Source organism: Bactrocera tryoni, chromosome 3 (assembly GCF_016617805.1).
Source record: "Bactrocera tryoni isolate S06 chromosome 3, CSIRO_BtryS06_freeze2, whole genome shotgun sequence".
Taxonomy (NCBI): Eukaryota; Metazoa; Arthropoda; class Insecta; order Diptera; family Tephritidae; genus Bactrocera; species Bactrocera tryoni.
In genome coordinates, this window is record NC_052501.1 from 20,759,729 (window position 1) to 21,002,154 (window position 242,426).

Sequence of the window (242,426 nt, forward strand, 5' to 3'; positions counted from 1 at the left end):
ATTCAACTTCAGCTTTTAGCTATCTGATTCACTCCACAACTAACCTTTTCGTCGCCTTTGCTTTCATTTGATTTGAGTGCACATTTTTGTGGTGAAAAACCTTCTAAATTCACTGTTGCTTATTTGGATTTGGGTAGTCCGCTCCCCATCACCGCCTTGATCATTTATCGTCTCTTGTGCTGGTATCGCGGTGTCGGATCCGCCTGCATTGTTAGTTGCTGCCGTTGTGTTTGCCGCAGTCTTTGGCACTTGGCTTGAAAAAGCCTCGACACTTTTGCGTTTTCGTAATTAAATTAGTGTCGACATTAGTTGCCGTTTGCTCTGGTTGCCACCTTCAATTGCATACTTCAACAGTTTGCCATTCTTTGCACTTTGCTTTTTGTCTATTGTTTGCCTGAGCATATCCTTGCATTTGTCTGTCTTGCGTCCACCGCTCGGCTGGCTACCCAGGTATATATGTAAGTATGATTTTGTGTGTGGTGGTAAAACGTATCGTTCTATCACTTTATGCCGTTCTTCTCCATTCGCCGCAGTTCCTCTTTTTTCTACATTCTATCTATTTTGTGGTCATTTTTGCGGTCATTTGCACTTTTAATGGCTGTTGGCTTTGGAGATGCTCGTGCTTTTGTGATTTTCGACGTTTAATTGGGATTTATATACACATGTACCGTTATACCTACATTTGAATATCGCACATAAGTGCGGAATTTGTTCAACTGATTATTCGTACTTTTCTGAATTGTACTTTAGGGGTTTTGGTTGGGGCTATAAATATTAAAGATTTGTTCGGATTAACATTCACATAGCTGCTGGATTTTATTGTGAGATATTTGATATGTTTTATTATACCAACAACTCGATCGTATTTTATTTGATGTTGTAAATTGTTTTTGGAAGGTATACTTAACGCTTAATATCTAGCCTTTCGAGTAACTTAGGTACATGAGAACTGGTTTATTGTTTTAGTCCTTCAAAGCTTCTTCAATCAATCACACAGGTTAAGTTTTACCGCTACTTCCAAAAGACTTTTATTATTATACTAAAAAAACGTTTTTGTGAATCCCGAATCAGTGTTTTAGATGGTGATAATATTCCTAAGCGATTTTGTGTGTGAGACTGATCTATTGAGAAATCTCAACCTTAGGCGTAGTTCCGTTACATTCCTCTATGTACTCCTTAGAATGTCTTTGGCTCTTAGACGTGGACTGCTATATGTATATAGTCCTTTGTGAAGCCATTCAAAAGAAAAACTCCTATATTCGAACTTAAAAATTAGCAAAACGCTTAGTAGTCAATGCGAATTTGCACAGGCGTTTAATTTCCATTCCCGCCAGCTCGGTGGGATGTAAGAAGGTATGCGCACCAAGTGTTGTAAGTTGTGACCTCCCAAACGTGGGACAGTCAAGAAGAACTGTTGAGTTGTTTCCAACTCATCAGCTTCAACAGATGTCGCCTGGTAGAATTCGCAGCCTTACTTAGGCCAAAGGGATCACTAGATTTCTTGCCAACGATCTTGAGCCAAAAGACTTTTGCGACAGCTCCCTTGCTAGCTCATCAGCTTTACAGTTTCCTGCCATTCCGCTGTGGTCTGGCACCTTTTCAGTCTTACCAATGCTATGGATGCGAGGTTAGGCACTTTCCAGCCCTGAACGCACTGTTCGTGGCTTTGCTATCTGAGTGGATGATTACTCCTCTGGAGGAGGCTACACTCCAGAGCGGTAAATCTATTGCTACCTTAATGGCCGCAACCTCGGCCTGGAAGACACTGCAATAGTCAGGAGGTCTGAAACTGGAGTTGTCGGCAGACCCCTCCACCAATCTTCCCCCAAGCTTTGACCCATCCGTGAAGAAGCTCACTGTCCCTCTCCTTCAACGCTTCTTCCCACCAGCTACTTCCTCGTCGGTATGTGGGTAGAGAAAGAGCCGCCTGAGTTCAATTTGGCGAATCCATGATCCAAGTGATCCGGTATGAAGACAAAGTGAGTAAGGATATTCGAGTGTTCACACAGTTAAGAAAGCACTGTCTAAATTACGGTCGTACATTGTCGAAACTTGAACTTATTCTATGATTGGGCGTTGTCTTCAACGCTAGACACCTTGCGTGTATAAAAACCAAATACTAACTCGCAATTTCAAACCTTCTCAGTTAAAAGCCCAGCTTCAGTCCTTATTTCTTCAATCAGTCAATACAATTTTTTGATTTGGTAAGATTTTTGAACGGTTTGTTGAAAATGTTGTCATCGGGTTTCAATTCTTGTTTACTGTTCTGAAGTTTTAGGTATTTTTACACCACGAAACACACGCTTTTAGTATAGATGCATTGGTGGACTCTAAAACAGAATGACCAAACAATATAACTCCGAAGCCATGACAAAAATATGAATAAAAACTACACAAAAATTGAAACTATGAACGACAAAAAGTAACCCCGAAGATAGAAGAATAGTCATCGCCTAGTATCTGTGGAAATTTGACCTTAAATACTTATATGCGAAGAACAGATGATCACCTCAGTTAGGTAGATAGGTAGGTAAGACATTGTAAACACCGGAACTGAAATTTTCTTACTGTGTTATATGCTCTCCGCGCCATCTCTCTCTTCCTGATATGGTATGTGCTCCTGAAGTTCATCAAAACAACGTTTTATATGTACAACTTCTGAGCCATCGTTAAGAAACTCTCATCCGATAATTGGACTCTTTTCTCAGAGGAATTCTTGCATTCGCATAGAAGATATTTATAATTTCTTCTTCTTCTACCTCTTAGTAGCTTCTACAATAGAAGTTGTATGGTAACCGCAGTCTACAGTCTCTGATAAATGAGTGACAAGTTAGAACTCCTAGCACTTATGTCATTCCTTTCGTCGTTCTATCAGTTGTCTGTTTAAAAATGCATCTTCCAAATTTAGGAAGGTCTTTTATAAACATACATATGTATAATCAGACCATTATTATCTGATAATGTCTGAAATGGATATTCCAGTGAGAAAACTTTGCATTTTTTCGAAAAATCTAATCACAGAACACAATCAGGTTGGGATCTTTTTTTTAACAAAATTATCCCTGAACATCTGCTAGTTAGTTCAATTTTATTGTGGCATGTGATAGAATAGGATTTAACTGAAAAATTTGAAAAAGTAAATCAAATGTTTGCTTAATTTTTCTCATTATATTTAATCTCTGTAACGGTGTTATTTCTATATATTTACTTCTAAACTTCGGTCGGTGACTTTGGCACAACGTGAATTTCGTCGCAGATTTCCTGGCCGTCCGACGCCTACTGGTGAAAGACTGCGACGTTTAGCCGCTCGCCTCGAAGAGACTGGCACAACACGAGATGCTGCCAGGTGTGGCAGATCAGGGAGTAGTCGTTCTGCAGAGAATATTGCTGCTGTTGCCGAGGATGTCATGGAAGCGCCGTCGACATTGACCAGACGACGTGCCACGCAAATGGTTATCAGTCGACGATGTTTACAGCGAATTTTATTACAAGATTTGAAAATATTTCCGTACAAAGTCCAGACGGTGCATCAGCTGTTAGCTGCTGACCGCCAATCGCGTGTAACATGCGCTCAAGCCATCCTTAATCACCACCTAGAGGAAGATGATTTTTCATCAAAAATAATCATGAATAATGAGGCCCATTTCCATCTTAGCGGGTACGTAAATGAGCAAAATTTACGCTTCTGAGGCACTGAAAATCCGCATGTAACCCACGAACAGCCATTACACCCGCTCAAAGTCACCGTATGGTGTGCTGTTTTCGCTGGAGGAGTCATCGTACGTTTTTTCTTCGAAGACGTCGCAGGCCAAACGGTTACTGCGAGAGGTGAGACAAGCAATGATCAACGAGTTCTTTTTACCGCAACTTGATGAATTGGGATTGGAAAACATGTGGTTCCAACAGAACGGTGCAACGGCACACACTGCACGTGCCACAATCGATATGCTGAAGGATGCATTTCCCGGGGCTTTGACCGCTCCAGACTTCTTTTTGTGGGACTTTTTGAAGTCACGGGCTTATGTCAACAAGCCTCAGACTCTTGCAGCTCTTAAAGACAATATCCGTCAAAAATGTGAGGACCTATCGCCGGAAGTTCTGGCCAAAGTGGTAGAAAATGCCATAAAAAGGGCTCAAATGACAATCAACTATGGCAGCGGCCATTTACATGATATCATATTCTCGACTTGATGTAAAAAAATTTAAAAGATTAAATAAAAATAATCCACAAGCAGAATCAAAGTTTATCATTTTTTAAAAAAATTTCATCGGAAGGTTATATTTGCGCCATAATTGCCCTCATTTATGCGTTGAAATGTATGTTCGTATGTTCATGTTTGGATTTTCGCTTTTTGCTGCCTTTCTAATATCCGCAAATTCCTTTATGGTTTCGTCTTCTTGGTATATGCCGGTGTCTGAAATGCTATAGGCTAACCAACACCCATTACAAGCTGACACGCATACATATGCATACAAATTTCTTGCCCAGTTGTGGTCAGGGAAGCGGCATTGCAGGTCAAGGTGTTGGCAAGGTTTGCTCCTTGATATGTCAGTATTTTGGAAAATAGGGAAAACAGCGAGCATATGGGCAACAGCCTAAAAGTCAAAAGTTCCCGACCATTTACACCAACGTCTACGCTTACCATTGTTACATGCGAGTGATACCTTTTAATTTTCTCAGTAATTAAATCTATAATATAACATGTTTTGACGATGAATTTTAATTAATGGTTTAATTTAGGATCTTTCAGGAAAAAGTTAATTATGCTCAGTCTCGACTGATATCCTAAAATTAAATAGAGTTTTTTTTCAAATAATCTTCATTCATTCTCATTATTCGAAGTCATTTGTAGAAAAATACAGACACGTTATAGAATCTTCAATGGCAAATTTGTAATAATAAATATTCCAATTCAAACTGACCGAGGGCGTTATTCCATCTTTCATCAAATAGAAGCCCATTGACCTATACTATACATCAATATATCTATACTCCGATACTCTCTTTTACATTTAAAAACTTCTAAGTATGTATAAAAACTGTAAATGGCAAGTTTGGAGTTTTGTTACTACAATACATGCAGCGGACTTTTTCTACTATTAAAGTCCGACACAGGATATTGCATATTTGCACGCTCAACCAAAAGCTGTGTTGGTGTACTGAAACACACATAAAAGTGAATATGAAATGTTCTGACTAGTGGGTTGAATGAGCTTTGTGATGGATTGTAGGCCTTTAGTGGTTTGGTTGTTCTATTGTAGTTGAGCAAAAAGAACTAGAGAAATGACGGTGTTGCTCCAACTAGAGTTTACATGCAGAAACAATAAAAAATAATTTGGAATACATTCACGTAACATAAAAGAAAAATATATACTGTATGTTCGTATACCATATACGGGACGTTCAAACATTTTTTCAAGTTTTCTTTAGTGGACGATAAGACATGAAGGATGCCGTCTCATTTAGGAGTTGTCCTTTATGAGAGCAGCTATATTTTTGGAGGATCGAATAGCTTACAAATTCACTAGTAGAAAAGAGAAATTTCAATTATGGTTAGGGAATGTTCAAGCCTGCGCTTCAAAAAATCTTTGTAATAAACTTCAGTTTAAGAACATCAATTGTTTAAAGAGGAAGTTTCTAATCAATAGATTTTATATTATATGAGATCCTATATGAGGCTAATGTTTCGCCAAACAATCGATTCATTATTGTTCGAATAAAACTGTACAATTGAAGTTCTCTGTCGTTTAAAATAACGGTTAAAGGTTTATAAATTTAACAAAGGCTGCCCACCTAATTAAGAGTTCCATCACATCTGTCCAAGTTTTGGATTAAAAACTAGACATTTACTATTGTGTTAAATATTATCTTTATATAAGACTCTTTCTGAAAATTGTCAATTTGGCATTAAAAAAAACGAACATTTTTACCTAAACAAACAATTTTTTTTTTCAAAATTACACCATTTTATTAATTTTTGATATTTTTTCAAAATCGTAGGTCATTGTATACGAAATACCTTTAACTAAAAAAAGCTTTTTGAATTTTTTTGTTTTAGCTACTCATTCGGCCGGAACCATGTCAGCAAAAGCACCTTTTTTTTATATCTCTGAAGACAGCACATAACTCCGTTCTTTTTCAACATTTTTGTAAAAAAAATCTTAAAATATAGCTGAAAATATACTTTATTGTATCCAAAGAACTTCGAAACATATGATCGAGTACTTCCTTTTAAAAAAATTCAATCGCCTAATTTTTCATGGCTTGCACTGGTATAGCCCATTAAGAGGTTTTTATAGTCAAGAAAGAAAAAAAATCGTTTTTTATGCCTTTAAAGTTTAAATTTTTAAAAATCTGTCTACAATATGATATTTTAAAAGTCAAAGCTTTGTTTTCGTTATCTTCAGCGTGCATTGCATTTATTCTGCCTCGGATTCGTCTTGCGAGGCTGTTAGCTTGGCCAAATTGTCCACTTTTTCGTTGCCGAAAATAGCCGAGTACCCAGATTATTGATAAGTTGAATTGTTAAGAATAAAAGTGAGCTTAAGCCTTTCTACAATTGTTGTTGGTGGTGTCGACAAAGCCAGCATCTCCACCTTGCTATCCGTGGATATAGTTTTTTGCATCCTCGCGTAGTTATTCCATAGAACATCATATGCCTTCTATTTACATACCGCTTACATCCAAACGTGCAGCTAATTCCCATATCACCCAGATATCTAATCTCTGAGTATATGGGGCATTTTGCAATTACATGCACCCAGTCCTCTACCCGCACCCCACTAAAATTCCCTGACATATCAGATAGGTGCCTCTGATGAAGAAATGCATTCACTGGCCCATGCCCTGTAAGCAGCAAACCCAAACTCAGATAGAATTTGAAGTTTGGGTTACTCTCAACCAACCCGACGTCCTGAATGTACTCATAAGTCACTCGGCTGTTAGGACTATTGTCCAAAGGGTCTTGCCACCTACACCTGACTTTATCATCCAGAAGCCACCTGCTCTCTAGATATCCCTCCCTCTCCTAGTAATTCCGCAGCAATTACTCACTCAAGCCCTTTCTTAACCTGAATGCTAGTACTGTATGACAATCAGCTCAAGAGGGGAACACCTAACAAAACCTGCATAGCAACCGTTGAGACCGTGCTGCATACAGGCAAATATTCATCGTACAACTCTGTATGGAGCAGAGTTTTTGGCACCCCAAGACTGTTGTAGCTGCTTCTTATCATACATTGTCTGTATAGACGAGAACTAGTACCTGAGTTTTTGAGTAATCATTCTAAAATTTTTAACACGTTCATTTCTGCCCAGTAAACTGTCTCGGAACCGCCAATATCGGAGCACCAAAGCAAATAGCTGTCATACGAAGAGACCGATCGAACTCAAGTTTCTGTATGAAAAATACTTTTATTTGGCAAGATACCATTAAGATTTTCGACATGGATTATTGTCCATGGCAATATACGAGACGGTCAAAATCAAGGTTAGGTGAGATTAGATGGCTGATCCCTTAACGTGGCTATAAAGGTCTTTCTGAACGACATTTTTTGCTTAGTAAGGGACTCCATTCGCTTTTTTGAGTTGGCTGTATATCTTAATAAGAAGTTTTGTTTACTTTCAAAAGTCTAGGGAAGTATGAAACATCAGCATTTATTTATATTGCATATCTACAGACGAAATTTCAGTAAAATTTTATTTAGATTTTTTTAAGAATTTGATGCTGACTTTATATTAAATCTTTTATTATTCAGGTTTCTGAAAATCGTGATTTTGCAAACTAAGGTTTATCTGCAGTCCAGATGCTGTTATAGTTGCATGTCCGCATACTTATAGTCACAAGTGTTGTGTGGCAATTTCTACCTAAAATAGACAAGCAATGTAATGAGTGACTCCATGAAAATGATGCCAAATAATTTTACCATTTTATTGCTTTTGTAGTTGGTTAGCAGTAATATGTGCCAACAACAGTAATTGGTATGTGTTTCAGTAAACATATTGTCATAAATACATACATACATATATGTATATAAGTATATGTATGTATATTGGCATACGTGTCTATTTGTATGAACATAGGGGTATGTGGTCGTTTATAATACACTTGAGAAAGCATGTTGCATGTTAGAGGGCGTAAATGAAAATGCCAACTGTGTTTCGCAAGGAAATAAACATACATATATACCAATATATATATATACATACATGTATTTGCTGCTGGTAGATAGTTCTGTTCAGTTTATTTATGTGTGCCTGCACATTTGGTTGCGTGAATTGGGCTGCACCGGAAATGTGATACACTGGTACAGCGTGCAACTGTATGCCATGTTGCACGAGCAAGTGCACGAGCAGTCACAGTTGCTGGCAAACCAACAAAGTCACATACACACAGCAATAACGCATATCTACGCAATTTTCCATCAATGTCCACTCCCACACAATCACAACCACACATACACACAAACACACACACACACGCGCGCGCGTAGCACTGCGGCTCTGTTTGGCCATTGCAACTGTTTTTCATGTTGCAAGCGGAAACGGAAGTGAATCTACTCTGAGCGACCCAACGGATGTTGTTTCTGACGCACTGCCATTCTCTCGGCCTATCGCTCACAATAAAAGCCCTTTGGCCATGCTTTGCTTAATGAAAAATTCGTCTGCCAAAAAATCCTCAAATCGATTGGCACCCACAGCTCACCATGTAGCGCCGCATATAACGCAAAATGGACTGCACCAACACCAAGTACAATAGTTGCAACAGCAACAACAACAATAATTGCATACTTGGTAAGGGTATATGTGCGTTTGTATGGGCATCGAGTTGAAATAATTCGTGCTTGCGATAATTGCGGGCGCAGGCAATCAGTGACAGTCGGAGCTTATGTGTCGGTCGTCAGGTCAGTAGGCAGCAGTCAGTGCCTGCTAGCAGCAGTGTCAATGGTCATTTATTTGGTTCATTCGGTTATCGGCAGTTCGGCTTGATTTATATGTACATAGAGCTGACTTTTTTCCCCTGAGCATGTTTAATGGCGTAAAGTGAGTGAGTAAGACGAGAGTAAGGTGTTGTAATGGATTGGATTGTGAGGGCGGGAGGATTAAGTGTAGGGTTATGCAGTTGCGTTGTAACTGGTGTTCCATTTGGGATTGAAGCATATTCATAACTAAGCCTAAGCAGAAATTTAATTTTAAAAAATTTACCTGGAGTTCAAATATGTATACATATGTACATATATTCAAACTTATACAGAGTCGTTGTACACATATTACTTGGTACCCAAGGGAGGTTTGTGTTGCAAATGGGCGAAATCGGGGCATTGCCATGGTACATATAATGACGTTAATCGGAAACTTGAATCCGCTAAACCTAAACTACTACCAAATCATATCTTATCTTTATCACGAAACCTGCGGATTAGGTATTACTTCATGGGAGAGAAAAAGCCATTAAAGTCTCTTCTATTATTCACTGCGTCCTAAGCTATTGTAAGTTTCTTAGTTTTGTTTTAATTAGAGCTGACGCTACGCTGACAGATTTCCATTTATCCAGGGACTGACATATATGTGTTGTCAAATTTTCCACCTTTACACTACCGCGCAGTGAAGATTTAGAAGATTCCCTTATGTTTAAGAGAACGGGGGCACTGAAATAATAAGTTTTCAGAGTCTTCTATGCACTCTGTACACGTCGGACAATAAAGATTAACGTCATGAATAATTTGGAAAAGATACTTTCTTTCATCCGCATATGCAGTTGTTTTCACATTTTTTGGTTGATGTATTCTTAGCACCCCGTCTTACATAAAGTTCCATAATAAAAGGCCTAAGGCCGAGCTTTGCGGTACTCCACTCGAAATCGTGTAGCTTTGACTGCCCACGTCAGTGTTAACTAACAATCTCCTATTTTCAAAATAGCTCATTATAATAATTACTAGATACTAGGGAGCGCGTAATTCATATAGATATTTGATTATATTTGCCAACATTGCAGAGTTGAACGCATTCTTCACATTCAAGGTAATAGGAGCGCAATATTTTTTTGTCACCTTTCCACCTTTTGTCACCTTTCCACCTTTTGTCACTTCGTCTCTTAGTCCATCAACAGTGGCTTTCCTTTTTATAAAACCGTACGGTCTAATAATCCTCGGAATTTTTGGACTCCTAATTCCTAGCGGATCTTTAGTTTGCTTTCGTAAACCTTTCTAATCGTGTCCAGTATACACAAAGGTCTTTAAGATAAAAGTGTCAGAAACTACCTGACCAATTTCAATGAAATTCGTAACATTATATTTCTATCCATACGTCACAGTGTGAAAATTGGCAAAAATCGAACTACAATCACGCCCACTTCCATATACATATTATAATTTGTTGAATTTCACTTTTTAAATTCCCAGATACCGAAAATGTGGACTTCAATAAATATGGCTAAATTTTACGGAAATTATCAGTAAAGCTGTGTGGGTCATATTTTTACTAAATGAGAATAAAGTTATAATATTTTTGAAATAAAATTAGCGTTTTTAACACCTAAATCTTTTGGGCGGGCAGAGCACGGGCTGAGCACATTCTATGGTTTAAAAAACTAACAAATATTCGAGCCAGGCTTAGAGTAAGAATACGACTTCTTTTCATTCAAGACTATTTCTTTTCAGACAATGAAATGACATCTTTTGCTGACTTAATATCCTATACTTCCTGAAGTTATACAACTTTTTCTATAAGGTCAGAAACAGGTTACTACTTTTGCAGTCTGACTTTTGCAATCTGTACAAATATATTCATTTCATTATGCCTTGCTTCCGATCAAATAACCGCCTTCTCTTCTAATGTTAGCAATCACATTATAATTTTAATTTTACCATACAATGATACTTGTCATGCAGCTTCAAGCAATGCCATAGCAATCATCCTTCCTAATGGTGGAAGGCAGAGTGTTTTATACGCTTGCAACATGTTGCTATAGGGTGTGATAGTTTTGTTGAACTAACGGTTGTTTTTATTACCTAAAACTAAACGAGCTTGATAATGGGGTATATATCGTAAAAGTAAATGATCAGGATAAAGAGGCAAATCCAAACTGAGTAACTGTCTGTCCATCCGAATCTTATTTGGTATAGAGGATCACAGTAATAAGGAGCATCTATGGACTAAAAATTTTAGAAAAGTGGGCGTGGCCCAGCCCTCACATTGGTTTAATGTAAATAGTATCTACTAAACGACTTAACCTAAAAAAAACATATTCGCTCTGGACAAATCCCTCTATCATCGGTGTAAAAATTATTGAAATGAAAAGATAATCCCATCAAATCAATAACTAAATATGGCAGAAAAATAAAATTTTACACCCAATAAATAGAAGCCTGACACGATGGACGCACCTTCTACTTTTGGGTGAAATCACATATCTCAGAACTCGCAACACCGGGTGCGAAATGGACGAATTCGGACTGCAACCACGCGTACTTCCTTTATAAGACAATATTATTTCATCTGTATCTTTCCTTTCTAATAATAATGCTTTTAAAGTATGCCATAAGTATGGTCATAAGGTACCAAAAATTGGTCAAATTCAACAAAAACTGGTCAAGCTCACAGGTACTGAATAATTTAACCCATGTACCTGTAGTTGACCTTTTACCGCAGATATCGATCAATGTGCAATGAGCTACCGCAATGAAAATGAGAGAGCTTGTTGATAATAGTGTATCTTTGAAGGCACTTTTCAGGCGAATATCGAAAAAACATTGAGCAATCCCCAAAATCCATCGAATGAACTGGTGAGAAATGTCGAGCTCACTTACCATCTCTCTAATACTTGTATGACGATTTTCTATGGTGCTTAAAACCTCCTTAACTTTTGTAATATTTTCATTAATTGAAGACGTCGAAGATCGTCTAGAAGAAGGCATGTCGTTTTCCCCTTAAAGGCTTTGTACCACTCGCATGCTTGTGTTTTTGATAAAACTAAGTCACCGTAAGCCTTTTCCAACATTCGCAACGATTCCGAAAACGAAATTTGGTTAAAAATGCAAAATTTTGCAAAAAATAATAGTTACACACTTTTAGAGATGATTAGCCCCCATGATGATTGTCTTACTGCTCGACATTCTCGTCTTAAGTCCGTAGACTTGACCTAAGTGGACCTAAAATACGTGTTAATTCATTTTTAATCATATATAATTAGCTATTTGGCTATTATTGTTGGATAATTACCCATTAACCAGACTTCTCACTAAAATTTGTGCATAGTTCAAAGGGAAGACCAAATGTTCACGCAGCGTTGCACACCGCAAAAAAGCAATTTAGCCATTAAGCACGAACACAAATTAGATATAGAAAGAAAGCAGTCAGAAGAGGAAAACTAACTAAGGAAACTAAGACACCGTGAATAGCGGTCACTTGTTGCTATGCAATATAAATAGTAATAATGTAATTAACATTTGGTAAACTCAATAATTATTTCTATTCACTGCCATTGTTATAATATTATCAGTCTTACTTATGTGCATATGTGTTTAGTTATTGTTTACTGATGATTATTATTTTATGGCGGTTTTCATCTGATGAATGCTTGTGAATTACTCATCTTTTATTGATTCAGATAGTTAAAATGCTTTTCTGATTTATTCGAAATCGATTATTTTCATGGTTTTAATACTGGGAAAAAAACTTTTTTTCTAACATAAACTAGAACAAAAATAACATATTTTTCTAGATAAGTTATTATAAAATTAAAAAAAATTATTTTGCATATGAAATTCGCTCAAAATTTGCTCTTACATTCTCTTTAAGCATTCCTCCCTAACTCCGACTTCATTGATGCCCGCTCATCAATGCTGCTTCAACTTTTCGTCGTGCTTGTCATTTAACTTTTCTTAAATTTTGTGCGACCTCCAACCCATACTCAACCGCATTAGGTCTTCTGACTACCACATAACACCCCACCTTATGCCACAAATGCACGTATGACAAATTTACAGCTTTACCTAAAACATTAACTACTTATGTACAAGGGATGCTCGATACTTCTGCAATATATAAATATTTGCAAATGTTAAATTTTATCAACATATATCGGATTATTATTCTTCGCATTGAATTTTATAGCATTTTTATTAGCTTCCACATTTTATAACTATTTCGAACAATTTCTCAAGCTTCAAAAAAATTTCTAAAAAAATGAAAAAAATAACATTTGACTCAGTGAACCCTATTCTTTTTGCTCTAGTGATTTTTCAGGGCGAAGCATATCAGTGAGTAACTAGTAGCTGAATATTATCTGCGAAAAGCAAGCAAAAATACGGTAGATAATTTTAATATTTATATTTAAAATGTTCCTAAATATTGATATTACAAATATCTATATTAAAATGTTCCTTATTTGGATAACCGAAAATTCATTAGATGGTAGTCTATTGGCGATGTGTTTTATAAAAAAAATAATTAAAAAACTCACTCGCTCACTGAATTCTCAAATCGTCCTCGTTTATATACACGATTGTCTCTTTTAGCTCCAGCACATATTCGTTCATATGTATGCGCGTATTCCACTTCAATTTGTATGAATTTCTGTCGATTCACTTAGCCACTCATCTATTTGCCAAGGTTCTTGCGGTCCTAAGTGTACTAACTGTTAACTGCACTGTGGAAAATTCTACTTCTTTTTTATTTTTCGAGTAAATTTAACGATAAGTTTCCTCTTTTTAATTTATAAAAATAAATATTTGATTTTAGTTCCCTTTGATTTGGCAAATTTTGGGGAGTAGTAAATCGATCAAACAACTGGTATAATTCTCATAGATTGGTATAAGAAGTCCAAGATAAAATAACTAGGGATCTTAGTTCTGTAAATATGTATTATCTTGCTCGACACTTACTCTAGAAAATCTACTAGGTGAAATAGTTGGAAGCCAGGGTTTCCGGAAGTTGCTGGCCAAGAAAATAAAATTGTTTTTTTTTTAGAGTGTTAAAATTTCAGCGTGTATGGTATACTACAAATTCTGATCTCTAAATGCTTTAGCGAAGAACTATATTTTTATAAGACAATACAGGTTAAAATGTATGATATCTGAAGTGTTTTAAGCAAAGGAAGTTATGCTTGACCCGAAATGCTAAGAAAACACTACACGACATTGTATGTAAAAATAAAAAACAGCTGGAAGTAATCTGAATGATCTTCCTAAAAAAACCCTAGAATATAAGTGTTGGTTAAGACTAAAAATTGTCGGAGCTGTTTCCTTTAGGCTTCAGTTCATTATCAGTGATATTTATACCCTGAGCAGAGTATATTAAGTTGGCGGAAACGTTTAAGATTCTTAAAATATATTTATAAATGATCGAAATGACGATTTAGCCATTTTCGTCTCCGTATACGTGAACTAGTCCCTCAGTTTTTGGGATGTGAATCTGAAATTTTGCAAACGTACTTTTCTCTACAAAAAGCTGATCATTTGACGAAACCGTCCATATCTAGCATATAGTTGCCATACAAACGAATCGATCAAAGTTATTGTAAGGAATCTTTTGTATTCATGAAGAGTAATATAGCTTCGGTGAAACCTTAGTTAACGTATTTATTTATTTTTTGTTCTCAGATATTGCTGCTATAGCTTTTAATAACGGTATTGGAAGATATGTGCTTTTGTGCTCAGCAATCAAAGCTTAAATTTCGAGAGTGTTTCTGGTTGAAAGGCTTACGACTTGCCAATATTTACTCCACAGTCTCTACATATATTTTTCTCAGAGTACCTACTTCTACACGCATCTCACATATGAACTCAAAATGAGTATATTTACGGCTCTTGTCTTAGAACACAGACACAACCACAGGCATAATGGTAAAATGACATTCAGCAGTGTGGTCCATGTTCGGCTACTAAATAAGCCAGTTCAGCAGTAAAACTTGGGGGCAGTGAAATTTTGTATATACATACATATATGTATATTCAATGTACAAGTATATATATGTATATATGTACATATAAATGTTTGTACACATGCGCACCCTCACATATGCGGTCAGGTGAAACCGCAAAACGCTTACAAACTTCAGGTGCACATGAGAGCAGCAAAGATACTCGTTTGCGTGGATGTAAAGTTGTAAGCGTGCGTGTATACGTGTATTAACATATGCGTGCATGCATCTGTGTGTGAATGTGCATTTATAAATATTTAAGTGAAAAGAAGTACGCACATCCTTTAAATGTTTGCTACAATCGAGTACATAAATATGTAAATATGTGTGTGTTCGGGTGTATATGTGTGCCTGTATGTATGTGTAGTTGTGGTATGCGCAACTGGACCATTAAATTAATATTTTATTTCAATAAAACGTGAGCTGTTTTTATGAAATTCATCTCATTTGCTAAAGGATGCATATGGAAATCGCTACACACACATACATAGATGGATACTCATGTATAAGCGCAGATATTAAGTCCCATTTATGCTCTAAAATGCATAAATATATATGCGATTTCTCATTTCGCATATGTTCTCTGTGGCTTGTAGACACTTTAATGTCCTCAGCAGGCACCTTGCGGGTTAGCATAGACTTGTAGCGCTGCCTTGACTTCCAATATATGGCTGCACTAGGAGTATGTTGAAGGTCCGTTTACAGAAGTCATTATGTTAATGGCGCTATAAGTTAAATTTTGTTATTTCACCCACTTGTGTTCGATTGGTCTCCAGCCAACAGCTGTCGGCTGTCTATGTGTATCCTTTCGGCACTCTTCGCTTGTGTTGCCTTTCCAATCCTTTGGCGCCTTTAACCATTTCATGCCGATTGCGTATGGCAATCAGTTGGCAATAACATAAACCATTTCATGGCAAACGGTCCAATGTCTTGTCTTCGTCCTTATGTATATTAAGTATTTTCGCAATGCTGCCTGCATTTGGCCCCTTTCTTCTGTACTCTTTTTTTGCCTAAGTGCTTAATATTAAAGCGACAATGTATTAGGGAAATGACATTTATGACGATTTATATGCGTCAAATGAGCGATTATGGCGATTAGCTAATTGCTGGTGTCACGGTTGTGGGAGTTTGGGTTTTTATCGCAGAAAATTTCAATATTATATTCACTCTCTTTCCGAAATAAATCATGTGAGTAAATACTCATTTCAATATTTATTATTTATTTTTTTATTTTGTGTGCATTTTAATACACTATTTTTTAGAGATACTCGTATTAGAGTTGAGATAGGCGTGAGTAGTTTTCTCCCATGTTTTGTTCGCCAAATGTTGAAAGTGAAAAAAAAAAATGATTATGTGTAGTATATTGTCTAATTGTTTATTTTTCCACGTTGAACAATCAAAGTAAACAAAAGCAAAACTATGCACATTATGGTTGTGTAGGTATAATTTACTAACCTATACATTCGAAAAGGGTAAGAAAAGGGAAATTCGTTTATATGTTTAAGCTTACGGGATCATTATTAAGAGGGTGGGTATTAAAGTCTTGAATTAAAATAAAAAATTAACTGTACATTTTTTATACTGAGAAAATTGAAATATTCAATAATATCTCTCTACGATTTTAAACACATTTTCATAGTTAAAGCCGTTTTAGTGTCCTGGTAATCGGCCGTTAGACCTAACATAAAACTCTAAATTCGTTTTCATAGAAACTACACGTTACGGACATCACGACATCTCAAGCTCTAGCCATTTGACTGAAATTTGGCATGAATTATTCCTTAAATATTTCACAACCGTACGAATTAAAAAATACTGAAAATTTCCCATTGTTGAATTATTAAATTAAAGTAGAAAATTAAAAAAAAATTGTGAAGAGATCAACCTTTGGTTTTGTGTAAGTTTTAGTTTTGTTGCCATTTGTACTAAATAATAATCCGTCATTATTTTGTTATTGAAATGACAACAAGGCAGAAATCGCGACGGGAACTGAAGTGTAGTCAATGTTCAAGGAGGCATAACATTATGAAAATTTATGTTTTTTTTATTTATTTTGTATACACTTGAAATATGAATATATGTACTAATAACAGGGCAGTTTTTTTTTATCAATTACCAAAAAAAAAGAATCTGGAAATAAGGGACTCTAGTGTAGAATACCCACTTAACACAAATAATTTTTCCCTTAAATTTTCAGTAAATGACCTAGTTATATTTTATAACTGTCTAGTTCAATTTATATTCTCATGACAAATTTTTAACTGTGTCTTATTAATATTCTTCGCTTAGGATATTCTAATTTTAAGATTGTATGGAGCATGAGCGTCATGTCTCACCCCAGAACAACTTGAAGAATATGTGCATTGGCTGCAAAACGAAGAATTTCAGTTCTATCTCGATTGCTTGATTTACATTCTTTCTGAAAAGTGAAAGAATCAGATGGATTTTAAAAGCGATTTATATGAGAAATAGGCGTGTTTGTAGTCAGCTTTCGTTTCTGTTCGCACTGAAACATAGCAACGTTAAGGTAACATTACAAACCAAATTTGATCGATTTCGGTTTATCGTGTTTTTAGTAGTTTTTAACGGAACCGTTATATGGGCAGTGGTTATGACCCGATTTCATCCTTTTTTACATAGTCAGTTGGATTGCTTAAGTGATTTTTTTAGAGCGAATTTGGATTTAATTCTGTTATTATTTTTTTTGCCCCTGCGATCCCCTTGTGCCAAATTACAGTTTTGTATCTTAACTTAGAACATGGTTATAAATTTTCGTTTAATGGTGCTTTGTGAGCATGGCAAGTTTAATTACGTCCATCTACGAACCCGCTCTCACTTTTTTGTCCAGGAACACATGTGCCAAGTTTCATTAACAGATCATTTTTACTCCAGTTATCGTTTGCGCAGACGGATGGGCAGGCAAACAATCACTTGGGTTTTAACTCGTCTCTTCATGCTGATCATTAACCAGGTCTACCGGCATAAAATCAAATACTAATTTTCAATGGAAAAGAAAAACAAAATTACTTAAAGTATTGACCTTTTATATTTACACATTTTTATCACCTTTCTGACCATTTATGGATGCCATGCCAATAGAAAAGTTCGTTTGTTCAAGCAAACCAACCAGTCACACAATTTTCGACTTCTGCATAGGAAGCGAAATGCTGCTCAGCCAATACGTGTCCCATGGATAAAAACAAATGGTTATTGGAAGGGGTCAAGTCTAATGAATACGGCGGGTGGGGTAGGAGTGCCCAGCCAAGTACTTTTATTGTATTCTGAACCGATTTAGCTTTCTGTGTAGGTGTATTGTCGTGTAACAAAATTACTTTGCTCATCATTTGTTCTCTATAGCGATTAGTATTAACAGTTTGATCAGGTTTTAAAAATTCATGATATACCACACCCTTCTGATCCCACCAAACACTGAGCATTGTCTACTTACTGAATCGATCTGTTTTTGCAGTCGTTGTTGATGGTTGTTCCAGATTAACCAATGACTTTCTCGGTTAAGAATTCTTAAAATAAATCCATTTTTCATCGACAGTGACAATCCGATGCAAAACTGATTTTCTTTCGTGCTTTTGAAGCAAATTTCGAATGTGTTTTATTGGATTTCCCTTTGTCTTTCATTCAATGCATGTGGCACTTTTGGATCTTTCCCATAGCTTTCAAACGATCAAACGATCTGAAATTGATTGTTGTGCAACATTTAACATTGCTGCCATTTGCTTTTGACTCAAAGTATCATCTTCATACAATATTGCGTTCAATTCGACGTCTTCAAACTTTTTTAGGTGATCTTTCTTCATTTCTCACATCAAAATCATTATCTCTTAACCGTTGAAACCATTTTTTGCATTTTGCTTCTGATAGAGCATCATCTCTATATCCTCGCAAGCATTCGATACGACTCTGCACCATTTTTCTTCAAAGGGAAACAAAATTTGTTTCTTGTTACAAACACACACTATTAACAAAGAAATTTTTAAATTTTTGAAAAAAAGATATTTCAAACTCGGCCTCGAACAAATAATGCGCCCGCGTTCGCAGAATAACTGCTTACAGGATCATCTAAAGTGAAAAAATACGTGTTTTAGTTAAAACCTTAATTTAGAACTTGGACGAAGGGAAAAAAAACTGAAAATTGCATTTTTGGCAGGCATTTTTACAAAGAAATTAAAATTTCAGTGAAAATTTCACGACATTTTTTTTCAAATAGTTGTAATCGAAAAAAAAAATCCCTCGGCCAAATCTTTAAGAATTGTATCTCAAAGATTTGTGTAAAATTTCATGAAGATTGGTTGAGTAGTTCTCGAGAAATCTTGCCAACCGACTTCAAAACCACAGTTCCTCAGCACGTAGCCAAGCTAGCCTCGACTTGACAAGTTCTCAACGCTGTATTTCCGAAATTATAACTCTATAACTAGAGATTTTATAAAATTTAATAAGACAATAAAAAATTCGATTATTTTAAACCCGTAAACCCATGTAAAGGGGTTACAAGCTGAAATAACAAATAATTTCTAAAATTATATTAAAAAGGAAATTAAGCGTTTAGGGGTTTTATCATAGAGAATTACCTTTGACAATACCAAACTCTCTTAACAGTATATACAGCCTTAGTGCCGGTATATTATTTAGAAGCTTTTGAGGCCATTCGTATTTTCCATTACCTTTAATTGTCGTATAAATTATACAAAATACGGAAATACTATATAAATGGTCTCTTTAAAATTCTACCAAAGAAGAATTTAAATTCGAAATACCAAAACATTTAGTGACGCCATTAATTTTCGTTTTCCTTAATCGACGCAATTATATCTGTTAACATTTCCAAATCCTATTATGCTTACACTATGCTTTAAAGAAACAGGAAAATCAGCATTGGCTATTCTCTTTTATTTATCCTGCTTTTCAGCACACACAGCCTTACAAACAAACATATTTCGCCCCTTATTTTTTGCGTGTCCACCAACAAAAAAATGACTTTCTGCTGTCCCTCCACCATTATTTTCCATTTTGACAGATTTTGACAGCGATTAAAATTTTCAATTTTCAAAAGCCATCCTCGGCAAATCGTCGCTGGCGGTCATACACAAGCAGTCGAACACAGGCGACACGCGTCGCCGGATAAAAGAGCGATGTGCTATTTACTTGTAAGTGGAGATTATTTATTTGACCCATATTTAAGTTGGCCAAAACATTTGTACTCGTTCCGGTATATATGTATTTTACTATTTATGTATATTTGTATGTATTTATGTATGCTTTCATTTTGGTGTACGCATTGGAAAATATCTTTTAAGTGAAATTTCCATTCAGTTTTATTATTCTTTTTAACAAATTGACTTTTTTTCTTTTCAGTAAAAGCGAATTGTCCTGGTCAAATGACAAACGGAGATTAATGTCGTTGCATAACGGTACCAGCAATAAAAGTAAAATTAATAGCGGGTAAGCCCCTTATAAATAGAAATAGTTATATACCGACCTACATCTCCTTATATAGAATAATATATAGTATGTATGCCGTTGCTAAGTTGTTGGTGGTCTCAGGTTACTCTGTAGCTATTCATTTTGGAAACTCTTACTTATATTTAAGCTAATAAAATATTTACTTTTAATGCGGATTGTATAATTAGTCAAAAACTAAGCGTTCGGGAATTTAAATCTAAATTTTAATTTGCTGTGCTTTAAACTCCATTTCATTTGTTTGCTAAGATTTCACATGAAATGTCGTCTTTGAGCTGTTTAGCAGATTTTTTGCTTTGTCTTAGCTAAGAAGATTATAAGTCTTCTTCTTTACTGGCGTGGACACCGGTTTCTTTATTCGATATGCTTCTTGCGAAGTTGTCTCGAACAGAATTCACAAAAATGCTTCAACAATATATGTATTATACGACTGATAAAGGATATCATAAAACGGTTTTCTAAGAGATCAAATATAAAAACAAGTATCTTATTGTTCTTATTACGAGGCCTCAAGTCGCCAAGTATAAATTTTTATTATATTTCTAAAAGGAAAATAAATTGTATTCCCTTAGTCGGTTACAACTTTTGCAAATTCGTATTCAGCTGGCAATTTGATTAACTACCAATCGCAAGGAATGCCCATCTAGCAGTAATTCATTCATTGCACTGCTCTTTGAACGACAGTTAATATTTCGTTTATGACGTCACAGCCAAAAACAGCAAAACCTTCCAAATTCCACAAAAAAACATTTTTCTTAGCAAAGTCACGCTCCACTCAGGTCACCACAAACAGCAATAATTATTTAGTACGAAATGTTTTTAATCTGTAGCATACTTTTGCGCGTTACTTAGCACACATTCCTTGCGTAATGCAATTTGCAATTTGCTTGCTGCTTAAGCTTCCAAATTCCAAGGAATTACAATTTTCCTGCGCAAGTCAGTGCAGCTAATCAGTTGCCTTTCAGGTGTCGGTCGCGAATGTTGCGTTTGCTAATCGTGTGTGAAAAGGTGAATTATTGTGCGGTTGTAATGCGTTATTAATTAGTGAAAAAGTGAGAAAAATCTTAAAAAAGTGTTGTAGTGTAATTATTTGTGCTTCAAAGTGTGGTGAGAAATGTTGAAAAGTGGTAAAATGTGTGAAGTGTTGTGCTATATAAGCAAATTGTTTGCTAGTGAAAAAGTGAAGTGCGATGTTATAAAATGGCGGCGCAAGCGAAAAGCTAAAGAGAGCTGTGCCGATTTAAGAGTGCTTAATTGAGTAAAAGAGCGTGGAATTTCATGTTATACATACATATGTATAAGGTAAGTAAACAAATATATTTTTATTTTTATTGAATTTCATTAATATTTTTATTACAAAATGGAGAGTAAATTATGATTGCGAATATAAATAAATGATTGAAACATTTGGTATGAAATATTTATGATTTTCTAGATCGGACTTAATTTTTTTAATCAAACATGTTTCTTGAAGGAAAAGCAAATTAGATTTATCGGTTTAAATTAAGCTATTGCACTAGTTTTAAATTTGTTTGTCCTTAACCTGCAGATTTTTAAATCAAACTGAGTTAGAATGTTTTTTTAAGAAACTCATATTCGTTGATATTTTTCAAATTATTGCCGATCTGAAGCTTTTACATTTTCCCATCATTCTGGCAATTGATGGACTGTATTCCAAAATAATCGCGCCGTCTTAGCGGCTCAGGATGGATCGGGTCATTTTTTGATATCCGGTTGTGTCGTATTCCAGTGATAGCGTTCTGTATTATTCGCAAAAAATGGAACTCAGAAGGGACTAAGTCTGGGAAATAGTTATTAACCGGTCGTACAACATGAGGCCGGGCGTTGTCATCACGAAAATTTTGTTACTCATGTCTAATCGCAAATTTCTTGCATTTTTCGGCAATCGCTCGCTTCAATTTCATGAGCTGTTCTCGGTAATGTTAACCAATAATGGTTCTAACTTATTTTAGAAGCTCATAATACTATACATCACGTTCTTCCGTTCCAACCAAATAAATAACATGTATATTATGTATATTTCGCTTTGTCGTTGATTTGTCTCGTTGCCCAGGTTTCAATTATGATTTTTTGCATTTAGGGTTGCTATTGAGAACAACAAATACTTTGTTTACGCCTTTAGAAAGTTTAATTTTCTGTCACCATGATTGGAGAAAATATGATGCTTTTTTGGCCCTTCGGACACTTTTTTTTTTTGAATCCAAAGCAATTTTTTCGAAGCCGAAATTTGTTTACTTTAAAATGCTTCTTGATCGGCCTACACCTGATTTTTGCTATATTGACCAAATACCACACCATAAGTTGCTTGATTCCATTTGGCTCCCAACAACTTCATTTAACAAAGACTCTATTTTTTTAAGAACCACGTTTAACATGATACCAATGAGCAAGTTAATTTAAGATGGTTCGCCCAAAACTAACAGTCTAATCTTCATTCATTCACTGCTGGCTGATATTGGCTTGCTTTCACTTAACTGTAGCATTGGTTTGTTTTTAGTTCAGTAGAAATTGGCGATTCCAAGTGCCAAGTCCTTCTCCACTTGGTCTTTTCAACCGAGTGTAGGTTTTCCTCTTTTTCTGCTTCCCCGCCGGATGACCTACTCAGCGTAACCGTCTCTTAATACGCTGAACTATGTCAATAGCGTCGTATATTTCGTACAATTCACCGTTCTATCGATTGCAGTAGTCGCCGTTGCCAATGCGCAACTGGTCCGAGTCCGAGGTAGCACCTTTTGGCAAGAGTTATTCTGCGTTGGATTTCGAGGCGAATATTATTGTTGATGTTAATACTGGTTCCAAGATAGATGAAATTATCTACGACTACGAAGCTATGACTGTCAACAGTGACGTAGAAGCCAGGTCGCGACAGGAGATATTTCGTCTTGTCCTCGTCCACAACCAAATTCATACGCTTCGTTTCCTTTACCTATCTGAAGATAGCTAACTAACGGCGGAACGGGAGTTTGCTAATACTCTAATTTAAATTGGAGCTTGAGATTTTTGTCGGGCAATCAAAACCCTAGAAAATTGATATCAAGTTGACCAACATTTACATACATACATATATAATCAGCAATAACAATTCGAATTTTTGCTAAAAATATTTGTAACCAACTCAACTAGCTTACCATAGCTGAACAACGAAGGTAACCAATGCTCCAAAATCCTACCCAAAAGTAGATTTCATTCACCACATGCTTTGTGAGTTTGCAACCATGCATTTATAGCTGTATATGTGAATGTAAAATGCCTGTGTGTGTGTGCGCGCGGAAACTGTAACCCACAAGTGATGATAATTTATGATGCGACTCCGCTATGTTGCATGCCACAACACAGGCAGATTGCTTTTGTTTATTATGGCCAGCCATGGGCAAGCATTTTTTAAAAAAACATGACATAAATTTAGAGCCGTGCTGTAACAGCTTTAAACATGGCAAGCTTTCAACGGTAAATTATACACATTTGATATAAGAAAACAGAAAGATAAACGATTTTAAAACGAGAATGAGACTTTAAGCGCCTATTTTAACCGTTTGCAATTTATCTTCGCTATAACTTACGCAAATTGATAAAAATATGCAACACTTTTTTCAATTTTTTTCAGAGTTATTGTATTAACTTTCTACTCAAAGATTAAAATTATTGCCGGCAAAAAAGTTCACATTCAACTTTCGCGCGTTTGCCACTTGATTTATAATCTACCCAAATTGGGAAGCGGAGGAAAGTAATTGTTGATTTTAGTGGTTCACTCACCACATTAAATTGATTGGCTTTATTATTTTGTAATTGAATTTCGTTGCGGTTTTGTATGCCCATGAAAATTTCCAAACCATATCAATTAATGAAAGGAACACACATTTTATATGTATGCCCACACATACAAGTATGTATGACTATATGCATATAGGTAAGTGGCTACAAACGCCAATGCTTCCGAGTACAATGCTCGTATCCATATTCTATATCCACATAGGTTCCATACTTACATTACACATAGTATGTTCATACAGATATGATAATATAAAAATATGTGGGTAAAGAGTTGATACACAGTAGGAAAATTCACTCTAAGCCGAAAAACAAAGCAAGAAAATATAAAATTAAAATTACGTTAATTTAAACCTTTCAGAATGCTTTCTCTAGCAGCTACTTTCTACAATACATTATTTTGTCCCCAACGGGCTATACATAACATGGTTGCGTAAGAGAGTAATAGCCTTGACAGATTTGGCAAAGCGCATTAATCCCGGCTTAACTGCGCACTTAATCAGACGGATCCAAATTTGTAGGTGACAGACGGTAGCTATGCGAGTTTGAGAAACTCTCACCAAACAGCTCATTGTCCTTTTTATAATATTTCTCTCAATGAAAATTGATAGAAGATAAACATTACGGTTGTTAGGCGACCAATTTTTACCAAACCATTTTTTATTACAAAAGCATATCAACACATTATTTTTAAAACTGCATCAAAACATAGAAGTTTTATTGATATTATATTGAGAATTTGATAGCTGTCAGGGTTGCTTGTATTTCATTCACAATAGATGAAAATTGGCCAGTTTTAACAATGTTGCCAACGAAAATCTCACAAACTCCCTAAAATTTTGAGAGTTATTTTTGGATTCAGCAACGGAGTTAGCTGTGGTAACTCCTGAATTAATCCCGAAAAATGCAATTAATCTGGTTTAACGCTGCCGTCTGTCAATGCTATAAGGGTCCAGTTTTACTTAGAAGAGTAAGGAGTAAATGTCCTGCAATTATATTAGCTGCAAATCGAGCGGCTAACGAATATTTTTATAATAGTTACAACTTCGCGGTGGAATTCTGTCAAAGCGATCGAAAATATAAAACTCCCTGAAGATTTAACTAAGGCTTTAAAAAGTATTTTTTCTGATTCGTTAACAATTTTCATCGAATATAGTCTGATCGAATAAGACAGAACACGCAAGTGAAATTAAGGTACCTCACGTACCATCACCAATCATATTAATTGAAAAGTCACCCGGATGTTATTTGGGGGTTAGCTCCACTTTTCGCTCAATTTTATTTTATCCAGGAACGCTGTTTTTAGTAAAACGCGCTCTCTAATTTTATTAAGATAACTCACATAGTGGCTGATGTATGCGGTATAAAGCCGGTATATGGGGGCTAAGCGAAGTATTAACCCGATTCAGCCCATTTGTAGCACACAGACATACTACTATCAGGAAAGGATTCTCTCTGAATTTAAATTATTAACCAACGTTTTCGGTAAAAAATAAACTTTAGGTGCTGCGGTCCAAATATTCGATGCCTAGGGTCTTGAACAGTTTTTTTTGGATTTGGACAATTTTTGGCCATAAGGTGGCATACTCTAAGGCATTAATCGTGCAAAGTTCCATCTCGTTATAGCAATTTTTTCCTGATTTGTATATCGGAAATTGAAAGAGTCAAAAGGAATTTAAAATTGTGTTTAATGGGAAGTAGCCTTGGCGGTAGTCCGATTTCGCGGATTTTCACACTGTAAAAAAATAATGTCAGAGGAATGTTACAGAAATATTTTTGTTGGAATCGGTAGAGCGGATCTCGAGATATGTGATTTCACTTAAAAATTGGCGGCGCCAAGTTCACCGTCCAATTTCGAACCCAAATTACATTAAAGGCCTCTCATACCATCTTGAGGCTAAAAATTAGTGCCTCTGGCGTATATAGTTTTTATTTATTGGGCTTTTGGTAATTTTTAACAGTACTGTTATATTGGGAGGTTATCATCCGATTTCGTATATTTTTACACTGTCGGTAGGAGTTCCAATAATATTTGCACTGAGTGAATTTGGTTGTTGTAGCTCTAGTGATTTAGGCGATATGCAGATTAAACTTATTAGAGGGCGGGGCCACGGCCACTTTTTTTTTTAATTTTTGCACACAAATTCTCCTTGCTACTGGGATCCCCTGTACCGAATTCAAGTTTTATATTTTAGTTTAGTGCTTAGTTATGGTGCTTTATGCCCAGCAAAAATAGTCTGAATAACAAAACCTTTAACAAAGCGGTAAGTCCTTACCATATGTTATCAAATTTGCTTCAACTAGCAGGAAATAAAAGCTAAAATAACAAATTTTCTGGAATTTTTTACTTTAAAATTTCAATGACGGGACTTTCGTGTATAAAGCCTTTTTTGTAATTTTTATATGTAAGATGAAGAATAAGCAAGAACTCACCAAAGGAAACATGTTATTGATTTTCATAAGTGTTCACACTTTCCTACAGGGTTTATATCCATATAGTCGCAGCGCTTCGTCTGCATACCTGTAATTGCATGGTTATGGTATTTGTGGGTGTCTGACTGAAAATACATGTACCTATATTATGTCATGTGACACAAATTACGGTTATATACGTGTTTGTAACTACAATATTCGAAATTCATAATTTGATGAATACGTATGTATAGTATGTGATTTTCTCGCATTTACATAATTCATGTAGCCGAAACTTACATATAAAGAAGCAAGAGAAAGAAACAATACCCTAAATTTAAGCAGTAAAAAACGCCGTTTTAGCTTAGGGTCACATACATTGTGAAATTTAAAAAAATATCCAATAAGCTGTACTTAATTACTTAAGTAACAGACCAAAATTTTAAATCCATATTTCGTAACACCGCTATCATAATTTTTTACCATTTCTCTCCACTTATCGACACGAGCAATTCTAGAGCCATTAACAAATTCTGTGGGATACAATGCGAAGAAATTTTTTCAGTCAAATGTTCATGCTTTTTCCATTAATGCTTATAGTAGTCTCTATATCTCGATGGGTTACATGACGGTTTGGCAATGTTAGTTTAAAACTGATTTTGGACGACCTTCACCTTGAATTCACCATACCATCGATAATCACTGGTCTAGTTCTTGATAAATCTTCATCGCCAAACATTTAATTCAGTTTATCAATGCATAGTTGCTGAGCTAATCTACGTCGAAAGTAGAAAAAAATAATCGCGCGAAAATGTTTGCGATGTAATACCATTTTATGGCCAAAACAAGATAAATAGCGCTCGTATGTCAAAACGTTCGAAGTGTGTACTAATGTGGGCAACAAGTAATAAGACTTTTTAATTTAAATTTCGTGCAAAAACCCATTCACCGAAATATCTTTTTTTGGGTTGGTATGACTGTCAGTGACATCTGTGCCAAATGTCACATCAAAATGATTATTAGTGCTTAGTATACACTTGTCTCTCTGAAGCACATAAAGTGCATTCGGCGATTTTCACGATGAGTCAAATTATTCAACAAAAAAGTTACATTAAGTTTTGGGTGTGAAATCAAATTTCTGAGGCTGAAACGTCCAGAATGTTGCAAAAGGTTTTCGGTGATATTAGTTTGTCGCGAGCAAGTGTTTTTGATTGAAACAAATTATTCAAATAGGGTCGAGAACACGTTGACGACAAACTAGGTCCAGGACAACCATAAACATCAACTATCAACAATAGAGAAACTGCTGCTTGAGAATTAACGATATTTTACAGACATCGTTAGAACATCGGAAGGATCAGTAGACACCAAGCTGAAAGATAATTTGGGCCTAAACTAAATCTATCTATCTATCACTAAACTATTTCGAAAAGCAGTGTCACGTTAACCGTTTGCGAAATAATACTTTCCGACTAGCAGTATGTCATAAAATGTATTGTTGTTGGCGAGCAGGTCAAAAATCAAGGATATGTTGACAATTTTCTTCGATTATCGAGGTCTGGTGCACTCCTATTTGAGTGTTATGCGTCGTTTGCGCGAATGCATTCGTAAAAAGTCGCTTACTGCATTGATTCTTCGTGAGGTTTTCGCCAAAATTTCATCCAGTATGGTGCTACAACCACCATATCTACCTAACTTAGCACCATTTGATATCCAACTATTTAGAAAACTCAAACGACTAATCCATTTTTGCGTGAATTGAAGACGTTAAACGTAAATCGCTACGCGCATTAAAGTCTATGCCGGAAATTGACCTTAACAACTGTTTCGAGGAATAGAAAACATGTTGGCACAAGTATATTGTGGCGAAGGAAGACTAATTTGAGGGGGATGACATGTGTATGTAGATTTTGAAAAATAAATCAAGAAATTTAAAATTATGAACAGAGTCTTACTAAATTTTTGCTCATAGTAATATAACAAAAATATTAAGCTTTACTATAAACGCGCGGGCTACCAGCTTTTAACACTAAGATTGTGAAATCGAGAAATATAAAATTCGTACTCAAAGCTACATTTCTCAAATAGGGTTGAGTGATTACTTGAATAGCAATGATATGCCTATTATACTATTATTTTAGGTTATTGTATGACCTGCTAGTTTTTTTGTGTGACGGTCCAAAAACTACCAAGCTTCCACTTTTTCTTTGAAATAGCTCCAGATATACAGTATAAGTACTACTGTGATCAGATTGAAAGGTGATTTTTGTCCATATCATCTCCTTCAAAGTAATCCCCTCTCGCTGCAATACACTTATGCCAACGAATTTTCTACTCATCATAGCCCTTGGAAAAATTCTCCGTTGTGATGGCACAGCCTTCTTCGATTAAGATTTTATATCCTCAATTGAGTCAAAACAGTGTCCTTGAAGTGGTCATGTGAATTTGCTGAATAACCAGAAGTTACACGAAGACAAATCAGGTGAATGCGGCAAAATATTAATTGAAAATGTGGCGAAATGAACACGAATAAGTAATGCAGTATGAGGTAGGGCATTATCGCACTTCTTTGTTCAATAAATTCAGACATATAGTACATATGTAGTAAAATAGAAGAATTCACTTTAGAGCATCAGAAAACGACTCGTATCTCAAATACTAATAAATAATTTGACGTGAAATTTTGCATAGATGTCACTAACAGGACTACCAAGTTACAAAACACAAAATTTACTGATACGAAAAACACGCGAAGTATAAATTATAAATTCACCTTTCAGTTAGTTTCAGGATACAGTAGTTTTTTTTTGTTTTCGGCCCAATATTTAAGTTAATGAAGCAAACAGCATTGAAAGGTTGGAAGCCATTGGCATTGAATCTCCAAGTTTCCTTGTAAACCAAATTTAGATATATGTATGTGGAATTATTGTGAGCTTTTTTTGTAAATGAATAAAAGTAAAGCAATATTAATGTAAAAGTAAAAAAAAACTACACAGAATTTATTAAATAATGCCAAACTATTTACTTAACTTTGGTAAGAGAACTATAAAATATTTAAAGTATAAATACGTTTAAAGGAGTCATGAAAATTTGTTTCTCATCTCGAAACTTGTCTTGCTACCGCTTTAATTAATGTGTCGAAGTGTAGTGCAACGACATTGCCACAAAGTGTGAATGTTACGAATTGCGTTTGTGTTTGCTGCAACGCCAAACCCGCACAGCTTGAGTCGCGCCGCAAATGAGCGCGAAGCCTAAATGTGTCAAAGTGGCGAAGCAAGCGATTGTCTGCATAAATCTATGTTTACAAACACACCAAAAGTTGCGGTCTCCACACTATAGACGTGGTGTGTGCTATTGTTGTTGTTGTTGCTGGAGTAGGAGCAATCGTATTTGCCCCACTTCAAAATGCAATTTAAATTGTCCACACAGTAAGTCAATGAGCGCGCCATGCAGGCGCAGACAAAACGGCAAATTCTTTGCCTCATCAATGTGGCACAAAATGCAATTGCAACAGTCGCTATGGCAGTAGCAGCCATTGCAATCAGCAGCTTTAATGCTGAGAATAATGCAACGAGCGCGATGAGTGGATAAACGACTCATTTCGGTGTAAAAGCGCCGATGTGTATGTATGTATGTGTGTGTTTCGGTAAATTTGCCATCAGCTCGCCAGGCATAACATTTCATTTGCGTACTTTCATAGTCACTTGTTGTTGTAGTTGGCAGTTGTAGGTCGTCACCACACCAATTCGCACTTTTGTCCCGCGCCTGCGTGTATGCAACATTGTTTGACAGAAGTAATTTTCACTGCTCCTCCCTTAAGTCAACAATCGCAATATACCGTCACCAGCACCGTTACCACCGCAACAACGAAATCATTTTCTTTGCTGCTATCTTCAAGGTTTTGCTGACACAACAAAGCGCCGTGTTCCACTTCAGCGAAAGAAATTTCTGTATTAATGAACTTTACACACCGCATTATGGTTATAGCATACATTCAGAGTTGGAAAGACTGACCGCTTAAATTCTGAGCTCAAGTTAAATCAGAGTAAGGTTCGACTTTTTGTGGGGACCATAAAGTTGGTCAAAGGAATCATTCCTAGAAGTTTACAGTTTTTCAAACTTTTACTATTCTAAGGAGCGCAAAAATATATAGTCTAGTATCCATAACAGGGGATTTCTAGGCTTCTTTCTGGGTATTAACGATTTAATATAAAGAAAGAGGATTCTAAAACTGGTCGAGTTTACCACAGTCATGAAGGGAGGAGAAGAAGTAACTTTCCATTCAAACAACGTAACCAGCCACTGAATTTACATTTGTAGCACCAACGGGTTAAGGTTAGGTCAGGTTAGTTTGTAGGGTTGATCCTCATGTCAAAGATACTGCTGGATCTCACTTGGACGGCTGCAAACATTAGTCTTTTGTGATATCTAAAAACTTCTAAAATATATCATCTGATCCTCATAGATCGACAAAGCGTCTTGAGCGGTTAATAACAATCCCAATTACTTCATATTACTTCCATAACTCCCCCATCCGAGAGCCTGCCTCCTTATTTAGGACTGCAATCGCTGCTCGACATATCTAAGGAGCTTATGAAACTCATGGTGCCATCCGATACTCGCACACCTTGGGTGTTGCCCAGGGTTTCTTCTGATCACCTTTAGAAAGACTAAGGAAGAGCCTTTCATGGGTCTAGCAGAGGTTCCTCTGCTAGTGCTGTCGATTCCCCCGCATATGAAGGCTCTAACACCAGGGTCAGAACTGGGTATCGGTTTCGACCATGCTTCACGAAGCGAACTTCGTCACCTTTCCGTCTACGTTGGTTTTCTTATTATTGTCCACGCAAATAGGGTCCCTACTAAGAGAGCTGGGTGGTAACGTACTCTGAACCCTTCTAGGGTTTTAACGGGACGGGGCGTTTGCGACATTAGCCCGTTAGCCATTTCTTATGAGTGACACCCCATCAAACTCAGATGTTAGAATGCTGCAACTACTAGTTCAGGGTTCTACCAAAATCCTATAGAGCTTATCCTACACATAATCCATTTTCACAGCTAAAGTCGTCAGGAGTTGAAAGACCGCAAAGGCCGCAGATCATTTGCGTTATCCAGGATGCACCAACTTGGAGACGACCTGCAGTATATCTATTAAGTTTGCACCGAATTTTATTGCAGAACAGAAGTATATACATATTTATACATATATTTGGTATATATAAATTATCAACATGCCGAGCTGAGTGGATTTAGCCAAGTTCATAAGATATCTCTACAGTCTCCCGGGATACTGTTCAGATCATATCAAAACATCGTATAGCTGCCATACAAACTGAACGATCCAATTCAAAATAAAGATATTTTATACTATTTCATGCTTTAAAAAAAAGCACCTGTGAAATGTTTTATAGCCGAAGTTAACGTTGCTTCTTATTCATCATAACTTTCTTTTGTTTTTTAAATTAAAATTTATTAAATTTCAAACGAAAAATTACTATATTTCCATATTAATTTAAACCAACTTTTCGCTGCAACACCTAAGTCGCCTGCCACTGTACTTGTTTTATAGCAGCGTTTATTTACAATGCGGCTGTGTGCGTGTAAGAACACAAAACACCACAATCCCTCGGGCATAACTTGCGAACTGATCATTAAAATGAGTCTTAAGAGTCGCGCGTTCACAGAGCTATATACTAATATGTCATCAGTGTGCTAACGTTCGTCTGTCTGCCGCTTTTTAAACGGTCTCGCTGCACCTCTTGCCTTTCTGACAAACATTTCGCAAACTGCAATCCTTTCGCACTCCTGCACAAGCCCCCCCAGACACACACATGCGCACAGTCATTGAGTGCTGGCATCTCATCGCCGGCTCTGCCTTTGTATTTGGCGTTAAAATTCATTTTTTCCAACGTTGCACATTTAACAGTTTTGCACCCATCCGCGGCAGCTGGTGTTAGTCATTTTCAGCACATTCACACATCATATCCCCCCACTGCCGACGCGTATGCCATGCAGTCGCATTGTCTATATCTTGCTCGCTTTCTCTCTCTCTCTCTCTTTCTTACATCCACTCCTTTCATTTGTCTTTAGCTTCCTGTGCCTGCCGGGCGACCAACAATTTGCAAACATTTCAAAATGAAAACTTTTTCTTCAAAAACTTAGTCAATTGTTTGAATGTTCGTAAGCGTGCGTGTTTCTAGGTGTGTGTTTGGGTATACGCGTGATATTTGGAGTGTGGACCCCATATTTGGCACACTTTCATTCATTCTCTTTAGTATGCCTCATTTCGTTAATATGGGTGAATTTTGTTTTATTTTGCTGTTTGATATCATTCACTCATTTTTAATGCTATAAATTGCATTCACGAACTTTTAAAGCTTCATTACGAACTTAAACCGTTAATCGGGATTTTTGATGCTAAAATTTTAAGCTTTAAGCTTTCATTCGTAGCTGACTTAAAGCATTAGAAAGGTGACACTTTTGAATCAGATGATCTCACAATAATTTCTTTTATACATATTTATCACGATTGCAATCTGACCATAACAATGTTCAAAGACGGTGATAACAGTATCAATCCCACGTGATCGCTTTATTTACTCTCTAAAAGCATTGATGTAATAAATTGTGGGGGCCAGTTATGTTTGAAGTAATTATTTCGATTAATTGTAAAAAAACTCTACAGATCGTTTGCATAATGTGCATTCTCTCTTGTAACTAATATGAGTACTCATAAACTCTCTCTCGAAATCTTCATAAATTGAAATTAGAAAGCTGAATTATGTTTTTGTCATAATACTCATTAAAAAAATGAGCAAGAATTCACACCACTCTTGGCTACAGAGCAGAAATACTATACTGTATATGAATCACAATTAAGAGTTTACTTTATAAAGCCTTTTTGAGGAAAATACAAAAATATAAGATGAAAAATATATTTAGTGTGGGGCCTAATTTTAAAAGACCAAGTCCAGAGATCATTGCTTATGTTTATTGAGGTTCTTACAGACGGCAATGACTTCCTTATTTATGTTTATTCACGACTACCGATGTTCTTAGTGACGGCAATGACCTCCTTATTTATCTTTGTTCACGGCTAGCGATGGCAACAACCCATTTTCAGTCAATCATCGCAAGTCATTTAACTTTAATAAGATCAATGACCTATTTATTTATCAGCTAGTTCACCTATCTTTCTTGAGGTCAATGACCACTGTTTTTACATTTAGCAAAATCAACCGTTGGTGAAGAAAATGAGCAATAAGTCTGTTGTCCTCGCTAAGGGTCTTAGATGATTGCGGTAATATTGGTATAGAAATTTCCGGGAGCAGTCAAATGTGAGATTAGTCTTAAAAATGTCTCCAATTGACTCAATACTGTTTGTGTCTCGCCAAACTTCTACCATATCAGATATTGGAATAAAACTTTCAACAAATAGTATATTATCTTCAAACTAAATATGCTATCTCTTATCCAAATAGCAAAATTTTTTTCGAAGTTATTGTGATCTTCTGTCTAAAATGGGTAAAATCGGGCACATGCTTACCTTAACCATATACATTTTTGATACAAAGATTTTCTAACTTCTGTTTGACTTTCTGTCATATATATCGGCCAATATGGAAGTTCTCTTAATAAAACTCTGAGAGCGCCTTTTTCTAATAACTGAATGCCGTTGTGCCTAAAATGGTTAAAATCGAGTCCATATTACTCTTAGTTCTCATATACCTAATATTATATAAGGATATTTAAATTTTCGGTGGTCTATTTCATGATTCGGTCAATATGAGAGGTAACTTAATGAAACTCGGAGAGCATCTTTCTCTGCTAACAAAGTGCACAATTGTCAAGAAATGTGTAAAACTGAGTCTAAACTTTCGCCTGCTAGCATATGCCTAATGAAAAAATTTTTAAACGGTAAGTTTGCCTTAATTAACATTATAAAGAATTTTTTTCCAGAAATATTGTGTTCTAATTGCAAAAATGGATAATATCACCACAAGTTCCTTATATGTATATACCTAAATTAGGAATTTCCTTTTATATTAGTCAATATTTAAGCTATCTGATTGGCTGATTATAAATATTCGGTTGCCTTTTCCTTACTTACCAAAAATTGGAAAGAATTATAAATATTCCGAGAATCCTAGAATCATCATCAATCGCCGAGAATTACTAATAAAATGATTTCCGAATATTTTTCAAGCAGCCGTCATTTTGTACCAAATTATGATTAAAAAAAAATTTAAATATTGCGATTATATAACATACGAGTATGTATATATTTTTCAGTTACACTCATTTTTACTACAGCTCACTCAACTTCAGTTTCATTTCCGGTTTCCATAAGTTTGTCTCTCCTTTCACTTACACTGTCATTAGTACATGCTTATGTGTAACTGGCAAGTTTATGTTGCATGTTTTACACAAATGTTTATGTTTATAGTGCGAGCTACAACAATAAAACCACTTTGAATGACTTTACTTCACTGCCTTTGGCATTTTTTAATGCAGCCGTTACCGCCATTCTTTGGTTGTCGTTAACTTTGCGCTTTTACCGTTATATGGCTTACACATGCAACACTTGCTCGAAATCCAAGCACACATACAATCATATCAGTGTAGACACTTCCATATTACTGTGCCTAAGTGCAAGGTTAGTTAAAAAACAAGTTAAAAATTTCGCTCATCAAAAATTCATGCTGAAATTAACAAATCTGTTTACAAATTTATTAAAATCTCTTTTCGCCCGCGCGCTCCTATCAACACATTCTCACTTACAATCTTTCTTGTTGCACTTGATATCATCAAGTTTTCGTGATATTTCTACAAAGTTTCCACCCTCTTCGCATTCGCTTCAGTCATTCTCGTGCGTTGACTTTTCACAAACATTGTTGTTGTTGTTGTCTCAAAACATATTTTTTGAATTTGGCTGTGTTGCATTGTTCATATTTTTTTTAATTTCCCCACATTTTTTAGTTGTGTTTTATTGTTTTTCTTCTCGGTGTCCGACCTGATGCCATTTCAACTAAATTTTCCGTTTCGGCGCATTTGATACGATTATTGCTCCTTTTCGCACCCTTATTGCTTGTCCAGCAATTTCCGCGTATAATTTCGTATGTTTTTTTTTTTTTGTTTTGGAAATTCTTCACTTTGCTTCGTTTCCTGTTGCTCACAACGTTTTGCGCTCGATTGCTCAATTGTTGGCTCCGTGTTACAGTTTTTTTAGTTTTACTTAACATCATCTTCATTCGCTTATGCTGCTGCTTTCAAGTGTGTTGCAAATTGAAAGTAGAAGTATTGAAGCCTTCAATCGACCACGATTTTATGACATATTTTACTGTTTTATTAATAATTTTGGTAAATATAGACGAGTAGTCATTCCTTGACAGGTTTATAATCCAGTTTTTTTCTAGTTACACACTTAACTTTTTTCTCCTATATTATAGTTTAAGAAAATAAAATTTAATGGAACGTTTAAAGTATGCTTTCAAAGACTCCTCTAGAAAATTATAATTATATTATATATAGATACGTTCGGCCTTAATACATATAAATGTATCTCGACTTTACTCCATCCAGTCATTAAAACTAGCAATTCAGATATTAAAATTCGAAGCATGAGCTCTAGAGCAAGGTCACATAAAAGTCTTCTAGATTGGATCTCGAAAGCTAACTGAATAAGATAATGTTCTGATAACATGTTCGAATTGAAGTGTACTATATTTAATATTCTTCAAAAGGTTGAGGAAAGTCATTGACCAACAACATCGGATAGTACAGTATTGAACACTAATGGGAACTTTTGAGTTCGTTGTGATACAGATTCTGAGATATTGTAAGGTAGCCTCATTATACGCTACATCTGAAGTCTTATTGTTTATATACAGGTTGTATATATATATAGAAGGTTACTGTAGCTTAATTCTGAGTTCTTCATTGTGACTACGCATTGAATTTGGTCAAGTAACTTCTTTTATTACTCGGCTAAAATATTTATTTTCCTTTATGGTATGTATGATCTTGTCAAAGACTGTGACAGTCGATTTCCATAAGCTTTTCACCAGCACAAGCTTTGGCTATAGACAGTAACAGTAACAAGTCACCTCGTGACACTTCCGGATTATAAGGTGGATGCATATGAACCCATCGAGTTTATTTTCGCTGGCTTCCTTCAGACGGTCCAGTTGTTGTTGTCCGGTCGATTGACCACCAAGATCGTTGTGCTATCGCACCGTTAGACTTTTTCCTGAGGGAATATGTGAAGTTCAAAGTCTATGCGAGCAATACAGCTTAGAATCAGGCCTTGGAGCAAGAAATTACCAGATACCAGCCGAAATGCTCGAACGAGGCATCGATTTGGACTCAAGGTAAGGACCATCTGAGACTAAGCCGCGACCAACATTTGAAAGAGATAATGTTTCAAAAAATAAATGCCAAAGAATGTTGTTTCGAACGATAATAAGCATTCTCCATTAAATTTGAAGTTTCAGTGTTTTTTCTTCCAACAAGTAGGGAATGGATCACCCTTTATTATCGATATTTTGCACCTTTGACATTAAAATTACTGGAACGGTTGAGCCTACCTATTGCATTATAAGGACCAAAAATATTATTTTATAGCCGCCTGGCGTGCATTTTTGCTTTGGTCGATGAAAAAGTGTAAAATCGATCGTATTTTATCTAGGTCCATCTTTGACGCGTCCTAAAAATATACTGAGTTAGGTAATTCCACACCTGCCTGAGAAGTACAGATTACTGAAGATATCTATCAGAATAATTTTTTACTAAACCTCTTTATTGTTGTCTGGGGTTTTAAAACTTTTGAATTGATGGTTGAGAAACCATCGTGCATTCCGCTGCACATAAATTCAGAAATAAGTACTGCCACCCGCGTCATATCAGGAACGAAAGTCTATGTGTGTGTGGCAAATTGTTTGCTGCCATTATTGTAAATTGTTGTGTTAATTAAAAGCAAAAGAAAAACAGAAACAAAGATATGAATGAATAGCCAAATAAAATAAAATATGAAAAAAGTGAAAAACTCACCTCCGAAATATTTTGTTCTTGTAGAAGCGCAAGGCGAAAGAACCGTAGAGAACCACTGAATATGCGCACGTGCTGCCTTTACATTTTTACACATGCATATTTACATATTTATGTACTCTGAGCCTGTGTGCTTATGCACTGATATGTAATGTTCTGCTTGTGTAGGCAATTCACACATTCGTGATAAAATGTTGGCGGTTGCCAAACGCGCCGGTAGGTCTACGGTGAGCGCGTCGCAACACAAATTGATCGCGTTAAAATGCCCAACCAACAAACGCGCACAACAATGCATATGTATTTACATAGCTGCAATTGTCTGCTGCTCACTCACATCTCAATTTCCATTCTCTTATGTGTGTGTATGCACTATGGTTGTTGTGGATTGGTTTGTGTGCAACGTTGAGCTTGTGTTGTTGTGATAAAAATGCCAACAATGCAATTAACTGATTAAAAGCGCATTTATGCTGTTATGTTTGCCGCTATTCACGTATCTACTTGCAACATTTTATGTATCTACTCTTGTTTATACATACTACTGTGAGCAAAAAATAGTAAGACTTTCATAATAAAAAATTCTTAATTTATTCTTCAAAATCTATGTCGTGCCCTCAAAGTAATCACTCTTTTTCAATCCTCCAAACAGTTGCTAAATTAAATTTCCGGAGTTGTCTTCAATGGGCGAAGCTATTCAAGTTTAATGTCTTCAATTGACTCAAAACGGTTTCTCCGAAGCGGTTGAGCTGCTAGAAGTCACACGGAGGTACGTTATTGGTTGGACCAAAAGCTCACTAAGAAACGACGGTGCCTTATCGTGGTGCAAAAACCAATAATTGTCGGCCCATTATTTCGGCCTCTTTAAACGAATAACTTGGCTCAATCGTCGTACAAATTTCAAATAGTATTCCTTGTTGACAGTTTGGCTGGCCGGTCGGAAGGAGTTCGGAGTGCACCACACCTCTATAATCGTAGAAAACTGTCAACCTAACCTTAATTTTGGACCTGCTTTGACGTGCTCCCACTGACCTTAGGCCCAAATGATCTTCGAAAAATGGTTTTCACTAATCCCTCCAATATTCCAAAGATGGCAGTAAAATCTCTGACTATTAATCGTCTATTCACAACCATCAATTCCTTTACTTTATTGACGTGTTGATCATCAGTTGATGCCGATGACCGTCTTGGACGTAGTGTGTCGTAAAGAGGTTCTCGACCATCTTTGGATAATTCGTACCAATCAAAAACACTTGCCAGCGAAAAATAATTATCACCGAAGGCCTTTAATAACATTCCGAAAATTTGGACACCAGAAATTTGATTCCGCACACAAAATTGAATGGAACTTCTTTGTTGAATAATTTCACTCATCGTAAAAATAGCCGAATGCACTTTATGTACTTCAGAAAGACAACCGTATAGTAAACATTAGTGATTATTTTGGTGTGGTATTTGGCACAGACAACACTCGACAATATTTAAAAATCGAAGAAATATAATTTGATAACTCGAATCCACTGCCCCAAAAATGTAAATTCAAAACTTATGAATTAGTAGCCTTAATAAAGTAGTCAAATTTAAAAAAGTTCAATATCTCTAAAAAAATTCCCCTACTTCTATTTAGACAGATCTGTAACTATCGTATTCTCATGTTAATGGTTGTTGATAAGAACAGGTTCCTTTCATTTTCGTTCAGAAAGCTACTTGAACATTTTTCAAAAAAGGAAAACAGAAGAAAAGGACGTCTGCAAAATTTCGGATTGATAACTCAAAAACTGAGAGACAAGTTCAGGTATATACATACAGACAGGTATGGCTGCATCGACCGGATATTTTAACCCTGTTCCGTGTATAAAATTATGTGTATATAAAGTTCTGAACAAACAAACTACTTGTGAAGTCAGTAAAAAAGTGATTCTATTGAATTCGGAACAAGAGGTGATATTTTTAATATTTATTGATTTCTTTACTCTAGTCTTTTTCATTTATATCAGTTCCTGGACATTTTGTGAATCAGCAAAGCCTCACCCGAATTTTAGTATTTAGTATACATTTTGGAGGAGTGAGGTCGGTAGACTTATCTTTGGCCGATTCTTATGTTGTTAAAATAAAAAATATTATTTGATATTAGCATAACCAGTTGAAACAGAGATCTTACTTAGAATTATGGATTTTTTGATTCGTGTGTCAACAACTAAAATAAGTAAAAATATCTTCAAAAAGATTCCTAGTCCTATCTGTAAGTTACATTGGAAGAAAATCGTGAAATTAATATAAATTTTAAAATATGTATCTTTCATGAGTCGCAGCATTTGAGTACCAAAAAATAGTCTAAGTTTCGACATTTCCTTACCAAGCTTCGGAAACTTTTTACAAATGTAATTAACATTTTTCCATCTCCAACGCTTTATCTTGATCACGGTCCCTGAGTTTCCATTGAAAAAATAACTTTGGCGCAGATATTTCACCCTCCCTTTCACTTCCATTGATAAAATTTAATAATTCTTGGAAATTTGGCGGTATCATTGTTTCTGATGGCATGGAAACTACTTTTGAAACGCAAGCGTAGATTTTCATTGAGTAAAACTGGACATTTTCGCATATTTTCCGTAAAAGCCAAAAAGTGGATGTGATGTATGTGGGGTGCAGAGCCCTAATCACGACAGGAAAAATAAATTTTAAGACTAAAAGATTACTAGTTTCGTAATTTGGACACTTGAAAATATCAACATTCGCTAATACTTCCAAGGCAACAAGAAAATATGTATTTTTTGTAGAGCTGTGTAATTTACTGTAACTGTAAGTATATTTCATTAAGCAGTAATCAACATGATCCCAAATAAATTGTTATTTGTGTGTGTGCGAAAAAATATATGGAGATAGCGCCGGAGTGAAATGTCAGTGATATTTGTAATCTCTCTGAGTCAATATTTTAATAGGAGTGGTTAAGCCATGTCTTTGATAAAAAAGAAAGGTTTGAACTCAGTAAAGTATGTGTACAACAAAAGTCGTTAAGAAAAAGGCTTAATGAATCTGACAGTAGCAATAACATGGTGGCGAAGAACAGATCACTCAGTATATATATACACGGTCTGTCGCAAAAGAAACAGAACTTTTTAAATATAACTTTTTCAAAAATATGTGCAAATGTGCTAACTCATCATCGCTCCAAATAGGTGTGACTAAAGCATGTGCAAACAAATTTTCTAAATTAAACAGACATTGCCAGACTGACTTTCTTGAAGTGTAAACAACAAAAAATTCCGTCACAATAATATAATTCCAACTATTTATGCAAAGACACTTGCTCGCAGGTCACATAATGACGAGTCCACAAGAATATGGTGGCGTCAAAAATAGTGCTGAGCGCATTTGCATATAAATAGTGGTTACGGTTCATTGAAAAGGCAAGTGCTATTTGACAGCACACAGCCACCACAATGGACAACTATGCAGGTAAACCCAATGTGTACATACATACATATATAATATATTTGTTTAGTTGCCACGAAAGTCACAGCCACAACTCAAAGTATTCAATATGATTTTATCCCTAAGTTTCTTTCTTCCACAAAGCTAGAACTATACATTTCGGTAAACAAATAAGCAAACATAAAAATCCATTAGGAGGCAGTAACAACAACACTAAGTACCACATCAATTGGTCAGTTGCGCTCAGTTCATTATGGAAATGTGTCAAATTAGCGCTCATCGAAATGGCATAAATTGACACCTATCTAAAATCGCCGACAACAACAATGAAGGCTAGAAAAAGCATTGCTTCTTTGAGTATGAATGAGTGAAATGAATCAGTAAAAGTGGCATCTAATTAACTCGTAAGCAATTCCATGCCATGCAAATGTGCCTTGCCACCAAGCCGTGGGTGTTGAGCAAACAAATTGTGTGTGTGCGTGTGTGGGAGTAAGTTGTGTGACCACATTGTTGCAATCAGGCATGCCACAACAACGCCAAACACATTCACAAATCGAAGTCGGCGAGCGCGTCTGTTTGACGTTTGTTTCCATGTATTGGTATGGCTCACACACATGCTGCTGTTTGCCACTTCGCGGTTATTTGCCGTTTATTAACGGTAAAGTTTTGTTTCGGATTTATTCTTCTATTTTTATCTACATGTTAGGCACTTACACTAGTCATTTGCGTCTAATTTCGTTCGTAAAGTCATTGGAGCCTAATATTTGTCTTCGCCGAATTGATTACTCAAATATTATGATATTTTATCCATAATAATGTGAAATAATTTAATTAGGTCACCTATTCTTGGAGAAATGTCGCCTTAAAAAATTAGTAAAGCTGTTAATAATACCGTTATATCATTATACTGTGTAACTGTTGTCTTATATCATACCCTGTAGGAAATCGGAAATAGGTTAAAACAAAAAACGAAAGGCTAAGTTCGAGTGTAACCGAATCTTTAATGCTCTTGCAGCTTGCCAGGATCAAATCCATTAAAGTACCTTCAGGTGCATAAGGTTTGAGTTATATGGGGTCTAGGGCAAGATTTCACCCGATTTTATAATTTTATGCTTTAATATTTTTGGTCTGATTTGGAAAATTTTTGGTGGACTACTTTAAGGCACACTTTCGGGCCAAATTTTATCGCAATACATACATTGGAGCTCAATTTGCATACTGGAAAGTGAAAAATAGAAAATAAAATTGTGCTGCACGTAAATAGGCGTGGCTGTAGATCAAGTTCTCTCATTTCCGCTGTAGAACATAGGAAGATCACCAAAATGGTACCAAATTTGGTCAATATTGGTCAAGTAGGTCCTGAATATGAGTTTTCACCGAAATGTGGGCGATCCCACGCTCACCGTCCAATTTTGAACAAAGCTCCCATAAAGTCTTCTCATCATCATCCTAGGTGTAAAATTACATGTTTCTGGCGAATTTATTTACTGATTTATCGTGTTTTTAGTGAGTTCTATGTGGGATATGAACGGAGTCAACACCCTATTTCATGCATTCTCAGAATGTCAGTTGGGATGCTTAAAAGATTTGTCGGGAGCGAATTTGGATATCATATCTTAAGATATACATATAAACACTAAACCTCTTAGCGTTGATCCACGGTAATTTGGTCAAAAATTTTGACAACAGGTGGTACAGACCATTCGAATGATTTTGTGGAATATTTTGGGTATGAAATGCGTTCTTGCTCGACTCGTCTCGATAAAGCTGAATTTTCTTCAAAAAGGTTACCGTAAATAAGTATCTTTGGAGATGTCTGATCGTGAGAATTTTAATCCCACATTCATGGAGAGGTTTATTACTGCTGATGAGACAAGAGTTTATGAATTTCACATGCAAACATGCGAACAATCAACGGAATGGAGGGAAAAAAACGAGCCGAAACCAAAAAAGCCACGCCAAAGCCGCTCAAAAATTAAGATGTTCATTGTTCTGAACTCATTGTTCTTTTCGATATTCGTGATTTGGGGCATCGTGAATTTGTTCCGTAGGGATCACCCACCGTAGTCACCAGATACGGCCCGGTGTGTTTTTTTCTTGTACCCCAAACTGAAATTACCGTTCTGTGGTACCCGTTTTCGGTCGATGAAACAAAATTCGCTGAGTTAGCTGAGGGCCATCCCTAAAAGTGCTTATGGAAAGGGTTTCGAGGATTGAAAAATCGTCAGCATAAGTTTATAACATCTGGTGGGAATTACTTTGACGAATAATTAAATATTTTACGTTTTATTTACAATTTCCGGGTACTTTTTTATCACAATGTTTACTGAATATGTTTGTGTATTTTGAGTTACAGACTTTCAAAGTGAGCCGCTCGGTTCAATCAGCACCATCAGCTTATCTTTAAAAGTATTTTACTCAAAACAGCATTTTTCGAATTTGCTGCAGTGATTACTCGGAAACAAATGTTCCGATCACTATTGAATTTCTGTCTGTGTATAGTTTCCCATGCAATTACCTACCAGATTCTTGAATTGATTCGCCAAATATGCTTGTTCCCATCTTAGTTGTTTTTTTAAGGGTGTCGTTTCCAGCGAGCTTAGCGGCTTCACAGTTTCCCACGATTCCGGTATGACCCGGGACTCAGCCAAGTACAATATAGAAGATGCTTGATGCCACATACATATAGCGAGGTCATACACTGCTTGACTAGCTTTGAGCTCACTGTCAGCGAGTTGAAGACCTGTAAAGCAGCACTGCTATCGAAATGGATGCATACTTTCTAAAAAGCTAAGGCAAATAAATTCTTGTTTTTCGTTTATTTATTTATATATAATAAATACATATTTTGGAAGCATGGCGTGTTAGATTTTGTTTCTAGAACTCAGTACAGCTCAATTCAATTCTTATGAAAAAAACTTTTCATTTAAAGAAAAAGACTTTGTAAACTAGTGTACTCAACTTCAGCTAATACTTTGTTCTAGCATTGACTCATTTTTCAAGCTCAACTAATTGACCTAATTTTCCGAATTTACACACGTTGTCAAACAACCATCAACAACTTCTAGAACTAAGATTCCTCATCGAAAACAAATAACTACTTAAAAGCGTTAACAAATGCATGAAATAATAAATTCACTTGACATTCACATTGATGTGTGGAAATACAAAAAGCACCACATGACAAACATTAAGTAGCCGATAATGTTGGTTTCTATTATTTATCTGCCATTTTTGCCTAAACTATTGCAGTAAGTAGAAGCATTTAATGGGCAACTGTTAGTTGTCTGTTAAGTGCCGCTGTTAAACGTCAAACACTACTGAAACCACACAGTCGCAGAACAGTTTTTTTTTTTTTTTTCAAGCATATTCACATATGTCTAGTTGTTTGCATAAACATTGTTGTATATACATACATTGTATATACACTGGCGGTCAATAAAAACGCACCACCACTTTTGTGGACTATATATGATTTTTTTTTTATGAAATTATGTTGAACACTGTTCAGTTATAATCGCATTTTAGTTGTGGATTTGAAAATTTGTGAAAAATCCCAAATAATCACAATAAATTAACGCGTGGCCAAAAAATTCCAATATTGGCATTAGATGTAGAAAAGTGATCTTCCCCGCAAATAGCAGATAGTATTCAACTATTGTTTTTTTTTTTTTTTGAGTCTAAGACGAGGTCAGGTCATCCTCGAAAGTCAACTGAGAACTTACTGTGGCCGATAAATTTAAGCGACCGCTTTCAAAGTACACTTTCTATAAGAGAGGAGAAGCAAAATTTCCACCAAAGGGATTTAAGTGTCGAAATTATACTTCGACGGTTTAGAGATGTGAGTGTATGGAGGACGCCCTGCCAAAAAGCCACTATTAACATAAAAAAATTAAAGGCTGCACGACTTTCTTGGACTAAAAATAACCAAAATTGGGAACAAAATGATTGGCAAAAAATTTTGTGGTCTGTCGAAAGTAAATTTAAGGGGGTATTCTCATGTAATCACTTCGAAAAATCGATTTTTTTTTATTTTGACAGTAAAACCTATTGAACACATGCTGTGAAAAATTGAGACCGAAATTCATAGTATTTGATAAGTTACAGTTCATAGTCGCCGACGTGTCGTAAGCTACGTTTCTAAACGTATTTTTCTCGAATCATCATTTTCTGAAACTGTCATGGTCCTAAAAAAGTATTCAACCGATTGCTTTAAAATTTACGTATGTTCTTCTACTCATTTACAGTTATCGTCCCTAGCAGAATTGTTTATTTTCGAAAATATTTTTTTTAAACGACTTTTAACGAAAAAAAAACAAAATTTTCGTGACTTTTTTTTGAAGTTCGACATTTTTTTTTGTAATTGAATTCATTATATTTGGTAGGGACGATAGCCGCAGAACTACGGAATAATAATCCATTCGATTTTTTTATTTCAGACAATATGAACAGCCGCTATCACCATGACCAGTGAGCTACTTTTTTTTTGTTGGGGACTACATACTTTGATTTAGAAAAAAAAATATATTAAAAATGTAAAAAACGAAAAAAAAATTTTTTTGTACATTTCAAAATACAAGTAAAAATATATTAAAAAATTAAAATGATTGAATTTTGTTGTCACATAAAAAAATTTTCCTAAAAAGTGATAAAATGTATGCGTTCACATGAGAGTACCTCCTTAATTTGCTAAGCTCACAAATTTAGCTTTGCGTGCGCCGTTCAGATAGTGATCGGTTCCAGGATAAATAATAAAAGAAAATTAAGTTCCTTAAGGAAAAATGATTAGGGTCTGCTCTCCATACCATGTTTTTGGACCTCCACACAAATATGCTCGGCCTGGAAACTCGCGCTATTTAAACGCTATTGAGCACTTACATATGTCACATAATGAACTGTGAAATTACTAAACACAAGCCAGAAAATAAAAGTCAATTGAAAAAGATTTTGGGAGAGGTTTGGTACGGTCTCATTTTAAGGAATCATCATCAATTGAGGTCCCAGTGAATTCCACGCCATCAAGAATTAGGGCAGTATTGAGGCTAATGGAGAAATGACTCGTATATAGTAGTTTTGAAGCCTATTTTCAGACTCACTCACTTAAAATTAATTTAACTTTTTTTTTTTTTTAATTAGTCATGAATATCATCGAATGTACATTTTAATTAATGTTTTGTAATTAATTGGCTATTTGGTATAAAAACCAGTTTCGAGTAAAATTTTTGTGTATAACTAATTGATACTACGTGTTCAAAAAAATAAAAATTTTCGTAATATTCTACATTTATAAATTTTTCAATTATATTTGGTGGTGCGTTTTTATTGACCGCAAGTGTACATATTATTTAATGTAAATGTGTACTCTATTAGGGTGTGTCTTAAAAAGTTGTGATCAAACTATTTTTGTTGTCCGCTCTTCATACGAATACTGATTTTATAGATTTAATTTTTAAGTTTTAGACGCTGAAAAACATTTGATAGTTTTGTTTAACCGTTTCATACCCAAAACATTAACCAAAATATATTAAGTTGATCCATAAGAGACTATTTTCCACAAAGTTGTATGAACGACTCACATGAGGAAAGTTTTTGACGACTTCACCTTCACCTTCACTGAAAGCTTTCGTGTCACTCAAATACCTGTGTTCAATGGAAAATTGGAATCAGCGCTGGTATGCTTGTAATGCTTCAAAAATAGTCTATTTTGTAGTCGGTAATAAAGATTTGTGTTAAAATAAGTGAAAATATGAACAGTCCGGCTCAAATTTGATGATATGGTAATTGCCGTTTCAATTATTAAAATAACTACCTGGAGCGCCAAACAACTTCTCTTTTGCTTGCTAAAAAATAATTATTGTATGCCTATATATTTCTTAGAATTTTTTTCAGTGTGCCTTAAGAAGTCTAAAATTTTACCCTCCTAATACCCATATAAATTTGTTTCTAACGCAACCTGCTTGTTGTTATGAGGCGATGACTAAAATCGTTTTGAAGATATATTGTATCGATTACCAGGATTTACTCTTTATTTGGAGACCACCCTAACACAGAAACAAAATATGTTCCGTAGTTGCTTTAAAAAAGTTCCGCCCAATCACGCTAAGTGTTTTAATTAACACGTCTGCCGCCATATTTGCCTAGCACAATATTGTTCTTATGGCAATCATTCATTCGTTGGCTTTCTTTCAAAGACAGCGCTTTCTTTGTATAATTAACAGTTTATTGTAATTAGATACAATAAATACAATTTAAAAAAATAATTGAATATTTTCAAACCTAACTACAATATTATACATATTCCATAGAATTTTTATCCAGCGAATGCGAAAATTAAAATTTTTTCCTTCAATACAAAATTCGTCTAACATTCTTGATATCTACTCTTAAATATTCTCAAACAATTTTCCTACACTTCAAAAATTATATATTATTCACACATAAATATTTTTTCTTAATAAAATATCATTCGAATTGCATTTATTGTTTTAGTTTCGCTTACTCCAAGTAATTTTTATTTTAGGCTTTCATCTGAATTGAAGCATCTTTTTCATCAGTCGACTTGCACAAATTAACAGCGCCCCCTCCGAACTGCTGTCATCTCGCAGTTGGCCAACACTTGATGTGGTTAGTTAGTTAATTACTACTAAAAGGATAATCATGTCGCAGCCTAGAAGTGCGTTAATGCGTTTTTCTCATTTAGTATTTGCACTAACTCTCCCAGCCCCTTACATATTTTTTCTTCGCTAAGTTATATACTTTTTTGTTTATTGTACTATTTTTTTTTTCTTTCATGTTGGAGCTAAGAGCATAAGAGTACAGACATTTAAGTATGTGGATTTTGCAATTAAATATTTGTCGAAAATTTACTGTAATTTCTTATTAAAGAGGTGAACATTTCATCACCCCTCGACACAGGAAATTGAAAAAATACACATTTCAACCCCTCGAAGATGACCATTTACGAGACATAGGTCCTTGCCAGGCTTCAAGAACGTAACCCTTAGCTTGGGTCTCAAAAGCATCGTAGACTTCGGTAGGGCTCCAACTATCGAAGCTGCAACGACTTGCTCGGGATGATATTTGCAGAGGCAGTATATTAGAATTCATCAATATGCTGGGGATAGGTATGTAGGTCGTTATGATTTAGGAGAGGGCACAATAGACCTAAGGTCGCGTTGTATGTCTCATCTATTTATCTTATCTTATCTTATATGTCTATTAAATATCTTCAACTAGCCAGAGGCGTATAAACACCCTCTTTTCTGGAGTCTGATTGTAGGGTGGTGTTCGCTTCGGTTAGTTCATCTGCTTCGCAGTTCCGACGGATACTACTACGTCCTGCAGGTTCGTCGTGATATATGGAAGAGATCAAGACAATTCACTATTTTCAAGAACAAAAAAGTAATATATTACATGTAATGTACAGTAGCAGAAGACCGAACTCGAAGACCGAACTCCTTTGACTTGGCTAACTTTATATATGTAAATAACGCGTGTTTTTTTTACGTGTGGTTTTCAATGAGGTCACACTTTTTTCGGTTTTTTGTCAACAGTTACTTGAATTGTACTCAGTTTGGTTTGACTTTCCGGTTATTTTCTGAACACATCTCGTATAATAATTTGAGGAAACTTTAAGCTCAATCGCAATGACCTGATTTTCTAATTTTTCCCTTTATTCAATTGCAATTTTTTTTATAAAAATTCTTAATTTAACCAATAAATATGCATATTAATTCTGAAAAATGTTGACTCTTAGCAATGTTATTAACTTATGGCCGATTTCACTCGATATGATATGCTGAACCCGGTTTCCACACTACTCCACTGGTCATCGCTATTGAAGTACATTTGATACGGAGCGGTTGCTAAAAAACGAATCAAAGCAGTTAACAGTAAATTGTGTTTACTAAAGAGCACCATATAACATACCAACTAGTTCCTGACCGGCGCTCAGAGCCTGTCCACAAAAGTAAGTCGGCTGCATGGTTGCATCGTCCTTGAACATCGCATTCCATATCATGAGATAATCATTTTGACGACCATCGGTTAATATCAGCGGGTGGCAATTTTCATCGTAGAAATTGTCAGTTAGCTCCGCTGATAAAGAAAACCTATTCACTGTGTATCTGAAATATAAAATAACCACTTTATTACCAACATATTTATTACATGTCTTCCGCCACACTCACTCGATCACCGAAGGGCCCGGTAACGGCTGTATGCAGATTGTGTAATGCAGATTTTCCATATAGTATATATCTCCGAAACTTTTAATTGTACCGGTCGTTTGACGGAAATACTGACTACAGCCGGGCGGCGCTAGTAATTCCCAATCGCTATGTTTCGCCGAGAATATCTTACGTAGATCTGGTAAATTTGTTTGACCCATGAATGGCATCACCATACTACTGGCACCGAAACGTTTCTTCGGCTGTGGACACTCCAGTTGTGTAACAATCAAATTCCATGAGGATTGCGCCCATTTCGTGGGAAATGAGAATTCCAATGTAACTTGCGTAGCGCCGGCCGCAACATCGTAGGGCAAATATATGTGTTGACCGCTATTTTCGCCGCAGAGCGTAAAGTCGCCCACTACGAATTTATCACCGCAAGTTGAGGTGCCAAGAGTGGCATCATTGGTCGGTTGATTCAATTCGAACTGTTCAAATTCGATGAGTAACTGACAAACATTGCTGCTGTAGGGCGTAATCACATATTGACACACGGTCGGCAACTGAACGGGATTTTTGATTATTATGCGCTTCGAGCTGGAAACTTGGCCACATTGTAGATTTGCTGGAGATGCAAAGCGGCGTGAAATTAAAAAAAAAAAAACAACATTTTAAATAATCTGGTTTACTACAAGAGAGGTTTTCAAGTATTTATGATTTTTTTGTTTAATAAATTATTTTAGATGTGTTTCTTTGGTATACCTTTTCCTTAATTTAAATAGTACACACAGACCGCCCCTAGAATTTGTTTGAGTTTTAGCGACTAGCCTTTTTACCATAAAGTCACTGCTCCGCAAGAAAAAAGGATTAGGAAAAGAGGGATATACGCAACAACTCCAAGGCATACGCAATGCCTAGTTGCTAATGGAAGTTGTAACCTCAGCAGGTTTAAATATGTAATTAACCGCCCTAGGGACAAATTCAGACTACTTGTCGCATTCTGCAATGCCCACTGCAAGCTGAAAAAGCACTTATACAACAAGGGCCTAGCTTCTTATGTAAATTACCGGCCGTCAGGGAGTCTAAAACACCAGATCACCTGCTAATAGACTGCATGTTTCGAAATAAGGATCACATCGCTTCGCTAGCACCCATCAGTATATTGGACTTTATCATTACGCTGGGGCGGAGAGATCTTAGTCATAATCTTCTAACATAACGTGATGATAATTTCAATTTTTTAAACCACATACTACTTTTTTTGGGGAAGCCGCCGGTCTTTGAAAAATCAGGATTTTAACGGGTCCTTTGATTATATTCATCTATAGTACATAAATTGCTTTTTTTTCTGGATTTGAGATCATTTTCAGCAAAAAAAAATTTAATCAAACAGACACCTTTCTCTGGAGGTTACTGGAGATCGGCTGCGGCAAAAAAATGTAAACAAAAAAATTATTTTTTTCTGATTTTGAAGTAGTTATAATCGCTTAATAAAAATAATTATTCGATAGTTTTAAATATCCTAAGCGGGTCTGACTCTTAAGGACGAGATATCGGTTTTTAAGTGGGGAATAATAACAATAATTTGAATAGAACTTACGTATAAAAATTTCGAAAAAAATTATTTTAAATATATGATTTCACCAATATTCCTCATCAAGTACTTTATATCACTAAATGCCGCTTAAATTTGTTGGCTAAGTTAAAAACAAGCAAACATTTCCAGTTCCAAAACTTTTTTCCTTAACTTCTTCTTAACTCGAATGTCTGTTGGAAAATTCTCAGGGATATATATGAAACAGTTATAGATCCCAGAGTATTCAGTGGGTCGAATTTTTTTGGAATTTTCTTTGGTTCAAATAAACATTAATAATGTTATTTATACCCTCCTGTGTATTAGGCAAGTTACAATATAAATTGTTTCAGAACCCTTGCGCTTTCTCAAATTATAAATACTTATTCGATCCAAAGGTTTTTTGACCTAAATACAAGAATCTATAATCTAACTATAAATCTATACAAACTAAGGGTTCTCTGAGAACTTGTTACTGGGTTATTGAGTATTGATAGATCATCATGACTTCTTAACATGGACCTGGTAACATAACTCCATTTGGTAAAGGACCAAAACTGGTCTATGCGTGGCTTATTGGTCTACCAGACTAACCTAATCTGTGAGTATCATTTTGATTGCGTTGGTCAATAATTTCAACTTTTGAAAGCCTTAAGGGGTTACATGGGCTTACGGGTTTCAAAAAATCAAACTTTTTTATCGTCTTATTAAATTCTATAACACCTTTTGAATATTGTCCTAAATTTTCAAGTTGATCTGAGTAATAGTTTCGGAGATACAGGCTTGAGAACTTGTGTGCTCGAGGCTAGCTAGGCTAAGTGCTCCGTCTTTAAACGCGTTTTTTTTAGACTTGTTTTTGTAGTCGGTTAGCAAGACTTCTCGAGAACTACTTAACCGATCTTCATGAAATTTTGCACAGGATTTTTTTTCGATACCAACAATTTGAAAAAAATAAGTGTCGCGAAATTATCATTTTTTTTGTAAAAATGTCTGCAAAAAATTTAAATTTCATTTTTATCCAAGTTCTAAGTGAAGGTTTTAACTAAAACACGTATTTTTTCACTTTAGATGATCCTGTAAGGTATTATCCTGCCAATGCGGGCGCATCTTTTTTCCGAGGGGTCATCGGAAATGGCATCGCAATGGCCGAGTTTAAAATATTATTTCCCAAAAATTTTAGAATCCTTTTGTTAATAGTGTATGTTTGTAACAATAAAAAATTCTAATGAAATATTTCATTTTTTATATGAGAAAAAATTGTTGAAAAAAAGACTGTTCTCAACCGAAGGGAACCCATTTAACCCTTTAAAAACGGTATCTTCGGTATTTATTAGACGTATTCACGCTCTCCAGCAATTATTTAGTCACTCACTTTCACAACACACGCCATAGGTGCTGCAATAACCTTTGGGTATGCCACCCTGACGCATACAATTGAAGCGCGACAGACAAGTGCCCGAAGTGCCTTCGTTTGTGGTGCAAGCATTGCTAGCCGCACTGCGACGCGCCTGCCGAAACATGCTCGAATCGTCTATATCCTGCGTCGGTTTATACGAATATGCATAACTTGCATTTACATTGTTGTAAAGCACATTATCCTTCCACAAGGCACAACGTACCGCATGACCACATATTAAAACTAAGGCTATAATTTTCCACAGCGATGGCACCATATTTGTAAAGTTATTGATTTCTCAGTATGTTTAATTCAAATAAAAATATTCCAAATTCACTAACACTTTACACCTTTCTTAAAGTCTTTTCGTTTATTCCTTCCTGCTTTTAGCACTTTTGTCACTTTTTAAATAGCTAAATTATTGCCAATCACCAATTCACTAACGCTCTCGCCCACACTCGTATAACGCACGCGCACGCACCGCAAACTGTGCCGTTACTTACACGAAGCTTTCATTTTATAGATCTGTCATAGCACACCTGACCGACCTGACATGACGTACAATGCGTTGCCGCCATCTCGGCGATTATTGGGTTGAGTGCTCATTCTTCGTTGCACCAATCGAACGCTCGTTGGCTCGATCTTAGCTTGCCGAGCAGCCGAGTAATGGTATGCGTCTTGTAGACCAGCCAACACAAGTCATAGCTGATCAAATTTATTCTTTCGCTCACACGCTTTACACAAACACTTATACGCTGATAGATACCGTTCTACGCTGGTTTGCAAAAACAACAGCGCTGAACTCGAGTCTACGGCTACCTTAGTTATGTGCAAATATTTACAAGCGTTTTAAGTGCTCGAAAGTGATATGCAAACTCGCAAAATAGCGAAATGGTATTAACCAAAATTTGCTGTTTGTTTTAAATTCCCCAAAATTTTATTTGTTGTTGTGTTGGAAGTTTTTTTTTATATATTTGTCATTATAACGCTAGCCTTCCCGAGAAGTTGTGTGGTCTCTATTGGAGCAATAAATGTGCACCACAGCGTTTCCAACCAACCAAAGCCGCTTCGTTCTATTTACTGTTATTCGTTGGTCATTTCCGCGTATGTATGTTTTTCACACCCATTGGCTTGCATGATTTGAGCTACTAATTTGTTTCGCTTTGTTTTTGGTCACAAATTTTGTTAGTTGGAATTTCTAAATTGGGCAATGTTTGCTCGTTCATATCTTAAACAAATATTGATTTTTCTCTGTGATCACACATATACACTTATTGATGTAAGCACTTCAGTTTAACGGTATACTAAGAACCTTTGTGGGATTTGGTGAACGAATTCAGCATCGTTTTTCCTTTGCTTTTAAATATCTCATTTGCAAATGTGTTTACCCATAAATCGATATCAATTCGAAAAAAGTGCATTTCGGAATTCAAATTCATGAATCATGATCCTCTCTGTAATAGAATTTGTTAAAGGTGCGGTCCAATGAATATCGAACAAATATTTCTATATAATTGGTAGTTAAAATCTTTCGCTATACTTTCTTTAAATTGGGTCATTCGTGAGACAATTTAATATGCTTCAAAAGGCTTTGTTAGAGAACTTAGGCCAGAAAGTGTTTATGCCAGTTGATGAGTTGAGAAAAACTATGGATAATGTACGCCTCCCATTGAGCCGTATAGTTCTGATGATTCTAGTCAAATCCTTCCTGGTATTTTTCACCTTTATATATACGATTGAATTTAATTTTGACTAAATAAAATATCGTTTTGCAGTTGTAGATATATATGTGTGAAGATTCACATACCATAAATTAAGTCCATATTAAATAATTCCATCCTTTTCTCTTGTTACGTTATTTGAAATATAAATACATATATACTATATATAAATATCAGAAAGATATTAGTTCAACTGCTCTTTGCTAATTGCTAGCATAGTCCAAAGTGATTTTGTTTTTTGTGGTTTGGTGAGAAAAGGGCAGTTGAAATTTTTCGGATCGAAATCTCCAAAATTGAGGGACTAGTTCGCAAACAGACGGACTGGGCTAAATAGAGTCAGCTCGTCATCTTTATCTTTGATATAGGGAGATCTAAGTAGAAGTACCTTTTACAAAAGCCTTATTTTGAAAGATCTCTCGTAAGTCGTGTCAAGCTGTCATGCTATTTTTATTTATTATTGCTTGGCATTTCATCATGGAGAGACTTATACCTGAAGAACGTTTATGAATTGTTCAATACAGCTTGTGCAAGAAGAACTAAAGCCACTCGAATTTCCCAAGCGGCATTGCTCTATGGGCTCTTGAAAAGTTCCAAGAACATCCGAAGTTTTCAAGCCAAATTTTGTTCAGCAATGAAGCCCATTTCTGGCTCAATGGGTATTTAAACAAGCAAAATTGCTATTATAATATTTGGAACTAAGAGCAACCTGAAGAGTTTCAGGAGCTGCCATTTCATGCAGAAAAAACAACGGCTTGGTGTGGTTTATTCAGTTTGTATGGCACCTTTATATATATTCTATTGGTCCGATATAATCCGTTCTGACAAATGATCAACCTCTTGGTGAGAAGAGGGCGGTTGAAAATTTCTAGATCTAAATCTAAAAAATTTAAGAACTAGTTCTCGTATATGCGTGCAGACAGACGGATAGGGCTAAATCGACTCAGCTCGTCATGCTTATCATTACCTGTATAAACAGCGACTACCAAAATGGGTTTTACTTTTTTGTTATTCAGTTAATTTATGGCCTTTAACATTTGAAAAACTGTCGACCAAACGGCAACTACGACTCCGTTTGTATGTATTCACTCCGTTTATGATGATCCAAAGCAACATTTCGGCTGGAATTGCAGCGTTTCGGAATTTTAGTGCGTTGAATGTTGTCGTTTAGATCCTCGAGCGTTGCTAGTTGATTGGCGTAAACTTTTAATTTAACACACCCCCAGAGAAAATATTGTAAAGGCGTTAAAATACCGTGATCTTGAACACATTTGACTGAGCCACATCGAAACAACGAGCCACCAAATTTTGCACGCAATATGTCCATGTATAGACATGAAACATGAGGGAGCACACCGTCGATGTCATAAAAATTCGGGAAAAAAGGCAGTCAACATCATGTTATAACCCTCGCTAATGATGATAACGGCATTTTCTGCTTCATTTCGAAAGCATGCATGTATCGAAAATGAAATGAAACCGAAAAAATTGAAACTCGCTGAAAGCCACCCCAGTTAAGGCTTACATGAAGTATATGCAAAATTGGATTGAACGTTGGAATGCTAGCAGTCGGATCATATTTCGAAGCCCATATAGAGATTTGTATTAAAATAAGTGAAAGTGAAAATTTCATTTTTTTTTCGTCCGGTAAAAATTTGGATTTATGGGATCTGAAGAAGGTTAATGTTAGAAGTATTATTCTTCCTCAAATAACACCGTCTGGATATAGATCGAATTCATCATAAAGCAACATTTGTTTCTTTTTATCGAAAGATCATGCTACTTGAACACTTTTTCTTTCATATCAAAGTGCTTTTTCTTTTATCTAGTAGTGTGATTTTTGAAATTGAAAGATACAGTTTCGTGGCACCTACGAAGTCGACTGCAGTAACGGAAATACAGGCTTTTTGCTGCCGAAATTTTGTACATATATATTTTAAGAACTAATGCTCTCTTTGAAACACACATATTTAAAAATTCATATTGAGCCACAGCTCTTAAATTTAAGCGGCCGCCTTAGTGCGGTATTCAATGCTGAAGCCTGTTTCCTCCGAATGCCATTGCTCATCGCTGGAGAAATGCATTATAAATGGTCTGGAACCTGGAATATTAAAACAAAAAATAAATAAAATGCTGCCTCACACCAAATCAAGGAAATCTCACCGATGACAACTTGACCCGCTGTAAGGCCTTGACCACAAAAGTACGTCGGCTGAACAGCAGCATTGTCGGCGAAGTGCGAATTGGGTATCATAAGATAATCGCTCTGGCGCCCCTCGGTGAATATGAAAGGATGGCAAGCCTCGTTGTAAAATTCGGACGGCAACTCGGAAGACAATGAAAACTTGTTGACGGTGTATCTAAAAAAATAAATATTAGAAAAAAACGCATAATGAAAGCTTCGCGACCAAATCACAAATTCGCCACTCACTCGATCGCATTTGCCGTCATCGTTTGTTTAATACAAATCGTATACTTCATATTAGTCATATAGTATGTATTGATGCCATCACGATAATTGAAACTTTTTATTATGCCCGATGGTTCAGTATAATATTGATCACAACCAGCTGGCGCCAGTAAATCCATATCACTGATGAACCTCGAGAAAACATTACGCAAGTCTAGTAGATCTTTGATCATGCCACCAATGAGCGGTGGTAAGCCGTCAGCTACATAACTCGGTGCCGGTGGACACTCGAGTTGTTCGACAATCAAATGCCAATTCGCTTGCGCCGAACGCGAGGGTAAATTGAAGTTTAGAACCGCCGAGTCTCCCTCAAATGGTATATAAATGTGTTGTCCGCTATTATCACCACACAGTGTAAACCGTCCGGCTGTGAAGGAGTCGATGCAAGTTAAAGTATTCGTAACGGAGTTGGTGGTCGGCTGTTGCAACTCGAATTGCTGAAAACGTACGAGTAATTGGCAAACATGAGTGCTCTGACGTCGGATCGTGTATTGGCATGTGGATGAGGAAAATGGTTGTGTAGGGCTGTGTATAACAATCCGCTTAAGACGTGTCGTTTGGCGACATTGGAAATTTGCTGTGAGAGAAAGAGATGAAAATATTGTGCAATATAAAGGGATTTGTTAGTTTTTCAAATTGAAATGTAATCAGCAAGACTAAGTGAGAATATGTTATATAAAGATGTACACTGGCCACTGATATAAAAAATAAGTTATAAGAACTGAACCAAATCGGTTATTAACAACACTGCATAATGGTATAATGATTTCATTAGTCCAAATTACTCCAATTTCTAAGAAAAACAGCATCTCTCTTAACCTTGGGTTCAGGTGTACGTCGAAAAATATCGAATAAATCTATGAAATGATCCAAGGAAGAACCGACGACCTTGAATTTATCAAGGAACTTAACCTAGGGGTAAATGATTCTACCTATTATTATGTATTTGTTAACCTCTGGAACTGGAATCATTGAAAATATTGCAAAAGTCTTTTGGGGAGTCTACTTTAACACGAACACAAGTATTTATGCACAACGTATTCAGTGAACGAATACTTGCCTCATCCGAGTCGTCCATCCACCTCTGTTATTGACGAGTGCTTGAAAATCGTCCTGTTGACAGCAGAGAGTTTGCAGAGAATTTGAGTCGACTCAACACATTTTAGTTTATGTTGTAGATATAAAGCGTGTCAATGCTAGACTCGTACCGAAGCACCTGCATCTTTCGCAACAAAACCGTTAAGTATAGGCCACAAAAGATATGCTTGACATCATAGCTGAGCACCTTACATTCAACAAATGCATCATTGTTGGTGATGGGAAGTGTGTTTATGAAAATTACATCTAAACTGTTCAACAATCTATCGTATAGCGCTCCAAAAATGTGTCCGAAACCGGAAGAAAATACCCTAATCGGAATACCGCAGTATCCGCCATATGGAAGTCTTTCTAGTCAATAATCTCATATCGTAGAGAAGTCTCTAGAATCATGAAGGCAGTAGATGTAGTGGCTTCCGGAACTTGGCTGCATGTATACCGGGTGCGAGATGGAATGCTTACAGATATGCAGGATCGCCCAAATCATGTTGAAGATCATGATCTCGACTGCAGGGTGATCGTTGGCCAAATAACAGGTCACAATATACTGACTTCACCTTCAAGCCGGATGGGCATAAGTAATGACCATACAATCAGAAAGTTCAAGAAAGTAGGCATAAGAGAGACGCTAGATCGCCTCCTATGCTTCTGTACAGCCTTATATAAAACTTTTCTTTGACATCTAGGAACTTCGCAGTTCAAAATTAACTCGCTCTTAAAACTTGCAAAAATTATTGATATCTTCTATGACGGATATTAGAGCTCAAATTAAACTGAACCTCCATCTGGCATTACAACTGCTTCGGGTTGGTTCGTATCACTTTGTTACTATCTGGTATTGCCAATGAATATGGTATTTTAATAATTAAGAATTTTATTTCATATATTATAATTTCTTGCGAGTCCTTCACCGTTCTCCAAAGTTGGTATTATCTTTCGACCTATACGAACTTAACCTAATATTTTGGCGTTATGTGCCCAAAGAACATATTCTCTTGACCTTTAACTTCGTTAAGGAATCTTTGAAGACTTTAAGGAATATTAGAGAACTTCAATAAGGAATGTTAAAAGACTTCAATAAGGAATGTTAGAAAATACCAAAAAAGGATATTCCACCACAATTCTACTTTCACCTGTACTATACTCACATATTTGTGCCGAGGACCAACCGAAGCACGCAATAAGCGAAGCGAGGTACACCAAATGCTTAATGCGAAACAACATTACACCAGAAACGAATCGAATTAACTAAGAAAAAATATTTTCTTATTTGCCATTAAATATTTCATAAGAGCAGTGTGAGTTTGCAAGAGACTTAGCAGACGCACAACAACAACAGATTGCAAAACAGCCTAGATACACGCCCAAAAACATTAGAAAACAAAAAGAATCAATTATAATTAGATAATGAGTTGTTCGATATTTGGGCAATACTGCCGAAAACGTCGCTAGAGGCCAGTTCTCGATCAGTTATGACACATCTTCGACGCTGCTTGTTCACAACAAATAAAAATAAACAGTTGGATACGCGATAACAGTTTGAGATAACGGCAATATCAATTACTGATTTTACTGATTGCAGCAGCCATGTCAAGGGCGATAAAAAGGTTGCACCGATGGCGCTGAAAAAATAATTGATTATTAGTCGACTAAGTTTCAGCAAGCGAACTCAAATGGCAGCTGAATAGTTTAAATTTTGAAAGCCAATAATTAATTTTGAAATTTAAGTCAATATTCGTGTAACCGTCCCATTGTAATTTGAGTTATCAAATCGGAAAATATGCGCACCAACGCTCAACTCTTCTTCACAGCAGCGACGCTTATTGTTTGTGGCACACCTGTCGTCTATGCCTTCAGCAACGCCGCCAAGCTCAACTGCGGCGCCAGCACTGCCGCAAAGCACATTCATCTGACGCAGCCGGAGACTCCCCCACAAGAATGCAACTATCGCATTAACGCCTACAACAACAATATTTGTCAGCTACGCATCGATTTCTCGCTGACACTCGCACAGCCCAGCATACCCGACGCGCAGAACGGTTTATGGTACGTGCAATGCATGAAAGACTACTTCGCCGTGAACGGGTTAAAGCTTTGCGGAACTGAGGTCGGACAACATATTTATGTGCCTTTCAATCGCACTGCCGGCGTCGAAAGCATCGATTTAAGTATAGTTACTGCGCCGCGTTCGGGCGACGGAAAACTGGCAGCGCCACGCTGGAATATGCACATAAGGCAATTGGAGTATCCATCAAAGTCAGCATTACGTGGTACTATCGATTCTCTTGAGGTGGAGGAGAATGATAATGAGCACCTTGAAAGCGATATAGGCCCACGAGCTAGCGTCGCTGACAATTACCTACTTGCACCACCTGGTTGCTTGCAATACTTTCCAGAAGCCGTTGGCACTATCACTTCGTTCAATTATAATGGCGGTTCGGGTGTTTATCCGGCGAATCTAAATTATGCTATCTGCTTCCGCCGTCAACAGTCGTCGAAATCGCTCGAGTAAACTTTCATTAACAATGCTACAAATTGGCATGCTAATAACGGTAAATCTGTTTATGTTCACAGAATTAAGATGCGCTACTTCAGGTTGGGCGCCGAATACAGCCGCCAGAAATTTCACGAATTGGACAATTATTGCCGACCACAATTGCGTAGCGAGGGCTTAAGTGAAGATTATTTACTGATACCCCAAGCGACTGTTGTGGAAAGCAATATACGCGCAACATATTTCTGTGGCAGCAGCATTCAGGGTGACACAGTAGCAAGTACATTATTTTTATGGCAATAAAGTTGATTTTCGTGCATATAATTTGAAGCGCGCCAATTTCAGGCACCAACCCAGGACCACTAGTGCTGATTTTCAACAGTGATGGCAATTACAAAGCTGGACAGGAAGTTGGGTACGCTTTAAGCTACAAAGTTGTGTAATAGCTAAATACTGTAAATAAAAGCTCAAGAAAGCTCTGGAAGCTGCAATATGAAGTTTTAATAAAACTTATTTAGTTAAAAGCTTTGTGGTGATTTGAGTGGTGGCAAAGCTAAAAGTAAGTGGGGTTGAAAAGCTTATGTTGACCTGCGCAGTGCAGTTATATTTTAGTGCTTTTTTATACAGTACCTTAAAGCTTTTAAGACATACATATGTGAAATTGCAAGAAGTTTTATGTAACATCGAGCTTGTTCGTAAAGTTTTTATTGACCGAATATTGAAAACCGCCTGCGTGCTTTTTTAGCCGGTTTTGTCGAGCTTTTTATATTTAAGTTGTACTTAAGAGTTTAAACGTTGCCACACAGAATTTATTTCTTTCCAAAAAGTAAAATTTTTTTAAAACAAAGTTTTATATTAGTTAAGATTGTTTTTTTTTTTTTGCGTAACATACATACATATGTTTGTAGAGTATCAAATGTGACAAAAGGAGCTGATATGTTCGAGATTGGAAAATATACATATGTTTATTATATATTGTATATCTATTTTATTTCACATGAGAACCGGAATCTATTGCTCGGAGCTGGTTCTCAGGAAACCTTTTAAGCTTCATGAAGAAGACCAATATATATGGAACTATATGTCGATAGCCACGCGGCAGTTAAGACAATAATCTCAGATCGCATTACGTAGGAGAATGTCATTAAATGCAAGGGGTCAGTAGAAGTAACGGCTGCATATATACTGGGTTCCAGGCCACAAAGCAATTTCGAGAAACTAAATAGCTGGTGAGATTGATAAAAGTGCCATCCGTCCAGTATTCAAAATACGGAAGTTACTATAAACAATATACAATGAAATTTCCGAAAAGTCTTACGGATCCCCAAAATTACGTGCAAGAGCCCCTAAGAAAACCATGCATGCTTTTTACTCATGCGATCTCGAAAGAACTGAAGAATGGTTGTTGGCCTAATAACTGTTTTTGTTGTTATAACGGCATAATTTTGCCGGGTTGGCAGTTATTGCCCGGATAAAAAATCCTGGGCCGTTCCGGTACGTAGTCGGGTCTACGTAGCGGAGCGTTAAAGCTAATGATGGGTCACATTTGATGCTGGATTAACTCCTATGCTTCTGTCCAGCTTTATCTGAAACTTGTCTTAGATATCGATGAGCTTCGTAGCTTTAAGTAACTAAAATCCGCAAAAGGCGTTGACGTCTTGTTAATGTAATACTTTATCTCAAATTGAACTGAACCTCGTTCTGGCATTACTAGGGATCAGTATAACCTGACCTAACCTATCTACATACATACTTATATAAAACTCAATATCTTCACTCCTAATTAGCAATCTTAGTGTAAAAATTAAATGTATTTAAATAACATTTTTCTAAAGCCACTTTCGCTTGATACCAATATGGCAATGTTCAATTTATTTTCTCAATACTGTGTGAACCTCAATTTTTATATAAGTAGCTGAAAACTCTTTTCAAAAATACATTCCGCAAAATTGTTTTAAGTTTTAAGCCTACATATATGGTAAGTTATTAAATATATTAAATAAAAATGTAATAAAAATTTAAACATGTGGCAACCCGTTTTAAAATAATTTTCATTCTAAGCGAAAATAAAAATATATTTTCGGTACCCATATTGCAATTATTCGGTTATATTATATTTTATGAAAACAAAATGAAACATGTGGCAACCTTGCTTCAAAACGTATACGTCTTTCAAACGCGTGTCGGCTTTCCAAACTATTTTAATTTAACCAACCCAAATATAAAACTGTTGCAGTTGGTTTTTCTTCGTTGAAATTGTTAAAAATACATACATACTTACATCTCAATAATATGAGTTTGAACGGACCGTAACTAATAATAATAATTAAATTAAATTTTAATTTATTTCATTTTATTTTATATTATTTTAATTTAATTTATAATATTTTTTATTTCCAGAAATTCCCTATACATATGTGGCCATATCTGTTCCCCTTTTGTTTCCCTGGCAACACTTTATCTGTCCAGCCTACCCATCCACCACCCATCGAACATGTTGCGACATGTTATTGCGCGTTGTAGTTGGATACCGGTGAGCCGAACGAACAAAACACAACCAAATTGCCGGCTGCCGACAAACACGAGCATATACAAAAGCGACGCCAGCATTTAGCAAACTTACACAGAAAACGACGCTAATCGCACACATGAATATCATGCTGTTGTCCAGGCAACGAAGCTGCGAACTTTGCTGCAACCCAATCGGAAAATTATTGGTTAACAACCAAATGTTGCACAACATGTTGCTGGCAAGTGTATTTAAAAGGAAGAGGAGGAAATTTACGCAGACAAGCCGTAAATTTAAGGTAGGAAATGTACTTAAATACAAATATATTCAAAAAATTATATTAATTTCGATAAATTTAAATATTCCTATGTAACCAAATGATTAGAATAATTTTTCGATTTGGTTAGGCATTAAATATTCATAACTTAATATGATTAATTAATTGACTTATAAGTGCAGCGTGAGCTATTATGAGCTTAATTTCCCTTCCTATATTTGTCACGCACACTTTTTACCCGTTAAATAATATTTTAATTTATTAAATAATTAATACTAAAGCTCATAATGTTGCCTTGAAATGTTGCTAACAAATACTGCGGGCACATGTTGCGTCTCAGTTGCCTCACATAAATGTTGTAAAGAAATGTTGCTAGTTGTGGTTGTGTGGGTGTTTAAGTGCATGTAGCTTTGCATGTGCTCCAAAAGTGTTGTTAGTGAAGCCGGTAGCGAACGCCAAACACCACCCATCTAACGAACAAGTCGCCACTCGTTGTTCGCTGCCCGCTGCCGTTGTCGTTGTCGTTGGTGTCTTGTGCTTTGCATGTTGGCGCAATTCAGTCTTTGCCGAACAGCCGCGAAATATTAGCGCAAATAACGGATAAGTGAAAATAGCAAGTTTCGGTGATTAGTTCAATTAATTATGAATTTAGTGAAATTTATCTTAGTAAATTGGTGTTGAAAAAGTGAAAATAACTAAATACTTATTATTTGATGAATAATAATGATGTGCAAAAGTGAAAAGTTTCAATGCAGAAAAGGCAGGAATAAGTGTTCTTATTCGACAGAGTGAAAAATAACGGTAGTATCGAGTGAATTCAGTGTTACCTACAGACTTTAAATTCATGAAATGGTGAAAAAATTACTTTCATTGAGTTTGAAAGCCAATTACAGTAAGTTCCAAGGAAACCAAAATATTTTAAGTATTTGTTATGAAAACAAAAAAATTAATAATTAAAAATAATTAAAATAAATTTAAAAGAAATTAAAAAATAAAAACATTTGATGAGTGTGCAAAATCTTTTAATTTCTAGTTGAAAAAATAATAAAATATAACGGTAATGTGTTTTTTAATCTAAAATATACCACGCATTTGAAACCTAAAAAATACAATACTATTTGTCCTAATTTCTGCTTTCAAACTTCTGCCGCAAATAAAATTTTAGATTTTATTGCAAAAAAATATAAAAAATAAGATCCAACTAGATTTTAAATCGCTTAAAAACCAAGTGAAAGTAAAATTGAATCAATTAAGCAAATAAGATAATCTTAAGTGCTTGCCTACTCACCGAAGAGAAATGTTTATTGTGTTTGTTAAAAAACCAGATGTGCAAATCAAATGAAAATATACTTAAATTAGGCATAGCTAAATAAAATAAAATGAAGTCATAATTGATACAACGATAACAACACATAATAATATTCTGAAAATTACAAAAATTAAAATAAAAATTATTTTCCAGTTTATAATAAACAAAAAATTTAATGATGCAATGTTAAAGAATTTAATTGAATTTTTCTGCTTGCCATTTGGATTTTTGGATAGTTACAATTAATTACAGGTGAGTAACATATATTTACAAAATTTCTTTATTATAATAGGGTTCAGTTCAATTTTGAATACATAAAAACACTCAAAACGGAACACCACGGTGGGCAAAAAATAGTAAGATTTTTTATTTTAAATTTCGCGTGAAAACCCATTCATCTAAATATATTTTTTCTATTTTGGTATGACTGTCAGTAACATCTGTGCCAAATGTCAAATCAAAATAATCATTAGTGTTTAGTATAAGCTTGTCCTTTTGAATTACATAAAGTGCATTCGGCGATTTTTACGATGAGTGACTTTATTAAATATAGAAATTCCATTCAATTTTGTGTGCGGAATCAAATTTCTGATGCCGAAACATTCAGAACGTTGAAAAGGTCTTCTGTGATAATTGTTTGTCGTGGGCGTTGTGTTTTTAATTGGTACAAATTATTCAGAGTCGAGAACGCTTTGACGATTAACCACATTCAGGACGACCAATCGACATCAACTGATGATCAACACATCAAGAAAATAAAGGAATTTGTTTTTTTAAGAACAAATCCGTTCAGTCGGTATATTTTAGAGATAAGTGACTCAATTAATTTGAAAAATGCTTCTTGGAAATGCGTTCATTCAAATTAATGTATAGTTAAATAGTAGATATGTGCTATAGTAGTTCGATCTGAAAAATTTGTTTGAAGATTAGAGCTCTCTTAGACAATAGTGATATCTTGTCAAATAAAAAAGTTTTTGGTTCTTATGGATCACTTCGTATGGCAGCTATGTATATTGTATGGTGGTCCGATATCGGTGGATCTAACAAATGAGCAGTTTCTTGGGGGAACAAGACTTATACGTAAATTCAGCCCGATATCTCAAAATGTGAGAGGCTAGTTCGTGTATATATCGTACTAACAGACGGATATACCTAAATACACGCAGCTAGTCATAGGATTATTTAGATATGTATTTTATTGGGCCTCTGAACTTTTAGGATATAAAAATAGCTTCTATTTAGACCTCCAACAGAACATTTATCAGAACTGAAACTATTGGTTCTATTTTTGCACACTGTAGCCACAACAAGGTAAATGTGAAGAAGGAACCCTGCGGAGCAACTGTTTATTTAATTAAATCAATACCACTTAATTGCTACAAATAAAATTAAATATCCAGGAATAGCCAGTAGCTAAATAGCCGTCAACTTGTTACTCACCAGTGGCTATATCTATGTAAACAACTACTCATTTGGCAGATGGGCGGCCATTAAACGGTCGGCCCATTTAGAAAATAAGCGTCTACGTAGTAATTGAGCAATGACTTACAATAACAACAAGAACACTATTGTTTTTATTTAATGTAGCCAACAATTGATTTTCCATTTTCGCCTTTTTGGATTTTGTTGTTGGATTTATAATGAATAAACAAACAACGAATTAAAAAGCCTTTTGATTACTCGCTGATTCCTCAAAGTTTTAGAGTATCTTTCGTCGGCTGTAATTGCGTGAATTTCAAATGTGCGGAAACTCGGAATTTACTACCAATGCTTCTGCACCACGAGTCACATATTTTTTGCTCTGCATTACGTAAACAAGCAGCAGTTTAGCACTTGACATAGACAGTTTGGACGTGGAGTTCACGCCATGCGCGGATAAACACACAAAGCCAAAGCATTCTCGACGAACCAGCCGAGCGTCTCGAGCGCGCCGTTAGATGACTGAACACCTTCACATGCAAATATATATACATTTGTATTATAATTGTAGTGGTGATTAAAATACGGTGGCTCGCCAAGTCAAAGTCAAGGCTAGTCCTTTCAATAAACGGCTGAAATTCATTTAACAACACTTCTCACTGTTTTCGCTTTTTTGTTTCACAATTGTGTTGTTGTTGTTGCGCGTTGTTGCTTTGTATACGCTGATGCGCTTCGAGTGGAAAAATATTTCAGTAAATTTACGTTCAATTCAATTACCAAGTGGCATTGAGGTGCTGCCAGCAAACGCCCCACCCACGAATTCAAACGAATTCACTGTAACGGTAAGGTCGAGGCGGTGCTCGGAGGCACAAAGCTTACGCTATGAGTGTTGGTAGCTGGAATAGCAACAGTTTGAAATGGTATTGACAGATTCAACAAGCGGCTGACCCATCCTGCAACACACACACACATATATACATACACACACACACACATACAAATAAAAAACAACAACAGCAGCCACGACAGGTGGAATGAGCTATCGTTGGCGTGCTGAAAGTAACTGTAAAAGCATCTTAACAGTATTCCTTTCAGCTGGTTGCTCGATAAAAGGTTCTAAAAGCTGCCAACTGAAGGGGGTGAAACACACACTTATACCTACTATATGTATGTAGGTGTAAAAATAGCAGCAAAACAAAGCAAAACACACGTTTGGTCGACTACCTGTTTTCACTTTGGAAAACAAAAAGCAAAATAAGCATATTAGTAGCGAAACATACTTTGAGACTTTGGGAATAGCATTTGCTGTAAATTATCTTTTGCCCAAGAGCAGCAACGGTGCATGAAAAAAGTGAGCAGTAAAAATCCAAATAGTAGATGCTAAAGTAAACAAGCGCATAGGAGATGTGGAAAACCGACGAAAACAAAAAAAAATTGAAAGTAAACAGAAAACCACTCGGACTGAATATGGTTGAGAGGCTATAATACGAAAAAGTGGCAGGATGGACCTGGCAGTGTGGCAGGTTGAGAGCGAAATCCGACAGGCGAACAGTGAGATTCAAACTTGCCCTGCCGGAAAGTGCGTTAGTTCTGAACTTTTGTGGCTCCAAACAAGCCCCACTTCTGTTTTTCTTATAAAGTGTTTCTGTTAGGCAAGGTTAGGTTCACTTTGATCGAAATTGAGCTCTTTTCTGTAAATGTGTGTAAATATCAGATGATTCTATAGTCGTTAAGATTTCCTTAGTCGTCCAAGTGCCTTTCATTGAACTGGTCCAACATCTAACGATTTGTCCAGAACGAAACTGCACTAAGTTACGCAGGGTAACAAAACTGTTATGATGCTGCCTAAATGATAGATAATTTTGACAGTTACTAACTGATTGAGTTGGTTAGTTATGTTTTGTATAGAACAGCCCGAAATAGTTCTTCAGTTAGCTTGTGGTTAGAGAAATTGTTGCCGCGAATTCCCAAGAGTCATGCCGTAACTCTTTTTCGTGTAACCAGCTCACTAGAAAAATCAGAGATCCCAGATACTGTTATCAATTCATCTCTGTTACGAAAAAATTTATGTATTAACATTATATTATATTATGATCATCGAGTAGTCCAAAATTCGAATCTTGTAATAGAAACTACCCCATCCGACTCTTGAATCAATGATTCTTCCTACCCACATAAGACTAGGTTGATAAACAGACTTGTAAAGCTCCTGACATAAACATAGATAAAGTCATAGATAAAAGCCTGAAAATAAACACGACTGCTACGAAACTATTTATACGACTCTCGAAGATATTTAATGATACTACATTCCTTCCGAGATAACGTAGGATCGGTGAACTTTCATAAACATTCGAGAGCGATAAGTCTTAGCGATAAACTGAAAATAAATCAAATGTTTCAAAACCTTTATTAAACTACTTAGTTTGATCGCGCTCTTACTCCTTCAACAATAGCTGGCGATGTTTTTTTTTTAATTCGGTTTAAGGTTTACGGGTAAAGCAAGAGGGATCAGTGTTACCTGAACTTGAAATAAAGCAGAGTACCTTTGAACTATCAAGAAGTGGCATGCATTTTTCGGAACTATTACAATTTGGCAAAAGAAATCAATAATACTAGTTTTATATTTCCTACAGGGCATTCATGGGTGTGTATATTCGTCTATGCGAACAATTTCAGGCGCTCGAATTCCCATAAAGCAAATTGTATAAGAAAGTAAAATTATGTTTATTTTTGATATACAAGTAATAACATCATTATTAAAAGTTTTGAATTGTGTTGTCAGCGGCAGAACACAACTGTCAGCATGGCACAATAAGCGAAAGACACTTGTAGCGTCGAGCAGAAAATAAGACACAAGCATATGCAAACAAAAATTAAAAACAATACAAAGTTTACAATAAACCCAAAAAAAAAAAAACTAGAAAAAACTTTAGCAAAGGTCCGCTTGGGCACTAAGCAAAGCATAGCGTTGGGCAAACAAAGATACTCTCCGTCTGTGGTTAGATTTAGTTATTTGCAGGATAATACACACACGCGTACAAACGAGCATGTAGACACACTCAAATTCACTCTTGAGCCCACTTGTTTGCAGTTGATGATGTATGGTTTATGTCATTGTGGGTGGCGAGGTGTGTGGACATAAGCGCCACTTGTTCGCTTGAAGGTGTCGAAGCACACGTGCTGGAGATTTCTTTCCTAAATATAGTAAAGTGTATAAGAAAGTACTAAAAGTTTTCGGTCAAATAAATGTGAAGTGTTTGTATGAGATGCTGGATGATCATTATTCTGGTCATTTATGGCCGAAAATGTGTGTAAGAGGAGATGACGAGTGTTTGCGAAAAGTAGAGAAATGTTGTGAATCAAATAAATTTTATTATGTTTGCTGGTAATAGAACATTTCGAAGCAACAGCGTAATTTTAATTTTTCGTTACACTGTCAGAAAATATAATTTTAATGTCATTAGATTATTATTTTTTTCTAATATTATTTTGTAATTTGTATTTCAAAGGCCTTAATGGTTTTTTCTAACCCAACTAGGACATCACCGTTGAACTAAAATTATATAAGGGACTGTATATATGTTTTAAAACTCCAAGAAAAGTTTTAGTAATTAAAGGGTGATCCATTTCGAGGTTCCCTACCATTTTAAAGACAAAACACAAAAATATTTATTATATATTTATTATTCAAAAGAACATTTTTTGTCATTTATTTTTTGAATCTCTTTCAAATGTTGACCGCGACTATGTCTCAGATAGCCCATCCGAGTATTTCAACCGGTAACTGGCGAATGACACGCGTGATGTTTTACTTCAAGATTTGAATCGAAGCGAGATTGTTCGCATAGACTTTAGACTTTACTTCACATCACAGGAAAAAGTCTAAAGGTGTGATAACACACGATCTTGGTGGCCAATCGATCGGCTCAAAACGTGAAATTATCTGCTCACCGAAATGTTCTCTCAATAAATCCATTGATTGGTGCTATTTGTGGAAAATGGCGCCACCTTGTAGAAATCAAATGTCGCCAAGATCACGAACTTCAATCTCAGGCATCAAATAGTCGGTTATCACGGCGCGATAACTGTTGTCATTGACGATTACGTTCTCATTAATTTTTGAAAAAATTTGGACCGATGATTCCACCAGCCCATAAACCACACCAAACCGTTTTTTTTTTCTAGATAAAATGACTGCTCTGGAATCTTTTCAGGTTGCTGTTCGTCTCAAATGCGGCAATTTTGCTTGTTTACATACCCATTGAACCAGAAATGAGTCTCATCGATGAAAAAAATTTGGTTCGAAAACGTCGGATCTTCTTGAAACTTTTCAAGCGCCCATCGGACGAAGCGATGACGCTTGGGAAGGTCGAGCGGGTGCAGTTCTTGTACAAGCTGTATTTTATACGCTTTCAATTTAACATCTTGACGTAAAATGCCCCAAGTGGTTCCATACGTCAGTTCGGGCTCTTAACAGAACGTGGATTTTCTTAATAAAATTGAACGATTTAGAAACGTTGTTCAGTTGTAAGTCTATCCATGATATTCTAAGCAATACTGAATAAACATAACATGATATATAACATAATATATATGTATATACATATATATACGTACGTGCAGTTATCCAGTGGAATTTCTACAACTTTGAGAAATATCCATAATGTAAAGCTGATATGCTACGAGGAGCCAAGCAATCTAGTAGTATATATGAAATCATCTGCTGACCGGTATATCGGAAGGCGGTAACACGTCATTTTCGAAAGTTCGTGGTATACTTATGATTCTCAACTGCTTTCTAGAAATTTATTTATTTACGATATTGAAATATGTAAGTAGGTATCAAGTTTTGTGTTGATGATACTATTTCACTGTACATTAATTTGGCATTACTAGTGATCCCTGTTTATTAAATTTCAAAGCCATAACTTCAGAAGAGGCGCCATCTACTTATACTCTTTTATAATTTCACTGCTGTAAATCCAAAAATGAGTTTAAAAAGATAAAAGGCTCATGTAAAAACTGTCATAAATACTTAAACAAATAATTATCTTTGCATCCCCAAGTAGAACTGGTCAAATTGTATTCATTGAATTGTTTTCAAATGCTTATCTATGCGTAAACTTTATTTGTATTTGAATTTGGCTCATTGCGGATGTCATTAATTTAAACTAAATAATTAATTAATCACTGCGGTTATCACAGGAACTAATAAATTTGTAGTTTTCCACTTCACGGTTGTTATAATTAGCCTTTTCTCACGTTTATTTTCGCCTTGTTTAATTAATTAGAATATTCAAGTTCAAAAATGTAGCTCAAGATAAAAAGTGCGAATACTTTTCCAGCGATAACAGTTGGTATAGATTGTACAGGGTTTTCCAATAAGAGAAACATGATTTCTTAAAAAACAAAACACACTAACTTTTAAAAAAATCAAATGTTTTTTATTTAGTGTGTAGTGCAATCGATACAATTAAGTTCAGAATAAGTATGACATCTTTCAAATGGCCTGCACGACTTCTTTTTACAGGAACGATGTCGTATTATTAGAATTTCTTCGCGCCAGAATCGACAGTTTTGTTTATTTACCGTACCACTCAGATGAAAATGAGTATCAGCAGAGAAGATGATTTTCTTAAAAAAATCGTTATCACTTTGAAGTTTCTTTAAGGCAAAAACAGCAAATTCTCTACTTTTACGGTCGTTCAATGGCTTAAATTTTTGAGTTAGAACAATTTTATTCTTATGTAAGCCCAAATCCTTTCTCCAAATCCACCAGGTTGTGGCTCGAGACGGTCCCAATTCTTGAGAATGTTTGGAATTGACAAATTGTGGTCTTCAGCAACACTTTCCTAAACAGCAGCAATATTTTCTACGCTCGAAATGCTCAACAATTCGACGAATAGCGAGCACAGGTGGACGATTAGTACACCACAAAATGGCAAAAGCGCACGAAGTTGCAATTGGAGCGAATTTTAACGTAGGGAGTTGGTAAATATTTGGTCATTAGTCAATTTCATAGGTCAAAAGACTCAATTATTGAATGAAATCGGTTTGGTATCGTTGGACTGTCATCTTGAACAGATAAACATTCCTACAAACAGATGGATTAATTCATTCGACCAAATTATTGGTAATAATTCACGTATACACTCTCCTAATTTCTGCCATATTTGAAAATCATGTTTTAAGCAATATTTGATATAATTGTTATAAACCTCGACTGGTATGGCCTTCAGGGCCTTTGGCTTGAATTATTTGATAATTTCGACGTCATATTATGAATTCACATCTTGTCATCTGCATTTGAAAAATATGGGGTCTTCAACTACGTTGTCAAGTATTTCTTTTAAGATCTCTATTCGACGTAGTTTTTGCAAAAGATTCTGGAATTTGGTAGGAGTTCAGGATTGATACGCTTCATACCCAAAGCATTAAGTAAAATGGTTGAATTGCTCCATAAATGATGTTGCCCCCTCTCATTGTTGCACTCAAATGAATATGTTTGTAATAAATTAAACTCCTTAAAACACTACTGCAACATTTTCTTTAGACGGGATTCCCTTGGAAATACTAAATTGCAAGCAAACTCCGTATTAATTTTTTCCCATAGTATAAAGATCGTCAGACGAAGTTTTCGCGTCATAAAGAAACAACTGCCAAACACACACTAATTGGGATATAGAGATGAAACTTCAAATTTAAAAAATTGTGTATCATTCTAAAACAAAATTCTATAGATACGTGTAATAGTTTGCGCCGTTTAAATGCATCAGTCCGCATCAAATTTGATCTTGAGTATATTTTTTTCTTATATACATTTTGAGTGTCTCATAATGTAAATTTTCCTTATATTAAGTACAACAAATATGACTTGAATGTAGATATCCACCAGCAAATCGCTCCATTTTTCTTAAGTATGTGTTGCCATATGAATGCAAAATTAAATGATGAACTTTGCAAAATTTTAAATTTTTTGGCATTTAAACAGTTAAATCTTTATTTTTATGTAAAATTCTAGGAATTAAATAACATAATATTCTCAAAAAGAATTCAACTCAGTATTGTAAATATATTTGTTGAACATACTTGATTTCCACAGCAAAAATTTTAATATCCGTTTCCTAATAATGCTTCAGCGCGAGTATTAATATTTGGAAATGGAATTTTTTGTTTGTCGTCGCAGCTAAATTTTTACTTTCAAATATATTAAACTGGAAAAATGTGGATTTCCGATGCCAACAATGTTGCGCGGGCTTTAGTATATACATATATGTATGTATGGTACTTCCACGAAGTCACAGAATAAACACCCCAATAGCTAATTCGAACAAAAGAATTGTGCATTTTTCGTATGCAAATAAATTGATAAATTCATTTAAACCTTTTCTTTTATTTCAATTTTTTTTGTTTTTCGCTCCGAAAGGGTTTAACGCGCAACAGCTGTTTATTAAATAACAGTTCAAAGCACGAGAATCAGTGGAACAACAGAAAGGAAAAGAGAGTTTTGCCGCCGGAAAAGCAGCTTTAATTTATTTAATACCATTGCCGGCGATGGAAAAATGGCAAAAGTCAAAGGATTTAAAAAAGGTTTGACTTGGGAGTAAACGTTGGGGATTTTCATGGCAAAATGTATTGAAGTGGTTGCATGAGGGATCAGCAAGAAAGCAATATGACTGCCATTCAAGTAAATTGACTTCATTTATTCTATTGTCATTTTCATGATTTTCGTTATCATCATCAAGTGTAAGTGAAAAAAACCCGATGCAACTGTTTGTATGTATGTATATTTGTATGTTTTTATGTGTGTGTCTTGGGGTTTCATTTACTTTGTTTACTCTTTTGATGTTGCCAAACTTTTCGTTACAGATTTGCTACTGTCGCATACTTTGATTAGCGCTGCTTGAAGCCTCTGTGCTCTTTCTGTATCCTTTTACATATACATACATATACAATACATATACTTACATACTTATATGTATACATAATATTTTGGGGTATTCTAACTTTTGCTGACTTTTTGACCATTTTGCCTTTTATTATTTAACCTTTTTGGTTTTGTTATTATTATTATTACTTCTTCGGTTTTCCTATGCTAACTCCAGCTTGACAGCAAAAAATATATATAATATAATATTTCTGACTTTTATCTCTTGGGATGATTAGCAAATAAGAGCTTTGATAAGCACAAACAATATTTTAGGTTCTGTGGCTTATGGGAGTATGCTTTTCTTACGTGATTAGCACTTGAAAGGGATCAATAACGTTGGTAACCACTTGTGAGTTGCTTAAAATCACACATCATACTTACCCGCATATAAACTACCGATTTTCCTGCAGCAGTACTTCAGGCGTAGTAAACGGCCTTTTATTATTAAGGGGTATTTTAGTCTAGAGGTAAGAATTTCAGATAATTTTTGTAGTGTCTTAAAAAAAGGCAGTTTTTATTTGAGTATACATTTTTTATTGGTTATTTATTAACATTCGAAGAATGTTGGAAAAAATTTAAAAATAAAAAGCTTAAATTTTCAAAAACTAGCAGGTGATGAAGTGCAAGGTCTCCAAAAATTGACACTTGACCATAACAACGATTTCAACCCTTCCAGCAAACAAAAAAAATTATTAATCTGGAAAAATTTTTTCATATATAAAACAACAAAAAAGTAGGAAAAAAATTGTATAAAGAAATAGCGACTCTTGAATAAAAACCGTTTTCACTTTTTTGACTGTTTCGAAATTTTTAAAAATAGTAAAAATTGAAATTCGGGGATATGGCTAGTTCCGGATATAGACAAGTTTATGAAGAAGACTCTCTTAAATTGTTAAAAAAATCAACCCGGTAAAACCGAGAAATCAAAGGTTTGGAGAAAGATAGTTTCTAGAAAAACGCGTTCAACGCATAACTAACTCTGAAAAGGATGTCGACTAGAATACTCATTCAACGCATAACTAACTCTGAAAACGTAACCAGATAAGGATGTCGGGCATTGGAAAATGTTTTTCTAGTTCTTTCTGACAAACAACTTTTAACTTAGAAAGGAAATTTTTCAACTTAGTAAGGAAAACGATCTCTTCTATCATGAGCGCTTTTATGAAGACATTTCCTTTCCTTTACTTTGATAGGTCAGTTTGAAAGGCACCTATCTACTGTATTGGTCCGATCTGAACAATTTGTTATCATTCGAAAGAACATGCTTTGGTATTTCTTTTTTGAAGATTATCTATTTCAAATGTTGATCGCAGCTACGGCTCAGATGGTCCATCCGTTGAGTCCAATTTTCGATGACTCGTTTGAACAATTCAACTGCCATCAAATTGTCGCTTAACACGACGCCATTGTAGGTTACGTTTTCACCGGCATCGTTTTTGAAGAAATATTTGCCAATGAATCCACCGATCACACCAAAACCTTGTTTTTTTCTGGATGAAATGGCAGCTCTTGAATCTCTTCAGGTTCATCTTCATCCCAAATGCGATAATTTTGCTTGTTTAAATAGCCATTGAGCCAGAAAGGGGCCTCGTAGTCGAAACTTCTTGGAGCTTTTTAAGAACCCATAGAGCGAAGCGATGTCGCTTGAGAAGGTCGAGCCTCTTCAGTTCTTGCACAAGCTGTATTTTGTAATCTTTCAATTTAAGATATCGACATAAAATGAGGCAAATTATTTCGTACGTCAGTCCGAGTTGCCGAATCGACTCTGTACTCTCTCAGCTACTCCTGCTATATTTTCTTCACTGCGTGCTGGATGTGGTCTATCCGGTTGAATATTATCCAGTAATGATGGATCTTAAGATGGGTGATGGTGCTGCGAATAATACGCTCAGTGGACCAATTATGTTGACCAAAAGTTGAGCGAAACACATTCTTTACAGAATGTGAATTTTCGTAATAAAGTTGAACGATTTGTAGAAGTTGCTCTCCGTCGCCATTGGGCTGGGTTTAATTTGAAGCACAAAATTCCTCTTAAAGTTAGAGATTGAGAATTATGGTCGGACTAACCGTTGATTTTATACTCGTTTAAATATATTGTGTCGACATAAAGTTTATACAACTTTGAATTTCATTTTGTTTGCCATTTCAGAACGCTCTAAAGTCACTTGATCAGTTTTTTTTTTAATATTTTTTTCTTTTGCGATTTCTGTTAGTTTTGTTTACCGATAATTTATTACTTAATGGCTTATTCTGACAAATTCCGTCTCCTTTTCGTGCTCTATACCTGAGCACTGCAGGCTCAAGAAATACTTGTCCTATATGGACATAGTCTCATGTGCAAACTGCAGGTTTGGCGGGATGGAAGAAGAAACTTCTTGAAAACACTTGATTCTAGATTGCGAGCAATTTATAGAAGCAGGTTCAAGGCCCTAGGATCATTCTGTATGGACAAGGATGCTATTGCTGATAAACCCCATTTGACATAATTGTCAATTTCGCTTCGTGGTATAACCATGTAAGATGGTTCCCAGGCAGTTGAAATTGTTCAAAATTTCGAGGCTGTGTCTATCAACATTGACGTCTAGGTCTGTTTTTATTTCCTCGCCAGATCCATTCGAAATCATTTTTTCTAGAAACAATAATGTTTTTCACGACGAAGAATTATCAGAGGCATATCTATGTGTGTAACTTAATACCACTGAATTTTCGCACTAGGAATAACAGGATCTTCTTCAAGATCATAAAACAGATTAATCGCAAATTACGGCATTTATAGTATATTACTGGGATTTGAGTTATCTTACAATTTGGGCAATATGCTTAGCTAAATGTTCACTGACACGTGAAGCGCATTAACTTTTTAATTCGCAGCCACTTCGGCTTTATTTCACATATTCCCGAACATAAATTCTCTAACTTTGTTTACTCATGCTCCGAAGCGCCTCTGAAACCTGCTCATATTTGAAGTTCCCGTTTACAGTGAAATCAATGAAATGATTATTGACCCCCTTTACAGCACTAACTTTGCTTTATGGATCTAGGTGTACCATAAATGGTGGCGACTCAAAGACATTGCATTTACACGCATACTTTTCCTTATTGCATATGAAACGAAATTTTCACAAAGTCATTTCAAATGCCAAGTGGCTTCATACCACCAACGAACGAATTTACAATGATTTTGCAAAATGACAATCACCTCTGCTACGATTTGCGCAAACATTTCCAGCGAAATGACATTTAAATGCTGATACTTGCTTTGCTCAGCGCTAACTGTAAGCGTTGGTAAGCACCGAAATGACTGACAAATCAACTCGTATTTGAACTTTACTTATGTAGGTGTGTATATATGTGTTCATATATGCATATATCCATGTGTGATTATGTATGTAACTCAGTCTACTTGGCCAGACAGCAAACAATTAGTTGGCACACTCGTATTGTCTCCTGTCATGGCGACGGCTGTGCGAGTGTCATAAATGTCAACGGCACTGATTTGACTTAGTCCGATTCAAAGCTGACATATTAACATGCAAATACACATATTATATTTGTATGTGTGCGTATGAGAATTTGTAACTACAAGTGCTTAAAAATACCTACAGTGTGCAATAAAATTGTGCTACACTTTTGCTTATGCATTATTGCGAGTCCACATATACATATATATACATATGTGCATACGTACGTACATATATGTATATGGGAGTATAAAAGTGAGCGGCGAGTGTAATTTGGTAGCATCAATTTATGAGACGAATGTAAGTGCATACGACAGATTTGCACTAAAGCCCACTTGATTGCGAGATGCGTCAACTCTACTTAGCCATAATATATGGCACATAACCACATAGAAACGCACACACCTAAATTCACGCAATTATATACATTCTCATACGCATTTGTATACATGTACCGCTCCTTTGGATTAATGCAAACCAAGTAGTTTTATTGTCATCGCCGATGAACGACGAAATTTATACTCCCATTTTTATGACTCAATGCAGTTTCTGGTGTTATCTCGGCATGTGCAATATAAAACTGTATTTACTGGTTTTTCGTGTGTGCGATAAGAAATGGCAGCATGCTGCAGCGCTGCTGCTGCTGACGTGGAAAAATGAATATTAAACTTGGTGAAAAACTAACTGTGTGTATTTATGATGACATTTCCTTGATAGTTTCTGCAATTTTTTTACTATCATAATGGGTTGAAAGATAAAACTAAGTGGGTAAAATTTTTATGAAAATTAAAAAAATATTTTTTTTTACTCTTTTATAGTACGTAGTTGTTTGTAAATTCTTTAATTATTTGAATACAATATACTTATATATTTTTGTCTGCCCACCTGTCCGTCCATTTGTCCATTCGTTTATTTCTTTGTCATATAGCATGTCAATAGAAAAGTCCCCGACCTACCATAGTAAAAGACAGTTTTTTCGGGCAAATTCGTTTTTTTTTATTCAAGATGATTCATATCAAGGGTGATACACTGATTACAGTGATCTTCCAACTTTTCGATAGAATTTTTGTAGTACGATTTGCCCTTAGTTTCAAAATAAGCACTTGTTTCGTTGATCACCTCTTCATTCGACCAAATATTTTTTTCCATCGTGCATTCTTTTAAGATCTGAGAACGGAAAATAGTCGCTGTGGGCCTGATTTGGAGAATTCGCTGGATGCAGAAGCAATTCGAAGTCCAATTCATGCATTTTTGCCATCTTTTTCAGTCAGTTGTGATACGGCGCATTGTCTTGGTAAAACTCACTTCTTCTTTAAATGCGGCCATTTTTCAACGATTTTGTCTTTAGAATGCTCCAATAACGATATGTAATGGTCGCTGTTGAGGATCTTTTCTTATTCCATGCGCATGCCACAGAAGTCTTAACCTTGCTACCAACAGTTTCGTTTTCCACGCTTTGCAGCGGGTTCATCGTGTGCACTCCACTTGCATGACTGTCGATTGGACTTCGGAGGAAATGAAAGATGATTTTCATTGATTGTCACATATCGTTGACTAAACTCGGGTATATTACTCTTGAATCTTCAAATACTGCTATGAGTCATCAATTCGTTGTTGGTTTTGGTCAAAGGTGAACTCGCGGGGCACTTATTTTACAGAGAGCATTCTCATAGTCAAATATTCATGAATGATATCCTGTACATGTTCAATTGATATCTTTAGAGTGCCGGCTATCTCCAACAACCGAAATTATTCTGTGGACTTTTTTTTAAATATTTTCAACGGTCACAATCTCTTTTGTGCGTCCACTGTTGACTGTCTTTGTCTTTGGTCCTCATTTCGAAACGTCTGAACTATCGCATACCGATTCTTGATGGTTGATTTTCCTGGGACAGTGGTCGGAATCTCACCATCAAGTTAAGTTTTTACTTTAACTGTATTTTTTTACTTCAAAAGTAATATTTTACCAACAGGCGAAGTTCATTTTACCAAGTTTTTAACGATAACAAAATACACAAACTAATGATCCATTAGGATTTCAATCTAATAAAGTAGTCTATGTGTCAATTGGTCTGCTAAGATGTCTGGATAAAACATCCACTAATGGCTGCTATCTTCGAAACTGTTCAAATGTCCTCGAAAAATTGCCTTCGTCAAATAATTGACATTTTAAATGTCAAATTTGGAATGTTAAGAGATCAGGGTCAGTTAAACATTAAACAACATGCGTAAGACTAAAAACGTTTATCCCATAAATAAAGCTAAATTGGTCATTTCCCATATAACGATGTTTTGAACAACAGCAGTCTATTTTAATTCAAAATCTATATTTTTAGTGTCTCAATCGATATTGAAAAAGGCTCTAATAGATGCCAACTTTTTTCTGAAATGGGTTCATACCTTTTCTAGTTTCCCCGAAACTAGGTATAGAAACACCGAGATTACGATTGTCTTTATATTGGCCGTTCAGTATATGAAGTGTCCAATCAAACTCATATTAAAAATAGATAAAGTCAGCATAGATCTTTTCATAGCCCCCACAAACCAAATATAATCATTTAACTAATTATTTTCGACGAATTCGTCGGATAAAAGCCGACTGAATTGTCATTGTGGAGAAAGACTTTCCTAAATGCCTTATTTTTATAATAATTAATACCATGTCTCACAGCGATTTTATACCGTCTCAGTTCATGTGAAAGATATCTCATTAAAATGCAACATGGGTCTGTAAAATCGGCATATAAATTTCTCAGCATTAATGTAGTGAATCAAAGATTTCTGTTATGATAGATATTTCTCATATAAAGTTCGTCCGAATCAATTATATTAAGACAATTTTAAGGTTAGTTTCAAAACTATAGTCATTTAATGTAAAAACTCCAAATAGTCGGTTTTATTGGACATAGTTGACTTAATAATTTTTTGTTAACCTGTTTCGACCCATGGTTAGATTACTTTCCCAATCTTTAGTTAATCACGTTGAACACTCTTTTGAGTTTCCGAAAATTCTTAAATTCTGGTTCAACCATCAAAACACCGTTACGAAAATATGGTTTCATATTTCCACTGCAAAGAATACTTTTGTCTAGCAAAATGAGTACTTCACACCACTGTGCGATTTGTATTAACTTTTTTCCAGTACCTTTTTATATTCAGTCTGTTAGTATTATCGCAAAACTTTGAAATAAATTTTTTATTAATAATATTTTCATAGCAAACACACATATGTATATGCACCCAAAAAACCTCTCACACTCGTGCACATCAACCATGCTTTCACAAATTCAATATTTCAATTTTTTATTAAATATGAAAGCGCTTTTTCACCTTAAGTGCGAAAGTAAACAATTTCAGCCGCTCTGCATACAATCCATTAGTTTGTATTTACTTTTTTTCAAACGATTTTTTTTTTCGTCTACTTGCCACATTTAATAATAGTACATAGTTTGTTGCTTTTGTTATTTTTGGATTCACTGTTTGGAATGTTGGGTGCGAGTTTAGGTGTGGTCTCACAGAATAAATACTTTTCATATTTACATTTGTGATGCTATCTTTGTTGTGTTGTGCGTAGGCAGTGTTTAGGCTAATAATGAATTCTAATTAAATGCTTCATAAACATTTTATCGAGATCATAATTACTTCAAAGTGATATTAAGGTAGTGAGAACAATAAAAAATGGACAGAAGTCTCTTCAGTAATTTTAGTTTATTGTATTGGCTATGGCCTTGGGTGTGGAACTATACTTTTTCATTTTAATTCCTTTAAGATTACTTTTCGATACACATTTTTAATCATTTTCAGAATCAAATTATAAATATAAAAATTCTAGGAAAAATTGTTGTAATTAAAAACAAATTATAACATAATGCAAATTTATTTATGCACATTCTCATTTACAAAGTTGTTTGTATATACTATATATGAGTCTATTAGTTATTTTACATTATCAGGTAAACAATTAGAACTAAGCAAGCTGCTCGCAATCTCACTGCTCGTTGATGGCGTCTACTTCACTAGATTATGAAAGCAAAGCAAATATTATATGTGCATCTGGTGATAAGTATGTGTAACGTTTTAAATAATTCATAAACCTCCACAAATAATTATAGCGAGGCTTAAATATTATTTCTAATAACTCTTTAATCTAATCTGGACAACATTTTTAATCTGAGTCTGTCGAGCCTAAAATTTCTAAAATTAAGACCACTGACTTGCTACTTAAAGAAGTAAATTACAGTGTCATCCAAGTAGAGGTAATTTTTTCAATAGCCTTTTTTGACAGATCAGCGTGAGTCGTGTCAAGCTATCAAGTTGTTTTTTGGCATTTTATCATGGAAAGACTGACACCTGCACAACATTTACAAATCGTTCAAATTTATTACGAAAATTCACGTTCTATAAAGAATGTGTTTCAAGCGTTTCGCTCAATCTACTGAGCGTACTATTTGCAACACCATCCCCTATCTTGAGACCCACTACTCATGTCTAAAAGTGTGAAATCTGTGCTGTATTTGCCTTAATCTTGCCAAAGCGGAACATTCGAGAAAGAAGTGTTGATATGATTCTATCTCATATTCTTCCAAACAGTTTAATCATACCGCATGAATCTCGATAGTACAGTGTTCAGTTAGAACTCCTAAGAGTATTAAAAAATAAACTTTTGCTTAGACCTATTACGATTTATTCTGGGTCAGAAAGACCTTGCGACTGCACACCTGCTGGTAATTGGCCAACACTTGCTGAGCTGGTTTAAGGCCCAACAATGCAGTAGTGTAGGACGAGAAGCAAACGGAGCGGAGACTGAAGTACTTGTCTTATGCAACTTTTTAGCCTTGCATTTTCCTGCAATACCGCTTTCGCCGGGCACTCAAATCGATCTAATCATGTACTAACTCGATGTCTGGAGATCAGAAGTCTAGATATTACTTCACTAGTTTGAGTGCACAGTCAGTGAGCTGTAGGCTAATACCGCTGACATACTATCGGAGTGGGAAGTCATTACTGCTACCTTTATGATGGTTTTAAGATGCTGCATTGGTCATGAACTGGAGCTGACGGATAGTTCCCGATAGTGTACTCATCCATCAACCCTCCTCACAGGCCTCGACTCATTCCTAAGCTCGCTATGTAGAATACAGACAAGTTTTCTAACAGAGCTGATTTCAGTTTGCTCGACCACTGATCGATTATAATGGCTTAAGGAATTTTTAATCGACTAGCTTACTCTTACAATTTCCCAGTTATACTATTCAAGAGCTAATATTTTTATTAACTAAATTCTTCAGATAAGTTTTGCTCCTTTTTCTTCTTATATCATTTCTTGTATACTTACTGATTAATTTATGTATATCTACATCAAATATATCGCTGTGTTTCTTCTACGTTTCACTCATCACATCATCCAATTACAAGCTCGTTTATTTAATTTCACTCCAACGGCATAACTTATGTTCTCAAGGCCATAATAAAATTCAGTGTTAAGTACATTACAATGCCTTTGTAATTGTGAACGAATTTATAAATTACATTAAAAAGCTTTCTAACAGTGATTATGATATTCTACGCCTCATTTAATCGAGCTCAATGGATTCGACTCGTCGATAAAGTTTTTAGCCTTTGCGCCAATGATGCCTAAGTCTATACATAATTAGTTTTAGCTGAATTACCAGAATGGAAAAGTCACTGCGACAAAGCAAAAAAGAGAAAGAAAAAGTAAGAAAAAATGTAATACTAATAATGAAATAAAGAGCATCTGGAATTTTGCTATCTGCGCTTTGTGATCAGCGAAATACACAAAAGCTGCACGAACAGTAGCAATGGGAATTTTAATGAGCTCGTCGCTGATAGGAATTATGAAAAACTGCGAAGCACTGCCAAATGAAGCAAAGATGTACAAATTTATTTATCTGCAGAAAGACAGGCACTTACGGCTATGACTAAAACAGGCGACGGCAAAGACTAGCAATGCAGTGAGCAGTGTAGGTTCCATGGCAAGTTGTTAAATAAACAAATGAAATACTAGGGTTGATACATGCAATTTGTCGGTGGAAAAATTTGTAGTATGTTATTTGTAAAAATTCATTTAAGGTCCGGAAACTGTTTTCTTTATATCTAACCTTCTGAAGCTACTTCCTCTTTCACAAAAGTGAAATTAAGTAGGCTTCGTAATTCGATTTTTTTTTAAGAATATGTCGGAATATCATCTCGAAGATTACCAGTTCCTCATTAGAAGAGAGCTCTTTTGATAGGTAGGTCGATAGAAATGCAGACCTTTCAGGGTCAAATTGGCGCAAATTAGCTTTAATGCACTATCGTGAGACCTTTAAATCTTGATACTACGTTTCATCGTTGTGTTCAAAACATTTGGTGCCCCCATTATTTATGTTATGCTTTTTGTAGATAGGTATGCCCTGTTTGGTACCTGGTGGATTTCGAAAGTTCGATATCGGGTCGCAAGCAGGAAGTGAAAAACCGTTTCATACTCTTCAAACGGCCAATCCTTTTATGCCTGCTGTAAATCTGTGTATATTTTTAGTGAACCTTAGAAATAAATCTTGCCACATTTTAGCCTTATCTTCTTCGCTATCTTGCATTTGGATGCAGATTTGTATCTGTTCTCAACTGTTTGTTTAAACTGAGCATTGAGCTCTCTTGATCGTTTCCACATCGAGTTCAGCTAGTAAAGCTTGTCACTTGGCCAACTGTCTGCTTTTTCGTTGGCAAATATGTTTAAGTGACCATCAATCCAAATGATGGTCAAGTGAAGTTGACCTGCCAGTGAGCTTAAAGTCTTCCTACATTTTTTGGCTATACAGGAATTATGTAATCTTTGCCTAACAATGCCACCTGGCTATCTATGTAACATATATGGTAGCTTTTGGTATGCTCCCTTAGTTATTCAGAAAAACTGCACAGGCCTTCTCTATGCATAGCACTTCCGCTTGGAGGACGATATTTGAGTTTAATAGATGGATAGAGAGAGATAGTGATATCAACATCTTTGAAGTATACCGCCGTACCCACTCCGAAGTCCATTTTGGATCCGTCGGTAAAGATTGAGATAGGAGCCTTCTCCATTTCTGAACATTTCCTCTATTCATGTCTTAACCTGGAAGTAACTATTGAAACCCAATTTCCCTTTTTCAACACAAGTCCTCTTCCTCTTCGTATGTGCAGCTATTTTTGTCATTTTAGTAAATGGTGATGGTTTGACCCCCTACATCTCCTGACTACAACTCTAAAAACACTACACATTAGGAAATTTTTACTATCAATTTCGGGATTAGCAATCCACAATTTGCAAGAAAAGTCATCTAGCATCACAGTCGCAAAATGACTGTAGACTAGTGTAATCTATTATATGCTAGGAATAATGTTTGGTAAAAGTGATTGAAAATAAAATAATCTGGTTAATACTACATATTATTTTTATTAAGTCTTTGATTTCATTGCTCTCTCTCTGTGTGCTCTCTGTCACAATGTTCCCATAGCTAAAAAAAAAACTTCCTTTCTCCTAGAACATCGACTCGATGTTGGCCATCCTAGTGACCCATATGATAAAACAATACTACCAGCTATTCTTTGCTTTGAACCTTTAGTCTTGTCGGATTGCCTTTTGTTTAAGTGGTTAATTTTGTCCGGATTTAGAACAATCTCACGTAATATTTCCCATTCTTATGTTTTTTCCTAAAGCATAGGACCTCTATAAGGTCGAGCCATCTCTCATAGATTAAAGGGTCTGGTTTTAGTGAAAGTGGGATGATTGGCCGACTAAATCAGTATTTATATATTTCAAAATTGCTTTCAAATCCCTTATAATCAATTTATATTGAACCAACCTACCTGAGCATCCGAAAGTTAACACTTTTAAGCCCCTTTGACTTGTTGTATAGACTGATGGCACGATTTCTAGGCCTATATTATGTTCGCTGGCATTATGTTTCAGAAACACCATCGTAAAAACAATCTGGTTTTATGATATTCTAAATGAAGGTCTCTTTTTCCAACTCAAACGCACCTTTTTGAGCCAAATTCCAAAGATATTGTGATGCAATGAATTAGTGATGCTTCAATATACTCTCCTATCTATAATATTAATCGACAAATAGTAAAAAATATAAATAATGGTTATAGAAGCTAATTACAATCCTTTAACTATCAGCAGCTATATATTCCGAAACTCGTCCTACAGCTGTTTTGAAATATTCATCTTATCACTGCTCATGTAGTTTAAAGTGTATTTTTAAACAAAGAGTTCTACAAAATATAGTAGCATTCGAGTTTCGAATAAGATGATGGTGTTTTACATATGATCTCTGATATATAATATTATTTGATGTTGGAGACTGTCACAAGAGTTGCGACCTACTCCGACCAGACCTATTCCGTACACTAACCAATAAAATCAGACAGAAAAATCAAGTGCATAGGACGGACTGAATGATCAGATCATCAGAGAAACAAATTATTATTATACAATCATGACTATTGGTAGGAGACTATGAGAAACCAAGATGAGTGGACGGACTGAACGAATGAAGCGGTTACCCCAAAATTAATTTTTATTTTATAATGATTGCCATTGTCTAAAAATTCTCAGATAACGTTTGACGCATTCACGTTGAAATTTGACTTAGGCACTTCACACCTGTTCAGAGTCAGTCGGGAACATTCCAAGCTACGCAGAAATTTATATAATAAGAAGTTGAAATTAGATGTACTGTTTTCATAACTCCACCGAAAATCCAATTTTAAAAGATTCCAGGTACTGACAATTCAGCAGATGGTTGGAAGTTCCGTTTATATCTATCTATCTAGTATTCCCTCTAACAAATTAATTAAGAAAATCATATATGATGCGATTGACTTTTTTATAATATTTTTAATTTTAATCTTAAAAATCGTAAAAATATTTTTTATACGGTATAGCTGTAACAGAATCTGTAGAGTAAAAACCTGGATTTTATAATTTTTACCACTTCCTCCAAGTTCAATTTCAAATAAGTTTTATTAGCTAATCACACATATTCGTAAATTAACTAATTAGTTAGGGCAACCCTCGTAAGCGCCAAGATTCGTCTTCACATTCGTCTTCCTGCTGCAGTATATCTTACTTTATTTATACACCCATCTTTCAGCATACCAAATGCTGCGGAATGCCTCGCACTAATATAATTTTTATGTACTGATTCAATAAACTCGCTGCTTGTTAGAACTGTCTAAATGAAGTGCAAAAGGAAAAACAGCGACGCAGTGCGTAGTCAGCAAAAGTAAATAGTAGAAAATCCCGCTTAAGAATATTTCTTATCGCAGACAGAATTGCAGGAATCCAGCGTAGCAAACAACGCTGCCACCCAACAATACATCAAACAAATCCAAGCGTCTATCCAGTTATGTTGCATTAGCTCAGCTGAAGCGAATGCCGCGGCAGCATGTGCATGGACAATTAAGGCAACTCGTCGTGACCTTAAAAGGTCAATGACGACGGTTGGCAACACCAACGCCAATGCCGCTATGAAATGAAGCATTAACTGCCACACAATTATTGCTATCTATCATGCGCGCATGAAGCATGTTGCCGACAAACATACCGTTGGGATATGCCACAAACATCAAATGGTTGCGAATAATAAATGCAAACAGAGGGAAAAAATTAACGAATTCGCATTTTTAAAGCGTTTTTAGCACTGCTAACGACTTGCGACTTGTTGTTGTGGCAAATCTAGTACCACTCTAGTGTCTTGTTATCTATACTATATATTGTAGAGTGTGCAGTGCGACGCGTTGTTGTTGGCAACGATGGTGGCGTTGGTTAGCACCATAGCTGGCGTTTGAGCCACTTGTTAATTGAATCTGAACAAGCGCTCTAAAATTGGCTAATAAGTTGCAATTTCCAATTCAATCTGGGCGTACGCTACCACCGGCGGACAGCTATTGACGCTGTGCTATCTGTCTCACATTGGAAATATTGTGGCGGAAAAAATTCTGCCTACTCACTTACCAACTTACCACTTGCCACATCGATCCACCACGCTCTGCGCTTGCGTTATCTGCCTGCCTCATGGGTGTCGTATTGCAAGCGACGAGGCGCCCAAAGCCGCAAGTCATCCTCACACTCGCGCCGGCAGTCTGCACGTTTCGGCGCGTAAGTTGGTGGCAGCATTGCTATCAACAACATATTAAATGACAAATGTGGCCCAAAGGCGGTCACGGAGGCAGACAAATTGTATATGCTCCATATATTGTGTGGGTAATAAATTATTGCTATATTATGTATGTACATATGTATATTAGGGTCTCAGAGTATAATTGCGTATAAGTAGATTAAAAATTAAAATCGAAATTCATAAATTGGAAAAATGCGAAAATTTCTAAAACCACAATAAGCTTTAAATAAGAATTGCACTTTAGCATCAAAACGTGGGACAACTTTCATTAATTCCTTGCAAAAAACAACAGAAAAAACGAAGCTATTGTTTAGACTATCCATCTAAATATTTATAAATATTTTTTTTGGGGTTTAAAACAAAACTGCAAAAAAGGCACCAGGGAAACAATGGAGCATATCTTATGCGCTGTAAACATCTGGGGTCCCCAAGATATAATACACTGGAGGAGTGATCGATAGAGGCCACAGAGCCTGTTAAAATTCGTGTCAAGTGCCGGTATTCTAAAGGATGACTACTCCTCATGGTTCTAGTAACTAAACCTCATCTTGACTAAAACTGGTCTATGCGTGGCTCATTGTTCTACCAGATTAACCTAACCTAAAACAAAACAGCGAATGTTCATGTTGTGGTAGGCCTGAGTGGATAATATTCTTATATGTTTTAACTCTAGAGAGGCATAAGAGGCTGAAATCGCTCAAATTTTTATTTTCAGCTTGAATTATTTTTTTTTTAGAAAATTCTTTAGAAAATCGAGCCACGAAGGGCGCCTCAACCGCACTGAAACTCCAGTTCTGTTGTCCTACTGTTCTTCTTTACGTTTTTCTCCACTATATGATGTATGGAACTAGCATTAGCCAGGAGCAGACGAATGTTTTAGAGCGATTTTTATTTTTATTGCCTGTGTTGTTTAACTAACATTTAGTAACTATATTGCGAAAATTTTGATAAGATGCCTTCCAGATCCAGTAGTTAGGGCAAACTTTCTTAATTTCTCTTACCCATTAACAGTTCGAAAAGTTTGTAAATCATTATTTTCGATTGAATAATATGACAACACAACAAGGCTCGCCCAAAATACAATTTAAGTTTATCCAATAAAAAAACCCTTTCAATTTCGAATCTGAAACAAATGCTGGATATACTAACTGATCATTCAGTGTACATAGGTCATACAGTAGTCGAAAACTTTACTCATGCATGTATCGAATCGTCCTTCGAACTCTGTTAATGGCGATAACTCGAAAAAGTTAAAGAAATAGTGCTGGAAAATATGCCTGCAGCGCATCTCAACATCTCTTATGATCAAGTGCTAATAAGAAACACTACATGGCTGTTTTAAGGCATCTACGATGAGCAATTAGTCTCAAACGACCGGATTTGTAAGCGCGAATTCATGGGCTTTTACTATCGTAATGTGCCGTTTTGGTCGAACCCGAAACGAGAGTCAACTCTCGGCCATCGTAATGGCCAAATTTTCTTCCCTGTGACTTTTTTCTATTTTTGAAACTGAAAAATTATTATTTTTTTATATTTTTTTATTAGTATTTTTTTCTTCTGCAAACCGGGTTTTTTCACGAATTTTTTCCTTCAACTGGTCCAAAGATTACAATAATATTCGGAACTAATTGTTTTACCAGTTTGCAATTAATTAAATTTAATGATAAAAAGAACTATTTATGGAATCATTTATCTCTTCTTTACGTTATCAAACCCTGAAGACTTTTCTTATTGAGTTCCCTAGACCCAACAGAAAAACAGGTAATAAAAAATGCTTTTGTTGTCTTCCATAGTCTTAACTCATACCCAAAACCAAACTTCTTGATTGATTAACTTTCAGACAATAAATTTTAAATGAGAACTTTAACAGCGACAAAAGAGTCATCTTGCTCAATCAGTCTGCGCTTAATCAATTCTGAATACACATATGTATATGCTTTACACATCCTCCCATACATATGTATATATGTATAGATACCTCCATATAACCGCGCCCAGCAAATCCAAATTCACTTTTCCCTCTATCTTAATTGGCAACATAGCAAAGACCAAGTGCATTTCGCTAGCTGTTGCACGTTTGCTGCAGCGTGGCATATTGCGCGCTTTGTGCGGCAACCGCTATATACCCGCTATCACTGTTTGTTGCAACTAGTTCTTCAATCGCTGGCATTATTCTTGTAGCCTCAAGTCGTGTTTTTTGTTTCATTTTCATTTGTCTTTGCAACAGATTTAGATATTCTCTTTCCACTTTGGATTTGCTTGACATACCTTTGGCGTTGCTTCCTTCGGGTTGTAAACATACAAGCTGGTATACGAGGAATGAAGCACTGTGTATTCCCGTGAACGTTTGTTATGCTGTTGTGCGAGAGAGTTGCATGTTGCTGATAAAGTTTCTGGTTGCACAATGGACAAAGCACTGACAGTGTTTATGTAGCCAGTGAAATGTTGTCAAAATTGTTATACCTGAAATGTAGAAATTAATTTTGAAATATTGAGAGCGACTACGGACTCCATAAGCTCATCAAAGATTTGTAATGTAGTGCAGGCAGTCACTGAAACTTTTTTCAATACCCTATCACAACTTTGAAACCTTGTCTTGGTACCTTTACCGTCGCTTCTATAAAACTCTTTCGAAAATATTTGTCCACTGTAATTTCCCGCATATTTGACAGCCTTTGAGGTTCTCAGCTTTCACTCTATGCTCACCCAACAGCAATATATTTCGAGAGCAATAAACAACTGCTTCGCGATAGTGATAGCATTTGCTGCCAACTGCAGCGTTGCATTAGTTATGACTTAGCCGCTAACCCTACTGCTAGCAGACGATAGAAATTCCGCGGTGATTCAACATTGAATAGTGCAATATCTCTAGCTTATCTGTACACTTCCAGCTGGCATAGCCGTGGCGAGTGTCCGTGTGGGTAAGCTCGGGCGAACAGTGAGCAAAAAGCAGTAAGACGCACATAAGCCAAGGAAAATGTCACTGACACAGCTTCGCCGGCTGCCACCGACGTCATGCCGCAACAAATAGCAGGAATTGTACAGGCGGTGGTTGTCACAACATAGTGCGGTGGAGTTGGCTTTGACAAATTTAAACCCTACGGAATTTTAAATGTTTAGGTTTGTGGTTCGGTGCACTTGAGACAAATTAAAGCTACTACATTGTTTACTAGTTGTGGAGAGTCAAAGAGGAGAAAAGCATGCAGTGTATTTTTTTTACTTTCATATAATTTGCCGTGGGTCTCCGTGGAACCGAATGGTTGGGTGGATTATTTAGTTTTTTTGAGGATGTTTTATTGGCATGACATATGACCCGTTTTGGTCCTAATTGGAGCATGGAAATATAGTACATGTTACGATCATTCGCTATTATTGCAAAAGCTGTCTAGGAAAGCTTTCAAAACCTAATTTTAACTCCAAAAATCTTTTTACTGAATAATAAGCAGTTTTGAAAGCTCATAATTCAAGTCGGATAAATCCTCGAACAAATAATGTTAAGCGCAATCCGGGTGCCTAAGTATATGAGTGCTATTTTGTAGCAGCATTAAAACTGTATTACTATAAAAGCCTTCTTACTTGTTTCATAAAAAATTTTAACAAAGCTCCTTAGAGCTCAATCATAAAAAGAAAAAGTTTCTCTGTTTTGAAGAAGCTTTAAGCTTACCCTCATTTTATGAAGTATATCAATTAGCTATCCAATGACTCACATAAAAGCTGTGTTATTATAAAAGCCTTCTTTCTTCTCTTATAGAGCTTTTTAATAAAGCTCATTTTAAGAAGTACTGACAAAAAACAATAAAAGCTGTTTTATTATAAAAGCCTTCTTACTTCTCTAATAAAGCTTTTTAATAAAGCTTTTTAGAGTCCAGCCCCAAAAACAAAAAGTTACTTACTGAATATCAAGCAGTTTCGAAGAAGCTTTCAGTTTGCCCCCATTTTATTAAATATATCATGCAGCTTTCCCCTCACTCGTCAAAGTCATACTGAATATTAAAGCATTTTCAAGATGCTTGAAGCTTACAGTTTTCTAAAATTCATAAAAAAAACTCATGTTGCTAACCAGAAGTCAATGGTTAAGCTCGAAGAAGCAACTCTACAACTTAACCAGGCGATCTACACAAGTAACTACCACACGTTGGCTTTGTTGTTTTTGTTGTGGAAGCATAAACGGAGTGTTCTTATAGTGAAAGCTTTCTAATAAAGCTCTGCAAAGCTATCTTCTGACATAAAAAATTTTATCCATAAACATCAAAGCTTTTAGTTATCTAGAAAAAGTGGATAAGATCTTTTGTGAATTTCACTTTGAAGCAAAAGCTCAAAAAGTGACTAGTATTATTAAATTTAAGCTTATTGCAATTGTAACCGATATTTTATGAATCATGCTTGTTTTATCAGAACTCTATACTATAAAATAAAAATTCCCAAAAACAACAACGCCCTTACTTTTTCCTATCACAACCAGTATACTCATTTGTTATATATTTTCTTATCGAAGTGTCGCTCATTCTTCGGATATGACAGCGTCACTTGTTGGAGATAATAGTGTCACTTTTATCATAATGTATTTAAGCAGATACACACATACATATATGCAAACAGCAGTCGTAGCAATATACATATCTTTCCACGCCCTGTCATTCGCATTATTTAGTCATGCCAACACACTTCGGCACTGTTTTTGTTTTTGGAAGCGCGCTAACAATCTCTTTAAGTCACCTGTGAGAAATTTATTGCCTTTCAACGATTTCTTACAATTTTTTTTTGGAAACCTGTTGGGTGAGTGTGCTATGATTTAAGCGACGCTGTCAGCCACACAAACAAATTTATTATTGAATACCGTTAGTTCTGTCGAAAGATGATGAGTGCATATGATAGTTATGCCAGAATATATATCATACTTTGCAGTCACAACTGTACGTTAAATAAATCTTTCAAGAGTAAGCCAATGTTATGGTTATAGTAAGTATGAGGTTTCTTCGTAACCAAACCACTTTTAAAACTTGTATTGTATGATTTTTGTTTATTTAAAAATTAATTTTTTTTACTTATACTTTTTGTAGCCGTCATGTTAGGTTTAACGCAGCCAGGCGGTCAATTCTCACAGCACACTTGACACGCACTTTTTGATACGATGGTGAAGTATATAGAATTATATGTTGTCTCTGACATTAAAAGACATACTACGCACCTCTTTAATAGGTGTTTCAGTATAAGTTCATTCACATTCTAATATAGGCATATATCATTAAAATATTATGTTTGTATAACTACAAACACGCAATTGATGATAAGTGCTAAAAAGTCCAGATTAGGTCATCCTTTGTCTTTCAAAAGTAAAATTATATTATATGGGTGGTATCATTTAAAAAAAAATTAGCTAAATCTTAAAAGTAGACTTTCAAGGCTCATACGGTATATTAGTTTTATGTTCTAGCATGGATCGTATGTTTCGCTCTCAGAGCTACATAAAAACCCCTTTAAATCCAATCCTCACCATCTTGAAGGTACCTTTCCAAATATTAAGTCATCATCAGTTTGTTGCTAGTAAGATCGACCAATCGAATCTGACTTCCACTGAGCTTTAAAAGAAGTTGAAGTCGTTTCTGGAACTCTCATTCTCCAAATTTAAGTGTTTAAAAAATCACGATAATTTAAGTTCTTCTTCTTTATTGGTGTAGACATGGCTTACGCGGTTAAAGCCAAGTTTAAAACAACGCGTCAGTCGTTTTTCCTCTTCGCTCCGTGTCGCCAATTAGGGATTCCAAGTGTTGCCAGGTCCTTCTCCACCTGGCCATTCCAACGGAGTGAAAGTTTTCCTCTTCCTCTGCTTCCCCTGGCGGGAACTGCCTCGAATACTTTCAGAGCTGGAGTGTTTTCATCCATACGGACGACATGACGCTGAACTCTGCCAATGTCGTCGTCTATCTCATACAGCTCATTATTCCATCGATTGCCGTACTCGTATTCACCATTTCCAATGCGCGATATATTTGGTCTTTTTTTGTCAAATGAGGACTTTACTTCCCAATCGTCAACCCAGTCCGAAGTAGCACCTATTGGCAAGACATATTCTGCGTTGGATTTCGAGGCTGACGTTATTGTTGGTGTTAATGCTGGTTTCAAAAGAGACGAAATTATCTACCACTTCGACGTTATGACAGTAATGTGGGAGCCAAGTCACGAGTAGAGATGCATTAAAATAGTATTTAATGTATTAAAGAGACATTTTTTAACCTATTTCTGATTCAATTATCTATTCTAAAATATTCTAGTCATACATTATGACACTAATTATCAATCCTAATCAAATCGGTGGTCGGACACAAGTAGTCAAAGTTATATTGAAAAGGAAGAGGTGGAAACAACCGGGCATTTTCTCAGCCGTTGCAAGACATGAAATATTTCGGAAGTATGTATTGTCTTTGGCGAACCAGAAGACAATTCCGGAACTGGCATCAGTTGTCTCAACAAATTTGTGATAAGCTCAAAGCGTTTTGTCGATTTGTAATGGTTTTATGATATATTATAAAGGGGTTTGAGGTATGACAAGAAACCGTCGTTCTAAGGTGTCCAAGTGAGATCCCTGAGCCGTGGTATCGCAAGGCAAAATATCATAGTCTGTCCGTCAGGTAATGATCGAACGACTAGGCGAAATTCCTTTGATCATTATCTTATCAAAACATACCATCGTTTATCAAAACTAAGAGCACCATTAGCTTTCAAAAAGTTAGTTTATAATAAAAGTAGTAAAAATTTATAATAAAAGTAGTAGTTAGGATCCATAGTAACTGTTAATTTAACCAAATTAAATGCCTGCTCTACACCTTAGACATTAAGGAAGTCTATAGATCAAGCTTAGAAGCAAACAAGTGGCTTTGTTTCCACTTCGATAAGTACGATCTCAGTGATTATTATTTGATAAAAGTGAGCTGGGATGATTTTGAGAGCTTGCGGAGACAAAAGCATAAAGTTGTAAGCTCTAAAATGACTGACTAAACGAATAAAGCCTACAGCGGTCTTGAACCGAGCAATGATTTTTACTGTGAGATTTTAATCAGTAAAAGGGCTATTTAAATTTACCATATAAAAAGTTTAGAATCAACAATTCGTCAACGGTAGAGCACTGCGACCAAGACGTTTATACCTAAGAGAAGAGTACATTGTTGCTAGAATTCCTTAAATACAATATATCCCTTACAACTTACTCAGCACGTTGACTCTACAGTGTCTAAAATTAACTCAGTTTTGACAATTTTAAAATATATCAGAATTTCTGAAAATAATGTCACGCTCTTAAACTACATTCTCCACCAAAAGCAACATTACTCATAGGTATGTCAGTTGACACGAAATATTTAATCCCACTGCTGCTATTTGACAACAAATTTAATGGAGAATCAATAAGAAACTGTCAACGATAATAAATTGTTTAGCGAACTTTGTGAGATTCAGATTTGTCAGCATGAGATAACTCTGCAGAAAGCAATGACGATGCGTTAGATTTTTTTGATTTAAACATACACACACACACACATATGTATGTAGGAATGTATGCGTGCGTGTGTGCTTACGTCTATTTGTAATTGATAGCTGAACATGTGGGTGGTTATTGCAAGTTAAATCAATATTACAACGATGATAAATTATGCTTCTTAATGTAAACTTAATTCACGTGAGCCAGTGAATGTGTGCGATTGTATTTGTGTGCCTCTGTGCTTTTTAGTATGCGTATGCGTGCATTTGTGCGTATGCATGTCTGGCCGCTTTTGCGACAAATTCGTTTTTATCAGGTCAATGTGCCAGCGGCCGCCGACACTTATTCATTAAAAAGAAAATTATACACACACACACATTCAAACAACCATATGTGTGTGTTTACGCGTGTGCATAAATAAATAAATGATATACGCTTTTGGTGGGAATTATTTGCGCAAATGCAAGAGGCGATTGACAGTGTGGCGGTTTGGTGAATGCATAAGTGAATGCTTGAGTAATATAATTAATGGGGGCGTACATAACTTGACAGCATACATTCATATGTATATGTGCGTATGAATGTATCAACACACGTTGACATACCAACAAATCCTTGCTGTTTGTCCCCAGCGCATAATACACGAAAAAGCCCAATTCCCCTACAGAGTATACATATAATATTAGTATTAATAACATGCTTATTATTACAGTGACCTCTTGGCAGGCTTTTGCTTCAGTAATACGAGTATATGGTAGGTTCAGCATTACTTACAAAAAGTCTTATAATGGGCATTAGTCATTGAACGAATTTTCCTAGAGTGGCGCAAAAATAAATTCATATCTGTTGTGGTATTGTTGCGCACTTCGGCTTAGTAAAATATAAATCAGTTTACTTTTCTTGTATTAAATTGTCATTAGGCTCGTTCATTGGAAAACAAAAAAAATATTATGAAAAAACTTGGTCGAATTTTAATCGTCAATTATAAGTCCGTGGCATTACTCATTGACAATAGGAGGCGGACAAACTTATTGAGAAATGTCAATTGAACAAATTTAAGAATTGTAAAAGATTATGTTGTTATGATTTCAGTGCAAGTAAAAACGTTAATGTACAATCGCTATAATACCCTTTACAGGTGCATTTTTAATTAAAGGGTGATAAATTTTGAGGTTCCCTAACTTTCTAAAAACATAAACAAATCTATTGGGGAATGTCTAATATCATTCGAAAGAAGATTCTTTGGGATTCATTTTGTTGAAATTTTGATGATTTCTTCGAGCATTTGACGGGTAACTAGCGAATGATATGCGATGTTTGCTCTAAGACCTGATTCGAAGCGGGATTATCCTCATAGACTTTAGACTTTACATATCCCCATAGGAAAAAGTCTGACGGTGTTATATCAAACGATCTTAGTGGTCAATCGACCGGCCAAAATGTGAGTTTATCTGCTCACCGAAGTGTTTTCTCAATAAATCCATTGATTAATACGAGGTGTGGTAAGTGGCGCCATCTTGTTGAAACCACATAACGCCGTGATCGCGAGCTTCGATTTCAGGCATCAAATAACCGGTTATCATGACTGGATAACAGTTGTCTTTGACGATTGCGTTCTCACCGGCATCAGTTTTGAAGAAATATGAGCAGATGATTCCATCGGCCCACAAACCTTACCCCACCGTTGTTTGGCAACTCTTGAATCTCTTTAGGTTGCTCTTTATTTAAGCTGGAAGTTGCTCTGTCATTAAGCCAGAATGGGCGTCACCGCTGAAGCAAATTTGTCTCGAAAACGTCGGATCTTCTAGGAACTTTCAAGAGCCTTTAGAAGGTCAAGCGGCATCAGTTCTTGCACAAGCTATATTTTGTACGCTTTGAAGATCTTTACGTAAAATGCGCCAAGTCGTCCCATCCGTTAGTCTAAGTTTCAACGAACGGCACCGAATCGATTAGGATGATTGGCCTAGAGAAACTGTTTTTCATTCAAGCTACGCACGTCTTTTTCAACTGCTCAGATAATGAAACTGCCTGGTCTAAAGCCACGTTGTCGCTCTGATAGACCTCCAGCATTGTTTGTAGTAGCTTTTCAGTGGTCTGTATGCTGAAAGTATTTCTGGGTCTCATTTGGCTTTGCTTAAAGGGGTCAGACGCTGTTTCTTCAATACTTTTTTGTCCGTTTGTAATGGTCGGTTTTGTTCTCGTTTGTTGTTATTCATGTTGTAAGGGGGCACTTCAAGTAGCTACCTCCGCATGATCGTATAGTTTAATCCTCAGTTTTTACAATTATATTGGCATGACAGGAAGCCCAAACGTTGTTTAATTTATGGGAATTCGTGCTTGGAACCTAAACCATTGCACTAGTAAGTATTTAAAACATTAACGCTTGTAACGCTGACCTAATGGCGAAGTAAGATCGAACCTATATATAGTTCTGCCATGGTCATTACCATGAAAGCTATTTCTGGCAGATTTCGCTCTTGCATACTAAGTTAAAAGAGTAGCAGAGCCATCATCTCAAATTCAACGTTTCCAAATGAAAAGTCCTATTTCGTAGATTTCTTAGTTTTCCGTCGATGCTATGCTCCTGGCTGGGGTCTGCTGATTTGTTATTCACATTCAATCTACTTCTCTCAGATCATTTACTGTCTACCAACTGTTCGGTTTGTTCGCAATTTGGGATTTTTTGCCTAACGGCTTTCATTTGTAGAAATCCATGCTGCTGTGTAGTCTCCCTCTCATATGTAGCGTTACTCTCATTATATCTCTAGGTAGCCTCTTAAGGATTTTGGATGCATGTTTCTAGGCGGCATCTATTCACTTCGTCACCAGAGATTTATAACATGTTTCAGATCTTTTAAGCCGAACCCTGTTTTTCTGTCGCTCTTGGTTAGAGGCTGCTTATTGGATATTAACAGCTAATATAAGTATTTAGACCGTCAACAGTTCACCAAGGCTTTAACCATTGGACATCTAAGCTCAGCCATAATACCATCATTGAAATCAATATTCAGTGAATAGTTCAAAATTTGCCAAAATCTTTTTCTGAAAGTAATTTCATTTGACACTGCATCTCTCTAATCTCCCGAAATGCCTACAAAACTTGCCAATGGAAATAATTTCTACAAATACTCTGATTTATCTATGTACATATTATAACATTACATATGTATATACTGCTAGTACTTTCAAATGCTGCATAGCATATCCAGAAACTCTTCCACTTCGCTCGCACAGCAGGTTGCCACACTTGCAACATTACATTTCAGCAAGCATAAAAAATGTGCGACCGCATGCTGTGCCCTAACATGCAACCTGCTATATTATTGGATATTTACATGATCACTTACAAGCTCACAGACTACATATATATACATATTTACATGGAAGTGGTATGCACAGTGTGGTTGAAGCAACAGTTCGCTTTTCACTCCGTGACTATGGAAACTGAATTAGGGATTATTCTAAAGCTGTAAATTTCGTTATAATAAAGTTAAAATTATATAAAACTGGAAAATGTATTGAATGAATATAGAGATCTTATGATAATCGATCCATCTACAGTTAATAAGCGACATGAGAATTGAATTGAAGCCTGTCAGACTGGATCACTGTGTACTTGAAAAGGATTCGCATGCTTCAGCGCTGTTCATTAAGCCTTTAAAGAATATTTAGATAGGTTAAACTACATAGGTATACCATCTATATATATAAATAAAAGTTCAGTTCTGCTCTGATTCACACCTTCAAATCAATGTCACATTGAGATCCTGATCTTAAAAAAGATAATACCATAATTTGAAGTATTATTAAATGGTCTGGCTATGGTAAAGCCTGCTCAAATTTGTTTCTGCATTACAAGAAAGAACTTGCAAAGTTACACCAACTAAAGTGCCGCGTTGAGAGCTATCAGCCTTTCGGTTCAGTGTATTTTTCTCCAATAAAGAAATTATTTTTACTTGTACAAGCTTGCATCGCGCATTGCAAAATTCTTTGCTCAGCTGACTATACTTGTATAAATATGTACGCCACGCATCTGGACACTTTCAGTTGATCACCTCTGCACATTTGTGCTTTTACCACATCCAGCCAGGCGGCCGGTAAACAAGCAACAGCATTTTTTCGCCAGTCTTGTTGCAGTTTATTTTGCTGCTGCAGCTGCAACGTGACAATTGTTGCAGGTACTACGTGAGTGGTGCGTTCCCAGCGCTGCCCACTTTTTTACTGTGCATTTCGCACTCTTTACGCATTTTGCTCTTATTTGTGCATGTCCAGCTTTTATCCAGCGCTTTATGGCCTTTGGGGGTTTTTACACTCGGCAATATTTCATACCTTTGTTTACTTAAAAGAATTGTGTACACACATAATATTTAAGCCTTTTGTTGTTGTAGTTGCTTGTCTGTGGCACACGATTAATGGTGTGCATTCTTACACATCACTTTATCTCTGTCGGAATGCTTAAAACACCGTAAACTAACGGAGATGTAAACAAATAAAAATTAAAATTAAACCGGGTTTTCACGATAGTGTGATAGCTCGATATGAGCAATATATTACAGGTAGGAGGAACTGAAAATTTTTTAAGAAAATTTCTGCAGAATACTGGTACACCGCTAGCAAGCTGATATATGCAAAGAAGCTGATGCATGCACCTTGTCAGCTCGCCATCTCCAGATGTTACACTTTCATTGCCGGTGAACATGCTGGAAAAAATACCCTCCATAACTTCAGTATGCTCTGAGCATCAGTTACTAGATTACCAATTTGAGTCCTGCAAGAGTATTCACCTTTCTTGAAACCTTCCGCTTCCCTGTTCAACTTTCGGTATCTATTCCACCCAGTTTGTATTATGGTTGTCCGCTTTCTCTGTACGCAACACGACAGTCCTCATCCAGCTGTTCTTTCGACTTTTACGAAACCAATGGTTTCGGTTGTTGCTGCCTTATACCGAGTTGCTGATGAGTGCTCTCAGAGAGCAGAAGTGCAAGTCGAGCAGAAAATCGTTCGACTGTCTCTTGTGATGGTAGCTTCTCAAACCTTCTCTGTGTTTGTTGACGGTCATGTTTTGCCATACAGAGGCTGGCATGTATCTTCGCTGCAAAAAGATAGTGGTCCGAGTCGATGTTAGAACCTCGGAGCATATGCACGTATAAAACACTGTCTTCCGTCTTCCGTCTATCACAACATGATCGATCTGGTTGGTAGCTTTTTGATCCGGAGACAGCCAGGTAGCTTGATAAATTGTCTTGTGCTGGAATCTAGTATTACAGACAACCATATTTCGGACCCCTGCGAAGTCGACTAGCCTGAGCCCATTTGAAGAGGTTTCGGCATGGAGGATGACTTTTCCAACGGTTGTACCAAAGATGACTTCTTCGCCCACCCTGGAAATAGCCTAGCATAATTTTTACATCGTGGCGGTGGCGGTTATCTTAAGCCGCTCATAAAAGGCATCTTTGGTAATATCGTCCTTTTCTTACGTCGGGACGTAGGCGCAAATCAATGTTAGGTTGAAAGATTATGCTCTGATGCTGACTGCGGCTGTGGATGAACGAGGTGAATGCCAGGATTCGGCGACGGAATCTCTCTCTCACCAAGAATCCCACACCGAATTTGCGCTCCCGTATAAGGCTGCTATAGTAATTGCGCAAAGACCTTTTCGCCTCTGTCCATGTTCAGTACACCGCGTTTCTTGGACGGACCCAGCGCACAATCTCGCTTAACGAGTAGTTACAAGTCTTTTGCACATTAATATAGCGAGCCGCTTATTTCAAAACCGACGTCCGCTCGCAGCCTCACCTCTGGTGAACAGACGCTGCAATTCGACTTCAGCGAACTCTTAAACTTATATTTTCATTAATTTTCTTACTTTAAGTACGCAAGCACCCCAATCTGGGTACCCAGCCAAGCTTGGTTATCAAAATACAAGTTCCACCAGAATTTTTCGTTTTTTTTTTAAGAAAAATATACCCGTTAATCATTCACAGTTATTTAAAATCATTTCTATAAAGCTGCCAACAAATCTCTATTACTCTGCAGCATATAATATACAAGTATGTATGTATATTTATCGTTCAAGTAAATCAATTGTAACTGAAAATTGAATTTATGCCCATAATTTTCAGTTTTGGAATCATAAAGCATTGGCAGGCTTCTAGCACGCCGCTTGTGGTGTATAATAAATCATAACGGGCCACATGCCGTGTGCATAAGATATTGGAGCTGCAATAAAGGAAAAAGAGCCTTAGTCGATATCACTAAATATGGAATAATATTAGGATTATGACAAAAACTGTACAACAAATTGGCTGTAGTTCACTAAATAATATTTTTGTGTACAGCTAATGTGGTTAAGCAGAAAATTTAAATATATTTAGTTACATATTAGCGTTCAACAGACCCTTTAAATCTCTTTTTAAAAGCCGACTTATCGAACTTTTAATTTTTATTTATATTCGGGAGCTGTAAAAACGAAACAGCAGGTTAAAGGTTTAAATTCATACTCCCGTGTGCTATATATAAATATATTTCACGTTATTTGTAAGTAAGTTTATTACTGTTACTAGCGTTAGGATTATAACCGAGATTTATTGGGTTTTAAGCTAACTGGTATGCTGCATGCTGACTTCTGTGGATAAAATATGTTAGCTTATGAGCTTAGCTGACGGAAAAAAATTTATAAGAAATTGGGCATTTGAAAATATATTATACATATTTGTATGTATTTTGGTCCTCAATTCCATTTCGATACCAAAAAAAATGAGTGAAAGTATTTATCATAATTTTTAGTGTATTACAAAAAAATAAAATAGAGTAATGCTTCAAAATAATAATTCTTGAAACTATAATTCTATTTTGAAAAATTCAATTAACCGTTTGCCTATTATTTAACGACAATAAGAAGCTCATTCTGGTAGTATGGGGAACTATAGGTATATTTTTGCTAACTCAATAAAAAATACCATTGATTTCCTCTTCAACTAAATTTTTTTTATTTCATTACTTAACACCTTCTAAAAAAAAATTCATTCCGAATAATTACCCAAAGTGTGCTATAAGCCAGTCTGATTCTCTTGCAACATCATTTGTATATGTTACCAATTTACTTTAGTAGTTGGTAGTATTCGAAGCGAACTCGCCGTGAGTAACTCTTCATGAATTGCTGCGTAGTTTTGCTTGCCAACCCACAAAACTCTACGTTTCTGATTGTATTGTAAAGTTTTTATTTTCATTTCCTCATTTTTTTTTTTTTGAAATTCTAATCAAAATTCCGTTTCAGTTCAGAGTAATTGTAAGTGGTTGGCTGGCTCTGCGCCACAAGCCACATTTGCAGCAAATTTTTGTGTATATTAATTTATTCGGTGCTGCACGCCATCATAGAGAGCAGAATTTTGAGTTGGTTTTAGAAGGAAAAAAGACGACGCAAAAATTTAATGTCTTTTTATAACAAAAATTGTTAGAAAAACTTATAAAAATTGTTAGTAAAACTATTGACAAAAATGTTCCCAAAATTTTGTATGCAAACTTCGACTTCTTTTATTATTATATATGAGTAATTTTCTTTACGTGACGAGTGAGTGAATTTTTCAAATGAATTATTCGTACAATGTACAAAAAGTTCTTTAAATAAAAATCTGTTTAAAAAAATGTCTCGCGCGGAGCCTGAAGGAAAGCTACTCACTTAAATGGCTTATGACCATAGGACGAGTTCGAATTTAATGCCATAATTTTGGTTCCTTCTTATCAATAATGCACTTTATTTCTACTCTTGTACTCTAAATGTACCTAAAATCTTATATTCGGATTTTTTACATAATTTTTTTTTGCTACAAAAGTGGAAAAATTTACAAAAATTCATTATTTTTTATATTGGCCCGTAAAAAAATTAAATTTTATACTTGTTGAGGGTATTTAGTCTCATAAAGTAGAGTGAAATATAATACAGGTATCTTCGTTTGCATATTGACATCAGATGGAAAATGCGAATCCCAGAATCTTCCCATAATGCTGAGTCTGCTTGTGACCTGCAATATGAGGTTGCTAATACCTAAAATCTTATAGCATCTACTTAAATAGCTGTTTATAATAAAACTTCCAAAGTTCTAATAAATTATATTAATTTTTCAACTGCGAAATTTCATGAAGATCTTTGGGAAATTGCAGTTCTACCCCATTTCCCATCATATACGATTTCTTCAATACAATTCTATGCGCTATTTAATGTCTGGTGATTGCGGGACCTATGGAGTTATTTTTAATTCCATAACAACCCTGCCCTGTCCAACCTGTACATGTACTATATACTATAATTTACGGATTTGGCCAGAGGCATTATGTAAATCCCATTAGTAAGATCTACTCCCTGTAAAGTTTTTGAAAATTTCGAAAATTATTTTATAAATACCTTATAAATAAAATTATTTAATAGAAAATACCCAAGAAAATCGCGAAAAATAAAAATGAATTTTCGACATGAGAAGCAAGCTCGACTAAGTATTAAAAATTTACGGATTCACGTTTTGATAACTTAAGCTTAACTCTGTGAGTCAAAAACCTATTTGCTTTTTGTTTTTTGGTTTTTTTGGTACTCTGAAAGATATGTTCTTAAAACCCTTTTAAAAGGTCTCACCAAGCATCAACCCTTAATTGTATCGGTCCTTACGGTTTTCTACTTTTTTCTTGTTGCCAACTACAAAAATATAGAAAACCATAAGCCGCAGGATCTTTCTGCTACAATTAAGAGCTCATAAGAACTTTGAGAAATTTTTTTTAGAGATATCTAAGAATCTATTTTTCAGAGTACCAAACGAAAAGAAAATATTATGTTATTTACGCACCCCAATGCATATGTGTACACATTTATGCGTCTCATATTTATTAATTTTACAGAGATAAGGGCTATTTTACTATATTATAGTACCATACAACAAAAAATCGTGTGTTTGTCATAAACACGCTTATAAAAATAATCGAATTCAATCTTTTACACAAACTTTGCACTCAATTAAAAAAAATATTAAAAATGAAATAAATTAAAATAGATTAATTAAATTATGCTCCATGTTACTCTTGCATACATGTTGTTGATCATATTGTATGAAACGTGTACTATATATGTATGTGTGTATGTATTTTAAAACATGTTTGTATGTGTGAATATACCGCTTATTGAATTTTTATTGTATTATCAGCAATTTCTGTGCGATGAGCCGAGCCAATTGCTTGAGTGCGCGCCTATTGACTCGTCAACCGAAGCAAATTTAATTATTCACATATGATTTCAACTGGAGATACTGGTACATTTTTAAATAAGAGTACAAGAGATGAGCAAGCCGAAAGATGAGCCCATTGTAAAGACGTAAAAATATCATGAGATTTACAAACATACATTTGTATGAGCTATAATGAAGCCAATTTAATTTGAACTAATTTCATGTGCTTCTGTCAAGGTTATCAATCAACTGTCACTCAATTTAAGTCAATTCAACTCAACTCAGCCTCCGAAAATGTTAATGAATGTGCTAAGAAGCTATGACTAGATTTGCTTATCTACAAACACATGCCATTGATTTTAATTAATTTGCTGGGCTAAATCTGAATCTATGAGTTGACGTTTATTTGAGCACGTGTGGAATATATTATACATAAAATAGCGCATATGGACCCTGAACCATGGGCGCCATACTATCGAAAAAGTTGCTACCCAAACATGAACTTTCGTCCAAAATAATAAGAAATTTATAAGTTGCGAGCGAAATTGTTATATTTAGTTGCTATAAATAAATGACAAAGCAAATAGTAAATAAGAAGCGAAAGCGTTCGGATTCGATAATTTAGTGCACAGTTGCCTCTGTGTCAAGATGTATGTATGTATTACGAGCACTTTGGTAAAGCAAAAGAATTCCCATTGTCATGCCACGCACTTGCTTACATATACATATACATATGTGTGTATGTACATAAATCAAGTGCTAAAACTTTTTAATGGAAAATAAAGTGAGTGGAAAAATGGCGGGATGGCTTTGTTGCACTTTCACATATATGTATGTATATGTACATAGTTTTATATATGTACGCGTTTGTAGGTCCATATGAAAAATTGCAAAAGTTTAATGGAAAGAAAATGGTGACTGCCACGCTTGCTACAAGATTTTTGTGCATAAAATAACATAGCTCCTGAATTCAAATTTGCAAAGATAATATTAATGTTCCAAGGACACTAACTCTTGAAGAAAATAATTAATTTTTAATATGATTGGACGTTATATTGGCCAAAAAGAAGTCGTATTTATCCACTATTTATCTTAAAAATTAAATATTTACAACATTATATCACTATTTCATCACCATAACATGAGCGACAGATCCAAATTAGGTTAGGTCGTAGCGCAGATCCTCGCACCAAAATTAATGCAGGATCTCACTTGGACAGCTATGAACTTGTAATTCCCAAAACTCTTAGATATACAGGTATATAATTAGCCCCTGAAAAATTTGCTAAGGTGGCAAATAAATATTACTCCTAACCCCTTCGCTAGGTTCGCCGAGCTGCATCTTCTGAACTTTTTCCACATTGTTTGGCAAGAGTTAGGCATTTAAGAAAAGATTTTAGTTTTAGTTTAGAATTTCAGTATACTGGGTCCTTAACTATATTCGTTCAGTTTACCAAGAAATGCCGTAACTTGATTATTATTCCTTTGCTCCAACATTCTTAACATGCGTTGGAATGCTAGTTACCTTGTGTGTTCTTTTCAGTGTAAGGCATAAGTTTGAAGTGTAAAACACAATATTTTTTTCACAAAAAATATGTCGAGCTTTGCCCCTGAATAAGTGTTTTGGCATGAAGCTCTTCTGCATTACTTTAATACGAAGAAAATCTCAGCTGAAAGCCGGCATATTTTGGTGGAAGTTTATGACGAACATGCTCTAGCTGAGCGAATGTACCAAAAGGTTTGGATGATTTAAAAGTTGTTAATTTGGCTTGGAAGACAGGACATTATGCGCGGTCAAAAAAGTTTGAAGATGAAAAATTGGAAGCATTTATCTGTCAAGTTTATTGCCAAATACGAGAAGTGTTCGCAGAAGCTTTGTGAGTCACTCAAGTAGCCATTTCAAAACGATTCAAGGCAATCGAATACATTCTACAAGTTAAGCATGGGATTTGGCTGTAATAAGAATTGAAGCTATAAAATGTCGAAAGTTGACTTTGTATGTCAGAACTGCTGCTTGAACGCTGCCCAAAGAAATGATTTTTACATGGGAACAGTCACACTGTTAAAAAATGGTTATATTACGACAATCCTAAATGCAAAAAATTATTTGTGAAACCTTTCCTACTGATGCAACCTCAAAGTTGAATATTCATGACGCCAAGGTAACACTTTGTACTATTTGGTGGGGTCACATGGGCGTGCTCTGTTATAAGCTTCTGAAACTGAGTGAAATCATTAACGGGAAACTCTACCCAAAACAACTCATCAAATTGAAGCTATCCATTGCCGAAAACAACCGGGATTTACGACCAGACACGAGTCAATTATTCTCAATCCTGGCAGCATTGTTGTCATGTTGCAACACCGGTTAAAAAACATTTGAATGGAGCTTAGGAATAGAAAGCCAATTCCAATAAGGTTTAGATTAGACTTGCCAAAACCTTGAGAGTTTCTATTGTTGCTTTAAAAATGGACGATGCAATGAGAATGATCCATTTAAACCGATCCGACTTTCAATTTTTTAATGGAAATATGCAAGTATAATAATTGAGTTTGCCCTCCTATATAAATGTCCTAAACATGTGAAATGAACTGGTTGCTCATTTGTCTTTCACCCTCAGATGCCAAAGCTGGCAAGGTCTGCAGTCTCTTAGTTATTACAGTTACTTATTCTTCATTTAATATTAATAAACGCACACACACACATCTTGACAAAAGACAATAAATTTTAAATTCTAATTCAATTGAGCTGACATGACAATTATGCTGCTCAACCAACAACAATGAATGCAATCGAACGCATTCATACATAGTCAACCCATTAGATGACAACTCAATCGATTTGTCAACTTTGAAGATTTAATCGACGGAGAAGGAATTTAAATGAGATGTGCGCAAATTAATATCGTCTTTTTCATTTTGCTTGTCTACTTTTAATTGCAGAGCTGAAGTAGCAGAGCGCAGGGACGTCCGTACTTCTTGTATGTTGTCCGATTAGTTATGGATGAGTACTAGAGGAAAGTGAAATGTCTGGACTGAAGAGAGTAGTACAGACAGTGTTTTTGTTTTGATGTAATGTTTCCTACAATTTTTATCTTTAAGATAAATTTTTGCGGTTTCCAGTTAATTATAATGATTTTAGTTTTTGCAGTAATATTCCAAATGTAATTTTATCAATAAAACTCAAATTCTCTGTTTTTAATTACAAGAAAAAATATGAATTGCCAAGTTAGTTTCAAGTAAAAGCCAAATAAAAACGCTTCAGCACTTAAATTTTTATACTGCACTTTTCAAATCGGGAGTTGATAGTACTCGTCCAGAGCTGTTAATTCGCACGATCTTAGAGGCCAGGCCATAGGGGCACTACGCCAAATAATGCGCTCACCAGAAGTTCCCTTAATAAACTGATTATATCGTTGACTGTAAAGCATGTACTGGACATCCCGTTGGAACCAAAGGTTGTCTACAACAACATCCTCCAATTCAAGTCATGGACCTGTAGCGTTCCCCATAGACTGTAATAATATGTCCGATTTAATTTTTGACGAAATATGAACCAATGATTCCCTCTAACCATAGAGCACAACAAACAATGATCTTTGGAGGATGTAAAGTCGTCTCAGCCATGTCTGTTAAATTATCATCACTCCAAATTCGACAATGTAGCCATTCTACCAAAAGTGAGCTTCATATCTGAACAAAATTTCCTGGTAAAAATCTAAATTGTTGAACATCTAGTTTTGCACATACTCACGGAACGTGCGACATGCTGTATGGTCGTTCGGCTTCAATTCTTGCACGAGCTTTATTTTCTAAGCCCGTAATCCAAGTTCCTTCCGCAAATTCTTCCATAAAGTTGACCGGCACAGCCCCCATTGTTACGGTTGCGAGGGCAGATGGATTCACTCAGGTTTTCCTCGATAATCTGCTCTACAGGAACTTCGGTGCGCACTGTAAAAAATCAGCTCCGCTATTTGGCGCCAAATGAAGATTCCAAGCGAAGCCAGGTCCTTCTCCACCTGCTCCTTCCAACGGAGTGGAGGTCTTCTTATTCCTCTGCTTCCCCCTAGGGGCAGTACCCGAATAGTCGAATAGTTTTAGAGCTAGAGTGTTTTAGTCCATTTAGACGACATGACCTAGCTATCGTAGCCACTGTCCCTTAATTCGCTGAATTATGTCAATGCCGTCGTATATCCCACACAGTTCATCGTTCCTTCGACGGCGGTATTCGCCGTTGCCAATGCATAAAGGACCATATATTTTCCGCAGAACCTTTTTTTCAAAAACTCCTAACACCGACTCGTCAGATGTTGTCATTTTCCAAGCCTCTGCATCCTATAGCAGGACGGAAATAATGAGTGACTTATGGAGTTTGGTCTTTATTTGTCGAGAGAGGACTTTACTTCTCAATTGCCTACTCAGTCCGAAGTAGCAGCCGTTGCTAAGAGTTATTCTGCATTGGGTTTGAAGGCTGACATTGTTGTTGCTGGTAATAGTGGTTCCAAGATAGACGAAATTATCTGTAACTTCGTCAATAGTGACGTGGGAGCCAAGACGCGAGTGCGACGACTGTTTGTTTGATGACAGGAGATATTTCGTCTTGCCCACGATCACTATCAGACCCATTTTCATCGCTTCTTTGTCGAACTTGGAGAAAGCAGAACTAATGGCGTGGATTTAAAGTCAGTAACTTAGCAATCGCACTGGTATATTTAATCCCATAATTTTGAGTTGTTGCAATGGTTCAGTCATTTATCGGTAATTTTTTCGTTAAAATTGTTCAATTTTTCAATGTCTAATGTATAAAATTGGCGCCGAACAGTGAAAAGGAAGGGCGACTGACATAACCGCGTAAGCGGTGTCCACGCCAGCGAAGAAGAAGAATTTCTCAAATTGTCAAATTTGGAAAAAACTAACGCGTTACAAAAAGTGTATTGTGATATATTTGACAGCAATTAATTTCACCGCCTTGTGGGCACTCTGTTCGCGGAGTCAGTGTTGCCTTGCCAATTTAAAACGCATTTATACTGCAGCGTGGCAATTTGTTTTCTCCTTCGCATTTGCAACTCAACAATAACAATTTACACGCTTGAAGCGCTGCCAAGAAACGTACGAAAGTGGCAAAATGACAAGTAGGCGACTGCAATAAAGGGAAAAGCGTAATTAATTTCGGTGAATTTATCTTTATGCTTTCAACCACAATTTCAATCAACTCGAATGCATTTTCATTTTTGCATATTAACGGTTTCACTTATGCGTGCTTTAATTGGATTTTTCGCACAATTAAATGAGGCGGAAGCGAAAACGCATGAGTGTGGCAGCCTACGCGCAGAGGTTGCATCTTCATTTGCTTGCAGCTGGGCAACTTTTTTTACTGCATTTAATGGGCACATGCAACTGTTGCATGCAACATATATGCAATTAAATGCGTTTTTCATGTATGGTACAATGGTGATGCGCCGCATAAGGCGCACGTGTTGCAAGTATGCATGTACTTGGACCACCACAACAACAACATAAATCCGCAATCTATTTCGTGCTGCGATTTGCGTTTATTCTTCGGCTGTCAGTGGCGTATGAGGCAACTTGTGTGCCATGCTAAATCGCTGAAATGGCAAACATAGGTGAACAAATTGTTGGACACTTGCCACATGTGCTGCTGCCAACAGCGTACAAAATGCAACTACTTAGCTGCGTACAAATGTATATATGTGTATATATGTGTGCGTGTGTATGTTGCTGCGGCATAAAAAATCAAGAAAGGCTGCTTCTAAATGCAAATAGTCAAAGCTGCAACACGCACGCCAAGACAGTCTGGCGCTGTTGCATGGCAAGCGGACACATATTTCGCGTGCAACGCTAATGCGGTTATGGTGTGTCACGGATGGCTCTTATGTGCATAGTTTGTGGCACGTCGCGGTAACTCGGCGGCTTTAACACGCTAATTCAATGTGTCATAACAACTAGTAGATACATAAAATAATATTTTTTTCATACATACATATATACACTATATATACATACATACCTACACTTACTTGCAAGCATACTCTTCTACTTGCTGTTATATTTAAATATGCGCCGCATGCCACACTGTCATTTATGCTTATAAACTATGCATTTCATTTGTTAAGCTTCATTGTTGTTTTTATTGTTATTATTTTTTCATAATTTAAATGCCTCATTGTTGGCGGTCAGCGCGAAATGGCAAGTAAAATCACACAAATTAAAATACAAGTGAAAATATTTACTTTTACCCACCTCCACCTTTCAACGCACACTCACACCACCACACACACAAACACCGCCATTGTTGTTATTATGCAAATCAGCAGACAGTGAAAACATTAAATAATTGTGTAAAGCATACCGTTTACCGCGATTGTTGTCATTCTTATTTACATTTGAATGGCTCATCCTGACATTCGTGGTCGATGATATGCTGAGTGTGTATGCCTCTGTGTCATACAGCGTTGTGGCACGCAGCCCGAAACACCGCAAAAGGTGTCACCTTCTATATGTAGATATGTATTTTTGCGTCAGAAGCGAGGTGATTAATATTATTTTCAATTTTACGAGTATGTTTTCTTCATGTCAACACTTCGTGCATTTTAAATGATAATCGTTCGGAAAACTAACCTACTTTTGTGGTTATGCAGCCATGGAGGAGCAATATAGAAAATTAATATTGCATATCAAGTACATAATTACTGTCCTAGATTTCTTTAGTTTAACAGCTTTAAATTGCTTACTTGCTTACAAACATTAAATGAATTTAATATTGCTTAAGCTATTTTTTCTTTCCACAAGGGTTTCCTCGGATAAAATGAGGTATTTTTTTAATAATTTCTTTCTCATATAAAAAATTAAATATTTTATTAGAGTTTCTTATTGTTACAAACATACGCTGAAATCTGGAATTTTTGGAACAAAATATTTTAAACTCGGCCTTTGCGACACCATTTCCGGTGACCCCTCGCGTTGGCGGAATAATTCCTTACAGGATCATCTAAAGTGAAAAAATACAAGTTTTGGTTAAAACCTTATCTTTGAACTTGGACGAAGGAAAAAAATGAAAATTTCGCCAATAATTGTAATCGAAAACAAATCCTTCTAATCTAAGTCTTTAAGAATTGTATCTCAAAGACTTGTGTTTTGTATCTCATCTGTATTCAGATGGCAAGCCATCAACTTTCAATCCTTGCTCAGCTTTCTTTTGTGAAAAATGCTTGTACTTCAATATAAGCAGACTAAGTTCAGAGGTGTATTAAGAAGCTCTCAGCTAGCCTATGCATAAGTGCAATCTTTCACGACATAAGATTTTTGAAAAATAAGGTTTTAACAACAAAAACTTCTCTGCCAGTTTTGTGATTGCATGACTCAGTATTGCTTGAGCACGCGTCAAAGATAGACTCCAGCTTGAAATATACATATGTACAAAAAATAGTAAGAGTTTGTTCATAATTTTAATATTCTCAATTCATTTTTCAAAATCCCACTTGGCCAAAATACACTTGTACTAAGGGTTTTTCCAATCCTCGAAGTAGTTGTTAAAGTCAGTTTCCGAGACAGCCTGCAATGCGCCTAACGATTCACGTTCAATGTCACCAAATGACTTAAAACGGTTTCTCCGGAGACGGTTGCGGTGGTTGTGGCACGATATTGGTTGAAAATTTGGCGGAAAACTCACGAAGAATCAATGCAGAATGCGAAGATGCATTATCATGGTAAAAAAATCGAAGAATCCTGCCTCTTCGCGCAAATGACGCATAATTCTCAAATAGTATGCCTTGTTGAGTGTTTGGCCAGTCGGAAGGAATTAGGAGTGAGCCACACTACGATTGCCATACCATACTTTGCCACGATATTCGGCCGACTGATCGTCTGTTTCCGGGTCGCCAGTAAAAATACCTTTCATGTCATGCTGATAGTCGAAAAGCATTGTTTCACAGATGTTAATGCGTCGTTGTTTTTCTAAATAAATAAGTGATCTTGGTATCACCTTAGCAACACTGACAGCTTTTTTTCAAATTTTCAATAATAAAAGAATCATAACATCATTTTTATGTTATGATATTAAGTTATGATGCAGTTTTTAAGATAGCGAATTGATTTGTTTTTGTAATAAAAATTGTTTTGTAAAAATTGGTCGGTTAACAACCGCAACGTTTATCTTCTATCCATTTTCATTGAAAATATTATAAAGTTACAATTTTGGATCTGATTAAGTTCGCAGTTAATCCGGATTAACGCTGTCGTCTGTCAAGGCTATTAAATTAAAACGTCTTACTATTTTTTGCCCACAATGTTTATGATCCTGAAACTGTTCTAGCTAACCATTTGCAATTTCAGTTTCCACGGTTCCGTTCTTGTAGATTTTGCTTGTTGTCGAAAGTATCATTACTTTGTCTAAATTTTCCAAATTATAGAGTCTTACCTTACTGGTTACTTAGGAACTAAAAATTTCACAAAAAACCGTTTGGAACCATTTAAATAAACTTGGATACAAAATGTAGTCCGATGTATGGTTGGCTCACGAGTTAACTCTAAAATTCTCTTTGACCAAAAAGCTGTGAATCATTGCTGAATCGGAACAAAAACGAAGATTGATTGTTGTTAATGTTAATGGTCAATCGAAAACAGTTGTTGTGACTAATGGCCGCTTCGAATCGCGTCTGCCGACATAAACGGTGGCGAGACCAGTATTGACGGCCAGAAAGGTTATGCTGCTCATGAGCTGCTATCCTGTGAACAAATTCTTAACTCGGATATGTACCATCGATATTTGTAGTTTTTACTGGATCTTATATTTCTAATACTATAAGGATATTGCGGGAAGTTCAACCAACGCTGGATTTCGTTTTAGTCACTTGTGTACTTTGAAATTAAACTAAATTGAAATAACATGGGTTACGTTGACTATACTCAGCCCATTGCGGAATATTCGCATACGCTCAGAACTCCTCAAAATAAGGTTTGCCGGGATCAAAGCGCGAATTTCAGGTGTCATATCATATCCATGTAGTGAAATATTTGCGAAATATGGGAAATTGCATCTGTTGTCATTATATACATTATTGCGATCATTAGCCTTGTTCTTTATGGTAAAAACGTTGCACGTTAAATGTCACTTCATGTTTATATTATCATATTATCCTCAAGTATCGACAATAAAAAACTGATTTTACCAAAATTACTACCACTATATCTTTATTCCATGTATCTCATTTTTATTTTTATCTTCCCACTTACATATTGCTCTACTTTGCAAAACAAATGTAAAAAATAATCATAATGAAATTTATTTTTTTTTCAGGTACGTCTTCTTGATTCTTAAAGTTCTTATCTGGAAATGGTTTCATATACAATAATAATATCAGGTCAGATTGTATGCAAAACATTCAATTTAGTACATTATATTTATATTAACAAGAATGAAATCGATAAAAGGTGACCAAAAACCCGTTTTCGAAAAAGGTCTGATATAAATTACCATGCAAATGTGAATTGTTCAATGATGCAACTCACATACATATGTGTATACTAGTCATCTTCTTCGTCTAACTTACGGCATATCCATATCATATTTTCGAGATATTTTGAATCATATAAGAGTACTTTTGGAAACATGAAAACCTAACTTTATTTGTTTCCAATTTTTTAACCAATTGTGCCTAACAAAATGTCGGATATAGAAACTTACAACTGTGTTTTAGGAAGGTCTTGAAACAATTATTTTTAGCGCAATATTTCTTCCAATTATTATACCATTTAACATAAAACTAAAGTATATAAGTATATATACTATTCACATATTTTTTGAACAGAAATAGAAAAAAAAGAGTTGAATAGTAAACGAAAATGTTTACGACAGAATCAAATAAAGTTGTGACTACTGTGCAATGGCTTAAGTGTAGTATGAAAGTATCCTACAACACACTAAAAAGTTTCCTTGTTTTCTGGTGATTTATCACTTCTTCGAATTGCTAGCATTTCGTACTCTCTATTAGCTAAAAGATACATCCAAATCCAATGCACCTCTCTCCTTTAATAAATTTAATGTTTTTCTCTGGTCTGCAATAATTGTCACTGCTAAAAATAAAAGCCAATGATATATGCGAGTTGGGAAGTTATAAATGTTGTCAGACGGAGACAAGCGAACGGGCGTAGGATTAGCACCGTTTATTTCCAACTATTCACATGTGGCTAATGGAACGCTATTGTATGTACATATGTGACAATGAATAGTGCTATTTTGATATGAGCGTCACTTAGAGTCGCATTTACTTGGAGTGTGAAAACGGATGCGCAAATAACACCTTAATTTCCCGTTTTGCTGTCAGTACGAAGTTTTTGCAATGTGTGTTGAAGGTTTTAGTTCAAGAGGGTTTACATTTCAATATAGTTGGATAAGCCGCATAAGTTGGAATTGTATACATATATCGGTTAGTTACGAATGAAAATTCATTCCTCATTCCTTGATTCTTTATTAGGGTCTCAAGAAAAAGAAATTTCATTTAAAAGCATGAAAATTATTTGACAGTTTGACAGATGTTCTGTCAAGGTAAAGCGGAGGGTTATAGAAAAAGTATCAATAAATTATATTCCAACGGATATGAACTCAGTTTCGCATGCAAAAGAAAGCGTTTAAGTTAGTAATAAAGGCTGGCCGAAAAGATGAAGCATTAGTCTTTATTAGGAAGTCGTAAAGGTTGTTGAAAGATGGAGACCTCACGGTTATGATTATATTACAATAGACGTTTCAGGTTTGTAAAGCAAATGTCCTACCGTTATTACATGTATGGTACTTCAAAAATGTTGCACATTTTCAATACATTCTGCGAACTTAGGATACGCTCGGAACAATGTCAAAAGTTCTTCACTGATTAGTAAAGTTCCTTCATGAAGTTCTCAACACGTCAAATTCAATGGCATCCAGTTTCAAACCAATCAAATCATTGACAATTTGTTTTCGTAGAAAAAACTAGAATATGACCTAATTAGTCAGCAGTTTCAATTACTTTTCTTTATGAAGTGGAAACACAACCAACAAATTTATTCGATTGTGAGTTTATTGTCATTAAATTTGACAAAATTGTTGAAGAGTATGTACTAGCAAAACAGCGTGTTCTCTTTTATCGAAAACTTTAGAGACCCTATAAAGTATATATTTAAAGAATCAGCGTGACGAGCTGAGTCAATTTAGCCATGTCCTTCTGTCTATCTGTCCGTCCTTCCATAAAAGTGTATTTCTGCCATTTTTTAGAGTTCCAAGCAAAAAAAAAGCTTTTAAATTTTTTTTGACCCACCCTAATATATACATATATGTATATATACTTAAATAATTTTTAATAAATATCTCAAGTATCTATTGTTTCTTCGTTGTAGATATTTTTTTCTAGTATTTCATGAATTTTCTTCCATTATTATAACCTTTATGATCTATACGACCTCCCCAGCTACAGCAGTAAAACAAAATTGCTGCACATAATAACATGCACGCATACTGTAATCAATATGCATTCATCGTTATGTGGAGTTTGGTAATGAAAAAGTTATCAAATGCCATAAAATGGCTATAAAATACGTATTCCATTTATGAGGAACCACCAAAGCAATGAAGCAGTATATCGGCAAATACCAACAACATAAAATAATCAGAAATTTCGCTTGCAACTCAAATTAAAGTTGACACCATATTCCAGGCTAAAAGCTCAGGCGTGCTTATGTGGGTTGGCGATTCTTTTAGCACCAAAGTGTCACGCCAAACAAGGGTCAAATGGGCAGCTTTCAATCTGTTTCTCCAGCTCCTTTATTACGCACACAACAAAGCACATAAAATAAACTCACACATAAAAAGCAAATAAAGTGAAAATAATAATTGCGCGCACATAAAAGCACGGACCACACAAAACAAATAAAAATGACACTCTGGGGGTGAGCAGCGCAGGGGCGTTGGGTCAACTGAAAAACGCTTAAAAGAAAGCTGGCAAAAACAATAGCAAAATGTCAAGCTCGTTTATGGGCGCGTCATGGCAATGGACAATATTTACACATTACAATGTGCTGGGGTCAACGTGAATCCGGCACTGTCCAGAAAGAGAGCGTTAAAAAAATACTAGAAAAACATAAACACGTCATAGAATTTGCTGAATAAATATGTCAAACAAAAAAATGTGTAAATGCTTTTGTGCTATAAGAATGCGCCGAATTTCTATACCGTTATCCTACGCAATTTGACGCATTCATTTATGTTAACAACACCGGAATGTGGCAAATTATCGAAAAACAATAAACACTGCCATAATAAGGCAAACAATGGACAATCGAGGGCGGGAAAAGCCAAAATAATGCCCAATGGCGGGAGTTGGACGCACCTATTCAGCCACTGTGTTGGTATTTGTGTTAGTGAATGGCCGGCGGTGCAGGCCCACGCAGCCATTTTACTTAGAATTAAGTGCTCATACACCCTTATGAATATATATACAAGTATGTATGTATATACTCTAATATGTATCTGTTGCAAGCGTGTTCTGGGTGTGTCCTCTAGTGCAATCCATTATTGACTACTTAGCAATTTTCGCTTTCTAATTTGGTAGCACTTATCTAGAACTGGTCGGTATTTATTTATACACCACTTTGTTGTTCTCCATCTCCGTGCAATACTTTTCTATTTCACATACACGCCTTAACTTAAGTTATGGTATGTACCCGTAACGCCTCTCGAATGTTTATTTGTAATTATTTTTTGCTTTCTCCATGGAAAACATTCGCAAGAAATTCATTGAACTTACAAATATTTATTGACTGTTTACGAAATTGAAACAAATAAATGGTTTCGAATTGGTGAAACCGCACCATTCAGTGTGCAAACTCATAAATTAAAACTTAAATAAATAAAAATTTGTGGTTAGAAGGAATCACTGCTAAACTCAATTTTGTAAAATTTCAAGAATTTTCTTTACTTAAAACGGGCTCTTAGAATCCTTACATACAAATTTTGCCTTTAAACACTAACATTTCGAAACATTAAACTCTGATCTGTCTGAAAAATATTTTTGGATAATAAAATATTAACAATTCTTGTGAGTCTGAGCTCGATGATAACGTTTTGCATAGTGGTCGCAACACTTTCATATACCAGGTGTGCAGACCCTTGTGATCCAAAAACAAGTTCCGGAAAATCGTTACACCATATTTCCTACACCCAATACCTTATAATCCTTTTGCATTTTCAGATCCTACACATTCTTTTGTTTATACAAAAGTCATCGTTATTATTGATTGGATTGCGGCTTCAATATTAGAATAAATTATTGTTTCTTTGAGAAGGAAGGCTGTCATAAATAGACATAATGTAAGCGCGGTTCGTACTATATTGGTGTTATCTATTTTTCAAGTTCTCTGGCAAAATAGTATAGCAGGAAATGGCACTCTATAGACTCCTTACACGCTCTAACGTTCACTCTAAATTAGTATAATAGCAAGTAAAGAAACTATTAAGATCATTCAATCTAAAAACGACGTTGACTCACATTGGAATGATTTTAAATCCAATCATATTGAAAATCTTTTCTTGATAAATACGTGGACTGATAAATAATGGATAAAATACATTTCATATATTTTAATACAACTCTTTACTATCGCCTTGAAACTAGGCTCATAAGCCCAGTCACCTCTTAATCCAATTGAAAATTCCATACACTTGTTTTAAGCCTTGGCTGTAAGTGCTTTCAGTGTCTTCAGCGAATTTCTTTTTTTTTTCTCTTTCGACTAATTTTTAGAGCGCCATATGCTAAGTTGTTCGACAGTTTAAACGTCATATTCATAAATCCAAGTATTGTTACCTGTAATGATGCGTTTGATGAATCTGGGGTTTACAGCTACTTTGTCAACCATCTCTTTTGCGACCTCAACTCGACGTCATTTTCGAAAAAGACTAAGGTCTTTTGGTATCTTCATAACCAAAACTGTTTCATTAACTTTTTCGTTATTGTTTTCTATCCTAAGTAAATTTGGAATCTAGACCTTAAGTGTTGATAGTACACGTGTATTCGAAGAATTTAGAAGAAACTGCAATTACACTGATTCAATTTCTTGTTGACTAAATAGTTTTCATTACAATAACTATTTGCTTGGAGTTTTAAGCTGATCTTATCGGTTCACTGAAGTAATATCCAAAATACAGTGAAGTGAATTTGTTTTTCGAAGCTACGTAACGTTGAGCTTCATGTGCAGACAAAGAGATAAGCTTCCAGAGCCACAGACACAAAAAACTGCACCGTTATTAGAAAAAACACGCTCTCTCAATTTTATTAAGTTATCTCACATATAGACCGATATATTTATGCGGTACAAAGTACCCGGAAGCTCAAAAAATCTAAGGGAAGTATTGACCCGATTCAACCCAATTGTACCACACAGACATACTACTATCTGGAAAGGCTTCTCTCTAAATTTCAATAGTATATTTCACACCTTGACCGATATTTTCGGTAAAAAGTTAACAATAGGCTCTGGGGTCAACATATTCGGTGCTCAGAGTCTTTTACAATTTTGGTTTCATTCATATAATTTTTGGTGATAAGGTGGCATACTTCAAAGCGATTATTCTTGCAAAGTCTTATCTCGTTACATTAATTGCTTCTGGATTTGTACATCGGAAAGTGAAAGCATCAAGTGGAATTTAAAATTGTGTTAAATGGGAAGTAGGCGTGGATGTAGTCGGATTTCAGTTATCATGTGCCGAATTTGGATGCAATCACTCAGGCAGGTCTCGAGATATGTGCTTTTACCTAAAAGTCGGTGGTGTCATGCCCATCATCAAATGTTGAACCCGGCTCCATTAAAACCCTGTCATACTAACTTGAGGTTAAAATTTAATTTTTAGGGCGAATTTAGATATTGATTTATCATGCTTTTAGTAGTTTTTAACAGTACCTTTATATGGGGGAGTGGCGGGTTAACATCCGATTTCATCCATTTTCGCAATGTCGGTAGATGTTCTTATAATATTTGCGCAAGGCGAATTTGGTTATTGTAGCTTAAGTGGTTTAAGATATACATATATACATTAAACTTATTAGAGGGCGAGGCTGATATTAGACCCCTATAGCATATAACTGCATATACTAGCATGTAGTTGTCATCAAGCATGTAGAAATCAAGTTCCTGTAAGGAATATTTTGCATTTATGAAAGGTATTATTGCTTAGGTGCAACTGAAGTTAACATTTTTTCTTGTTAGAAGATAAATTCAGATAATTTGTTTCGAAGGAAGTTAAGGGGGTTTAGTTGTGATGTGGTGTGATCTTGATGAAAAATTCTCAAATTCGGGAGTCGAATGGGCATATAACAATAGTTCAAGTTGGTTATAATGCGATTAATGGTTTTTAAATGTTGGCAGAACTTTTAGCTCTAATTTATCTTTAAGGTACCTCTTTTAATTAACGGAAGTACTTAACAATTATGCCACTTCAGTGTAATCGCTTCTCATGTAATTGAAAATATACACCACTCCATTTAAATACAATATTTACAAAAACTAATTAACAGCAAATAAATTTAGTACGAGACAAGAGAGCATAACAAAGAAAGCCTAACTCACTTTTGCCACACTGTTCCAGCTCCACTCCACTCCGCTCAGTGCTCATGCGGAGCGAATCGGCGACTATAATGCAAATATTTGACATTTCGTGCGATGATTGCATGATGTCGCACGAATGCAGCGCCAACTGCAGGAATGGCAATAACCATGAAGATAGTAAGTAGGTCTACACGCAAACATCTATGACTGTAGTCAATCATGACGCCGAACGTAAGAATCTAATGTAGAAATTTAATTAAAAGCGAACTAGCAATGCCATTGTCGTGAACCGACTAACAACAATAAAAGCAACAGCTATTACTCTATTATATGTATGTATGTATCTAATCATGTGAGGGTAAACGTAACAGTGCTAAATTGAAAAGCGAAAGCTATGTGCGTGTATCATAGAGTGCAATGTGTCATATAGGCCACTGTTCAGACACGTCTTCATATTACATTAATAACGGTAATGCAGCCGCATTTATAGTGCCGACGGCTGTCGAGGTCGCAGTTTTAGAATTATAAAATTAAAAATAAGAGAAAACTTTAAATTCCGCTGGACCGAAGATGTAAACCCTTCACATGAGCATAGTATTAAGTATAAAAAAGCTGGCTGATCTGCCAGTTTATATAGTAGTAGCTATATGCTACAATACTGCGATCTGAAAAATATTTTTAGAGGTTATAGCGCTAACGGCCACAATAACCCTTGCCGAAAAACATCTATCCGGCAAGGGGATATAGTTTAAACTAGATTAATACATTAGACTAGTACCACCTAAGGGGTCAAAAGCACAACTAGTTAACATGAAAAAGATAAAAAGCTCAAAATATCTTCAAACTTATTTCCAAAGAAATCCTTAGACCGTACGCTTTTCGAAACATATACATAAATAAGTTTCGATATTCCTATTTGATTTCCAACACAGCAACTACACTTCTTGCCTTCGAAACAAACACACATTTAACCAGCGTGCTCGCTCTTTAAACATTCACTTTCCAAAACAGCACGAATAAGCTGCATTCAACTAGAAATTACTTAAGTGAATAGGAGCGAAATTAATAAAACGTTCTAACGACAGAAGACGACGCCAAATGCCGAACATTAACACCTAACCACCTCTGCACATATGGCAGGTCGCCATACAACACCAGCACGTTTGTTGGATTCTTTGTTTACATATTCGTTTCAGCGACAGCCATCATCAGACACCGCAATCACCTCACCGTGTTCATACATCAGACGACGGCTCGCTCAATGGTTCCCATTACCAACCACAGTATGTGGTAAAAGTATATGACAGAACACAGTGCATTCACTTTGCTTGCAAAATTACAAAGCAACGCGTACTATTCAGCGCCTCTGTAAATGCAATGTACAGACGTTTGTTACAGAGGTACATATGTACATACATGTGTATGTATGTAAAGAAGGGTCCATAGACGCTGTATGTGGCAGCCAAGCGGCCCGCACCTTTTAATGAGATCAACATTTGTAGCGCGAAATTGAAAAGGCTCACTGCAGCGTAGGATGGTCCCTACTAACATATAAACTGGTATTTACATATATCCATATAGCCAAACTAATATGCGTACACGTATGTGTGTTCCCCTTTCATCCACAATGTGTGACCTTTAACTGAAAATGAACCCGCTTGTTTAATTGAAGTCTGCTTACAAGCATACTTGCATGCATTTGTAAATGGCACTTTATTGACACCGTCTATGCACCGGTATTCCCTGAGCGTCCCTAGCTGCTTTATTATCTACGCTCTGCTGCTCTCAATTTTCACTCGCTTTGTTAATTGCGATTAAATTCTGCTCGTTTGTCAGTACTGAATATTTTGCTTAATTAAATTTGTGTGCATTTAAATAGAGTTAGTGGCGTTAAATCACTTCTTATCGAAGTATTTATTCAATATATCGGTCGCCTTTCATATACAAACATTTGATTTTGATTGATATGATTTTAGAACACTCGCAGACTAAAAACCTATTAAATCTGATTCCCTACCTCCATTATTAAGTTCAATCTGGGTAATATTTAGCCTGCCGAAGAGATCATTTGAAAGGCGTATAGATAAATATTGCCCTTATAGTAAAGATTTCAGATAGTTCAGAGCCATATTTAGCGGTAGTTCTTATCAAAAAAATGTATTGGTCATGAGAATACCGCTAAACTCTTAGTCATGCTTTAAGCAATTTTGTCCTTTCACTCTTTTTCGGTCTCTGTTGAATTTGAATAGTTGAAGAGTGAGTAAAAGTGTTATATGCGATAACATGACCGTTTAGTTTTTTTTTGAGGTTAGGGTCTCTCCACCCCCTATTATTTATGAATCCATCGCTCTATTTCAATAATCGTGTGCCGCATTTACTAGAGACACAGAGAGCATCGCAATATCTTCAATGTTTCGACTGTTAATCTCCTTCCTGAATATACAGGAAGTCACAGAGTTTTGTGTAATGAAATCATATCTACTAGTTAATCGAGTCAATAAGTTTAAATTTGATTCAGACTGACCCCTTTAAACTGCGCTCCGAAACCGAAACGATACATATTTCTTTCCTAAATGAGTACAACGTTTTTCAAGTTCGTGTGAAGCTTCAAATTCATATGCCAATTAGTGCCGTGAACAATGCTGTTGGTTTACGACCCGAAAAGTTGGACTGGTAATTCTCACTATAAAAAAATTAGCAGTACGTTTACTTAAAATATTATATTTCCAATCGAATCACTGCTAGAGAATCATTGAAAATGTCGCAAAAATATTTTGTGGAGTCTACTTAGTCACGAACATGTGTATTTGAGTGGCATAAATAATTAAATGAAGGCTCTGAAATCATCGTAAACTTACCTCATGCGAGACGTCATTCGACCGCTGTCAATGACGATAATCATGAAAAAGTTAAATAGTACTTTTCGTCAAGTTGCCATCAAAGAGATAGCAAAGGATCTCATCATCTTTAATGGATAGACTGAAGACATTTTGGTTATCATTTTGGGTATTAAGCGTATTAGGCTCGTCCCAGAAGACCAGCACATTCGCAAAAACGAAGTGGAGTACATAGAGTTCAACAAACAGATGCTTAACAACATAACTGAGGACCCTACATTCATCAAACGCAACATAATTGGTGACGAAGCGTGGGTTTATGAATATGGTGACGACATTATCCAAAAATCAGCCAAATGGCGCCAAAACCGAAATAAATTAAATTCGCTAAAGGAACTGAAGGCAAGGAGGCTCTTCAAGCCGTGGCTTATGGAAAATTAGACTAAGTCTTAGCATACCCATATTGACGTAAAAAGGAGCCTATAATAAAGATTTGTATTAAAATAGGTGTAGAGGTCAGTCTGGTACAAATCTGATCAAATGTGTGTAGTCCTGATGAGGCGGAGAGGGCGCTAAATATGAAACCGGTATCTCAAAGCAAAAGCACCTAAAATATTTCGACATGCTAAATTTGCATCTATTTATGTTAGATCTTCCCCCAAGATTCCAACTCATATTAAAATCACAAAATTTAGTAGTATTAACTGACAGGGAATGAAGGTCGACGCCATTATTATGCAGTGCATGTTGATAAAAAATAATGCGGCCTTATGGACCAACTGTTACTGATCATACTGATGAAACTTTCTGTTTTAGAAATTTGATGGTCAGTCAGTAAAGAAAGTTGACTAGTAGACAATCGATATTCCTCTTAAAAATCTAACTAGGGAATATGTTATTATCACTTAGTTACGTTACTTACACTAAGTCATTGTTAGGACAGAGATATGTTTGAGAGAATATTATGACAAAACGGTCTCTAAAAGCTCGCTTCTTTGAAGTAAAGTTCGCCTGCTCTCCAAACGGTCCCCATAAGCTTTCTACTTTGCTTTCGATGAAAAATTAGATCAAGAGTCATAAGGTTGAAAAGCAAACCGATAAATTAACGATAGCTTTCAATGCTCGCATGTCAGAGGGGACTCTATGGATAAGTTAGTTACGTTGGTTACAGTAAGTCACTGTTAGGAGAGAAAGATATGTATGTTTAACTGAATAGTATAACAAAGCAGCTCACTGTCGAAGCTTTTTACTTGGCAGACGAGCAGGAAGTAAAGTTAGCATGCTCTCCAAATGGTCCTTTTAAGGTTCCTACTTTCCTATCGACAAGAAAGAAAGTAAAATTTAAACTCATAAGGTTGAATAGTGAATAATTTAACGATACCTTCCAACGTCGGAAGGAACCCACGAAGTCCAATTACAGCAACGATCAAATAAATAGTCTGTCATTCAAGGCATCCGTGGAATCTTAAAAATTTCCCGTTACTATTGTCAAACAACGCATTTAGTGAAACGCAGACCTCCAGCCTTGAACAAGATAAGCCATTCGCGCATGAAAGCCATCGCATACACGCACGACTTGAACTCGTGTGCAACCTTTTCCAGCGATGCCAATCTATTCATTCATTACCATGCAACGAATAGTTTTGTTTATGTTTTTTTCTCCGGCAATCTATTGACTGCTGCCAAGAAAAATGCTTCTTTTTTCGCCTACTATTTGCATTTCAAATGACGCAGCCTGGCAGTGCGCACTCCATTAGCCGGCTCGCTGACTGCTGTGCGCTGTCCACGGCGTTGATCGATGTGCGCGCGCCAGTCACACCGGCGGGCCGCCGCATGTCCACACATACATACATATTCATTGCAAGCGCGACAAAGGTGGAAAATCAGCCGGCGATCAGCACAGCTGTCGTGCTTGGACTCAGTATGCATATACATACATACTATATGTAAATGTATGTATGCACATGTGGCTGTGCGGCTGTCATTTCAATGCGCTTCAGCGGCCACTGTTGCCGCAACAATAACAAATTCAAATCAATTCCGCCGCAAAGCGAAACGCAACTGTGGCGGGTCTTGCCTTTTATCTGATTCTTTTCACCATATTTGCGGCGGACGAAAAGCAATCTTCGAGTTGTTGCAGCAATTGTTTTTATTGTTATTGCTGTAGTAACTGCAGCTGCCTGTGCAGTCGTTTGTTTGTTTGTATGTAACTTGTATTTTTGCTTGTTAGTTTGCAGTGATTGAACACAGTTTTAATGCCAATTAAATTTAAAGATAACCGCTTTGATGACTTGAACTTGTGATCGCACACATACACACAGACACACTTGCAATCATATCTCGTTGGTCTGTCTGGCAAATATAAATGCCAACTCTGAGTAATAGGTGTATGTCCACACAGACGTCTTTGGTAATTTTCTAAATGCTGCATCTGCAAATATTTTATTAATGTATCCATGAACATATACTACATATGTATATTGGGGTGTGTCAGTTTTAAGCTTTTGTTTTCAACTAAACAAGAGGACAATAATTTTCAAATAAATAATTTCAAAAGGGAAGATTTAATAATTACTTTGGAAAATAATCCTTGCTAAATTTCGTGAAGATATCTCGTCAAATACGAAAGTTTTCTGTTCGTGGGTTTCCTTTTACATTTGAGGATTACAGCTCAGCAAATTTTTCTCCAAAAGAATAAATATCTCTATTTTGGATACGTTTGAACCAATTCGTTTTGCGTACATAAGTCACATTGTCGGTGTTTGTCGAAGTTGCAGGTCTCCCAGCACGGTCTTCATCAGCGACCTCTTCTCGGCCCTCCAAAAAGACATGATGCCGCCGAAACACACCAGTTCTTGCTAAAGCAACATCTGGCTAAGCCTGCTTGATTATATCAAACGTTTTCGGCTTGTTCCACTCACAGAAACACGTCGCGCGAAAATGTTTATCCTGACTCTCCAGGTGCTCGTAGACAACTGACCAGCCGCTCGTTTCTTAGCTAGGAATGCGCTATACCGAATCCAGTCGGTGCGCGCATGCTCCGAAGTACAGTCGCGGCAGAAGAGAATCAATCCTCTTACTTTCCGGACAACTCCTGTATATGCAAAACAAGTGTTCAAAAGACATCAACCGCCTCCACAGGCGTCGAAAAACGTTGATCTCCTAGTTTATGTCTTTTCGTGCGGTATTAAAAAGAAGTCATTCGTTCTAAAGTATTGTGATTAATAAGTTATTCACCATACGATGGTTAAAGTGCTCACAAGTGAATTTGTTTCAATCGATGTGCGAGAGCTCGCATTGTCCTGGCGAAGAGTGAACCGTCTTCGGCTATTGACTTTCCTGATTACTTGAACGACAACTGGCAAAAAGGTTGGGTACCACTAAGCATTGTCTGTTCTGTGTTCTGCGTGGTCCTAGAACTATGGTTGCCTAGTTTTCCAAAAAAAAAGACAACCTTTTGCTTTGGAAGTATTTCGGGCGTGAACAACTTTATACACCTGTAGTTGTTTCAATTTCACAATAGATTACATGACAATCGTACAATATCAGTTTGAACGTAAAATCTGTAGTTTCCAGAACAACAACTTTAGACGACCTTCACGAAATTTTTCTGGGATCGGCCCACCACCTTGATAGAATTCATAATAATATCGATAAACGCTGGTCCTTGATGGAACTTTATCACTCAAAATTAAATTAAGTTCTCCGATGCACTGCTGCTGAAGTAATTCTCACGTGGCAATGCACAACGAAAGTTGTAAGAAGAACGGAGTGAAAATGTTTTCAAGATAATTCCATTTTTGGGCTGAGATGAATATTTCAAAAGACTGTAAACTACAGAAATAGCGCTCGTATATCGAAACGTTCTGAGTATGTACACCTTCAAACATGTGAAACTTTACCATAAAGTTGGACGTTGTCATAGTGCAATACCAGTGTAGCCATTTTCCGAAATATAAAAGACAACCTACGTAAAAGAACTTGATTTTGATCGGCCAGTTTATACGGCAGTTATATTCCATAGAGGTATGCTTGTGGAGAAAAGGGCGTATGCGAATATTCAGTTTGATCTTGCTAAGCCTGACGATTAGTTCGGGTATACCAGGTATACAGACATAGTTCAACCGATGCTTCCCCTCACTCCCATCAATTATGTTTATAAAAAGTATATACATATGTACTTTATAGGATTCCGATGTTTCCTACTGGGTGCTACAAAATTTTACTCTGCAAAGCAGCTCCTTCATTTTTTCAGAAAAATAAGAAAAAAAAGTTTCCCATATCTAGTAAATAAAACTTGAAACCTACTTAGGAACAGACACATTCTAATACATAGTAATATTAGAATATACAATTTTTAAAGGCTTCCTTTTTTACCTGCTTTAAAGTTTTTAGCCTATTAAAAACGTTGCCTAAAAATGACACACCCTAGCCTATTTATTTATATATTTGTATATGTATATACAAGTATATATATCTATGGATACGTATTTATTTCTATAAGCACATGCACGCACCTCCTGTCGTTTGAAAACTATTTTCTGCATTTGGCAGCTCAATCGACGGAAGCGCCGTATGTCTATGAAACTTAATTGGCGAAAATTGCTAGGCGGCCACGAGCTGCAATCTGCAATCTGCCAAACGTCCGATGATCAAAAGCAATTTATGCAATTTATGTAATTACTTTTGATATTGGAAAAATAATATTCAAAAAGATAAACGAAGCATAAAAATAAATAAAGGTATGTTTAAACATAGATGCTGCATTCAAGTTATATGAAAATGAAATGGTTATAATGCAAGTGGAGGCGATAAATTCAATAGTTATTGTAGAGAAACCGCTCAACTTGGTCATGGCAGTTATTAGTTAGGCGGGATAGAATTTGTCTAAAAGAAATTTCTTCAAATTAGTATTTGTTAAATTTATATTCGGATGCTCATTATCATAATTCATAAGTCAGATAAATAATTATCTATCGATTTATACAAGTTTTCTGTAGCTTTTTTACCTAACTACGCTTGAGAGTCGTACCGAAATGCTTTGAATATTTTCGATGGTTAAACTACTCTCAGGATGGCTATCTTTATGTCAGATCATGTTTTTGCTCTGCAGTTAAATTCATACTCTCTTTAAGGTAGATATGTATGTCCGTAGATGAAGTAGAATGTGCATCGATAGCCAGGTGCTTTCAATTATGTTTACTATTTTATTTAGTTAGTATTATTTATAATGGGTTGTCAAAAAAGTCTTGCGGTATTTTTATTGAATTTTTTTTTTTTAATGAAAGTGAAATGAATTTTTGATGGCTCATGCCCAGCTCTTGACCGATGCTACGGCTGCTACTATGCCGGTCTCTTTCGACCAATTCAGCGATTTTATCGCAATTTTCGACGACAGACCTTCCGGAGCGTGGCGCATCTTCGACCACCTCTACACCAGAACGAGAAAGTTAAAACCATCGGTGTGCGGTGGAAATGGAAACTGTATCGGGTCCATAAACTGCACAAATTTTATTGGCGGCTTGAGATGCATTTTTGCGTTTATCGTAGAAGTACTGTAAAATATGCCGAGAATCAATCAAACATGTGTTAGCGCGTGAAATGAGCTTTCCAAAAAGGTATAGCATGACCCGATGCGACGAACAAAACTAGAACTACGCGCTTTCAGCGCCAAGTAGCGAAAATACCGCAAGACTTTTTTGACAACCTCTTATATTTTAGAAGCATTTAATGGATTCAGCTCTCTAGCTTAACATTTTAATTAATCGACAATTTCCAGGCAACTAGCTATTGTGACTTAGAGCTAAAGAAAAAGTTAATTACTTTGGAAAAGTAGTAAAATAACTGAGCATACATATCAAAAAAAATCTGAAGTCATCTGATTTACCCCGAAATGGAAAAAATATACCTTCAATACAAGCTTAATCTAGTTTTCCATGTACTTGTTATAAGCCTCGGCTGGGATACCTTCCAGTGACTCATTTTTGAAGCGCCATAAGCTAAGTTGTTGGCGAGTTTTGACGTCATATTCATAAACACACCTCTCCACAGAAATAATGATGCATTTTATGGATGTACAGTTCACAGTTAAGTTGTCAAGCATCTCGTTTACGACCTCTACTCGACGTCGATTTTCAAAAATTCGGGCTTTTCTTTAGGAGTTTAGCATTGACACGTTTCATAGCCAAAATATTAACTAAAATGTGTAAAAACGATCTTCTCTCTGATCGCAATACCACGATTTTCAAGTTTTCTTTAACTTTTTCGATATTATCATCATTAAGAACGGTGGTAGCACAAGTCGCATGAGACGAGTTTTCGATGACATCATGACCATCACTGAATGGTTTTCAAATATTTGATTTTAGTATACTGAAGACTACCCAAAACCCTGCTGGAACATTTTCAACGATTTCGTAGACCTGATTCTAACGGAAACAAAAAATTACATGAAAAATCGTTGTTCAATTTTTGTTTTTCAAAGTAATTGTCAAACTCTTCGCGTTGTAAATAAACAGCTGTCGAACACACATTGATCGACATGTGGTGGTCAGGCTGTACACGAACATAAAACGGAAACCAATCTAGGAAAAAGATATGTATGGCTTGGGTGCAGTTTGTACATTTAAATGGACCAGTCAGTCAATTTTAATCCAATGCCTACATTTTAAGTTCAAACAACCGTGGATGTCTTAAGCAACAAAAAAGTGGTTGAAAATGAGAGGAAATGAATTTTACCTTAGATTTTTCGCACATCCAACTACTTACTTCAGTGACGAATCCAGAAGGCTGCTGATTTGTTGGAACCGCCAATATCAGACCACTTTATTATTGTATATAACTGTCATACAAACTGAACCGTCAAAATGGGAATATTTTATAGATTATAATACTCGGCTAAATATCTTCACACTATTTAACATGTATTATTGTCAAAGACAACTTTACAATCTTCGAAAAAATTGTTCAGATCGGACCATTATAAAATTTAGCTGCCAAGGTCTTTTATGGAAACTGTTTTTTGGTAAAGAATCGGTGTAAACTAGGTTAAAGCGTTTTTCTTGTTTATACAGTATACGACGAGCAATAATTATCAGACAAGAGCTTTTTGAAAACAGATTACTTTTGGAATAAATTTAGTCTGTTAGATTAATTTTCGAATGAGATGTTTAAAGAATGAATTAGTCTTTAGTAATCTTTGTTGGAATTTTACAAATCGTCAATATATTAAACCCACTGATGCCTGTTCTGTCGTTGCTGGTAATAAGGCCTAGATTCGTGCTCTGTCCGAGAAGTAGATGACATAAATTGTAGTATTTTGTAGTATTTTAAGTATGTTAATTCTAAAGTTGTTTCGTTTACTCTATAAAAACAAAAAATCTATTTCAAAATAAAGTTCGCCTATATACGATGTGACTTTATGCTATTCGCTGTGATCTTTATTGGGATTACGTTAGCAGCATTTGTCTTCCCACGAACACACTTCCTCCGGGGCAGCAAACAGCCTCTCTTGAATTTATGGCTTCTCGGTAACTATTTGTTTTTTCTAATTCCGACTAACCCGCTTCCACAGCCATTTACTTATGCGATTATGAGAATATTTACAAGCTGTGGCGCTGGCGTTAGCTGTGACTCGCAGCTTGTTTGCCTTAGATTACTTATCGCCACAAAATTAATCTGTTGAAAAATACTACCATGTATACCGTTATCTGCCGTTAGATAGTGTTGTTAGTGGGCTGCTGATAAGATGCTGGCGGAGCAAAAAGCCAACAGCGGAAAATAATATACAAATAGTGCGAGTATAACATGCTTATGTACATATATGTATGTATGTAGTATGGTTCGTTATGTACAAAGAGGATGTGAAAATAAGAAAAAGGAGGAAAAACGCAGCAATCAAATGCAATTATAGTCATAGTGAACATGCAAAAAGTAAAGCATTTAACTGCAACTGCAGCAAGCTGGCTAAGTTAAGAAGGTAACTGAGATGTAGACAGCCAGTGGGTACCGGAGCAATACGTCAGGGGTGTGAGTGCTGCAGTGGAAGGTGGGGTAAAGATAAGGAAAGATAACTTTTGTCGACTTCACGCGTGAGTTTCATGGTTTCTTTGCATGGGAATGCACTTAACGACCCACACACATACATACATATGTACATATATATGTGCATATGTATGTACGTATGCGAGGACATATGTAAGCGTTTATTGCTTATAATTAATGAGTACATCATTAGCGTTGAATGCATTAGGCGGTGCCGCACCAAGAGCGAAAACAAGCGGCAGCGGCGGCGGCGGCAAGCAAAAACACACTGAAAGATGGCAACTAATTGAATTTGTGGCGGCTGGCAAAGGCAGCGCCGCAGCAAAAGCAAGTGCCAATGGCAAAAAGCGCCAGCGAGTTCAACTTGGCGAATTCGTGAGCTTGTCTACGGCTTTCGCAGTACTACACGCTTGTCTGTTTACTTAACTGAAATTGTTTACTTATTTTGTCGTGTATTAGTTTAACGCGTTGTTGCTGTTGTTGAGCTTGTTGAAACGCCTTATATGCGGTCATGTAAAACAGCAGTTTAGTTGCAGACATTTGTTCGGTCATGCAATCTGCCTGTTGCCGACATTAGTTGACTGTTTGTTGTTGGTGGGGCGTATATTTGTGTGAATAAAGCTATCATTGGGTCCGTGAGTGTATATGCGTATATGCATATGTACATACATATCTTTGTTCCGATTTATGTAGTTTATTTGCTCTGTGATTTGTTGGCTCGTTGGGCACTGCTTGTAACGTTAAATTTGTACTGAAAGCGACTAATTTTGCATGTAATGTCGTCACAGGTTATTTATACGTTCGTGTGTAATTTTCATAGAGAGAGATCCCATATCGGCGATTACCACAAATATGTAGGGAGAAAAGAACGTATACAAACTTTCTAAACGATATCCAAAAAAAATGAGGTGGCTGAAGTCAGTTTCTGGATATGTCGTCTGGTTCGCCGAAAGTATAACTGCCAAGGTGTTTCAATTTAAGACTTACAAAGGCTGGACAATAGTGGTGAAAGTGCGTCAATTTTCCAACTCATCCTTTCCTTACAACTTTAACAATTTGCGTCTGACGGGATTTTTAGCCTTACAGCGTGAATTCATATTAGTTTTAGAACTCTCACAATTGCGGGGGATGAATTTGGCTAAGGGCCAGTAGTACAGTAGAGCTCCTACGTTCTACCTTAGACCAGAAAGATCTTGTAATCGCGCAGAGACTAGGCATTGACCAACTCCCGCTAAGAACACTGGAGGTCCATAGGTCCCTAGTGCTAGAAGGCAATATAACATCGCAGATCCAACTTGTTCTCATTGGATGATCAATTTTATGAAAATTTTATTATAGTAATAATGTAATTATTTCTTTCGAATTTAAGAAGGTTACTGGCTAAACTCCTACGAATTCCGAAGTTCAATAACTTCAAGATTTTAAAATAGATTTTTATTTTCTTTCTGGGAGAACTTCTCGGATTTTTTCTATTTCAGAAAATGACATTATGATTTCAACTATGATTTAAAGGTTGTTTGACTGAATGATATAATTTACATATAAGTAAATGGCAAAAAGCAACTGTTTTAAACACTTTCGTTTACACTTTAGAAAAACCTCGTCCAAGCAGTGTGATCTCTTTTATTTTATTTGTGGGGTATCTATCAAAATATATTTTGTACCTTATTAGTATTCGAAGTCACGAACTTTGCAGTCGCAGCATTACGTTTTGTATTTTGAAAAAACAAAATCTTCAGAATAAAAATTAAAAATTCCACACCAAACCCCCAAAAGTATCACAATTAAAAGCAGCAGTAAAGAATCACAGAGTTGGCTTTATGGTATTTAAGTACTTATCATGCATACTTGTGCATGTATGTACTCGTATATGTTAAGCAGCTAATAGAAGGGTATATGGTAACCCCTGATAACATGGCGAGCATAATTCATCAGACAGCTTTTCCGTTGATGAAGATTGAGCGCTAAAGTTCGAGCAAAAAGAAAAAGACAAAGAAATTAGGCACAGATTGAAAGAAGCTCATTTAACTTTTGGATAATTTAACTAATCACAAGAGTAACCCAATTTTTCATGAATTTTAATTTTCTTGGTAATTGAGATGGGTTTATTGTGGGTATTTATCATAATATATGGTTTATACATATAAACTAAACACGCTCGTCAGCTACTAAGCCTGTAAAAACAAATGGTTATGATGTCGAATAATCTGTGCATTTTCTCAAAGTGATTGATGATTGGTTGCTGCTACTGCTTCATCGTTTGTGATTAACACGCTAACTTGCATAACTATAGCATTTGTTTTGTAGTTTTCGCAAGCTAGTGAAAAATCGATTAATAAGCACTAAATAAATACTGGGTGTGATGAATTGGACTGGCAAGTGTTACATATAAGAGTGAAGGGATGTGTAAATAAGTATAAAAAAAATAAATATTCACTTAAATGAGTTTACAGTGTCTGTCAAAATGGAATCTGTTCGCTCATCTGCTTTCCGCTTTTATACAAATAGCGTTAACTAAATATTTAGTGATAGCTGTCCGTAATAAGTGATGGAACAGTTTGCAGTTCAATTTAAACAAATATCGTAAATTTTTTCTGGCAAATTTGTGCTTTAATTTGTTTGAGTTCTAGCTATATTTAAAAGAGTAAATAAATATGTAGAATGGAAATAAATTTGTATTTATAAATTTATGTACATATGTATTTGAAGACACGTATAAAAATACCCGTTTATTTATATTTGCTTGGGATATTGGTAAATGCTTAATATCAATGTTTGGTGTAAATATGGAAGCAATTTAATATAGTATAATGGGCGTCACTTATGATGTATGTTGATTGTCGATTGTGAACCAGAACAGTTGGAAGGCAGTATCACAAAATGAATTTGCTTTCAGTGTTCCTAAAAATAGATGGTCTAAGAAATGAATCAAGGAAGGAGTATCGATTTTTGGTCTTCTACTACTTGCTCTTGAGTTGTATTGTTTCTCAATAAAATTCAATTTCACAAAAAAGGTAGAGAATGCATGAAATAACAGAGATGATATTCAGTGATATTTTATTATTGAGATGTATTAAATTTCGAATAAAAACGATCAGATTTTCACGAATATACAACGATTCTGTTGGTCAAGCGGCTTCACTGCTTGCATCAATTTGATCTTGTAAGGATGAAATGCAAGATCTTTTCGTAAAATTTGCCACAACAGTGCGACAGAGATGCCCAACGCTTGAGAACGACATGTGAGAGACTGATTTGGGTCTTCCTCAATTGATGTGCTAGCGGCAGCAATAATCTCGACACTGCGGGCACCTCTTTGTCTTCCTGGCACGGAAACATTTTGTACTATGCCTGTGGATTCAAATTTTTCCACTAAACGCTCAATTCTTGATCCGACAGGACGATTGTGTCCACCATAAATTGAACGTAGCGATCTTAAAGTTCAGGCCACTGTCTTCGAATTTCGCTACTCAATTCCTTGTTGGATCGTATATCTTTCCTTGTTGAAATGGCAAACCTTACTGAAGAGAAATGTCAAAATGCTGTCCCTATCGATCTACTTTGGCAGAGTTCCTATTGAAAAAGCCGTTAAAACATATTTCATACAAGAACTTGATTTTCATCGGTAAGTTTGTATGCCTGAGCAATTTTATTGGTGATGGTTTTGAAAAAAATCATTACAAAATTTGGTGAAGATATCTCGTCAAATAAAAAATCAATTCAGCAGCATTTTAGGAAAAAAGGGACATAGGAAAATTTTCAGACAGATATCTCAAAACTGAGGGTCTAGTAAGCCTATATACAAATAAGTCGGCGACGCTGGGTGTTACAAACTTCGTGACTCACTTAATATGGACTGTTTTTATACCTAGAACTCTTGAAAGGATAAACAGAGACTACTTTTACTTCACTTTGCTGCTCTTACATTTTGTAGGTGGGTTAAAAAAGTACGTTTTCCAGAGGGCTGCAAACTAGATCTCTGTGACGGCGATAATCTCCTCACATGACTAAAATTCCTCACTTCACTAAATTTTCTACCCAACGAGTTGATTTCATAAGTTTTTTAAACAAAAAGAAGTTAACAGTATCAAATCTGGAGAATAAGTTGGATAAGGCAGTAGATCGTAGTCTAATTCGATAAATTTGCTCCTTTCAACTTTAAATACTTAAACTTTAGAAAGATATCGGCTAAATTTCACTGTCTATTTAAAAATTTCGCCTAGATTTTTTCCAATAGATGGATGTTTTTAAAAGTCTAGGCCAATTTTGAAATTATGAAATGAATTGTATGCTAGAAAACATGGACAGCGGTTTGACATTGCACTCCAATGAAATTACGCATACGCCCTGTTGGCACGACAATAATATTTCCTTGGCGATAAGAAGCTATGATCACAAAGCACTTTTTTTGATAGAATTGAAGATGAATTTGTCTTTTAAAACCATTTGTATTATCTTTGCAAAAAAAATTAAAGTTCAATTATTTCTGCTGTACGAATAATTAAGATTAAAAAATGCGGAGAAAACTCGATTTGTATCACAAAGCAAAGAGCTGCTTTGAACAAATTACTTTGGGAATTAGTTCAGCAAATAACGCTGAAAACTTTCCAAGTATTTAATAAGAATAACTTTTATTGCTTTTTAAAAATATGCTGTTATCAAAGAACGCAATAAAAGTAAGGGAATAATAAGTAAGCGACTTTAAGTTGACAGTATGCAGGCTAGTCATGTAAAACGGAGATGATAATATTCAATGTCAGCGACTGTGTGGCAGTGGCAGCGTAAATACCAAAAAACAAAAAGATCCATCCGCCGTCAAAGTAAATGAGGAAACCCAGAGCCAAAGCACATAATGAAATGTGAAAAATTTTATGCGCGTACAAGCAATGAATTTTCTCAAAGAGCGCATGATAAACAGTCGAACGACCGAAAGGCTAAAGCCATAGCAGTTTTATTACAGAAACAGAAAGAAAAGGGAAAAGTATTGCAAAAATTTCATTGACCAAGTATTTGTGGGAAAGGAGTGGCGCTACATGGAAATCAATGAATATTGAGTAGCTTTCAGGGATCGCAAGAGATTATGCTGCTCCGAGATTGGTTGAAATTTGTCATGAAAATGAATGTTGCTTACATTACTACTAGATACATACATACACATATACGTACATACATACATTTACATGTCTACGTATACCAACGTATGCCATATAGTCAGATAGACGGATGTGTGTCTGGCAGGATGCTGAGTTATTAATAAGGCTTTGCCGTTGTAAGTATTTAATCTGCTTTAGCTTCAGCAATAGTTGTTTGTATGGTTGTAAGTGTATATTACATATGTACATTAATGCTGGGGGGACACTGCCATTGATATTTGACGAAGCGCCTGCTGTGAAGCTCCAGTAAGAGTAAAGAGGCGAATGCTGGAATCGTAAACTTTGCAGCAATGTGTTCATGCAAGATCAGGGCCATTAAAATCGATAAAAAGCTGTTTAAAAATGAATGCATATTTAAGCGCGGCCATATCCTTGTGCTACAAGAAATAAAACAATGTAAATTATCTGGCTTAAAGCTATATCGAATTTAATTTTTTTTACGCTTCGAAAGAGCGCAATATTGGTGCGACTCGAATCGCGAATTTGAGCCCAGAATTTGTTTCTCTTAAAGAGTTTAGTATTTTCTAAAGAATAAATAAATAGGTTCGAATAATAAGTGCTTAATTTTTGCATAAAAAAATAATTTCATTACCTTGTTGTTCAGAAATTCTTACCTTCTTTCTTTTTGTTTCTATATACCAAATTCTGGCCGTTTCAATGATGGATCTGAGAATTTCTCAGCCTTAGCCAATAAGTGGAACTTTTTGATTCTCAACAGTATTGTGGCCATTCGGGCTATATAAATATTTTTTGTTTTTCCTGAGGATACAGGACAAAGTAAAAGCTTACCTCAAGGTCTTAAAACACGAAATTTAATATTACTAGAAATAAAATCTATATAATCTTGGAGAAGTGACCCATAATTATTCACTTACCTAATTTACTGAATGTTTGAGCAAACCATTCAAAAACAATGGCTTTAGTGGTTGTAAGGAGAGCCGCAGTAGCGCCGGATCGCAGGCAGGTCCTTATTAGGCCGATTTCCTCTTCCAATTTTTTGAAGGTAGGTTCTTATATTATATTATACAATATTCCAAACATACCTTTTGCTAGTGTTCGAAGGCCTGAGGTGTTCCTAAAGGGTTCACTGCTTCAAACAACTCTTGAGGGAGTTGAGTGGTCTGGGGCAGCTTATGGAAATTATGTCTTCAGTAGCCCCCCAGCGGGTTAACTCATCTCCCTATTTATTTCCTACACTTCGGATATGATTCAGTGTACAGATGATGAAAGAGTTATCAACTGAAACCCAGGTAAAAAAACTAAAGTAAGTTCAGGTTCATCATTAAATTTTTTTCAAATGAGTAATCTTTTGAACCTAGGATATATTAAATACGAAAAGTATTTTAAAATGTTATATTTAACTGCAATAACTAATACAGAATCGACAATATCTGAAAAGTTTTAATATCTAGGAAAGTTTTGTTTAATAAAGACAGGTATCTGATTAATATTTATAAAAACATATATGTCATATATAGTCGGAAGATGTACCTGTTTTATAAAATGAAAGTCACAGCTGTGTCTTTGAAGGAAATAATTAAAATATTTTTCTTCGGAAAAATAAAAGGCAATTTGACAACATACATAGAATTAAAAATTTGAAATTACGTTCTTTTCCGAATAGTTCAGATATTCAAAAGTTCAAAGAACAAGAAAAAAGGTTACCCTTTTACCCACCCTGCACAGGTGCATTTCTTTTAGTAACTATGTGCTCAGTTTCTATGGAAGCCATATATAGTAATCCAATCTGAACAATTTTTTCGGAGATTATATTATTACCTTAAACAGTAACCCATTAAATTTTGTGAAGATTCCACATCAAATGCAAAAGTTTTTCATACAAGCCTTTGATTCCGATCGTTCGGTTTGTATGGCAGCTATATACTTTAGGGAGCCGATCTGAACAATTTTTTCCCATATTAGATTATTTCTGTGAACAACATCTCATACCAAATTTCGTGAAGATATATATTCAAATGAGGAAGTTACCCATGCAAGCATTGGATTCCGATCATTCAGTTTGTATGGCAGCTATATGCTATAGTTAACCGATCTGACCAATTTCTTTGAAGACTCCACTGTTGCCTAAGAAAATAATCTGAACCAAATTCCGTGAAGATACTTTGTCAAATGTGATAGTTTTCCATACAACAACTTGATTCCGATCGTTCGGTTTGTATGGCAGCTATATAATGGTTTATCAAAAAAGTCTTGCGGTATTTTTATTGAATTTTTTTTTATTGAAATTGAAATGAATTTTTGATGACTCATGCCCAGCTCTTGACCGATGCTACGGCTGCTATTATGCCGGTCTCTGTATCGGGTCCATAAACTGCACAAATTGTATTGGCGGCTTGAGATGCATTTTTGCCTTTATCGTAGTAGTACTGTAAAATATGCCGCATTTTCTCTTTATTTTGCTCCATGTTTGCGACGCTATTACTCACGAACGACTTAAAAGAAACGACAATCAATCAAACACGTGTTAGCGCGTGAAATGAGCTTTCCAAAAAGGTATAGCATGACCCGATGCGACGAATAAAACTAGAACTATGCGCTTTCAGCGCCAACTAGTGAAAATACCGCAAGACTTTTTTGACAACCTAATATTATAGTGGTCCGATAGCGGCAGTTCCGACAAATGAGCAGCTTCTTGAAGAGAAAATGACGTTTGCAAAATTTCAAAACGATATCGTATATATAAAGACGGGCAGACAGACAGACGGACATGGCTAAATCGACTCAGCTCAACATATTGATCATTTATATATGTATATACTTTATAGGGTCTCCGACGCTTCCTTCTAGGTGTTGCAAACTTCGTGGCAAACTTAATATACCCTATTCAGGGTATAAAAATATATAAACATCATATATGTACATCATAGAGTTCAAGATTGACTGGTAAGGCCGTGCTTGATATACTAATCAGAGATTAATAACTCATCCTCGGTCTTTGAATTGTTTTCTTATAATATTACGAATATGAAATGTTCACTTTGTCAATATTTTCTACATAGGTATAGTAAGCTACAGAAACAATTATTTCTTAACTACTTAACATTTCGTTTAACATGATATAATAACAGGTAATATTAGGTAATTCATATAGAAGCTTACTATTATAGGAACATAATTTCTCGAAATAATTAGCTGTTATATACATATATGCAAATATGTTTCCATGCATATTATCCTCCGATAAGGGTATTTCAAAATCACCTCTTTGAAAACATCTAAGGCTTCCATAATTTTTGTATGTTGATACTCCCTCTAAGTGCAAAATTGATTGGTGCCCGTCAATTTGTTGAAAGTGCAAAAGTAAATCATAACAAGACCACAACAATACAATTCCATTATTAATATTTTTCACTTCACTCTTCTCCCACATTCGTTTTCCAATGCGTAACAATTGCAGCAGGATATAAAATGAAGATGTAATAGTAGAAAACACATGCATCAAAATATATGGATTCAATGCAAGAAAATGACAATCAAACGGCGCCATTATCGTCAACAATCAACAAATCGCATGAAATATGCGAAAACAAGGCGAAATTGAAGAAAATAATCATGGCGATTGCACATGTGCGTTCGCTGCCAGTTACCTGTACGGTGTGAAATTGCTCAAAGTGAGTCAAAGTCAACGAGCGTGAATTAATAAAAAGTACATACCTACATACATATGTTCCTTTCCTTGCTCCTTTGCGCATTGACGACGACGGGAAAACAAGTAAAGCTGGAGCCACGAAGTTGTTGCAACGGCAATCAACTTGTTGTCTGTCATCAGTGTGCAGCAGTGTAGAAAAGATGAGGGAGTGCCAACACGTTGCAATCAGGATAGTTCATCAACTGTGAATGTTAAATGTGCGCACAGTTGGTTTCTGATATATTATATGGAATAAAGAAGTGTGTTTAAAATATACATATGTATATTGAAACACTACATAAAGTGATTGGAAACACTGCTGTATTGAGAGAGAAACTATTATTTTCGAAAAGATTTTTGAACCAAATTTTGTGTAAAATTTTTTTATCAATAATAATAACTAAACTGCCCTTAAGGCTGCTTTTATGAAATTTACACCTGAGTTGAAGTAGTTGCAGACTAGTTGCTTTTGTTTTTATAATATAACAGAAATTTAAAAATTTAGATAAAATCAGGTGGTATCCGTAGTTGCTAGAGTTTGTCTTCATATTTATTGTAATTTCAATTATAATAAATAATAACTAATAATAATAAAAATAAAAATAGGTGGCAGCATCATATAATTTTAATGTAATTTCTTAAATATTTGCAAGTAATTCACGACTTTCTGTGAATTTCACTTAATATTATACGTAGAAATTTCGAAAATATGGCAACCCCATTCCACTTAATTAATTTTTTTAAATTAATAGAGTTAAAGTTGTTATTAAACTTTTTTCATTCAAAATTTTAATTAAACTTTATTTTGAAACAGATGGCAACCCCATAAAATAAATTTGTTTTGTCAAAAAACTATTTCAACACACAAATTTTAGAAATTTTAATCGTTTTAATTGGTGTTATTAAGCAATTTTATATATTGATTTTAAATAATTGTGCTCGACTACAGGTGGCAACTCCATAAAAAAATTGTCAGAAATTTGCCTCAGATATTAACTTTAAGTGATAAGACTCCATAAAAAAAAACACACACACAATTGGGATTTGTGTCAGGTGGCAACTGCTTAATTTTTGTTTCCAGAAAATTAATCTATATGTATGTGAATTTATGTGTTTTAGACTAAATGAATAGCCAATTGTATATAAATTTCAAATAATTTAATTTTGTGTTAGGTGGCAACTTCATTTTTTTTGTTAAAAAGACTTCATTTAAATGGCAAGTGGCAACTCAACAAAAAAAACTTCAGAAATTTACTTCGTATGTTAACTTTAAGTGTTAAGACTCTTTTAGTTTTCAATTGCATATAAAATAAAAATAATCGCAATTTGTGACAGGTGGCAACTACATAGTTTTTTTTTTTTTTAGAAAATTAATCTGCATGTAAATTGTATGGGTTTAAGACTAATTAAGTATCCAATTGTATGTGAATTTCAAATAATTTCAATTTGTGTAAGGTGGCAACACTATTTTTTTATATTAATCTCCAATTTTTCAATATTGCAAACATGTAGTAAAATATATATAGATTTTTAATTTCCATAGCCTTAAAGTCACAAACACTCATAAACGTCAAATAAGTGAAATCCCCTACTGGGTGCTGACAGCGCGACATAGTGCCTGTGTGTAAAGAAAAGAAAGAGTTAAGAAAGGCAGCGCGCCGAGTTTGCTGAAGACATGGTAAGTTTGCTTTGATACGGCATGACAGGTAAACTGACACTGTCACATGCGCGCCCACGCATGCATACATACATATGTATACACAAACATATACATATATACATACATATGCGCATTCATATATTCATAGCCATTACGGCATGTGGCTCGAGCTGTCGCTGCGTAGTAGTGGGCTGCCACATATTGTGTTACATTATTGTGCAACATATTGTCTTTTAATGCCACACATACATATGTATGTATATACTAAGATAATGGCGCTTGTAAGTATGCTGTTTCTTGTAGACATTTCCGCAATGGCATATGTGCATGCGTGTGATTTTGCCACAAAGTTGCCATGAATACTTTGTGGCCTCCGAAAGCTTAGCCCCTGCGTGCAATTCGTTTTCTTTTTTACTACATAAATCTTCCCTTGTAAAACATCTTTTTATTGCCATAATAAATGTAGCACACATTCACGTCATGCACACATACAAACATGTGTGTATAAACCACCTATTGCCACATAATGGGTGACTCATTTGGAAATGTGGTATTTTTTGTTTACTTTTAGAGCTGCGAATTGACAGTAAAAAGCGGTCATATTTGAGTTTTACTGACTAAATTTGTAGTGAATATGGTCTAAAAGCTAGATAGAAAAAAACTTACAAATGTTAGCTTAGCTTTGTTCCAAATAAACAGTGGTCTAAAAAAAACACTCGTATAAAAATGAATAAAACCAACTTTAGCTGTAGCACTGCTTCGCCAGGATTGGCTCTTGGCATGCTTACCACTGCCATGACTACTTACATATGTACATATATGTATGAGTGATAGTACATTTGCCTGCCCACAGAATGGTTTACATTAATTTTCTTCAACGACCTTTCCATTACATAGTAGTTGGAATCGACTTTTAGTGGAATGCAATTAAATGGTCATTAAAACTTTAATTACACAATACAAAGTACGAAGCGATTAATTTCATATATGTATGTATTAAACATAGAAGATAGCACTAGTGTAGTTATATAACACATATTTGCTAACCTGACACTAGATTTTATTTCGACGCATGCCTTCATACTAAGTGTATCTATGTACTTGCAAATTATTACCCAGTGATGACTACTAATATCAAGTGACGTGCCTATATCTGGTAGTTGTCCAGTTGATTGGTTAAAAAAATAAGTAGTTCAGAGCCAGATACTTAGAAACTTTGAAACACATTGAAAATAATTAATTTTTCTGGTTGCATCCTTACTACTTAACTATACCTTACCATAGCTGTTTCCGCGAGGTCGACCATAGAGAAGAAATTAAGTTAAATAAATGTGTTTAATAAATAATGCACAGAGTTGGTTAGCGGTGATTAGTTCATGTAGCATGTAGGGTAGGAATGTTGAGTATGTCGTGATCAAGTCTCCACAAACCGGAGTTTAAATTATTATAATATTCAGTTCGTTATTACCCGAGCGTCCATCTGGTTTTCCAAAGCAACTCAAGCTATTTATATTTGATGAATGGTGATTTGGTTCACTGGTAAAGAGTTCGAGAAGGTGTTAGTAAATGTTATATTCTCTTCTCGTAAGCTTCTCCTTTTTCTTTATTGCCGTAGATAACGCTTTGGCGGTTATAGCCGAATGCTTACGAGATTGTTTCTGGAACAAATGAGCCACTCTTATTTCTAAATACAGCCAAACTCAAGGTTGCGAATTTCATTGAGATATTCAGATTATAAAAATGGCCAATGCAAGAAATGTGAAGTGTTATTAAGAAGAGTGTGTGGATTTATGAAACCAATGTGGATTTTGTTTGTTGTATGCATTATAATATTCTTATAACTAATTGTAAGTAAAAACAAGTAAGGAAGCGCTAAGTTCGGATATAACCAAAAATTGTATACTCTTGATTATTTGCGCTTGCAAATTGATTGCAGCCAAGGGATTATATTCAAGTACATAAGGCTTATTAGTTATATGGTGTCTAGGGCGAGTTTTCACTCTTAACTCTTAGCATCAAAATGCACCATTTTTAGAAAAACACGCTCTCTCAATTTTATTAAGATAACTCACATATTGCCGGATATATGCGGTATAAAGTCACCCGGAAGTTTGAAAGTCTTTATATTAGATATGTGATAGCAATGGGAAGTATTGACCAGATTCAACCCATTTGTAGCACACAGACTCACTAATTTCAGGAAAGATTCTCCCTAATTTCAATTTTATATCTCACACATCGACCGATATTTTCGGTCAAAAGTCAACAATAGGCTCTGGCATTCACATATTCGGTACTTAGGAGCCTGAGCAGTTTTAATTTATTTTTTTTTTTTATTAAATTTTTTGATGATAAGGTGGTGTACTTCAAAGGCATTCATTTTATTGTCTCTGACGTAATTAGTTATTGATTTATTGCCTTTATACCTTTCGAATAGTGGCGTTTTGTAGGCGTGACAGTGGTCTGATTACACCCATCTACGAACTCGTTCATACATTTATTTTTCTCAGTAGAAGACACTACCAAATATTTCTCTTGAGCCATAATAAATAGGTTGATAATAATAGTTTGGAATTATTTCACTCCATTCCGATATCAGAGTACTTTAAATTAGAGGATACTTACAGAGTAATTTTCACTAAAAGATCATAATTTTCGAAATATTTTACATGAGATCAGCTATTAAAGAAGATCCGTCACATTTCAGCTAGAGGACAGTGGGGTCTCAACTCAATTTTGGTACCTAACTAATATACTAATCAAAAAAAATTTATTTAATAGTATTTAATAATATTTAATCTTAATCTGACCAATACACTATATCATATGTCCCTATATGAATGCTTGTATGTGATTGTGGATAAGGAATAGTAAAACTCAATTTCTGCACTAATTTTATCTGTTTTGACTTTAATAGTTTACAAGATAAATCCACCACAACTACCAGAGCTTGCTCTGCCTTAAGTTTGGCAGACGCATTTAAGCCTCTTTTTGTACTTTGCTTCTCTATGTCATTTCGAGTTAGTTTCACTTAATTAGTGAATAAGTTATAAAAGTATCCGTCGTTTAAATAAGGCATAATTAAGAAATGTAAAAAAACCATTATTTCTATAAGTGAATCATTTTTAGAGGTTTTAATATAGTAAACCTTATTAGAAAGCAAAAACTAGCTTTAGTAATAAATTATTTTCTCTTTACACTTTATGCCCTGAACTAATGACTTTAAAATGTCCTTACTATGGACATATTTACACAAGGTTTTACATGCGCCATCTCACCATGCGCTTACATAAAGTGTCAACGTTTTTCCTGTTAATCAGAAATTTTGCTCACGCCAATAAGCTTAAATGATTGCTAAATTCCAAGAAAACGGTTCCCAGCAAGAATGAATGTTACTAATGCCGGAGGAGTTCGAGTATATAGAGAGAGCGCTGAAAGTTTCTTGATTTCCTCAAAGTCCGATCTGAAGTCGATATGAGAATCAAACTGTTTTTCATTTTATTTGGAATGAAAAATTAAATTTTTGAAAAAAAGTGACACACTGGCTATATAAAAAACAGAATATTTTATAGTTTAAAATATATGTGTTTTTGATGATTTTAAGTATTTTTTCTTTTAAAATTCTAGCTTATTTTAATCCACCAATTATCCCTACATGGCACTTCAAATATGGTTATGCAAATAATAATAATTATTATTTAGCGTTCATAATGCGTACGTGCTAAGCTATAAAAAAAATAAAAATTGCCGCTTCAATGCAAAGAATGTCACTTGAGCAATCACTTGAAAGCACTCGGCGGCAACATACCCACTCCACTCGACAACAATTGCACTCAACGCGCTTAAGTGCAATGGCGCTGACAAGTCGCGTGTGTTGCCTATCTAAATATGTGTGTTTGTATGAGTACATATAAACGCTAACCGCAAGCCAAGCCATTACACGAGCTGTTTACCTTTGCATAATTTTTTCCCGTTAAACATTAATAGAACGTCAATTTATTCTCAAGTGAATGCAGTAGGTGTGTAGTCTTGTAGTCTTGTATATATGGATATGTGCATATACAAGTACAAGTATATATTTGTACACTATGTATGTATGTACTTCTCTCTTATATTTATAAACACAAGCTCACGCAAGAAGAGTGGTTCCTCGTAATTACACAGTAATTTACGTGCCTGTCAATTTTGCACTTATTTACACACATACACACAAATTAAAATATGTATGTTCACGTTGCTTTCGCCAATGGGTTTCCAATCGACTGAGTTCTTCCTGCATGAATCATCATCATTACAAATGAAATGAAAATTTCATGGATGAGCTTTAGATGTGTGTGTGTAATGTAGGACAATTTAAATGATTTCAAGTTAAGTGCTTATAAAGAACGTCTCTTAAATAGAGTTTACGATTTTAGAAATTCCTTTGTTATTTTTATACAATTTGCTTGCTTCTAATTTTCTGTCAGAAATAAGAAGAAAGTAAAGTCAATATTGGCCTGTCGCTGTAATTATGCCCTAATTAATATTAAGTCACGCTGTTTATAACGAAATACTTTCTGAAATATTCAAGAACAGCATATACAACTGCAGTTCTGCTATACCCTAAAGAGAAGGGGATTAATTTTGGTCCTAGCACTAACCAAACCTTCTGGAATTTTTGCTCTCAAAGTTTGCTTTTTAATCTTATTAAAGCGCTGATTTGTCCATACGAGCATAAAACAAGAACAAACGTTAACTTCGGCTACACTGAAGCTAATATACCCTTCACAGGTGCATTTCTTTTAGTAACTACGTCTTCAATAATTCTAAAGACGTAACCGGCCAGTGGTGTTCATCCAAAGGAAAACATTTTACTAGTTATTTTTAGCAAAGTTGTTTGCTAGAAACATTAAGGTTATTTATTATTAATATAAACTTAATGGAAAAAAATTGTAATTTTTTCGCATGGATGCTATGCTATAGTAATCCGATTTGAACATTTTTTTCTGAGATTATATTATTTCCTTAAGCAGTAATCCATGTTAAATTTCGTGAAGACGGCACATCAAATGCGAAAGTTTTCCATACAAGAACTTGTTTCCGATCGTTCAGTTTGTATGGCAGCTATATGTTATAGTGGTCCGATATCGGCAGTTTCGATAAATGAGCAGCTTCTTGAAAAAAAATTGACGTTTGCTGAATTTCAAGATGATATCTTAAAAACTGAGGGACTAGTGTGTATATATACAGACGGACATGGCTAAATCGCCTCAGCTCAACATACTGATCATTTAAATATATACTTTATAGGGTCTCCGTCGCCTCCTGCTGGGTGTTACAAACTTCGTGGCAAACTTAATATACCCTGTTCAGGGTATAAAAATACGAAAAAAATTGTCTATGAAGCCAAACTGTAGTTAAACAATTCCTTATTTTCGGTGTAGAGGAAACTGAAATTTAACATGCAGAAGTAAGATCCAAAAATCGTATCGTCATCTACGCAAATATGTCCCAGTTTCCTCTGGTGCTACTATGAATCGAAGAACCAACAATGATTTAATATATTATAGAATAGTCGTGATTAGTGGAGCACACCACCTCTGAACATGTTCTGGGATCGATGAGAAGAGATTCACCTCAAGCCTTTTGTCTCCCATCTACTTAGATATATTGGAATACCATCTAATTAAATTTGACTCAGACTGACAAAAAAATTACTACATTTTCATACATTTTATTTCAAAGTTTTATTATAATCTTCAAAACTTTTGACCTAATTTAATGATGCCAACGATTCACCCAATCTTCCGAATATTGAATTTTGGTTCCTTTGATCTTGACTTATTTTCAGAGCGCCGTTCGCTAGATCGTTGGATAGTTTCGATGTCATATTCACAAACCCACATTTCATCATCAGTTACATTGCCAAGCATGTTTTTACGCGACTTAAAATCGACGCCATTTTTGCAAAATACTTGGGACTTTATGACCAAAACATTAACAAAATTGTATTGAGTTTATCCATTGAAGTTGTTGAGAACTTCTAAGCTTTTCAGCAATTTTGAAGGCATATTTTCAAATTCTTTTCAGTGCTAAAAATTGACAGAAAAACTTTTTGTAAATAAATAGCTGTCAATCCAACACTAATTGATGATTGGAGATTAATCGTCATACAAACTCTGGAAAGGTTCAATCAATGTAAGACTTTAATACTAATATATAAGATGATTAGGATTTGCACTATTTGGAGTAGAATTTGGGAACTTTGGTAATTATCTTTTTCATAACTTTGGGAGAATAAATTTAGAAGTTCAAATAATGCTAAAGTTAATATTATTTATATATAATAATTGCATAGCTTTTAGCTTTTTAAACAAAAAACCACTAAAAGGACAAAGTTCGGAAAATAATAAAAGGACAATCTGATGTAATGACCGCACCCAGTATGTACAACTAATAGAGTTCATTAAAATATTTTACAAAGCTTAAACTGAAACCAAATTAATTAATAAAGGTCCTTTAAATTCTTAATGACTTTGATGCGAATCTTAAATTTAAACCATTAAAGAGCTTCGTGGGAATTCTGTCATAAACTGGTATTTATCTTTTCAGTTAATCAAAAATGTATGGTTAGCACGTTTTCATGAATACACTAACTCTGTCGCACAAGTATTAACTTCATCAGACGAAAGAAACCAAAGCTTTTCATATGTAAACTAAGCCTTTTGAATAAGTGGCTTCATGGGTTTCATTGAGTTTGAATGAGCCTGCTGAATATAAATAAGTCCGTGATTATATAAACACACACATGTGAGCAGAAAGGTATATATTTGTATGTAAATCGGTTTATAACGGGTGTTCCAATAAGGATGATAAAATTTCTCAGCATCGTATCGGCCATTTTCAACGTGTCTTGAGTTGCAACCCGTTGCTACAGAGTATTATGGTTTTGTTCACCTAACGGTTGTACGTAACACCTAAAACTAATCGAAATAGATATAGGGTTATACATATATATATATAAATAAATGATGAGGGTGACGAGAAAAGTTGAAATCCGGTTTAGTGTCTGTCTGTCCGCCGTCCGTTCGTACAAACCTATACTGATATCCTATAAAATCAAACTGTTGGGAAATAGTCCCTTCTCTTCCTGTTTCTTTACAATAAATAGGGAAAAGATTTTTTTTCGTTCCTTAGTTAATAAAATACCTTCAGATTACTTGCTATAACAATAAACTTCGCATAGGCTGATGTGTGTCAACATACAAAATGCGTTCCAAAGTAAACAGGACTTTTTGAATCTAGGGCTCCATGGTAGAGCCATCTATATGTCGACTGGTGCGTTAGAATCTGCTATTTTTATCGATTGTCCAGTGAGAATGACACTTGGAAGTGAAGTTATTGCATTTTAAGTATCAGTATGTTTGTGGTATCGGTGCGAAAATGAGCTTCGAACAAAGAGTCAACATAAAATTTTGTTTTAAAATTGGTAAAACTTTTACCGAAACGTTTCAATTGATGAAACAAGTTTATGGCGATGATTGCCCGTAGTAGAGTACACGAGTAGTTTCAACGTTTTCAAAGTGGTCGTGAGGACTTACATAAATGACGATCAACACGCGGGCCAATCAAAATCCGTGATCACCGGAAATTCCATCGAAACTGTGCGTGAATTCATCAAAAATCAACCGAAATCATCATTGAAATTCATGGAAATGGAATTGAACATCTCCAAAACATCAATTTATCACATTTTGACCGAACATTTGGGCTTACGAAAGGTGTGTGTACGGTTTGTTCCGCACAAATTGACTGACGACCAAAAATTGCTCAGAATTCAACATTCGAAGGACGTCATTAAAGAGGTGAAAAAGGACAAAACCTTTTTTTACAATATTGTGACTGGTGACGAAACGTGGTGTTTCCAATATGATCTCGAAACGAAACGCCAGAGTGCTGAATGGAAGGCACCGGACGAGCCGAAACCCAAAAAAACGCGCATGGAGAAGTCAAAAGTGAGACAATGATGATTTGTTTTTATGATTCCAAGGGTATTGTTCTCAAAGAATTTGTTCCACCCGGCCAAAGCGTTAATGCAGTATTCTACCTTGGAGTTTTGGGGCGTTTTCCATCGCGGAGATGGAAGTTGGCGTTTATTGCACGATAATGCGCCGTCTCATCGATCGACGCTTGTGACCGATTATTTGACCAAAAATCACATTTAACCATTAACCACTCCCTGTATTCACCTTATATGGCTCCATGCGACTTCTTCCTTTTCGGAAAAATGCATTTGCCCATGAAAGGAAAGCGTTATGCAGACGTTGAGGTCATTCAAAAGGCTTGCACCGCCATACTGGCGACCATACAGACCAACGAGCTAAAGCTCTTGTGCTATTTGGACCGTGCAAAAAGCTGCATGGAGGCAGAAGGAGACTATTTTGAATAAAATAAATTGATTTTGCCGAAAAAACCATTTGTTCTGTTTTTTTCCAAAGTCTTGTTTACTTTAGAACACAGCTTGTATTAGAAATCTACATATGTGTCACTAAGCTGGTACATGATCCTCTGATCTTATTGTGATATAGAATTCTCTGCTTTATTTATCTTCAATTATTATCCATATTTATATATAGTTTGATGTTCAAGAAGTTATATCGAAAATTTTTCCTCCCGCACAATTTTGGTGCACCCTATTAATCCCATAAGAATGCTCTGCCAAATATGCCTGCATGTGGTTTCATCTAAGCAGCTCATACAATGGAGTGTAAATATTTCAATAGCTCCAGCAGCAAAAGCCCGCACGAGCCCACAACCATTAAGAGTTCTTATAAATGAGCACCTAGGTACACCACACTCCTGCTGCTCCTCACTGACTATGTATGTATACTAACTTGTATGTATGTATATGTCTCACGTTACTTTCGTCACAAGCACTTCTTTCACTATTGACAGACAAGTTAGTCCTAAGTATTAGCAATGAAAGCGGGGCACTTCCAACCCGCTTCAGAGATATGTATGTGACATTTGAATGCGTTGCTCCTCTGGGTTTACACTAACAGGCACTTCATTGCCGCAGCATTGTCTGGCAGTATTGTATGTATGTAGAGATGTGTGTATTAAAATGTATGTATATAAGTATGTATGCATATATGCGCGTTTATGTATTATTCATGCCTAACATCTTTTCATCATTTTGCCGCCTTTCTTCGTCGATTTTGTTTTCGTGTGCCGTGCACAGATTTTTGCCTTTTCATACTTTAATTTTGCATAAGAAAACAGCTTGCGACGATTGGGCGTGAATGCTAAGGCAACAATAGCGACTCGAACAAAGGCATGCTGCCGACAGAAGCTGCTGCCAGTCGGCAATTTCATTGGCCCCATTTTGCTTGTAATTTACAATTTAATCTTGTCGAGCGCCAAGCAAAATAAATACACTCGTGCGCTTTCGTAGAAGGCAAGCAAAATCAGGTAGCTGACTATAAGATGCAAGCACAAGCAATCGTATTTTTTCATTAATTTACTATTTTTTAATCCACTGAAGAGTGTATTAAAATTATTTTTCATTTTACATTTGCGTCGTGTAAGAAAACTTTTCTTTAAGTAAAAAAAACAACATTTTTTCGCCAACGCCCAACCACACACCTCCTTTAGCTTCCGGTGTTCATCGAGAATTTTTTAAGACTTTTTTATTCTTTTTTTGTTTAATATTATTTTTTTGCATTGTGCTACTAAGTGTCTTGTTCTGCAGTGGTTTGTGTGTAAGACCCTTTGCTCGTTCTGCACTGTTTCCTTCATCTTTATTTGTGGTGTTGACGACATGAAAGATTTTCGATTTTTTCCTTTTCGCAATTTCTTTGAATTATATTCTTCGTTGTTTGTTGAAAGTAATTAAACTTGCAATTTTTACACTTTATTGCAGCGTATGACACGCATTTTTTTCGCATGAAGCAAAATTAATTTTGTACGTTTTATATGATTGCTGGGATTAAATGAAAGTAGAGTTTGCAAAATATGGGAGGCCGAAAAACTTATGGAAAAATTATGAAAAAACTTATATTTTACAGAAAGAGACTTTACTGGATTAGAGGATATTCACCTTCTTAATATGTATAAAGCACTTTCAACTCAAAAGCTTCTCTGAACTATGATATTGGGTTATAGGTACAAGGTAGTTAGGAGTGCAGCCCTATTGGGCTCAATTAGCACTTGCTGTGCCATTTTGATACACTGTTCGTAGAATCTCCTGTATCTGCTATTAAGTTTCATTTCCCCTCTCAAAACATTTTGAGGTTTCGATGAAACTACTTATGTCCGATATGCTTTTAGTGGAAATCCATCCAAGGTTTGGTGCTTGATGGATTCCAAGTGTTTTGTGTCGGAATTGTGCTAGAGCTGGGCATTCGTAGAGAAAGTAGAAGATTGCTTCCTTGTTCCTTGCTACTCCGCAGCCACGGCAGATGTCGTTGTAGGGCATACCCATTTTGGATGCGTGTTCCCCAAATGGCCAGTGCCATGTTGTGGCAGCTGTTACTCTGTAAACACTTTTTCTTGACCTATTTAGTAGGTCGTTGGTTCTTTTCCTGTCATATGTTGGCCATAATTGTTTAGTTATGACGCATTTTGTAGTGTTTTTCCACCTGTTATTTGCAACTTGTTGAAATTGTCTATTGATCTCTCCTTTGATCGATCCTAGCGGGCTTGGTATTAGCTCCGCCTCGGATTCGTTGAGGAAAGCTCCTGTCTTTGCCAACTTGTCTGCTTTTTCGTTACCGAAAATGTTCCTGTGGCCGGGAACCCAGATCAAGTTTAGTTGGAGCTTGTCTTTTATTGAGCTTAGTGCTCTCTTGAAGTTGTTAACTATGCTGGAATTTGTCATGGGTGAAGACAAGACCAGGAGCGCCGCCTGGCTATCCGTAAATATAGTTGCTTCATTTATATTCCCGTGGTTTTCTAATAGAGCTTCGCAGGCTTTTTCTATGCCTAATACTTCTGCTTGGAAGATGCTAGCCGTGTTCGGTAGACGTATAGAGAGAGATATGCCAAGATCAGCGGAGAATACACCCGTGCCTACTCCGCAGTCCAGATATTGGGTTATAGTTAAGCGATATCTTTAAATTTTAGTTTTTATGGCATCGTCTATGGTATGTTAAAGAAACCGAACATTTTTAATTTTTTTGATGTCAGAACAATGTTTGTTTCAGTCTTGCATCTCTAGATCTGTAACATAAAAGGAAGCATTGAATTCATGCGAGTTAAGGCATACCGATAATGTAAGCAATAGAATTAAATTCACTTATCATTTTGTTCTACTATTTTATTCTAATACAATTAAGTATATTTGACTTCTCTAAGAAAACCTTTGCCTCTCGCCTTTTCACTTCCCTATAGATCTGAAATCTGCATAGTTTCATGTGTACTTTTTTATCGATTACCACAATTTCCATAGATGACCTTTGCCGGATTTTTAACTCAGACCAGTCTTCGAGTTGATATTCTGCAAAGCTGTCCATAAGAATAATTTTGTTGGTACTTTATTCTTTCTTCTTCTTCTTAGCTGACGTAAGCACCGCTTACGCATTTATAGCCGAGTTAACAAGAGTGCGCCAGTCCTTTCTACTTTTCGCCATTTGGCGCCTATTTGAAGGTACCAAGTGCCGCCAGTTCTGCTCTACCAATCTCTCCAATGAATTGTAGGTTTTCGTTTTTCACCGGCGGGTATCCTTGTCGCGAGTGAGACGACTATTTTTTGATGACAGGAGATATTTCGTCAGCATCGTGTCACGTTTCACTGTGGTACCACGCTTGGAAATTGTTCAAGATTATTATGGAAATTCACGTTCTCCGAATAATTCACAAATCCACATTCATCGAAAAATTATCTACTCAGATAAGGCCTGTTTTTGGTGTAATTGCTTCGTCAGCTAGCAATATTGCTAGTGGAGTGTGTTAAATCATCCTGCGATTCACCAAACGTAATTCCATCCCAAGATAATTAACCGTTTGTTGCTAATTATGGTATGGTGGTATCATTAAGTCCCATTTCTTTTGAAAGGAGGCAGGTAATGCCATTACCATCAATAGAAAGCGATTTAACACAATGTTGGCTGACTTTTTTTTCCCATAAGTTTAATGAAATCGACGCGAACGCCACGCCTCATGTTTCACATCTAAATATGGACCACAATGTGAGCAACGTTTGCCGACTCGCTAATTTCGAGAAATGGCCCATCATGCGATTTTACGTCTTTATATTACTTTTTTTTAGAGTCATGCTTTCAGTGAATTTTCTATCGGTGCCTACCATCCGAATTTACAGAGTATAAAGAGAAAATTTAATTCATTTTCTTGATATTTCTGCTTTTCTACTTAATTTAAAAATATAAATACTTTACCTTAATATTTGCCAAAAACTTGAAGAATTCGAAGCAAAGCTTTAGTATCAATCGTCTCATATATTATTATATAATTAAAATCCACCATGAAATTTGTCCGAGGCTTAATCCTTTCTCATTATTAATGCACGACTTTCCAACTAAGCGCCAGCATTTGCTCTTTGCCACTTTTGTAATAAAAGCCAACTCGCATTAAACAATAATTATTAAAGAAGGATTTTCCTTGCATTGGTTTATAGCATATTGTATATGCACACAACAGTATAATAAATAATTATCACATTAAACCAAAACGCCAGCCTTATAGCTTGCTGCTTTGTGCTCTTAATTGTGATTTTACACAAAATTTATTAGCATCATAAACCATAACATTAAGCTACCTAATTAGTCGTATTTGCTGTTCTTACTGTTATTATTTCTCCTTCACTCACACTCTTCCACTCATTCCACTTGTTTTGATATGCTACTTTAATCATTTTTGGAATGGTGTGCGCTCGTAATTACACCCGAGCGTAACATATACGAGCATATTAGCTAGCGGGAGTTTGTGACACATACGAATGATTGGCATGCTTATAACAATAATTTTACATTTTGAGTGATATTTCTGCGAACTTCTGTTCCCAGTTTAGATGTCTAGACTTCTACTAGAAATAATTGAAAGTCGTATAAAGCGGCCATAAAATTTAATTTTGTGAGCAGTATTTCCATGTCAGAAGTTCTTGTTGAGCGTACGTGTGCTCCGTTTTTCTTTTTTCCAAATTTCGAGCGTTGATTTTATAACTGTTTGCATTAATTAGACCTTTCCTACCGCACTCATTTTCATTTCCCTTTCATTTACCTCCGATTTGCTACTCTCTGTACCAACCAAGTAATTCTGTTCTCGTTCCAATTTATGTCTGTTAATTACATTTTGTCACATGCAACCTTCTGGCTGTAAACAACATTGTTGTTCATTTGTTTAGGGTAAAGTTAATTGGTTGCAGGATATTTGTTCAACTAAATTGTTGGTAAAACGAGAATGCTTTTCAGTTTTGTCCAAAATTGGATTGCTGAAGGCTAATGTCCTAATGTCACTAAAGCTCAATGTTTATGCCATGTGACGTACGGAACTGGACTATAATGATTCATTTAAACTAAGTGTTGATATATAAATAAGGTCTAATAAAAATAAATCAAAATCCAAATTTTTTTAGATTAATTTGCATGCCCGATTTAGCATAATTAGAATGATCCATTTAAGTAAAATTTAGTCCTGTTTTGAGGTAATTTCATAATGCCCTCTTACCTCTTGACAAAAAACTGACGTCATTTTTCACAAACTTTTATAGAGGCGATTTTTTCACCAGCAAAATCATTAACTATAGAGAGAAATACTTGGTCGTAAGTCCAAACTTTAAGGTGGATGCATGAAAAACTAAATTCCAGAAACTTCTGGCGAGAAGCTATCGATATGTACGGCCTGGCGCTGTCCAGATGGCACACAGGACCGCTTCAATTCGGCAAAACTGATCGCTTCTTGGCGCCTGCTTTCTTCAGACGACTAAATTGGTGACAGTGTAGGTCCGTATAGGAAATGTGGCCGTAGGGAAGCAGCTTATAGTTAATGATTCCTTACCAATCCCACCGAATACATAGCAAACTCTTCCTGACGACAATACTAGCTTGAACATTGTTTGCGCCGGCTCACCGCTATTCGACCACAGCCGTTTTGGCTTGATATTGCCGTAAGTGATGCACTTTTCATAACTAGTAACCATGCGCTTTGGAAATGTATCGATTTTGTTGCGAGTCAACAGCGATTTACAGATGGAAATTCGATCGATTTGTTTGTTATTCGGCTGTTTCCGTTAACTCGTCTGGCATCTATATATCGAGCTTCTTTTTGTATCCAGCCTTATTCAAATAGTACCAAGGGTTTTGAGGGCTTTGTAATTTATTTTCATGTCTTCAGATAGACCTTAATGAGATTATTCCAAAAAGCAAGCGTTTCTTGAAATAATTATTCTTGTTATTAATACTTTAGATATTTATCAAATAATTTACTTAGCACCCATACAATAATTTTATTGTGAAATTTTCTGGCTTTATTCACTTCAAGTGGTTTATGAATTTTAAGGGCAGCATTTACATGTCAAAATAATATTTTCTTGACTAAAATTAACAGTGAAAAAATACAACTGCATGATAGCAAAACCTTTTACTTTATTTTCTGTCGCTGATACGACCCTACAATCAAGGAAAGGTAATCAACACTTTGGTAAGACCGCCACAGAACAACTGGAAATTAGAAATTGGCACTTACTGTTTGAATATAATTCTCCAAATCCTTAAAGCCTTTGCTTCTTCATTCAACGTATTTTTTATCTCCGAATATACATATTTTAGTTTTATATTCCCAAAGACGTGGCACTTTTTAGGATGGCCTTCAGCTCCTTCAGCGAATTTTGTTTTATCTCTTCAATCGACTGAAAACGGGTTCTACCGAGTAGCAAATTCAGTTTGGGAAACAAGAAAAAATCACACGGAGCCAAATGTCGGAATACGTTGGTTGATCGATGGTATTCATTGTGTGTTTGGCTTTAAATTCAATCACAATCGTTCTTCTTCTCTTGGGAAAAAAATCAGCTTTATCGGGACGAGTGAAGCAAGAACGTGTTTCATACCCAAAACATCCACCAAAATCATTCGAACGGACACGCGAGGATATCGACCTCTCTTGCCATCCCTCTAACAATTTCCTGATGATTTTCAGGCTCCATATCCTTTACGTTTTTAATTTTAATATTTGGTCCTCACAGAGGTAAAAGCGGTGTGGCAAATCCGGTGGTACTATTTCTGATCGATTTCTACCAAAAATATATTTTTTTTATTAATTTATTATGTGAAAAAGTCTAAAACAAAGAAGGGAAGAGCGGTCGCCAATTAGTTGGATCATAGTTTTTTATTTGTCAGATTCTTTTAAATTTGCCGTGATTTCTTTGGTCGTTTTCTAATTCAAAAAGAATAAAAAAGTCAAATGATAATCATTTTGTATCAGTGATGGGAGAGGGGAACAGCATGAATTAGAAGACACCGTTCTTCTTTTATGTTATTGTTACTATTGCATACCATCTGCATCATTCTACTTCCGCAACTTTGTTTTTTTCCTCCACCTTCGATTCTGGCTGTGCTTAAATCACTTACACTTCGTAATTAACAGCAGAATGCTTCAAACTGTGTGAGATTAAAATTAAATTCTTTAACAATGAAAATCATTTAAGAAAGTTAACAGAGAGCAGAGGAAATCAATTTTCTACTTGATTACAGCAGTGAAAGAAATAGCAGAGTTCTCAACTATTAACTTGCTAACAAACAGAAGAATTCAACGTTCATTATCAAGTTTAAATTAAATGCGCTTAGGAACTAAGTTAAACGAGTAATTTTCTCATTAACTAGCTGCAGTGGAACAAATGAAGCTAGAGATTAGTAAGTGACAAGGCGAGTATGGTAAAGAGCAAAGAAAAACTGGTGATTTTTCGCTTTTTTGTTTTTTCTTTGGAAAGAAGTGTGATGATTTAGGAAAAAAAATTAAATTAGATAGTATAAAAGAGACAGATATTTATTTTATTTTCTTCATTATTTATTTTCGTACTATTTTCTTGCTTAATATATGCATGTATATACTTGTATATTTATACTATAATGAAGTAACTTTTGTGTCTTCGGATCTAAAATTTGCTTCACACAAAAAACCCCACAAAATAATGCAGTACAAACAGCTCCATCTATATTGTGACAGCTCAATTACTTTAAAAGATTTATGATATGCATATGTCAAGTTTTCTCACTTACTTATTTTTCACTTAAGCTGCAAAAATTGCAAATTTATCTAACATCAGTAGTTTATCATCCTTCGGTTGAATTGTCATTTTCCAGCAAACACAATCAATTAACTTCAAACTTTGCTGGCGGACTGTGCCACTACAGTTCAGGGATAGCCAAGCGCAAACGTACATATTGTCAGCTAAACTGCAAAACGACGTATCTGCAAAAAAGTCGAATTTGAGCTTTTACTGATAACGATTCACTATATTATAAATTTCGGCCTTCTGCTATCAGTTGTGCGCGAGTTATGAATAAAACTGAATTTTTTTTTGCAATATCAGTAGTAAAAAATCAGTAAAAAACAATGCTAGCAGTTCCCAATTCGTATCGTTTTTCCAACTCCAGAAAACTTACGAAAAGTGGAGTTATGTTATTTTGCATTTTCGGTGGCGATACATATATATAACTATGTTTATAATATATTCATGTTGTCTGCTCGTAGTATTCACAGTAAATTTTCGTTTATGTGTGAATCACATTTTCAATGAATATGTGCAATTAGTCAACAAGCAAATGGCACCTTCGATCTCCGATTGGCAAATTGCAATATTCAAAATATTTACGCACTTGAGCTAAATAAGTATTAATGTGTTGGGTAAATAAACAGCGATATCGCAGAGAGTTAGTATTACGAGTGCAATATGGAAAGTCATTGACATTTTGTCTTGAAGGCCATTCAATGTCACAATTTCTTGAAAGAACCGAATCTCCAAAGGCATAATTAGCAAACTCACAACATTTGAAGTGATCCAAAGGTTTCAATTCTTGAGTGAGAACAATTTTATATGGATGCAAGTCCAAATCCTTTTTCAAAATCCACAAGGTTGTGGTTTCAGAGAGCCCCAATTCTTCATAACGTCGTGGAATGGACAAATTAAACATTAGTGACTACAATTAAAAAAAATACAGATGATGTATTACACAGTACAACAGCTAATCTGGGGGGTGAGAAACTCCAAGTCAGGGTGATGGTGCTAGGTCAGTATAGTAAAACCCTCAAAGGGTTTGGCGTTCGTATGTGTCAGTGTTTTTTATGACCTTTTAAAAGCACTTTTTGAAGAAGGCGTGGTAGAAAAAATGGCCGAAATTATACTTAGAAATCATAGCACCTTATTGTAGTACTCGGTACTTTATAGGGTATCCGACGCTTCCTTTTTGCAGTTAAAAACTTCGTAGCAAATTTAATATAACCATTTCAGAGTATAAAAACTCACAGTCATTTTTACCACCCCTGTTTATTACACACATACATATACATATACATATATATACATATTATATTAGTGATTGTTATGTTGTAGACAAGCATTCTAAAAACTCAAATAAGATAAATAAATATTAGTAAATCTATGTATTTTTAACCGATCCCAAAATAAGCTGTTAATATGTTAGCTAGTAATAGATACAAATGCTAATTAGATTTTCATTTCCTTCTAAACAGCACAGATGTGCATTTAGATCAGCCGCTAGACTTGAAAGGTAAGGAAAATAATTGGTTAGAACAAGCGTGCATTTAAAATTATTTCATATTATTTTAAACTATATTAATTAGAACCATACAAATTAATGCTAATTTTAGCAAAAATAAAATTGTTTTGATTGCTTTGTCAGAAATCGACCGAAAAGTATACCTTCTCGTCAGCGGACTTCATACACGGAATATATTTATATTTATTATAAAGCTGAGAAACTTTTATTGACTGGTATTAAATCAATGCATTTTGAAGCGGATGTTTACTGCTATGGGTCACATAAGACAAAGCAAAATAAAAATTCTCGGGGTCGTATAGCCATAATTCATCGTAAATGGTAGACAAGTTAGGAATGACACTTTTGCTATGTGTTTCGTGGGATTTCCAGGGAAGCGTATACTATGAGCGGATCTCCTGCGGCCAAATTCTTGATTTGGACCTTTATTTTAAACTGTTGAACGCAAGCAAGCAATCGCTCAAAAATCGCCAACTTTGACGCAAGGCCAGAAACGTCTATGTGACTCATCAGAAGCTCAGGGACTTGACTTAAAGACCGCTGTTGGATGCATACCTCACAGTGCCGACCTTGCGTGAATCTTACTATCTCTTTCTGTCTATGGCAAATGAAATAACTGTGGAAAAGTTTGCTTTCTATTGAGGCATATCGTATCTTGAAATTTAATAATATTAGTGGAACTTGCATTTTCTCAAGAAAAAGTTAAAAGTACCTACGATAAAAAAGAACTATTTGTTATAAGACCGTAGATAGTTATAGAATTCAACGATTAATCCTTTAACCAATCTCATTGCAGAATTTGTAAGAGTTAACTTTATTTCAAATAATGTATTTATTCAGAATTATAGTCCACAAACAGTACTAACTGAAATAAATTCATATGTTCATATATTTTCATTCGTTCATTCGAATCTATAAACAGAAACAAGTTGCATTTCCTTGCATTTCTTTGCACGATTAGCTAATTTTAAAAAATGTCATACATCATTCAAAGCTTCTCGTTTAAATCATACGTAAAAAATCTGTTTCAATTAAGTAAGGGCTTATACTCTTGCAACTTGTTGAAACCAAACCTTAAGATGTAAAACGTCCTGAGAATCGATATCTAATCAATTTTCTATATACATATACAATATACCTCATATGCTGACAAACACATAAGGTTTGTTGGAAAAACGAAAACGATTAAATATAGTATATGGAAGTTGGGGTAGTATCGACCAGATTTTATCTATTTTTTCCAATACCACATACTATTAACAGGTCACTTACTAAAAAACTAATCATATAGTCGGATGTTCGAAAATCCTGATAATAGTTATATGGGGGATAAGTTAAGTTTTCGCTTAAATGTATCAATTTTGGACACAAAGGTACACTATTGTAAGTAAAATAAGCTCTCACATTTTCATTGAGACGAACTCACTACGGAAATTCGATTATCTTTATATTAAGTACATGGGAGCTAAGGGAAGTAATAGTCCGATTCAAACCATTTTTGATATTCAGACATACCATTGTCGATGAAGTACTATCCCGGAATTGCAATTATAAATCTCAGACATGACCGATATTTTCGAACAAAAGTCAACTATAGGTACTTGGATCCAAATATTCGGTACCTAGATGCTATCGGTAAGAGTTCTTGCAATAATTGCGCTGTGCGAATTTGGTTGTAGTGGTTTAGGAGATATGCATATTAAACATATTAGAGGGCGGGGCCTCGCCCACTTTTTCAAAATTTTTTATCCACAAGTGCCCCTTGCTATGGGATCCACTGTGCCAAATTACAGTTTCATATCTTAATTTAGAGCTTAGTTATGGCACTTTATATGTTTTCGGTTAATGGCGATTTGTGGGCGTGGCAATCGTCCGATTGCGCCGATCTAGGAACTCGATTTTTTTTTTTGTACTAAGGAACCTTCATACCAAGTTTCATCGAGATATCTCAATTTTTACTCAAGTTACAGCTTGCACGGACGGACAGGCAGGCAGAAAGTCAACCGGATTTCAACTTTTCTCGTCACCCTTTATCTATCTTGCTTAGTTTTAGATGATACGTACCACCGTTAGATGAACAGAACTATAATACTCTGTAGCAACTGGTTGCAAGAGTATAAAAACACAATTTGAAACGATTTGATGAAAGATAACAGTTATTTCATCACAAATAATCACTAGAACTTTCTAGCATTGAAGACTTATTATTTTTTTTTGAATATAAGCTCTTTTTAACCCATAAATTCGTTAGGTTCGATTTTCGACTCACCCTAATGTAAATATATCTAATACTTTAAACTCACTGCCCACCATCGAAGCCATTTAGTTGCATTTTATACAACAAATTCATTCAACCGTGCCACTGTAGCGCCGATTTATGATACCGCCACGCTGATCGTTTGCACAGCCAACACGGCGTATACGTATCATTTATTAAATGCAAATAAATCGTAACTTATGCCAATATAATGGCTTACCTAACTGTTATACGGCGACCAAACACAACGAACAACCAAACAAATGCAACTACACAACTAGATAGGTATGTACATACATACAAACATGCAACGAAAGCAAGCAAAACCAGGGGCATTCGGTTGTGGCTGCTGTTAAATAGATTGGAAAAGCAAATAAAAATGTTGAGTTTATGACAACAACAGAGAAGCAGAGAGATACCACTGCATAGCAGCCACCAGGCAGCACTCGCAGTAGTCAGTTAAGTTGTAGGCATCAACGGCTTATTGACTTTATGCGATGCTGGCATGCATGCCTGCAGCAATAGGCGGCAATGATGCAGAGATTTTTCATGTGATATTTTTTTTATATTTATTTATTCTATTATTCATTATTAATAATAATTTTTTATGCCTATATTTGACTCATGCCCGCACAGCTCATGCTCATTTATTACAATTATAAATTCGCATTTGAGGCAAGTAACCCGCGTGCTCGTGGAATGCCGTGCAACGCAAATTAGTGCCTGACGTTGACACTTTTTGCCACTTGCCGCTGGCTATTTACCATTTACCGTTTGTCGACTAAGCAAATTAGATTTGGCTAAACAGCAACATAGCTGACATTTCGCAAATTATTTTGATACGCACGCATAACTGGCTGAGAAAGCAGGCCACATTTTACAGGTGGAAAATGAAAATGAAAATGCAAAGCTGTGATATTATAAATGTACGCATAGTTTACATATGCATGGGTATGTAACATGCTTATGCAACATTTGGTGCGCGTAAAATGTATGATTTAATTTGAAAGCTATTTGCTTGCCAAATTTATTCCCTAGTTTTTCGTGCGACAGCATATTTTATTTCAATGCATGCGCATACAAATTGACACATGTATTTATAAACTTGGCCAACAGCGATATCGGCACGCATTATATTTGACAGGCAGTGTTTATAGCGAATTTACGGTGGTGTATTTTAAATATTCAGTACTCGAGGGGGAATACATTTACAAATTTGCAGCATGTGTTAAATATTTACTATAACCTTTGTATACATTATTTACAAATATATATAAAATTATTTTAGTATGGAGGATACTTTCAAAGTTAAAGCTAAAAAATTGTTTGATGATTATATTAGCTAACTTTATACTCAAGAGATTATATCTAGTTAGAAGGCCGAAAGAAGTGATTTTTCCAGAATTTTATTTTTGAGAAAACTGTAAAATTTATTGATCTAAACGTTTGTACACATATTATGATAACTTTTAACTGTATTTTAAGACTTAGTATTAGTAAAAATATTTATTTGGGTAGGACCTAAAGCTGATCTCCGGGAGCTCCTCTTAAAAAAGACGTTTCACGGTGACCACTATACTATCTCTGAACTGGATACTATGAAATTAAAAAACCAAACATATTTCGTTAAAGTATTATTTAATCTAGTAAGACAAATAGAAGGAAGAAGCAAACAAAAAATGTTTGACAAAATGGCGGTTTCTCAAAAAAATCGATTTTTGACCAAAATTTCTGACTTAAATTGTTAAAAAAAGCAATATTTATCAGTTAAAAAAAGCTTCCATTAATTACCAAACAATATGTTTAAGAAGCTCGTGTTAAAATTTGATCTAACCGTTTTCGAGTAATATTGGTCACCGACACCGACTTTAAAACACCAGTTTGAGAAAGACAAGTTTAAAGTTTGGTTGTTTACTTCCAAGCAGTCTGACACGTCTTTTCAAATTTGATAAAATGAACTGCTTCTTGGTACAAAAGTGATGTGCAAAATTTCAGTTCGATATCTCAAAAAAGAACACAACAGTTGGCTTATGTACATACAGACGGACGTAGCTAAAGTAACTCAGCTCGCCATGCTGATCATTACACACACATTAGGGATATGCAAGTATGTATGTATATTCAGAAACACTTTCCAATTACTCAAAATCAACATATCACAACTTAAATGCCTTCTCACTACACTAAACCTTCTCATTGATGATTTGGCAGTCCCCTGAGAATATACAAAACTGTATAGATAATTCGACTTGATGTTATGTTAAGCACTCCTAAGTGCATTATATAAAACTCGCTGAGTTTGGTTGGACCAAAAATCTAATATCGAATTTAAGAGTTAAATGAACCTATGGTATATAAGAGAAAAAATATGTCTGCAAATGGCGATGTTTAGCCTAATTTTAAAATGTGTTGATTTGCCATAAAACAACGGATAAAAAAATTGTTCTCATTAAAAATGTCATAACTTTTTTTAATTTGCAGATTTTTTTAGAGCATGAAAAATTCCTAAATCTGCTTCGGTTTTTTTTCAGTGAAAAAATTTTTAAAATTTCCAAAAACAAATCTTTCATCTCAAGTTAAGCAGTTTTCTTTTATATTTGTATATGTTAAATGTAATTAGAGAACAAGTGGATGGGCTAAATTCGGGTGTAACCGAATATTTTATGTTCTTGCAAATTGCAAGAATCAAAGTCGAGAAATTCCTACAAGAAAATATGGGAGTAGGGGTAGTATCGACCCGATTTTATCTACTTTTGCCAGTAACACACCCTATTATAATGCCACATACAAAAACAATGTTCCCTGGGTTTCATAAAGTACTTCACATTCGATCAACAACCATGTGGAGTAAAATCAGTCGGATGTTCGAAAAATTTTCACCCAATTTTATCGAATTTAGACACAAATATACACTGTTATAGATAAAGCACGTTGTGTAGTTTCCATTGAGATAACTCTTATATTGGCCGAAAGTTCGAGAATCTTTATATTAGGTATATGCGGGAGGCTTGAATAGTTTTGGTTGGATTTGGACTACTTTTGGTAACAAGGTGGTATATTGCTTTTAGATTTGTGTACTGGAAGTGAAAGAATCAAATCACACTGGAGCACATACCAAAATGTCATTTCAAAAATTCAAAACATTTCATATCCTAGAAACCAAAACAGTATATTAGCAGCCATAACCTCAAAATTTTAAATTCTATAGAAATATTTCGAAAGCAGTTTAATCCAAGAACGATAGAGCTTCAAAGGTGAAAAAACGCTTTGCACAAAAAAAAATTAGTTGCTTTGCCAAATAGTATATACCAATGTTCCACTTCGCTAAAGTCGCCGTTATTTGGGTGAATTTATGCGTTTCGGCATTTGGTAAAGACACGTTTTCTCAAAACAGAAGAAACTTTGTTGCATACCACCAGCCTGCATGTGTGTTGCAGCGTGTTTGTGGCACGCCTGTCAAAATGTCAAACGGCACTGAGGGACGTACGAAAAAAGAGACCGTGGAAATTTTGTGCGAAAAAAGAAAACTATTTGCTGCCCCGCGATAATTTGCCGAAATTTTAAGAACTTCTAGCCTCACATCCACTGACCAACGTCATGTGCAAGCACTCCTGTCATTAGAAGCAAATGTTTATGTGACGCCACGTTGCACATGTGGCGCAGCAAAACGTCAAAAAAATATCAAAACCAAATCAGCAAAAGGAACACAAAAAGCTGAAGATTATTTCCACGGCGATTTGCGATTTTCGGTCGAGAGATAGCATAAGTTGCGGAAAATATGATTTTTTACTCTCTCCATCAGCGCTAAACGCTAACCAGTTTCGTGCTGCGGTTGGATTTTATCATGTCCATGTCCTCTGCACTTTTAAGTATGTTGAGGGCCCCATGCAGGCTTGTGGCATTTCAGTGTTGTGGGCATTATGACATGTTGAGCACAAAGCGCAAACTGACATCCTGCCTATTCGCTGTTTTTCTCGCTTGCTGCTGATTTGATTTCTGATTGAATGACACACAGATAAGTTGAACATGACAGTAGTCGAGTTTGTGATCCAAATGTATTCGGGGTATTCAAAAATTCTCTCTTCACAATTTTACCAACGCGGAAGAACTGTTTGTAGTTTTCGTCTGCTAAGAGTTTGGGTACACTGAAAAGTAGAAACTCAAGTTCTGATCAAATCGCCTTTACTTGAGAATGTTATGATGGGCTACTTTTTCCAAATATATTGTTTTCTGAACCATTTTTTTACATATTGTTTCTTATAGAAACATCATTCTTTTAGAGACTCGCTTTTATTATAATTTTAATACTTTATGTAGGTCAATTTATTTTAGGTAAAACCGAGAAGCTAAATTTGTTAAAGCAAAGTTCAGTAAAGGATCTCAGCGATTTCCTTCCAGCGACCTTCAGCGCAGAAAAAAGTCCCTGGAATCCAGATCCAGAGCATATGATAGATAACTTAGCAATTCAAAGCCAATAAGAAAGCATTTTTACTATCGTTTTTAAGGTTTGAATCGGTCCATTGTGAACTTTCATGGCACCTACTTAGCACAGAACTTTCAAATATGCGATTATTCACTAAGACACTCTAAGTGTCAGCCACTATTATAAACCTCATTTTGGTGCCACTCAAAGTTATTTGTATTTTTAATACTTTCTGCGACCATTACAACCTTTTTGAAGATCCGTAACCGCCTCTTTTATGTACGCACCTTTTATAGCTTAGCTTTAACTTCAGGACACATTGCCTAAATTCTATTGTTTTCCACTCAAAAAAAAACAAGAAAACGATGAGTATTCACAAAATCGTAATCATACACATATTTAACCTCAGAAAGGAGCAATTTATTTCGAGATTATTCAATTTATTTATTGCTGCTTCCATTTTATGCTTTCGAAAGCAGCCCATTTTACCTGAATAATAGGTTCATTTCGACACATAATATGTTTAGTACTCGCATGGCTGCAGTATGCGCACTCAAGCACTCATGATTTTATTCCATTAAGATAACCGTAGCCAAGTAAATAAAAGTGTATCCATTAAATGATCAACATGCCAGACAAATTGAATTCATTTAGCGGGCGACACACAGAAGTGGAAAGAAAAGCAACGATATAAAGCAAAAATGTGTAAGTGTATTGGAATAAGTCAAATTGAAGTGTGCAGGAAAGTGTAAGTAATGCGTAATTTATTAGCTACGAAGTCAACGATCAACGGCTTCATTTTTTTATAAGCATACAAATGCATTTGGTACAGAAATATGTTAGTTTAATATTTGAAATGGGCTAATGATGCTCCTTTGTTGGATGATACCTTCCTGAGCCCCTAAAGCGCCAATTTGTCGAGGTCTTTGTAAGTCTACTAGAAGAAAGAGACTTAGGCAGTTGAACTTATACAATACCTTTGGCTTAGTAAGTAAGTAGTAGGAGGTTAACTTTCCTTAATCTATGCGCTTTCTATTGAGGTCTGTTAATTTGGATATCTCGAGAATTGATTTTTTTTAACGAGATGAAGTTTGAAGTCTAGTTGATTTCACTTACAGGTATAGTTGTATTGTGACTGAAAAAAATGTCTGGTAAAAATAAGTTCTTGGAATATTTATACATTCTTTGTTCATAGGCTAGTGCAGAATCCTTTAAAAATAATAAAAAAAAAAAACGAAAGATAATGTAACTAGCGTATTCTTCTTTATTGGTGTATGTTACGCGGATATAGCCGAGTTTATAATAGCGTGCCAGTTCCTTTTCGCTGTTTAGCGCCAAGTGTAGTAGCTTTAAGGCAAACTAAATTTCCGACGATCTGTGGTCGGGAAAAGAAAGGGCAGAGGCGTTGCTGAATTTTTTATTATTAGGAATGGTTTATTTCGATTTACGACGAAACTACGAGTCTTATAGAAAAAAGTTATATAGCAAAGTTATATGTAGGTAATAAATAGGTCAATAACTTTAGCATATAGATTTTTTTCATATAACCTCAAAATTCAAGTAAAAGATTCACATAAGCAAATTCTGGGTTCTTTTTTCTTTATCTTCTACAAAAAAAATTACGAAATTTGGTAAAAACCTAACTACTTCTATCCAAGCATATTGCAACTTTTTTATGTCAAATGCTTATTATTTTTCCTTGCACTGACTTAATATCCGAAAAAGCCGAACTTTTGTATATAGACTTTTTTAAGATAGCCTCAAAATTTATATCAAAAATTCACATAACCAAATTTTTGAGTTTTTTATTTTTATCTTGTACCAAAAAACAATTCTTTTACGAAACTTGGTGGAAACTTACTGTCTAATGTTCAAAGCTTACTGTACTTTTTTATGCCAAATATTTATTATTTCTCCTTGTATTGATCTTATAAAAGAAAAGGCCCTAATTTTCAATCAAAAGCTGTCAAGTCAAAATATAATTTTTTTTAAGAAAATCAGCCTGCTTTTTGTTGGTGAAAGTCTCTACTATCGAATGGTAGTACACATAACTAGGGTAAACTTTCTCAGAAAACGCAACAAAAGACACCACTATCCAGCAAAGGTCTTCATACATTTTTTTATGTTATTTACTTATTAAAAAAAATTAAGAATGTGATTTATTTGAAAAATTTTGGGAACCTGAACTCCAGGAAGGCCTGCAAAAACAGGCAGCGAGGAAGAGCTAAGAAAATCAAAAGTCAGTACACACCAAAAAACTTGTGAATAATGAGCATACCTATTTACTGCGAATCAAAAAAAAAGACAGCTTAGGTCAGTGCAGAAACATTTTAAAATGTTAAAAAGAGTAGAAACCTATAATGGGTTGAAACTCTTTGCTAGAGGAAGTTAAAATAACGAAAATGAAAAGAAAGTGTTAACTGAAAATATAGATTTAAGCACTTTTTGCAATCATATAAATATCACCAAATTTATAAAATAAGCTGCTATTTCGATGAGAGAATTTGTGATAACAAATTGTGGTCCATTTCCGATATTTAAATCAAAATAAAAGTAAAACAATAAAAAATACCAATAATACCTTTAACATACATATATAAAAAATTCCTTACAAAAAGTTTTTTCGGCTAGTTTGCGTGGTAGATACATATATGCTTTAGTGACTTGATACAAGCCATTTCTTGGAAGATTGCACCGTTATCTTGGACAATAACCCATGCCGAATATGATGCAACCATCACGTCAAATGAAAAAGTTTTCCATATAAGCACTTTATTAAGGTCGTTCAGTTTCTATTACAGCTATATGCTTTAGGGATCAGACCGAAACTATTTCTTTAGAGATTGCACCATTGTATTAGACAATAATCCAATATATTATTCCTTACGTTTTTGTTGTTCTTTCTTTCTTTCCAATGGGATTCATTCTACCATGATAAAAATTTTTGTTTTTGCTTTAAAAAAAATTACCTCCCTCGCCTATTTGTGCCAAGTCATTTCTCGCAAACTTTACACATTTAATGGCTTGTTAATCCCCAATAGAATATGGTTTATGCGTACATTTGACATGAAGCTATTTAAGCTTAAAATAACTAAAGAAATTCGTAAAAGGTAAGCACAAATCGAAATTGACTATAAAGTCAAATATGTCGAAATGTGAAGCATAAAATTAGGCGTGAGCGCTTATAAAGCAAACGATTGAAAGCATAAGTGTTTTTTTCACGAATATAAGAAGACAAATTCAATATAAAAATATAAAAGTCCGCTTGAGGCATATTACTTGCTCCCCAATAATATGAATATGTCCTTTGCAACTGTGACACAATATGCGTCAATCACTCACTTCAACACATAGCTCACAACATTTGAGATGTATGTGTACCACATACTTTACTATATGAGTACTTGTGTGAAAGTATCTTTTTCGCATATTTTCTCTTCGGCAGAAGCTTCTTGCTTCTTACATATTTTTTTGGGTTTAAAGCACTCAGCACTGCTGTCAAATGTCGACTGACAAGTTGCAGATTGACAGTGCAATAAAAGACATTCTAATTTACATAAGTATGCATGTATGAGCATAAAACCTCATATATTGTAGGGCAAGAGAATTTAAAAATAATGTGAGCACAGGCAGGACTTGGTGCAGATAACAGGAGCACATGTGTGATATGTATGAAGTGTAAATAACATACTCATATTATACATACATATACATATGTGCGTATCTAAATACGCTTTTGCTTTTGCACAGCTACTATTGATGTCTAATTTGCATACATTGAGCAATATGGATATTTATGTGTGCATATATGCTGTATTTATGTATATTGGGGTGCGCTTAGAACTTTGAAACAAATATTGTGACTTACAGTTTAGTTTATATTTAGTTTGAGTTTATGTTTAAGATTAAGTTTATGTTGAAGTTTAAGTATAAGATGAAGATTATGTTTTAGTTGAAATTGAAATATAAGTCTAAGTTTATGTTTGAGTTTATGTTTAAATTTAAGTTTAAGTTTCAGTTTAGGTTTAAATTTAAGTTTAAGTTTTTGTTTGAGCTAAGTTTAAGTTTGAGTTTAAATTTAAGTTTAAGTTTATGTTTAAGTTTGAGCTTAAGTTTAAATTTAAGTTTGAGTTTATGTCTATGTTTAAGTTTAAATTCAAATTTAAGTTTAATTTTGAGCTTAAGTTTAAGTTTTAGTTTAAGTTTAATTTAAGTTTAAGTTTAAGTTTAAGTTTAAGTTTAAGTTTAAATTTAAGTTTATGTTTAAGTTTAAATTTAAGTTTCAAGTTTAAGTTTCAGTATAGGTTTATGTTTAACTTTAAATTCAAATTTAAGTTTAAGTTTGAGCTTAAGTTTAAGTTTGAGTTTTAGTTTAAGTTTAATTTAAGTTTAAGTTTAAGTTTAAATTTAAGTTTATGTGTAGGTTTAAATTTAAGTTTAAGTTTCAAGTTTAAGTTTCAATTTAGGTTTAAATTTAAGTTTATGTTTAAGTTTAAATTTAAGTTTAAGTTTAATTTTAAGTTTAAGTTTAAATTCAAATTTAAGTCTTAGTTTAAGTTTGAGCCTAAGATTAAGTTTGAGTTTAAGTTTAAGTTTAAATTTAAGTTTATGTTTAATTTTAAGTTTAAGTTTATTTATTTTTTTAGTTTAATTTAAGTTTAGATTTAAGTCTAAGTTTCAGTTTCAATTTATACTTAGTTTTATGTACAAGTTTAAGTTTACATTATAAATATATATATATCATTTCTAAGAACACCTTAACTTACATACATATTATTTCCATCAAAAATCAGCTTGGCATATTTATGCAAATTTTCACAAATTTCTTCTGACACTAAACAAACAAGCAAGTTTATTTACACATACCCACATACATATAAGGCAACACATTTTATTAGTTCTCGTATAATCAAAATTGGTGCAGCATGTCAATATCCTTTTGCAGGCATTCGAGCGGCTGAGCTTAAATTTCATAGCACAGCACTTAAAAGTACCGTAATAAATACAACATTTCCATATTTGCGTTACTGCATCAAAGGTCTGCACATATGAATCTAGAATTTTGTGAGCGTTTATCTGTAACCAAAACAAATTTAAAGTTATTCTAAAACCTCTGTAATGTATAAAGTATCCTTAAGCGAATGAATTTCAGACATTTCAAGACATTTACTAGGGTTCAAATGAGATCTTAAAATATTTTCAGTGAATACCTCATTTCGTTACTGAACCTAAAATAATTTAATTTATTGGGTTTCGCTTTAAGAAGCTCTTAAATTGCATGATTCGTATAACAGCTTTTTCTGCAAGCTTGCATATATTTAGTATTTATACAAGTATTTGTGAGTGCAAGAATTTATAGGTAAATAAGTAGCCAACTTTTCTACTATTTTACGTGCAATGTATTTAATGTTCGTTTGTGCATGTAAATATGTACCGAAGAAAGTTTAATAACAAAACACCAATACATGTAAGCGTAAATATACTTACGTTTGTTGAAAATTGGTCTCACAACTTTTTCCATAAACCCCAAGGTGCAAGTAAACTGTATCTACATACATACATATACACTTTGTACTCGCATCTGACACATTTATTTGTTTACGGCCCAGCAGACTTTTATATGACCTCTTTCATTTCGCAATAAATAAGTTAGGTTAGGGTAAATAATCGATCCTAACAAAGATCTCACATGGACAAATTATAACTGGACAGTTATGATATCTAGAATACCGTTAATATTGATCATAAAGATACTCATAAATCGATAAAGTGATTTGAGCCGATCACAAATTTGGGAAGGCGGCTGATGTTTCGGCTATGTCTCCCACTTCACCGATGGCATGACTGCCGAGATGTTTCAACCTCAGCCTAGCAAAAGCTGTACAATTGAGGAGAAAGTGCTTGGCTGTTTCCTGCTCACCATCACCCAATACAAAAGTGATATTTTGCGTCGGAATAGATTTTCTGCTTGCTATGTCCAGTAAGAACTCCTTCAAATGCGGGCAGATAAACTTTACTAAAGGCAAGTAGTTCAGTAGATCTTCTCATCTCACAGTTGCGCAGATGCTAGTCGACGAAGTTCATAGGTCAAATGCTAGAGCGCAAAATTATAACGGGGATAAACTCGTTTCCGATCCGCCGCTATGATCTCTTGCTAGCTCCAATATGATCAGGCACTCAAACGAGTCTGATAACGAAGTTGCTTGATGCTATATCTGGTGAATTTAGAAACTCCTTGAACGCAAAGATTGCAAACCCAATGCTAGAATGCTCACCTCCCTAAAAGAAGCGGGAGAAGTACATCTGCTGGCACATTAATGGCTGCCACTTCTTCTTGAAAGACATTGTAGTAGTCTGGTAGCTGAAATCAGAATTGATTAAGAACTCCGACATAAGACTCTTCTCCAATTTTCTCCCTGAACTTCGAACCATTCGTGAAAATGGTCAATGCGCCTCTTCGCCATCTTTGCCCATCCATACATCCCTCGTAGGAGTAGGAGTAGGAGTAGCCTCGCCGACGCAATGGAATGTAATTGAGGTAGGAGAGAACTTCAGCGTAACCGTGTTTAAATCTCTATATATACCCGTTTCTCTGAGCCTTAGAGCGACTTTCAAGAATAAAATTGAAATAATTTATATACAGAAGACCTCAAAAAATATTAAAAATGATTAAATCTACTCATATTTCATAAAGTAAATTTTTGTCGAGAACATTCTTAAATGAAGCTAACCACAGAGCGAGCGCCAAGTTTAGCAGTTCTAATTAAGTGATTTCAGTACGATAGCTTTCGAATCTTTAGAACTTATTGACTGCTTAAAATTCGCATGTGCGAACATCTCCATTTCTTTAAATTTTATTGAAATAGTACCACAGTTAGTGAATAAACTTAGTAATCTGTTTTAGTTTTCTGAGTAAATCAAGTGAAAATAGCAATGTATAATAATAAACTTGTGGAATTTCAATTTTAAAACACAAAAATATATTCCGCTATATTGGAGGTGCTTGTATATGCGATTTGCGCGCTTACTTACATTCAAACCTATTACCGAATGCTGCTTCGCCATAAATAAATTCAGAAGGAAGGCATAATTTTGGTGTTTTGATAATTTTCTCACTTTCGCTATTTCATAAATATGTCTGGAAATAGTTCTCCCATACCTGCATACAAAGCTTCATACCTACATACCTACGTAGTACATTATATTCATTATAGTATACTGCTTATATGCATATACAACAAATATAGGCATAGGAATGCTAAAGCCCCGTACGCCATTCATATGTTACCATATTGTAGTGCTTAAGCACCTAATAAAAATCACATTATTCAATTTTATTGAATAAACAAAAGCTTTTTCCCAAAGAAATTATTATAAAGTTTTTACTTTTTTGTGAAAATAAAAATTAATGATTTACGAATATATCACTTTTATTACGAAATATTAAACATTTCATCGTTGTATTGTACAAATATTTTGTTGCCAACTTTTTTTGTTTATACTATTAAATTATTTCATATTACTTTTAATTGCTGCAATAAAAATTTGATTGATGTTTCATGGGAAATTTGTTTAAAAGTTTCATCTGAAACACCTACTAATGTTTCATTTGCTTACGCGTTACCAAATATAATTATGACAATTAAATTGCTAAATGAAGTTATGATATTGAAAAATAAAATTTGAATTTTAAGTTAAAATTTAAGAACAAGTAAGGAGGAGCTATATTCGGCTGTAACCGAACATTTTATTCTCTTGCAAGTTCGTAGAATCATAGTCAGGGAAATACCTTAATGTGCAAAAGGTCAACTAGAGGATCAGAATGCAAGCAGTTTTATATACATGTATACAACTAATACCTACATTGAACGCCATATTTGGCATAAGATTTGTTAGAGTAACGAAAAAAAAAATTATATGTAGTACTAAATGCGAATTTAGGAATTCGTAGTATGCCAGATATTTCAAGATTCCTTACATTTTTAAAGGAAAAACACAGAAAGTGGACCTCCTCGCTGAATGAAAAGTGGCTCAAAACGTTGGATCTTCTTGGAACTTTTCAAGAGCCCAAAGAGCGAAGCGATGTCGCTTGGGAAGGTCCAGCGGCTTCACTTCTTGCACAAGCTGTATTTTGTAATTTAAGATCTCGACGCAAAATGCGCAAAGTCGTTCTATACGTCAGTCCGAATTGTTGCGAACGGCACCGAATCGACTCTCCATGTTTTCATGTGCACTCAGTTACAGCTGCTATATTCACAGCGTGGAGGCATGGTCAATTCAGTCAAATATTAAACAATAATGAATGCTGTGTCTCAAAATGGATGATGGTCCGATTATGTTGACCATAAATTGAGTGAAGCGCGCGTAACACATTCTTTACAGAACGTAAATTTTCGTAATAAAGTTGAACGATTTGTTTACGTTATTCATGCGTAAGTCTTCCCATGATTAAATGTCAAGAAATACTGAACAAAAGTAATAGGACAGCTTGACACGACTCACTCGTGATCTGTCAAAAAAAAAAAAAAAATATATTGAAAAAAGTATCTCTACAAGTAATTGGATGCTGTTTTTAGGGTCAATGAGAGAAATTTCTTCGGAACAGCTGGATCAACAAAATTTCCACACGATCTTCTTAGACATGTTTATCAATTATGGTTTGAAGGAATAAGATTTTCTTTATGGAGTATATAAATAATATTGGATAGTCGAAAAAGTATTTTCGTATTTTGCCAATAGATGTCGTTGCAGTCGTTTATCTCCAGTGCTATCAATGAATTGTGTCATAACATTTAGTGTTGGAAAGGTTTAAATCTCAGCTTCATTTAACCAAACCAAAAACAAACAAGAAAAAACGTTAACTTCGGCTGCACCGAAGTTAATATACCCTTCACAGAGGCATTTCTTTTAGTAACTTTGTGTTCAGTTTGTATGGCAGCTATATGTTATAATAATCAGAACTGAACAACTTTCTCGGATATTATATTATTACCTTAAGTAGTAATCCATGTCAAATTTCGTGAAGATACCACGTCAAATGCGAAAGTTTTCCATACAAGCCCTTGATTCCGATCGTTCAGTTTGTATGGCAGCTATATGTTATTGTGGTCCGATATCCGCAGTTCCGACAAAAGAGCAGATTTTTGAAGAGAAAATGACGTTTGCAATATTTCAAATCGATATCTTAAAGCTGAGGGACTAGTTCGTATATATACAGACGGACGGACGGACGGACGGACATGGCTAAATCGACTCAGCTCGACATAGCGATCATTTATATAAATACTTTATAGGGTCTCAGACCCTTCCTTCTTGGTGTCACAAACTTAATATACCTTGTTCAGGGTATAAAAATTAAATTCGGGGAACTTGAAAAAAAGTTACAGCTGTTCAAAAATGAGCGAAAATAAAGAATGACGAAATTCGCTATATTTTGAAATTTTTATATATAAAAGGGAGAATGCCACGCAAGCCACCATTGAAATTTGTGAAGCTTACGGAGACGATGCTGTATCAGTTCGTGTAGCACAACAATGGTTCGCTCGCTTCCGTTCCGGAAATTTCTAAATTTCGATTTACATCCGATGAAAGTTTTACACTGTTGGAATAATGTCTCTAATGGAAAAATTGCAAAAAGTGATCGACCAAAATCGTACATATTTGAATATTTATTTATTGTTATAAACACAAAAAAAATTAGTTGAAATTTGATTTGAAATACGAAAAGACTTTTTCGGCTACCAATATTTCATATATTCCTAAGGATTAAATATTTCTGGTGATATATCAAAATCTTCCTACTCTAATTAACTTCCTACGGAAAGAATCCATAAGCTTTATTAACTATTATAATTAGTTAATTGCAGCAATTATATGCAATTAAATTTATTCAAGCTTATTTGCGATATCCACACAAGCAATAATAATAATTTTGCCTAGAAATTAAGCAAAAATATTTTTACTCATTAAGTCCATATAGAATTTTGTGTCGCAAAATAACTTTACACATATACATTGGTATGTCTATTAGAAAGAAATTGCTTTAAAATTACGCTAATTCATGCATATTTAACTCGCCATTCATTGCTGCACACACACACACACATATGTATACAAGCTCACTCACCCACGCGCCTTAAAATAATTAATTTACGCACTAATTAAAGCTTGCAATTTTAATGCAATAAATACTACACTTATTTTTGTTTCGTTGTGTGCGTTGCACATTTTCCACAACAACAATATATCAATTTTATATTCCCCAAACAATTACGAGTATGATGCACACCGGGCGCTGATGAACTCGATAGCCATCAATGTAATAAAGCGAGATTTAATTGCTTCCGCTTAGTGACTTTCAATGCAAGATAAATTGCGGCTCAACGGAGTATATTCATGCATTTTATAATTTTGTGAATGACAGCAAAAACAGTTGGCAATCCCTGCTTTTCATTTCGGTAGCAAAAATGCAATTCAATAAGCGGGTAAATTAATGAAAAATTGTGAATAAAAAATACAATCAAGTTTAATGTGAAGAGAAATGAGCAACATAAATGTTTATTTTGTCAATAAAAACATGCAGGCGCTTGCTTATGAGCAAAGAATGTGTGTGTTTGATTAGCATGTCGGTACTTATATGCAACTTCATTCATTCGCTTGCCACACAACAACAATTGGCTACGTGCGCCGCGCCATGTAGTCCAAACATTGTAGCAAAGTGTGACATTAAGAGCCCGATTAATTGATTATTAAATTATTAATAATAAAAATGGAAAACGCAACGAAATTACAGCAACAATTCATAAATGTAATAAAGAACCAATATAGAGATTATGAGTTGAAAGCTTAAACGAGCATGCACAGGTATGCAACTATTTTTCTATAAATACAATTATGTATATATGTATATGTATGTATTACGGTAAGCACATTTGTTTGTTCTATGCATATATGCATTTGTACGTATTTGTAAGCCTGAACACGTGCATCTCTATGCCTTAAATAGTTTGGCGTCAATTATCGCCCAGGTGTCAATGTGTGGCATGTAACTCATGCATGCAGCGGCTTATTTGAATCTGTGTTAATTGAAAACACCGCACAGAAATTCAACAAATAACTTTTAAAAAATTAAATGAGCAAACTAAAAATAAGTAAAAAATGAACACTTATTTGTTGTTGACAGCATTAATTATTTGCTATGGTAGAATAGAGAAAAAACGCATAAAAGATTTAATGATATGCGAAGTAATTATCTTTGTGAAAACAAATTGATTATTTCTTTTTTGTTGCAAAAACGCCAGTGATAATCCGCATATTTGTTGTAAGCTCAAGCGGACCATGAAAGTAGAAAATCTGGTGCTGATAGTATAGTAGGTGCTTGTGAATAGGTTTTTTTTATTTAGAGGGCTATAAGTTTCACTCATTATTGTAATTTGGTTTCTCACTTAAAAAGTAATATACAGTTAAAAGGCCGAAAAAGCGAAATTTTCCAGAATTTATTCTGAGAAAGTTTTTAAATTTATTGATCCAAAAATCTGTATACATATTATGGTACCTTTTATTTTTTTTAAGACTTTGTATTAGTAAAAATATTTATTTGGAAAGGGACTATAGAAATATTTAGCAGTGAAAAAAATCTACAATTAATTATTAAAAAATCTGTTTAAGAAGCTAGTGTTAAAATTTGAGACTAATCGGTTTAGCCACTTACGAGTGATGTTGGTCACCGACTTTGAAAACACCTTTACATGCACTCTAAAACGCCTTTTCAAATTTGCGTGTAACTTCGAAAATATTCACTGAAACTATATGAAATTTTCTGTATGTATTCCTAATTATATGTTCAGTTTGTATGATAGCTAAATGTTATAGTGGTCCGATATCGATAAATGAGCAGCTTCTTTAAGAGAAAATGACGTTTGCAAAATTTCAAAGCGATATCTTAAAAACTGAGGGACTTGTTCGTATATATACGGACGGACGGGCGGACAGACAGACAGACGGACATGGTTAATCGACTCAGCTCAACATACTGATCATTTATATATATACTTTATAGGGTCTCCGATAGGGTCTTCTTTCTGGGTGTTATAAACATCGTGACAAACTTAAAATACCCTGTTCAGGGTATAAAAATCGTATGTATATAACCTCTTAATGCAAAGTTCAGAAAGCGACGTTTTTCTAAAAAATTAAGGCTGATAACAGCATATTCAATAAGTTTTATCCAACAAACAATAAAAGATAACAAGTAAATATTCACAATAACAATTACAATATCTTCCAGACCTGAATTCGTAAAACATCAGTGCATTAAGCTAATTTTACACCAATAAATTTTAACCAACTATATAAAAGTAGATTGACACGAACCAAAATATTTACCAAAGGCAAGTCGTATTAAAATGCAAGATTTCTGAAAATATATCTTTTCTGAATCAAAGGGTTGGATACGCTTGTGTTGGCCGCAGAAACTGCAAAATGTTTTTTACATTTGCTCAAAGTACATGGTATGATTTTGAATTTAATTATTCAAAATTTCATAATGAGCTGAACACCAGGGCCAAACTTACAGTTGTCAACGGCGCGCTCTTCCCATGTTTCCCAAGTTTTAAAGGCGGTAGCAGTGATCAAGGTTTCTTAAGAACTATATGACTTATCGATTTAATTTTTGATTTTTGTTTGGCTAATTAAAAACTGATAAGTGTATTTAAATTCTTAACAATGTCTACATCTGCTTTCAAATAATAGGTATAATCACATAGAAGGCATTGACTAACACTAACACACTTTACAACCAGTTTCGTTCATCAATCGAACTATTTTTTTATATAATAACCGCCATTGATTCGCCAAGCATTGGAGAATGCGAATAGAATAAACTATAACAGATGAATAAACGAGTTGGCAGCGCATCAAAAAAATCTTAGTAACCGTTCAGATTTGTTTTCTATAAACAATTATAAAAATATCTTTTCATTTCAGTCATTCAAAATGGTAAAACTGAGCTGAAATATACAACTCAAAAGTTGGTAGAATAAAGACAGGTCAGATCGAGGTCAGCTAATATTAGAGAATTTACCTAAAGCATTAGAAACCGACTACCCTATTGCAATCTTATGAAGATCGTACTTTTTTGGTATGTTGATGGCAGCGACATCTGTTGCCGTAAGTTTTTTTTCCAGCTTTAATATCAAATAGACGCACGCATTAAATAAATCCTCTCCAATCATAACAAAATACCATAAGCATTGTAAGACAGATGTTATTAGTTTTAACAATCATAAACTACAGATTTTACACCAAGGACTCTTTATAACAGTATCTTAAAATTCTAAATTTGAATCCATAGTTAGTCTCAAGTAGTTGATATGTCTGTAATGTATTTCATAGGTGCATTCTATTTCTGTCTCTTTAGTAATTCTTTCTATTAGTTCCTCGTACCAAATCTATTAAGTAAACAATAGATTCGATCCAATGAGGAAAGTCTTTAACTGTGTAACATAAAATTATTTTCCATAGGATTCTAAGCTATTTTCGCCTTATAGATGGTAATGAAAAAAATATAAGTTTATGTTGACTGAACGAAACTTTCTAATGCTAGACTTTCGAATGATCAAATTTACTTGAATATTCCCTCAACTAGTAACCTTACTGCTATTAACGATTTAATCGACTATTTAACTTTTCGGAATCTAAGGGCTAAGTGTCACCGAACATTTTATACTCTCGCATGATAAAGTGATAATCGAGATTTCATTATCCGTCATTTACATATTTTTCAAATACCGTATTTGCGTAAAGTTTTATTCCGCTATCATCATTGGTTCCTAATGTATATATTATACAGAGAAAGCATCAGATGGAATTCAAAATAGCGTTATATTGGAAGAAGGCGTGGTTGTGAACCGATTTCTCCCATATTTCGTACATGTCATCAGGGTGTTAAGAAAATATTATATACCGAATTTCATTGAAATCAGTTGAGTAGTTCCTGAGATATGGTTTTTGGTCCATAAGTGGGCGACGCCACTCCCATTTTCAATTTTTAAAAAAGCCTGGGTGCAGCTTCCTTCTGCCATTTCTTCCGTAAAATTTAGTGTTTCTGACGTTTTTTATTAGTCGGTTAACGCAATTTTAGTGATTTCCAACATAACCTTTGTATGGGAGGTGGGCGTGGTTATTATCCGTTTTCTTCAATTTTTCAACTGTATATAGAAATGCCTGAAGGAAACGACTCTATAGAGTTTGGTTGACATAGCTATAGTAGTTTCCGAGATGTGTACAAAAAACTTAGTAGGGGGTGGGGCCACGCCCACTTTTCCAAAAAAGTTACGTCCAAATATGCCCCTCCCTAATGCGATCCTTTGTGCCAAATTTCACTCTAATATCTTTATTTATGGCTTAGTTATGACACTTTATAGGTTTTCGGTTTTCGCCATTTTAAGGGCGTGGCAGTTGGCCGATTTTGCCCATCTTCGAACTTAACCTTCTTATGGAGCGAAGAAATACGTGTACCATGTTTCATCATGATATCTCAATTTTTACTCAAGTTACAGCTTGCACGGACGGACGGACGGACAGACAGACATCCGGATTTCAACTCTACTCGTCACCCTGTTCACTTTAGTATACATAACCCTATATCTGACTTTTTTAGTTTTAGGACTTACAAACAATCGTTATGTGAACAAAACTATTATACTCTCCTTAGCAACTTTGTTGCGAGAGTATAAAGACACTAAAAGTACTCGGTATTACTGAATCAATTACGGTTGATCGGTTGACAATTAAATAAAGACTTTTTGAAACAAATTTTACACAAATATTTTTGCTTTTAAAGCAAATTAATTAATTGCCTGCCGCAAATAAATTCGAACATAGGTATATATTTATATACGAATATATATAATTGGTGAAAATAGATGAATATATTATATAAAATATATGTACATATACAATATATGTGCATATTTCTGCACGAAAATTTAATTAAATGAAGCTTTGGAAAAATAATATCAATTGCCACTGGATATTTGTATATAAAAATGTTCTATACAATTACATTTTATGCAACATAGGATTCAACTCCATATCCACACATACGCAGAACTAATCACACATGTCACACACATACTTATGCACATGAAATACACATTATATAAATATTTAATTTATTTTTTCGTAAATGCCCCAAAGCATGTGTTTATCCGCTTAGAGGCTTTTTATATTTCCACTGAAACACATAACACATATGTACATACCTATGTTAGGCACTAATTCCATATTGCATGACCTGTGCGCTGGTATTGAATTACTTGTTTGCCTTCCGATCAGTCAACCGATTCGCGTTTAGAGTTAGTTTGACCTGAATTGTATTGCGAAGGATACAGGCACATTCACTTGCTATATATTTTTGTAAATGTTTCTGCATAACTGTTGGTTAGATAAAAAAAAAAAAAAAATAAATAAGAATGGAAATCACCGAACCATTTTTAAAAAATAACGCCTCTTTAAATACCATTTATGGTCTTTTATTTTTTAAACACAGCCGTTACGCGCATGATAAAGTTTTGAATAAATGAAATATGATATTTCCACGCTTCATAAATAAGGATTTAGGATGAGGAAGTACATACATAAATAATGAAGTCGATATCGATGGTAGTTGGATATTTGTAGAATTGGAATTCGTATAATTGGAAAAGCGATGCGCCAAATGTTGCTTTGTTTTCTGGTTTTTGGTATTAAATTCAAAATATGAAACTAAAAATGAGTTCAAATTGAAAAAAAAGTTTTCGAATATTATTTTCATGCAATATCGCGAAATCGTAACTAGAAATGCAATGAAATGCGTTAACTATTTGTGGTGAGTCTTACTAGATGAAACATACTCTGCATCACAATAAGTTTTTACTCGAATTGTTTATTTAAGAATACGTATTCTATTCCCCAGGTCCGGTTAAATTGGTTTAAATTGGAAAAATGCTTCTCTATGCTAAGATATGAACAAAAAAGAATTAGGTTAACGAAAGAAAGTCGCCCTTGTTTAAAAATTATAACTAGTTATATTAGCTATTTTGTTCAAACCAAATGCTTCCGCAAAAAAAGTTAAAATTTCCCGATGAAAAATAAAACTCAATTGTCGCCAGGTTTTTGACTATAAAAATAGGTATTAAATTCAAATATGTTTCAGTACAAAGCAGATATTACTAAAGCACTTCCAAAGCTCTAGACTTAGAAGTGGTGATTTTATGAGCACCGAAGAAGGTGAATGCAGTGGATGCCCCAAAGATGTTTTTACCCACGAAAACATCAAAAAGGTCCAGAAAATAATTTTAGATGGCGGTAAAATGAAGTTGTTCGAGATAACAGATACTCCAAAGATATCAAATGAATGTAACCAACATATCATTCACGAATATTTGGGTATAAGAAAGTTCTGTGTAAAGTGAGTGCCACGCGTGCTGACTTTTGACTAAAAATAATGACGAGTTGATGATTCGGAGCAGTGTTTGGAAATGTTTCAGCGTAATAAGCAAGAGTTTTTGCGTCGACATGTGACAAACATGGCTCCAGAATTTCACTCGCAAGTCCAATCAACAGTCATCCAAGTGGACTGTATGCGATGAAGCTGCTTCAAAGCATGAAAGAACGCATCTGTTGGCTGGCAAGCTAATGGCGTCTATATTTGAGATGTGTGTGAAATAATTTTGATTAACTGACTTGAAAAAAGGAAGAACAATCAATAACGACTTTAACATAGCTTTATTGATCCGTTCAAAAGACGAAAGCGAAAAAGACGGCCACATTTAAAGAAAACGAAAGTGCTGTTCCAGTGACAAATGTGTGACAATGCACCGATTCGCAAGTCAGTGAAAGAAAACGATGCCGAAATCCATGAATTGGGCCTCGAATTCGCTTCTGCATCCACAGTATTCTCCAGATCTGGTCTCTATCAATTATTTCCTATTCTCAGTAGTAAGTAATTTTCGTCGAATGAAGAGCTAATCGCCGATAGTGAGGCCTACATTGAAAAAAGGACAAATTGTACTACAAAAATGGTATATTTGGAGGATCGCTATAATTAGTGTATCACTTTTGAAGATAACTATGTGGAATAAAGAAACATATTTTGCCAAAAAAATTCTTTTCAATCAAGTTGTTAGTTCTTTATAAGATAACCCACCATTTTTTGGTTTGAAATCGAAAATTAAATTTCGACAGATCAAAAACTACTGTTGAGTTCAACTTTTTTTTCAAAACGAAGACATTTTGTTAATTTTCGATATTTTCTGAACATAAGTGATTTTGAGATATCTTCTCAATCTAATATCATATCTTTAATATAGGCAAGAAAAACTTTATATTTCTAGATTTTCCCGAGTGAAACTGAGTATTCTCTTTTCAAAAAGTTTACTCTATTATTGCTATAAAATGCAAACATATATCTATTTACATATACATATATATGTATATATACAATTATTTATTTATGACAATTGATGAACTAGTAGTATAGTACTGACCGATTTTGATCCGTTTCATGCCATAAGAAATGCACCCGAAAAGGGTGTTATAGCTTCGATGCAGTTGAAGGTAAAGTTTTATTTTTGTCTTTATTGTATGTTCATAAAATGTTGAATATTATTCACCGGTGAATTGTTTACATAAAAAATTAATATATGATTTAAAGTCAACATTATTTTTTAATGCTTTCTTAATTTTTATTTACTTACAGTGCACTAAATGGAAAGGAATGGCTGTTCATATTCAATACTTAAAAATTCAAACCCAAAATAAACCCAAAGATATACAAAATTTAAATAATTGAAAAGGCAGCTAGCTTTATTTTAAAGCCGGAACCGCAAAGAAGATAGAAAATGAGTTAATAAACGAAATCCACCAGCTGAAAATGGTGTAAATACAAAAGTAAACTGGTGTATATACAGTGAAGATATCAGCGGAAGCGGAAACTGAGGTCAAGCGAAAGATTGAAAGAGATTTACCTTATAAATAAGTAATGCTAAGAGTACTTATACATATGTATACAGGCACATAAATCACAAGGCATGTAAGACATCCCGCGCTGTACACTGCTTAAACCGTTAGATGTGCATACCCACCTTTTGATAAGTATTAGAGGCAAGCAAGTACTCTGAAAGAATATATGTGTATGTATCTGCATAGCCATAGCCGCTGCTCCTTTGTCTCTATTTAGTTGAAGCGGTGACCTTAACACTTGCCACACTAACCAATGCTAATGAATCAGCGTCAAAAACAACAACGCGGAAAACAATTGCACAATCTGCACCCAAAAACCAACAACTCGCTGTAGCTCCAACAACGAATAACTAAACAAAGGCTAGCGGTGTAACAACAATGAATGTAATCGCCAAGGTCCAACAATTCGCACAGACATTAGCAGTAGTTGGCTTCACCAGCGTCACTGCAGCGGCCACTCATGCGACGGCACACAATCCAAGGACGGATAATTTACTAGCCGCAGCCGCAGCAGAAACAACTCGTTCCACTTTAACGCTAGCTGCCAGAATGTTGGCTGGCTTACCGACATCCGCCTCCGACATTGCTGACTCAGCGATAACGGATATGGCGGCGGTGGACAGCACGAGCAGCAATGAAAGTGCTGAGGGTGAGGGTGTGGCTGAAGCAGAGCCGGATGCGTTGGATGTGTTGCGAGATGAATGTTATAAACGCTTGAATGAAACCGCGACACAGTTTACAGCAGGTGAGTGGGTTTGTGGTGTGGGTGAAGGTGTGATGTGTGTGTGTGCTAATCCTTTGTTTAAATGCGTGCAAAAGTGGTCTTAAAATAGGTTAGTATAGCGGAAATTAGCATGGTACAAAGACTATTATCCCCTGGAATATAATTTCTAATTACTTTAGAAGTTGAATTAGACTGACGAAGTGAAATTGTACTTTAAATAAACATAGAATAATGTATTAAAGTAATTGTATTCTTTATGACATTTCATGTGTTAGTGAACTACAGGAAAAAGTAATAATTTGTTAGCAGATTTTTAACTTTAAAGCTGATACCCTTTAGACTATCTTCCCGGTTTAATATTCAAGAGAATGAAAAATCCGCAAAAAGTACACCATTCAGGCCACCAAAACTACAAGAAATTTTAATTTTTTCTCTCTTTGAAATATTCTTTGGCTATTTTATATATGTATGTATGTCATAAACCATGTTTAACCGAAGTGCTATTCGACTTTCTTGCTGTCCAATGCAATGTACTTGAAGTTAGGCGCGACCGGCTAACACAATATTTTCTTCATGCAAAAGGCTTTTGTCGGTCTTATATTAATTATGAACTTTCTGGAACTCTGACTTGGAACCCTACATTTTCCTACCTACTGGAATATTGAACGGCCATCCACAAATACAGAGGAAATTTTTTTTGAGTTTTTCAGCAATTTAATATTCCTATAATCTTGGCATTAGTAAAAAACGAGCAATCTCATAAATTTTTGGCATCAAACCTCATCATGCAAAGTTCAACAATCTCTTATATTATATGATATATCTTCCTTAGTAATCATTCTAAAGTCAACCAGAAAAGTCTAAACTGCAATAGTGTGTATAATAGCAAGGAAAAGTGTTGGGCAATGTCAGCTCTATTTAATTTTCATATCCCATGTATTCTATATATGGTTACATTATATAGAACGATATACATATATGTTAAAAGGACCAAAATTATGACGACCAAAAATTGCTCAGAATCCAACATTCGAAGGACGATTATTTGACCAAAAATCACATTTAAGTATTAACCACTTCACGTATTCACCTGATATGGCACCGAATACTCATTTGACATGCTTTTGGACCGTGCAAAAGGCTGTATTGAAGCAGAATGAGACTATTTTGAATAAAATAGATTGATTTTGCCCAAAAAAACATTTATTCTGTTTTTTTTTTTTTTAAGTTCTGTTTGCTTTGGAATGCACCTTGTATATTGCATATATCTCGTTAAGGTTAATTCTGGATGTACCTCTTCTTTGTTTGATATCTTATATAGGTTAGGTTAGGGTAGATTAGATGGCTAATGCTGCAGCACAGTGTGGAGGTCCTTTGGAAAACCATTTGTAAAATTCGGATATTCGGAGAGAAAGTGTTGATTTAACTCTATCTCGACTTCTTCCAAACAGCTGCAATCACTGAAAGATATACCTTGCTAAGAGTGGAGTTCTCTAGAACTCTTACAATTTACTCGGGGCCAAAGGGACCTTGCAACGGCATAGAGGTTCAGCAGTGAACCATAAAAACCAAAAGAAGCTCCTTTTCATTCCCATTCCGCAGTTATTGAGGTTGTGGTACCAGTCCTAGTAATGTCATCAGCCTTGAGATCTCACATAGCTTTTGCTAGAAGATAATTGATTTTACTGTTATTTTTGTTAGGCGAAGAAGAAAATTATGAAAACTGTTGTCGCGGGCATTTCTTAAAAAAATGACGAGAACCATTTTCATACGATGATACGTCTTAGCAAAGTAGGATGGTCGGAGTAGTTTTATCTTCGTCAACTGTGAAGAGATTTTGAAATGGCGGCATAACCACCCAACTTAGAATGCAAAAAAACGTATTTCATCAAAGGATCGGGTTATCGCCATGGCTTAGTAGACAGACAGACTGACGGCAATTAGTTTCTTCCGAGGTTCTGATATAAGTGGATACATATTAAAGTTTTTTTCGTGCAAATATCGTCCAAAATTACGGAAAAATCGGATAGTAGTTCTAGGTAGCATCATTAATTTGGCCTTATCAAATATTTATACACTTAGATCTATCTAACCTAATAATTAACTAATAAATTCAATTATGTAGGTACTAAAATAATCTATAAAAATCAAAAAAATAAAAATAAAAAACTTAAATTAATCAAAATTGGACTAAGCTCACTATATATAACATGTTTCAAAAAATATAATTTGCGTAGTCTTTAAACGTGTTTTTCTCGAAACAATGTTTTTGAAGTCGGATGGGGAGATTTCTCGAGAACTACTAAACCGATTTTCACGAAATTTTACACATGTTTTGAGCTACAATTCTTAAAGGCTTGGACGAAGGATTTTTAAAGAAAAGTCCGCCAAAAATTCAATTTTCATTTTTTTTTTTTTCGTCCAAATTCTAAGTTAAGATTTTAACTAAAACACATATTTTTTTCACTTTAGGGGATTCTGTAAGGAGTAAGGAAATAGCGTCGCAACAGTCGAGTTTTAAAATCTTTTTTTCTAAAAATTTCAGAATTTCTTTACTAATAGTGTATGTTCCTAACAATAAATAATTCTAATAAAATATTTAATTTTTTATATGAAAAAGAATTTTGAAAAAAGCTGTGTTTTACCCGCGGAAACATAGTATATGTATAACCCCTTAAGGCAATATTTGCCATATCTGCAATGTCATGAACGAGATTAAAATGAAAATGCCAAAATAAACAAATTGCAAAATTAAAATTTGCACAAAAACTTTTAGTACCAAGGTAAGCCAGATTTATTATGAATTAGCATTTTGCAAAACAAACAGCATTGTGTACAGAGCGATATTTTTCAACCGGAAAAAAAGGGAAAAGCATAACAAGCAACTGAAAATATGAAACAAAGTTTGAATTTTTTCACCACGTGTCAAAACAAAAGGCAACGCACACACACACAAGGAACGATATGCCTTGACAATGTATCTAACTCTGGCTAATTTTTTGGCGGTCAACCAACACACTCACATTGCTGAAAAAATACGACACAATAGCAGTGACAAATATATATATGTACATATATGTACATGTATTTGTATATGAATATATTTATTTAAACATTTCACCTTTCTTTCCTATTCATATATTCTCATTTCATCTTTTACTTGCACCCAGGTGAATCTTACTGCGCTGGCACATTTGATGGTTGGCTCTGTTGGCCGGATACTGCCGCCGGCACTTCCGCCTATGAGCGCTGCCCGGAATTCATAACCGGCTTCGATCCGACAAGTAAGTTTGAAAACATCAAAGAAATATTTACAACGATAAAAACACTTTTTGTAATATATATTGCATATATATAACTGTCTGAGTGTTTGTGTGCCACTTTGCGTCAGAAGGAAATTGCACAAATGAAAGAGGAAAAAGGAAACTGCCAGCTGGCAGTTTAACCTTAACCGATTGCACGCTTAAAACGGGTCATATAAAACTGTCAACAGCAATTTAAACGAGCGTCAATACACACACATAAATACACAAATACATACATACATTTAATATATACCTGCTCTTACATGTTTACATACTCTAGGGCGTATTTTGATCGCCCACCACCACCTGCGTTCGCATGAGCGTTTGATATTACATTTTGTCTCCTTTTTTTGCTTGTGCGCTTTGTGCTTTTGCTTTTATCCGCTGAGACGCACATTTAATTGAAATGAAAACTCAACCGCCAACAGCAGACAGTCGTGTGGAAGGAAAACATAAACAGCTAACCAATACCCAAAGGATAAACAACAAAATGTTTTACTTCTCCTTCATTTTTTTTGTAAGAAAAGTAGCAAGTAGCAGTAAAAAATTGCACAAAACGAAAATGCTAATACTTAAATGCTGCAATAGGCAGGCTTAGCATCTTGCGAAAACCAATAGTTAACCGCTTGCTGCCTAAAGTAGCCCCAAACAAATCCGCACAACAAATCCGCAATGACAGAAAGACCTTCTATGGCAATAGCGTGTAATTGTTTGAAATAAATTCAGATTTCTCTATTGAGTAGGGTGCTTTGCCTGCAGCTTAACCTCAGTAATCTAAATTTACATATTCCCTCATACTTATGTAACATTTTATCCTACTCAACTGCACTGAGCAAGTTACTTTTGCTGGTTGTAGTATATTCTATCCAAATGCAGACCAACATTCAATGCGTTTTGCTAAAGAGCCTTTTACTATTTTTAGCCAAATTGGAACTTACATCTAAAGCCGATTTATTGCTTTTCTATTTCTATGTCTGCCATTTCACGTTGATTAATTCGATTTTGAAATGATATGCGTACTCGGCTTTCGGCTCAAGTTAATCCACCCCAGTTGTTGTAATTAATTTGATTTATTATTGTTGATTGGCAAAAGTATTATGTGTTCCTAAGCATTTATATTGCTCTTTCGTTGCTTTAACGGTAAAAAGTCATACTTCTGCTCTTCCTGAGATTCTAGTACTAAAAGTTCAATCAGAGTGTGCATTGTAATTTCTAAAAATAGAGGCCATACGCTCCCTATCGGAAAGTGATGCGGACTATTTCCTGGCCAATCTAATGAAGTAATATCCAAATGTTCTTTTATTTTCCAATCTGAAATGTCAAAATGAACGAGCTAACTGGAAATATGACGAGAGTAAATAATTTTCATTATATAACTTACCTAGCGAGCGCGATAGGAAAGTTCAGATATACATATGTACATATGTACATATGTATGAGTAGGATGATAAGCCGATTATATCGGAGACTTTTTGATACACTTTTTTGTAGTTCAATTTGAATTTTACTTCAAATAATTTCACCGATTACCCTTTCAATACCACTAAATTCCTTTCCAGCGAATATTTTTTGAGATCTACAAGTATGAACAGAAAAGAGATAGATAGGTCGGTAGTAAAATTGAGCCTTTTCACTGCGACCTATAGTCTATTGTGCCCTCCCCTATATCACATATGGTGGCAAAGGTCCAGCATCCTGAAAAATTCCAGAAGCCTGCTGGGCGCGACTGAGGTGATGTGATCCCTGTCCACGTTGATGGAACTCAGGGCCTTAGACCTGCTTCTGCAAATTGCTAGACAAATCAGAATCAAGTGTTCTGGAAATTCCTGTTCTACATATGTAGCAGAACCGCCAGATTGCGCAAGAGGCTATGCCAATGAAGTCGGAATTTGTTTCGGAGGGATAATGATAATTTCCTTAAACCTTTCAAGGTTGCATCATCCCAGAAGTAATGGCGCATTCCTGTTGTCTGCTGCCAACACTCTCTCCTCCGTGCGGAGCAGCTCCTTTAAAGTGTGGGACTCCGCTGCAATGCATGCCCCATCATCCTGAACGCTGCCACAGAGCGGGATAGTTCGTTGACCAGCTCATTGGCTGCCCCTTTATGCCTAGGCACCAAGATAAGGTGTAGCCTGTTGCACACTGATAGGCGGTGGAGCCTTCCTACATACTCCTCCACTAAAAGCTATCTAACCTCTTACGCTGAGAACGCCTTTAGTGCCGCTTGACTATCGCTAAGTATAGCGATATGCTGGTTGCGATAATTCCGGTGTAGATTGAGTTCTGCGTACTAATTTATAGCAAAAGCTTCTGCTTGAAAGTTGCTTGGAAAACGTCCCATTTTTATGGATAGTTTGGTATGCGATCCCTCAATGCCTACTCCAATGCCTTTCGGTGTTTTCGAGCCGTCAGTGAACCACTGGATAGTGCTCAGTAGTACATACTTATGTCGAGCGTGGAATCATTCCACTCCGTCTCACTGCCGCAACTCTGAATTTCTACCATTCAGCTAAATTTTAATAGGTAACACATAAACATATAATTAATTTATAATTATAAAATCTAATAAATTTCAAAAAAAAAATATGTTTCTACCCATTCTCTATGGATTTAAGGTCCTAATCATATATTTTGACGAACTGCATCTTAAACCCCACGTGTAAGCATTCAATCATTAAAAACAAAATCTTGTATAACAAGAATATTTATTTAATGAAAACTGCAAGCGTGTTAATGAATAGCAGAAACGTGATATTTATAAATGACAAATACTAATAAAAAATGCCAACCGAGCTCGTAAAGCAAAACCAAAAACAGCTGCACAAACAAAAATACGCGAAATGCTCATGACACATACTAACTACTATATGGTTTAAGTAATATATGGTATATGCTTATGTATAGTATGTAGCTAAAAATAAAACCACGCAAGAGTGTGCCAACTCGAGCTTTAAACGACAAGTAATGAGCGAGCAAACAAGAACCACAAGCAGATTCACCAGCAGCAGCACTAACACCAACGACTTGAAATGATATTTAACACATGAACCAGAGCAACAGGAACACAACCAACCAAGCAACAATGGCTGCAGAACAAATATAACGACACATGTACATACAAATAGCAAATAAATTGGATGGCAACTCACCGAATAACCAAGTCAAACAAGCATTCGGCTCAATAACTTAGCAAGCCATATTTTATCACCCGCAGGCCAACATTTTGCGCGCTCGCAGAGCACACAACCGCAGCTTCATCATCCTTTATGCGCCGTTTTCACGGTGCCGAATGCTCAGGCACTCAAATTTCTATTTCTGCTTTTGTTTTGTGGAACAAGTCAAATTGATAACACGCGAAATGCTATCGGTCTGCATATACATACAAATATAAGTATATATGTATGTATATACCATAGTAGCTCGTGTTGAACGAGCATGCTGATAAGATATATGACTGCATGGTACCACAAACGAGCATGCCACAATGCCTAATTGGCAAACATTTCGCAGCGTGTTAGTCTCCCGCAATGTTTCAAGCGTCAAAGGTCTCAGCATACAAAGTCTGCTATATCATAGTATACTTATTTATGTCGTGGGCAGATGAAATCGAATATTACGAGTGAGGAAGTTCAAGTTTACTAGCAAGTCAACTTTTCATATACACGTCCACATTTGTTCTTTCTATTTTAAGTATTCTGTATTCAAAGAAAATTATAACCTTTGGTATTTTACTGTACCCAAAAATACTTGTGGTTTAAGAAAAGGCAGATTGCAAAGGCAATATGTTCCAATTTGGTCATGTTCACATGTCAGTCGACTTTTCCGCCAGTTCAAGATCAAAGTTTTTCTCCGATTTTAAATATTTAAATGAAATATTTATATTCTTTTGAACTGAATCTACTTAATATCAGTATTAAAGAACGTGAATTATATATATATAACTTGGCAAAAAATAGCTTCAAGGTCTCTCATTTCATAACTCGTGACTGCTTAAGAATGTATAAAGCACATACATATGTATACACTTCCGAAATTCAAAAACTCAATTTTTTCGGTAAATACCATATCATATATTATACATTACATTGTATATAGAATTCACATATAATTGAGAATATTCTCCGTAGTTGAACCCGTAAATGATTTCGGAAATATGATCGTATTTGTAAGGACTTTTTTACTTGGTGTAAACGGCACTCATAACATAAAAAGTATTTTTCTCAAAACGCTGTTTTCAGAGTCGTTGAGAAAATTTTCTCCGGAACGGTTGAACCGATCAGCTTGAATTTTTCACTCAACCTTGGTAAATATATTTGACAGGTAATTATTATATTAAAACTCTCTGAAGTGTACAATTAAAGAAAAACACGACTTTTTTGTGAAGCCGCTATTTTGTCAAAAATCAAAATTTTGACTAGTCCTTCAATCAATACCTGTATACATCTGTACTTATAATATTTTTTGGATTTGAGATAACTTTAGCAGAAAGCTCTTTCCAACGCCTGAAATTGCTTTTCGAAGGTGCTCTTGGACTCTTCACAGAAAAAAATTGTTTCCATACAAGTATTTGATTTTGATCGGTCTAATTGTATGACAGCTACATATATCTTAACAATTTTTTCGAAGATTGTACTGTTGCCTTGCACAATAATCTATTCCCAATTTCATGAAGATATCCTGTCAAATTGAAGAGTTTTCTATACCATTTGATTTTGATCGGTAGTTTGTATGATCCGATATCGAAGGTGACGACAAATGAGCAGTTTCGGAGGTAGGAAAAGACTCTTACAACATTTTAAATCTATATTTCAAAAGCGTATATACTGGTAGACGGACAGAAAGACATGGCTAAATGGACTTGGCGCATCATGCTGATCATTTATAACTATATATGTATCATATCATCAAATACTTTTTGTATTTTGTATATTAGAATCAACGCAGCACAGGTTCTTAGATACTAGCTAATGTAATGGTTAGCTGTAAACTTGTCTAGCAGCATTTCCAGAAGCCTTTGTCATTGCCTTAACACCCACAATGAAACACTTGTTCTAGTAATATTCCTGTAATATTCTCTTTTCCCTAAAACATAAAAGTACTAAATTTAGTTTACTGGGTTTTTACACCCACTTACATACTTATTTACCTAAGTAAAGCAGTGTATGTATTTTTTCCGTTGTGTTTTTAGTTCAATTTTTGGTCGCTTTTTTCGCTTCTCTCCTGTGCAATGTACGTGACGTTTACATGTTACCATTAGCATTTTGTTTTTATACTGGCCATACTTACTTGCTATACATGTGAGCACATTGTGTATATATAAAGATACACATACATATATAGAGACAAGAGAAAGTACATTTTCACTCTGAAAGCAGACATATAAATTCACTATAAAAGTGCGCTGCATACTAGCAGGCTTTGTCGCTTGTGGATAGCAACACTTACAACTGCTAAATTATTTAAATTTAAAGTGTTTAATGAATGAAGTTTGTATATCTCATACTTGCTTTTTACTTAAAAATATTCTTACTTTTCAAATGTTATACGAAAGCAGAATTAAAGAAATTCTTGTATACTATATATCTTAAGTAAAGTGGTGAAATGTAACAAAACACACAAACAGTCTTAAAATTCTTGAATGGATTAATTAAGCTAAAAGTTGAGTAAGTACTCCTAATCTCTTAAGCTAGAACATTAAGTACAGCTAGAATAAGTTTATCACCATCCGATAGTAGATAGTAAGAAGAAAAAAAGTTTAAGCGGATGGCGATACCGTTAATCGATGTTTAGTACTTAAATTCACTATTTATAAAAGAAGGTTATCTATATTTTTTTTTAACTGTTCATTTGTTTTTATAGTTCTTAAAAAAAAAAAAACACTTTCTTCTAATCGATGATTCCACGAACCCTTAAACCACAATAAACCGTTGTTTTTCTGTATGAAATGGCAGCTCTTGTATCTCTTTAGTTTTCTCTTCGTCCCCAATGCAGCAATTTTGCTTGTTTTCATACCCATTGAGCTAGAAATGGACTTCATCGGTGAAAAAATTTGGCTCGAAATGGAAGGTGGGATTTTCTTTTAATTTTTCAAGAGCGCATAAGTCACTTGGTAAGGTGGAGCAGCTTTTGTTGTTGCAGAAGCTGTATTTTGTACGCTTTCAATGTGAAATCTCGACGTAAAATGCGCCAAGTCGTTACATACGTCAGTCCGAGTTGCTGCGTGTACGCTCTCAGCTGATCAATGATAACCAACTTATTATGACCGAAATTGATAGAAGTTGATCTCAGCAACATCTGCTTCCAACAAGACGGGGCTATGTGCCACGCAGAACGTGCAACAACCAAATTATTGCGAAAAAAGTTTGGAGATATGATTATTTCAATAAATAGTCAGATTGAATGGCCTCCAAAAGGTGGTGATTTAACACCATTATACTACTTTTTGTGAGGTTATTTGAAGTCATTGGTCTTTAGTAATAAATCAGACCAATTTATTCAATACAACACACAACCGACTGTTATGCCTTTCAATGCAAAGTTTCCGTCATTTAGCTCTGGCCACAATCATAATATGAAACTATTTCAACAGAAATAACAATACGGAAATTAAGTATTCTAAATAAAATACTTTCCTCTAACGATTTTTCTGTACTTGCTTCTATAAATCTGTATTAAGTCGATATTAAATGACTCATAGCGGCTTGGCAAAATTTAGTTCACTACTACATATCTGCTTTAATTGAGCGCAAAAATAATCCAATGTTAAAGAGGCAAGTGCCGAAGAACCAATAAAATTTTGCCGACATTTCGTAGAGACACTTAAACACACATTATCCGGCTTTTATAAAGATTATACTGAAACATTTGGCCCAAGAACCGAGCATAACCGGCAAGCACACAGATGGAATTAAAGTGATTTGGTTATTTATGAAAGGATTAAATGGCGCAGCATACTAAGGCCTACTAACTGTACACAAAGGACAATATAAAATTACGTTACGTATACGACATGTCGTCTGCTAATGGAGTCTCACGTATGTACAAACACAAACCGCTCATTCAACAATAGTGTTGAGTGTGAAAGGACAGACTGAAATTAGATATTTGGTTGTCTGTAATGACTAGCGAAGAGTGCGTGTCTGGCAATACGTTTACCCAAACACACTCACTCATATGCATACATAACAGGCTTACATTCAGTATCAAATCGACAGTGTCTGTTAATACGAAATGCGGTTTATTTGCGGTGATGGTTACGCAATTTTAAGCGAAAAGGCCATCAATATGCGCATACAATATGCCGGCAATGTTGGGGGAAAGTGGTGAACTGCTAAAAATAGGCCCAAACCATAGAAATACCTTTCTACATCCGACTACACAACTTTAAGTGCTTGAATTGCCATCCCTTCGTCCACTTCTTAAGCGCATTAGTGTAGTACTGGCCATACTTCTCACTAAAGTCTCACACCAGCAGCGTGGAATGTGTGCAAAAAGGAATTTGGGTTACAATTTAAGTAGTGCTTGGCTACCCAAAACTTGCCACGCACTACTCTCCCACACTTGCTGACTAATATTACGCGTGGTGTTAACACTGTCCTTTGGCTAACACTTGCCACTTGGCTAGCTGACTGGCTCGTCGCGGCTAGGCAATTTAACTAGCATGGCGCTCCACCCATCAACACTTGGCCTCCCATGTCTGTGCGTGCTTGAGTGCTGCTTTTTCGAAGGCGGCGCTGTTTTCGCTAGTTTTTTATTTTATGTGAAAAAATATTTTCGCTTTTTGTAGGCCAACTGACTGCGCTAGCTAGTGGCTGGTTCATTATGATTGAAAGCGAGGAAGCATATTTATTAAAGCAGCTTAACTACATACACTAAATATATACGTGCTTTGCTTTGAAGGCTGGTCGCGTCTGCCGGCAGCACGTGTGTGTGCTTTTTCTGTGTTTCCTGCGGTTTCAATTGCGGTCTTTCGGTTTCTATTTCGTTGAGCTGCGCTCGTGTTTGTATTTGTAAACTTTAATGCTGCACGACTATGGGCTTATACCTTTTGTTTTCTCTTTACAGTTAGTTTTTTCTTTTTGTTGTGGGGCGAAATAGAAAAACGTAGACGGTCTTCCGATACGATGCGGTTACTTTTATTGCATTCTGTGGTCAACTTGGGTTCGTTGAGTCGCTAGGAGGCTTTAGTGGCGGTTGACTTTGCTTTGATTTTCTTTTTTATGCTGGCTAGTGGCTAGTATACCGTTTTTTTTTTGTTTGATGCAAGTGTAAAATGTTGCTAAGGGTTTTTTAACTTTGCTGAGTGCTCTTCTGAAGTTTCTGGTATAACTTTCAGTTATAGTTTCAGTTTTGTTTGTTTTTGAGAATTTTAATCACATACTTGACTATGAGAAAACCCACAGAATAAACAAAAATATTACTAAACTTTTCTTTTAATTATTATTATTTACTACACCAATTCCCATTTTGTTTTTTAATTTATTTAATCTTCCTTTCACTTTAAAAATTATTTTTCTTTGTGTCGTATGAAATACCTGTCTCTGTCTTTTCTACTTGTGTTATGTGTCTTTATAATGCTTTCATAATTTTTGCAAAAGTATGTACCTTATAAACCTTCAACTTGGTAGTATATCATCTAAATATTATTATTTCGAACTGTTTAGAAGTCATCTGCTGCTTATGATATATCTACATACATCTTCCCAAACCTGCCTACACTCATATCTATGAACCGTTAAAGATTCCAAACTTCATTAACTAAACCTTACAAGAGTACCAAGACTAAACCTTCATCCTTTTAGCCTAACCAAACTCTATAAATAAGCAATATTTAAGCACTAGGTGAGCGATTAGGTCAAAACGAAGATCTCTGTAAAAGAAAGCAGAATTTGTATGCAATTAAATAGCATATATGTAGATTTACCGCTCCACATAAAGTCTGTGTATGAGTATGGAACTCATTTGGATTTCAGAGCTCTATTCACTTTGATCTATATAAAGTTCTTCTTCTTGAAATAAAGTTATTCCAACTATTTTTTTTTTACCGAAAATCTACGCACTAGGCGTTTTCCAAATAAACGTTTGAATATAGGATTTCAAAAATATCTTACGGAGTGCTTTGCAAAGCTCTTCGCGTCATATGACAGAGGGATTTTAAGAGGCGCTGTGAAGGTTCATCATATGTATGTACATTGCGTAATATGTGTATGTAGCTAGTTTATTATTCTATTACTCAATATCCATTACTCAAATCATTCCTTAGAAAGCTGCTGTCCAATAATGATTTGCATTATTTATAAGTAGTGATTTCAATTTGGAAGGCGAAGAACGTCCTGTACGACCGAAAAAAAATTGGAAGAAAAATAACTGACATAAAATTAGCTCGCAGAAACTTTGTGAGTCACTCAGGCAGCCATTTCCAAACGTTTAAAAGCAGATATATTCAAAATCAGGAAAATCGGGTGTCAAATGGACTTAAGCCAGCAGACATTATAAGTGAATTTTGCCTGCTATAAAAAGAAGTAATTTTTGAATCTCATTATAACTGGTAATGAGAAATGGTTTCATCACGAAACCCTAAAAAATCATATATGCAACCTGCCCAACGAGTTTAATCAACGCCAAAGCCAAATATCCACGACGCCAAAGTAATTATCTGTATTAAATTGGATCAGGGAATAGAACACGTCCGTATTATGAGCTCTATACCCAAATGAACTCATACATGAGAAACGTTTTCGACAAAAATACATCTACTTAATTGTATGTGATTGCCGAAAAATGCCCAAAATTTTCGACTAGTCAAGACATCTATCATAACAATGTGCAGTATAATGTTGCAAAGCCGCCTAACACCTATTTGGAAAACAGTGGCTGGGAAATTTTGACTTTTCCCCTTTATAGCCCAGATCTTGCCCCTTCGGACCGTCATTTGTTTTGGTTCATGCAGAATAACCTCACGGTAAAGTGTTAATATCAGAACAGGATGTTATAAAGTGGTTTAATTCATTCTTGGTCATTAGGGCCAGTTTCTTTATGATAGATTTCATAAACTGCCCGAAAGATAACAAAACGTAGGAGTTTAAGATTGTCAGTATATTCAGTAATATTGGTAGTCGAAAAAGCCTTTTCGTATTTTGTCAATAGATGTCGTTGCAGTCGTATATCTCCAGTGCTAAAGGTGAGATTTTAAGCTTAATTTAACCAAAAAAAATTAAATTCAAGGAAATTGAAAAACAAGTTACAGCTCTTCAAAAGTGAGTAAAAATAATGAAGAAATTCGCTATATTTTGAATTTTTTTTGTATAAAAAGGGAAGAATGCCACGCAAGCTACCAATGAAATTTGTGAAATTTACAGAGATGATGCTGTATCAGTTCGTGTAGCATAACAATGGTTCGCTCGCTTCCGTTCTGGAAATTTCGAAATTTTGATTTACATTGATGGAATAATTTCTCCAGCGGAAATATGGAAAAAAGTGGGCGACCAAAATGGTACATATTTGTTTATCTTTAGTAAGCGTTAAAATTGCGAAAAAAAAATTCCACGAATACTTATTGATCAAATATATGGGGATTTGTGAACATCACATCAAACATTTTTTTTGGTTCTAAAATTTCTATAAACAATTTTCCAAATTCTTCCAGTAAAAATCCGAACTTGCTTTTTATTACACTATGGTTTGCATAGACTGTGCCTTACAAACGCGGTCTATGGTAAGTTCTAATAATGTTGAATCACAATCGGATCTTTTTGGAAGGGTGTATGTTCCCTTACCAATATGCTTTAAGTATTGAAGGCATATTGGTAATTGGAAGTTTTAAAGGCAATAATCTCTTAAGGTTAACAAATCCGGAGTTGAAATAACGAAATTCGCCTAACAAATTCATCAATAAAAGAAAGTGGCTACGTGTAATTTGATACTTTCTGCAACGATGTAGACACTAAAGCTTGCAATAAAAATAAGGTTTGAGCTCTTTATACAAATTGTAAAACAAATTTTTTATCCTTTTTAGCTTAGAGTTATTCCTTCCACTTAAAACAACTTTCGGCCACAGTCGAATTTTTTATTTCCTTTCTTTTGCATTATACCCACAAGTTATTTACAGCCACTTGAGCATTTGGGATGTGGTTGGCTAACTTGTGCGCTCCTGCTGTTTGCTCTTTAAAACAAGCAAAAGCATTTTTTGCTGCTCACATTGATTTTCTTCGTTTTTGCTAAGCTCCTTTACCGACATGTTACCATAAAATCCCAGTCGCGTGCAGCATATAAAATCATCTCGGGGGTGTCGTTTCGTCCACGTCATGGGTGTAATTGTGGCAACACTTGCAGTGTGAGCTCTGGTAGCCTTCGTGATTTCGATTTTGCAAAAGTCTTCCTTCATATTTGCTGCAGCAGTTCGGTTATCTTCAGCGTGCGCGCACGATCGATTTTCTAAACACTTAACCCCGTTATTTCAGTGCAGTCATTAGTTTTTATGGCACATCCTGTCAACGGATGCTTTTCAAATGCGGTTTTATTCGTTTTTTTTCACTCCTCTCCCTGCAGTTCTTCCATACGTATCATGCTCGTGTTGGCCGGCTCCGAAATCTGCTGGCCCGTCGACTGTTGAAGCGCCTGCAACGTGATACCATTTTGACACTCAATTTGGCCGTGTCGATAAGTGCTACTACATGAATTTACCGTTATTTGTAGCATACGAGCTAAATGGTCAGTATTTGCGGTCAAGTTGTTGGTTTTGTTTGAGCTAAATCTGTTTATGTGGAAATTTTGCGGCGAATGAAACGATATGTTATGATTTAATAAGTAATATACTTCCTCTTAGTTCACCATCCACCACAGCTTTTGTGTTTGATTCGTATAATGGCAAGCTAAATTGGGTTATGAAGGGATAAAAATATTTTCATATTTTATGACTCATTTTACTGGCGCGTTTTCCTCTTCGATTCTTAACATCCTATAATAGAAAATGGAATAAATATTGTTATGATTCCCTTTTTATAAAAGGAAGAGAAGGAAGCGATATATTTAAATGATCGTCTAAATGGAGCCATGTTCGTATATCTGCATTTATACAAAGTATTTTTCTCGTGTTGGATCCACCGATATCGAAACACTATAAGATATAGATATCATATAAACACTATAAGATATAGATATCATCAGAAATTTGCGCGACCGAGATGCTTCAACCAAGGTGGATAGTGGAAGAGAAAATTTCTTTATGTAGTTACCTCAACTTCCTTCCCACGACTTTAAAAAGTAAACTTATCATTGCGGCGATATGAGCCTTCTTAAGAGCTAGTAGCTAAATGAAATTTTTTAGTTCCGCTCTGTGCCAGAAGGTTTTCGCAACTCCACTGGTTGCTGGTTTCTGACCAATATTTTCTGAGAACGCACGAGACGCCTAGATCCCACGCCCTGAATGCAAGAAGATAAATAAATATCTGCTCATATCTCTATATTCGCTTTACAGTTTCCGACGATTTCGCTCTATAAAGACACAAAGCGAATTTTAATTAGGAAGTATTATAATGTAATGCTGCTAACGAAGGCATGTTCTCCTTGACTAGTTTAAAGTGGGTGGATAGCTCCCTAAAAGAACCTGAAGTTTGCATAAGTATATCAGCTGCTACTTTGCCTTGTTACTTCTGCTTGACAGGCCCTACAACAGGTCCCTCTCCAAAATTCTTCCTGGGCTTCGATCCATCCATGCAAAACCTCATTCCGCCTGAGACTCTTAGTGTATGCAGTTACATGAAGTCTGATAGCAACCTTAGCAACAATTCATCTACTGGCCATGTCCACGAATGCTGTAAATAGAATAGCATTTAGTGTCATCTTTGATGTTTGGTGTGGCTTTACAGAACACTCACCATCTCTCTAAAGAAACGTAATCTAGCTTTTTAGTGAGTGTGGCTTTACCGAAAACTCTCCACAAAAAAAGTAGACTATAGAACAGTATTGGCTTAACCATGATAAAGCAAAGCATAACTTTTGGTCAGAGACGCCATCGCTTCCCAATTACAATACAGGACTTAAAAAAACAGAACATATGGGTTTTTCGGCAAAATCAATTTATTTTATTCAAAATAGTCTCCCTCTGCTTCAATACAGCTTTTTGCATGGTCAAGAAGCATGTCGAACGAGTGTTTTAGCTTGTTGGCCGGTATGGCCGCCAGTATGTCGGTGTAAGCTTTTTGAATGGCCTCTATGTCTGCATAACGCTTACCTTTCATGGGCAGTTACATTTTTCCGAAAAGGAAGAAGTCGCACGGTGCCATATCAGGTGTATACCGGGAGTGATTAATGGTTAAAATGTGATTTATTCGATGTTTGGTCATCAGTCATTTTGTGCGGAATAAGCCGTGCACACACCTTTCGTAAGCCCAAATGTTAGGTCAAAATGCTATAAGTCGATGTTTTGGAGATGTTCAGTTCCATTTGCATGAATTTCAATGATGATTTCGGCTGTTTCTTGATGAATTGACGCACAGTTTCGATGGAATTTCCGGTGATCACGGATTCTGATTGGCCCGCATGTTGATCGTAATTTATGTCTTCACGACCACTTTGAAAACGTTGAAACCACTCGTGCACTCGGCTACGAGATGAACAATCGTCACCATAAACTACTTTCATCAATTGAAACGTTTCGGAAAAAGTTTTACCAATTTTAAAACAAACTTTAATGTTGCCTCTTTGTTCGAAGCTCATTTTCGCACCGATAACACAAACATACTGACACTTAAAACGCAATATCTTCACTTCCAATCATGAAATATCATGAAATTCTCACTCAATAAAGATAGCGGATTCTATCGCAACTGTCGTCAATAGATGGCGCCACCAGGGGGTCCTAGATTCAAAAAGTCCTTTTTACTTTAGAACATAACTTGTCAACATTTAGCTTCCATGAAAACTTTATTTGATGTCCAAGTACTTCAAGTTATCGAGAGGATGGGCAGGTTCGACCTGCCCAAAGAATAAAGACCGCTTCTGGTCGCACATTTTTGAGTGTTCCCTTAATGACGCGAAATGTCCTTACCGCATATTCCTTATGGATAAGAGCTCCTCCAATCATTACACAACTTTTGCAGTAGGCATATTGATATACTATAGTAGCAGTAAATTTGAAATCTTTAGCATTAACATGAGAACTTCTACCGACCTTCGGTCTTAGCGCCACCCTGAATTGCATCCAAGCCTTAAGAATGTGGCTATCTCGAAAAACTTCACTTTACAGCCATCTACAATTTTTTTTGTATACCTTGTTGATGTGATTTCGTAATTGTATTTTATGCCAAAAAAAATCGATTTCTTGAAAATCATAGACTAGAGCCTTGATATGAAGTTTTATGTTTTGCGAATACTTGCTAATTTGTCTTTGTTTAATTCTTAGTTAAGCTGCTTAAGAAAAAAGTACACGAAAATTAAACTAATTTGTTACATTCTCTCTATAAAGTTGTTTCTTTTGTCTCGTTTTCAACAAAAAAGCTCTCACGATTCGATCTACAAATTCTAGTAAAGACTCCTCGACGCTCAGGGCAAAGTTTTCTAAGAAATATGGAATAACTATTCATTTCATTAAGCAGGAAAATACATGCGTTCGCACAAATGCATTTAGTGTTTGAACAGTGACAGCTTCAACTTCACTGTCAGCTATCTTCCAAAATTTATAATTCAGGACACAATTAAATAAGAGCTATAATGCTTGCATTTGGTTGTACGCACGTATATATTTCAGCATCAAAATTTAATTAGAAACCGCAAAGTGAGTTGCCACACAACGCTTGCTGCAAAATTTTAACGAGAAATACAATAAAAGCGAACAAAACCGAAATTTCCAAAAGACACAGCCACAAACCGCTGAACAAGCATATTCATAGTAATTTTATACGCTATAATATTGCCACTTGCACACCTATGCAACTGCGCACTGCATACTTTTACATATGCGGTAGCACACCCACAAAACAACGTGTTGGCTGTGGCGTATACGTAACATTCTGCTTGAATGCATTGACTGTAATATGGCAAAAGCATGCGTTCACGCCTAAATGCACACAAAAAAGACACAAATTTATGAAGCATATAAACTTGAAAAGTTCAAAAGTGCCTGCAGAAGTTTTTATGAAAACTCAAAGTGCACGCAAAAGCAAAAACAATTTAATATTCATTAAAGCAAAAAGTAAGTATGCGGTGGTAGTTGGTTTCACCGGTGCTACAGAAAAATGCAATTACCTTATTTCGCAATCATTAGCAGAATATAATATATATAACATATATATAAGTATGTATATATAAACAACATTCACTACACAAATGTATATTTTATTTTCCGCAAATATTCTTTTCTATATATTTCATCACATGTGCTGCGTACAAATTACCTACATTTTTTATATGTGTATAATAAAAGATATGCTGCACTTAGCAAATACTCTCACAACAAACTCATTAAAATTTTATTCCACATTTTGTATTCTTCTTACGCATCCGCACCCATCTACACCACCTGCAATATCATGCTGTTATCTGCCACACGTGCCATTCCGTTTGCCGCACACAGGATTTGCGCATAAGGAATGCGGAAACGACGGTGAGTGGTACAAGCATCCGCTCACGAATAAGACCTGGTCCAATTACACGACCTGCATTAATTTCGATGATTTAGAGGTGAGTAGAATGTGAAAAAATATTATGAATATAAAACTAGAATTTTCTCAACTCAAGTTATGTTTTACGCGGCAAGAGTATTTGCTTTTATAAATGATACTAGCATATTATTATTTGCATTTAAATATAATAATTGCTGTTGCGCTAGTCAATATACAAAATATGGTGAAAATTCTAATACAATCCACTTTAAATAGAATAATTAAATTAAATTAGAATAAGATTGCTTGGTTAAATGTTTACCGCTTTAAGTGGAATTTATTATAGTTGGTTTTTACTATATCAATAATATCCATAATCTAAATCTCATTTAGTAAAAATAAAAATTTTTCAATGCTTACATACCGGCATAAATACCTTGTACTAAATTCCTAATTATACAGTGAAAAAATCAAAAACTGTTTAGTATAAATAAAACCAAAAATTTTACATTTTGATTAAAGTTCGTATTTGTACATAAATCTCCTTTTTGAAAACATTTAAGCATTATCTTTAATTTCATTTCATAAGCTAACTGATCTGAGGATCTTTTCGACTTTATTGAATATTTCCAAGGAAATAATAAAATTAATTATTTTTTTATTCAATGCGAAAAATATATTCTACATAATAAATATATAAAATGCATTTATAACAAGAAATTTATTTCGATATGCTAGCAATGAATTTTGAAAAATTTGTTTGCAATATTTTGTTTCCATATTTTTAATAAAATACAATTTTTAATGAACTTTTAATATTTTTTATTTTAGTGGAAGCACAGCATTAATCTCTTTTATAAGACTGGTTATGGCATATCCCTTATAGCGATACTCCTATCTCTCGCTATATACACTTATTTCAAGTAAGTATTAGTGAAAATAAAATTTTTTGTTTCATATGAGATATTATACTATTTTTTAATGCAATTTTTGTGGAATATTATGAAATATTTTTATAATGATACACAAATTTATTTTGACTCGTTCGAGTACTTCGACTGGTAACTTGCGAATGACAAGCGTGATGTTTTCCTCCAAGGCCTGAATCGAAGCGGGATTGCCCGCATAGACTTTAGACTTTACATATCCCTACAGAATAAAGTCTAACGTTATGATATTATGCAATCTTAATGGCCAATCCGCCGGCCCTAAACGTGAAATTAACTGCACATTCTCTCAATAAATATATTAATTGATGCGATGCGGTGGCCCCGTCTTGTTGAAACCAAATGTCGCTAAGATCACGAGCTTCAATTTCAAGTAACAAATAGTCGGTTATCATAACGCGATAACGGTTGGCATTGACGGTTAAGTTATCATCGGCATCATTTTTTAAGAAATATGGACCGATGTTTCCACTGACCCACAAACACCACCAAACCGTTGTTTTTTTTTAATGAAATGGCCGCTCTTGAACTTCTTTAGGTTACTTTTCGTCCCAAATGCGGCAGTTGTGCTTCTTTACATACCCATTAAGCCAGAAGTGGGCCTTATCGCTAAACAAATATTAATTTGGTTGCACCGGAGCTATAATACTCTTTACAGGTGGATTTTTACATCATAAAGGAGTATTATCGGTCAGTTTAAATGGCAGCTATAAGCTTTAGTGGTCCAATCTAAACAATATATGCGAAAGTTGTAGCACTTCTTTGGAAAATAGTCCATGTCAAATTTCGTTAAGATATCGTGGATCCCATACGAAGACGTGAGTTTGATCCACCGATATTACGTTTCTGAAAACTAGTAGTTCCTTGAAGAGAAAAGGACGTGTACTAAATTTCACTTTATGTAAAGCTCAGGGACTAATTCGCGTATACCATACACAGACGAACAGTTTGGCAGAAACCCGTAAGTGTCTCAGCTCATCATCCTGATACTTTATATAGTCTCCGAAGCTTCCTCTTAGGTATGGCAAACATAGTGGCAAACTTAATATGCCTTGTTCAGAGTGTTAAAACGTAATACGAAAGATGTACTTTAAATTTTTGCAATAAATTCTATGACAACATGAAGCGACTTTTCACGATCTTTTAGACCATTATTTTTTTTTTTTGTTTTCATTTATTTATTTACAATCTATCAATAAGACAATAAGTAAATTAGTTCAAAAATAATATTATAACATAAATAGTTGAACTCCAGTGAGAACAGCTATTATATTCAAAATTCTATAATTAAGAATTTATTTACAATATTTACAAAGTTTAATCTCTAAAAGGTAAATCTAAAACGTGATTTCTTTTAAGCCTTCGAGTTGTATCGCTATTATCCAGTAGAGTTATTGCCAGAACATTTTCATGGCCATGTAGCTTTTCAACATACCTTGTGCTTATACTTTTTATTTCTTCTTTAACATATTTAATATTTAATTCTTTGTGTATTTGATCATTAGCCACAAACCAAGGGGCGTCAACAATAAGTCTAAGAGTGATGGACTGATATCGTTGAAGGATTTCAATATTTGATATTATTTCGTAATTTTCGGTGAATTTTCTCTGCAATAATCTCTAAATAATTATGGTTTTTTGAACTATGGCCATTTCCGAAGCATTTTCTTATTTGCCATTTCTTATGGTCCTATCAAGGTACCGTTCCTAAACTGAGCTATTTACGTCTCTGCTACACCCAGCGAAATATTTATAAAGCCACTTTCGTTAAGCTCAATAATGAAAGAAAAACCTATAATTTTGCTTTATTTATTATTTTTTCGAATAAATATTTAATTCAATTAATGTTATGCTTAGTTTTAGGAAAAATAAATAAATTTTGCAAGTTTTCTCAAACATATTTTAAATAACCCGAACAAAATAATATAAAGCCACTTTGATTATGCATTATATTTTTAGTATTTAAGACAAAAATGAAATGTTTAATAAGATTAATATTAATATTAAGGACTGGACCAAGGCTTTTTTCCGCAAGTTCGAACACTTTAAGCAAAAGTCTCAAAATTGATCACGCTTGACTTCCCAGAGGATCCTTGGTCTAAGACCGGGAGTCGTGAGCGGATTGAGCCATGTTTAAAATAATCTTTTCTGGCCATTTCCAAGTGAACGGTGCTCAGAGAACTTTCCTCGCTTGCGTGAACTTCTACACATGACTCCTTCCTCCAACTACGTATACTAAATACGTGTACTTTTATATTCTTTATTTTTTATAATTTTATTTAAAATCACAAAATTTTTTGTAAATTCAAACTCAAAAAAATCCTTTAAATAACCTTACTTTTCATAACATTCTACATTTTTAATATAATTTAGGTTTGTAGATACAATAATATATATACATATATGTATACATTTTCTGCCTCCAACGGAAATAGAAATTTAAATGCTGATAAATAGCTTCATTTGTAAGTTCCAGACAACCAAATTATTTGCTTCAAGATACCCAATAAGCAGTAAATACAAGTGATTGTTCGATTCAATACCAATTTTCGCCGATTAAAATTTCGTATGAGAGAACAGAATCCAAAAAAACAAAATCAATAAAAAATCTCTTTCTAAAATCAATCCAGTAAAATAAAACCTTACTGCAATAAATAACAGATTGAAGCTTAATTTAAATTTATTCTGTGATATTTTTTCATTTTCTCAAGACCCTCAATAAATGTTCGGTGGTGTCTTTTCGCCGTCATTGTGACACCCTAAGCGTGTTTCGTATAATTTTATTTTATTATATTTTATCTGCGTTCATGAAGTCAATTCCAATACTGGCTTTGGCATTTCGATAATTATGAATAACGCCTTCAGGCGGCGAGATGGGTTTCAGCTAAATGGTGCTGCTTGTATTGTCCATTGCCTTTGAATGCGCAAACTCGTATTAGAAACTTCAATAAAATGCGCTAGAAATAACGAGAGTTGTTGTGTGGAAAATATAAAGTGTTACATTTTATCATAATCGTATATAAGTATGTATAATATTGTAGATATTTAGCAGAAGTGTTCATTTCTGCGCTTTATTTCAAATGCGGTTTTGTATGCTGTGAGGCGCTTTCCTTGCTCCTCAAAAGTATTCAAAGCTATTAATTCAAGCATAAAATCTCTCATGACTCCTTTTCAAAGGATGTGGAACGAGCTTTTGGAAAATTTTAATATAATCTGGAATATCTTTTATGTAATACCAATAATAAGGAATGCCAATATCAGAAATTCTTCAAACCCATTACAAAAAGTGAAATTGCACTTAAAATGCCTTTACATTTTCTTCCTTTATGCTTTACCTTCTTAGGCAATAAAAATTGCTTTGTGCACTTTGTATTGTGTTGTATTGAAAAATAGCATAAACAGGCGATCAGAAATTATCAATAGTTGTTATTAGATTAAAATGCGCAAAAAAAAAACTAATATGTAACATCTTCCGCTGTATGACCTTGGCGCAAAAATATTTCCTGTTTCAATTCCCATATTGTTCCTACTTAAAATTGCACTGAGCGACTTTTATGTAGTTTGTTATTGTGATTTGTATTTGCCATTTCTCATCTTCGCCACAATAGCAACCAAAATTCATTTCTCTCAGTTTTTTGAAGGCTTGTTGTTGCATAATTCGAAGTTCGCAAATTGTGGTAGAGACTCAATATAAATTATTGTGATCTTCATTTCTTCGCTTAGTACATTGTATTAGTTCGTATGGTAAGCTTTCGTAAGAGTGGTTTGAGTGCGTGTTTTTTGTTTTGTTTTAAAACTTTCGTTGTTCGATTTTGTGCGTGATTTTATTTCATATTTGACCCCTTTAAGGTAAGCATAATTTTTGACTTATTCCACACATTTCTTTGTAATATTAATTCTAATTATTCGCACAATATCAATACAACTGTATTGTGAACAATTTTTTTGGTACAAAATTTGCTTTGACTTTCTCGTATTAAATATACCGTGGTTTTTTTATGCTCATATAATTTTTTTTTTTGTTTTTGAGAAATGTGTGCGAATGATGTCCAACAAAAAAATAAATAGATTTAAATACGTATACATACACATACGACTGTGAGCAAAAAATATGAAGTCTTTTTGAGTTAAATTTCGCGCGAATCGTTCGTTGAAATATTTTTTTCTATGTTGGTATGTCCGTGAGTGAAATCTGTGCCAAATGTCACATTAAAATTATCATTAGTGTTGTCTTGTCTTTTTGAGGAACATAAAATGCATTCGGCAATCTTTACGATGAGCGAAAATAATCAAGAAAGAAGTTGCATTAAATTTTGTGTGTGGAATCAAATTTATGGTGCTGAAACGAGAAAAGGCTTTCGGTGATAATTGTTTGTCGCTAGCTAGTGTTTCTGATTGGTACAAATTATTCAAAGAGGGTCGAGTACGCGGTGACGACGAACTACGACCAGGACGGCCATCAACATTAATTGATTATCAACATGTCAATAAAATACATAAATTAGCAGTCAGGGATCGTACTGGCATCGTTGGAATATCGGAAGGATCATTAAAAACCATTTCGAAATATAATTTGAATCTACGAAAAGTGAAAGTACGAAAAGAAAAAAAGATAACATTGGCCTAAAAAAAGTGAAAGTACGTTGACTACCAGCATGTCATGGAAACATACGATCAATCGGCCGCATATCGTGGCAAAGGTGAGACGAAGCCGAAAAAACCACGTCATACTTGGATTATCGAAGTGTGGTGCACTCCGAACTCCTTCCGACCGGACGTTAACAAATTCATTGCATTGATTCTTCTTAAGTTTTTCGCTAAATATCGTACCGTATTCGCCTGATTTAGCTTCGTGACTTCTGGCTATTCAGCAAACTCAAACGACCGCTCCTGGGAAATCGTTTTGAGTCAACTGAAGACATTAAATCCGAATCGCTACGCGTCTTGAAGACTTTTCCGAAAATTTACTTTAACAAGTGTTTCGAGAATTGGAAAAAATGTTGGCATAGGTGTATTGGGTTGGGTATTATAGTATGTGTTTTTTTATTAATCTACTAAAAAAAATACAAAAAACATTTTCTTTCTTTTTTTGTTTCAACCAGTTAATTTGGTGCTAATCGAATTTATGTTACCAATGTCTTTAACAACTATTATAATATTTACAATTATATGGCAATAATTTTACACATATAATCGAGTGAAACAATTGAGGCGTAATCTATAATTTTCATACTTTTATTTACCCGTGTTTGGCAGTCAATAGCCATAAATTATGTGAACTTGAGTATACGGTTGTTTGATGGCTACTGTACTCGGGCCCAGGCTAGTAGCCAAACACATTAGGGCTGTAAGGTATTTAAAGTGGTGGTATGAGCAAATGAACAGCTGTTTGGTGAAAAAAACGCGTGTGCAAACTTTGGCGAAGAAATCTCAAAAATATACATACATACGAACAGACGAATGAACAGACGGATATGGCTAAGTCGATTCAGTTAATTTTTCTGGTCATTTATATATATATATATATCGATATCTTTAATGCAAACAAGCTTACATTGAAACAAAATTTGAGTTTTAATTTTATTTTGTATGGAATTTCTATGAAAATTCTATAAAGACTTACTTAAAAAACCGAATATGTCGAGAAGTATTAATCATAGCGGTATTGACCTCGGATCTTTTTTGTAGCAAATACAATTTCCTACAAGTTTGTATTGTACATTTTTTCTATAGCTCTTGTCATTTACGAGATACATATATACAAAAGAATGCGAATTTCGTGGAAAAGTCAGATTTAGAGCCCCGTATTACCTCGCCGGTGAAAGTTTGGTAGAGTCTTCAATTCTGAGAAATATGTGTCTAAAGTCAAAGCGATGCCATAAAATGCTTCTGAGCTATAGAAGTTTAAAGATAAAAAATCACAATTGTCCTGTTTTTTCTATGAAAAATTGTTCATGCCTTGGTCCAGTCCTTAATGTTAATATTAAGGGCTCAAATTTTCAAGGAATTTTTTTTAGGGTATTTCCAAGGAAATTTCATAATGGAACGGCAAAATATTAATAGTTAAAAAAAACTCCCTAATGTATGTATATGTATTGCTAAAAAATACATATATGTAGAATTAATTGCTAAATTAAGATATTAAAAAAAAATTATAAAAATAATGAATAATTAAATTTAGTGTTCTTAAAGAAATTTTGTAGAAAAGGTCGTTTCTTGTGCTGTAAGTTATAAATAATTCCATATTTTCACATCTCTACTCACAAAAATGAAATCATTTTAATCCGACATATTTTAATTTTTAAACAAACAATAACATTTTACTGCCACCACTTTTGCACATTCAGTGGCTAATAATTCATCTACGCTTACCGTCCATTGCAGATCGCTGAAATGTGCACGCATAACACTTCACATGAATTTATTCACATCCTTCGCCGCGAACAATTCACTCTGGCTGGTTTGGTACTTCGTCGTGATACCCGAAACGGAGATGCTGAAACGGAGTCCGGTAAGTGACAGACTACACACACACAGCCACACGTGCACACTGCTGCCAGCGGCGCAAAGAGCAATAACTGTACATTTGAAAAAACGAAATTTCACTTTATACACACACACACACACAGACCTGCAAAGTTATCCTTTTGCATATGTTCGCTGAAGAAATTTGCATACTGTAATTGCATGCAGGCAGTAAATTCGCAAAATAATCGTAAATATTACGTTCGTGTAGGTGCGTGTAGGTGCGACACGCAGGCGTGTATGTATGCGTGCAAAGCTTCTTTACGGCGCTTTCATTGCGATTTTTTTTTCAATTTTCCACAAACGAATTCAATTTCAATAATAGTTACCATAGCAACTATTTTATTGCTGCATACAAGCAGGCAGACTCACACACATATACACTATTAAATATACATATGTATGTATGTCACATTTATCACATGTGTGCGATTTTTTCTTCCTCCGCAGCCACCCTGTATTGCGCTGCACATAATACTCCACTACTTCCTGCTAACCAACTACTCGTGGATGCTCTGCGAGGGCTTCTACTTGCACACGGTGCTGGTGTCCGCCTTCATATCGGAGAAGAAATTGGTGAAATGGCTGATTGCCCTCGGCTGGGGCACGCCGGCAATTGTTATCTTCATTTACGCTTTGGCGCGTGGCCTCGGCGGCTCCGGCGATGAAGTCAAACAGTGAGTACAAGCGTCCGTACATAAATTGCTTATATAAATTGCAACAATCAGCAACGAGTTGACAATTGCAAAAGGCATTCAAGTTAGTAGTGAAAAATACATATATAATAATAAAAAACAAAAGCAACAACGATTCCAAGCGCGTTGCATACTATGATTTGCATAATTCTCATCTTCTTATTGCCTTAGCAAATGCCTTGAATTGCCAACCCTTTTGCTGTCTGCCAATTTGATGCTCATTAAAATTCTCTAAAACTTTGATCATTTTGTTTTCCACACTTCTTTTATTTTCATTAATTGCACGCTTCTGCCCGCCCAGCTGTTGGATGCATAGCACGAGCTTCGAGAATATTCTCGTTGTGCCCGTTTGTATTTCCATTTTTCTTAATTTGCTATTTCTATGCAATATTGTGCGCGTCGTGCTGCTTAAGCTGAAGGCACCGGCGAGCATACAAGGCAGCTGTGGACCCTCACGCACCGTCCTGCAAGCATTCCGGTAAGTATTATTGTTGTGTAGTGATGGATGGAGTGTGGCAAGTGAGTTGCCAGTTTTAATGCTTTCCGGTGATTTCACCATTTTTACTTTACAAACAATATTGTACACACTTCCGTACCCATTCATACTATATATATGTTTTATATATACGACTAGCATATTTTACTATATTTATATTATGTATATCTCTATATTTTCATATAATATTTATTTTTCCCTCTGCTTATCAAAGGTATTTCTATTTAAGCTTTACAGCAAAATGTTTAGATGTACATTTTAGGAAATATTTTTTCAAGAATTCAACTGCTTTTTATTACTTGAAAGTTTCAGCAGTGTATTAGTGTTAGCAAAAAAAGCTAATTTAGCCGGTTTTCGGAGCGAAATAAATGAAATACTTTAGCCAGAAGTAAATCAAGTAGCTTTGCTTTGAAAAATGAAAAAAGTATTTAGAAAAGTCGTAAAAGCATACACATTAATACGCTAAAAGACGTTTATTTACGTAATTCACTCTGTGATTCCACCGTAGTAGCAAATTTATAAGTTTTGTACTAGACAGATTTTTGGTATTCATTTACTCGTATAATTCGTAATTCATAACTTTTCTCAATACGCTTCCCACGAACTCACTGCAAAGGTTAAACAATTTTCAGATTTGAACTTGTTACCTGCTATAATGTCTTTACTACCTTGACTTCCTGTTTGCAGGGCACCTCTTTTTAATGATACAACGGAGGGTACTCTTTTCAAATATAGATATATAGTTGAGGTAGAACCAAATTTAGTAAACACATTCATCATTGGCTTAGTTTACATTGCGAAAGAGAATGAAAACTGAAGAACTTCAAACACTTTCCATATAGTCTTCCCTAAAGTAGATTAAAAGATATATAAGTAGAAGAGAAGGTGAGAATTTGTTTTAAGGGGGTAAGGCTTTTAAGGTAAAAAAAGAAATTTTTTGCTAATTTGGATGCAGAAATATTGAAGCATAAGCCGGTAACAGCGCTTCTCACAGAGCGTGTTGAGAAAAAAACACTTTGTGGTGTTCACCATAACTCAGCTGGAAAATGTCGGAAAATAAAAAACCAAGAAAAATTAGTCAATTATAATCGAATCCTCTCACTAATTGTTCGCCAATAATTTTTTTTTAATTTAAAAACTTTTGGCGATCATTTAAAGTGAAAACTGCTTAAAATATCAAAAAAAGTTAATTTTGAAATAACGGTGAATAGTTTTGAGAAAAACACGTCTAAATTTTTTAAACTACAATAGCGACAAGAGAATAAATTACTTTACATTGTCAAAAGTGTGCTCAAAAATGTACAAAAAGTCCGAATCAAATTACTCAATCCATATTAAGAAATAAAAAAAGTCATATTTTTTACCGTGAAAACTTTGCCATTACCTTAAAACAAGTAAGAAAGCGCTAAGTTCGAATGGAACCAAAGAATTTATACTCTTGTAACTGGCAAGAATCAAAGCCAGGGAAATACCTTAAAATGTAAAACGTCAATTATATGTATATATAGTTGAATTTCCCTAACTCGAATCATCACAATCCACAAACAAACTTCGAGTTAGGGAGACTTCGAGTTATTCGAGGAAATTTGTTCCAAATTTGCCTTCTATTACCTATTCAAGAGTTCGAGGCATAGATGTTCGAGTTATGGAATGTATATAATATATATATATAACTCAAGATCATTATACATATGTAGTATGTGGCAGTTGGAGGTAGTATCGACCCGACTTTATCCGATACTCCATACTATTAATATGCCACATACTAATAAATGTTCCCTGAGATTCATTAAGGTTCCTCACATACAATCATCATTCAAATGGAGTTAAGTCACCCGGATGTTATATGTTTGTTATATGGGGCTAGGTCTAGTTTTCAATAAAACACGCTCTCTCAAGATGGCTCACATATTGGCCGGTGTAAAGTCGAACAGGTCTCTAGAAATATGTTTTCACCTAAAAGTGAGCGGTGCAAGCCCATCATCCAATCTTGACTCTGGCTTCATTAAAGCGCTGTCACACTATCTTGGTGGTAAAATTTAATGTCTCTGGCGTATTTAGTTATTGATTTATCGCGCTCTTAGTACTTTTTAATAGTAACGTTAAATGTGAAGTGAGTGGAGTTACCAACCGACTTCAAACATTTGCAGATTGTTGGTAAAAGTTTGTTTTTGCCAAAGAACGCGCATATTCATTCATTCAACTTCATCCAGATATCTCAACTTTTAGTCAAGTTACAGCTTGTACGGATGGACGACAATAACACAGATTTCAACTCGTCTCATCATCCTGATCACCTATATATTCACATATCCTATATCTAACTCGATTACTTTTAGGTGATATATAGAACCGTTAGTTGAACAAAACTATTATACTCTGTGCCAACATATTGCAAATGTATAAAACTGTATTCAAGTATTATAGCAGGGTCTCTATATAGCAATGACGAAATATGTTATTTAACGAAGAGAAACACTTTCAGAAATTACAAATAATTCCGTTATTATTTAACATAAAATAGTGCTTAGACTACAGGTATTACATGATGTCAGTAAGTCAAACAACTACTGAACGAACGGAAGTTGAGTTTGAGAAAATGGTTATTCATAAAGCATTATTTGCAATTAAAGAGATGATTAGATCTTTAGGAAAATGTAAAGATGTATTAAAAGGGTATTTTAATCTAGAAGTTCGAGTTTCGAGCGATTTGCCCCGATAATGCCTCCGTCCAGGAGAGAAGAAAACTAGCCTCGTCCCCGTCGTCACGGTAATTATCGTAAATCGATGCGCAAATTGTTGGCCAATACCGATGCCAATTCGTTACAAAAGCTACCCAAATATTATTCTAAATGTATAAATAATATAACAAAATCAAAAAATAAACAAATTATATCACAAAATACACAAATATACAAGACTCACCATCCCCCTTAACTTATAACTTATTAAGATATATTTAGACAGTATATATTCAAATTTTAAGCAAAAAATATTATGTAGAACAAAAATTACAGTGAAGTTATATTGATCAAAAAAGAATTAGTGGCATTTTAATTTGTAAGCTTAACTGCACGAAATGGACTATTATCAAATGAATATACCAAAAATTGGACTTTCGGTAGATATTGGAAAAAAAATTTGTGATTTTTATAGTGTTTTTGTTATTTTGCTATACAAAATTTAAATTTTTGTAATTTTAGATCCATTCATTAATTTAGATATACCGAGTGTAACCTTCAAATTTCATGTCATTCAGTCAAGCAGTTTTCGAGATACGATGTAGGAAGTTTGAAAAACACATTTTGAAAAAAAAAAACGCGTTTTCAGTTTCAAATCAGCCACTCCGCACAGCTGCTTTTTCTAGCTGATTTATCTTTAAAATGACATCGAATTTTAAAAAATAACTTTACTACCGTACTCTTGACATGTTAAGATATAAATTTATGAAAAAACGAAATTCTATTTTTCGATCCGATCACATGATATGACTCTCTTAACCTTTGGAAGAACAAAAAGAATTAAAAACAAAAACGTGGAGTGGCATCCGAAAAAAGTACAAAGAATCGTTTTCTTGGCCGACAATGGCGGATGCCGATTAATCGGTCGGCCACCAACGGCAATACGACTTTTTTTTTCTTCTTATTTAGTCAAAATGTCATTATAATATGAAAAATTAAACAGAAAAAAGTTCATAAAATGGCGGCTACTTAAAAATAGAGGTCATTGTGTCACCAAATTTTTATTTTAGCGAATTTTTTTAAAATATTGCAAATATTAAATATTATATAAAAGTTTAAAAATCAAAATTAAGGAGATCTTTTTTAATATAAAATTTAAACTAGCAAAATTAAAAAAAAAATGTTTTTAGTTTTTTCATATTTTTATATAGAACGAGAACGGGTTTTTATGCGTAACTTTTCAAACAAGGAGATTCATAAATAGACATTATCCATATAATTTTTCAGAAAAAAATTTTGAAAATAACTTCACCGAAATAATCATTATTAGTAACATTGCTATTTTAAGCCCGATTTAATGAATTTAAACTAAAAATTTATTTCATCTCCACATTCTTCTGTAGGTAGAACCTTGAAAATAAAACCGCCACCTTTCCTAAAATTTAATTTAATCACAAAAACGCATAAACTCGAATGTGAACACTACCTACTTCTAATTACAAGGAAGAGTACACTTTAAAAATTACACTCCAATAAAATTTAATTAAATTCAAAAATGTAACAGTACTTGTGTATATTTTTCATTTTTACTCCTCTACACCACAATGTGCTTATCTTCCTCTACACATACATATACTTACAGCGCAACACTTTTGCTTGTACCACTATTGGGATTGCAGTACATCTTGACGCCATTTCACCCGGATGCAGGCCATCCATGGGAGCAGACATACGAAGTAATCTCAGCGTTTACGGCCTCATTTCAGGTGAGTTAAGTCAAGTGTTAATGAACTGACAGAATACAAAATGAGTTTCAGCAAGCACTTATATGCTTATGTATATATGTAGGTATGTTGTAGATGTGTGTTGGTAAGCGGTATATACACGTCGGTTGGTTTATTGGTGCTGGAATTTGTGCCAAGACTGTGTCTACTGTCGTGTTCCTCTCCTGTCTTCCGTTATTTACAACCGTTCACCAGCAATTATTCCGACGAAATAATCGAGCACTAGATAGTCAACTAGACTAAGCAAGCAGAGGTGAATTCACCTGAACAGTTTTGCTTAAGTATGCATGGGTTTTCAAATTAGGCAGCAATGTTCGAGCAAATGACAGATGCAGTAAATGACATCAACTGCTTTTAAGATTAAGTGCACAACAAAAGCGACAGCATTTTAATTGGTTTGATGTGCAATGAAAGGGCACAATGATGTGCCTTTGTGCCAATCAAATTTGAAGTGTGGTTAGTCAGTACATCGAATATTGTTTGGGGATTTTCGTATAATAGATTTTAGCAGTTGTTTGTCTAATTTAATAATCATCAGAGATTCTGGCGTTAATTTTGAAATAAAAAAGCCTTGAAATATATCTCGTGGCAAAAAATACCCGGAAATTGTAAATTAAACACGAAATATTTAATTATTAATGAACTTATTTATTTTATCGCCTTCAAAATAATCCCCACCATATGTAATACACTTATGCCAACGATTTTTCCAGTACTCGAAACAGTTTTCATAATTACTTTTTGGCATGGTCTTGGTATTATTCAGCGAATTTTGTTTTATCGCTTCGATTTGCTGACTCGATGCGTCGCTGCATTATCATCGTATAAAATCGATTAATTTTTCTTCCACAATTCCGGCCATTTTCGATGGATGTTCTCGCGCAAACGCCTCAATACTGCCAAATAGAACCTCTTATTGACTGTCTGTTCCTCCAGAACAAATTCATGATACACCAAACTATGAATATCGCCTTGAATTTTGAGCGGCATTGGCTTTATTTTTTTTTTTTTTTTTGACTCGTTTCTTCCCTTCTTTCCAATTTTTGTTGACTTGTTTGCATGTGAGTCGAGCAAGAACGTATTTTATACCCAAAATATCCACTAAAATTATTCGAACGGACTTTCGAGAGTTGTAGAACTCTCTTTTCATCTAAAAATATCCTTCACTTTTTTAATATTTTCATTAGTTGAATAGGTCGAAGGTCGTCCAGAAGGAGGCATGTATTCAACGTTTTCTCGACCGTTGTTGAAGGCTTTGTACAACGATTCCGCATACGAAATCTGGTTAGAAATACAAATTTTGAAACAAACTCTTTGTTCGATATTTTTATACATTGTAAAAATCGTAACGCATTACTGAGGTGTACCAACTTAAGCAACTTTTGTAAACAAACTGGTTGACAGATCGCGCATATTTAACATAGTAATTAAGAACTGTCCTGATAACATCGCAAAATATATATTTTGTAATTTAGTAATTTACCCAGGGATTTTAATTACAATATCCGTGTACTTTCTTGTCACATGTAAGTCAATAAAAAGTATCCTAACTGATATGATATATTATATCTTCTATACAATTCGTGCTCATTGGGTAGCTTTTGTCTCACGTGTCAGTTCATCCTCTTTATCTCCAAAATATATACCCCGAATTGGTCTGAATATTCTTGGAAGGCAACATTATAAAATATAACATTTCGAAAATAGCTCGCTACGCTCCGTAACAGCGAGCAAGCAAGAACACTCACATATTAGTGAGGATGGGGGTGATGTTCGAATGCCTTCAAGATCTTCTTCCAAAATCGAAATATCGTGTTTGTAGCGACTTAACCTGGGCCACCAGTTATAGTTAAATATATTTGCTTCTGTCTGATTGAACTTTCTCTTAAGCTTTAGAATAGCTTAAAAAAAATTTAAAACCCATGTACTACAGTGATCAAATTGAATTTTTAATTTATACTTCACGTGTTTTTCGAATCGGTAATTTTTTTTTTTTCTATAAGTTAGTAGTACTTTACTTAGTGACATCTATTCTAAATTTCACGTATCATATATATGTAAAAATACTCATTAGATACGAGTCGTTTAGTGAAGATCTGAAAGTGAATTCTTCGATTTTTACTATGTCTGTATTTATTGAAGAAAGAAGTGCGATAATGCGCCTTCCCATACTGCGTTCTTCGTTATTCGTGATTATTTCGCCACATTTTCCACTAATATCGTACCGCAACCACCGCATTCGCCTGATTTATCTTCGTGTAGCTATTCAGCAAATTTACATCACCACTCCGAGGACACCGTTTTGACTCAATTGAGGATATAAATGCTGAATCGAAGAAGCCTCTTATGGCCATCACGATGGAGGATTTTTCCAAGTGCTGTGAGGACTGGAGAATTCGTTGGCATAAGTGTATTGCAGCGGGAGGGGATTACTTTGAAGGAGATGAAATGGAAAAAATTCACCTTTCAATTTGCTCACAGTGGTATATTTTAGTATTCTATTAATTATTGATCGAAACAATTGATATATTTCCCCCGTTTACTCGTTCTCCTCAATATTTGGTTATATTTATTTTCTCTACTGTTAAACATATCTTCTTATACAGAAAATATGCGCTTTAATAGCACAAGAAAATTCCAAGTAGAATAGTGATAGAAAACATTCAAGATATAAAAAAATAATTTCACTTTAATTTTGAATTCACTACTTGCAACATTATCAATTTTCTCTAAGGTATTAAATTTCTAAACAAGCATTTGCATCCCGAGAATTATAAAAAAAAATAATTACATTTTTTGTACGTTATTCTCAAACTTGAATAACGTACGAGAAATGGGGCTTTTTATTTCCAACATAATGCAGAAATTGTGCGAATGTAAAATTCGATACTGTTAGCAAGCAGAAAATATGTTTTTCATTTTATTCACCATCATTTAAGTTATAAAATTCTTTACCGCACTCGTTCCTGCAACTTTACAATGGCACATATATGTTTCGTTCCTGAAACTTTACAATGACATATATATGTGCTTGTTATGCAGAAATCTCAGTTGAGGGTAAACTGATATGAAGAAGATTTATATTTCCGAAACGAAAAACTGAATCTCTAAGAATAATTGTATAATTCAAAATAAGTTAACATGCTACTGCACTTACCTCGTCAAGGACTTTGAATTTTTAAATATTTGTAGCTCATACTAGTATATTAACCAAAACTCTAGAAAGTTTCCAAAACAAAAATTTGGCTCTAAGTATCACATAGTATAATACTTTGAAATGTTTAAACAAATTAACAAATGAATCTCAAAATATTTACTTCCGAAATTGGTTCATTACAGCAGCTTAAATTAAAGACACTCACATTATTAATTCCAACACGTACATGTGAACACAGAACCACACTTTTCTTCAAGCTCTCATTTTCTATGAGTATATTGAAGTGTGGTGCTCCACGTCGTATGAGTAACTTTTCTTATGTAGTCTACTATACCACTCAACAATTTGCTATACTGAGATTTTGTAACGCACTTGCTATATATGTATGTACATACATACATGTGTGCACTGCTGTATGTGCGGGTGTTTTTGGTAAACGTGTTGGCAAACACTTTGTTTACTTTTGCTTTTCGCTTATTTCAAATTGCTGGATACTTGGAGTTTTGATGACTGTGTTAAAATTGAGCTGTTTACTTTTTAAGCATGTGTGCACAACTATAAGCAGAACATTTATGCTAGCTCTAGAATTCTTCGGTTATTACCCAGCATAGCACTGATGTCTGAAGAGTTCAAATACAGTCTAAATTATTGTTTAATCAATTGACGATTTAAGTTAAAGTTGAAGATATGCATAAGTGATTCCCACAAAACTCAGTTTTTTTACTTATACTTCATTTACTTTAATAAAAAAAAATTATTTTACCTGAAAGATTTTTTAGTAGCTTCATATTCCTCTTTAAAATTATCTCAGGGCTATCTCAAATATGAAAATTAGGTCTTCTTATCTGAAATAGATTTTTCCAGTACACTTATTTATATTGATTATTAGATCAAAACTATAAAAACAAGCATTTTCATTCTAAATGTATTAGTCAATATCAGAAGTTACTCAAACCAATTAAAAATCAGTGACTACACAAAACTTAACCTAAAAGCGCCAAAACGGGATTAGTTTGAAACAATTAAGTTTCCTAGTAGTTAGTGTCTGCATATATACATACAAAACCAGCATGTGTGTTAAACTTTTTACAAATTGTGTTATTTTATTTTCTCTGCACTGCACAATACTTTTATGCGTATGTGTGCAGTCTGGTAAGATACACAAAAAGTTTGAACATCAATTGCGCAGGAATAACAGGAAGTTAAATGTGGCACGGTTGCCATTTGGGTGCAACAAAGTTATATTTTACCAATTAGTCTCTATTTACTTAGTAATTAAGGATATATATTTGAGATTTAATAACATTTTGTCTGCTCGGAAATAAAAGATAATTAAAAGTATTCTATGAAAACATTTTAGTTTGAAAATACAACTGTGATCAAATTGAAAGGAGAACTTTGCCCATTTCATTTCCTTCAAATTAATTCCCTCCCGCTGCAATACACTTAAGCGCGCCAACGAATTTTCCAGTCATCGTAGCACTTGGAAAAATCCTCCGTCGTGATGGCCATCAGAGCCTCCTTCAATTCAGGCTTTGTATCTTCATATGAGCCAAAAGAATGTTCTCGGAAGGGTCATGTGAACTTGCTGAATAGCCAGAAGTTACACGAAGGTAAATCAGGCGAATGCAGTTGTTGCGGCATGATATAGTTGAAAATGTGGCGAAATGATCACGAATAAGCAATGTAGTATGGCATGGTGCATTATCGCACTTCTTTGTTCAATAAATTCACACATATGTAGTAAAAATCGAAGAATTCACTTTTAGAGCCTCACAAAACGACGCCTATCTTATATACTATTGAATATTTTGAAGTGAAATTTAGCATAGATGTCATTAACAATACTACCAACTTTCAGAAAAAAAAATACCGATTCGAAAAACGCGCGAAGTATAAATTAAAAATCACCTTTCAATTTGATCACAGTAATATATAAGGATTAGTAAAAATAAATTCATTGGTTTTGTAATGATTTTAGTAGCGTAGTTAAAAATATTCAATTTAGATGAAATATTTACCTTTCGGTTCGATAACTTAATGGCAATTTAAGGATAATGGCATAATATCACTCTCGTTGAAACCTTCATTCCTATTGACAAAAAACTTTAACAGTAAATTTTTACAAATCTCTCTCGTAAACTCTTGGTACCAGGCACGCACCAATAAGTGAATGCATAAAAACATCCCAACAAAGATTCTGACGATTCACAATCGTAGTGTTGTCTTGATAGAACACATTTCCAATCCTATTAGCTAAAGCTGTCCACCTCTGGGTGATTTCTTACCTCAAACTGTCCAATAGTTCGCAGTACACATACGGATTCAGAGTTTGGTTGCAGAGGTGATAGTATGTATGTAGATGTTTCCCTGCCACTTCCCTCGAACTTACAGCAAATCCTTCCTGACTGTTAATGCTGGCAACTATTTTCGCCCACTCACCAGAATCCACTAGTGTTTTCGCTTGAAATTGCGTTAGTTAGCTCATTTTCATTAATGATCAACCATCATACATCCGCGCCAAAAATGTATTGATTTGCCAGCAGTCAAAAGAGATTTTCAGATGAAGGCCCGGTCGAGCTACTTTAGGTGACATCAAAACTACCGGAACGTAATAAAAGAAAATTGCGCGTGATTTACTGTTACAGTGTCAGTGTTTATGGTTCCACTACCTGCATTTTCAGCCACTCGGATTGCTTTTTCACGTTTATCAAAGAAACACTGTACAACTAGGTATATTTTCTTTACTGGTGACCGTTTTTAGTAAGAATCGAATCGAGGTACAGATTATTACAGACATCTGTGTGAAAAATAATGTATTTCTATATATTGAACATAAATTGTATTTTGTTTGAAATGTTATATATTTTATCTTCTCTTCATAAGACTTTCAATTTTCTCACAAAATTTATGCGACTCAACTAATTTTTTACACGAAGTAAAGTCTAGCGCTTTCCCTTCTCGTTAGACTGCGGAGGAAGCCGCCCTTAATTTGAAAATCGAATCATAGCCATAAAAGCTAAATTTCTGGAACTCTTCGAATTATCCGAAGTTCGCGTATGCTTAGAGTTTTTCTGAAAGCCTAACTTTTTGACAGAAAAGCAGTTTCTTTTAAGATTTTTGTTCTTTTTGTAATATCCAAAAAAGTTTTTGTACCATATTATTATAAAAAGCATATGTAAATTATTAGAATTTTCGAAAATTTTCCACTCATCATATAATTGACACATTTTCTGCTCAGACTTCTCCCAACAAGCAAGTCGGTTCTAAATTATGCGCAGTATTCGGCAATTCCTATTTGTTTATTATTTTCCCAGGTAAAGACTACCTCCTTTAAATACGGATACACTCTTTCATCATACCTAATTTTATATAGAAAATCCGTTTGTACAACTCATAATTGCTTACCTTGCAAAGTAATAAAAAGGGTCGTTATTTTCTTGTGGATTAATAAGAATCAGTGTTAGAGAAATAATTCAAATTCATGGCCGACGCCTTTTGAGACAGCGAATTTTTCCAAAAGCAAAGTAAATTCCGCCAATTTTATTTCTGCTTTTCTTTTATGTGTGAATCAATAAAAAGAAAATGAAAATCTTATTCTTGCAAAGTTTTGCTGGATACGTGAGGAAAGAAAACGAAAAATAATGCAATAAAGGAACGAAATTGCTGCTAATGCCTTGAAGTGACCAAAGGAAATAGAGAAATCATAATGAGTGCTTGAAGAAAGCTGATCAAAAAGGTCAACGACGCGAAGCCTTAAAAAATATTTATATATGTATGTGTGTGTGTGTGTATATATTTGTGCATAAATGTGAAAGCGAACACAATGAAAAAATAAAAACAACTTGGTGATAATAACAGCAAAAATCCATAAACATACCGTTGTTTTTTCAAAGAGAGAAGTAGAGAAAGGCGCTCAAGGAAAAATATAAAATTTAGAAATGGTTTTATATAAAATTATGGCTGATGATGGAAAAATATTTTGAGTAAACACGAAAACGAAAAAACTAAGTGCTTTGAGATGTAGCAACATACTTCTATCAACAACAAAGCGCTGAGCGTGTAAAAGCATTTGAAAATAATACGTATGTCCTTAGTAATTCAGAAATTAAATGCACTTGGCAATGTTGTTGTGTTCAACTCAGCAAATAATGATGATAACAAGCAGTCATAAAGACAGCAAAGGATAACTACTATCTTAGCTGATGCTTAAAGCAAGACAAATGATACTGACTATAAAAGCAAAAGAGCAAAAAATGACAGAAAGAAAAATAATAACAGTAATCGCAAAAAGCTGTTTATACACTTGTTGAGGCGCTAGAGCGAGCGAAAGTGCAGTAAACAGAAAAACTAAAATAAATAAAAAACTTATATGTGGCAAGTGTCGTGTGTCGAGTGCCAAGCGCCGAGCTTATGCAATATATTCCAGCAGACACATTAGATGAAGGCGTATAACTGTACATATAACATATTTTCACATCTCGGTGCACTATATTTAAGCGTAAGTGCACATTGTGGCGCACAGAGCCACCGTGTCATGGCGGCTCCCATCAATTTCACGCACGTCTTATGCCCGTTTTTATGTTGTCTCAACCGTTGTCACAATATTCTTTATTGCCTTTGCAGTCGGTGGAGAGTGGAGAATATACCCAATTTATTTCCTCATTAAAGCGTAACCATGCAACAAATTCCACCACAACGCTTACTAATAACGCAATATTAATGTGTATTGTCTTGTATAACTTTCCCTTTGTAGTGTCATTGTAGTTGTAGTTATAAATGTAAAGAGTAAGCTGCTAACATTTATTTGTGAGGAATGTGAAAAAAGGTCCAAAGAAAGATATGCCAACAAAGGTTAAAGACAATTGGAGCAACACATTAAACTAATTAATGAAATGACAAAAAATAAAAAATAAAAATATTTACGCGGCGGTATAATCTTTTCTGACGGTCATTTGAAATTTAAGTTATCTCTGAAAATTATTATATTTCCGTCTCTTGAAGCGAATATTTCTCCACCAAATTATTAGCTATAGACAGAAACTGATAGTAATCACTTGATACAAGGTCCGGCTTATAAGATTAACGCATAAGAACCTCCCAACCAAGCTCTCGAAGTTTCTGAGAAGTCACTATCGAAGTGTGTGGCCGTGCGTTGATTTCACAGAACTCAATTATTCTTCTTTATTGACGTTGACAACGCTTACGAGGTTTTAGCTGAATTAACAACAGCACGTTTCTTAATTTTACTATTGGCGCCAATTCGAAATACCAAGTGCAAGCAGTACCTTCTCTCTCTACCTGATCTTTCCAACAGAGTAGAGGCCTTTCTCTTCCATTTGCTTCCACCGGCGGGTACTGAATGGAATATCTTCAGAGTTGGAGTGTTCTCATTCATTCTGGCAATATGACATAACCAGCGCAGCCGCTGTCTCTTGGATTGCTGAGCTATGTCAATGTCATCGTGTATCTCGCACAGCTCATCGTTGACATCGACAGAGGTAATCGCCATTGCCAAAACGCAGATGTCCATAAATCTTCCGTAAAACCTTTCTCTCGAACACTCCTAAGGCTGACTCTTAAAATAATGTCATTGTCTATGCCTCCGCACCATATAGGAGGACAGGATAATGAAGTGCTTATAGAGTTTGGTGTTTTTGTTTTTCCAGAGAGGACTTTACTTTTCAATTGCCTAATCAGTCTTAAGTAGAATCTGTCGGAAAGAGTGACGCCTTTTATAGGTATTTTACAAGTTTTGGCACATTGTAAAAGTTCAGTCGATTTTCCAGGTCTATAGCCACACTAATAAGGTTCACAACCACGATAGCTTACCCAGAAGCATGAATAAACCCCATTACATCCCAGAATTTAATTCTACTTCTATTATCCAAAGCTGACCACTTCTACTCATTCGGGTCAATTACCATATATGCAGAGCTGGTAAAAGTTAAACTTTGTCCTGAGGTGAAAATTATTAAGCGTATCCCAAAATTAGTGCGATATTGAAATTAAATACAGGATGTCCCAGCTGAAATGGTCACGAATAGTTTTTTATGCAATAATTAGCTCCTGGGCAATTGAAACAACGCTTACATTATTCTCAGACTTGACGATTTTTATTATTTTATTGATAACTTTGACATTTGGCATTCCAGTATGTAATATTATATTATCTGATTTTTTCAGTATTTGTCAGTATTTCAATCATTGCCTATTCACTACATACAGAAGATGAGACCGAATCTAGGTAAAGCAGCTAATCTTACCAGTACAAATAGATCCTATATATTTGAGTGCAATTTTCAAACAAAATATGAACCAAACCCCTAACACGCCTTCTTACAGGTATCTATGAGATTCCACTACTAGTGTTTTGTCTCTGTTTACGAAACTACATACATTTTCTATACGGGAAAATTATATATAATTGTTTAAACTTGATGACAAATATTAGAAACTGCTTTCGAAATTATAAAATTAAGATTATAGCTTATTGCTTAAAATCAATTCTGCCCCTTCCCACTTATGCCATCACTTGATCCAATATTCAATACAATTTTTGTACCAAGAATTCGGCTCTGCATGGTTTTCTTGGATTTCTCAATTACCCATTCACGGCTGTTAAAACCTGTTCCTCGAAACAGCTTTTGAGTCCAACGAACACAGAATCATGGTAAGGCCATACATCTTATTAATTAGATGATTTGTATTTATTTCTGTTTAAAAAATCTGGGTCGGAACTTAACCGAATAAGATATTGATCTTCTCTGCCATCTTTCGTTTAGTTACTTTACAATTTGTGGATACAATTTATTTCATTTTTATACCGTTAAAACTATTTTTAACGCAAACTTTAATGCAAATGTTTGGGTAAACTTGATTTCCTCATAAGACTCGCACACGCATATTCAAACTTTATTTCAGTCAAAAATTTGCGGTTCGTATTTAACTTTCATTTGGTAAGTTGAAGAGTTCAACACGCAACTGTGCTCTCACGGCGTGTAGCGAAACTTTACGCTCGTTTGATGGCAACAAAGGAAGCATTTTGTTGACAAAGCAAATTTTATTTTAAGACAAAAAAAATATGAAAATGAGAAATAAGTAGAAAGTTACAAGACATTAGCTTAACGTTATTATTTCTTTATTTTTTTTTTCTCTTCATTTTTGTTTTTTTCTGAATTTTTTTTTTTTGTTTTAGTTTTGCTTTCGTTTTTGCGCTCAGCAGACAATTTGGAAGCTGAATTTCCCTGGTTCAATTTTCAATTGTTGTCTTTGTTTTTGTGTTGCTGCGGAGTAACGTTGCTTTCACTTCAAGGTTTTTGTATGTATTATTAAAATAAAAGCAGTTACTTTTCGTGTAAATATTTAAGTTCGCACATTTACAGTAAGTGAGCAAGGAAATGGAGACACAAATGGATGAGTAAAGTCAATGCACATGAAAAAATGGTTTTATACCTAAATTGTGTAACCATAGTTTGAAAAAAATGTATGCTTTACCCCTGAATTCAATTTATAACAGTTTTTATGATTTTGTTGCTCCAGGTTTTCGAAGGAAATGGAGTTGAGGATAGGCCAATAACAACGGATTATGCAAGTTTACCAAATTTTTGAATTCATGTTTCCTACTACCACGAATTTTTTTGGATTTTGAAAATTTGTTTGGATTTTGAAAATATGTTTATCAGAAAGCTGAGAGTTTTTTACATAAAATTGTATAACTTCAAAATTTTGCACTCAATTTTCAGGCCGTTAAAACATAAAAAAAGTAGTCAGTTTTTGATCGGAATACGGGTACAAAACCATGTCGCCAATTGATGGAATGGCTTATATATTTAAAAAAATATTATTTGATTTTTTAAAAACTTATAAAACATTCCATTTTAAGCCGATTCGGCTATAAGCTCTATCAAAATCAATATTTTTATCCCAAATATTTTATACTCAGAAACTCACTTTCTGTTTCCAGTCATTTCTATTGTCTATAGTTTAAAGCAGATATTCTCTGGAAGGAAAAATATTTATTAATTTTTGCTTTTATATCAACTAAGTCCACAAACATTGAAAGCCTCTTTATGGTGAATTTATGGTCAGCTTTATTTCCTTTATCAGGGAGTGAACCAGTAACTGATTGTACTATGTTAACATGAAACAAAATATGTGTGTTATCGAAAACACGGTATTCTGTTGAAATACCTCCAGGACCTTTTTAACTTTCTTACAAAAAAGCTTTGAAAGCATTTTTTCTTTGTCAAATTTAATTTCTTTGCCGAAATAATTGAAAACATGAAGAGAAAAACCAAAGCAAAATAATTTAATATATTTTCTAAGCAATTTTAAGTACTAAAAATTGTATACTCCCGCCGTTGAGACCTAAAGAAGAGCCTTTATTCCTTATTCTCCCGGCATTGAGACCTCATTTTGACATCGAGAAGAGTCTTTATTGCCTTTTTCGGACCCATGTGGTTTAATCTTCTTTGCATCGTTCGATTTCTGCATGTGCTTTCCATAGTGCCAAAGAGATTTCTTCAAAGTTTTCAAGCAAAGATAAAACAATCCATGAGGTATAATTGTTTTAAAGGTCCCTCTTGCCTCAAAAGAATCAATGCAGTATTCAACGGTGCATTATCGTGGTGGAAAAACCAAGTGTTGTCGCACATATTTCCGGTCTCTTTTTACGAATAGATTCCCGCAAATGACGCAGAATACTCAAATAGTATTTATGTTCACAGTTTGGTCGATCTAAAGGAATTCAAAGTACACCACATCTGCATAATCAAAGAAAACTGTCATTATAACCTTGATTTTTGACCTTCATTAATGTGATGTTTCCGCTTCGGCTCATCTTTGTCAGGACATTCGGCCATTTGATCGTCCGTTTCTGGTTCAAAAACATAGATCCAAGGATCATCGCCAGTAACATAGTACTATTTATTACTTTCTTAATACGTTTCATGGCATCCTGGTAATAGCAGAGCAGTATTTCACAGACGTTAATGTGACGCTGTTTAAAAAAAAATAGTGATTTGGTTGCAGTCAATCGTTTAAATTTTCTTAGCCTCAAATGATCTTTCAAAATTGTTTTCACTGATCCTTCTGATATTTGAACGATGCCAGTAAGATCTCTGACTGTTAATCGTCGATTCTCAAGTAGCAATTATATTATTGACGTGTTGATCATCGGGTGATGCTGAGGGCCGTCCTGGAGGTGGTTCGTCATCAACGCATTCTCGACCCTCTTTGAATAATTTGTATCAATCAAAAACATTTGCTCGCAACAAACAATTATCACCGATGGCCTTTTCCTACATTTTGAACGTATCAGCAACAGAAATTTGATTCGGCACACAAAACCGTAAAAATCGCCGAATGCACTTTATGTACTTCAGAAAGACAAGCGTATACTAACACTAATAATAATTTTCATGTGGTATTTGGCACCAATGTCACAGACAATCATACCAACCAAGAAAAAAAATATTTCGACGAACGGGTTTTCGCGCGGAATTAAAATTAAAAAGTCTCACTATTTTTTGACCACAGTAGTATATGTCAATATGATAACAAAATGTTTCTAATTTTTTGACATGCATGCTCACCACTTACGGTGCTTTGTTTTGAGCGCAACTTTTTTAACTCTCTCCCTCGCTTTTTTGCACAAAGTGGGTCAAGTGCATTGGCTTTCTGTCGGGAATTGCACTCGAATGGTAGTTTGCCGTAACTTTCGTCTTTGGCGCTTTGAAGCTTACAAAGTGAAATGCGAACTAAGCGCATTTGTGACATGCTTATACACATATATTAGATGCATACACACATTCACATATCAAAAGCAAGGACACTGCTCAAAATGTTGCGCAAAGCTGATAAAAATAACATTTAAAAAGTTAGATGTACGCGATAGAAATGCGTTGAAATTAATGATCTGTGTGGAATATTTTCAACTGACTTATTTTTAATGGCTAAGTAAAACTTTTGTTTTACTCTAAATATGCACATGTGCACATCCATTTGCATATCTATGTATGTGTACATATGCGTTTGAGTTAACTGGAGAACTGGTTACAGTTTGCTCAATAAATAATTGTCGTAACTGTGGATCTTGAGTGCGTGACTACCGGTGGTTTAGGATTTGAAACCTCACCAGCAGAAAAACTCTCTGTGACATACATACATTACAATGAGTAATGATTAAATGAGAACGTGACAATATACGAAAATTATTTTGTAACAAATTTTTCTCATTCAACATTTCATGGATTGCTTATTCGCAAACCATAAGCCTGTGTGTGTTTATTGTTGCTTCTCCACAGTTTACAGTATAAGTAATGTTATACAAAATTATACCACATTACATTTCTGTGGAGTTTATTCATTTTATTAATATATTTTTTTTGTCGTTTTCTTCAACTAATGTTTGCTTGAAAGGTCCATAAATTGTATAAAATAAAAAATAAAATAAACACATCTCATTTAAAAATGGTAGAACTCAATTTAAACGTTTGCTCCCTCATATACTACCGAATATGACGGCATGCGTAGCTACAAGGACTTGATTTTAATCGATCAGTTTGTAGGGCAGCTACGTCTTAAATTGGTCCAATATCGGCGGTTGCGACAAATCAACAGCATCTGGGTGAGAAAAGGACGTAAGCAAATCTTCAGATCAATATGTCAAAAAGTCTAGTCTCTAAGTTTTTCGATACTGATTAGCATATTTACAGACAGACGTACGGAGTTCATGGCAAACTAAATGCAAACTTAGTACAAACTTAATATTCCCTACTCAGGGTACAAAAATAGGTTTAAAAGTTATAGATTTCCTTTACTGGAAATTATTTCAATGTTTTACAAAGATTTTATATAAAATCCTGTGTGTTAGATTCACCGTAAATGGTGAGCATACAGTCAGCAAATTAGATACCAAATATGTTGCTTTAAGGTGTTATATGCAGTTAGAAGGCCGAAAAAAGCGATTTTTCAAAATTTTTTTCTGAGAAAACTTTTAAATTTGTTGACACAAAAATATTATAGTGTTTTTTAACTGTATTCTAAAGCTTAATATTAGTAAAAATACTTATTCGGAAAGGAACCACAGCTGATCTCCGGGAGCTCCTCTCCAAAAAGCCCGGTGACCAACATATCTCTGAATTGGATCCTCAGAAATTAAAACACCAAACAGATTTCAGTAAATTAATGTTAAATTAAGTGTTTAATCGAAATAATAGCAAACTAAAATCGATTTTTGATAAAAATTTCGGCCTTAAATCGTTTATAAAAAAATATTTGTCGTTGTGAAAATATTTTCGATTAATTACTAAAAAATATGTTAAAATAAAAATCTCCGGCCAACCATAGTGAAACACATATTTTTTAGATTTGTTTTTTTTTTATGCCACATAATGCCCTTCAAAACTGATACATTAGTTATAGCAATTATCTAACTTTTCTATACAATTTTTGTAATACGATTTGTCATTTGCTTCAATGCGAAGCAATTGGAAGTCCAATTCAAGCATATTTTCCACCATTTTCACTGACTTGCGTCTTAATGAAACAGCGCCTCTTTTTTCTTCAAATGCGGCCATATTTCGGCGATTTTATCCTCCAAACAGTTCAATAACGTTATGTAGCAGTCGATGTTGGTGAACCTGCTTTATCAAACAACTTCAGTTTGCGGTCATCCAATATTATTTGGTGGATTTTTTTTTTTATATTTTCGTCAGTTTCAACCTCTTTTCTTTTTCATCATCTTATGTAGGTGCACATTTTACTCTATCTAAACTTAGTATACCAATCCTGTATGGTTGATTTTTCCGTGGTGGTGTCCGGAAACTCAATATCAAGTCAAATTTTAGCTGCCTAGATTTTTAACTGTATTGTTTCCCTTCAAAAGTTAACATTTTATCAACACGCGAAATTCCTTTTATCCAGTTTTCACACAAGCAAAAGTTGCTTCTCTCAAAATGATATACTTAATTCAGAAACTAATGAAATCAAAGAAATAACACTAAAAGATAATGGCCATATTATATGGACAAATGTTTCTCTGAATTTTTGGAATATTCACCGGTAACTTGAAATATCTAAAATGGAACACGAAATATGTTTAAATATTGGGCTGCATTTTTTCACCTCAAGTCTTCAATTATTTCGCAAACAGATTATTTATAACAAAAAATGAAGGCCTACATAATCATATAATATTTTATAAACGTTTTTTGTGAAAATATAATTTTTCCGGTATATATCCTACCTTTGTGACAGTTGTTCTTCCTTATTTTTCTTCTTATTATATTCTCGACGTATTTTAAATTAGATTTTTCACTTCTCTTTTCAGGGTCTCTTTGTTGCCACACTCTTCTGCTTCTTCAATGGCGAAGTTATTGCGCAGGTGAAGCGCCGCTGGCGTACGGCTTGGTTTAGCAACAGAGCGCGTGCAAATTCCTACACAGCAACCCAGGTCTCGGTAAGATTTTGTTGGTTTTGCATATGTTTGCGCTTATGCTAGTTGTATATATGTACTTACAAAGCTTTAAGTAATTTGTATTTGTGAAGTATTTGTTACTGTTGTAAATAATGTAACTGTGTGTGTTAAAATAAGTTAAAACTGCATTTATTATTACTAAATTTGTTTTCAATGTATTATTTGTTCTTTAATATTTAATATTCCTCGTATATGTTTAATATATTATTAAGTAGAAAAATGTTCCTCTAATAAAAAAAATATTTACTTTCGCAACAAATAACAATATTCTGATATTTATTTTCTATTTTTTTCTAATATTTTCTGTATAAATGTGTACTTTTTTCGAATCACTTCCTGCATACCTTTTGCCGTTCAGAAAAGTTTGTTTCCTTAGTCATATTATGTTAATAACATTCCTTTCCATATTAACGCCTTTTGGCCTTGCATGGCGTATGAGCAACATTAATTTAGCCAAAAGCCACATTTGTGTTGAATTGGTACTCCATGACGTATGAGTGACATTAATTTAACCATAACCCACATGTGTGGTGTATTGGTACTACATGTCGCATGAGCAACCCGGTAACTAATAAGTGTACTCTTGGCCATTAAATGTTTTTGTGTTGCATTTGTTAAGCAAAAATAACTCGATGTTGATAGATAATGAGTTTGACGAAGCTTACATAAATTTAATGTTATAGCACAGTTCCATGAATTCATTGTTCTTTTTTGTATATAGAGCTTAGTAGAAGATTGGAAGTATTACTTGGACTTAGTACTTAGTAATCCTGCCTTAAGATATTAGAAATAAGTTGAAATACATATGTTTCACTTTTAGAACTTAACTAAAACTGAATACTGAAATATTTCTCACGTCTTATAAATATTCATATATTTGTTATGCTCGGCATATAATCACATAGATTCCAAACTTTGCGCTTTCAACACCATAACAGGATTTTTAAAACAAACAATCATACTTTTGAATACGCTGCACACTTAGTCTATTAACCAATTTTAATTATAATTATTTCCGCTAGGTTCGAGCACTAGAATGAAAGATTTTTAAGCTCTGTGCAGATAAATTGTCTCTTAGTATCCCATAAAAGCATATCGTCAACTAAGTTGCAAAAAAAAGGAAAATCCCTTTTCAGCCACTCATATTGAAAGAAAATTTGAGTTTTGGTTATATATTGGTTATCTTGAACAAATTTGAAGAGTGTTGCCAAATATTTTAAACAATGCGGCTGAAAAATGTCAACTCAGGATTGTTATCAAGCATGTTGACATCAGTAGCTTTACGTAATATAAAACTCTGTTATAATGGCCAGGGCAAGTAAACCGGCAACAATACAACAATAGCGTTACCCAGTTGAAGTATTAGAGTCAAAATAAAGTTAAAAGTAATATATTTGATTTGATTGATAGCGTTAGGGTGATACTTAAATGTCTGTAAAAACCACGTCTTCCCATTTTGAACCCCAATTAGCCTAACCCGGAAAATATCAATTGATTAAAACCTTTCATAATATATTTTGAATTTTAAAATTTTGAATCTAAATAAAATTGTAAATAGTAATTATCGTTTTTGCAGTACTTTAAACCAATCCAAGTGTTGTATTGTCGATTTGTTTGTCGTTGTTTTCCCACTGCACTCTATCACCTCGTACATAAATAATCAATTAGTAACTACCAAAAAAAATTAAGTTAAAAATCACCACTGCTCTCCACTTTCCAATGTGTTTCGTTTCTTTTCTTTTCTTTCCACACATCTATGTATAAACGTACCATACATCGTATTGTAACCATGAAACAAACCAAACCACCAATGCAAAAACAAAAAAAATCCTTAAAAAACACGCAATTATTTCAAACCGCAGTTCTTCTGATTATAGTTCGTGCGATGTGGCCCGCCCTTGCCCGGCGAAGAGAAGGTATGACTAAAGAGCTTGTCGTCGACGAAATCGCGTCGCGCCTCCAGCGCCGTCACCGGACGCAGCGGCGGCGATGCACCAAACGCTGCCGGCAGCAGTCAAGGCGCCACGCGCCTGCGCAGCAACAGCAGCGCACCCGCCACTCAAAAGTCGCCCGCGAATGCCACAGCAACGCCCGGCCTGTTGGGCGGTCTGCGAAAGTTCCAATTTCTGCGACGAAAAACCGTCGATCAGCTGCGCATACGGCAACCGCTAATGGAGGAGGGCGGTTGTGCTGCCGATGGCGGCGCGCAAACATGCAACTGGAATAGTCATAGGAAAAATGCGACCGAAAATGTGACGGCGTTAGCAACTACAGCAGCGGCAACAGCAACAACGGAAGCAGCGAACAACAGCGCTCTAGCAGCAGGGACAACAACGAGTAATTACTACAATAATAATAGCAACAATCGGCTTAGCAGCAGCGGCAGTTATAGCATCGAAGGCAGCAGCACGGAGGGCAGCAATCGTGCCGGCGGCATTTTGCTTGTCACCACCACAGCTGTGCACGCAAATCCCAACACATGCACCTACAACAATAATTTGCATTTGGATGGCAACAAAATCGCCGACGAGGCATTGTAAGCGCATTAAAATGCAGCCGAACGCGATGTGACATGTGTGGCATGTGACTTGTTGTGGTTGGAGGTGGCTTGGCTCTATGTATGTATGTATGTATGTATATGGTTTTAGTGTCAGCGTAGTTGTAAGTAATTGTAGTTAACACGTGATTAACTGGTACTACGATAGTTGATATATTTATTGCCATTTTCCACTTTGTGTGTGCGTGTGTCTGTGTGCGTCGACAATGTCATTTAGTAGTAGGTGGCAAACAGGCTATGCTAACAACTACATATGTATGCTTATTTGTTTAGTTAAGTGCGAATTATGTTTTGTAATTTCGGTTATAAGTTGAAAATGTGAGAGTACAGAGTAGTTGTAAATTAACACTAAGCTTTTTAATGCTTTATAGTGCAATATTATTGAATAGATTATTTTTAGAATTTTATCCATTTCTATGTTAGACTTATTGTATAAGAGCATTGTCCAAATAACAGTTGTTCGTAGCACTATACAGTAGCTGAGAAAGATAGATTTTGATTTATGTATGTATATCAGAAGTAATCATATGACGAATTGTTAGAATAATGTTTATTTGTCCGAAGCAACTTTTCACGTTATGGCATTTTTGGAAGTCACTGAAAGGTCGCTCAAATCAGAGCACATTCACAACCACATCTCATATGAGAATATTTGAATTGCAAATAATTGTTGTTGAGGTATTAGTGCCATCCTTGTAATATGCTCTGACTAACCTGATGGAACTTGAGACCGATTGATTGTTCCTGAAGTAGAATTACCTATTGCGTGGAGTTTTCTTAGATCCCTCTTAGTACAGTCATATTGCGTGGATAGCGACGAGTTGCAGTACCTAATTATATCCTCATTATCTCGAGTGGGGGAGAACTATTTCACACACTTGTTCCACCCAACATACTGGTTCCTTAAAACGGCTGACGATCATTAATCAGCATATTCGATGTTATAACCTTAGCTCGTACAATTATCCGACAATCTAACATATTGGAGGTGACCCAGGTCTTCCTTTCACTATTTTCGAAAATACTACAAAACCACCGCTATCCGATTGCAGTCCTCTTGAGATATAGCACCTCTGAACTTTGAATTAATAAAGTTTTTAAACAAAACAGGGTGCACTTACCATCCGGACAGTTTGAGCCATATAATAATCATAAAACGTCTTTCACACTATCTCATATTCCGCTAGAGGTGTATAATTTATTCGCTAATAAAGTTGCGTAAAAATTTCATATTACCAAGAAGTGCAAGACCGTTTTCCAAAACTCTTTGTTTTCCAAACAAATGTAAATGTTAATTTGCACTACAAAAATAGATCTTCAGACATTAAGAAAACCAGGTTAATCAGCCACATATACCATTCAAAAAAAAGTACACGAAAATTGTAAATAAAACGCAAAATACAATATTTATTTTGTCGCCTTCAAAGTAATTCCCACCAGATATAATACACTTATGATAACGATTTTACCAGTCCTCGAAACACATTTTTAAGCAATTTTTTAGCGAATTTTTTTTATCTCTTCGATCAACTGAAAACGCATTCTATTCCGATGATTGTTAACTTGTTTGCATGTCAAACTTATAACTCCATGTCTCACTGTTTACGGTACTCTTTTTGAGAAAAAAATCAGCTTTGTCGGAATGAAAATAACCACCAAAATCATTCGAAGGAACTCTCGAGAGATGTGGAGCTCTCTTGTCATTTTCAAGCGCCATATCCTTCACTTTTTTTAAATTTTCTTCAGCTGAAGAGGTCGGAAGTGTTCCAGAGCGAGGCATGTTTTCCACGGTCTCTCGACCGTCTTTGAAGGCTTCGCAGCACTCTTAGGCATGTGTTTTTGATAAAACTGAATCACCGTAAGCCTCTTCCAATATTCGAAATGATTCCGCACACATAATTTTCTTAGAAATACAAAATTGTAGACAAATTCTCTCTTCAATATTTTTATCCATTGTAAAAATCGCAACGCACTACTGAGGTGTACCGATTTGGCAGATCGCGCTCATATTTAGTTCAGTAATTAACGTCAATCCTATCAATCTAGAAAAATACAATCTTTTGAAATAGCACTTACCCGTGGAATTTAATTACAATTTCCGGGTGCTTGTTGTCTTATGTAATGTATATCCTCGGTATTAAAACGAAGCGAGGACAGTAATTACCTTCTCGTAACCACGAATATACCAAGCTCCATTAAATTATTCTTCACGTCAATATCCCGATATTCACCCTCAAAATATTCTGAAAGTCTCCAAAGGGAACTAATTTTTGGTTCTGGTTTTATGATTTCTTCTGTGTATTTTTTTTATCATTATACATATACGTACATATTATAAAAGTTTTACTAAATTTAAGAGAACATAAAATGCATTTGAAAATCTTTATAAAATAATATTACTGCACAAGATTTAAACTAACAAAATGACGAAATTTTTCCTATGGTATTTTAAACATTTAAATGGTATTTGCAGTAATCACTTAAACCAACTTCAGTTTTCTTAGCAATTAATATCTAAATGTATCCGTTTTATACATTTGAACGTTATTTCCAGTTTCTGATTCTATTTTTTGTTGCATTTATTGTTTGACATATTTTTTTCTAAAAATACTTGATAAGAATAACTTAAGATAGCTGCTTTTGATTCGTCAAACGCTATTCTAACGAATCGAACAAACTATAACGGATGCCCATTAGTGGGCTTAGTTGCTAAAATTGATTTTAAGTCATAAGTTTTAAAGATACAAAAAAAATATATATATTTTCATTTGAAATTTAAACCATTCACAATAATATAACTGATCTAAATTTTGCAAAGGAAAACTTAGTAGCATTGAAGATAAGGTCCAAACCGCTTTAATGCCACTTTTGCACGTAATTTTTTAGCGAATAGATCAGAAATGGACAGAGAAATGACTAGTCGAAGAGAGATCAAGTTCCATTAACATCACTGGACTTACGCTATTTTTACAATTCTTTGAATTTTTATATACCGCAATGGGTTACAATGAACTCAGTCTTCCTTTAACTGCCTTGAAACACTTAATAAAAGTACATTATAGTTTATAAAAAACGGAACTAATTTTTGGTAAAATATATAGTAAAAAAGAAGATTTGGAATTATGCTGTGTAAACCACTGTAAATTAATTCTAATGATGGTGGCGGCAGCTTAAAGCTATCGAAGCATAATGATATATATACTCACTCGACTTCAGATATTAAAATAACTATATGTTTAATCATTTCTAACTTTAAATTAAAACTATCATTATAAATCATTTATAAATTATATTATATTATTTAAATTACTAAATTAAGCAAATTTCTCCTATTTGACAAACACTCAAACCTCATTCCTTATCTTCATTAACTTACAAATTTTACGAGATTTTAAAATTTTGCATTTACAAATTTAATAAGACAATTTGTACTTCCTCATTAGCTTAAATTAATTGTATTGTTAGTGAAACATTTTTAGATTAATACTTAATTTAAGACAAGCCACCTTCAGTAAACCACAAACAGCTGCAGCACATATTCGCAAGAGTTGGCCGAAATGTCAACAGTCAGCTGTCAACAGTCAACTGTCAGCAGTCAGCTGCCAACAGTCGTCTGTCAGCAGTCATCTACCAACAAGAAAAACATGGCGCCAAATGTCAAATATTGCCATAACAGCTGAAAGAGTTGTGTTCTAAATACATACATATGTACTTAGTCATCTAAATCCGTGCAGAATATAATCAAAAAATGAGCTTTTACGGCAACTACAATTGGTGCAAATTACTATAAAACTAAGTAGAGAGATTGTAGGCATACAAAAGAGAGCAGAGAGCAGGTAAAATGAGAGAGTCTTCAAAAAAAAGTCGCGGTAAATTAATTGGGCAAAAAGGGGTAACAGAGAAAATTCAAATTATTATGTAATAACTGTGACAACTAAGTTTTAATTAAAATACTAAATGTATATTTAACTATACAAATGAAATTGTACGTAAATTGTTGTGTGTGTATTAGAAATCTAAAACTCAACAAATCAGGAGTGTCAGCTTTGAATTGAAATTACTTTTTAACGCTTTCTTCAGGCAAATCATTTATTTCACGCATTGCATTTTAGTTGCTACAAGTACTTTTAAATAATTTTAGATAAATCAAATATTATTAAATAAATTACATATTTTTAATTAATTTATTAAATAAGCAGCGATGTAAACTCGCAAAAGAAAACTATATATTTTAGGTGTGCAATGTCTCACTTGGCTTTAATTAGTATGCAACTTGCTGAATTTTCATATAATATCTACTTTTTAAGCAAACATATTTTGATATTTAGCCAAATAAGTTCATTTAAAACTTGTGTATTATGATTTGATATGATGATATGATGAGGGCAATAAATGTATAAACACTAAAACTGTGTAGGGTTGTCTACTTTATTATATTTTGGCTTAAATGGTAAGTGAGAGTTAATAAAACAAATCTGGAACAATTATGACGCAAGGAATTTCACAATCAACCCACTGTGAGAAACGAAAACCGCAAACGCCATTTGCTCCAAAATGTCTAAAATGCAGCCTCCTTTCTACCAGGCGCCCATAACAGCACAGTAGACATGTTATGCCAGCAGCATTATTCGTTACCAGTCACCAACAACATGCATTGTTTTCAGTTGCCAAATCGTTCCTAAAACAATAGTATCAAATTTCGAATTTCGAAGTCGATTTTGTTAACTCTCTCCCTGTCTTTGTCTGTTATGATCGCCTGATGCATTGCGGGGTTCTTTTGGAGAAAATGTATGAATTTGTAGCGCATCGAGGCGACTGTCATCATCATCGTGATCATTACTGACAGACAGGGGCTCCGAAAAATCTATACTTACTTCGCATCACTTTTCACCAAGTGAACATAAAAAGCAACAGGTGCTTCGCTTTCAGTAAAGCGCCTATGGTTTACCAATAAAAATTAGTTCCAAATCTCAAATCGTAACTAAGAATGTAAAGGTAAATATTTTTTGCTATAGGATAATGAATTTAGTTTGGTATCTGCGGTTTTTAATGATCTCCTGGTAATTGTCGTACTGATTACGCAGTTATAGCGGAGTTTTGGAGACTCCCAAGTCCTTCTCCACTAATCTTTACAACGGGAATGGGGTCAATTTCAATAATAGAAGCCTCGAAAACGTCTTTTCTACCAAGTGCACATAACAGCACAGTAGGTGTCGCAACATAATATATGTACTAAAATTGCCTGCAACAACTTCCACTGGTTTCAGTTTGCTTTCGTTCCCAAAACAATAATAAAGTTAAAAGTTCGAATTTCTATCTCGAATTTGCAATTTTTCACTTCCACTCTTTGTGTCTCTCTTTTGATCGCCTGGTAAATTGTGCAGAACTTTTAAGGAAATACAAACTTACAAAGGAAGAGGGCGCCAAAACTTAATTTGGCTACGGAATTTCGACAAGTTACAAACTAAAGCAGCATCACTTGCTACCAGGCGTACAAAACAGCTCAACAGGTGATTCGAACACTTTGAAATTACTAATTGTTGTTTGCTCCATTAAAAGTACAGGAACAAAAATTCGTTCCGATCTTCAAATTTGTTCCTAAACGACACTTCGTTCCGATTTTAAAATTGGTTCCTAAACAACACTATGCAATGCATTTATTTTGTTATTATAAACTTAAACTTTTATTAGTTGTGTCCTTTTATGATTGCCTGGTATATGCACATATATAGCGCCCCGATTTTTCACACAAAATAAGAGGCTGAGAAAATATTTGGTAGGTATGGTCTAATAAAATATAATTTAAACAAGGCAGCTAGCATCGCTTAACACCAGGCAAACATAACAACACAGTAGGTGTTTCGAATATAAAAAAATCCTTCGAGTTTATAACAAAGAGCCGACATAACAACAGATATTAGCTCCAATTTTCACAACATTCCTATGATAAAAAGCATTAAATAGGTCATAGATATGTTGTTGTTGTGGATTTAAAATAATTTTCTTTATTATGATCCTTTTATGATCGCTTGATATATGTATATCAGTTAATTGTGAGATAACATCGATCATAATAAATAAATTTTTTATTTGTTTAATATTTTTAAAGCTTCCTGCTGCAATGCTTATGGTTCTAAATAAAGTGCAGGAATGAACTATAAAATGATGATATCTGTAGTAATAATAAAACAACAATTAGCGCTGTTCACTTATGTATATATGAATTTGTCATATTTATTCATAAATCTTGTTAATAAAATTTTATTTCGTTTTAGCAAAAAATATCATTTTTTATACAAGTAGTTGTATAATTGTTCCTAAAGAGCACAAACAACAGCACATAGACAATTTAGTTGTTATTTTATTTTCTTTCTACTCATGATACATACCGTTTATCATATACAATGTAATTGCAGTGAGAGTGCACATAACTGCACTGCAAAAAGTGTTGTTTCATCATATGCTTTGAACATCATCTTCTGCAATAGCACACATTAGTTCCTAATGTTCCGGTCGTTCCTAAAATAACAAATACTAAGCATGTTACTCTATGTTATATTTACAGCAAAGCTTAGCTTCGTCGAAATCTTGTTGTTGCACTATTCGAACTTCAATGAGTTTGTTTTTGTGTGAGAGGAATACATCGTGTATTTATTTTCTTACCTTCCTTTCATGATCGCCTGGTGCATTTCAATAATTTGTAAACAAAGTTTTCGATACAAAAAGAGGAGAAGGACAACATAACAACATGTAATAATGACAGTGTGTCTATTACAACAGTTGACATCATTTTACGTTTCCTGATGCTCCCTTTCATACGCGCTATTTAATTCTAAGCTCCACTGCTTCGCGGCAGTCTTGCGAACAGATATTGAGAATTTAACGTGGTTATTTCATATGTAATAAAATGCCGATTCTACAATAACGATAGATACTTATACATACATATGTACATATAGCATACATATCCCAGAATCCAGCATTTTTTGTAACCAGACTGTCTTGCAGTAAAAATATATGTCAAGCAAAATTTTTCCAATTTTAAATGGTTACAGGGGTTTCCTCGGGTAAAAAAACAGATTTTTTTCAATAATTCTGTTTTCCTAAATTATGTTTGTATTTAAATATTTTATTATAATTTTTTATTGTCACAAACATACACTAATAACAAAAAAAATCTGAAATTTTCTGAAAAAAAAAAAATTTTGAACTCGGCGATTGCGACGTCATTGTATTTTTGGCAGACATTTTAACAAAAAATTAATATCTCAGTGAAAATTTCGCGACATTTTTATTTTGCAAATATTTTTAATCGAGTCCTTAAGACCAGTGTAAGATTTCAAGAAGATCGGTTGAGTAGTTCTGGAGAAATCTCGCCAATAGACTTCAAAAATAATGCTTCGAGAAAAATTCGTTTAAAGACGGGGCACTTAGCCTAGCTAGGCTGGAGCGCACAAGTTCTCAAGGCTGTACCTCGGATCAACTCGGATCAACTTAAAAATTTACGACAATACTCGTATTATAGAGGTGTTGTAGATTTTAATAAGTTAATAAAACAAATGATTTTTTGAAACCCGTAAGCCCATGTAACCCTTCAATCCAAATGTATAGAAAAAGTGTGGTCTCTGAGAGATCTTCTGAAATGAAATAGAAGCAAAAATATTTTTCAAATTGAAATAAAAATTAGTAAATGTCAAAAGCAAAGCCAAAACCAAAACCAGCGCTTTGAGTAATAATCTAAGAAAGAATCCCAGGTCAGTCAAATCAAAGTAACCGAGTTGCACCCGGATTTTTATTCAGCCAAGCACTATCAACCCGGCACCATTTCTCGAAATTACTACTGCAATGTTTTCTGTCGCTACAACAATATCGACATAATCAAAGAAAATTCGAAATGCGAATGGTGCATTTTAAGGGTTAATAAAATTTGCGCCTAAAAGTATGCTACAGTATAAATAATAGCAAGTGTCAATTGGTACAAAGCGATTGATGCGGAAATTCATTCACGAATTATTTTTTTTTGTTATTATTAGCAAAAATCATTATTAAAATTCTTAAAACAATACTTTAATCTTTCCAAAGTCGTGTCATGAAATTTGTTTCACAGAAAGCCACATTGAATTAATTATTTGTTATCAAATGGTTGTCTAATTGCTCAAGCGCTAAAAAAAATATTTTTTTTCTTTTGTGTAACTATATAGAGAAGATACCACAAATACGCTTTTGTATAAGTCTGTTTTCTTGCCATTAAGACTCCCACTGAATGTTGAGCTTAATACGCCAGTGTATCACCGGTGATCACGACAACAATCTACTCACAAGGTGCCAAGCAAAAAAAAAAAGACATGTTGCGCTTTAGTCTAGGCGTGTTTTATGATAAAAAA

At 35.0% G+C, this 242,426-nt stretch overlaps 4 protein-coding genes across 4 annotated transcripts; 2 read left to right on the plus strand and 2 right to left on the minus strand.

Moving 5' to 3' along the window:
- Positions 1–48,833: 48,833 nt before the first annotated feature.
- LOC120769972 lies at positions 48,834–52,815 on the minus strand. Its single transcript, XM_040097042.1, has 5 exons — positions 52,758–52,815; positions 52,186–52,506; positions 49,259–49,865; positions 48,999–49,195; positions 48,834–48,934 (listed from the first exon to the last, which is right to left on the minus strand). Exons 1-5 carry the CDS (start codon positions 52,813–52,815, stop codon positions 48,834–48,836), a joined length of 1,284 nt encoding a protein of 427 aa, XP_039952976.1.
- Positions 52,816–55,930: 3,115 nt separating this feature from the next.
- Positions 55,931–58,719, minus strand: LOC120769973. The gene is made up of 4 exons (XM_040097043.1): positions 58,644–58,719; positions 56,359–56,974; positions 56,091–56,287; positions 55,931–56,028 (listed from the first exon to the last, which is right to left on the minus strand). Exons 1-4 carry the CDS (start codon positions 58,717–58,719, stop codon positions 55,931–55,933), a joined length of 987 nt encoding a protein of 328 aa, XP_039952977.1.
- Positions 58,720–59,219: 500 nt separating this feature from the next.
- On the plus strand, positions 59,220–60,432 carry LOC120772670. Its single transcript, XM_040101405.1, has 3 exons — positions 59,220–60,003; positions 60,070–60,269; positions 60,335–60,432. The coding sequence occupies exons 1-3, from the start codon at positions 59,276–59,278 to the stop codon at positions 60,430–60,432; spliced, it is 1,026 nt and encodes a 341-aa protein (XP_039957339.1). The 5' UTR covers positions 59,220–59,275.
- A 1,963-nt stretch (positions 60,433–62,395) lies between these two features.
- Positions 62,396–235,587, plus strand: LOC120771999 (calcitonin gene-related peptide type 1 receptor). The gene is given in 11 exon segments (XM_040100356.1): positions 62,396–62,796; positions 182,829–183,836; positions 186,986–187,099; positions 202,692–202,798; positions 203,551–203,642; positions 210,051–210,177; positions 210,642–210,868; positions 211,188–211,364; positions 215,706–215,829; positions 231,339–231,467; positions 233,363–235,587. Coding segments are annotated over 10 exon segments (2,127 nt in total). The 5' UTR covers positions 62,396–62,796; positions 182,829–183,469; the 3' UTR covers positions 234,026–235,587.
- The last annotated feature ends 6,839 nt before the right edge of the window (positions 235,588–242,426 follow it).

What these genes read in the sequence shown, in the direction of transcription:
- LOC120769972 (XM_040097042.1), bottom strand. Translation starts at nt 52,815, where the DNA reads ATGAGCACTCAACCCAATAATCGCCGAGATGGCGGCAACGCATTGTAC. An exon ending in CGCATTGTACGTCATGTCAG is followed by an intron (nt 52,507 to 52,757) that starts GTCGGTCAGGTG and finishes AAACATACTGAG; the next exon opens with AAATCAATAACTTTACAAAT. An exon ending in CCGGGCCCTTCGGTGATCGA is followed by an intron (nt 49,196 to 49,258) that starts GTGAGTGTGGCG and finishes TTTATATTTCAG; the next exon opens with ATACACAGTGAATAGGTTTT.
- LOC120769973 (XM_040097043.1), bottom strand. Translation starts at nt 58,719, where the DNA reads ATGTTGTTTCGCATTAAGCATTTGGTGTACCTCGCTTCGCTTATTGCG. An exon ending in TTGGTCCTCGGCACAAATAT is followed by an intron (nt 56,975 to 58,643) that starts GTGAGTATAGTA and finishes TTTCTCTCACAG; the next exon opens with CAAATTTCCAATGTCGCCAA. An exon ending in ATGACGGCAAATGCGATCGA is followed by an intron (nt 56,288 to 56,358) that starts GTGAGTGGCGAA and finishes TTATTTTTTTAG; the next exon opens with ATACACCGTCAACAAGTTTT.
- LOC120772670 (XM_040101405.1), top strand. Translation starts at nt 59,276, where the DNA reads ATGCGCACCAACGCTCAACTCTTCTTCACAGCAGCGACGCTTATTGTT. An exon ending in CAGTCGTCGAAATCGCTCGA is followed by an intron (nt 60,004 to 60,069) that starts GTAAACTTTCAT and finishes TTATGTTCACAG; the next exon opens with AATTAAGATGCGCTACTTCA. An exon ending in TCAGGGTGACACAGTAGCAA is followed by an intron (nt 60,270 to 60,334) that starts GTACATTATTTT and finishes CGCCAATTTCAG; the next exon opens with GCACCAACCCAGGACCACTA.